This window comes from Oryctolagus cuniculus, chromosome 14 (assembly GCF_051225735.1).
Source record: "Oryctolagus cuniculus isolate XC-2025 breed Fujian yellow rabbit chromosome 14, ASM5122573v1, whole genome shotgun sequence".
NCBI classification, from domain to species: domain Eukaryota; kingdom Metazoa; phylum Chordata; class Mammalia; order Lagomorpha; family Leporidae; genus Oryctolagus; species Oryctolagus cuniculus.
Window position 1 is genome coordinate 62,174,801 of NC_142880.1, and position 288,358 is coordinate 62,463,158.

A 288,358-nucleotide genomic window follows, 5' to 3' on the forward strand; every position below is an offset into this window, starting at 1 on the left:
TCATTGAAAATCATTTAAGAAATGAAAATTCTTTCCTGAAAAGTTAACATGAGATTCCTGAGTACATGAGCACAAATTCTCAGCAATTTTATATTAGTTATCTAAACCTTAAAAATAATAAAAGTGAAATCATTCCTGGTATATATTTATGTATTTAACCAGCTCTGTAACTATATCTGTCTGTAATATCATGTCACTAAGATTTTTGAGAAGAATTTTTTAAACATGGAATTAGTTTTTAATTTCCTTACAAAATTGCCTGCAGCAGTCTTCATTGTCAACTTTTGTGAAGAGTCAATTTGAAATTCATGACATCAGGGCCGGTGCTGTGGCTCAGTGGGTTAACGCCCTTGCCTGAAGTGCCAGCATCCCATATGGGCGCCGGTTCTAGTCTCGGCTGCTCCTCTTCTGATCCATCTCTCTGCTGTGGCCTGGGAAAGCAGTAGAAGATGATCCAAGTCCTTGGGCCCCTGCACCCGCTCCTGGCTTCAGATCGGCACAGCTCCAGTTGTTGTGGCCAATTGGAGAGTGAACCATCACATGGAAGACCTCTCTCTCTCCTTCTCCCTCTCCCTCTCCTCTCTCTGTGTAACTCTGACTTTTGAATAAATAAATAAAATCTTTAAAAAAAAAAAAGAAATTCATGACATCTTCAATTGATCCCCCCCCTTTTTTTTTTCACCATATCTGTAAGAAATGAAGTCTTGAACACTCTACAGATACAGATTTAGCAGTATTTGGCTCCCAAATCATGAAGACATTCAAACTACAAAATTAAGAAGATGGAAACTAAATTCAACTATGGTGTTTAGAAACTGGACCTAGTGAGAGATTGTTAGGTCTTGAGAGCTTGCCCTCCCGAGACAGAGGGCTGGTTATAAAACCGAGTTGAGAGTTAGCCGCTCTCTCTCTCTCTGCTTCCTGGCTCACCGTGTGATCCTTTGTCTGTATGTAATCCTTCTTGTCATATGGCACCTCAAAACTCTGCCAGTAAGAACGCCATCATCAGATGCCGAACCAATGGGGCTGCCAAGTATTGGACCATGAACCTCCAAAACTGAACCAAAACAATAAACTTCCTTCCTTCATAAATAGCTTGTTTCACATAATTGTTTTTTTTTTTTTTTTTTTTTTTTTTTTGACAGGCAGGGTGGACAGTGAGAGAGAGACAGAAAGAAAGGTCTTCCTTTGCCGTTGGTTCACCCTCCAATGGCTGCCACGGCCGGCACACTGCGGCCAGCGCACCGCGCTGATCCGATGGCCGGAGCCAGATGCTTCTCCTGGTCTCCTGTGGGGTGCAGGGCCCAAGGACTTGGGCCATCCTCCACTGTACTCCCGGGCCATAGCAGAGAGCTGGCCTGGAAGGGGGGCAACCAGGACATAATCCGGCGCCCCGACCAGGACTAGAACCCTGTGTGCTGGCACCGCTAGGTGGAGGATTAGCCTAGTGAGCCGCGGCGCCGGCCCTTGTTTCACATATTTTTTATAATGACACAGAGTTGATTAATACAAGGCAGGTCTCTAATTAGAAGCTGTTCTTAAATTTTAGCTTTATCAATTAAGATCATTAAATATTTTAGCCCAAATATTTTCACAGATACTGTCCACCCTAACCCATCCCATTAAGAGTGCTTTCTTCAACAAATATTTTTTACAAGACAAAACTCATTTTAAAAGGGGTTCTGTGGGGCCGGTGCTGTGATGCAGCAGGTTAATGACCTGGCCTGAGCGCCAGCATCCCATATGGGCACCGGTTCTAGTCCTGGCTGCTCCACTTCCCATCCAGCTCTCTGCTATGGCCTGGGAAAGCAGTAGAAGAAGGTCCAAGTCCTTGGGCCCCTGCACCCACGTGGGAGACTCAGTGGAAGCTCCTGGCTCCTGCCTCCTGGTTTTGGATCGGCGCAGCTCCGGCCATTGCAGCCAACTGGGGAGTGAATCAGTGGATGGAAGACCTCTCTCTCTTTCGCTCTCGCTCTCGCTCTCACTCTGCCTCTCCTCTCTCTGTGTAACTCTGACTTTCAAATAAATAAATAAATCTTTTAAAAGGGGGACATTTCTGTTTGATTCTTCTAAGTATTTAATCATTTAGATTCTACAAATTCTACAAAGCCTTTTCAATTCAGTCCATTTCAGAATCTAATATTGATTTAAATTAAAAATAAGATCTTTGGGGCCAGTGCTTGTGGCATAGAGGGTAAAGCTGCCACTTGCAGTGCCTGCATCCTATATGGGCATCAGTTCAAGTCCTGCCTTCTCCACTTCCGATCCAGCTCCCTGCTAGTACCTGGGAAAACAGCAGAAGATGGCCCAAATCCTTGGGTCCCTGCACCCATGTGGGAGACTTGGAAAAAGCTCCAGGTTTCTGGCATCGGGTAAGCTTAGCTCCAGCTATTGCAGCTATTTAGGGAGTGAACCAGAGGATGGAAGGCCTATCTCTGTCTCTGCCTCTGCCTCTGCCTCTGCCTCTATGTAACTCTGCCTTTCAAATAAATAAATAAATCTTTAAAAATAAACAAATAAATAAAATGAGATTTCATCAGAAGATTGTTTGACATGTTAGTAAGCTATTACATTTCAGTCCTCATCAATTAATTTATTTGCTTCTTTCCTTGTTTTTGTACAGACAAATTTGAATATCTCCCTGTTGTTTCTAATAATTGCAATGTTATATACTTTTTTAGAAGTTTTTTTCTTTATTTGAAAGGTAGAGTTACAGAGAGATGTAAAGAGAGAGAGAGAGGCCATCTATCCACTGGTTCACTCCCCAAATGGCTGCAACAACCGGGGCTGGGCCAGGCCAAAGCCAAGAACCAGGAGCTTCTTCTAGGTCTCACACATGGGTGTAGGGGCCCAAGGACTTGGGCCATCCTCCGCTGCTTTCGCAGGTGCTTTAGCAGGTAGCTGGATCAGAAATGGAGCAGCTGAGACTCAAACTGGCGCTGATATGGGATGCAGATGCTGCAGGCCAGAGCTTTAACCCACTGTACCACAGCAGGCAGAATTTTTATATACTTTAAAAGCTAAATATTTTATTTTCCCTGTTATTGAATAATTGGAGTAAATATTTCCAAATGAGTTTAAGCAAAATGCAACCAAAAATATTTCTTTACCCAGGCTGATAATTTAGTTGATTTTCCAAGTAAGCCTTCAAAAAGCTCAAATGTGTGAGATTCAGTCTATGATATATGACAAAGTAAAATATATACTGTTGGCCGGCGCCATGGCTTAATAGGCTAATCCTCTGCCTTGCAGCGCCGGCACACTGGGTTCTAGCCCTGGTCGGGGCGCCGGATTCTGTCCCGGTTGCCCCTCTTCCAGGCCAGCTCTCTGCTGTGGCCAGGGAGTACAGTGGAGGATGGCCCAAGTCCTTGGGCCCTGAACCTACATGGGAGACCAGGAGAAGCACCTGGCTCCTGGCTTCAGATCAGCGCGATGCACAGGCTGCAGCGCGCCGTCCTCGGCGGCCATTGTAGGGTGAACCAACAGAAAAGGAAGACCTTTCTCTCTCTCTGTCTCTCTCTCACTGTCCACTCTGCCTGTCAAAAAAAAAAAAATATATATATATATATATATATATAGCTATGCTGAAGTTTTTTGCTAGTTTTTTTTTAAGCATCAGCTTTACCACCCAAATTTAAAAAAAATAAATAAAACAATGCTCATTCAGGCTGAGTAAGCATTTCACTTCCCCATGCACATTTTTTTTTTTTTTTTTGACAGGCAGAGTGGACAGTGAGAGAGAGAGACAGAGAGAGAAAGGTCTTCCTTTGCCGTTGGTTCACCCTCCAATGGCCGCCGCTGCAGCCGGCGCACCGCGCTGATCCTGGCAGGAGCCAGGAGCCAGGTGCTTTTCCTGGTCTCCCATGGGGTGCAGGGCCCAAGCACCTGGGCCATCCTCCACTGCACTCCCTGGCCATAGCAGAGAGCTGGCCTGGAAGAGGGGCAACCGGGACAGAATCCGGTGCCCCAACCGGGACTAGAACCCGGTGTGCCGGCGCCGCAAGGTGGAGGATTAGCCTATTGAGCCACGGCGCCGGCTCCCATGCACATTTAAACGATGGGCTGTGCCTGAAAGGCTTGGTCTTGAAGTTGGCTGTTGACACGGGACACATGCAGATCTGATTTTTTTTTAACACTCTTTCTTTTAAGTCCTTGAATTCATTTCAAGGTCTTGAGTGTGAAAGAGCAGAGGGAGCTCTATGGTTGATGTTTCATGTCAGTATTTGTGAAACACCTTGTCTATTGTAGTCTGGTCATCAGGTCTGTAAGAAGCTCCTGTGGTTGACAGAAATGACCCAAGTTTCTCTTCCGCATCTATTTTTTCCCCCTGTAGAATCTTCTTTTTCCTTTCTTAGTTTGTATGGACACAAGGCTTGAAATGCAGTTCCAATTCTCTCTCCAGGGTTGATTTTTTTTTTTTGTGATTTCTTTCCAGTCTCTAATATTCGATTGTGTCTACAGAATCTAACTTCCCTAGTATGTGCAAACTGTATATTTATAAATGAAGATGTTAAAACATTGAAAAGTTAGTAACCTTGCAACAAAAAAATCAGCTACTTGGTACATATCAAATATTTTTAAATATGTATAAAATGTACCTACTAAGAATTGCTATTTCATGGGTAACATATTCAGATTGGTTTGGAGGGAATTCAGAGTCGTGGATATACCACAATCAACTACATTTCTGCTGCGTAGTTACCATGATTAGAACATAGTTTCCACCATGGCACTGTGGTCTGCAAAATTCGTTTTCATAATATCACCCCAGATACAGATAATATCATCTTCAATGTTGAATTTTTAATAGAATTTATCACAGAGTACACAATGATGTCACATGTTTCACTTTCAACAAATAAACTTCGGAAAGCTTCACTCTGCTTTCATGAAATATCTCATGGAAGAAAACTTGAGCCATGAGCTGGAATTGACTTGGTTAACTTCCTGTTGAAGAATCTTACAACCTTGATATAAAACTAGAATTATTTAACTCTTTACAAAATTGCTAATGGAGTTAACACTTGAACACTGCTTTGTGCATGCACAAGAAATCTGGGTAATGAAAATGACTGAAATTAATTTAAAAAAAATAAGTATTTTATCTAAATGAAGTCACTTTGAAGAATGATATGTGAACAAACCCTTCCACTGCACATGTTAAATTGTTTTCTTTGGGCACAGTCCTCTTAAAATAACTTCTTTTTTTAAAAAAAGATTTTATTTATTTATTTATTTATTTGAGAGGTAGATTTACAGACAGTGAGAGAGAGAAACAGAGAGAAAGGTCTTCCTTCCGTTGGTTCACCCCCCAAATGGCTGCTATGGCCGGTGCGCTGCGCCAATCCAAAGCCAGGAGTCAGGTGCTTCTCCTGGTCTCCCATGCGGGTGCAGGGCCCAAGGACCTGAGCCGTCCTCCAGTGCACTCCTGGGCCATAGCAGAGAGCTGGACTGGAAGAGCAGCAGCCGGGACGAGAACCCGGTGCCCATATGGGATGCCGGCACCTCAAGTGGAGGATTAGCCAAGTGAGCCACAGCACCAGCCCTTTAAAATAACTTCTGACTTTGAAGTAGGTGCTGTTGTCTACAGCAGATGTGTGTCTTCTGTTCCTTATGTTGGGTGACATCACTAGAGCCCTCTGATGGATGAGAAACGTCAACAAACATTTTGTGCAAGTTTTCTCTTCATCATCAACTAGCTTGAGAAATGAACATTAACTATGTATGCGCTTTCAGGCTCTTAGCTTTGCTTCAGCATTGTCATTTCTGCTTTTGCTTTGCTTGTTTAGCTCATTGCTGCTGAACAGTCTTATTGCAGAGGTTTTCATAGAGTTGCCAAGTAGCAAATGACAGAGCCATTATCACAAGACGCTCTACGCTGTTTTCTGATTGTACCATCTGTGTTGGTACTGTTCAGCCCTTATAACCAGCATATATTTCACATACAAATATACTGCAAAAAGTTCATAGGAAAATAGAACTAAATGATAAGTTTATTTTGATGCAAAAACAAAAGTTGAAATCCATGCTTAGAATTTTTTTTAAGATTTATTTTTTATTTATTTGAAAGAGTTACAGAGAGAGGTGGAGACAGAGAGAGAGAGGTCTTCCATCTGCTGGTTCACTCTCCAGATGGCTGCAACGGCTGGAGCTGTGCCGATCCGAAGCTAGAAGCTAGGAGCCTCGTCCTGGTCTCCCATGTAGGTGCTGGGGCCCAAGGACTTGGACCATCTTCCACTGCTTTCCCAGGCCATAGCAGAGAGCTGGATTGGAAGAGGAGCAGCTGGGATTAGAACCAGTGCCCATTTGGGATGCCGGCACTTCAGGCCAGGGCTTTAACCCACTACACCACAGCACCGGCCCCTAGAATTTTCATAGCACACATTTTCCATGAACTTTTTGAAGATCCCTTGTACACCCAACATGTAATTTTGTCATATTGCCCACTGAAGGCCAATCCTGTGACTTTGTGGATCTTCCCAGCTGTGGCCAGGCACATCCTGGGGCATAACTGACAGATAACCATGTGGCTGGTAGGGACAGCAGTGTCGGAGAGCAGAGGAGTGAGCTGCCACTGCTCACTCACATTGGATTCCCACATTGTCTTCTAATGAGACGTGAGAAGACTTACATTGTCTTCTAATAGACAGCTTCTGTTGTGCATGAAAATAAGGGCCTAATTATATCTGGGAAAAGAGCGAGGCATTATCATTGGTCCGCTCTCAGATATAACCGTTTGTTAGAGTAAAACCTGTGCCTTTCCTGTATGTGTTAACATGCGACCATGATAGAACCAAAACTACAAGACAGAGGCCTCTGAGTTAGTTTTCTGATCTGTGTTACCAATTTCCCTCATCTCCTAAAGTGAGAATAATAATAAATCTACACATGGGGTTGTTGTAAGGAATAGAAGAATTAAAACATATGACTGGGCCAAAGGAACTATTATATCAAAATTAGATATTCTTATAATAATTATTACTGTTTCTAGAAAAAATTACTATAATTCCTTCAACAATTCCTCTTTGTTGAAATTGTTAGAAACCAGAATGCTTTCCAGACCCTACCCTATCATGAATGCTGTTAGTGTTCCACTTGCCAATTCTTTTTTTTTATACTGAAACTTTTTTATTTGAGAGGCACATAGAAAGAGACAAATGGCCAGATTGAGAAAGATCTCCTATGCACTGGCTTACTCTCCAATGTCAGTAACAGCCAATGCTGGGCCAGGCCAAAGCCAGGAGCCTGGAATTCAATCTGGCCCTCCCATGTGGGTAGGAGAGATCCAAGTACTTCAGGCATCATATGCTGCCTTAGGCTGCACATCAGCTGGAAGCTGGGATTGGAAATGTAGCTGGGGGCCGGCATCGTGGCTCACTTGGTTAATCCTCTGCCTCGCGGTGCTGGCATCCCATATGGGCGCTGATTCTAGTCCCAGTTGCTCCTCTTTCAGTCCAGCTCTCTGCTGTGGCCCGGGAGGGCAGTGGAGGATGGCCCAGGTGCTTGGGCCTTGCACCCGCATGGGAGACCAGCAGGAAGCACCTGACTCCTGGCTTTGGATCGGCGCAGTGCTGGCCGTAGAGGCCATTTGTGGGGTGAACCAACGGAAGGAAAACATTTCTCCCTGTCTCTCTCTCTCTCTCTGTCTATAACTCTACCTGTCAAATAAATTTAAAAAAAAAAAAGGAAATGTAGCTGGGACACAAACCCAGGTACCTGATATGCACAGTGTGTCTTAATGGCTGTGCCAAACACCTGCCTCCCACTTGCCAGCTCTTCTCCCTTTTATAGTTATATTCCTGTAGATAATACTCTTATTGCTGCAAGCTCAGTAATTTGCTTTTATGGACAACTATGTTATCTGTTTTCTAGCTTATGTTAAATTTATAATCTAAAAAATAAAAAATAAAATGTGAGGGTATCTCACATGAACTGTTACTAAATTTTCCATTTCAAAGTAAAACAGCTGTTTTATGAACATTGATTTGAGATTGTCCATCTATCCCTTTTTACCTAATCTTATTCATTTCAGTCCATAGCTTTATTTCCTTTGAGATATTTTTAATCTCCAAATTCTTTTCTTTAATTTTTTTTGACAGGCAGAGTTAGACAGTGAGAGAGAGAGAAACAGAGAGAAAGGTCCTCCTTTTCCATTGGTTCACCCCTCAAATGGCTGCTATAGCCGGCGTGCTGCACCAATCCGAAGCCAGGAGCCAGGTGCTTCCTCCTGGTCTCCCATGCAGGTGCAGGGCCCAAGCACCGGTGCCCAAGAATCTGGTGCCCTGACCAGGACTAGAACCCGGGGTGCCAGCGCCGCAGGCGGAGGATTAGCCTAGTGAGCCACGGCACCGGCCAATCACCAAATTCTTAACTTTAGATTATTTGTCACAAAGAACATAGGTTCGGGTTTAAATCATTCTAGCCTTAAAAACAGCCCCATCCTTCATTAACCAAATGGTCTTGTACAATTTCAACTAACCCTGCTTCCTCATGTCTTGATGGGAATAATATTTCATGCCATATGATTTCTGGGATGACATAATAACTAGTATAATTCTCAACACAGTCTATAATGAAATATTTCTATATGTATAGATATTACATATAGCATAGCATTAAATATTAAATTCTACATTCAACTATTGCTATTTATATGATAATAATTATGAAAAATAATGTGATACTCTAATGGAGGCCTCCTCCCAGGTAGGCTAATATGTTTCAACAACTCTGAGTTCCTCTCAACCAGTTTAGAAATTCCGTCAATGAGAATGAGTTCACTCTGCCAAGATTCTTAACGTAAATTTTGGTTGGCTTCTTATGTTCAGATCTCTGTTTTTTATGCTTTATTTTTTATCTTTATTCCCATGTTATTCTTCAGCTCTTAGTATATCTGGGAGCCTACCTCTGGAAGCAAGTTCCAGGACATGTCTTCCAGCCAGCACCGTAAACAAGCACAGAGCATTGCCCCAGGGACACACCGGGGTTCAAGAAGTGTAGGATGGTGATGACTCATCTGGCGTTAGTGATATTTACTAATAATAGTCTCCAGCTCATCACACTTGTTACCATGCAGTGTCAGGCAGTCTTCTCAGGGCTTTGCATGTATAAACCTATCTAATCCTACAGCAACGGACAGCGGATCCTACTGTCATCCCATTTTACAAAGAAGGAAACCGAGTCCCGGGAAGGTGAAGTACCTGAGTGGCAGACCTGGGTTCTGAACCCAAAAGGAGGTGCCAACATGTTTTTAGCCTCTAGTTCTATTGCTTCTCAGCTTGAAGAACGAAGCGCCATAGCCAGGTAGCTAACCAGGCACCCACACTACCCGGCGGGAGCATGCTGGGACAGAAACCTGCTGCCTGGGAGGGCGTGCACAGGAAACACATTCCAAGACAACACATCCCAAGGACGGCGTGAATCCTGCTCCTTTTCAAAAAGCCACCTATTTTGGTAGGCATTTGGTGCCTATGGAGATAATATTCACGGTTCTGTCATAGGAATTTCTCGTCTCCTGGCGCCCCATGTGAAGGTAGCCTAAGATGTTCTACTTCTCTGTCTCTCTCACTTCTCCCTCCTCTACATCATCTTCAAAGCACACTACATCAAGAATGAATTCTCTCTCCCACTCTCTCTGTCTGGGTGGACTTTGCAGGTAAGGGGTAGCAGGGAGGCTGCACTGGTTCCTGCATGCTGTGTGTGGATGCTAAACAGAGCACAGGGCATCTCAGGGCGTTTCTCCCTCACTGCCTGGGCCATAACACGCACCCCAGCTGTCCCATCCGCCACTGTCCTGGCAACCGACCTGCTTTTTCTTTCCTTTGCCCTCCTTTTTCTTAAAGCCTTTTCATCATATAAGAGGAAGGGCAGGGAAAGAGTGATGGCCACTCCCTCGTCACATTGTTCGCAGTGCTAGGTGGCCATATGTCCTAGGCAGCCACCGCTAAGCACCCCTTCCTTGCCCTGCTGGCCTTGGGCCAGGTCTGACTGTGCTGTGGTCAGCGGGCCCCATCTCTCATTCCCTTTGCTCCAATTCCCTTTCCTCCGAGTGCTTTCGCCACCATTAGGCCCTGTTCCAGCAACTGTGCTGGACAGTGCCCTTCTGCTAACCCAGTGCCACAACTCCCTGGTGAATGCCACATCCGCCATAAAAAGCCTGAGGGAGAAGCCAGCTCTTTATAATCCCGGCTTAAATGCTCCCTCCTACAGAACCGCAATAACGCTCTCCATTTGCCAAATGCCTCAATGCACGTTGATTCACTTCTATTCCTTCAGGGAGAAATATTACTCATAACTTTAGGGTGCGTAAACCAAGATGAAGAGATCAGTATCAGGGGGCAGGGAGAAGAGACCATCTTCTTCATTGTCTGCTGTCCACAAGCTCTGCACACGTCCCTGCTGCAGGTAACCCAAGATCCCGGAGCTGAACCCGGCCCCACCAATTCCACATCCAGTGCTGGCTCCATCACATTGTGCCGCTGATCTCTCCCTCCCTGCCCAGTGAGCCCAGGACACCTGGTGTAAATTGTGCCACCTCCCACAGCTTCAGTGACTTTCATCGCTGTCCCCAAGCGTAAAGCCCAGGTGTGTGCATTGTTATCCTCAACTCCCTCTCCCACCCTGGCGATACTCAACAACGTTTGCTTCATGAAGATATTTTAAGACAGAAAGGGTCTCATAGGAGACCCGCAGCTTTTATTAATACGTAGAGTTGCACTCAAACACAAACAGGATTGAGGTTAGTGATTTTTTTTTCTCCTAATCTGACCCATCTACCTAACATCATTAGAACAAAACAGTTCCTTCTTCTGTCTACATGGGATGTGTACTAAGCTCTCTTACAGCACTTATCACAGTGTATCAACATGATTTTTGCCTTATCCTATCTTCCTACTTAACTAGGAATTCATCAAGGACAAGAGTCATGTAATTCATCTCTGTGATAGATAAATGGCCGGTGGTGGGTAGATGCTTCTTGAATAAAGAAGACTGTATGAGGCAGATTGTCCACTGGAAATGGTAAATGGACCAGATTGACATAGCTGTGAGGTTGTCAGAGTCTTGGACCTACAGAATGCAGTGTTGACATTCCAGATCAGGGGAGGGTCTCAGCCTCTGAATCATAGCAGTGGGGAATACTTTGGAAAAAGGTTGGGGGAAAGTGGGAGAAGATGAGCCAGCCCAGCTGCCAGGGCTCCAGCCCTGCCTCCTCCAAACCTCCTCCTTGAGATCTAGGGCAGATCCTACCGTCACCAGTAAGGACCTTCCCATCTCAGGACCCAAGCACAGGGGGACAGGAACCGCTTGGCTCAGTACCCACTATGTAAAAGCCTACATCAAGTGATCTAACAAGCATGTAAAGGGAGTCCCAGAGAGAGGACAAAATACATATTAAACAGTCCATTTTTTCTCAAATTTGAAGAAAAATATAAATTCTCGACTTCAAGAAACTGACAACTCCCAACAGAACCAACACTCACTGAAAGAACCTTGCCAAGTGGATCACAATAATTTCTGAAGAACCGATGAGAAAAGAAAGATTGTAGAGGCTGCGTTGTGTGACAGTGGGGAAAGCTGCCACCTGCGATGCTGGCACCCATGTGGGCTCCAGTTTGTGTCCCAGCTGCTTTACTTCCAATGCAGCTTCCTGCAAATGGCCTGAGAAAAGCAGTGGAAGATGGCACAGAGGCTTGGACCCCAGCACCCATGTGGGAGACCTGGATGAAATTCCTGACTTATGGCTCTGGCCTGACCCAGGACTAGCCATTGCAGCCATCTGGGGGAATGAACCAGGAGATAAAAGATACCTCTCTCTGTCTCTCTCTCTCTATCTGTAACTCTGACTTTCAAAATAAATAAGTAAACCTTTTTTTAAAAAGATTGTAAAAGTAGCAAAAAGAAAGAAAAATGAACATTATATACAATGAAAAATAAGAATGATCAGTTATTTATTATTTTGAACAATGCAAGCCATAGGAAAATTGACTAGCATCTTTGAAGTTTAAAGAACAAATAGAATCAATCTAAAACTCTATAACCAATAACAAAAACTTCAAAAATTAAATTGAAATAAAAACAGTTTCAAACAGAGCTAAAAGAATTCATTGTTAGCAGATATGCACTTTAAGAAATGTTAAAGAGCTTCAGACTGAAGGAGAATAATTTCAGATGGAATTTAAATTTACATCATAGAATGAATAGTGTCAGAAATAGTAAACATGCAGGTAAATGCAAAATACATTTATTTCTCTTTTTTGAAAGTTTTTAAATGAACTGACCTTAAAGTGAAAAGTAATAACGGGCTCTGGGCTATAGTGTAGTAGGCTAAGTCACCACCTGTGGCATCAGCATTCCATATGGGAGCCAGTCCCAGCTGCTCCTCTTCCAATCCAGCTCTTTGCTATGGCCTGGGAAAGTGGTAAAAGATGGCCCAAGTGCTGGGGCCTCTGCACCCGCGTGGGAGACCTGCAAAAAGCTTCTGGCTCCTGGCTTCAGATTGGTCCAGTTCCAGCCATTGCAGCCATTTGGGGTGTGAACTAGCAGATGAAAGACCTCTCTCTTTGTCTCTCCTCTCTCTCTCTCTCTGTAACTCTACATCTCAAATAAATAAAATCCTAGAAAAAAAGAACTTTCATAAAAAGAATTCCCAGAAAAATATTAAAACAGCATCATATGATGTCTATCTCACATGGAGAAGTAAAATATCACAATGATAGAACAAAGAAAGAAAAGGGGATAAATGAAGGACATTGCTCTCCAGTTCTTTAATTATATAGGAAATGGTATAAAATCAGCTTTTAAAAAGATTTATTTATTTATTTATTTATTTATTTATTTGAAAGGTAGAGTTACAGAGAGTCAGAGGCAGAGTCAGAGAGAGAGAGAGAGAGATCTTTCATCCACTGGTTCACTCCCCAAATGGCCACAATGGCCGGAGCTGGGCCCATCTGAAGCCAGGAGCCAGGAACTTCTTCCAGGTCTCCCACATGGGTGCAGGGGCCCAAAGATTTGGGCCATCCTCCACTGCTTTCCCAGGCCATAGCAGAGAGCGGGATTGGAAGAGGAGCAGCCAAGTCTCAAACTGGTGCCCATATGGGATGCCGGCACTGCAGGTGGCAGCTTTACCCGCTGCATCAGTGCCAGCCCCTAAAATCAACTTTTTACCTTACTCTATTATCCTTTCACCTTTCTCGTTCCATCAAACCCTGTTAAACTTAGTCTTTGCCCTCACTGTTACCTCCAGTCCCAATTTTTTAACTTCACTAATGTTATTTCCTTGCCTTACAACCCAGCTGTCCCCTGTGGTCATGATATAGACTCAGGGATGCTACAGCGCTAAAGAGTGGACATTTCCCATTGCAAAACCCTCACTTTTTAGGTAAGGAGACAAAATTCAGGCCTGCAGCTCCTCTCCATGCAATAGTGCTCTTATCATGATCCTTGGCTTCCATGACCAATGTTCTGCTTACTTTGCCAATCCCCATTGTCATGCAAATACCTCTATTCAGTTTCCCCAAACTCATTTTTAATTTCCATTACTTCAGTTAATTGCTTAAGAAAATCATTAATATCAAGGACTTTTATTGCCATTTTCTGTATCTACCACAACACTTCAACACATTACTTTTTTTTTAAGATTTATATTTATGTACTTATTTACTTATTTATTTGAAACGCAGAGCTACAGTGTGAGAGAAGGAAAGGCAGAGAAATATCTCCAATCTGCTGGCTGATTCCCCCAAATGCCCACAACAGCCATGTCTGGGGCGGGACCAAGTGAAGAGTGAAGGACTGCGTCCTGTCTCCCGCGTGAGTGGCTGAGGCCCACAGGCTGACACCTCTACCTTGCCTTTGTCCATCCTTACTTGAATTTCCTTAGTAGAGTACTCGATGTTTGCCTTTTACTTTCCTTCTATTTCTACCTGTCCTCTTTCTTCCTGTGGAAGACATTTGTAAATTTGTTTTACTTCCCAAAATTTCAATCAACTTTACTCTTCCCAGTGTTCAGGGAATTTTCCATTGCCATGGGCAGATATCTAACATAGCCCCCAAGATTCATAGCCCCTGGTGCACACACACCTTCACCCAGAAATTCAGACACTAATGCTATGAACTTCCCATTATTGAGACACTAATTTTATATGTAACTTAGTTCACAAATCAATTGACCTGAAAATAGGGAGATTATCCAGATGGACCTGAGCTAATCCAAGAGCCTTTTAAGTATGGGTCTATAGATCAGAGACAGAAGATCAGAGATATCCAGAGGGAAAGAGAGGGTTCAATGAAAAAGACACCCCGTTGTTCACTTTGAAGGTAGAGAAACCGTGTGGCAAGGAGCACAGGCTCTCTGCTGGCTCTGAGTGCCCCTAGCACCAGCAAAGACACAGAGAACTCAATCACAACTCCAAGGGACTGAACTTGGTCACAGTCACGTGAGTTTGGAAGAGGATCCCAATCGCCAGATAAAAATGCAGTATGGACAACAGCTTCATGTGACTCTTTTCAAACTCTGAGCAGGAAACCCAAGACTCTTGACCTACAGGACTGTGAGCTAATAAATGGGTGTTGTTTTAAGCCACGAAGTTTGTGGTCATTTGCAATTCCTCGGGGAAAAGAAAACTACTACATCCACCGTCTTGGTCTGTTCTCTGTGCTATAATGAAATATCTGAGACTGGGTAATTTATAAAGGAAAAATGTTTACTTTGGCTCATGGTTCTGGAGGCTGAGACGCTCAAAAGCATGGCGCCAGCAAGGGCCGTGTTGCTTTAACCATGGTGGAAAACAGAAGGGCAAGTTGCCATGTCCAGAAAAGGGGGCAGACGCCTGTGACAGCCCCCTCACTCCCTCCAGAAAGACATTAATCTCTCTTAATGACCTAATCATCTCTTGCAGGCCCCACCACCTCTTAACAGCATTACCTGGAGAATCACAGTTCCACATAAGTTTTGATGAGGACAAATTTCATCCAAACTATAGCAAATACTTTGTGAGTGTGGGCAAGAGCAGAAACATGACCCAGGCAGGATCTAAGCAGGTGGCCCAGGTTACACCTATAGATATAGATATAGATATAGATATAGATATAGATATAGATGTAGGTTCACTTGTGCCAAACTCCAGACCCAGTGACCTAATAAAAAGGAATTGTGGGTTCTCAGTCTCCCAGAAATGTCCGTGAAAGTTACTGATAATCAAGTTTTCCACATAAAAGTATTGACCATACTAATAATGAACAGTTAGCAACAGCCAACATTCCCTAGTCTTTATCCTGAATAGTCTCTCAGCAGCACTGGAACCTACTGACTTTCCTCTTTCATGCATTCAACAAACTTCCAAGGACCACATGGTATGTGGCTTTTCCCTAAGCACTGAAAATGTGATAGTTATTAAAAAAAAAAAAAAAAGCAAAGCTGGGCCACTATGCTCAGAGTGTACCACAAATTTTTGGCCATTCCTTCTATCAAGTACTGAAATGTGGGCTGACATTAGTGACTCACTTCTAAGAAATAGAAGGCAGCTGGAGTGACACTGTGTAGAACTTGGCAGCAAATACAAGAACTGCTTCTCCACGGCTTTCTCTAGGACGCTTCTTGTTAGAAGCCAGTCACCATGCTGCCCAGGAAGAGGCCACATGGAGGTGTTCCAGTTGACACTCCCTGCTGAGGTCCCAGTTGACAGTTGCCATCAACTACCAGACATGTGAATGAGGAATTTTTTTAGATGATTCCAACTCCAGCTTTCATCTGGCTGGAGAACCTGAGTGAAACCTGCCTGCCTGAGCCATGTCAACCCTCAGAACTATGAGGGACACTAATAGGAGAAGATTTTTATCTGTTTGATATCATGAAGTATGAGATGGTTTGTGATATATTAACAGATGAGTTTTACAATCTAGCAGAGAAAAACATGCATTAAACAACTATCCAAAAAAAGAAATTGTATATAAGGACACCATAAGTCTCTCTCCTTTACTGGTTCACAAGACACCACCCCATTGTACACCCCATTTTAGTTCTCTTCTCCCTTTGTTCCAGCTTCTCTGTCCTTGTTAGTGGCATCAGTATTCTGAGAAAAACCAAGGCTATGAAATTTGAGTCATTCTTGACATGTTTTCTTATACTCTTACTTAATCTGCTGTCATAACCTTTTGGTTCCATTTCCAAAGGTGCCTTCCATCTGGTTTTTTTCCCAATCCCATCACCACCCTGATGCAGTTGGGGTCCTTCGGATCTAAACCTGTATATTGCATTGCTGTGCCCAGTTGGTCTCTCAGCCTCTATTTTCACCTACTTGTCAATCTATTCTAAGCAAGTAGTCTTGCTTGCTGTCAGACATGATGGCTGGAGCATTCATCTTGGTCTTGGAGTATGAAGTAGGAATTTCCTCCTGAAGATGACAGATGCTCTTACAACCCAGACCACCTACCTCTGGACAAAAAGCATCACTCTTCATTATGCTGTGCTACTGGGGCTTGGGGTGTTTTTATCCATTTTATTTGGAAGACAGAAAGAGACAGATCTTGTCTTTTGGTTTACTCCCCCACATGCCTGCAACAGCTGGGACTGGGCCAGCCCAAACCTGGGGAGCTGAGACTCAAATCCAGGCACTCTGATACGTGGTACTGTTGTCCCAAGTGGATTCTTAAACACGGAACTGAATGCCTGGACCTATACTACTGGATTTTGACATCTGTTTGCTGTAGTAGCTTAGTTTATCCCCTAATTTAGTATAATAGCTCATCTTTATATATTGAGGGTTTAATGGCAGATACTGTGCTTCATATCTTTAACCCTCAAGATGATTTTATAAGGAGGATAATATTAGAGATGAAGAAACTAAAGTACAGAAGGGCTTTGCAACTTGCCAACACCACACAGCTCACAGATAATATAGTTAGAACTCAATGCATACTAGTTGATTTAAGCAACTATACTCTTCTTATTTATTTATTTAAAAAGCAGAAAGAGAGAGAGATTTGCCATCCTCTGGGTCACTCTCCAAAAGCCCGCAGCAATCAAAGCAGGACCAGATCAAGCCCAGGAGCCTGGAACTCCATATCTCCCAAGTGAGTGGCAGAGATCCACCTGCTTGTGGCACCCCTTGCTGCCCCAACCCACCCACAGGGTATGCATTAGCAGAAAACTGGAAGTGGAGCCATGAATTGAGCCCAGGAACTCTGATATGGAATGAGGGCATATCAAACAGCATCTCAACCACCAGGTCAAATTTCTACTCCAAGACACTGTACTTTTTTTTTTAAGATTTTATATATTTATTTATTTGAAAGTCAGAGTTACACACAGAGAGGAGAGGCAGAGAGAGAGAGAGAATGGTCTTCCATCTGCTGGTTCACTCCCCAGATGGCCACAACAGCTGGAGCTGCGCCGATCCGAAGCCAGGAGCCAGGAGCCAGGAGCTTCTTCTGGGTCTCCCACACGAGTGCAGGGGCCCACGGACTCAGGCCATCTTCTACTGCTTTCCCAGGCCATAGCAGAGAGCTGGATCAGAAGTGGAGCAACTGGGTCTCAAACCGTCTCCCATATGAGATGCTGGTGCTTCAAGCCAGGGCGCTAACCCACTGCGCCACAGTGCCGACCCCATACTGTACTCTTTCTTTTTTTTTTTTTTAAGATTATATTTATTTATTTGAAAGCTAGAGTTACAGACAGTGAGAGGGAGAGACAGAAAGTTCTTCCTTCCGTTGGTTCACTCCCTAATTGGCTGCAATGGCTGTAGCTGTGCTGATCTGGAGCCAGGAGCCAGGAGCTTCTTCCAGGTCTCCCACGCAGGTGCAGGGGCCCAAGCACTTGGGCCATCTTCTACTGCTTTTCCAGGCCATAGCAGAGAGTTGGATGGGAAGTGGAGCAGCCGGGACTAGAACTGGAGCCCATATGGGATGCAGGCGCTTCAGGCCAGAGCTTTAACCCACCGAGCCACTGCGCCGCCCCTCCCCCCATACTGTACTCTTAATTACTACCTACCTCTTTGTTTGTTCCACAGCCTTAAAGGCATAGATAAATCTTATTCAGGCTTGCCAAGGGTTCCCAAAAGACTTTAAAAAATAATGCTTGGATACAGTAGATGTTCAAGTGTTTATTGGATGAATGACTGATTTAAGAAAATAGGCATTTTGGAAGTTCCTAATTAAAATAACATGATACAGTTATCCACGTTCTGTCATCCCTGTATCCTTTTTTATACAGAATAATCTCCTGGGTGCTTAACACCTGACAAGTTTCTCACCAGAGAATACCATATTTTGCAACACTTTTGATCTTTGTCTTCATCCATGCCACACACCATCAACAGAGAGTCAATGTGAGGGCATCGCGGAAAACATTTAGCCTGTTGCAGTCGCCTATATTTATTTACACAGCTGTGCTTCCCCTTGTTCAAGCAGAAGACTGTGGCCCAGAAATCAGAGACGGAAATAAAATTAGCGGGCTTTTTGAAGACCGCTGTGCAGTATCCTGCATCCTGGGCTCTCAGCAGGGATGTGCGGTCCAGGGACGTTCAAAGTCTTCCTTTGTGCTGTGTTAAGGGTACCAGTACAAAGTGCAGAGTGCCGAGAGCTTGGGGCTGTGGGAGAGGTTATTATAGAGTACCAGGGTCCCGCTGTGAAGGCTGAATGTGTTCCCTCCTTCGGGGCTCTTATCTGGAGCCCTCGGATAGAAAGGGGAGTGAGCAGAATGCCACAACTGTTCCAGGGTCACCTTCAGCACTTTCCTGGGAAAACTTCTACCAATAAACACAAATCAGGAGGAAGCTAAAGAATGATTTTTTACAAGGATCTTCAAACAACCAGCCTTTATTCTTTTTTCAAGTAGGGGGACAAAAAGAAGAAATTAGAGCCAACTTTCTTTTTAATTAAGTTCTGTGGACCTCCCAAAATACAACACAGATGCTGTGATGAGCATTAACAAGCTCTTCAGTGGCGGGTGCTTGAACTTGGTGGCACTTAGAGAAGGATTTTTAAAACTGAAAAAAAATCATAAAAGCAAAACACACAGAAATATCATAAAGGTCTTTGTAATCATGACTTGGATTTATTGTTTGGCAGATTATGCAATAAAGCTAATTTTTTTATCAGTAAATTCAAAATAAATCCATCCTTCTCTTTCATTAACATTACCAACAGTTAAAATTATTGTTTCCCTTCCTATTTGCACCTACCTTATTGATTTATTATATCAATTTATTTTTTTAAAGAGACAGAAAAGTCTTCCATCCACCAGTTCATTCCCCAAATGGCTGCAATGGCTGGAGCTGAGCTGATCTGAAGCCAGGAGCCAGAAGCTTCTTCCAGATCTCCCATGCAGGTGCAGGGTCCCAAGCACTTGGGCCATCTTCCACTGCTTTCCCAGGCCATAGCAGAGAGCTGGTTTGGAAGAGGAGTGGCCGGCACACGAACCAGCACCAGTATGGGATGCCTGCACCTCAGGCAGAGGCTTAGCCTACCATGCCACAGCGCTGGCCCCATTATACCAATGTAAAAATAAGTATTGTTTCATTTCAGATCATATGTTTGCGAATAATGCACTGAAATTTCATGGAGTCACGTGGTTCAGGATGAGGTGCTGGAGGAGGGGCCAAAATGAAGCCAGCACCCAGAGGAGCAGGAGCAGCTGGGTTAGGAGGGCTGGACAACCACCCGAGGGAGTTGCTGGACCCACTGCTGGCCTGTTCTAGGGAAGCCAAATCCCGTGGGATAGGGGCAGAAGGAGTAGAGAGAAGGAGTAGAGGAGGCCTAGATAATGCTACTTTCTAGTTCAGCAAATCAGACACAGCGTCTCCGAGCTTCAGATTCCACAGCAGTAATGCCACGGACCCCCTCAAGGACTTAAAGTGGCCACCAGGTAGACGGACCTGAGCACGCAGGTAACTCAGCATCGTTTCAGGTTCAATCTGATGTAAAAACAAATGAGGCCGGAGCCGCAGCTCACTAGGCTAATCCTCCACCTTGCAGCGCCGGCACACCGGGTTCTAATCCCGGTTGGGGCGCCGGATTCTGTCCCGGTTGCCCCTCTTCCAGGCCAGCTCTCTGCTGTGCCCGGGAGTGCAGTGGAGGATGGCCCAAGTGCTTGGGCCCTGCACCCCATGGGAGACCAGGATAAGTACCTGGCTCCTGCCATCGGGTCAGTGCGGTGCACCGGAAGCGGCACACCGGCCGTGGCGGCCATTGGAGGGTGAACCAACGGCAAAAGGAAGACCTTTCTCTCTGTCTCTCTCTCTCACTGTCCACTCTGCCTGTCAAAAAAGAGAGAGAGAGAGAGAGAGAGAGAGAGAGAGAGAGACAGACCCAGGCCACAGGCCCAGTGTGGAGAAAAGTACGACGCTGTCCAGAAACAGGTGCTACCGGACACTTGGCCGTAACATCCCAATTCTAACAGCAAGCAACTGAAGGCTCAGTTGAGGATTACTTATCTTTGATATTCTACTGAAGATTAGCTGTAGGTCATTTCAAGGAAGAAAAAAATCTAAATAATGGAGAAGTGTGTCCTCATGATTTCTCTTGTGTTTATGTTAGGGCAAGAGAATGAACCAAAATAGTGACTGTAAGGGATTTGTTGACAGCAAGAGAAACTTTGTAAATGGAATAAACTGAAGTAGAAGATGAAGTTGTCTCTTATGAATATTTCTGTGTATCGTGTCTCTTCTCCAAAAAAAGCATGTTCATAATTCATTCCTGGGAGGCAAAGACTCCGTTTCTTTCCAACCCCTTACTCACTACTGCAAGTCAAGAAGAGGAGCTCCTGGGGTTGGCACTGTGGCGCAGAGGGTTAGGCTGCCACTTGGCCACTTGGGAGGTCCATATCCCCTATCGCTGTACCTGTTGGAGTCCAGGCTGCTCTGTTTTTGATCCAGTTTTCTGCTAACATCCCTTTCACCTACATGGGAGCCTGGATGGAGCTCCTGACTCCTGAGTAGATCCTGACCTCAAAATTTGGAAAATATATTGTCAGGTTCTTGGCTCAGTTCCTTCTTTTCTTCTTAAAGTAGCAGGCCACAAGGAGCCACCGGAACAGCTCCCACACAGAGATGTCTCCTCAGACTATATTTGCCTGTGGCTGTGGGGGTGGGGCACAGCAGATCTTCCTCATTCTGTGGTTCAATTTGTAAGCCCGTTTGGAGGTCACACTTAACTGTCCAACTCAGCCTTGGTCTCCAATATGGTTATATATTAATTTCTCCAATACCTAATTATTTATCTTCTTTTCTCATTTTGTTCAGAATTTGGACAGAGAAAAGAAATCCATACATTGAGTTTCCTGGAGAATCACAACCAAACACATAGGTATCTCAAAAAATTTATGGGAAATGGAATGAAAGGCTTAGTTTATTGTAGTAGAAAAAGAAATTTGAAGTCCACATATGATTTTTTTCATTATGTCCATTTTCCATGAACTTTCTGAAGTTCTCCCATATTTGGAATTAATGAGATATTGGCATATATAGCTGATTTTGAAGTTACGTGAAAAAATAAACAAGAATAGGGGCCAGCGCTGGGGCACAGCAGGTTAATGCCCTGGCCTGAAGCTCTGGCATCCCATAGGGGTGCTGGTTCAAGACCCGGCTGCTCTACTTCCAATCCCACTCTCTGCTATGGCCTGGGAAAGAAGTAGAAGATAGCCCAAGTCCTTTGGCTATTGCACCCACATTGGAGACCCAGAGGAAGCTCCTGGTTCCTGGCTTTGGATCTGCGCAGCTCTGGCCATTGTGGCCATCTGGGGAGTGAACCATCAGATGGAAGACCATTCTCTCTCTCTCTGCTTCTCCTCTCTCTGTGTAACTGACTTTCAAATAAGTAAATAAATCTTAAAAAAATAAATAAATAAATAAACAAGAATAGCTAGGACAATTGTAAAAAACAAGAATAGCTTTATTATAAAGCTACAATAATTAAAACAGTGGGGTTATCACACACAGATTATGCAGACAGATCAAGAAGTCAGAGTAGAAGGCCTGGCAATGCACCCAAGTATTTGTGGAGATCCATTAGCTATATGAAGGCCATTTAAAGTAAGTAGAGAAAGGAAGGATTATTAATAAATTGTGCTGGAGCAGCCCATCCAAAAACATTAAGTTGGATCATACTTTATATTTTATGATAAGTTAATTCCCTATTTTATAAATTAATTCCAGTTAGATTAACATCTTAAATTTTAAAAATTAAATAATCAAAATTCAAGAAAAAAATTCACCAGAACCATTCTATAATTCTGCAGTGTAAAAAGTTTTCAAAGTACCATAAAAGCCCCAGAAACCATAAATGACTGATTACTTCAATTACATAAAAATCAAAATTTTAAATCCAAATATACCAAAAGCACAACCAAAAGACAAATGCCAAAGTTAAAATCTTAAATCACAGAAAAATGGCCAATACATAGAGCTTCTAACCATCTACAAGAAAAAGACTAATAACTCCATAAACAGGCAAAGAATGTGGAATAGCAGTAGCTGTTGAAAATATGAAAATCTGCCTGGTAGCATTCATCAGAAGAAAAATGTAAATAAAACCACAATGACTTGCCATTTATTTGCCTATGAAGTTGACAACATAAAGAACTTACAGAAAACAATGCAATAATAAAACCAGCAATAACAATACATCATTGGTGGGCATATAAACTGATGCCTTTTCTGCCGAGAATAATTTGACTGTATCAGTCAACATTACAAATGCTAACACCCTTAGACCAAGAAATTTCTTGTCTAGAATTGTATCACACCAACACATTTATACATGTGCAAAATGATATATGTTTAAGGTATATACAGCTTACAATGGCAAAAGATTGAAAACAGCTAGGGGCCAGCGCTGTGGCATTGCAGGTAAAGCCACCACCTGCAATGCCAGCATCCCATATGAGTGCCAGTTTGGGTCTCGGCTGCTCCACTTCCGATCCAGCTCTCTGCTATGGCCTGGGAAAGCAGTGGAGGATGGCCCAAGTGCTTGGGCCCCTGTACCCACGTGGGAAACTGGGAAGAAGCTCCTGGCTCCTGGATTTGGATCAGCGCAGTTCCAGCCATTGTGACCATCTAGGGAGTGAACCAGTGTGTGGAAGACTTCTCTCTCTCTCTCTCCTTTTCCTTCTCTCTCTGTGTAACTCTGATTTTCAAATAAATAAATAAATAAATCTTTTAAAAATCCATTATTGAAGGAACTGGTTAAATACATTATGTCAGACCCCACTTAGAATATAACCTTCTTGAAGGAAGGAATTGTTTTATTCACTGACATAGCAGAGCTTTAAAAAGTCCTCATATATAGTATTAATATTTGTTGAATGTGTCTGTACAAGATAGTACCAAGTAGAAGTAAAATAGAATGAAGAATCTTTTCAAACACACACATGGAATAAAATCCAAAATATATTATCAAGATAAAAACAGAAGAGGTAAAAACATATCTATTAGCTTACACATGAATAAAATATCTCTATAAGGATATAAAAGAAACTAATGACATTGATTATTCCCAGAGAAGGAAATGACCAGGGGATTGAGTATGAGTAATAAATGGGGCAGGGGTGTTGGGTATGAGTAAAAAACCTTTTACAACAGAATACTTTGTGTCTGAATTTTGAATCATGTGAATATATTAACTATTTAAAAGACAAAATGTAAGCTATCTTAAAATTAAAATGGCTCACTTTCTTGATTGTGCTGATGGTGTCATGGGTGTATACTTACGTCAAAACAAAATTATACATTTTAGATGTGTACAGCTTATTGTACATCAATCATATTCCAGTAAATGTATATGTGGAAGCTAATAAATGGTGTTGGAACATTTGGCTTCTATTTAAAAAAAAAAAAAAAAAAAAACAGAGAAGTTAGATTCTTACATCACAACAGACATAAAAACTAATTCCAATTGGACTAAGGTACTTCATGAAAACCAAACCAAAACAAAAATCCTATAAAAATGTCACAAGGAAATATTGGAGAGGTCAGTATACTTTTACAACTCTTGGTTGGGCGAGGCCTTTCCAAGAAAGACTCAAAACCTGGAAGTCATAGAGAAAACAGCAGTAATCACAAAGTCACCACCTAAAATGTAAAACCTGTGACACAATAGAAGACTCCGTCATTGAAGTTCATGTCCTTGACCAAAGTATGCAGGTAGCCCGTGGCCTGTCGCTGCATTGTCTGAAGAGTGGTGTGGTGCCCAGAAAGGGGAAGCACTGCACACAGGTTCAGAGATGCAGGTTCTTCCCACTTTCTGCACCATTGTCCCCTTCTGAAGTCCAATGAAGCCCTTTCTCTGAATTCAACGAAACGCGTAAGTACGTAAAACAAATTGCAAGTGACTACAGAGGAAACCGATTCCTCAAAGTGTGATTGTATGTGTACGTGCTTCTTTAAAAAAAAAATCTTTATTTATTTATTTATTTATTTGAAAGTCAGAATTGCACACAGAGAAGGAGAGGCAGAGAGGTCTTCCATCTACTGGTTCACTCCCCAATTGGCTGCAACGGCTGGAGCTGCACCGATCTGAAGCCAAGAGCCAGGAGCTTCTTCCAGGTCTCCCACATGGGTACAATGGCCAAAGGACTTGGGCCATCTTCTACTGCTTTCTCAGGCCATAGCAGAGAGCTGGATCAGAAGTGGAGCAACCAGGACTTGAACCAATACTCTTATGGGATATACCAACACTGCTGGCAGTGGCTTTACTGGCTACACCACATCATTAGCCCCTATATGTACTTCTTTACTAAATTAGGAAATTAGGGCAATTTCAGAGTACTGATAAACGTAGATGATATTTGGAGATATCAAAAGCAATTGTAAGATGATATGAAAATGTCTGATTTTATTGGTGACTAAGTTCAAGTACTGTTAAAACTAATGTAGTCTGGGGCAAGCATCTAGCCTAGCAGTTAACACCTGCTAAGACTTCAGCGTCTCACACTGGAGTTGCCTGGGTTCAAAGCCAGCTCCAGCTTTTGACTCCGGCTTCCTTCTAATGAGTACTCTGGGAGACAGCTGTGATGGCTCAAGTATTTGGGTTCCCGCTACTCACATGGGAGTCCCTGATTGAGTTCCTGTCTCATGGCTTCAGCCTTGGTCTAGCCCCAGCTGTTGTAGGCATTTGGGAAGTGAACCAGCAGATAGGAGAGGTGTCATGGGGGCATGGGATGTGGATGTGTGTGTGTGTGTGTGTGTCTCAAAGAAAAACCATTTTTTAAAACTAATATAATTTGCTGTCTACATCCATAATTGAATGAATTGCTGAATTTCAATTAGGCATCAATAAAAATAAAGATGAAATGCTTTCCCATCCAGTCTCACAGACCAATGGGTTCTCTCCTCAGAACTGTGGCAGATTTCTCCAGACCCAGGTTCAGCATTCGGGGAAAAATTCTGACATGACCTCAAAGACAAGGAAAAGCAAAGTACAAAATGCAAAGTCCAGTCAAGTTTGTGTAGCATGCCTGAGGTTGCTTAAAGTTATGAAAAGGAACAAAACTCCTGGGGGTTGAATTACAAGCGCACCAAATCTACTCTCCAAATCACACGACAAAGAAACCCCAAGGAATGCCTCAGCATTGCCGTCTGGGAATGAAAAGCAACACCCTATTTCAAATCACACCTCCCACTTCTCAGCCCAGAGCTCTGGGCAGTGGGCAGTACTGACCAGCTGCAAAATGCTTTTTCAAAACTTTTATTGCACCGGCGCCGCGGCTCACTAGGCTAATCCTCCGCCTTGTGGTGCCGGCACACCGGGTTCTAGTCCCGGTTGGGGCGCCGGATTCTGTCCCGGTTGCCCCTCTTCCAGGCCAGCTCTCTGCTGTGGCCAGGGAGTGCAGTGGAGGATGGCCCAAGTGCTTGGGCCCTGCACCCCATGGGAGACCAGGACAAGTACCTGGCTCCTGCCATCGGATCAGCGCAGTGTTCCGGCGGCGGCCATTGGAGGGTGAACCAACGGCAAAGGAAGACCTCTCTCTCTCTCTCTCTCTCTCTCACTGTCCACTCTGCCTGTCAAAAAACAAAAACAAACAAACAAACAAAAAACAACCTTTTATTTATTTTCACTTTATTTGAAAGGCAGAAACAAACAGATGCATTGGGAGAGATCTTCCAGGTGCTGGTTTACTCCCCTAATGCCTACAATAACCACGGCTGGGTCAGGCTGAAGCCAGCAACCAGGAACTCCATCAGAGCCTCCCAGGTGGGTGGCAAGGACCCACGTCCTGGAGCCATCACCTGCTGCCTCTCAGGGTAAGCAATAACCAGAAACTTGATTGGAAGCAGAGTAACAGGGATTTGAATCAGGCACTCCAAGATGGAATACGGGCATCCCAGAGACTTAACCACTGAACCACACACCTGGCCCAACGAAATGAAAATGTGATCTCAAAACATTCTTTTGGGAAAACAATCTGAAGACTGTTGGGAGACAGAAGTATTTTCTCAGCAGGTGTGTACGTGTAACTATAATCCTGGAAAGATTCAGAATTTATTAAATAGAGATGAAGTTAAATCACACCCCTGGTACTCTATGCTGTGTTAAATTTAGAAATTTAACTTCTAAACTTCTTGAGACTCTGATATTTTAAATTCTTGCAATATTTAAGGTAATTTGGCATATTAAACACTACTTCTGTTTTTCCTCCCTCCCCGCCCTCCCAATACTTCCATCTTCTCCACCTGTAGACACTGGAGAGCCCACAGGGCCTACTCCTAGATGATCTGTTCTCTAGCTACACTCACACCATCCATATGCTGATAAAACGAAATCTAACTGCAAACACCTCTGCCCGGCTTCATTCTCTCCTAATTGCCTATTCATTAGACGTTGGGAGAGGACACTGGTGCAGCATTTCCACTGGGTCGTCTCAAATTTTGATTTCCTGTCCTGACTATACCCCAGAGCAGTCTGTTCAGCGCTCTTCCCCCACTAGTAAATTACTGCATTCCTCTACATTCCTTCAATTACTGAGGTCAAAAACCTTGATGTCTTCCTGTTAGAGCTGACAAATGCTTAAGAAAACTTGGCTAACACTATTCAAATGATGCAGAAAAATAGAATTGATTAGATGTAACTCTGGCTTTTGTAATAGGAGCATGTATAATGTCTAACAAAATAGCTTTGACGTACCTTTCTCTGAAGGGAGGAGAGAACTTCCACTTTGATTATGACTTTGGCTAAATAAGGTCAAAGTTTGTGAACTCAAGAGGCTTCCATAGCCTTGGCAGCTCATGACAAGAGCCTCGGGTGATTACTGACGTCATAAATAAGAGTGTCAATTGTTAAATCAACAACAGGAGTCACTGTGCACTTACTCCCCATGTAGGATCTCTGTCCTTAATGTATTGTACTATGTAAATTAATGGTATAATTAGTACTCAAACAACCTTTTATACTTTGTGTATCTGTGTGTGTGCAAACTGTTGAAATCTTTACTTAGTATATACTAAGTTGATCTTCTGTATATAAAGATAATTGAAAATGAATTGTGATGAAGAATGGGATGGGAGAGTGAGTGGGAGATGGGATGGTTGTGGGTGGAGGGTGGTTATGGGGGGAAAAGCTGCTATAATCCAAAAGTTGTACTTTGGAAATTTATATTTATTAAATAAAAGTTTAAAAAAAAATAGCTTTGACTATTTGCTATTTTGGTATCCCATTCCATTTGGTCTTTAAATCTCCTGTCATTACACCTGCTTACGTTCCCGTGGTGCACTCAGTAGGTCCCAGGTGTGTGACAAGTCCCAAGTGTAGAACTGCAGCTTCGTCTCTGTCTAGAAGGCCGCTGCCACTGGGCCATTTCCACTTGGAGATCTCAGGGAACCCACGACGCAGCTCTTCCTTCCCCGACATCTAACCTGAACCTGCAGCCTCCACTCCTTCTCACTCAAACTCCATTCAGCCAGTAGCTCCAGCCTGAAGCCTTAGCTTCATCGTCATGACTCTTGAATACCTTTGTCCAGTTTCTCATCGAATTCCAACAGCTGTTCTTTCAAACACCACCTCCAAATTGTACCACTTCTCACCACCCTCTGCAGTTAGTCACCTCAATCCAAGCCACCCTGAGGCTTTTTCAGGAGCCTCCTAACTAGTCTCTCCCCCTACTAACCATTCTCCTCAAAGCAGCCAGAGATGGCTTTTTTTTTTTTTTTTTTTTTTGACAGGCAGAGTGGACAGTGAGAGAGAGACAGAGAGAAAGGTTTTCCTTTGACATTGGTTCACCCTCCAATGGCCGCCGCGGCCGGTGCACCGCGCTGATCCGAAGGCAGGAGCCAGGTGCTTCTCCTGGTCTCCCATGGGGTGCAGGGCCCAAGTACTTGGGCCATCCTCCACTGCACTCCCTGGCCACAGCAGAGAGCTGGCCTGGAAGAGGAGCAACCGGGACAGAATCCGGTGCTGCAACTGGGACTAGAACCTGGGGTGCTGGTGCTGCAGGCAGAGGATTAGCCTATTGAGCCATGGCACCGGACCGGAGATAGCTTTTTTTTTTTTTTTTTTTTTTTTTTTGGTGCGCACACGTTTATTGGGGCCTCTGCCCATCCATGCAGGGGCTCACAGCTTCTTCAGCCACTCCAGGCTGGGGCCCTGGGGGTCCTGGGGGTGGCTGGGCACGTCCGGCATGTTCCCGTCATCCCGGAGGGGCACTGGCGTGACCTGATTGATCATGGCATGGCGGAGTACTTGGTGTAGGGGCTGAGCGAGGGCAGAATTACAGCGAGGCCGGCGATGGTGAAAGACACGACCAGCACCGGCTCCTTGGCCCAGGCGTTCCTGAGAAAGGTGGCGAGCCTCCCGGACATCTTGGTCTCCAGAGATAGCTTTTTAAAAAAGCCATTTCACTCCTCTACATCCAGCCCTACAATGGCTTCCTAGTTCACTCTGAGTAAGAGCCAAAGTGCTTTCCTACAGCAATGTGCATGTTCAGGGCCTGTTTCCCTCTATGAGAACAGAAGTTGCATGTGAGTGAAGACCTCCTCTCCTTCATTCACCACATTTCCATAGCACCTTCAACAGTGCTGGGCGCACAGTAAAGTTCAACACACACTTGCTGCACAAACAGAAAACACACTAGGACATTTGGCATAGCAGTGAAGCCACTGCTTGGGATGACTGCACCTCCTATCATATCAGAGTGCCTGGGTTTCAGCACCCGGCTCTACTACCAATTCTAGCCTCCTTCTATTGTGCACCCGGGAGGAAGCAGGTGACAGCTCAAGTACCTGGGTCCCTGCCACCCACATAAGAGAGTCTGATGGAGTTCCAGGCTCCTGGCTGTTGCCTGGCTCAGCTCCAACTGTTGCAGGCATTTGGGAACTAAGTTAAGTTTCTCTCTCCCTCTCTCCCTCTCTCTCTCTCTTTCTCTCTCTCTCTCTCTCTCTCTCTCATTCTGACAACATCAGTTTTAATTCACACAGACAAGGTGCATTTTGAAATATCTAGGCAGCTCCTGGTGATTTGGTGATTCAAGACTTGCATGAAGGAAGAGCCCGCTTCCCTGTCACCTCAATATCTCAAGAGAAGGATTAGGATCTCATGAAGAAGACCCAGGTCAAATCCATCAACAGGGGAGTAGTGAGTGCGCCCTGGCTAGGAGCTCAGGTGCTGGAGATTTGTGATGAGTGTGAGTGAGTGTGAGAAAGAGATAAAGAGCTGGGAAGACCCGCATTCCTGGTGGGCGAAAGCAGTGCCAAGAGGCAACTCCACTGAACAGGGCCAGTTATGGAAGGACTAGGGTTTGCTGAATGTTGGCTGTGGCAATGAGTTTGTGCAAAGCGGGGCTAATCTGGAGTAAATACACCCCTCTGCAGGACTTCTTTACCTAATTCCACACCCACACATTTTTGAGAGGCAACCCCCCAGCTAGGATTAGACTGGTGCTACATTTTAATCACGAGGTGTCTCCATAACAATAGGCTTCACCTGGTGGTTTCAAGTTTCTGGAAGGATTCAAAAGCAGAACTAGAAGAGAACCCTTTGATTCCTTTTGGGTTGAGCGGAGGAAGATACTAGCTCCAGCAGCCTTCTAAGGAGAGGCTCCGGCACGGCGCGCGCTCTAGGACCTGAGAGGTGAGCTCCGTCTCAAATACCACATTTGAAAAGCACGGAGGACGTCTAAGGCGGGATTTCAAAGGATAATGTCGTGAAATGAGTCACTGTCTTCTATGTCTGGTGAAAGGCGCTTTTTCCCAGCCTTTTCTGTCTGCCTTGGTGAATCTGTTGTCCTCGAGGCAGATCTAATGCGACAGAGGAAAAACCAGGGTTTTGAGCGGAGCATGGATGGGGGCGGGGGGTGTTGGGGCTTTCTGGTTGTGCTGGCATACGGAAGGCTGTTGGCCGCCGAGGAATCACTCCCGAGGTGTCTCCGTCACGCACGTTTGGATTTATTCTTTGGGCTCATGAAGACCGGGTAGTTCTTGAAAGGTCTTGGTGTGGTTGATGTTGCTGCTTGTCACGCCAAATACTAGAAAGAAGACTACGATTCCACAGAGTGCATGAATAGCAAGCCTGGCTTTGATTTAGGAAGTTGTACCTGGTTTTTGTTTGTTTTTGTAACCCAAGAAATGCTACGACTGTGTTGTCGAGAAAGCCGTCTTTTATTTCTACTTCCTTCTCCCTCCTCTGCTTGAACAAAATAGAGCATGCATTTCCCCAATCACTCTTTTTTTTCCCTTTTTTCCCTCATTTCTTGGCATGTGGAGACAGTCATTCGGGACTCCTAGCTGGTCCTCTCGCTCACACTACATTATTTTTTCCTTCTGCTGGTTCTCTACCTGGAATGCCTCTCCTAGCTCTTTGCAGTTCTCTGGGAAATGCTGCCTCTCCCACGAAGCTGCCCTTTCCCCATGACTGGGACCCAGCTTTCTCCTGTCTGCCTAGGTGATTGCATTAATCTCTCAGAAGCTCTCGTTCTGTGCTTTACTTCACTGCGCCCATGTTCTCCCTACCTTGTTGCAAGATCCTTGTGTACTGCAGCGGTCTTCCATCCAGTGTCTGCAGACACAGTGGGAAGTAGCGGAATTCTGAGGCTGATGTTTTCCCTGGGAGTGCCAGTCCCCACAAAGCAGAATCTGTGGCATTTTAGTGCCTGAGCTCTGAAGAGAATTGGGATGAAGTTTCCCTGCTCCCTTTCAACCAGCTTGGGAGATGGGTGATTGCTAAACCTCTCACAATCTCACTAACTTCATTGGTACAGTGAGGCTGGCAACATGTAGCCACCATAGGATTGTTGTGGCAAGTAAATCTGGCAAATATTAAAGCATTTGGCACAGTGCCTGACACACAGAAAAGACTTAACTGGTGGCCATTCTATTGTTATCACCATTAGCATTAAGTCTCCGTGCAAAGACCAAACTATTTTTTTTTTTTTTTTGACAGGCAGAGTGGACAGTGAGAGAGAGAGAGACAGAGAGAAAGGTCTTCCTTTACTGTTGGTTCACCCTCCAATGGCCGCCGCAGCCGGCGCACTGTGCCGATCCAAAGCCGGGAGCCAGGTGCTTTTCCTGGTCTCCCATGGGGTGTAGGGCCCAAGCACTTGGGCCATCCTCCACTGCACTCCCGGGCCACAACAGAGAGCTGGCCTGGAAGAGGGGCAACCGGGACAGAATCCGGCGCCCTGACTGGGACTAGAACCCAGTGTGCCGGCGCCGAAAGGCAGAGGATTAGCCTAGTGAGCCACGGCGCCGGCCTAAGACCAAACTATTCTAACCACACGTTCATCTATTTAAATAAACTGGGAGAGATGGGGCTGGAGAGGAGCATTCCCTGGGCCTGCTAATTCTCCCCTCTTCCCAGGACTCTTATAAAGAGCGATCTCTTTATAACAGAGCTCTCCAATAAGAATATCATGCAAGTCACATTCAATTTAAACTTTGCTGAGGCAAGCCGTGTGGTGCAGCTGATAAAGCTGGGGCTTGGATGCCCACATTCCATATCAAAGTGCCTGTTCAAGCCCCAGCTCTGCCGCTTCTGATCCAGCTTCCTGCTAATGTATTGTTGGAGGCAGCAAATGATGGCTCATGTACTTGAGTCCCTGCTAGACATGTGCAAGACCTAGATGGAGTTCTAGATTCCTGGCTTTGGCTTAGCCCAGCCCTGGCTATGGTGAACATTTGGGGAATGAACTCTCTGTGGGATGGGAATCCCTAAATTACGTCATGGAGACTGAAAGCTCTGGTGGGGCTCAGAGAGACCCCCCTGTTGGACTTAGTCCAGGTTCTTGTCTTGCCATGTGTAATACAAGCAGGAGACATAGATAGATATGAATAGAAGGATTTATTGAAAGGCAAAGAAACAGTACACGCTCAACACAAGTGCAGGCAACCTCGAGAGAGAATTGCCTTCACCCAGGCTGGGGTCATTCTTTCATAGGGAAAGGGTTGTGCCCAGGGCAGGACCGAACTGAGGCACCAAAGGAGACAGGATTTGGGATGGGGCTACAGTGTACCTGGAAGGCCTCATGCCGACTGGAGCAAGTGAGAAGGTGAGAGCTAGTTGCATGATGAAGCATGAGTGTGGTGAACGGGCCGGGAAGATGATGGGATTTGGGCACTACACAAAGCTGGAGTGTTGGCAGGCCTCACCTCCATATCCTCCTGGACTCTGCCTTGTATACATCAAATGAGCTGTTAAATATTTCTCTCTGTGTCACTCTGCTTTTCCAATAACCACAAACAAGTAAACAATTAAAATGTTTTGGAGCCAGCTCTGTGGTATAGTAGGCTAAGCCTCCATCTGAGCACCAGTTCAAGTCCCTCCTGCTCCTCTTCCGATCCAACTTTGCTTATGGCCTCAGAATGCAGTGGAAGATGGCCCAAACACTTGGGCCCCTGCACCCAGGTGGGAGACCTGGTGGAAGCTCCTGGCTCCTGGCTTCAGATTGGCTCAGCTCTGGCCGTTGCAGCCATTTGGGGAGTGAACCAGTGGATGGTTCCTTCTTCCTCTCTCTGTAACTCTACCTCTCAAACACAAATTTAAAAATGAATACATAAATAAAAGTTTTTCTACTAATCATATTAAAAGAGATAGTTAACTTAAATATTTAATATCCCAAATAATATAACATGTAACCAATATAAATGTTAAAGAGCTATTTTACACTTGGTGGGACTAAGTTTTAAAAATCTGCTCTATACTTCACATATTTCTATTCTTTTTAGTCCTGTTGAAGTGCTCAATAACTACATGTAGCTAGTGGTTGCCATATTGGGCAGTGCAGCTTTATAACGTGGGATTTTGAAACATTGGTCTCATACATGATTCTTGTCATCCCAGGCTTTTACCTGTAATTGCTATTAAAGGACAATGTATTCCTCTGAAAATGATTAAGGCCAGGAAGACTAATACTAGGTTCTGGTCTCAACTCCGCCATTCACTTTGGATGAACCGTTTAATTTGTCTATTTCACTTCCCAAGTCTGTCCTGGAGCTTAGCTTGATCCCAGGGTCATAAGGCATGTGACCATTCTCTGGATCTCCTCTGTCTCCCTGCCTCCCATCCCCCACCCTGAAACAAAGCCCCCACGCATCCTATGGTTGAATTTGCTAAAACAAACCTGTACCAGGCCCACTCCTTGAGATCTTGCTACTTTGAGGTTCTCTGTTTACTTCGTGCCTTTTGTCTTTTCTCCAGCTTAGGAGTTTTTTTTTTATTAGAATGTGAGTACTCAAGTCATTTGCATATCTTGCCCTGGCAGTTTAGGAAGACTGTTGTAAGAGGAATGGAGGGGGCAGAGAAAGCAGAGGCAGGAAGAATGAATTTAATGGTTCTGGTCTCCCGCCCCCGTTTCAGGCTTATAACTGATGCGCAATATTGTTTGTTTCATCCTGAGATCTTAGTGAAACAAAGGGTTAAAAGATTGTGACCCTCAGGTCTCGCCTCCCCCCTTTATTTGGAAGGAATGACCTCCTACAGTTGGCCCAAGCTGACAGAGCCCAGTCAGTCTGTCTGTGTCTCTAATGCTGTGTTTCCTTTCCTGGTGTCACCTGGGAAGAATTCACTGGTCTCCATGCAACTCCAGTAGAAATGAAGACTAACAAGGGAGGCCTGTTGGTGGAGTGAACTGGCCAGCCTGCATCAGCTTGATTTCAGCAAGGGTGATGCCTCCTTCCCGAGGAGCAGCTGGGTGAGGAAGGAGGCTTGCCTTTGCCTCTTGGACAGCTCAGGGGTGAAGGTCTCTCTCTACACTTGCCTGCTGGGGCCCAGGAAAGCAGCACTGTAAACTATTCTGAAGTCTTTGTCCCCTGGTCTTTCAGTCCATGGACACAGCGTTAGCAGAAGATGGACTCTGGGGAGCACGGTACAAGTCTGAACGGATGTTTTAGTGCACACACTCACTGCTCTGCCCTGACCCCCAGATGGCTGTCATAGCATCAAAGGACCAAAAGTTATTTCAGCCGCGAAGGTTGATTTGTGCCGAAAGTCCAGACAGTTTCCACCATTCACCCTGTTTTCTCAACTCAAAGCTGCATTTTCTGTTGCTCAAAAAATTTGCATATTTTCTCAGTGCCTGTTTCTGACTCACAATAAACAATGCCCAGACCTCCTGCCAAAAAAATGTCCAAACGCGAAATAGTTGCTATAATAGTCGTTTTTGTGATGGCAACTTTGAGCTGTGTGCTTTTAAATTATAATTACTTTTTTTCTTCTTACAAAAGATGTGTATCTGTCTTGATTGCTGTAATTATGATTCCATACCAGCAAACAGCTATACAAGATTCATGTCCTCACCGTGTTTCATAAAACCCGTGCCCTTCAGTAAGCTTCCTTTGGGGACTGTATTATGCTTGTGTTTAATCTGAGGCAGGGAAACCTAATGAGAAACCATTAATCATTGAGTGTATATAAAAATTGGTGTCCTTAACTAAATAGACCAAAATGAATACGGGAAGCCCATTATCGGCATGACATGATTTAAAATTGGGAAAGCAACTGGAGAAGAATAATCTAGTCTAACCTAGTTTTATGGATGACCTTCAGAATTGGGAAGGGAGGGAACCTGTGGTTTAGTGATTGCAAACAAGAGAGTACAAGTTCAGGGACATCAGTACTAAACTGGAACTTGGCACAAGCTGACTCCTTATCTATTCCTATGTAGCATCCACTAATTGAGGAAGTGCTTCAGGGGCCCACCTGGGGGAAAGAAGGGAACACTGAGTTGGACTCCACCCTACTCCCCACCCATCCATTCCTTTAGAGCAGCTCTACTTGGGCCTACTTAATATTGTGATGATTGAAAAGGAGCTCCTTGGCTATTGTTTTGCAAGTCTCCATATCACAGGTGGGTTGAGGAACTCTCCTGAGTTCATGACTATGTTGTAGCCACCGCCCCAGGCAGCGCCTATGCAAGACACCTTCCGTTTGGCTCAAGTTTGCAGCAGTTATCAGTGCAGATGCTGCTTTCAGTCTACAGAGGGAGAAAGGCAGCATAGAGTGGTAATGACTGGAAATTTACACCCAGGGGAGCACTGGGAGCACATGGAAGGTGCAGACAACCCTGTTGGATTTGCAAAGTGAGAAGGCTTTGGACTTTAATATTCCCTACTTTTTAAATTTTTTTAAGGATTTATTTACTTATTTGAAAGTTAGAAGGAGAGGCAGAGAGGGAGGGTTCTTCATCCACTGGTTTACGCTACAATGGGCAGAGATGTGCCGATCCAAAGCCAGGAGCTTCCTTCGGGTCTTCCACGTAGGTGCAGGGGCCCACCAAGGACTTGGGCATCTTCTACTGCGTTCTCGGGCTGTAGCAGAGAGCTGGATCTGAAGTGGAGCAGCTGGGACTCAACCAGCACTGATACGGGATGCCAGCACTGCAGACAGAGGCTTTACCCACTACACCACAGCGCCGGCCCCTTCCCTACTTCCTTTCCTATCTATCTGTAATAAAAGCTACTGGGACTTGTTTTGGAAAAAGGAAAAACGATAAAGTACAAAGAACTGTGATTCTGAGCAAATTGTGTAATCCCTACAAATCGCCATTTCAACATATGGATATACAGGAGCAGTAATAATAGAATGTACCTCAAAGCATTATGAGAATTAAATCAGACAATGTGTGTAGAAGTATTTGTAGATCAGAGACTCAAAAAATACTGCCTATTGTTATCCCTAATACTCTATTAAGGGCTTTGATTCCATTTAACTTGCATGATCCCTCCTAACTAAGCCAAGTCAGGTCCTACAGAGGTTTGCCTGATGTTGAGTAACTGGGGGAAATGTTGCATTATAATATAACAATAACACTTACGAAGTCTTCATTAAAAAGCACACCCTCTTTAGCTTTAGTACGGAGAAAATGTTTTAGTTTTCAAAGCCACTATTATGTCTGACTCCTAGCTAACTTGTGATTAAAAATGGTAAAATGTAGGGGTTTCTTTGTCTTCCCTCTTAATGTTGGGGTTCCCTAGGCCTCTTCCCTTGCTCAGATCTTCTAAAACGCATCCGAGGTCAAAGCATACTGGAGGCACATGCTGATAATTAAAATGAGTCGAGTAGGCAGGCCAAGAGGTGTGGTAAGTATCTACTTCAAGGATGTGGCTGTGAGGCCTGCAGTGTGGTGTAGTGGGTTTAGCGGTCACCTGTGAGCCAGTATCCCTTATGGATAGGCACAGATTCATGTTCCAGCTATTCTACTTCTGATCCAGCTCCCCACTAATGTACCTGGGAAAGCAGCAGCAGATGGCCCAAGTGTTTGGGCCCCTGCCAACCATGTGGGAGGCACAGATGAAGTTCCTGACTCTTGGCTACAGTCTGGTCCAGCGTTGGCCATTGCATCCATCTGGGGAGTGAGCCGTTGGGTGGAAGATCTCTCACTCTCTTAACTCTGACTTTCAAATAAGTAAGGAAAGTAGAAAATGTGGCTTTGACTCAATGTCAGCCTCTTTCTTGAAGGGCCTCAATATTGTGAGATTAGCCAGATTAGTGTAATCTGGTTTTTAATATGGATGTGAACGATCCCACTTTGTAAATGTGGGATACATCTACTTCCTAACTCAAGTCTAAATCACAGAAAGCCTTCGTATTCTACATAAATTTAAGTCATTCCTGTGCTTAAATCCTGAGGCTCCCTATTGCCTAGCAGTAGAGTTCAAGGTCTTCAGTTTGATGTTTGGGACCCTCCTCTCCTATTCTCCAGCAGAAACCCTTCTCCCCTCCCCTCCACACTGCACTGTGCCTGCTAGTTGTAGGTACCGCACTGTGCACCACACGTTGGGCACACAGTGGGGAGCTAGGCACGGTGCCTTCCTTCAAGTTCTTAGTATTGGCAAGCTAGTGGTAAAAGAGGCCTCGGCATACAGAGCTTCCATTAACTCTGTGAGGGCCTGCGTTAGCCACTGTAGACTGCAGGTGTGGGTTTATGAGGCCCTCGAGGAAAGGGGCTATAGTTAAAGCATAGTGGTTGCTCAAGATCTGTTGAATGGATGAAAAGTGAATATGGTAAATGTTAATTGTTGTTTACTTTGATATAGTTAGATTTTTTCAGTCTTCATAGGATTTAAAAATTTAAACATCTAACCAGTGTTCTTTATAGGTTTGTTTTTTACCTTACATTCATATTTAAGAAGGAAAATTAAGACAAAAAGCTCAAGTAGCACAGGTCCTCCTGCTCCTTCAGCCAGGTCTACTATTTCACTCTGGTCAAGTCAGGTCTTTAACATTCTGTGATTTCCAACTTAGAGGAGAATAGATATTCCTGATGATGCTACTAAAAACGCAAGCTATTTGAACCAGGAATAACAAAAATATCCCTTCTAAGATCAATAAAAGTGGAAAATAATCAGTGACGTTAAAGACGTTCCTGACCCATTTCCTTGCACACATACAAAAAGTCCAGTTAACAGGACTGCCTGATTTTGAAGGCTGGCACTTGACTGCCTTGCACTGCACTTAGAGCAGCACTTGCTCATTCCCAGGGTCTCCTCCTGCGAGGGACGGAGGTGCTCCACTGAAGAATAGGTGCCTCTTAGTTATTCCTTGCTCTGTCCACATTTTGATCCCCAAAGAACTTACCTACCACATAATCCTAGCAGATTAATCTTGACAGATTTTTTAAATGGGACAGCATTGTGTGTTTCCTGGTAGTTTCCATTCTGGGAGACCAGCATTAATAAGATTCTCTGTTCCCACTTTAAGTGAAACACAGTCTACAGAGGTTAGTCCATAATTTATGGATCTTTCATTTGCGTAGTGTTTCTATAAAGGAAGGAAAACTTTTAGAGCCCCAACGGTCTTACCTATAAAGCAGGGTAGAACTATGTGTTGAGTAAACCCAGGTTGCCCCCTGGGGCATTATTGCCATAACTTTGCAAAAGGAGAAAATGGGGCTTAAAAGAAGTAATTCCCAATTATTTCCCCCAGACTAAAACTTGTAATTCAGATGAACTCTGAACTGAGACTCTTTGCATCTCATTTTCTCGTTAGGTTTTATTACACCACCAAAACTTTGAGTAGTGAATGGCTTCCTGTCTCAAGCAGCACCAGACTTCCATAATGTCTGATGAACCAAAATAATGACATGCTTTTTAACCAAGCTTTAGAGATTTGAAAAAAGAAAAAGTGCACCGAGTCTTCTCATGCCTCTGCTAACCAAGAGTGTGGCTTTCCAACCCTTTTTCTTGTCTCTGGACAAACAACAACAGAATAGGCCACAGGACTTGAAATTCCACTTTAAGTCATTGGATCCCCCCCCCCCTCCTTGAAATAGAAGTAATTTCAACCAGAAATGTGAATAAATTAGTCCTAAGTCCATGGCTCAGGTAGGACCTGGTATAGCGAATGAATGTTTTTAAAAGTAGTCTCTGTTGAAAAATGAGATCTGCTCTGTACACCTAGGCCAGAGGCACCAATGTAAAAGCAATTAGTTATTTTTTTTTTTTAACCCAGAAGGTTGAAAAGCATCTTATCCCACGCCCCTATATTATGCCTTTGGTTTGTTAATAGTTACTATGCACTGGGTACAGGACAGGTTCTTGGACCCAGAGAAATTGCAATTTAGTTGAGAAGCCAAAACTTAACATAGTATTAAAAAAGAGGGATGGTATAGTATAAGCCCAGTGTGATTAAGTGTTAAATAATGTGAGACAGATGCCGAGTGACCTAGGGGATCACGGGAAAGGAAAGATGGATCGCCAAAGACTTGCACTGTCCAGTGTCTATTTTCAACAAACACTTAAAATGATGCCAGATTAAGAAGTGGTTATAATGGCTGCTAATTTTTAAAGCATTTACATGATTCATCATTGCTTTCCAATCAGTAGCTATTCAAAATTACATACATGGAATAGTTGAAGCTGGTGAGACATTTCCTTATAACCTATCTGGATTTGCTAATGAGGGGAAAAGAACACACTTCAGGGTTAGGTAACAGGCATCAGAATTGGGCAGATTCTGCATGAGGAGTATGCAGTTTGGAGAACAAGACTACAGAACTGATTTGGGGTATGAGTTTTGGTTTCTAATGGACTTTTGTTTCTGATAAAAAGTTTTACGTTGTAGGGATGGGTTAGACTTTTAATTTTTTTTTTACAATCTAGATTTCTTTCTGAAACAGACTAAAGTTACATTCTCAAGGCAATGATAATTTTTAATTGCTAAAAATCATGGGATGGGAGAGGGGAACTAGGGGATTTTTAGCATCCTTTAAAATTGAGGCATCTGATAGTAACCTGGCCTTTGAAATTATGAGACTTCAAATATGCATTTGCACTCTCGGTCTTAAAATACACTTTTTTAGTTTGTAGTTTGGCAAAGTTCCTGGTCTCTTTGCGTCTCTTACCTTTTCAGTCTTTGCAAGGCATGCAGTTGGAGCTAACCTAGACTTGTTAGAATAGAGTTTAAACTGCTAAAAGAGAGGCAGGTCTTGTGCTTTGAGTAACTTTAGGCGAGTTTAGAGAACTGCACTGGGCATTTTTTCCCTTCTGTATCTGATCACATTCGGAGTCTTCCCAAGAAATGCCAGTTATTCTAACCCAATTCAAAATCGAAGAACGTACTTTGCTAACAGTGGTACAACCAGGCGAAAGAGCACACTCGTGTTCCCTTCAAGGCAGGAAACCTGCAATAAAGTGAAGTGATTAAATGTAGCCGTAGAAAAGCCTTTGAAATGTTCTAATCAAGACTTCCAGCTTTCCCGAGTGTGTTTGCACTTTATTTTGCAATTCTTCCCGGTCCCGATTTTGCATTTCTAATGAAAGTGAGCTGACAAAGCGTAAAAGCAGTCTAAGGGGTCAAACAAAGCCAGCAAGCCTGCCTCTGCTGTGCCAAGATTCATCAATATTCCAGAAACCTCGGGGTTCCCCCTCCTTCCTCTGTGCTGTTTTCATTTCTCCACTCCCCCTTTCCCGGGCACAGGCTCCTCCCCTTTTCTTAAGTTGCCTGATAGTAACTTGCAGTTCCAGAGCACATGCCTGTTGTCAGGGCTAGCCTGCGCGGCTCCCTGTGCTCTGGGGCTCCCTTGTACCTGCTGGGGTTGTCACCTTGCCATTGCCTGGGGTGTCTCCCACCCGTCGCTAAGTCAGAAAAGGTAAGTGGAGCGTCCTGTTTCCGTGCGGAGCTTGATTTTTCTCCTTGCATATCCCTGCCAGTGTTTCCCAAGCGGGGGAGTAGCAGGAGTAAAAGCTAGCCATTTTGGTAAAGTCCGGGTTAGTAATTTAAACGTAGTGAGCGTGTGGTGTCTGTTTATACCGGGTCCTCTCGTAATTTGGCGTGGAGTCATTCGGAGTAGATTGCGGTGAGCGATCTAGAAAAGAACCCAGGCTGAGCCCGCCTGCTGGAAAGTGGCTGGGAAGGGAATCGGAGCTATCGGGAAAAATCTGGTCTCCCCCTTCACTTCTGCACTTCTCTCTAAGCTTTTAATCTGGTGTGAAGTCTTAAACAAGTTGTAGGTCTTATTATCACTGACCCCCAACCTGCAATTTTATTTAAATGTCAAGCTATTAAGACGTCTTTTTCTTCCACCCTTGGATTTGCCAAAAGCTTGCGAGGAGTCCCTTGGTTTCCAATTACCTCCCCCACAGCCGCACACGCTGGCTGCCTGCGTTGCCAGATAGGGCCACATGCGCGCTTGGTTTCCACCCCGACTAATCATGGCAAAGACTACGGATTGAGAACACTTGTAAAGCAGCAGAAAGAATCCCTTGAATTTTCAGAACAGCTGATCTCCACCCAGGGAAGGTTTACTTAATTGTATTTGAATAACCTAAGATGCATTGAAGTAACCAAAAACCACAGGCTGTAATGTTTGGAATGAAAATTGGATTCATCTCCTCTTCTGTTCTAGAAATCCCAAGTTTAAAGATACTTAGAAGTCAATGATCGTTCCTCAGGAGACTCCACTATGTTTGCCACAAGAGACAGATACTACTTTGTACTTACACTTGTAAAAAAAAAAAAAAGTGAAAATGAATTAGAATGACATGTAATTTACAGATGTGCCTAGAGCACCTTCTTTCATGGAAAAGTTACCCGATAAATGGCCAAATGTATTTCCCTTGTCCTATGGGCACTTCTGCCTTTTTGTGACTATATTTACTAGCTGGCTTTATCACTTTTTTTTTTCTTAATGAAGAAAACAGCCAGTTACTTAACTACATATAACAAAGACTCAACCGACACATATCAATATCTTAATCCTGTCTGTTGACCCGGTTATGCTTTCAACCATGTGTACAATTTAAGTTATCAAGCAATTCTCGGGTACTTCCTGTGCATTCAAGTGCCGCCTTCATGCACAGCACTTGGCTGGGTTCTGGGCGGGAGTGTGGTGTTGGGTGCTCCGAGGAATCATTTTGTAGCCTCAAGGGAGGGAGGACACTTCTTCTCAAAGTGAACACACATCTCTGCTCCTATTTTCTGAGCTGAAGCCTGGCACTGCAGCTCTCCAGTCCTTAATTCCTACCGCGATTATGCAGTCTGCCAAGAGCTTCCCCTGGGGTGCAGGACAGCACTGACTGACCCGTGGAGGCTATAACGCTCATCTCTTTCTCTCACTTTTCTCATTCTAGTTGCGGTCTAGCCCACCAAAAAGGAGGCTGGGCTTTCCGGGAGTGATTGCCAGACACCGAAGTGCAGAGAAGTCGCTCCTAGAAAAGTAAACTATGACGAAAGGCAATGGTGAAGAGCCCCGGGTCGGGGGCAGGATGGAGAGGTTCCAGCAAGGCGTCCGCAAACGCACCCTTCTGGCCAAGAAGAAAGTTCAGAACATCACAAAGGAGGACGTAAAGAGTTACCTGTTTCGGAATGCTTTTGTGCTGCTCACCGTCACTGCTGTCATTGTGGGTGAGTCATTGAGTAGAAAACAAAGGAAACTATCTGTTTCTCTGGGACTTCTGGCTGCCGGGAACATTATCAGATGGACTGATTGTAGGTATTCAGAATGATAGCCCAGGCTTTCCTCTAAATGTGAAGGTTCCTTTTCACGAGAAAATGACAGTTTGTTGGCATGTTTGAAGCAATGTATGGTAAACACGAGAATCTGAAAGAAGTAGTATTAAACACTATGTAAATCAGTTGATTGTGAGGAGAAAGGTCATAAGTCAAGTTTTCCATTTTGGGTAAAGCTGAAAGTGATAATTTAATCGTTAGGCATGAGCAGTTAAAGAATCAAACATAAACCAACATGCTCTAGATTTGGCCAAAACAGGATTATTGTAAAATGTCATTTTCATTTTATACGATTAGTACACCTCAAGTGAGATAGGTGTACCTAATACAAATTCTATTCTAATGGTGAGGACAGGAAGCTGCGTAACAACACTTGGACAGAAGGCCAAATTTCTTACGTGATTGCACTCTCGCCCAGCAATGGGGAAAGATAAATTGGGGAAAATGTTAACACAGATCTCTCATTTGTTGCCTCGCAGAGCCTGCCGTAACAAGCTATACTCTTTTTGAAACATTTCAGTTTCTTATCAACAGCGTGGTTATACTAATAAAACGTCATTTGGTTAATTGGTATCTGAATTATAGTTTATCACTTATGGGTGGCATGGATGCTACCAAAAAGCCACTTATTTGGAATTCTTTGACCAAACCAATCTAGAAATCCTTAGATTGGCAAGCATATAAGCCAATGGTATATTGTAAAAATGCTCTTACTTAATTCTATATCAATTAACCACCAAAAAAGTCAAGTACAGTTTTAATCTGTTCCTCAGTTCTCCAGCATCTCCACTAACTGTATAGTTAATTTTCTTAATTTTTATTAAATCATCATGTAGCATATAAAAATAACTTTGTCTAAGGACACAGGATTCTTAAATTGTAGATAAATAGAAACATAGGAGAGTATAGATTGACACAAGACATCGGATGTATTCCGTCTGAATATCTTTGGCTCCTATAGTAATTGGTATTTCAATGGATTTTAGAGATGCTCAAAGGCAATCTGTCCTGATTGACCCAGAGAGGTAAAGACTCTGTGTAGGTCCCCAGGTTTGAAGATCTTTTTGGGAGGCGGACTTCAGTACCATGTAATTTTCCTGCAAGTCAACACAGACTGCAGTATGCTCACCTCCTTTTTTATTCAGAATCAGACGTTGTCAAGCCAAGGAAAAGTAATAAAAGCAAGCATCTATATAGGACTACTCTGCTATTTTCTGGGTGACTTGCTCATTGAATCCTCAAATAACCCCATAAAATGAGTGGGGAGGTGTGATTACTATGATCTCTCATTTCGTTGATGAAACTGATGGAACGATCAAAGGCATTTCCATAGTCAAAAACTAGTAATTCTAGAGCAGGAAGTCAAACCATGTCTGGGGCCGGAGGCTAGTTTATTAACCACTAGGCCATCCTGTCTCTGCACTGCTGACTAGTTGGAATCTTGTGAGAGATGCCAAGGAGAGAGATGATGTCAGGTGTTGGTAGAAGCCAATTAGCTAGTAGTACTGTCATCTTACCACATGATTTAGCCAGTTACACTTAGCAAAAAGCTTATAATTCTACAAATTAAGCCACGTCTCCTTCATTCATTTGACAAATATCCATTTATTTATAATTCCTTATGTATATGGTCAGAAAGTTCAGTAATATCAGTGTGTGTTTGGAAAAGATGTAGGAATACCTGTTCAAAATGATGTTTTAAACACCAGAAGCATTCTATTTCTTCTTTTAAAAGATGAATTAATTTGCAAAGCCAAGTGACAGGGAGAGACGGATCTTCCACCTGCTGGTTCAGTCCCCAAATGACTGCAAAGGCCAGGGATAGGCAGGCTGAAGACAGGACCCCAGAACCCTATGAGGGTCTCCCACATGGGTGCCAGGGAACCCAAGTATTTGGGCCATCCTCTGCTGCTCTCCCAGGTGCATTAGCAGGGAGCTGTATTGGATGACTCAAACTGACATTCCAATATGGGATGCCGGTGTCACAAGTTGGAAGCATAACCTGCTGTGCCATGATGCTGGTCCTCAGAAGAGTTCTGTTTCTAAGATAGAAATGTTTCCATTGGCCAGCGTCGCGGCTCAATAGGCTAAATCCTCCACCTGCGACACTGGCACCCCCAGGTTCTAGTCCCGGTCGGGGCGCTGGATTCTGTCCCAGTTGCCCCTCTTCCAGGCCAGCTCTCTGCTGTGGCCAGGGAGTGCAGTGGAGGATGGCCCAAGTGCTTGGGCCCTGCACCCCATGGGAGACCAGGAGAAGCACCTGGCTCCTGTCTTCAGATCAGCGTGGTGCCCCAGCCGCAGGGCGCTGGCCGCAGTGGCCATTGGAGGGTGAACCAACGGCAAAGGAAGACCTTTCTCTCTCTGTCTCTCTCTCTCACTGTCCACTCTGCCTGTCCAAAAAAAAAAAAAAAAAAAAAGAAAAGAAAAGAAAGAAAGAAATGTTTCCATTAAAGAATAGAGGAATTGAAAAGACATAAAACTTGAGTTGGAAGCCAGATTGATGGAGAAGAAAATTCCTAATTGATTGGTACAAAGAAATCTCATCTCTAATTAATGGAAGATAATGCCAGGATTAAGAATCCATTTTCTCTAGGAGTTCTGGGATCACTTCCTAGCCCAATGAGTCCTTCCTTAGGATTTTTTTTTAAAGATTTATTTACTTATTTGAAAGGCAGAGATAGAGATACACGGTGTGGAGGCATGGAGCAGAAAGACAGATCTTCCATCAGCCAGCTCACTCCCCAAATGGCCACAACTAACTCCCTTCCTCAAAATTTGAGAATTGCAATAAGAGTTGGCTGAGCTGAGGTCGATGAGTTGGCTGAGCTGAGGTCGCTAAGTTGGCTGTATGCCCTTGCAGTTAGCTTTACTAATGGAAACTGAAGAGGCAGAAGCAACTAGAAAGAACTGACAAAGAAATACAGGAAGAGAACTCAGTGACAGACCACTGAGTCTACACCAAAGACTTGGGGTAGCAAATAGACAACTTAGCGGCCAACAGACTGAGGAGAGAAGGAAGAGGCCTTCAGTTATGTGTTGGTGCACCTTCCAGTGAGGGCCCAGCGAAAACAAGGGCTTCATTTAGAATGTTGCTGGCTTCCACGTCTATGTCAACCCTAGATGAAATAAAAGGAAAAGAATATATCTGGACACCAGCTCTTTAATTTGCTACACCATTGGAAAAAATGGGCAAAATAGGTGCCAGTGCTGTGGTGTAGCAGGTTAAGCCACTATCTGTAATGCCAGCATCCCATATGGGTGCTGGTTCAAGGCCTGGCTGCTCCACTTCCAATCCATCTCCCTGCTAATGTGTCTGGGAAAGGAGCAGAAAATGGTTCAAGTACTTGGGCCCCTTTACCCACATAGGAGACCCAGAAGAAACTCTGGGCTCCTGGTTTTGGCCTGCCCCAGCCCTCGCCATTGTGGCCATTTGGGTAGCAAACCAGCAGAGGGAAAATTCATTCTCTCTCTTGCTCTCTCTGTCTTTCCCTGTCTTTCAAATGAATTAAAACAAAACAAAACAAAACAACAACAACAAAAAAAACACCCTGAGCAAAACGCTAACAGAGAAGAAAGAAAGAGTTAATTTTCCAAAGATGAATTTTGAAGAGCTAACTATTACTTGGCTTCCAAATTCTTAGATTTGATTGTGTTTAGTAAACACCAGGAAAATCCATATTAGGATAAGTGTTTTTATTAAGTGTGTTCTAACTTTGAAATGAAATGAATGTGCATTTAACGTGTAGAAGTAGAAACTAGAAAGTATGGTGGACGAGGGTAGAGATATATGAATCCACATCTTTAAAAAATGTGTAGCAAATACATATTGTGGAAAAAGACATAGGTTTCAAATTTTTGTACCAAAATATACTTTGAATTTCATTTTCCATGAATATTTGAAGCACCCTTGTATATTCAGAATCAAAAGAGTTATCTCTTTCACTACTACTCTACACACATCAGCATAGAGCCACTTGTGCAATTGGATGTCATTTTAAACAATGTTGAAGTCTGGTTGTGCCATTGCTATAACAAGCCCGTGACTGGAGCAGGTTAGCCACCTGAGGGAAAGCAGTGCCATGCTTCAGGCCTCTTTAAGAGGGTTCTTTCCAACGGGGAGATCTGTGTCTTCCAGGACATCTGTCTAACAGCAACGACCATGAAACCACTGAGGAGAGTGATTATTGTCTGTCTTTCTCCAGAAAACCCTTTCTCATGTCAGGATGTGGTAGCTGTATTGGGGTGACCTTGGACATCTTGCTAAAGCAAAGGGGCAGTCCTTTGCCATGGTCTAGTCGCAGAATAGCACAATTAAAAGGAACTCTCAGGCCAAAGAATTATGAAGAAGTGAATCATAAGACCAGCTGCAGGGGACGGGAGCCTGTAAATAGGATGAGATGATCGATGGCGTTGCACCTGAGGCGTGCCACCGGCTCGCATCTTTCTCTGATACTGTGCTTGCCACGTGCACGCTCGGGCAGAGTTTGCATTTGAGTTGGCCTTTATGTCGGTTTGAGGGAAAGTGATGACTTCTCAGGAAAGAGAACACGCCTATGTTTTTCTGAAACGTTTTCCCGCATTCTCTAATACTTTGTCAGGGCACTTAAATTGCATTAAAATGCAGCACAATTCTGTCTTAACTCCAGAACAATATCTGAGGAATTGGTTGTTGTGGTTGCTCCTTGAAATAGAAACTGGGTTTCTGGGGAATGCAGTAAAAGGAATATCATTTCTTTCTGAATACATTATTGTATAGTTTGGACTTTCTTCGTGTCATTCATATTGCCTACTATTTAGCTATGCTCTAAATGCATAAGTTATGCACTTTTTAAAAACATTCAATGCTATTCACAAATTTAACAAATACTGAATGTCGTGTATCTGACCACCACCCGTTAAGCAATAGGGATTTCCTGCTCTCAGGTAGGTTAGTGGGAGAGATGGGTGACAAATCAGTTGACAAAGGAATATCCAAGATTCAGAGGCAGTGATAGAGAAGTTTGCAGTTAACTCTAAGCATTTACAATGAGATCATAGGGGGCTGGTGCCATGGCTCACTTGGTTAATCCTTCACCTGCAGAGCCGGCATCCCATGTGGGTGCTGGTTCTAGTCCCAGCTGCTCCTCTTCCAGTCCAGCTCTCTGCTGTGGCTCGGGAAGGCAGTGGAGGATGGCCCAAGTGCTTGGGCCCCTGTGGGAGACCAGGAAGAAGCACCTGGCTCCTAGCTTTGGATCTGTGCAGTGCCAGCCTTAGCAGCCATTTGGGAAGTGAACCAACGGAAGGAAGACCTTTGTCTCTCTCTCTCTCTCTCACTGTCTAACTCTACCTGTCAAATAAAAAAAGAGATCATAGGACGCTGTTCTATATAATAGCAGTGTAGGACATTTTTCTGTGTTGGTATTTTGGAAGTTTCACTTTCTCATTCTCAGCTGCTTACAGGGGCCTAGATACGCCATTTGGGGTAAAAAGAGGGTATGGCTTTCAATGAAGGTCAGACCTGCACTTGCCCGCCAGCTGGGACTATCCAGTTGCCATGTGATCCTAAAGAAGGCATTGAAGTCCTCTGAGCCTCAGTCTCCTGTCTTGACACCTATAATGTATATTGGTAACTGTATCCACTAATGCTCTTTGTGCCAAGCAACGTCGTGTTCAAGTATACTAATGCTATTTCATCTTCTCAACAGTTCAGGGAGGGAGGCAGTTTTATTACTTTCACTTTCAGATGAGGAAACTAAACATAAGATACTAATCCCACAGCTGGGATGTGTGTGTGTGTGTGTATAATTATTTAACACTCTCATCTCCCACACTGCTCTGGGTGCTGGTCCTTGCTCTCAGAAATGGTCCATTCTCATTGTATCATAGCTATTAGCTAACAGTCTTCACTGAACAGATACTCAACAAATCACTAGAGAAGATCACTCTTGAGGGTTGGTGATTCAGTGGGGTAGGGCGGACTGCAGGCTGCTGGCCTATTTTCTCTTTTTTTTTTAAGGTTTGTTTATTTTGAAAGAGCAAGAGAGAACTTCCATCCATTGGTTCATTTCCCAAATTGCCACAGCAACCAGGGCTGGACCAGGCTGAAGCAAGGAGCCAGGAACTCCATCCAAGCCTCTGAGTGGGAAGGGCCCAAACACTTGGGCCAGTTTCCGCCTGTCTTCCTGGGTGCATTGGCAGGAAGCTGGATTGGAAGCAGAGTAGCCAAGACTTGAGCTGGTGCTGTAATATGGGATGACTGCATAGTGGGTGGGGAATTAACCTGCTGCACCATGGGTGACCAAGGGGTGGATAGTGGCACCCGTAAAGGTAGAGGGTGCCTGTAGAGAATGAGCTCAGTCCAGGAGCTGTTGAATTGGAGAGGTGGGGTGCAGTGAACGAGGCTCATTGTACCTGGGGAACGGGGAGGTATTCATTCTTGTGTCTCCAGGTTGAAGGAGGAGGATGCTGTCTTTGGATAAGTGAATCCCGATCTGTGAATCGGGTTATCCTACTGGATTAGCTACTCTGAAAGCAAGTCTATTCTCAGAACAATGTTAATGCTCACGCCTGTTCATGCTGACAGCAGTCCTCTTTGTTTCAGAAATGCTATAGAGGTATTCAGCGCCTCAGACACAGTCTCTACCTGGTCAGTTAAGCCAGGAAAGGTTAACTGGTGTGTCTTACTATCAGCTGCTGGGCTGAACCAGTTGGTAGTAGGGCCACTGTAGGCACAGATGGAGTTAGTGCTGGAGGACAGTCCTGGGACCTATCCTGACATTGTCTCAGCTTTCTGAAGCCCCTTATGTATGGGACACACCCAACCAGATCCAACCACAAGAACCCAAAGAATAAAGGACAGATCTCCAGGATCTGATTTATGGACTCTTTAACACTTTTTGGAAGTGAGAGGGAGGGGAGTTTGAGGCGGCTGGGGTAAAGGGAGGGCCCCCAAGCCATGCTCTCCCATGGTGTCACCAGAGCTCTGTATTCTGTTGCTCAGCAGAGACTCCCAGGCAGAGAACTGGGCGGGAGGGAAGCTGTGCATTTGCTATGCCTTGCTCTGGAGAATGACACAGGGATATGGGATAAAGGTGAGGGCTTTGATAGCCTCGAATTCATCTTCTCACCCAGGAAGCAGAAATGCAGAAAGATTACCAGAGCTGGCAATGGCAAGTACCCAACACGTAGGCCCACGTCACACATGGATCCCAGCCCTCCCCTCCATCTTCTCGGAAGCATGCCAGTGGTGAGCTGTAGTGGAGAACAGAGCCCTGCTTTGAGTTGGAGAGTTTGGGACCTGTTTTTTACATGTGCAAAATAGAATGGGTATAAATACTCTCAAGACTTCTATCCCTGGTGAACCCTTTACTCAGTAAGGGTTAATCTTATGAGTATAAAGTAAACAAAGTAGATCATTATAAATATTAAGAGGAAGGAGGAGGATGGGTGGGAGCGTGGTGGACAGGAGGGAGGGTAGGGTGTGAAGTATCACTATGTTCCTAGATCTGTATATATGAAATACATGAAATTCGTTTACCTTAAAACTTTTTTTTTAACTAAAAAACTTATATCCAAAAGTAGGTATTGTGGTATAAGAGGTTAAGCCACCACTTGGGATGCCCACTCCTATGTCAGAGTGCTGGGTTCAAGTCCTGCCTCCACTTTGGATCTAACTTCCCGCTAATGTGCCTGGGAGGCAGCAGATGAGGGCTCAAGTTCTTGGTCCCCATCCACTCATATGGGAGACCCAGATGGTGCTTCTGGCTTCAGCCTGGCCTCACCCCAGCTGCTGCCGGTATTTGGGGAATGAACGTGTCCAAGCCACGCAGCCTTCAATGATTTCCTTACATGCTTGGCAAGTAAAGTATTTATATAAACTAAGTCCTTCATCTTTCACTTACATGGCATGGCATTGGGCTGGAATATGCTCCAACTGGATGATGCAGATCGACCAGAAAACAAGGCCTGGGGATCTGGAGAGAATGATGGTCAGGAGTGGAGAAGACAATCAGTTGGAGTGTGGCTTGTATTTCCTTGTCTACAGAAAAGGGCCAAGCCAGTTGTTGGAAGAGAGTTAATAGTTGTAAAGGACTTTGAAAGGCAGAAATGAAAGCCTCAGAGTAAGTGATACCATCATTATTTGTCCCTTTCCTATCTGGCCAGAACCAGAAAGCGGTCCCCAGGCGGCTGTTCTCACAATACAGACTGCTCAATGGAGGGAGTGCCCGAGAGGAGAAGCCAGTTTCGGGAAAATAAGGAGTATTTTCACATAAGTACAAATAAGCACTATTGTAATACACTCAATGGTGCAGGTTTTGTGCGTTCCACCTGGGACCAGTCTGAGGGGTCACCACTTCTTTGGTTTCTCCTTTGCTCCCCTGTCCTGTGTCTGCTGCTCATTTACTGCCGCCCCAGCAGAGTGGGCACAGGTGCAATGAAGCCTGCAGGGACCTTGGGAGAAATGCTTGTTTACGAGAGCGTTGGTTAAGCCGGGGGTAGGAGGCTTGAAGTTGTGCTAAGATTATCACTGGCTTTTATTTTGCTTTGCTTTTCTTCTTGTTAATTAAGATAGCAATAAAACTGAGCAGACAGCTTCAAATTTCTTTCTGTAGCTAATCAAATAAGCAAGATAATTATCTGCAATAACAATCCCTCCCATTTTTGCAATGTTACAGTTTACGGAGTGCTTTCCCGTTGCACTCTCTGTAGCAACGTAAATCCAGGGTCAGTCCACCACCCTGATTCTCTTCTGGAATGCGGCTGAGAAAGCTTTGTGAGTCCAAATGTCCTGGTTATAGGCTCGCCTCTGCCATCAACTAACTTGCTTTATGATTTAAGGGAAACCTCTGAACCTCTTATTTCCTTGTCTATAAAGTTTGGACTAATGTCTGCTTCCAACTCCAAAATTCTATAATTTGCCGCCTTCTGCAGTCTCAGAATATGTTACCTATGATACCCAAGTCTTTGCTTTATAATCTCTGACACTGTATCATTGTGAGAACCAGATTTTTCTGACTAATAACTCCCAAGTCTTTGCAGCTGATCTCTCCATTCTAACAAGCCTTCCCTCCCCTTGTCTACCCAAGGGTTGTCAAGTCGCCAGCTCTGGGTCTGATGACCAATGTTTCCTAACCAGTGTTTGAGGACCCACATGGACTGTGTTTCCGCAGAAGCCACTTCTGCCCATCTTTCATAGATCAGAGAAGGAAAACACGTTCTGCTCCAGAGTGAACAAGACTGGGAAGAGCCTACGCTGTTTAGAGCTACCTGAACAGAGTTCATGCACCTTCTTTTCCAAGATGTACATTTTAGGTGTTAGAGTCCTTGATGTTTTGGGGACATTGAGATCCTGTTTATCAGGTGTTTGGTCTGGCAAACAAATGCTCTTTCTCATTATTGTGAGGTGGGAAACACAGAACACTTTGGGACACCAAGTTTAGCCATTGAACTCGTGGGTATGATAATGAGTTTTATGTATGCTTCAGTGTTGTGAAAATCACCTAGAGTATATTCCCTAAGCCAAGAATACTCACATCATTGTGCCCAAAGAGAGATGCCTAAGGAGCTTGGCATTTGGCCTTGTGGTTAAGATGCCCACTTCAGTGAACCTGGGTTAGATTCTTGGCTCCAACTTCCTGTTAATGCAGTCTTGGGGAGGTAGCAGGTGATGGCTCCATTAACTGGCCTTCTGCCACCTACATGGAAGACCTAGATTGAATTCCCAGCTCCCAGGTTTGGCTCCAGCCAAGTCCTGGCTGTTGTGGGTATTTGAGAAATGCACTAGCAGATAGGAGCTTTCTCTGTGTGTCTTTCTCTGCCTCTCAGATAATTTTTATTTTAAAAAGAGAGATACTTACGAGGCTTGGAAACCAAGAAGGGAAAGAAAAGTCCCAAAAGGCTCAGAGAAAGCAACATGGGTCCTGAAAGAGAGAAGGGCGGGCACTCCCTTTTATCCTTGTGCCAAAGATTTGAAGGCCAATTTAGGAGCAATGAGTTGAAAGGCACCATCGGGGTTTGAATTTCAAGGCTGAATTCCAGCCTCCAGAGAGGGCAACTCCATTCTTCTGGTCCCAAAGAGACTTCTCCAGTTTTCCAACAATAGTTCCAGGCCACACACTGCTACTTCTTCCCAGAGAGATGACAACAGACTGTTAGCCAGAGACTCTTCATTCAGAACTTTGTAACGCGAGGGTCATTCATTCCAAATCAGAGTGCAGATGGACAGTGACTACCCTTCCCACCCTGAGAAGGTGGCCCCTGATTTTAGAAACATTGGTTTGCTTGAAGTTCCACCTTTAAAGCAAGACAACCACAGGGGCTTGGCTTGAAACGTGCTGACATCTTTGTTGATGCATGGGGAGATAAAGGCGTCAGGGAGGAATTGAGTCTCTTAAGGGACTGCCTATGACCAAAGTCGTCTTTCTGGTTCTTTGTGTGCCCTTAGATATCCTTTAAGGCAAATGAAGTGGTATTGATAGCAAAGCTGAGATTCAGTAAGCTTCCCAGGGCTTTGTTCTGGTATTGTAGTGCTTTGCCCAGGATGGTGGGTGAGCGAAGAGAAGGCACTTTTGCCAAGTGGCTTACAGTGTGGGTTTTGGGTTTTGGTATACTTGGAATTCCAAGGCCTCATTGGTTGGAGCAGTTCAGAAGCCTATAATAATGGAATTTAGAGTTTTTCAGATTCACTTCCTTATCTGCAAAAACCAGGAGCCCTGTGATCAGAAAGGGATCCAGTCTCTGTAAATCCAGGCACAGCAAGCCAGTTTCCTGTCCAAATGGAAGTACACTTGCTGTTGAAGCAAACTAAAGCAGGATTGAGAAGCCAACCCAGACCTGAAATGACTTTTCAGGAAGATCCAGGCATCTGGCAGACATGGTACCTAATAGAATTCAGTCAGATTTAAAAAAAAGAACCTCATGGATCTTCTTCTGATTGTTTTATTTATGCAATAAATAATTCGCATAGTTCAAAATTAAAAAGTTCGGAAGAAGCAAAAGGAAAGTATCCCACCTGTCTTTGTCCCCCAGATGTCAGTTTACCTCGCCATCCTTGTCTTAAGTGACTTTATATATTTATTTTTACACTCATAAATTAATCTTTCTGTCTTTTTCTTACACAAATAGCACAATGCATAGTCTGCTTCCCACGCTGCTTTCTTCCTTCTGTTACAATATGCCTTTTAAGCATATAAAGGAGTTTCTCAGTCTCTTGTGGCTGCATTATATAAGGCTACCATGATTTATTTAATTTAAGGAATTGCCAATTGATAGACACTGAGGCTATTTCCAATTTTTAAATATTATTTCAGAAACAGTATAATGAATAATCTTGTATAAAGTTACCTCACCCAGGTAACGCATACAACCCTAGTTGTAACATTTGAGGTTGGACTTGGGTCTGTATCTGCACTCTACTTGGTTACCAGTCACCAGGGCCATTCAGGGCTCCGCTGGTGGAGCAAGCCAGGAGTAGGTATTTCCCACCTCCAGCAGCAGGAAATACCAGTGGACAAAAGGGTGAAGCAGGCCAGAGCCCAAATCTCTGAAGGCTGTTGGAGCAGGGAGTGGGGGAGAGTTGGGAGAGTACCTGCAAACCCGATAGCTTCTCACCAGAAAATGCCCGGAAGTTTGGGCTGAAAGAAAAGACCAGGGGCTGGCAGGACTCTGGAGCAGGTAAATTCACCGTTATGCCCTTTCCCTCTTCGAAAACTAACCTAAAGGAACACGTTGTCCACTAGCTTTGCCAGACGGCTGTGATACAAACCCATGACTTCTCCAAATTGGGCCAGACCTGAAATAGAAACCTTCATTCTATCCCTTTATGATTATTTATTGCACACCTTCCATAAAAGTGCTAATGAACAAAATTGATAGTTTCTCACTCATTGAATGCTTTCTTGTACATTTTTAAGGAGTCTAAACTTTATTGGAAGAAACGATGAACGTAGGAAGCAGCTAAGATGTATAATGCTTTTGGTTTGCTTGGTTTTTTAAATTTATTTTCATTTTATTTGAAAGGTAGAGACACAGGAGTGAGACCTCAGTCCTACATCTGCTGGTTTACTTCCCAAGTGCCCACAACAGCCAGAGGTGGGCCAGGCTGAAGCCAGAAGCCTGCACTCTGGTTCTCCTAGATGGGTGACAGGGACCTAAGGACCTGAGTCCTCATTTGCTGCTCCCCAGAGTTTGCATTACAGGAGGAGGCAGGGCTTGAAACAGGCACACGGGCACTCCAGTATGGGATGCTGACATCCCAAGTATAACCACTGCAACAAATGCCCAGCCCTACCTGGTTCTCTTAAACTCGGCACATTTTACTGAGACTTAAAATTCAAGATGATTTTATATGCTGCCTATTCTGATCTCTCCCATCTTGCCTCTGACAAAGACAAAAGAGGCCGGAAGAGATGACATGATTTCAAGATAAGGGAATAGGCAGAAACCCCATTCTGCTATGGAACTGACTAAAATATAACCTTGGCCAGTTGGCTGATTCTTTCTAAACTGTAATTTTTTAAGATTTATTTTATTTATTTGAAGGGCAGAGTTAGAGGGAGCGAGAGAGGTGTCTTCCATCTGCTTGTTCAGCCCGCAAATGGGCACAACAGTCAAAACCAGGAGCCAGTAGCTTCATCCAGGTCTCCCATGTGGTTGCAAGTCCTTAGGTCATCTTCTGGTCCTTCCCCAGGCAGCCAGGACAAAAAATAGTGCCCATATGGGAATCTCCTAGACTGTAATCTCTTGATTAATGAGAACGTGATATTAAATCCTATGGGTTTGATGTGAAAAATCATTTACATAAAGAATATTTTAGCCTAATTTACTGACAGATTCGGGACCAGAGCCCTCGTCTCTCTCATGATCTTTATATACCATCACGCTTACACTCTCACTCAAAAAAACCTACCTGGTGAGAATTGGGGATCAGGAGCTATCTTTCTTTTTGTGAATCTAGAAACGCATTACATGAAGAATGGTGCAGTCAAGATCCAGTTGCCCAGATCATGAGAGAGAAGTCATAAAATGAGTAAGAGGAGATGTCCCCTGGGGTAGGCGCCTGAGTTAACAGAGTAGACTGGGGAATGAGACTAACTGGGAAGCACAGAGTGAAGAGGCATCTGCATTCAGGATGTGTGTTCAACACCAGCTGGGGCCAGGCTCTAGTAGATACTGGCTGTCTAACAGGGAATGAGTTGTGCTGTTTGTTCCATATATCTAGTACCTACTGCGAGCCAGGAACTGTTTCAGGGCAGATACATCACTGAACAAAATTGCTTTAAAAAAATCCTGATCATGTAGAGTGTATGTTTTTGTAAAAGGAGACAATAAACAAGTATAATACAGTGGAAAATTGTGTTTTGGAAGGTGATAAGAGCTGTTGAAACAAAGCTGGCTAAGGCAGAAGAAAGTTCAGGGTAGGCCTTATTAAGAAGGTGATCTGGATTAGCTTCCTGCCAATGTGTTTAGGAAGGCACAGCAGGATGGCCCAAGTACTTTGATCCCTGTACCCATGTGTGAGACCCAGAAAAAGCTCCTGGCTCCTTGCTTCAGTCTGGTCCGGCCCCGGCTGTTGTGGCCATTTGGGGAGTGAACCAGCGGATAGATGATCTCTAACTCTGCCTTTCAAATAAAAATCTTAAAAAATATATAGAAAAAACAGTTGAAGCACAGGAGACAAAGCACTTATCCAGGGTCACAAGAAGACTTAAACAGGGCCAGGACTAGAATTGCGCATCATTCATTCACCAAATACCTATAGAGCATCTTCACTGTGAGTGTATTTACACCACACCAGAAGCAGCTTTGCATGTGCAATAGACTCCTGACTTCCACATGTATCTCATTTGTCAAGTTGAGTGCAGCTTGGGATTGCTTCTAACCAGTAGTCTGGCAAAGTTGATGGGACGGCGCTCCTGTGAGGATGTTACCTTGTACCTCTCTGATTGTTGTTTCTTAGAGGCGAATTAGTATGATTTTTCTTGGTTTGTTTCCCTACATAAATGAAAAGATCCTCATTGGGAAACAGTAGCATTTTGTTACATAAAACCAACGGTGTGCTATCAACAACCCTTTTTAGAGCTATTATTTTCCTTGTGCTGGCTCTCGTACAAGTGGTCTGCTGGCTGGAGCTCTTGAGACCCAGCTCTTTCTGGGTAGGAGTTGGAATGGCCTCTGGCTGCTTTGACTACAGATGCTCGTTGGCTCACCTTGGTGGGTACTTGGTGGTTTCCTTATGTTTGGCTTCACAGTGTGAGGCTGTCCTCTTGAGATATGCCTCTGTTACGTGTAGATTTTCTTCCAGCATCTGCACTCCTGTGGAATACTGCCTCATTTTTAGAGGATCCTGGATGGTGAGTGATAATTCTAGGAGGCTTTGATCTACCAACATGGTTATAACAGATTTTGTAGATAAAGAGGAATGACAGCTAAATTTTACTATTTCAAATTCCAACATTTGCAAATGTTAAGTTGGATGACTTGGTCTAAATTTTACTTCAAATTATGCCACATACTTTCGCTTTTGACTATTTTCTGGCATCTTAATGTTTTCATTAATTTTTATCAGGTTAAATATGAACCAAATACCTAAAATAGGTCTTTAGCTTTTAACTTGTGTTTTTGGCCTTACAAAGCAAGCCAGAGATATATTCTTTCTGAGGCTCTGTGTACAGTACACTGTGTCTTGGTTTAGAAAGCGAGATGATATTTAATCTTCCAAAGAAGTGTTTGTTGGAGTCCCCAGGGGAACCAACCCCTGCGTGACTCCCTTCTTGAGCCCTTTTCACACTGGAAGAGAGCAAGTATTTAAACAAAAACGCATCTTTGTTCAAAGCATTCGACCAGCAGTTAATTTTGATCACCTGGAGACATCTTAACAGAAATGTCCCTAGATGCTGAAACTTGGCTAAAACACTAAAGCAGGAATGCTGTAAGATTATGGACTGAGAGAGAACCATCTGAATATCACTCATGACATTCACCTGTCACCAAGATGCCAACTCTGGTAAAATAATAAATCCTGCTGGGAGGGTTTTCTGATTTTTAGTGTTTTGCAGAGCTCTCAATATTAGATGATCAGCAGATCTTTGGCACTGAAGATCTCGGGGCCAGAAAGCTTTTGATGAGCTCTGGGGCCGTCAGTCAGTGTACTTCCAATAAGTGCCCGCTCGTAGGTGGGAAGGGCAGAGAGGGCTCGCGGAAGTCTGAGAATGTATTTTGGGGAAGGCTGTTTCCAGGCTGGGCTAGAATGCCATCAGCAACCTGAACTGCTTACCCAAAAAGCAGTTTTTGCATTAGAGCTTTTGCCCTCGATTCGATGCTGGTAGCTGGCTGACCCCATCGCTGACCTCACCTCCAACACTGCTGGTCAGAGCAGAAAGCTGAAGAAAAATGTTTTTTGTTGATTCATTCAGCACATGGGTTGGAAAAAGCTAGATTTTGACCTCATTAAGCAAAACCAACAAAACCTTTCCCCAGCTTAAGTTCTAGATTTCGTTAACCTAACTCAAAACAAAATGAAAAGGTAGACAAAATAGTGTGTGCTGCCCGAGGCTCCATGAATTCATAGTGTTTTGACAACCAAGAGGCTGTGAGCTCAGGGGAGGGGGTGAGAAGTCTGGACTCTGCTGCGCAGCCCGGGTGTTAGGTCCACCTCAGCCACTCACCATGGCCCAGGGCAAGCAGCTGGCTCCTTTCAAAGCCTCCTGGGGCCCCCCTCCGCGCCGGCTCTACGGTTTCGGAAATTTACTTACCCACAGAATGACTCTAATTCTTCATCTATGAGGTGTGGATAACTACAGCCCAAGTAGATCTGAGGACTTGTCAACTACCATGCACTCCATGGCTGTATTGAGAACCCTGAACCATGTGCTCATTCAATGCTCTTCCCACATCTGTCACTGGTGATTTTCAATGATTAAACTGTGCAGCAGAGGGAAAATACAGGCTATTTAAAATAAACTGTGTACGTTTAGTTAAATCATTCCATAAATGTGGAATTGGTGTAGCCATTTTAAACAGTGACCTAATGATAATATTTTGACTTCAACAAGTAAGAAGACCTGTGAAGGGTTCCAAGATGTTCTGGGTGCCTCCAAGGCTTCTCTAAGAGCTCCAAGGTTATTACACAAGGATATGTACAAGGTAGGAGTTAGTGATGCTGAAGACTCGGGACCTAAGCTCATGTGAGAACCTTCCTTGGACCCAGGCTACAAGGATGTGTTTGTGTTTGAGACATTAAAAGTATGATAGAAAGATCACTGGGTTTTGTTCATAATTGCCCACATCAGCCACTAATTATCTCTGACACAATATTGGCAGGTACAGTGGTTAGTCGCTGCTTAAGATACCTGCATTCCATTTCAGAGTGCCAGGTTTGAGGCGTGGCTACTCTGCTTCTGATCCAGCTTCCTGCCAATGCACTTGGGAGGCAGAAGATGATGTCTCACGTACTATAGTTTCTGTCACCCATGTGGGAGACCTGGATAGAGTTTCTGGATTCTGGTTTAGGCCTGACCCAGCTCTGGCTATTCTGGGCATTTGGGGAATGAACCAGAGGATAGAATCTCTCTCTCTCATATTTTACCTTTCAAGTAGATAAAAATAAGTAAACATTTAAAAAGAGAAGAAATCACTGCCTCTTAAGACTGCCTCGCTTGACCACCCAGCTGTTAACAACAGTTGGGTTAGATAACTAGGGGATTCCAATTCAATCCCATCAAGGTGGCATGTGCCAATGCCATCTCACTATTCCAAGTGATCAATTTCAGTTCACAATTGATCATAATGAAAGGACTAAGAGTCAAAGGGAGCACATAAACAAGTCTAGTACCTGCTAACACTAACCGATAGAATAAATAAAGGGGAGAGTGATCCAACATGGGAAGTGAGATACTCAGCAGACTCATAGAATGGCAGATGTCCTAAATAGCACTCTGGCCTCAGAATCAGCCCTAAAGGCACTTGGATCTGGTGAAAAGCCCATGAGAGTATTTCAGGCATGGAAAGCCAAGACACTCTGGCAAAAAGATCTCTGTGAGTGAGATCCCAGTGGAAAGAACAGGTCTTCAAAGAGGGAGGTGCCTTTCTCTGAAGGGAGGAGAGAACCTCCACTTTGACTATGACCGTGTCTAAACAAGATAAGAGTCGGAGAACTCAAGGGGCTTCCATAGCCTTGGAAACTCATGACTGGAGCATAGGGAGATTACTGATGCCATAAACAGGAGTGTCAATTTGTAAAGTCAACAACAGGAGTCACTGTGCACTTACTCCTCATGTAGGATCTCTGTCCTTAATGTGCTGTACACTGAGGCTTAATGCTATAACGAGTACTCAAACAGTATATTTCACTTTGTGTTTCTATGGGGGTGCAAACGATTGAAATCTTTACTTAATGTACACTAAACTGATCTTCTGTAAAAAAAAAGAAAGAAATTATCAATTCCCAACTTGACTCTCACTGGGATTAAACATGACAATAGGTCTGATCTGATTTCATCATCATTTAAAAAAAATCATCTATTATTTTTCACTTTATGTTTCTGTGTGGGAGCAAACTGTTGAAATCCTTACTTAAGGTATACTAAGCTGATCTTCTGTATATTAAGATAATTGAAAATGAATCTTGATGTGAATGGAAGGGGAGAGGGAGTGGGAAAGGGGAGGGTTGTGGGTGGGAGGGACGGTATGGGGGGGGAAGCCATTGTAACCCATGAGTCGTACTTTGGAAATTTATATTCATTAAATAAAAGATAAAAATAAAAATAAAAAAAAATAAAAAAAAAACAGTTGGGTTAGATAACTATTTGGCGGTTGGAGCATTTACAGACTATTTTTCACACATTGCCCAGAATCCATTTACTAAGTTGGCTTACTTTCCCCTCTTAACTGAAATGAAAATTGTTCACAATAAGTAAATGCAGATTTAATGGACAAGAGGAGAGAAGGCAGTAGACACCCAAGAAGAAAGAGTTAGTGTAGCTGTACAGAGGAGTAGAATCAGCGTTGGCACAAGCAGACTTTGGGAGATGAGAGACCAAGTGCATTAGGTAATTTCTTCCTTTATCCACACTAGTTTATCTCTTGTTCTAGGACCTATGTCATTAGTAGAAAAGCCAATTCTATCAGTCATTTGTAAGTCATATAGTAAATAGATATTTTGGACTAACCAGCATTCTACATACTCTCAGTGTTGTTTGCAAGTAAATGCATTTTTAAATGTCTATTTTCATTTATTTGAATGGCAGAGAAAGATCTACCATCTACAGGTTCATTCCCTAAATGCCTACAACAGCTGGGGCTAGCCCAGTCCAAAGCCAGCAACTCAATCCTGGTCTCCTACATGGATGACAGAAACTCAAGTACGTCTGCTGCCTCCCATTGTGCACATTAGCAGGGAGCTGAATTGGAAGCAGAGACGAACTTGAAGTCAGGTACTCTAAAAATGCGGTGGCTTAACCTGCTGCACCACAATGCCTGCCCCAGTAAACACATCACATTCTTAATAACAAACAGCCAATTGAGAATAAACTTGTAAAAGCAACACTAGTTTTAAATTGCTATTTGGGAATACCTAACAACTTGATATGTTCAGGTTCCAGATAGCGAAAATGAACTTCCTGTGTTTACTGTGCACATTTTTGTAGTAAATTTAATAATGGGAAATGTTTAAATGTATCTAAGTAAAATCCAAAAACACGTACTTTCAGTAAAATTGCATTTGATTGGAAGTAAAGTACATTATTTATCAAACATTTAACTTGTTATCAATTCCTGTGTTATGGATGCTGCTGTGTTGAATCACTCATGTTGAAAATCAGTATTAAATATAAGCCTTATCCAAAGTAAGGAAAATTCAAGGTTGGGTATTTTTAGAGAAAGCAAGCAAAGACTCAAGAAAAAGGAATTAGGCCTGCGCCGTGGCTCACTAGGCTAATCCTCCGCCTTGCGGCGCTGGCACACTGGGTTCTAGTCCCGGTCGGGGCACTGGATTCTGTCCTGGTTGCCCCTCTTCCAGGCCAGCTCTCTGCTATGGCCCGGGAGTGCAGTGGAGGATGGCCCAAGTGCTTGGGCCCTGCACCCCATGGGAGACGAGAAGCACCTGGCTCCTGCCATCAGATCAGCGCGGTGCGCCGGCCAAGGCATTAGAGAGTGAACCAACGGCAAAGGAAGACCTTTCTCTCTGTCTTTCTCTCTCTCACTGTCCACTCTGCCTGTCAAAAAAAAAAAAAAAAAAAAAAGTCAGTGAGCAGTAGCTATTTGCTATGTATTTAAGTGGTAAAGCCATTATGGGCAAAATTTTTGCCTCCCATTCTTTCTTTTCCAGATCTACTTTTCTCTCTTGAGCATATTACTTCTACCTTGAGGGGAAAAAAATCAGTATTTCCCTGAAGGCTCTGAGGTCTTGACCAGTTGGACTTTCTAGTTAGAGACTCAGATTCACTTTAGAGTGTCACAGTATGCAGGTACTTCCAAAACATTATGGATAAAATGGAATTAATAAAAATAAAATAAATATAAATTTAAAAGTTAAGGTTTTTTGGTGCAGAAAAATGGAAATCCATGCATGGTTTTTCATAATACTCATTATCCATGAACTTCTTGAAGACCCCACATTTATAGTCCCAAAACACAAAAACCCTTCATGGATTTCTGAGACCCAAGAATTGAAATTTAAGCTGTAGTGGCAATGAAATTAGCTTTGTGTCCTATTTCATAAAAGGAAAAAGCCCATTTCATAAGAAGTTATTTCAATTTCTACAAAGGGTGGCTTGTTTTCTCTGGAAAAATATGTCTACCTTCTGTACTTCCCTCCTCCATCTCTAGCTCTAGTTACCTGAGTACTGGGCATTTTCTCTGTACCTTCCATGGGATATTTTTTTTTTCTTTTCATGAAATCACATTTTAGAAATAATAGGGCAAACTTTTGAAAATATTGACACAATCGGAATAAGTAAACTTGGAACTAGGAAAATTTAGAGGAGAGGGAATCCAGTCAATAACCTTTTTTAATATCAGGTGCCAAGCACAATTAGATTGACATATAAAATTATTCTGAATATATATTTCAAAGTTTCAGGAACAGAGGGAAAATTAAGGAGAAAATTGTTTTCTCTTTCCTCTATTTCCCCCAGGTTTTCAGGGGAAGCTTTTGGGAGAAAAATCTCTGCTCATTTTGGAGTCTTCTCTTGCCAGCAACTAACAAGTCTGTACAATATGTTGCCAAGGCAATGTCAAGACCGTGTAGACGGGGTGAGAAAATGTGGTGTGCAGACAGGGAGATGATGAAAATGGATTAACAATGTGAACAAGAGGGTTTTTTTTTTTCTAATTGGAATGAGACTAACATCACGCTAGCCTTTATAATGGTATGCTAGCAGTTCTAACATCAGCTGTTATGAGGGAATTTATTATAATAAGGCCTTCCTCCCTCCCACATCACCTTGTTCATGAGTGATTTGTTTAATTTTGTCCAGTTCTTGGCAACTCTGTGTACTGAGCCATATCAAAATGAGTATCCCTACATTCAAGTTGCACGAAGAAGTTTTTCATTTGCTCCAACCAGAAACGTTTTTCTATGAGTTTGAATTGGAACTGTGGACTCAGCCAGGTCTTTCCAGATAATGACTGCAGAGATAAATGCACCCCTTGAGCCCAAAGCTATACAAATATTTGCTGCTTGAATAAATTTGCTCTTGTCAGACATGAACAGCCACCAGCTAAACACTTATTTATCTAAGACTGTTGCTTCGATTTCTAAAAAAAAAAAAAAAAAACTGAATTTATCTTCCTTCCTTCTTCTCACACCTTCAGGTACAATCCTTGGATTTACCCTCCGACCGTACAAAATGAGCTATCGGGAGGTGAAGTACTTCTCCTTTCCCGGGGAGCTTCTGATGCGGATGTTGCAGATGCTGGTCTTGCCGCTTATCATCTCCAGTCTTGTCACAGGTACCCCATGCGGTTGTTTGGACAGTGTGCTTATTGCAAAAGATTGCTTAGAAAAGTTGAATGCTTTACTTTTTCTGCTGGATGCATGCTCTGTTCTAGACAAAAAAAATTAATGTCCCTTGAAAATGACGGAAAGGAGGCTTTAGTAATGCATGAATGATTATAACGCTCGTGTTTTACCAATCACAAGAGGAAATGGATTTAAACAGCCATATAATCTGGTCTGCCTCACCATGAAAGAGGTGCCCCGCTAAACACCACACAACCAGCCTTCTCTGACCACAGCGATATAGTTGACAATAGCGTACAACAGGTCTGTTTTCTCACCCTCTTATCCCACCCAGATAACATCTGGTTGGACAGCCTATTAGCTATTGATGCAAGAATGCTTGTTCTCAGAGCCACCAGGACTTGAGCGGGAGCCTTCCTGGAAGCCTCATCAAGAGGTAATGCCCACAACACACTCACCAACTCTGCTGCCACCAACACTGAGCTTTTCCGGGTGCACCCGCATGATTCCGTTTCCTTCTCCAGTTGCCCCCCAACCCTGTTGCCTCTTATGCTGGTGGGAGAAGGGGGAGGGGCGGGGGATTTTCCAATCTGGATATTTTGTCAATCGACACTTAGATGTTTAACAAGCAGAAGCTTGGCAGGTCAGGATTCTACTTTCTATGTCAGTAAGATGTCCATTTATCCCTGCATGGCAAAAAAAAAAAAAAAAAAAGTGATTTGCATATGTGATTGGTGAACACCAATGGAGCCAAGAAGTTGCAGAAAAATGTTCCCATACTTTCCTTTCTGCCTACTCTTCTGTTTTCCCACAGCACATCTCTGACTTGGAGAAGGACTTTCCATAGACAGTGCCCCAGAAGGATGGTTTCTGGGTTTGTAGCTAAAGCCCAGAACTCAGGTACTACTGACCCTGCTCCCTTCTGTGTTGGCTCACCCACATCCGCTGCGGCAGACCATTCTGCCTCCAAGTGAGCTGGCTCTGAGCATCTCTCTGTCTTCCAGGGAGTTCTCAAGGATCTTGATAATCTTTCAAAATCTCTGTGGAATGAGAATTTCATAGTACAACTTAGAAGTCATGGGGTAACGTTCTGGCTACTACTTGCCTCGGAGGGCTGGCCGTTACTTGGATAAGAACTGTGTCAGCTTTTTCCTCAGTGCCTTGTAGATTCCTGCTGGCTCTCACTTGTCCAGGGCCTGAAACAAGTGGTTGCATGTACGTGTGCTCCCTTTGGAGAACGAACTGCCCATAAAACACTCACGTGGACCTGTTGATTTGGATTACTTGTTTGTGCATCTAGGCTGTTCTATTGCTGACTAGGAGTAGGCACAGTAGCCACAGTTCTTACTACAGAAGTTGTATTAAATACTGACATGAGGGTACATTCTCATTTTCTTATTCATTTTTCTGGGAAACCAGGTCTTTGCAGGAAGCACTTCTAGGATAAAACTGATATCCACCATTTATTTGGGGTAAGGCATTTCAAATAAAAACCTACTATCTTCCTGAATACAGTCAGAGAGGTCCTGGACCCATGTACATGGTCTCTTCACAAGTAGAACTAATGTTTAGAGGATTTACTTCCTTGTACTTGTGCTGAACCTAATATGTTATTCTTTAGAAGAGGAAAGAAAAAGTGTTACTTCCCCTTAATAGAGTACCAGTGGACAGCTAGTTCCTTGAAGTAGAATTTCTTCATGTTTTTAATACTTAATCATCAACTTTATTGAAGGAATAAGAGCTTTGGTTGGAAACTTTGCAGAAAAAATGACTATGATACAATCTCCTTACATAGTTAAAAAGGGATTTTGGAGCAAACCTTAGAGAAATGCTCAGCATTCCTAATATTGTTAAAACAAAAGGAATTATAAGCTTCAGACAATCAATATAAAATGAACTATTAAAATGCAACTTAATTGCAAGTTGGAGTGCTGCCAGGTGGGACCATTAAGAAATCTCAGCTCTTGTCCAGGACTATGTTAAGACAAGGAGCCCGAGGGGCATAGTTTAGTCTGCCAAGAATCTTTTTAAGGTGTTAGCCTCTACAGTGTAATTTCCAAGCTACATAGTAATTTAGATACTTAGGATCAGTTAGAGTGAATGATTGATTCAAGAAGAATTTCCTTCCTGGTTTTCAATACAGTGATCTTAAACCAAAGGGCAGGGGATGCAACCCAGGGGGAATGGGGGGTGGGGGGGGCTTCTGAAAATTACCCTGGAGGATTCCCAGGTGTGTTGGGCCATGTCATTGGACAATATGTTGCTTAGGTGGGGAAGAAACTCGGACTCCCTTATTTTAGAAGAGAAAAGCAATTTCAGATGTGTCCAGTGGTCAAGCACATGATGTGTGAATATTCATAAAGCTGTCCTTCCTGGTAATTTTTGTCTTTCTACTTTGATGGAGTCATGGCTACAGAGAACTATTTCTTTTCAACAAGAGAAGTAACGGGGACAAGTGGGATGATAAATGGAGATTAATCCTCGACTGCAAAATAATGGGGGAAGAGGGAAGGCAAGGAGACAACTGGGGCCCGGAGAGTGTGAGGTTCTTCAGCTCCAGCCAGTTGTTGCCGTGTGTCAACAGGGCCAGGTCTTCCTGTTTGCCAAGAGAATCCAGGAATCCGAATTTTTCAAAGAACCTTTAGATTTTTAAATGTTGATCCAATTCACAAAATACCACAAGCCAAGCCAAGCGCGTCTGCAGGTCTGATCCACTCCTTGAGCCACCAATATCAGAATTCGGGTTTTAATGTCAATGCTAGCAATAATAAGCAATGCACTGCTAAACTCATGCACCCAGCCTGCTCTCACTGGATTTCAGTTGTTGCTTAACTCAACCATAGGCTGTCCCATGCCAAAGCTAATAACATAATAGTGTCGTGTTTATTACTAGCTAATAACATAATGGTGTCATGTTTATTACTAGCTAAAAAATAGCTATTGGAACGCCTCTCCTCTCCATCTTCTGGGTTATAACTACATTGTCCAGTAGCTGCCCTGATCTTTTCAGCACCTGACTGGGACACCAGACTAAGAATTCAGAGGTCATGCTTACATGGAAAGCATTCCCAGTGGGACAATGCTCCCAAGACTCAGTACTCCAATGTTCAAAATCCCCAGGCTCTGTGTAGATAGAAATTGAAATGCACTATATAATTCGCATTTCGTAGTCCAGGCACTTTGTCTTGAAAGATTCTAGGAAATATTCTATATATTTAATTGTACTAAAGGTACATTTTATACTTGAAATATGTGTGTTTGTGAGTTGTCAATCTAATGCCCCCATAAGCCACAGTCTCCTTCTCCTGAATCTGAAATTCCAATCTTTTCAAACATCTTTGATGTGTACTAACATTCCAGAAACTGCCTGAGAGAAGCTGGGAGAAAGCCCACTGGCTAGATTTTTTACTCAGGTACCTACTTTTTTGAACAAGAAGAATATGTCTGTGCCAACATACCACACAATAAAATAGAGTTGGCAACGATTTCTATTGACTTGGTCAAGAGAGGCCGCCAAAGTAGATATTTCATGCCAGAAGTATGAGTTGGTTTGGCTGGCTCACCCTGACTAAAATCACTGGTAATAATTAAGTGCCATATCTAGTTGTGCTGTGTGGGCATACCTACCAGCTCCTCCCTGCACATCTGCTTGGCCACCTAGAACTTTCTTCTATTCTCATTCTAAGTGTGCATTCCCTCAATCCCTCACCTGGAAAGACATGTCTGGTGTCACCCCCGTTCTCTGGAGGTGGGGAGCTTCTGACAGACAACTGTGGAGTTGGGCAAATCGCAAGTGGAAGAGGTGAGTCTGGGGTAGCAACAGCAGCGGCAAAAGCTGCAGCAGTGTTTGGGGCCCCTGGTCCAGCTCACGGAGGGAGGATTAGGAAATGAATGAAGTTTATCTTTCACATTCACTCAACTTAGTCATAGCTATTTATTGAGCTCTTTCAATGTCAGACACTGAACCCTAGACACTGGGAATACTTAAATGCAAAGCTATAGCCCCCCTCCCCCCCAGGAAGTTGTATGGGGGCTACGGAGGAGAGAAATTCCCCACATCCCTCACCTTGTACAATATTTGGAAGTGAAGTCCCTTCCAGTTCCAACTAAAAGGGAAATAAGCCTGATTCTCTGCTGTCCCAACAAGAAAGAGAATTTCATGTTTAAGAACATTTTATCACAAATCTGATTTTTGGAGAGCCAGGACTGTTTATTCCAAAGAATTTTCTAACTTGGGTCCCATCCGTATTTTCATCTATGTAAAATTTTCTTTAAATCACTTTTCTTTCAATGCCTCAAGTCATTACTAAAAATGGAAATCTGCTTGTCTTGTGAAGAAAATAAACTTGTGCCGGAAATTTGAAATTGATACAATTGCCTAATAAAGGCTGAAAGCCTGAGACCAACACCCTACCCCTCACTTTCATTTTTTTTTTTTTTTTAAAGAGGGAAAATTAGCCAATATTAACACGGCTTTAAATGTATGTTTTCAAAATGAGACTTTGTCTTCCTTTAATCCAAAGAATTGAAAGAGAATTGAAGAGTGACACATGCTTTCATATGGTAACGTGGGGGAGCTCCGTAGGAGTTAGGAATAAATGAAGCTGGAAGAAGTTTTTTTGTAATTTCTGTGAAGCACTGCAGTAGAACTTCACCCCCTTACATGTCAATCCAGTATGCCCACTTTCCCATGATGCACCTGTGTCTCTCCTGGGACCAGGACAGAGGAGACACTATTATGGCCACGTGGGAGCTAAGCTCCATGTGGAGGTGCCACGAGCTTCCCACAGAGCCTTACACACACTAAACTCCACCATGTTTGTATATTCAAGTAGAGCATGACCCTGTATCTCATAAAAGGGGCTGATACACATGGGAACAGCCTTCCCTTTTGCTTTCTGGCTTCTGGACCTCGCTTATGAGCCCATTCCTGGCTTCCTCCCATGGTCTCTCCTCATGGCCAACTCTTCCATGATGAGAATCCCTCTGTGTGGGGGTACCCACACTCATGTGTGAATGGATATTCACTCCCTTTTAAGTAAATCCTACTCTCTATGCACTGTATTTATGCCTCTTCTTTGAATTCTTGGCTATGTGAAGGCTAGAACTAGGAATCTAAATCAAGATCCATATGCCCGTAACAATGGAAGCAGTTTCATAGCACCAGAACCCTTGGACTTAGGTCACCGTGGGAACCCATCCCTGCAGTGTCCCTCCCAAGTGATCCACCAGCTTCCTCCTTAACGTCACCAAGGACAGGAGATCCTTAGAACCCATCTGTCCTTGAAAAACTCTACCAAGTCTCTCTTCTACCCAAAATAATTTGAAAACAGAAATGGTTGTCTTACCTGATAACAAAAGTAAAAGCAGTAAATGTTACATCTCAAAATATGTCCTCTTTGGCATCTGAAAAATGACAGTTGCAAAAACAGCAAACTAAGTTTGTGTTGTAGTTGCATTTCCCACAAGAGAACAACAACAACAAAAAAATTCTTGGGCATGTGAAGAGTTGGTTACGGTCTTCCAGAAATGAGAACCAAATTCACTTAAGAGAAATTTAATATTTTAAGTTATTCATTGTCATGGCTGTGGGTCATAGCTGAGGCTTGTCTGAATACTCTGGGCACTTCAGGGTAAGAAAAGAGTTGTGGATTTCTCCTCTTCCTACTCCCTCACCGCACTGCATTGAAATTAGAAAGTATTTTGGGAGGGGAGGAGTTTGAACTTGCTTGAACTTCATTCTCAGCAAAAGGGAGGTGATAAGACTATCTGTATCATGGTGTGGTTGTGAGGATTTCTGCGTGGCACAGAGTAGGTGCTCAGTTCGTGGTGGCTTTTGGGTGCAAGAGCAGCAGCAGGAGGCGCTGTCCTCTGGCAGTTTGCATTGTGCCAATGGAAGTTTTAGAGTAAGAAGATGGACTGTGAGTTTGGCGACACGAAGGGAAGGCTCCAGCTTCCGCAAGTCTCGTTTGTCTGTGATCCCTGCAGTGACTACTTCTCTATGAAAGTCAATTGAAGAAACACTGAAGTTAATAGGAGCCGAGGAGGGTTCCTCCCTCACCACTGGAGGAGATTAGTTTCTGCCCTGCAGCATGGGATTCGATTACCGCATCACAGCTGCATAGTTCTAAATATTATCGTTGGTTATACAACGGCCCCGTCTTCCCTGAGGAACTCGGCCCCAGGTGTGGCACCCTGGAGTCCACAGGGCGGTGAATTCCACAGGCCACTCACATGCTGTGAGCGGATACTTTGTGGCCGGCCATGACTTGAGGCCAACGGAACCTGTCTCGGCACTCAAACAGCCTCAGAACAAAGCAGCCATGAAGAAGCTCTGGCGCAGACCCTCTGCAGCCAATGGGCTGCTCACAGACAGGTGGGGAGGGGGCCTGAGCTATGTGCTTTTCCACACAGGGGGCTGGAGGGTATAGTGGGAGGAACCACTCGGGGTTGGGGTGGGGGAGTTAAAGCTGTCACCTGGCTTTTTAGCATTATATAGAAAGGAATCAAAGAAATCGATTGCCACTTTGTTTTTCATGGATTGAGGTTTTGGTGAGATATGGGCAAAGTCACGTAAGCATAGCCATCCTGGAAAACGTCTTCCATTAATGACTACTTTGTTCAATAAGCGTTTATTGAGGTTGTGATGTGTCAGCTACATTTCAGGGATCTGAGGATAGCAAAATGGGGAAGACAAGGTTCTTGGCATGGGCACTTGGATGCCTGTATCCTGTATCCGAGTCCCTGGGTTTCAGTCCTGGCTCCTCTGCTGCCCATCCAGCTTCCTGCTAATGCACACCCTGGGAAGCAGCAGGTGACACCTCAAGAACTTGGTCTTTCCACGCATGTGGCCCTGTCCCACTGTTGCTAGTATCTGGGGGAGTGAACCAGGAGATGGAATCTCTTGCTAACTCTCTCAATCTCTCTCTCATACATGTGCTCTCTCTGTCACTCTGCCTTTCAAATAAGTGCAAATAAAATTCTAAAAAGATGAGGACCCTACTTGGGAAATACCCATGATTGCAATATCCAGGGTAATGGGATCACAGGTGGTAGGAGCCTCGTGGGGCACAAATTAGGCAAGGCACTATGGGACTGGTTCTTTCCCCTGCCTCTCCAGCATCCATGCTCTCCTGCCGGGAAGGCACCCACTAAGCCTGGAAGTAGAGGCCTTCTTCCTTCTGTACTGCCTTATTTTCCTCACATCTGAGTCTCACCATTAAATGCAATAAGAGCCGGAGGTGAGGCCCTGTGAGTTTCCCAGCAAAGGTAACCCTAAGGAACATGGCTTCATGGATAGGAAGGCAGGAGAAAGGTGCTTGGTAGGAGTTCAACCACAGAAGCCATTCCTTTCAGAGGGTGGCCTGGGAGACTCCAGCCTGTCCCAGGCTGTCACCATCTTGGACCCTAACAGGAATCTTCCCCACCAGCACCCCAGGAGGGGGCCATGAATTCCCGCCTGAACCTTGCGTTCTTGGCGTCTCCTGCCGAGCTGGGCGTCTACCTCCTAGAGGGTCCCCCTTGGTCCTCCCTGTGCCCTGTGGAGCCACGGAGGACGGCAGTTTTTCAGCTGGTATCAGGAGTGCACCTGGTAGTCTCGGGCACCTGAGCACAGCTAGGTTTCCGGGTTCCTCCCGTCCTGCGCCCCTCAGCCTTCCTCACCCTGGCTGCCTCCGCACGCCCCACTGTCTTCCTAAAACTGGTCCTGGTGCTCCGGGTATCCCGTAGCTGGGGAGGGAGGGACGGTGGCCTTTTGACATAGGCTGAGGTTGTGTCGGGCTATTTTACCAGCAGCAACAAACCATTGGCTTAGAGGAGTGAAGCTTGTGGTCAATGAAATTCCGCAGAATTCGGTGTTTGGGGAAAGATTTTTGTGGTGGAAATGGAACAGTTCTTCAGTGGAAAGATCAGAGGCCCCAGCCTGGGAGGCTACTTTGCAGAGGCCTTAGGCTGGGGCAGTTGGAGACTCTTAGCTGTTCACTTCAGCAGCCTCCAGCTAGCAGGTGGTGGTGGTGGTTGTGTTGCTTTATTGTTATTTAGCGGAGGGACAGAATGAGAAAGACAGAGAGCTCCCATCCACTGGTTCACTCCCCAAATGCCTGCAATGGCCAGGGCTGGGAAGGACTAAAGCCATGAGCTGGCAATGCAAACCAGGTCTCCTGTATGGGTGGCGGGGACCCAATTGTTTGAGTCATGATCACTGCCTCCCAGGATCTGCATTGGCAGGAAGCTGGAGTGAGGACAGAAGTGGGTATCAAACCAGGTACTCCAGTGTGAGATGTGGCTCTTACTGCTAAGCCAACCTCCCACTCCCAGCCCACCGTTTTCATCAGTTCTTGCTTAGAGGATTTTTTTTTAAGTTAAAATGGAAAAATTATAGGTTTCTTTAACTTCTAAGGAAAATACGATTTTTTTCCTTCTTAAAGGATCAATTTGATAATGACCTTGGGTCTCTGGGAGGTGCTGGGAACCAGTGCCTTTCTTTGATAGGATGATGGTTTCTGGGAGGGCGAGTTGCCAATTCTGTCCTGGCCATTTGCACTTGAGGATTGGGGGTGCTGGTAGGGTAGGGGTGGGCCTTTCTGAAGAGAGGCACCACCTTCTGCACTTCTCACGTCTAGAGCTCAGGTTCTGTGAAGACATGCCAGGGATCCTCAAAAAATCCATAGAAAATGCACATTAAAAAAATCAATGCATGAATTGCAAATTTTTTGCACCAAAATTTACATTTTAATTCTATTTTAAACTTTTTGAAGTGTCATCATATTATGCCACTCAGATTAATTTCGCTACGTGGAGGTACTGCCCAGAATTCAACCCCTTTTCCTTCCAAGAGTTCTGAAATTACTTGGGAATGGGAGTTAACATTTCTTTATAGTTCTGCAGCTGATTCTGCTGTCCACCTGGGGGGAAAGCTGCCACTTTACAGTTTTTCTAGAGTTGGTCTTTGTTCTCTGGTGCCACGGTCCTTACTTAGATACCCCCTCTTCCAGGGAACCTTCCCTGGCTGTCCGATGGTCCCTACCAATACGTGCTGTCAGAGGGGTGTGTTCATTGTCTTCTCGTCACAGTCACGGCACCACAGTGTGAATTGCTCAGAGTCCCAGGACTGGGCAGAACTAGGTTGAGGTCAGGAGCTAGAAACTAAGTTCTGGTCTCCATGTGCATGACAGGAACACGATTATTGAGCCATCATTGCTGCCTCCCAGGGTCCTCATTAGCATGGAGCTGGGCTCAAGAGCTAGAGCCAGACATTGAACCCAGGTACTCTGATGGACATGGGAGTCTTAACCAATGTCTTAACTGCTAGACTCAAATGGTTATTTTTAGTTATAAAAGCAGTACAGAGCGTGTTTGAAATGACACATAAACATTGCCGTGCATATAATGAAGAGTGAAATGCTGCCTTGCAGAGGGGACTGCAGTAACCTGTTAAGGAAGTAGTACATGGTAACGGGTGGAGTGTTTGGGCCAGACTGAGTTCAAACCCAGCTTGACCGCTTCCATGGTCAATGACCTTGGATAAACTACTTTAATCTCTCTCTGCTTCAGTCTTCTCATCTACAAAATGTGGATAATGGGAAAGCCTACCTCACTGGATGGTTGTGAATATGCAAATTAATACCTATAGATCATTAAGAACTTTGCCTGATATTCAATAACAACTAAAAAATGTTAATCTTTCACATCCTTTTTAAAAGCTTACACACAAATATGCCATTTTGTCAACAGAGTCATATCTATTCCACAGTATACTTTATTTGATCAAAAGTGTCTCACAAATATTCTCCTGTATTAGTATATGCAGATATGCCTTATCACTGGTTAGATATCTGTAATAGTTTGCTACTTCAAATAAATCTGCAGGTAACATATCTTCATGTTCTGTTTCTGACTGATCAGTTACTAAAGGTAGTCATTAGAGCACCAGGTGCATGCATTTAAAATCCAGAGAGATGCGGCTAAATTACCTTCCAAAAAGGCTACATTTTCTCATACTCCCCAAAAATGCTTTTCTCCTACTCTCAAAAATGCAGGATATTGCCCATTGTAGATTACATATGGTTTCATTTAAAGTTATTTTTGTTACTCAAGTGGTGCATTAATGCTTCCTATTTGTATGTGTATATGGAAGTATATAGACCAAAATGTGACAGCGATGTGTGTACACACACACGCACATACACGTTCACACCACAGAGACAACCGCGCAGTCTATGGACTCTGGTTTGAATGGACTTCGGAACTGCTTACACTGGAATTGTCTGCTGACCTGCATTCCATTATAAAAGACTTCTACTTCTCTGTGTCCCATAAAGCCAAAGAAAAAGATGCAGGAGTTTTTGTGAGCGAGAGACAAAAAGAGCTAGAGATGGAGTTAGAGACCAAGACAGAGAGGTGGTCCCGCAGTCAGTTTCCGTGGCAGTGTCATGGGCAGTATCCTGTCTCCCGTGTGTTCAGTGTTGAGTGGTCATTTCATGATAGGTAGAAAGCAAGCTTTGAGGTTGTAATATTCTCTGTTGTTGGACTGATTTGCCTGATTGAAACATCTAATGTTGACTGGGTGGAGTCTGGGTTCCCAAGTCTATGTTTCTGCAAATACTTTGACCAGGCAAGATGAACTGCTTCTAGCTTCTTGGTGAAGAAGATCCTGCAACAATCTCAAGTGCCCCGTCTGCAAGCCAGTGCACTCCCCATCCTTACGCTTGTTCACGAACCCATCAACATAGACAGCACCAGCGCAGCACTGTTCTCAAAGGGACTTCCTCACATGGGGACGTGGGTTTCACCATCTTTGTGTTTCTTTTCCTTGAGTTTCCATCTGGGTTTCTTCAAAGGGAAGAAACTTCCCCTAAGTTAACCAAGGGAGTTTCCTCTAGTAGGGCATTGGATTAAAGGCGGCCGGTACCAAGCTCTGTGATCCTTTGGGGGCAAGTAAACAAGTCAGAAGGAGGCGTTGGCTGGTCTTTTAGGAAGCCGGGGCAGGCATTTGGCATAGTGATTAAGACCTTGCTTGAGTCTTACTAATCTCATCCCACATTGGAGTGCTGGAGTTTGTCTCAGCTCTGCTTCTGTGTTTAACTTCTGCTACTGCACACCCTGGGAAGGCAGCAGGTGATGGCTCACAAAGTTGGGTCCCTGCCACCCATGTGGGAGACCCAGATTGAGATCTGAGTTCCTGGCTGTAATCTGGCCCAGTCCCTGTTATGGCATTTGGATAGTGAACCAGCAGGTGGGAGATCTTTGTCCCTGTGTCTCTCAGTTGGTCTCTCTGTCTGCCTTTCAAGTGGATAAATAGAATTTTTTTTAAGAAGTGAGAAGAGCAAGATGATTGTAAGCTTTGTAGGTTCAGCCTGTTAAAATGACCTCCATGTTACCAGGATTTGTCAGTACCCTGGGAGAGGGGAAAGATATGTAAGCACACAATTTTATTTCAACTGCAATACCCCTGGAACTCCTCCCAACTACATCCCTTTCCCACCTGTACCCCTTCCTACCACTGGATTATTTTGAAGCAAATATCATATTTCATTATATTTCTAAAAACAAAGGTAACATAAGAGAAGTATAATAATTTAAGATGATGTAAACATATCTCATGGTTTTTTGAATGCCCCATCACATACACATACACATATACCAACAGCTGCCAATCACTTGAAATAGTTGCTAACCAAGCTCTTGACTTGCTCCTCACTTACTGTACAAGTTTTTGCACCAGTGCTTTGTGTTAATCACCAAAATCCTCCTGCAGCCAGACCATGATACAGCTTTAGCAGGAGACGATGCAATAACATATTTATGCTATGAAATTTGGGGACACACTTTTTTTCACTATAGCACGATGTGTGTCTATGTGCACACCTAACTTTATATGTTTGCTCTTTTTTCCCCAAAGTCCTTCCTACTCCAAAAAGTACAATAATCTGATTGTGATTTTTTTATTCTTATACAATTTTTAATTATTTATTCGAAAGAGTTAGAGAGGCAGAAGGGGGGGGGGTCTTTCATCCGCTGGTTCACTACACAAGTGGCCACAATAGCCAGAGCTGCGCCAATCTGAAGCCAGGAGCCAGGAGCTTCTTCCAGGTCTCCCACACGGGTGCAGGGGCCCAAGGACTTGGGCCATCTTCTACTGCTTTCGCAGACCATAGCAGGAAGCTGGATTGGAAGCGGAGCATCCGGGACTTGAACTGGCACCCATATGCTATGCCATAGTGCCAGCCCCAGTTTGACTGTGTTTCTAATGTTGGTAACCCTTTCTTAATTTGAAAAATTTCCATGATTTGTTTCTGTATTTCAATGTTTCTGAACTAGATTAGCTGTAATTGAGCTACAATTTGAATGTAGTGTTCTCTAAGGTGTTTGTGCTAGGAGCTGATGTTAATTTTAAAGCTAACTTTCTGAAATTATATCAATTTTCCAAATTATAATGATTTATAGAAATAATCCTTATGCTGATATTATTTAACTACACGCTAGGTATTTAAGGGAAATGGAAATACTAATAACTATTGGAATCTTACCATTTTCTTTTTCACGTTGGAATAGAATTTGGTAGTCTTGTCTTGACACCTCATCTTTAACAACATACCTGAAAGCATTCCTTTAGCATAGACTCCAAGGATAATTTTAGAGCCAGACAACAATGCAGTAGTTCTCCAAATTCATAACACTTATGGATACAAACACTTTTGCCTCTCAAATTCTGTAATGTGAAATAAGAACACATTTACTCTGAGAAAATATGGCTCTTGTGCCGTATAAAAGTAAAACTATAGGCATGTTTCCCTAAGCAGTATGGACTATTGAATCTAAGCATGACTGACCATTTCACATATCATTTAAGTATAATACTTCATAGCTTTCAAGCCCTTTTTCCATTAGCATTCAGACAAGTAGAAAGTAAGGGTAAAAAAAAATGTGAAGTTTTCAAATGGAGAGAATTCAAGCTATTAACTTTATTATTTTTTTTCTCTGAATTTGGCACACAATGTCATTATTTGATTTTAGAGAACATTTTGGGTTTAGCGTATGGAATGCAGATGTCCTATGGGAATCTGATTTGAAGTCACTGTATAAAATGCCATTAAATAGACATCTGAACTTTAGCATAACAACCCCCACATGAGGTCAAGGGCTTGAAAAATGCTGCATACACCATGCAAGCATTTTTTTCTTATGTGAAAGATGCATTTGTAGCAATGAATAGGCTTTCTACTGCTAGAAACAAACTTGTTATCAAGCTCTGCCTTCCACACCACCAACCTCCCCTTGATCCTTAAAAAGATAGGAACTGGGGATGAGTGTTAGCCTAGCACTGGGGAGATGCTGGCTAGGACACTGAGTCCACATCGGAGTTCCTGAGCTTGATACCTGCTCCAGCTCCTAGCTCCAGTTTCCTGCCAGTGCAAACCGTGGGAGGCAACAGGTGATGGCTCAAGTAATTGGGTTCCTAGGGGACCTAGGTTCAGTCCTGGCTATTGCAGGCATTGAAGGAGGAGGAGTGAACCAGCAGATGGGAGAGTCCTCTCCTTCCTCTCTTCCCTCTTCTTCCTCCCCTCCTCTCTCTCTCCCTCTCCATCTTTCAAATAAAATAACTAAAATGGTAAAACATTTTACAATAGAGAGATTCTTTTATTTGTATATATTCCCTAAAATTATTTCTTGATAGACCTAGGTTTATCTAGGTCTATCTTATTCTTTAACAGACTTACCGAGATATACTCAAAATTCATGTACATAAAATTTACCTGCTTAAAGTATACAATTTAATAACTTTCAGTAAACTTAAGTATACACCCATCATGATTTTAGAAGAATTTCTATTTTTTTTTAAGATTGATTTATTTATTTGAGAGGCAGAGTTACAGACAGAAAGAAGGAGAGAGATTTTCCATCCACTGGTTCACTCTCCAGATGGCCACAATGGCCAGAGCTGAGTCAATCCCAGCACTTTGTCATAAGCGTGGGAGGAACTCTTGTTTTTGTTTGCAGATATTTATGTTTTAGCTAAAACTTAGAAGTCATGAGATACATAATCTAGGCATTATAATTGTGCATTTTATATTTCAAAAATGGTGAACCTTATACATCAAGACTATCAGCCGGCGCGGCGGCTCACTTGGCTAATTCTCCGCCTGCGGCACTGGCACACCGGGTTTTAGTCCCCATCAGGGCGCCGGATTCTGTCCCGGTTGCCCCTCTTCCAGGCCAGCTCTCTGCTGTGGCCCGGGAGTGCAGTGTCCTTGGGCCCTGCACCCACATGGGAGACCAGGAGTAAGCACCTGGCTCCTGGCTTCGGATCAGCACAGCGTGCTGGCCATAGCGGCCATTTGTGGGGTAAACCAATGGAAGGAAGACCTTTCTCTCTGTCTCTGTCTCTCTCTCACTGTCTAACACTTCCTGTCAAAATAAATAAATAAATAAAAAAGACTTTATCTACACTAATTGTTGGAAATCCTTTAAAGTGTAGATAGTAAAGTTATCAATTATAATTTTGTTCTATTAAAATATGTTAATTACTTCAGTTAGAATGACTAAAAATAAATTTAACTAAAAATTAGGTAGATAACACAACAGTTTGATTATACTTAACACTATTGAACTATACACTTAAAAATGGTTAAAGTAGCAAGTTTTGTCATTTTTTTAAAACCTCAGATTTTTTTAAAGGTAGGTGTAATACGTTCCATCAATTCTTTTGAACATAGCATTCCAAATGGTATTTGCTTATCAGTGAAGCCTTTGAAGGTTATAATTTCTAGGCAGAGTTTTAAAGTGCAGTATATACTCTGTGACTCAAATTGCTTTCTCCCTGTCCTGGATTCTCTTAAAGGGATGAGTCATACAGCTATTTGAACTGTCCAGTATCTTGGGGCAGTTATCAGATATCTCTCTAAGTGGAGACATTCCTCAACCACCCCTGCGGTTGTGCCAAGGAGGTGGCTGGGGTGAGGTGGGGGTGGGGAGAAATTCAGACTGCAGGAAGAAGACCTCTGAATCACACACTGGGCTCCCTCCAAGGAGTGTGGATACAAAGACTGGAGTGCTGAGACAGATCTCACTGGAGTGAGATGGATTTTACCAGTTGTTTCCATCTCCCAAGTATAGCTCAATTCACAGAATGGCTTTTTTTTTCCTCCAAAGAAACCTTTTATTTAAGGAGTACAAACTTTATACAATTCATAAGTACAACTTTAGGAATTTAGTGATTCTTCCCACCGTACCCACCCTCCCAACCACACTCTCACCCCTCTTCCTCCTCCCTCTCCTATTCCCAGTCTTATTTTATACTAAGATCTATTTTCAATTAACTTTATTTCACAGAAGATTAAGTCTATAGTAAGTAAAGAGTTCAACAATTTGTATCTAAAAAAATTCTTTATCAGTCAAGACAAGGGTTGTTCAAAGTCATTGCATCTTGAAGTTAATTTCACTTTGAGAAACTTAATTAACTTTAAAGAAGCATCCAAGAATACATCTTTTGTGAGCACTTAGACATAAATGTAGCTTATGAGACATAAGAATTTCCTCTGCTTAGTACATTAAAATAAAGTTAAGTCTTTGAGGACAAGTTTTATCATTAATTAAAGAAGCACCTAAGAAAACAAGCAGTGGAGTTGGGCGCTGACATAACTAGAACTTATGAGACATAGGAACATTCTCCACTTAATACACTAAAATGAAATCTTTTGGAACAAGTTTTACTGTTAAATCTCATAATACAACTCTCTGAGGGCAGAGATCCTGAGTGGGAAGTTAGTGCAGTGACTCCTGTTGTTAATTTAACAATTAACACTCTTATGTATGACATCAGTGATCACCCGAGGCTCTTGACACGAGCTGCCTAGGCTTTGGAAGTCTTTTGAATTCACAAACCCCTTCAATATTTAGACAAGGCCATAAGCAAAGTGGAAGTTCTCTCCTCCCTTCAAAGAAAAGTACATCCTTCTTTAATGACCACTTCTTTCCACTGGAGTCTTACCCTGGGTTCTTCAAGTAGGACATTTTTTGCCACAGTTTCTTGGCTTTCCACGCCTAAAATGTTCTTGTGGGCTTTTCAGCCAGACCAGAATGCCTTAAGGGCTGATTCTGAGGTCAGAGTGCTACTTAAAGCAATTGTCACAGAATGACCTTTTGCTGAAAGTTATCTTTAAGTCTTTTACCATAGTTTTGTATGTATTCACTGTAATGCTTTTACCAATGCATTATAATTGCAATTCAGTTCTTTTCAGTTCACAAAGTCAATGCCTGCTTTCCAAAGGTGTCTGCAATTGGAGGCTGGCGCAGTGGCTCACTTGGTTAATCCTCCACCTGCGGTGCTGGCATCCCATATGAGCACCAGTTCTAGTCCCAGTTGCTCCTCTTCCAGTCCAGCTCTCTGCTGTGGCCTGGGAAGGCAGTGGAGGATGGCCCAAGTGCTTGGGCCCCTGTGCCCACATGAGAGACCAGGAGGAAGCACCTGGCTCCTGGCTTCAGATCGGCACAGCACCGGCCATAGCGGCCATTTGGGGAGTGAACCAACAGAAGGAAGACTTTTCTTTCTGTGTCTGTCTGTCTGTCTCTCTCTGTCTCTCAGTGTCTATAACTCTACCTGTCAAATTAAGAAAAAAAAAAATCTTTCCAAAGGTGTCTGCAATTGAATGACTGTAAGAAAGCCCCTACAATCATGTTTTTTAGTGTTCTTTAGGATACTTCCTCCACTTCTGAACACATGTGAAACCCCTCCAACCTCAATCTTGAACCTTGCATATTTGAGGAATGAGTTCCCCTGTCTTGGCCCTTCAGTAGGAAAAGGGAAAAGTGAAGTTTGTTGGAAAGGTTAACCTGACAGCTCTCAGTCATTCTGAGGTTTCTTTCAGCTTCCATCACATGTCATGAATTCCTGGCAGGAGCTACAGACCTTTTTCTTTTATTTAATGAGCCAGTTTTTCATGGCATCTATTGTTACTAATTTTTATTCCTGAATATACCTACAACCCAAGCATGTTCCTGTGTGGATTATTGACATTGTCTTTCTGATTTGTAAGGAATGCACAAGGGTACTGCAAAATGTTTGTGGAAAAATAGAATTTAAAAATTTAATGCAAAAATGTTAAAATCCATTCATGGTTTTTTTTTCATGATTTTTCATAAACTTTTTGAAAGCCCTTTGTATGCACAAAACATTTTTGCACCAAAGTAAGCTGAACCTTTTATTCCATTTCCACAGCCTTTTTGAAGTACCCTTATATATGCTGATTAAAATTCATTCTTTTGTGTTCATTAAAGAACCCCCCCTCCCAAAAAAAAAAAAAAAACCCTCTGGTGTAAACTAAATTTCAGCCACGTAATGCTTTGTGGAGAAAAGTATGTAGTAAAGGGAAAACTAGAGGTGACTGAATCTTTCAAAGTTGATGTCAAGAGAGGCAGCATTATCTTCCTTCAAAACCTCAGAGCAACTGCTGGAGACAGGCTGGATTATTGGTCAGTCTAAGGATATGCTGGAATTTCAAAGAATGCTGATAGAGGATTGAGTGGACTCTCCTGAATAACAAGGACTGGCTTTTTTCACTAGCAGTTGGTGGTTGGTTTCCTCTGTTTATTTTTTTGCTTTTTCAGATTATCTCTTCTGTGTTGAAATCCACACAAGGGGCATAAAATTAAAAACCCTCAAAATAATAAACAAAATATCCTAACTTTTTGGAAATCTAAATGCTCAGTACTGTCTGGCTGCTGTGGTTGGACAAAAACACACTCTAGTCTGTGTGTGCCCTTTGTTCTCCAGCCCTGGGATTTGCTTTTGGTGGCTCGGGACCAGGGTTTCTCTCCAAGTGCAAGCTGCATGAAGGCAGACAGCCTGGCTCTGTTTTGATTAAGTTTTGCTATTAGTGCTTCTATGTGAGCCACCCAAGGGTTTACAGCTGCTCTGGGAGAGTTTGTTCATGTTGATAAAGATGATTTCCACCTCCCCCCGTAGAAAGATAGATTTTCCCCAAGAAAAACATTTTGTGGTATCATATTTGTGGTCTCTCTAAGGAGAAAATTTCACCAAGTGGTTCCTAAATCTTGGAAAACTTGGTTTCCATAGTATGCACAAATAACATTCAAAAGGATCCTTCTGAGAAAAAGATCCTTTGAAATGTTGCAGGTCCGAGCCATCCCTGTCTCGGTGGAGGACACACAGTGCAATGTGAGGGAAGCAGAGCTGTCGGCATGGATTTACAAGTACGCTGCGTTCGCCCATGTGAGTGGTGCTGCTGGGGTATAAAGGCCAGGGATAGAACTGCCCCCTTAGCTGTTCCTCCTGAAATCACCTCTATTCCAAACGCTGATAGCACTAGCCAAGAGGCGTCTCTTCCAGTAAAATAAAGCCCCATAAGACAATACATTGTAAAGTAGATGTTTTCAGTTGTTTTTCTTTGATTACATTGTTAGAAATGTGTTGGTCTTTTGTAGTTTCAAATAAGAATCTGCTTAGATCATTTTCCTCTTAAAATATTCTTCAAGCACTGTGAGTACTCAACCAGCACTCACTGCTGACCAGTCTCTATTTTCAGCCACAAGCCAGTCATAATGCAAAGAATACTTGAATGAAATCATTTAATTGTTTGCAGTGCAAAAAAAAAAAAAAAAAAAAAAGGCAAAATTAGCCTCCATGAGTTTCCCTGGAGCAAAGCATCCTCAATCCTTCCAAATAAATATTTTCATTTCTGACATTCAATCAAGATACACTCAATTTCAAATACATTTTTGTTAGGGAGAATATTTCCTTTGGCATTCAGAATGATTCCAGACATTGCTCAGATGGAGGAGGAAGAGGACCCAAATGTGTAAAACCAAATTGAGTCAGTTTTGCTTTGGCACATTATATAATGCTAACATTTTCCCTTTCAGTGTACTCACACTGAAGAGCAAGTATGAAAATTAAGATAGAATCAGTGATTCTTCCGTGGATGGATATTTTTGTCAGCATCAAAAAAAGACAAATTTTGCTGAAAGGCATTCCCTTAGCAAACCATCCAGGCTCTAAGGATACACTTTATTTCATGTTTACAACTGAAATCAGTTTTTGAGATGAAGCAGCAGTTACTGTAATTATTAGAGTAAAAGGGAGCAGTTTATTTTGTCACAGTTTGTTCAGTAACTTGTTGGGTTTTCTCATTCTCATTGGTTTTTCTTTGAAAAGCAGACAGAGATCTTTGATCCACTGGTTCATTCCCCAACTACCTCCAATGACTAAGACTAGGCAAGTCTGAACCTAGGAGCCAAGAACTCCATCCCAGTCTCCCACATGCTGTCAGGGGCCCAAGCACTTGAGCCAGCATCTACTGTCTCCCAGGCATGTTAGCAGGAAGCTAGGTCAGAAGTGAAGGCGGACTTAAACCAGGCAGTCTGATATGGGATCCAGGTATCCCAAGGGGCACTTTAACCCAGTGTACCATAACACCCACCCTGGTTTTCATTTCTTGCTTTATTTGGATGATTGGGGCGTTTTGGAGTTCTGTTATTTTAATCACCATTATTTTCTATAAAATGAGAGAATACGAGTTAATGTAGATTTCTCTGCCTATCTCTGTGATCACTTAGATTTTTCTTTTAATTAAGGCTTTAATTAGTAAGCTTACCATTTGATTTGTACTTGTCACTGTTTTGAGGACCAAACACATTGATAGACATGCCTTTTCTTCAAATACCTTTCCGTTTTTAAGTTTTAATGAATGAGTGCACTGCCTTTGTGTTGAGGGAATGAAAACAGGTCCTGTGTTCCATTACTTTAGCTAAAGGCAGAACCATGCCACTCGGAGCAACAAACTAAAATTTCAAAACTTAAACTTTTTTACTAATATAACTTAAATTGTTCTTCTGTGAATTCAAATCTGCAAAATCAGCCATTTTTGCCCACAGAATTAGACTTTCGTGCAAACTCCAAATACATCTTGTCATGCATATTGTCTTCTCAGAATATCTTGAATTTGGCATTTACAACCTTTGGTTGCCCCAGAAGGTATTTATGGATTGAATGGGTTTTGTTCATAGTTACAGTGTTCTTATAACCTTTCTGGCCTACTTGTGACACTGAGCCACTGATATCAACCCCCTACATGCGTAGATGGTCCAAATCACAGTAAAAAGTGCAGCTTCATCAAGAGAGAGACTTTTGAAAAGGACTTTTTGAAGGCAAGAAGCTTTCAGAATCTGGTGGACAGAGATAGCATTTCTCACCATTTTTCCCTGTAGCCACAGGCATTGTGTACAGAGTCAGTGGGGGAAAATATAGGACTTCGATCTTTCATGATTTTAACCATGTTAATGACCCATGATTCCAGGGTTCCTAAGATTCCAATGGAGGCAAAAAATAAGGACACAAAACCCACCAAAGACACACTTCTATGCTACATACAATGATCATTGCTGATTGTATAATAGTTATTTTATTCTTAACATTTAACAGTGAAAGTCACAAATTTAGCCTAGCTGAATTATCTGATTGGATCACTGGTAAGCATTCTCTGAGAATTTCATTATCTCTATCACAAAACAAAAAGAAACAAAGCCAGACAATTGGTGTAAATTCCTACTTTTAAGCTTCCCCAGTGAAAATACAATACTATCTTCTGTTGGTTGACAAGGCAGATTGAAAAGTGACATAAAGAGCAGGGCTGTACCCTTTCTGTAGCTTGTTATTAGTTAAAAAGAAAGATATTTCTTTCTCTTTCAGGAACTTAATTCTAACAGATTTGTTCTAAAACAATGTCTATGTAGAAAGGACAAGGTATAGCTCTCTTTCAGAAAATATCCTAAAATAAAATCCAGATCTATGGTTCTTCAAATTTTTCCAATCTCAATATACTTGAACCATTAAATAAAAAGAAAGAAAAAAACCCTTCTCAGTCATGAACAGTACTTAATGTAATCTCTTGTTTTAATTTTTACTGTTCATGGGGAGAGAGCAGGGGGAACTATCTAAACTTGTAGTTTGTAGTTTTTAAGGGACTCCAAAGATTATTCTGATACTCATTTCCCATTCCCCAGTCCTTGTGAGTTGTGCCTTCTAAACTAATGAATCAGAAAATGCTCCATCAAGTATTGTTTGAGTGCCTTTAAACTTTTATTCAAGGTTTTTAGAACATTGATTTCACTTTTAAACTTTTATTTGGTAAATATAAATTTCCAAAGTACAGTTTATGGATTACAATGGCTTCCCCCTGCCATAACTTCCCTTCCACCCGCACCCCTCCCATCTCCTGCTCCCTCTTCCATTCCATTCACATCAAAATTCATTTTCAATTATCTTTTTTGTTTGTTTTGTTTTTGACAGGCAGAGTGGACAGTGAGAGAGAGAGACAGAGAGAAAGGTCTCCCTTTGCCATTGGTTCACCCTCCAATGGCCGCCGTGGCCGGCGCGCTGCGGCCGGCGCACCGTGCTGATCCAAAGGCAGGAGCCAGGTGCTTCTCCTGGTCTCCCATGGGGTGCAGGGCCCAAGCACTTGGGCCATCCTCCACTGCACTCCCGGGTCACAGCAGAGAGCTGGCCTGGAAGAGAGGCAACCGGGACAGAATCCGGCGCCCCCACCAGGACTAGAACCCAGTGTGCCAGCACCGCTAGGCGGAGGATTAGCCTATTGAGCTGTGGTGCCGGCCCAATTATCTTTATATACAGAAGATCAATTTAGTATATATTAAGTAAAGATTTCATCAGTTTGCACCCACACAGAACATAAAGTGTAAAATACTGTTTGAGTACTAATTATAGCATTAATTCACAGAGATCCCACGTGAGGAGTAAGTACACAGTGACTCCTGTTGTTGACAACAGTATTTCAGGCATGAAAAGCCAAGACACTCTGTTTAAAAAAAAAAAAAATGACCTAAATGAAAGATGTCCGCGAGTGAGATCCCAGTGGAAAGAACAGGTCATCAAAGAAGGAGGTACCTTTCTCTGAAGGGAGGAGAGAACTTCCACTTTGACTATGACCTTGTCTAAATAAGATCGAAGTGGGCGAACTCAAAAGTCTTCCATAGCCTTGGCAAGTCATGACTAGAGCCTAGGGAAATTACTGACGCCAAAAACAAGAGTGTCAAATTGATTTCACTTTTAGGAAGACATTTCTGGGAAAATAGGGAAGTTGAGTTAGTGAATGTTGGTCTGCCCTTCCACCTCTTAATACAGAGGCAGGTGGGGGAACTGGATTAAATGTTGAGTGAATATGTCCAGTGCTATTTCCTTGACCTCTAACTCTGGGACAAGAGCAAAAGCCTTCCCTCCTGAACAGAGGGTAGGGACTTCCTGTAGTCTTAGAGAAAGACTTGTTTCTGTTGGAGTCATTTATCTGCCTCTTAGGATTCTTTTCCCCAAACATAACATCATGCCCATTATCACTTATTTTAAAATTAATAATAATCCCTTAATAATATCATCCAGTCCATTTTCAGAAATTCCCATTTGTTTTCTTTTTCTTTATACAGTTTATTAGTTTGAATCAATCCACATTCATACATTAAATTTGTTTCACCAAGTCTTTTAATTTGTAGTCTGCCTTTTTTGCCCTCATTTTTCTAACACTTTCCTTTTTGTCAGTTTTTGTTCCCCATTTTATTTGAAAGGCATAGAGACAGATGGAGAGAGATCGCTGTCTGCTGGTTCACTCCTCAAATGCCCTCAAGAGCTGGAGCTTGGGCAGGCCAAAGCCAGGAGTCTGGAACTCAATCTGGGTCTCACCCATGAGTGGCAAGGATCCATATTCTTGAGCCATCACCACTGTCTACCAAGGTGTGCGTTAGCAGGAAGCTGGAGTCAGAAGCAAAGTAGTTAGGATGCAAACCACGCTCTCCAATAAGAGTTGTGGCTATCCCAAGTGGTGATTCAGCCTCTGTGCCAAATGTACGCCCCCTCATGAGATTTCTTGACATCTTCCTCTGTTCCCCAGACCATTGTTTTTCAGTTGTGAGACTGACAGATTCAAGAAGTAGAATTCTATAGTTGAAAGGCCCCTTGAAGAGCCTCAGTAACTATGTAGGAGCCACTGTAAGTTAACTGGCCAAAGAATATTGAGTTAGGTAGGACCATCCTTTGACAATGCAATTGCTACTTCCTTGTATCTACAATGAGAAAGAGAAAAAGAGGTAATTATCAGTTGTATATATAACTAAAATTGTCTGTAAAATAAACTTGTAGACAAAGGCTTCATAATTCTAAGCCCATCTCCCTGCCAAAAAGGACCCATTGGTCCCTTTCAAGTTACTAAGAGTTAACAGAGCTGGTTCATTATAATGAAGATAGTGGGGGCATGTTGAATAAATATTCTTGGTTAAATAATGGAAATGAATTCAGCTATTTTAGATTTAGAAAAAGTACAAAAACTATTAGAAAGGATTGGTTGGCCAGTTGATTGGATGATTTTTTTAATCAAAGTAAATGTTAAAAATAGGGGCTTAGCCAGTGCCATGGCTCACTTGGTTAATCCTCCACCTTGCGGCGCCGGCACACCGGGTTCTAGTCCCAGTTGGGGTGCCAGATTCTGTCCCAGTTGCTCCTCTTCCAGTCCAGCTCTCTGCTATGGCCTGGGAGTACAGTGGAGGATGGCCCAGGTGCTTCGGCCCTGCACCTGCATGGGAGACCAGGAGGAAGTACCTGGCTCCTGGCTTCAGATCTGCGTGGCGTGCTGGCCATAGTGGCCATTTGGGGGGTGAACCAACGGAAGGAAGACCTTTCTCTCTGTTTCTCTCTCTCACGGTCTAACTCTACCTGTCAAAAATAAAAGAAAAAAGAAACCAGGGGCTAAACCAGAAATTCAGTCCTCCCCTTAGACTGCTCCCCCACCCCACAAGTGTGCTGATTCTGCCTCCTTAACCCCCTTTACTTCTTTTTAAGATTTATTTGAAAGCCAGAGTTAGGAGGAGAGGGAGAAGGAAGGATCTTCCGTCCACTGATTCACTCCCCAAATGGCCACCTACAGGCTGAACACCTGAGCCTGCTTTGCAAAGCTCCTGTGTGTGTCCTGGTTTATTTCCCACTCCTGCCCCAGTGCCTGCCTGGACTGTTTTTCCCAGCCTCCCAGAACCCCTCCTTACCCTCAGTCTTGTATGTCACCTCCTCTAGGAAACCTTCCCAATGCAGTGTACTTACGTGGTCCTAACGTCAAACTCCATCTTCTCTAGCCAACCACAAATGTGTCTGTGAAATAGGGACCATTTTGGTCAGTGCTCCATTACAGGGGCTGGCAACAACCATAATTTTTTGAGATTCCAGAGAGTCTTAAATTATTTTATAAAGTGTTATAAAGTCACCAGTTGCATTTTAAAGAGTTTTGGAAATTTAAACTGTATAACACTTTTCCATAGAGCTTATTGTTTTTATTGATATTTCTTTTTAACTTGAGAGACAGCAGTCTTACCCACTGGTTCACTCCCTGCATACCCACAACAGCCAGGGCTGGACTTGGCCTGGACCAGGACCAAATACAAGGAGCCAGAAACACAATCTAAGTCTCATGTGGGTGGCAGGAACCCAGGTACCTGAACCATTTCCTCCAAGGGTCTGCATTAGCCGCAAACTGGAGTCAGGACCTAGAGTTGGGAATTGAACCCAGGCGTCTGATATGGGATTCAGGTATTTAATCACTAGGCCATACACTGCATCTCAGGAAAATTCTTATAGGAGGGAGGAAGGAAGAAAGTTCCAAGATCCTGAAATGATTATACTGATGCCTTGGGCCATATCAGACCAGAAAAATCAACATTTAGACTCTTAGAGAAATATTGCACCCTGCTGCCAGTTTATGTGGTTTGAATTTTTAAAAAATAAACAAAGAAAACTTTGCCATGCTTTTCCTGGAAAGATTGACTGATTCAATCTTTCAGTGAGTATTTGGTGGAATGCCTCCTAAAGCCATGGCATGCAATTCTGCCCAAGGACATTGTGTGTATGTGTGTGTCTGTGTACACACACACACACACACACACACGCCTGCCACTGAGAGCAGTAAGCATTGCATGGGAGTTTTCTGATTGCCAGCTAGTTAGCTTCCCTGACAGGCATTTCCGGATGTGAGGAAAGATTTATTTTGGCAGCATTAGCTTCAACTGGTGTGGGCGCGCACACACATACACATACACACCAACGCACTCCGGGCACTCCCCCTCAGTACTGAGGATCACCTGTCTTCAAAGTTTGGAAGTTGGGTTTGAGCTCTAGCAGAATAGCTGGCTGTTGGTAAATTCAGAGGGAGAAAGGGCATCTTCCCTCCCCTGGAGCTGAGTCCAACAGCTTAAAAATAGAACAATGTGTGTTTGGCGTGTTCTTTTCATCCTCTGCCTCAATAACAGGTGTATAGTTACAGACACAAAGAGCTAGATTCATTTCTTCTACAGACCTCTAGAGAATTCCCAGAGTTACCCACGGAGCAAGAACCAGGCCAAAAATATTTAGTAAAAAGAAAGTAACCCAATATAGCTGTGTATTACTAATACTGCTGTTATCACGTGGCTTCCTATTCTCCCATGATGACTCTAGGGGACAAATGCACAGTGGAAAAAAATTTCTCCAAGAACAATTCTTAGGAACCTTGCATACCTTTTCCAGAAAACAAGTTAAAATGAATGCCTCTAAAAGATGAATTTGAAAAATTGGCCTGGCTCCTGCAAGCCACAAGCTTTAAATGGTTTGGAGGCCAGCACTGGAAATTGAAACCCTGGGAAGCCCAGGTACAGCTTTGCAAAACCCAGGTGAGAAGTCAGACGGACTTGCCAGTTTGTTTTTTAATGCATTTCCCAGGCGGGACCTCCTACGTTGTGCCATGGCCTTTTAAAGGACTTGACCTCACATTTGTTTGGTGATTGAATTCCTCCCCCCATTTTGCCGCACGTTGGTGATGGGTGATGCTGTTGCCTAGTGAGTATGTTTGGCGCATCGACTGGCGGTGTGGAAGCAGCCTCCCTCGCGGACACACTTCTCAGCAGCTGCTTCCAATCCTTTCGCATTCCCTCCTTGAGGAAATGGTTCGTACTGATCTGAACAGATGCTAGGTGCTAGGCAGCGCTGTGAGAAACGCTGCTTCTCAAAATGTGGGTTGCTTGCTGACTGGTAATTAGAACTCGCTCAGCCTTCAGACCTTCCGTGGGTTCCCGTGCTCATGTAAGCACTTGACCTTGCTTCCCCACTAACCCCTTCACGAGTTCTCCTAACCTCTTTATTGGTTCTGACACCACCACCACTAAATCCTTGGCTCTCAGGGTTGCATCTGGTAAACATGCACGGGCAGATCTGATTTGGCACTGGAGCTGCTCCTCCTTTTGAGATGAGCTTTTCCAGTTGTCCCGATGCGGGTGCCAGAACTGCAGCTTACAGGTTGTTACAGTTGTCCCCGCCCACTTCCCCAGGGCCCCCCTCCTCCTCATCCACACAAACATCCCGCGCACTCTTCTCAGGGAATGCTGGGTTCCCAGGGGCTTGGGAGCTCTCAGTGCAAGCGCTAAGGTGTGTCTCCGTGGTTCCTGGGTCTGACATATGGTAGGTCCTCAGTGTATGTATCGCAGATGAGTGAAGGGTGGTTAGCGAAGAATTGGGAAAATGTCACTGTTTTCTTCTTAATCAGATTTAATGTCAGAAGGCCCAAAATCCACTTCTGAGGAGGTGCTGGTGCCCTCCAGGGGCCCTGGGGGAGCAGACCGGGAGGTGCCCGGATGTACAGAAAATGCACTATGCATGCGATGAGCCAGTGGGAATGTTTTTATGCTTCAACATGAGGGGTCATTTGTGTAGCCTGCATCCAGAGTCCCCTGTTCATGGATATCCCATTCACCTAGTCCTTTACAAATATTTCTCCCTGCATGAAACATTTTCCATTTCTATGCATTTGGAAGTTATTCCCTAAGCATTCCCATGGCGTCGAACATATGCTGTGGCCTCCTAAGACTTCCCAGAAGCCCAGGCTGCACCACCGCCTTTATTTACCCTGTCAAACCTTGTACAGCTCTGCCTCTTCTCTTGACTTGCAGCAAACAGTCCTGACAGCGTCCACCATGTGTTTTCATGCTTCATTCCTTTCTGTGTCCTCCTCGAATTTGTGCTGTGGGTCACGCGCAGCAGTATCGTCTGGCTGAGGTTGTTAATTCATTCCTGATTGCGCTCCTCGGGTTAGCTGTGCAAGGTGCTGCTGAAGCAGGATGTCACAGAGCTGTGGAATCTGGACACCGGGCCCTGGATCCCCTCCTCTGCGCAGAGACAAAACGTTTACATCTGAAAAGCTGAACAGGGGCCTGCTGAGGGGTACATGGATCTGTGGCACTTGCTCACTCACCACGATAATTTCCATTTGAGTCTTAAGAACACCAGCTTTGGAACTCCAGGGCTACATTCTAAGCCAGTTGCAGCCCTGACTAGCTGTAGGAGACATCTCTTTGGCATTCAGGGCTCATTTATGGAGTGGAAATAATAGCAATGGTGATTAAAATATCTGTTGTACGTGCCTCCTACGGACCAGAGAGCAGATCATGGCTGGGAGCGTGTTTGACCTGAACCCGTCCGTGGTCACTGGACTGAGTGGTGATTGCTACCAGTCAGATACCACCCCAGTCCCTTAAACATGGACTTCAAAGGTCCTCAGGGCTTCCCCGCTGGAGAGGATCGGGTGTGAGGCCCTTCGTAGCACTTACATCTAGGGTCTGCTCAGAGAGGATCGTTTCCTCGGTCTTGGCCTGGCTCATCCGATGGCATTCGCATTGGCCCCACTTGGCTCTGTCGCTGAAACCATAGCCAGTTTCAGAGATTGTGTTGCGTGTTCCCTCACCCCCTTTCAGCTCACTTGCTGCCCTCCTTATCCCCCTCACTGCAGCTCCTACGTGTTTCTGAATGAGAAAGCTACCCTGGGGGACCCCAAGTAAACAGGTGAAATCGCTGTATTTCCTAGGGTGGGATGAACAGCCCATGTCGGGTGTATGGCCCAGCAGGTAAGACACTTGCATCCTATGTTGGAATACCGAGGCTCTAGTCCTCATTGCCTCTGGATTCCAGCTTTCTGATAAAATGTGCCTCATGGGACAGGTGGTGATGGCTCAAGTAGTTGGGTCCCTGCCACCCACATAGGAGACCTGGATTGAATTCCCAGCTCCTGGCTTTGGACTGCTCCAGCCCCAGCTGACGCAGGCATGTGGAGAGTGAACTATAGATGGAAGTGCACGCTCTCTCTCCTCTTCTGCTTCTCCCTTTCCTTCTCATACATACATTCATACATACATACATACTTTTTAAGAAGAAGAAAAACCCACTGGACCAAGAATGCTTGTGACCCTCCCAGATGGGGAAAACTTCATTTGCCTTAAACGTAACTGGTTTCAGGTTGGAAGCTAAGGCAAAGCTTTAAACCACAGACCATGAAGCTTTCATTGTATCCCAGCCTCGCCACTCACTCGCAGTCTCTTTTGTACATCACTGAGCCTCTTGGCTTCCTCGGCTTTGCTCACCAAACCTGAATGGCTTCAGTCATGACTTAACCTCAGTTTTAGGCATTTAATTTTGGCTTTTTGATGACAGCCTTGGTTTCCAGGGGTTTGCAGGTTCCCTGTGGGATTGCGTTCTCTGCAATTGAGTTGCACTAAGCTGAGTGTCCTTTAGAGGCAATGGTGCAGAGTTTGCTTTGTGACCGAGCCTGGCGCACGGTCGCTCCTCGGAAGCTGGCTGAGCAACGTGTGATTTCCAGCGGAAGTGCAACTCCTGCAGAGCGTTAGTGTGGCAGTTCCAACCGTGCGCTTCCTCTTCCTCAAAGTGAGAAAATGATGAGCTTGACCGCATCTTCATTCTCTGATTGGTCTAGAGCCTCTTCATTTTACCTGCCATAGTTTCTAGCAGCTATTGAGTATAAAAGACATGCTGGTTATTAAACACACATACTTTTTATTCCTTTTCCAAGGTCACTATTGTCATCCACACTGGGCAGATGAGGAAACTAGATCTCAGACAAGTTATCAAACTTCCCAAGGTCTCTCTAGTAGCACGTGACTGAGCCTGGATTCGAACTCAAACCTCTATGTCACCAAAGTCCCCTGTGTAGTATCAAGCAATCTCTCATGTCCTGTTTCCTCCAAAGTTGTGTTGGATCAGCTTATAATGATAAATTACATTTGCTGACTTAATTTTTCTGCCTATAAAAGTTTTTTTTTTTTAATTTGTTATTTAATTATCTGGCAGAGAGAGAAAAATCTTCCATATGCTGGTTCACTCCTCAAATGCCTGCAAGTTGGGCCAGGCTGAAACTAGGAGCCTAGAACTCAATCCAGGTCTTCCACATGGATTACAGGGGTATACGTATTTGAGCCATCACCTGCTGTGTCCCAGCGCATGCACTGACAGGAAACTAGATAGGAACCAGAGCCAGAATTTGAACCCAGGCATGTCCATGTGAAATATTGGCATCCCAAGTAGCATCTTAACCACCATGCCAAATGTCTGCCCCAACAATGTCTTTGACATGAAAATATTTAGCTCACTATGATATTGTCAAATTTCTAATATCAGATACTTTTTAAGATTTTATTTGAGAGGTAGAGTTACAGAGAGTGGTCTTCCATCCACTGGCTCACTCCCTAGATGGCCGCAACGGCTGGAGCTGAGCTGATCGAAAGCCAGGAGCTGCTTCTGGGTCTCCCACATGGATGCAGGGTCCCAAGCACTTGGGCCTTCTTCCTCTGCTTTTCCAGGCCATAGCAGAGAGCTGGGTTGGAAGAAGAGCAGCCAGGACGTGAAGCAGCACCCCTATGGGATTCCAGCACCACAGGCGGAGGCTTAGCCCTTACATAGTGCCGACCCCAGACACAACTTTTTTTTTTTTTAATAAAGCCTATTAATTTTTTAAAGATTTATTTATTTTTTGAAAGGTGGACTTAGATCTTCCATTTGCTGGTTCACTCCCCAAATGGCTGTAACAGGTGGAGCTGGGCTGATTGTAAGCCAGGAGCCAGGAACTTCTTTCAGGTCTCCCACGCGGGTGCAGGGGCCCAAGGACTTGGGCCATCTTCCACTGCTTTCCCAGGCCATAGCCAAGAGCTGGGTCGGAAGTAGAACAGCTGGGCCTCGAACCAATGCTCATATGGGATGCAAGCACTGCAGGTGACAGCTTTACCCACTATGCCACAGTGCCAGCCCCAGACACTTAACTTTTAACGTTATGTATGGTTGAACAATTATTTGATGAGAATATGACTTACCTATGTTGTAAAAAAATACCTTTTTTTTCTTAAAGATTTATTTTGAAAATGAAAGTTAGAGAGAGGGAGAGACAGAGAGTTCTTCCACTCTTTCACTCCCCAGATGGCTGCAACATTGAGCACTGGGCCAGGTCAAAGCCAGGAGCTCCGTCCTGGTCTCTTATGTGAGTGGCAGGGGTCCAAACACTTGGCTTTTCCCAACCATTAGCAGGAAGCTGGGACGTGAACCAGTGCCCATAGGAGATGCCAGCATTGCAGGCAGCAGCTTTACTTCCTACTATTCCACAATGCCAACACCACAAATAAAAAAAATACTTGAGAGTAGGAACTACTGTTTGTACATTTGCATCCTATTCCTAGTTACGGTAATGAGATCCTGTTACAGTAGATGCTACATAAATAACTCGGTCATCTGTGGGTTGAGTACAGTTTAAATATTCTCACCTGCTGAGTTTGCAGGTTCTGTGGTTCACTGTTCATATAACAAAGATATAGTGAATCTCTACAGCATTAGCCACTGGGCATATACTGATAAATATAGATCATTGTGTATTTCTATAATTGAAGGGCTATGACATACAAAATCACAAGCTGATATGTAATAGTAAGAGGAGTAAAAGCAAAGATGAGTTAAATGCATATGCTTTTAAATAATGGATTTTTAATAATGTAGCATATACAGAATTTTTTGATGATGAATTATCCAATGAAACTTTCTGAAGCTTAAAATAATCACAATGCTAGTCCCTCCCCATGTGAATAATTTAATGTTTATAGCAATCCTGATGCCTCTCCCTCTCTGCCAAATGAAATAACGTCCCTACTTCATAAGACAGCTTACACCTTTAAGATTGATATGTTACTCATTCTTTTAGGGAATGAGGCTTATTTCCTAAAATTACAGAGTTGGGTCTACAGAATTTTCACAAAATATGTTGTAATAGCTCCATCTACTAAAAGAAATCTCTCTATTTTTTAAAAATACTCCCTCTTCATAATAGTTATCTGGCTTCAGATACGCTTTGTTTTGGTTATCCTGAAAATTTCGGAGTCTTTCCTAATACCTGTAGCAGCAAAACAGGGCTGGAATAAGACAGTTAAGGGGGAGTTGAAATTGGCTGAACATTTAAACCTAAAGAATGGCTAAAGGGGCCAGCATTGTGACCCAGTGGGTTAGGCTGGCGCCTGCAACACCAACATCCCATATGTGCGCTGGTTCAAGTCCTGGCTTTTCTACTTCTGGCCCATCTCCCTGCTAATGCACCTGGGAAAGCAGCAGAAGATGGCCCAAGTGCTTGGGCCCCTGCTACCCATGTGGGAGATTCGGATGGAGTTCCAGGCTCCTGGCTTTGGCCTGGCTGAGCCCCAGCTGTTGCAAACATTTGGGGAATGAATCAGCAGATAGAGGATTTCACTCTCTCTGTCTCTCCCTCTCTCTGTAATTCTGACTTTTAAATAAATTCTTAAGTAAAAAAGAAGAGTGTCTAAGGTCCGTTTCAACCTGAAGAGGTACCCCGTGAAGTACCCTAGTACACTTTTCAGAAGGCCCTGGCGTGTTCCACATTTTATCAGTGACTCAGATGTGGAAGACACCTACATTGTGTTTTCAGATGACATAAGCCCCAAAAGAATGGCTCCTGCTACATATGCCTGTGACCATGAATCAGAATGACTTCAATGGGCTGCAATGCTGGGTGGAAGCCAACAAGATGAAGCTGAGCAGGGGATAAATGTACATTTCTGCTTTTAGATTCAAAAGGCGGTTGTGCAATTACAGGATGGGAGCAACTGAGCTTGGCAGCGGTTCATGTGACTAAAAGCTTAATATGAACCAACAGTAGGAAGTAGTGGTGAAAAAAGAACGAAAATAGCCGCAAGCTTCCTCGGTGGAAATATTAATAGTTCTCTGTTCCCTACACTGGACACAGTGCATTGGGAATTATTTGTTTAGTTCTGAGAACATTCAGAAGGGACCTTGACAAAGTAGAGTAGCTACTAAGAGAGTGTTGGAGCCAATCCAAGGTACATTTATTGGTCTCCTGTTGTGTTAACTGGTGCAGGCAATAAAGACACGAAGAGTCATCGCCAGTCTCTAGCCTCAAGGAGTTGAAATTTTTAATGGCAAGCCCGACAGGTACGCACATGACTGTAAAACAAAGCTGACTTCGATGCCAAGAGGCACAAAGAAAATGCTGTGGGAATTCAGGGGCTGGCCTCGCCGTCAGTTTTCCACAGGAAATGAGGACGAAGGAAACCTTAAAAGCAAAGATGCAAAGATAGGAGAACTCCAGGCACAGCTAGGGAATACTGAGTGGTCTGCGCTGCCTGGGAGAATCTGGGCTGCCTGAGTGGGAAACAAAGCTGAGAAAAGCTTTGGGTCAGAGTACGAGACAGCGGGAGCCCTTGCAAACAGTGGTACCTGAGGCTCAGTTGGAGAAGCAGCACGCACTTATCCGGAGAAAAGAGCAAAATCTCCCTGATCAGTGTAGACCAGCCTTGCTCTGGGTTCCTCCAGAAAGCAGGAATTTTTCACAAGGGCGAAGGGTGACAGGAACCAGATTTCGGGTTTATTTCTAAGCACAGGCTTATGAAAATCAAAGAGCCACTCTGGAGGATGGTGAGCACCATTGTGGTGGAACTCGGAAAGTTGGATGACTGGCGCTCTGCACAGTTACATGAAGGAGAACGCTGCAGTTTCTACACCAGGTGGCCTGGGCTTTCTAGGAATGGCCCAAGGCCTTTGCAATGTAGAACTATCTGTGGGTGAGCTTTCTTCTTTGATGTAGACTTAGCCATTAGCACAGCATCTTCTGAGTTAAACCAGCAGGTTATGACTCTCCATGTCCATGGGAGAGGCCACACTGACTCCAGGGCAGGGTCCCTGTGCTGTGACAGCCACCATTCATCACCGCCAGTTACTGTGCAATATACGAATCAGTGTGCTATATGGCATCTTTTTAAATATGAATCTAAACAGATTCTTGTTACAGTTCCCCATTAAATGAACCCAATGCAATAATTCATACAAGTCTGATGCAAAGACCAGTGAATTTTACAAAGAATCTCCAGGCCAGTGGTATAGTGATCAAGTAGTGAGTTCTGGAGTCTAGAAAGAACTAAGTTCAGCTGCCAGCAATGCCACTTGCTAGCCGTGTGGTGGTGAGCAAGCCGTTTAACCTCTCTGCTTCCTAATCTGTAAATGGAGACTGATCACTGCTAGTCCCCAGCTTGGAGGGTTGTCTGGGAGATAAAGCACTTAGCACAGTGCTGGGCAGCACAGGCTCGCTTTTCACCGAGTTCTCACCTTCTAAGGGGCCCTTCATAGGATCCCTTCAGGATGAAAAATATTTTTAAAGCATAAAAACAAAAACATCGTAGTCATTGTGTGTCAGATACTGTTCTAAGGCACCACACAGGTTGATTTATTTGGTTCTCGGAACAACCCTATTAACCAAGGTGCTGAAAAGTTACAAGTAAGTAGGGGAGCCTGCCTTCAAAGCAAACACTCTCTAGAGTTTGCTGCGATTACAACTATTTCTTTCCAAGACATGTCGACAGATTTCCCTGTTTTCTTCCCAATTCTGTTCCTAATCACTCTGCAAGGTAATTTTATGTGCCTTATTTATCTAGGGCAGTTTCATAGTAATATTTTTGAGTCTTATTGTAATAAGTACCTCTGGGGTCTCATTACTATGTCTTTGATCAATATTTCAAGAATGTCCTGGGAGGGTGTTTGGTCCATTGGATAGGATGTCCTTATCTTGGGATGCCCAGATCAGAGTGCCCAGGTTCAAGTCCCAGCTCCTCTCTTTCCAATCTAGCTTCCTGCTAATCTATACCCTGAGAGGCAGCAGATAATGACCCAAACAGTTGGGTCCCTGCCCCCCATGTGGGAGACCTGGATTAGGTTCTCTGCTCTTAGCTTCAGGAGCCATTGCAGGCTTTTAGGGGATGAACCAGGGCACTGTCTCTGCCTCTCACAAGAAAAGAAAATGCGGGTTTTTTTTTTTTTTTTTAAAAGATGTCCTTAGGAGACATTGAAACAATGCATGAGTAAGTGAGAAATTTAGTTGTAGAAGTAATTAATAGTCACTTTCAGAAAAAGCAACATATTCTTAGTTTAATTCAACTACCTTACCAAATTATTCTATTATTTGTGATGGGGCAGTCAGAGCCTTTTGAATTATACATTTGAAATCAATGTTTTGCACTCTGCTTCCCTTTACCTTGAGTCTTTTTTTTTTTTTTTTTTTTTAGATTTATTTATTTATTTGAAAGAGTTACACAGAGAGAGGAGAGGCAGAGAGAGAGGGGTCTTCCATCTGCTGGTTCACTCCTCAGATGGCTGCAATGGCTGGAGCTGTGTCACTCCGAAGCCAGGAGCCAGGAGCTTCTTCCGGGTCTCCCAAGTGGGTGCAGGGGCCCAAGGATTTGGGCCATCTTCTACTGTTTTCCCAGGCCATAGCAGAGAGCTGGATTGGAAGTGGAGCAACCGTGACTAGAACTGGCGCTCATATAGGATGCCGGCGCTTCAGGCCAGGGTGTTAACCTGCTGTGCCACAGCACCAGCCCCTACCTTAAGTCTTCTCTCTCTCAGGCACACATACACTCTTTACACACACACATGCATACATGTATACATATATCACTCTTTGTAAAACCATTTAGTGACCATATTTTGCTAGAGTGAACCCATCCACTAGTTGTATTTACTCCAAACAGTGATGACTGCATCATCACCCACCCTATACCTAAATTCTAGGGGAAACATTTTGCCAACCCTTTCCATGCAACATCAGTCTCAACTCAACCATATGTCACTGCCACATCCTTTCTTTGTACATCCTCCTGGATCTCTGTTCAGGATAAGTGAAGTTGAATGTAAGGGACTATCCTAAGTACTTAAAAAATGAAGCTGAGAAGCAAACTATGCACATAGGTATTAAAAACTAAGGTGTAATATGCAAACAACTGCCCTCCATGGGAGGAAGAAAGTGTTAGCTACTGCTTGTAGAATATATCAGGAATAATTAAATTCCATTGGCACCCATGGAGCAAGGGGCAGAAATGCAGCTTTTCCTGTTCTAAGGGGAGAATGGTCTTACTATGAGTAAGGCAGAGATGGGGGAAGCTGACCAGTTCCAGAGCTTACAAGAGGGCCTTTTTTTTTTTTTTTTCTTATTTTACAAAGTGATATTGCTTTATTGTTTGGCTCAGGTAGCTGCAAGAATAATCTCCCACTCCCTGGGTGTGACCATTCCTTTATAGATTAGATAAGAACAATCGATGAGCTTTTAAATGCTGAGAAAATCAACCAAAATTAAAATGGGGTGGTGTTGGCCACAGCTCAAGAAATGCACTGTGTAAAAAGCACCTACTGAAATCTCTCTGTTAAATGTTCCTCTACTCTTTGGTCTCCCTTTATTTCTCTACTTTTTCTCTCTTCTCTCTCCTCCTAGTGTTCTTTCAACTCTCTTCTCATTCTCCTCTCCTCTACCTCCACCCCTATCACCAAAGACTTAATTTTGTACATTCTTTTAACTGGCCAAAATGTGAATCTGAATTTTAACAAATATTTTTATGTATACATTAAGTATAATTATCCTTTTAGATAGTATAATTCACACATAGACTTCACATAGAAAATAGACAATGTGAATACATTTTATCCTCTGGTTTTTTTTTAGTAAGAAATGTATCATTTTGGAAAATCTTAATTTTAGTTTCTAGAACAAACTTAATTCAGAGTGCTCACATTGGGTTCTGATTCCAGAATCTTTTGATGCCAAAGAATGGGGAAAGTGGCAGGGGGCAGACAGGGTTCACGTGTGGGGCTCCCTTGACCTTGGGAACCTGCTGGAAGGTCTGGAGTCACACTCTTGCTCCAGCTGTTCTTTTTGGAAGCAGGGCCAGGTCGAATTGGTTTTTAGCATCCATAGATTGCTTTCATTTTCAGTTCTTTTACTTCTGTGAGGGCCAGGCCTTTCGTGGGAAGAAAGGGCACCCTGTGAGTTGGGCACGTTCTGTTGTCAACTTGAGACACCCTTTGGTTAACTTTGGACAAGTTGAGCCCCATTGTGGAATTCAGTCACGGCCAGTCAGCATTCTGCCAGCTAGGAAATGGGCTCCTTGATCATCTTCCCAAGAAAGTCATGGCGAGAAACTCTTTTCCACCACAAAAAATGCAATCCAAAGGAACAAGGGCATTTTGGGAAAGCACAAACTACTCTTGCAGGGGTTGTTTGTAAGTCATGATTCTTTTCAGGAAAAAAAGGCAGAAGGAGTTGGGGTTCTGACCCTCAAAGAACTCCCTCTCATTAAACCAGAGCAAAGTGTGGCTCCACATAGGCCTTCTGCTGAATTCACCTCCTTTGCTCACGAATGCTGATGCGCCGGATGGCCCACCCCACTCCCCGTGGCTGGTGGGGATTTCTTTCCAAGGCCAGGCCCAACAGGTACAACCAAGAGTTGCTTTGGTCAACCCACTGCCCGCTCTGCCCAACACTTTCCTTTTCGTTGCTATTTTCTCTGGCCCTCGGTTTCTAAATCTTGGCAAGAGGACAGTCATTCCTTTGTGCTCTGCTGTTACAATGAGGTAACCAAAGAAAGGGTCTTGGTCTGAGGCTGTCAGCTGTTACTAATCACTCCTCCCCAGCCCGCCGTGGGTCCCGCGCGTCTCTCCCTCTTGCTCTGCTTAGCACACATAAAGAAGATGAATTACTCTCTGGTTCCTCTTCAGCCCAGCATATTGTGCGGCACATTCCAATACCGTGAGCGCAGGATGGTCTCATGTGAAGGCGGAACGGGTATCTGAATCACCGCACTGCGGCTCTCGCGCCGGCAGCCGTGGGCCTTGAGAAGCAAATTTCGAATTTCGGAGCGTTTCCCGTGACCTTGCTGAGAGTGAGAGGAAGTCCCTGGGATGGGCAGTCTGGGAAACCACACGGCGGGATGCATGGCGGGGCTGTGTTAGGCTGTAATGAGCGTCAGACGGTCAAGACCACTGTAGAGACAGACAGGCAAACCTTGACCAAGCACCCCACCAGCTGGCTCTCCTGCAGAGGCAGTGGGGACCCCAAAGGTTAAGTCAGACGGTGCCAGGAGCTCTGATAATCGAGGTGGTGGTGGTGGGTGTGGGGCCTCAGTTTCCCCTAGACGTTTCCTCCTATGAAAGTTTATTCCCAAAGGACAAACTGTAGCCAGAGAAATGGAATTGTCTGCCTAGCCCTACTGGGCTGAGGGCGAAAGTGATTTATTTGACTTTTTCTGCCACTAATAATATTGTCTCCTTCACTGATTTTTTCCGTTTAACAATTTTTCAAAAGAGAACGTCTCTTTTTTGCTTTTCCGCACCTCATTTTCCTAGGGAATGCTCGCGTTAGAAGGAAAAAAAAACTTGTTGACGTTTTAAGAGTCAAATTAAAAAATCAGTTTGCCTGACAAATTATTTGCAGTCCCAAGCAACGACAAGTTTGTTAAGGAAGCCTCACTTGCCGTTCTTGGGCAATATAACTTGAGAAAGCTCAGTAGTGTTTTGCGCTAATGAAATGTCAAGTTGTGTGATCTTATGAATAGTCCACAATAGGAAGGAAACTTTGGCGGGGGTGAAAACCCATGTGAAAATACTTGTGATTTAATTGACTGTGAATTCCACAAAATTGCTCTCAGCCCTTGGTGGAGATGGTTTAACTCTCTTCACCAGGAATCACGGAGAAAAGTAAGTTGCTTATGCTTGCAAACTTATTTTTGTCAGCACCCACAATAATAACTGTACTTTGCACTGGGACCTGGCACACATATGTGTGCACACAGAGACTTGAAAGGAATTTTCACAAAACAGCAATTTACCTTTGCCACATGTGATGCACACTGGTATTTTCTATCCTATCCTCTTTTGTTAACTGATTAAAAAAAAAAGCTCATGACATGACCCCCTCAATTGATTCCATGATCTGCACAGTCAGCACTCATTCAGACCCAACCCTTCTCTTCCACCCTCTTCTCTGCATTGTTTATTGTTTTCAATGGACTCACTCATTCTTCTAATACATGAATACACAGAATATAACACTGACTTCTAGGGGCTCATGGGCAAGAGTGAAATAAGCTAGTGAAAGAGGGAATACGATGTAGGCATAGGGGGAGGCGGGCAAAGGACAGGGACCAGGACCAAGGTGGGTGGTGGATGTGTGCCAGCCTCCCAGCCTGTGGGGGAACACCTTGCTAGGAATGACCGACCCCCTGCCCCCCCACCCCCCCAGCTCTGGGAATGAAGTTCAGAGTGATGCTGGAGGTGCCAGCACTGCTTCCCCACCAGGTCTGCCTCTCATTGTTCCAGACAAAATGAACTTCACTATTTTGGATTAGAGGAAGAATGAACAAAATCGGTGAGTCAGAATTTCAGAATAAGTAAAACAAAAGAAACTTTAGTGCCTGAAAGTCATATAGTAACTCTACCTAAGTGTTAATGCCTGTGGCTTCTAACCCAGCTGAACAACAATAACAGTAATAAGGATGGATTATTCAACAAATACTTAGTGGGTACCTTATGTGTTCTAGGCACTGAGGCCACACAATGAATGAAATGGACAGTCTAGTAGAGGGAGGCAGAGTGATTGTCATTGCCATTATCAAGGGCCTGCTGGGTGTAAACTATTCTTGCAATGTAAATATTATTATTCACATATCATAGATGAGGAAACCAAGGCTTAGAAAGGCCACGTAGTACCCATGCCAGAAATGAAATCCAAGCAGTCTAACTTTAAAGCCTGAGCCCTTAAGCCCTGTGCCTTAAGATTGTCATCCATTGGCCTTGCTTGGGTAGTCTTCCTTTTAAGTTCAGATTCTATCATCTGCTTACACCCTGTAATTCAAAACTGTGATGCAATCATCCTTTAACAATTTGGAACCTAATATTTAAAGATTTGCCTTCAGTTCCAGAAGCCATAGAATCAAAGAACTCCACTTTTTTTTTTTTTTTTTTTAAAAGAAAACGCTGTGGCACAGCAGGTTAAAGCCCTGGCCTGAAGCGCCGGCATCCCATATGGGTGCCAGTTGCCAGTTCTAGTCCCAGCTGCTCCTCTTCCAATCCAGCTCTCTGCTATGGCCTGGGATAGCAGTAGAAGATGGCCCAAGTCCTTGGGCCCCTGCACCCATGTAGGAGACCCAGAGGAAGCTCCTGGCTCCTGGCTTCGGATAGGCACAGCTCCGGTTGTTGTGGCCATCTGGGGAGTGAACCAGCGGATGGAAGGCCTCTCTTTCTGTCTCTACCTCTCTCTGTAACTCTGTCTTTCAAATAAATAAAATAAAAATCTAATCTATAAGGGGGCAAAGAGAAAATACTTTGTGCAGAAAGACTTCATATGGCTTTAGAAATAGATTTAAAGTGATTCACTTGATGTCCATACCTCATCCCCTCACTGCCTTTTCTCTATGAGCTTTTAGTCTCTCACTCCTTTATGTCTGCAGTGAGCCCTAAGTACTGGCAGCAATGAGCAGCTGTTTGGTACATGGAAGCTTATTTTTCAACCTGTGGTAAGAAATATATTCTATCGGTAGTGTTTAATGTTTTAAAACCCCAGGACCTTGTACTCCCATGAATACGGTACCTATTAGAGCTCATCCTTGATTTCCTTGTTGTAAATGTGCCCATCTTGAAATTCTAGGAGCACGGAGAACAGGCGGCTTTGATTAGATGAGCATTTGAGAGTGCTTTGTGGAGAAGGAGCACATCTACAATAAAACAAAAACCGAAGCAGAACAATCCCCTGGAATCAGCCCTTGCCATTGCCCTCTCTGCTCTTCCTGGGCCTGGTCCAGGGCCCTGGAAGAACAATGAAACATCCCTGGGATAAGTGGAATGACAGTATGAAACAGAAGGCTGCTTCAGATTCCACGTTTCAAAACCAGGAAGAGGCGTTGTTGGGGGGAGGTGCACTGTGCTACGTTAATGTAAGACATAAGTTTTCAGCAGATGGCAGACTAAAATCCATGCAAATGATAGAACTTGGGGAACTTGGCATTATTTATGTTATCCTTCAATACTTGGCTGAATACATATTTCATTTTTCCAAGAAGTCATCCCAAGTATTATACCCAAAGAAATGTAATTTACAATACAGACTTAAGAGTTCCACATACTTATTTACGAAACATTCTCTCTCTCCCCTCCAAAAATCTCATGAATTTGATGCATATTTGTTGTGTTAAACTGTTTAGCAAAAGGCTGTCTTCATAAATACAGAGGTAATTATCGATGTGCGTCAAGAAATTCCCTTCCTCTTCACTTTTTTTTCCGAAGTGACTGCTGCTTAAAATAAAATCTGAATGCTCACAGCCAGGAAGTCTCCATGGCCCTCCCCACTCCATTCATTTGAACTTGCTGTGCATTACTGGGCAAGTTGCTTAACTTCTCTGACCTCTTCTTTCTTCACCTATAAAACAGCATCAACATTATTTGCATTATACAGCTGTCCTGGAATTAAATGAATGCTTACCATCGGTCAGAGGCAGGACTTGGTGAGTCGGTGGACCAGCATAAAAGTTAGCTCAGAACATACAAATGTCTCCCTAACTGGAAGAGCCAGTACGGCACTTGTAGCAATGTTACAATAGGAGGATTCCTTTGGGTTTCAAGAGGGACCGGATTCTGATGGCAGATTATGTTCATAATAAAGATGTCAAGATGTCTCAAATGGGGCTGGCTTCACTAAGTCCAGATGAGAAGAAGAAGAAAAGAGAACCAGTTAAGATCCTTATCTTTACTACTCGCTCTGGAATGTGTTTCTCCACCATGTGTTTAGATGAATGCGTGGCCGTTGGAACACATTCCCACCAGTGTCCGTATACCCAAATGACTTCCAGTGCCCTTTTCTCCCGAATGCTTTTGAAGCGACAGGGCTCAATGCAAACGTTGCCCTTCGCAAACATTTAGGGCCTTCCTGCCAGAGTTCCCATTTCTGCACAGTGATTTAGTACATTAACCCTGCCCCTTAACATGCTGACACTTGTGTTTTACTTCCTGGGGTAAAGCCAGTCTTGTGTTTCAGGAGGCTGGGAAAGGAGATGGCCACAGAGCTCAGGTGAGGGAGAGGACGAATGAGACCCTGCTCATCTGGGGTTTTGTCTTCCAGAGTTCTTCCTCCATGCACCTGGTTCCCCCAGCATTGAGGCCACTGCGGGTGTAGCAGCGTGTGCACATCTGTGCTGCTGTTGCCCTGACGACAGTGTGTGGCCTTGCTTCTGGTGGTCTCTTCAGTTTTACAAGCTGGAGCACCAGGAGCAGAGGTGGGCAAGGCGGGCTTCAGACCTCCGTGAACAACTGATTAATGAAGATACCCTCCAACCTCTTCCTTGGGATAGTCGCTGACTATTCTCTTTCATAGGAAAAGGGTCTCTCACTGACTGTTGATTTTCTGTCTGTGCTCATGGCTAAAAAAAAAAAAAAAAAAAAATCTCGATGTTATCTTCAGCTATGTCAGACTCAGAAAGTATGGGGAAAGACTTTCATATTGACTTTCATAATTGAGAAATCTACCAGCTTCATTCCCGGAGTTGATGGCCCTATCACGAGCACTGGGCTAACTGTCGTTCCTCGTGCCTTGAGGGAGGGGTAGATGTAAATGCTTTCCATTTTGGTTTGTGTGCTCTATCTTGACCACTCGGTGCTCTCTTTGAATAGCTGCTGTCGGGAATGGTAGGGGCAGGAGCATCAGAAAAGAGCTGGCGTGAGAACAGAACAGTACCACAGAACAGACAGCAAGAGGGAAAGAAAGCACCTTGGAGTAGAAAACCCCACTGCCCGGCCCCCCCTGCAGGCATCTCCCAGCCTACTGTGCTCACTCTGCTCCCCTGGTCGGCAGGGAAAGAGTGGAAGAATCGCAGGCTTTCGTGATAAGTTCAGGCAATCGGGAGAGGGAGCCTCTTCGGAGATAAATCATTTTGAGCGTAGGAAAGCCAAGATATTTTGAGATGTGATTCAAACCTGAGAGTGAAATGAGGGGTGGGATACTGGGAGAACAGATTAGCCCATTTGTGATATAGTGGAAGTGTTAAAGTGGCGCCATCTTAATAAATGGATGCTTGCCTTGGGTTTCAAGAAAATGGGCAGGAAGTTCACACACGAAAGCCAAAAAACCAGTGAACTTCATTTGTAGGAGCTGTAGTTGGTTTTCTTAGGGGCAAAAACTTGCTTAAACTTAATTACATATAATCTAGGTTTGAATTTTCCCTCTATTCTACTTGGTGTTAACTAAGACCTTGTTTTTTTAATTTGCCTTATAGTTTGTAATTAAAAATAACTACACGCTTATGAAAATGAGAAATGATATGACTCAAATACAAGCAAAATTGTGAATTGATCATGGCTTCAAGTCACACCTAACCTAATTACCTTTGTATTAAGATTTTTGAGAAAACCCATCCATGTGGCAGTCATACACATTATTTTCTTTCCTTGTTTTGTATCCTGTTTTTAACTATCCTAATATACTTATGTTAAGAGTCATAACCTAAATATTAAACCATCATTAGGATCTGATACTCCAGATATATAATATAGCCTTTTAATATGCTTATGAAGACACATAATAAATAGTACAGAAAATAGCCCAATAAAGTACAATTGGATCATATTGTAATCCATTTTTAGTGGTTTAGTCAATTGGGGAGGATAAAGAAGAAAACTGAGGAAACAGCTAATGAGACAGAAGAGTTCCCAATATTATAGATAATTGAATATTTTGAGAGCTTTGTGTCATTTTTAAAATGTTTATCTATTTATTTATTTGAAAGAGTTTACAGAGAGGGAGAGACAGATCTTCTATCCACTGGTTCACTTTCCAAATGGCTGTGACAGCCAAGGCTAGGCCAGGCCAAAGTCAGCTTCCTCCAGATCTCCCACATGAGTGCAGGGGCCATCTTCCGCTGCTTGCCCAGGCACATTAGCAAGGAGCTGGATTGGAAGTGGAGCAGCTGGGACTCAAACTGGTGCCTGCGTGGGATGACGGCATCACAGGTGGCAGTTTAATCACTACACTACAGTGCTGGCCCCTTCATGTCATTTCTTAACTGTTTTCCAGCCCAAGAAGCACTGAGGTATGTTCCATCAGCAAGAGCCACTAGGGAAACCTTCAAGTCACGCTACCGTTTTTAACCTAGGTTAACACCTTCCCAGAGGTGGACTTTGAAGATGGCCTGAAAATGAGGGGAAGAGGGATTTCTGACATGAGATCAGGTATTCTAGACCTGTGTGAACAGCAGAGGAAGACAGGATGGAAGAATTGGAAGAACCCCACCAAAATGTATATATTTTTAAAATTTTTATTACATGAGATATGAAACAGCAGAGGAAATATTTCTGAACTTTGGCCTTTTAATTCAATGTCCACTTTAATGCTAATTGAAAATAAATTAACAGGTAGTCAGAATAGTAGCTTAAATTATGAATTTAAAAATAAGATTCCCACATACATATATAAAATAATTATTTTGAAAGAATTTAATGCCAGCTGATCTGTGTGAATCACTGGTGCCTTGAACTTAGATTATCTGGCCAGAAATTTTTTTAAGTATTTCTTCATATATTCACAACACATACTCACTACTCACACTCATAGTTTCCCCAGCTAATAGATAGCTGAGAAAGAATTTGTACTTTGAAACTACCGGAGAACAGATTCTTTTTGTGAAATCAACTCTTGGGACAAAAACCAGTTGATTGTGTGTTCACTGACACAGCTGATTTCTAGCCATCCTATAGCTTTCCTTTTCACCATTTGGTGCAGCCCTGGAAGTCTGGGGCCAGGTTCCAAGATGTACAAAATCCCATTGCCGGGTGGGATGAGGGTAGGGGAGTGTAGACGGAAACGCCGCTCCCACTGTCCTCCACTGGAGAATTCCCTGGACTGCCTGCTGAAAATCTCCTTCTGTTTGCCTTCACCAGGAATGGCGGCCCTAGATAGTAAGGCGTCAGGGAAGATGGGAATGCGAGCTGTAGTCTATTACATGACTACCACCATCGTTGCCGTGGTGATTGGCATAATCATTGTCATCATCATCCATCCTGGGAAGGGCACAAAGGAAAACATGCACAGAGAAGGCAAAATTGTACAAGTGACAGCTGCGGATGCCTTCCTGGACTTGATCAGGTACGTCCTTGCAAGCCCGTCCCTTTGGGTATTTTGACCACCCCGTTCCTCTGACTTTGGGCAGCTAAGCAGACCCTTGGAAGAGTTGTCTGACTCAAGGAGCCTTGCCAGGCTTACAGGGAGCTCACATTTTTTGCTTCTTTCTAACAGAAATTGAAGTAAGGACCTGTTTTCTGGTCTCATGTAAAATAGGTGGGGAGGATGAAGAGAAGAGATAGACTTTTGAAAGCACTACTTTTAGTAGTTACTCAATTCTCTTTTACAAACTCCATCTTGGAAAATTAATAATTCTTAACCCATTTTTCTTAAGTCCTCATCTTTCAGTTTTTATTCAAATATGGTCTATTCATTGGATTCTCCTAATTAAAATTTGTGATCTATATCATCACCCATTATACACATCCAAGAATTTCCAGAAGGAACTTAGAGATGATTTGGTCACACTTGTCCAAAGATTTTCCCCTGTTACTATTTATGAAGAAAGGAGTTGGTGGATCAATAATGAAAGAAAATAAACACCTATTACAAGAGTCTTCTCTACTTGAAGTAGCCCTGGTAGTACAGTAAGCCTTACAGAGAACTGTGAAGTGAGCCGAAGTTTTAGAACCTCCCTGCTTTCTCTGTCTCTACACGCCTGCTCTTGTATCACTCAGGTCCCGGTAGGAAGCATAGTGTATAGTCCAATGGAACACTGAAGGTTTGTGAAGGTGTAGGTGGGGCTAAGGGAAGTTAGAATGGATGGGGAGGCACCAGAGGACTAACAACAGTGGGAAGCTATTTTGTTGTTCCTCCTGGCTGTGAAGGGGCAAAGGAAGGGTGCTGTTCCTGGAGCTCGGGGAGCTATGAAGACGGGCCTCAGAGTAGGAGCTACGTCTTTATTTGAGGGAAGGGAGCTACTGCCAAACACATCAGAGTCGAAAGAATATAACAGGGACTTGAGTCCACCCTGTGATCTGTTGGTGTGTGCCACTAAGACACACTCAATGAGAAGCAGAAGGCGAGAGAACCCACATGCTACAGTCCACAAGGGTCAGCTTCCCAGGGCATGGAGAATGAAGGATGAGTCTAGAAGGGCAAGCGAAAAACAGCCCAGGACCGGCCTCTAGACTGCCCCATGCAGCCCCACCCAGCCTGTCCTCCCAAAGCCTCGTTCCTTCACTCCCATCTTTACAACTTACCTGCAAAGGGATCGGGTTGTCAGTCACAGACTCTGACCCTAACAGCTTCCCCAGTGATCATCTGAAAGATGCTCCTCCAAGGTACCGAGTTCACATGCCGTCTCAAGGAATCCTGTGGCGGGAAGATCCAGGAGAGATTTGGGGAACAGAGGTCTCCTTTTTTTTTTTTAAATTTAATTTTATTTATTTATTTATTTATTTGACAGGCAGAGTGGAAAGTGAGAGAGAGAGAGACAGAGAAAAAGGTCTTCCTTTACCGTTGGTTCACCCTCCAATGGCCGCCGCAGCCGGCGCGCTGCGGCCAGTGCACCGCGCTGATCCGATGGCAGGAGCCAAGTACTTCTCCTGGTCTCCCATGGGGTGCAGGGCCCAAGCACCTGGGCCATCCTCCACTGCACTCCCTGGCCACAGCAGAGAGCTGGCCTGGAAGAGGGGCAACCGGGACAGAATCCGGTGCCCCGAACCCAGTGTGCCAGCGCCGCAAGGCGGAGGATTAGCCTATTGAGCTGCAGCGCCGGCCCAGAGGTCTCCTTTAGCAGTACTTCTCCCCAGGGGTGACTGCAGTGTCTGTGTGTAACCACCAGCCAACCCCATGGGGCCTCTTAAGTTAATTGCAATGACCTGAGGGTAACAAGCCACTCTACAACAATATTGCCTACCAAGCTGGCATCTGATAAGTACGTTTTCTGTAAGCTCAAATAGTGAAAGCTTTTCAGCATTTTTTCATGAACTTTGTCCTCAGGTAGTTTGGATCGAGGAGTATTTTATATTTTCTTTCTCTATAATTTCTACTGTTTGAAGAACCGGGATCTTGTCATCCCGAGTCTGGTTGACTCCTTGGAGCACTGCATGAGTTTCTGCCCTCCCTTGTCCCATTGGCAAATGTGTGGATATCTTGTCCCCACCCAGTCACATGGCTTGAGCATATATCCTGGAAACTCCTGATCTAACATTTCCATCAAGGTTTAGAGAAACACATTTATAAAGCACAGATGGAACAGGAAACAGAATGGTCTAGGTAGTAGGAAGAAAGGAACGAAAGCTCATAATCTTAAGATACAAATGATAACCTACAACTGCAGGGGTCACCAGCTCAAGATAACTGTCCACATCATGTCTCCTTCTCCCACAGTCTTACTTCCTGGAACCCAAACGATTGTTTAATTCAGTCTCCTCTTTTATAGATGAAATCAGGTGAGACATAATTGGGTAGCATGACTCAAAAAGTATTACACAGCTGGTTGGTAACTCTCACTACCCTAACCCCAGCAACTCAAATGCTGGGTTGACACAGTTTCTGAGGAAGTGACAAACCCTGCCACATAACCTCAGGTTTTAATTTTGTGGTCCATGTCTCCATTAGCCACCAAAGAGCCTCAGAAGCTCTAGCAATTCAGTGCCACTATCCCATCACCTAGAAGAACTTTGGAGGAAGATTTGTATTTTAGAATACCCACATTCTCACCATGATTTTAATTTAGAATATGCAGTACAGTATCCAAAAACAGCCACTGTTGAAGAACAGCTCAGTCAGAATACGATAAGTGACATTTCTATTCTCACTCTGATCCTTTGAACAGGGTTTTGATGATATTACAGTTGAATGAAGAATCCCATCAGCCGACGTGAGACAATATGAGTTGCGTTTCTTAGTTCCTTAAAAAATAGTACCTACCTGGCCTACCCTTAGGGGTATGTTCAAGTCATAAAACCAAAACCTTTGTCTTCGCCCATTTGCTTCTTGGTTCAATGCATTCTTGACCTTAGATACAATGAAATAGTACTCAGGAAGAAGACTTATTATTTGGGAAATTTTTCAAGTGATTGTTACTTTCTTTGCAGGAACATGTTCCCTCCAAACCTGGTAGAAGCTTGCTTCAAACAGGTAAACACAACCACTAATTCACCTTTCAGACTCCCCTTTGGCATACCAACCCAAGTGGTAGCCTCTTTTTTCCTTTGATTTTCCATCTCTCTACAGTAAGAAATACTTCGTTTGCCACTCAGATGGAAAGCACTAGGGTTTTCTGAGCATCTCTTCTGGGAGAGGGAAGCTTACCTTGCGTTGAAGCCTTATTAGTTGTCAGACACCGTGTGTCTTGCATACAATAGCTCATGGATTCTGTTATTAAGAAGGCTAATCAGGAGACCTCCTTTCTCCCTCTGCGTCCACTTCTCACATGCGAAAGTTCCCCCAACACAATAAGCAAATCCAACATAAAAGACACTTAAAACTTACTTTAAGGAAAGTTAGAGACTATTCAGGTTGCTGGGTTTGATTTAAAAACCAGTGGACTGTGTTTTACAAGTCTGCTAAGGGCTTTATGGATCAGAAGAACCCTATCAGGAGAGAATGGCATGATCACTTCCAGAGCGCCTGCTCTGTGCCAGGCATGTTATATTTAGTCCTCACATAACCCTGGGGAGTATCATTCTCTTCATTTCACCATGAGGCAACCCATCTATGAAAACTCGGGGACAGGGGAAGGGGAATGTAAGAGGCACAAGTCCTCACAAGTAGTAAATAGCCCAGCTAGGTAGAATTCAAATCCACTGTGTCGACTCCAACCAAATTCTATCGTCTAACTACTCCATTCTGCTTCCTAGAGAGGGATTTCTAGGGTGCTGAACAACTGGAGGCCATAGTAAGGTCCGGTCCTTCTAGCCTCATATCCAAGCAGTTTTCATCTCTGTGTTGTGGATGCAAATATACTTAGGCAGACTTCATGGCACAATGGGTTCAGCCACTGATTGGGGCACCCATATCCCATATTGGAGGGCTGGTTCAGGTCCCAGCCACTCCTCTTCCTCCTACTGCATCCTGGGAGGAAGCAAGCAGCAGCTCTGGTGCTTACGCCCCTGCTGCCCACAAAGGAGACCCAGAAGGAGTTTGGGACCCTTGGCTTCAGCCTGGTGCAGCCCTGAGCCTTAGGGTCATTTAGGGAGTGAACCCAACAAATGGAAGACTTATTCCCTGCCCACCCCCACCCCGCCTTTCAAGTAGAAAATAAACATTTTAAAAATATAGCACTTTAGTACTTGGGGGATAAAATCAGTGATGTTAAAATCAGTGATGTTCACTCTAAACTCACATAATAAAAAAGTTTTATTGCCCAAAATATTAAAAAAGAATCAGTTGGACATTCTGGGTTAAATACTACTTCCCAAGCATTTCTCCAGATGGTGTCAATTCGCTCCAGTTGTATTTCCCCAACCTTTCTGCTTAGAATTTCAGTAAAACAAAACAAAACCATGATCTCATAGAGAACTTTTTTTTTTTTAGAACTGGGTTTTTAAATATTTGGTTATTTGAAACGTGAAAAGAAAAAGCACTCTCCACTGGTTCACTCCCCAAATGCCCACAATGGCCAGGTCTGGGCCAAGCTGTAACTGGGGGCCAGGAAGTCAATCTGGGTTCCCCATGTGAGTGGCAAGGGTCCAGTAACTTGAGTCATCACCTACTGCCCCCAGCTGTAGCATTGACAAGTAGCTGGAATGGGGAGAGAGCTTAAACACTGGCCATCCGCTATGGGACACAGGCATCCCAACTGGAGCTTAACCACAGCCCAAACGGCCCACCCTGGTGGCTGGATTTCACATGTACAAGTTCTCCTTTGGCCTTTATTCCCCCTCATTTTAAATATTTTTATGAAGACTTTTTAATAGGTAATATGTGTGCGCATTGCAAATTCAAACAATCTTTTTAAAAAAAGTCTAAGAGGCCAATATCTAACTGTATTTGTTCAAAAACAACTGTAACCCATTTAAATTCAACCAGCCAACCCCAGCACTATGGGCTGACTATTGTCATTAGTCAGCTGGCAGTGGGTAATATAAAAAATGCTGATTTCCAGATCTTTCAGATGGAAAAAGTGCTGACTTATGTAGATTTATTGTATTTGGTTTGGGATTGCATTTAAAGGGTTTTGAAGGGGGAGGAAATATATCTCCCCAAATCTGTTTGGCTTAGACTAGAATGCAAATGAGATCTCAGTTCCTGAGTAGGCAGCAAACTGTGTCTAAGGTGAAGGGAGGCATGGGAAAGGCTAATGAGCAGATTGAAAATCTACGCTGTGTAGCTGTACGTTGCATAGGCAACCATTGGAATAGAGATTTGAGAGTTGACTGAAACATAAGACGGACAGGAGCCAGTTTTTTCTTGGTGGTGGTGTTTGAAATTACCAATCAGTACCACTGGTTATTTAGGGATGGTTCACCATATTGACGGCTGGATATATCTTTGTTTGGGAAGGGTGGTTTCCCAATGGACAAGAAAGCCCTCTATTTATTCCTGGTAAAGAAATGGCCGAGCACTTCATGCTGGGCTATGCATTCTTCCCCTAGACTCTAGATGCAGCCGACAGACCTATTCTCACTCTCGCTGATGCTTTATTACCATCACCATAATGCCAGGAACTCTACTCTCATTAAAATCTTAGAGGGATGGGCTTCCTTGTATCTTATGACCACAGTAATATACTCAGCATCTCCCGTCAGAGGCATCTATGCAGCAGCTATGGGGAAAAGACCATCTCTTGGGTTAGAAGAGAAATGCCACTGTGGACTTGGAGAAAGTAAGTTGTTATCCTCAACTATTAAGCACCTATCCTTAAGAACTGATAATATTAGGAATGGCTTGAAGAGTGGTTGTTTTGGAATTTTTAATATCCACTGAACTCTCCAGCTAAGCGTAATCCCTGGAGGACTTTATCATTGGACATCACTAGCCAGCATGAGTACAATACTTTAAAATTTGTAAGATAATCTCCTGTGTTCTGTTTAATTTGGTCACATCAACAACCTCACAGGGTAGAACCAGCATAGTTGTCCTTTGTTCATAGCTGTGGACTATGAAAGGATATAAAGTGATTTATCCATGCTCCCATAGCATGATCCTCACAGAACGTAAAAGGACTATTGTGAATATTTGTATTTATAGCTTTTTAAATATTCCATTACAGTCATTTGGTTCAAAAGATAGCAAAAGCCCACGTGTGTTTAGTACATCTTTAACAAGGTCCCTCTTTTCTATTTTTTTATGTGTTTGAGTGTTGTGATTTCTATGTATTTGAGTGTGTGTGTGTTTTGAGGAAGGAGTAGGGGTTTGCCACAAGATAGATGGGTGGGTGGGTAGGTGAATAGAAAAGGGGAGGGAGGGAAGAAGGGAGGGAGAAAATTACACTATTCTCTGAACACAAAGTAGCATGTACTATTATAGAAAATTTGGACAACAGAGAAGTGTGAAGAAAAAAATGAAAATCCCCTTTAAACCATGTTGTGCTTTTATTTTAAAGTTTAAGACCAACTATGAGAAGAGAAGCTTTAAAGTGCCCATCCAGGCCAATGAAACGCTCGTGGGTGCTGTGATAAACAATGTGTCAGAAGCCATGGAGGCGCTCACGCGGATCACAGAGGAGCTGGTTCCGGTTCCGGGATCTGTGAATGGGGTCAATGCCCTTGGCCTAGTTGTCTTCTCCATGTGCTTCGGTTTTGTGATTGGAAACATGAAGGAGCAGGGACAAGCCCTGAGAGATTTCTTTGATTCTCTTAACGAAGCCATCATGAGATTAGTGGCAGTGATAATGTGGTATGTATTTCCATTTGCTCTACATCCTATATGCAAGATGCTTATTGCCATCAACATATGTTCTGTCCTGAGGAAGATGCCAGGAGGCGGGATGGCCAAGTGCAGTCATCCCACTCTGGTAAGCACAAGAAAAATGGAACTTCTGAGTCTAGAGAGGCCTTGAACCTACCTGCAAGCCTATCTTAATAAGTTTGCTTCCTTGTCTTGGAAAGGTGTCCTTTTTTTAAGATTTATTTATTTATTTGAAAGAGTTACACACAGAGAGAGAGAGAGAGGTCTTCCATCCACTGGTTCACTCCGGAGTTGTGCCGATCCTAAGCCAGGAGATGCACACAGATGCAGGGGCCCAAGCACTTGGGCCATCTTCTACTGCTTTCCCAGGCCATAGCAGAGAGCTGAATTGGAAATGGAGCAGCCGGGTCTTGAACTGGCACCCATATGGGATGCTGGCACTGCAGGTGGCGGCTTTACCTGCTATGCCACAGTGCCAGCCCCCAGGGTGTCCTCTTTTTTATCCCAGTGCTGATGGAAACCCACTCCTCATTCCTGCATTTTAGATCTATTTAGTGAATAATCCATCTAAGGAGTGTCTACTCTATGCTAAGCATATAATGCCAAGCACTGTGGATATAGCAATGAAAAACCAAATGAGGATGTCTTAAATCTTACATGCTTTTAAGGGAGACAGATAATAAACAAACCCATCAACCATAAGCTGTAGTCATAACACCAAGTGACTGAAGAAAAGGCACAAAGTTTGCCCTGGATGGTTCAGAGAGGCTAACGCCTGAATGACCAGTTACACAAAGGCCAGTAGAGAGCATTCCCGGTAGAAGGGAGAGTAAATGCGGAAGCCTTTATAAAGAAACGCACATGGCAGTTCTGTTGCAATCCCTATAGGACTGGTGGGAGACATTATGGAAACCCAAGCCACAATCCATAACAAAACTTCCTTTAATAAAGCTGAGAGCAGGAAACAAAGGAAAAGACTAAATGCAAAGCAGAACATTGACCTTGGAGTGTAAACCCTCCTCCCCCTGCCCCCCACCAGAAGGGAGAAAACCCTTTGCTTGGTTTAGGCCTTATGTGAGGATTTATGCTTGATATCTAATCCAGGCTCTTCTTGGCAACTGAGGCAGGAAAGCATCCATTGCTAAGAAAAGCACTTACTCGTCAACGTGACTCAGAATTTCTTTTGTCTTGAATGCCACCAAAGCCCAGAGAAATCCATTTTTTAGAAATTGGTGCAAGGTGGATATGAACCAGGGCACAAAGACCAGAATGTGGTCTCCACAGGAACCCCCAGTTGGAAGGCTCTTTTGAACTCCTGGCAGCACTCAAAGTGGACATTTATCTTCGTATTATTAAAATGCTTCCACCTTTCACCTCTTCTATAAAAGAAGCCCATTCAAGGCCCTGAATGAACCTCACATGCAGCTTTTCTAGCCGTACATCGGCCCACACACTCAAGCCTTGAGTTATTACATTTCTGCAAACAGGTACCCCTGTGACTTCCTGGCCTGCGTTTTTAAAGAGCTTTTGAAAGAAGCGTTGTGTTGGGTGTTTTTCCAGTTTGAAACAAGTCCTCCACAGTTCCCAGCAGACCCTTCTCCTTAAGGGCAGTCGGTTCCTCTGTTTTCAGTCATGTGCGTTTGGTTGTAGTTTATAGCACACAGTGGACCCGCAGTTGAAAGCTGGGCAGCAAGACCTTTAAGCTACGAGGTTATTACTGTGTTCCTCCTCACAGAGTCCACAGGGAAACGCTCCCTAACGGCAGTAGCAGCCTGTGGGTAGTGTTACGTAAATAGAATGCCTGTTGCCTGATTGTGGGACTCTATATGTAAACACTGTTAATATTAATAGCTCTCAATTTATTTTATGGTCACCTATTTATGGCAAATGGTACCAGTTTTCCATTTGTACTATAACAAAAAATCTCTTTTTAAAGTAAATTTACCGAAAGAGAGAAGGTGATTTAAAGACGAATGCTAAGTAATATTAGAAGTGATATAGAGGTGTGGGAAAAACAAAAGGGGCCACGGATTAAGCGAAGTGCCTGCCCATCTGGAATACTGACACAGTATTCTGTGACTCTTGCTTTAATTGGCAATCCAGTTCAGAAACAGAAAATGTTGCCAAAAGTCTGGATGTTGGGGAGGCAGGTTGTGTCAGTCCAGGGTGAGCGAGGGCCTCTGAGGATCAGGTATGGTGAAAAGACAGCTTTCTAACAGGTGGACAATAAAACCTCTGCATCTGCTTTTGTCACAAGATTAGGAGAAAAAAATCTGTGTCCTAGATCAGTCCCAAATGAGTCCAATTCTGTGATAACCAGGGGAACTTTATATTTAAAAAGACCAGAAAGAATTACATAATTTCTACAAGTTCTAACAGTACCCAAGGCAACAATGTTTGGAAACCCATTTCTTTCCCCTTATTGGACTCCAATTGCATGTATGTTGTTCTCCACAGGTATGCCCCTCTGGGCATTCTCTTCCTGATTGCAGGGAAAATTGTTGAGATGGAAGACATGGGTGTGATTGGGGGGCAGCTGGCCATGTACACGGTGACAGTCATCATTGGCTTGCTCATCCACGCCGTCATTGTCCTACCACTCCTCTATTTCCTGGTGACACGGAAGAACCCTTGGGTTTTCATTGGAGGGTTGCTGCAAGCCCTTATCACAGCTCTGGGGACCTCTTCAAGGTATGTACACGTATGGTTGACTCCTTGGAGTGTTTCTGAAACTCTGCTTTGAACCAGCGCCCCTGCAGTTGCAAAGAGACATTTTGTTTTGGGTTTGAAACTTAAATACTGAATTGGCTTTTTAAGACTGTTGATTGTTTGATTTGGAAGGCAGAGCAACAGAGAAGGGGAGACACCAAGAGCAAAATCTTCACCCACAGGTTCACTGCCCAGTAGGCTGCAACAGCCAGAGTTGGTCCAGGCCAAAGCCAGGAGCCAGAAATTCCGTCCAGGTCTCCAATGTGGGTGGCAGTGGGCCAAGTACTTCAGCCATCACCAGATGTTCTCCCAGTTGCATTAGCAGGAAGCTGAATTAGAAGCGGAGCAACTGGAACTCACACTGGCAATATGATATGGGATTCTAGCATCGCAACCAGCAGCTTAGCTGGCTGTGCCACAACACCACCCCCTGAATTGGCTTTTTCATTTCTGATGCTACTCAGACCTATTTGGGATTCCCAGAATGGCCAGCTATGAATCCTTCTGGGGAAAACAGTGAAAGCAAGTCTCCTTCCCTGCCCACTGTCTTCTCCCTCTTCCAGCTGGCCTGACCTAAGGGAGGAGTGGAGAGGAGCTGCACAGGTTGTGGGGATGGGGAAGCAACCACAAGGAACCCAGAAGCAGGAGAGCTGCCAAATGACCCCATGAGGGGGCCACGCTCTTCCCAACCCCGCTCCCTTATTTATACAAGTGCTGACTTAGCTCCCTTTAGGACGTGGGACAGGAAGGAACTGTCTGTCCCAAAGACCAGACAGGGTCAGGACGGGCAGGCCCTCAGCTGATGTGAACTGTTTCACTGTCCTCAGTTCTGCCACCCTACCCATCACGTTCAAGTGCCTGGAAGAGAATAACGGCGTGGACAAGCGCGTCACCAGATTCGTGCTGCCTGTGGGGGCCACCATTAACATGGACGGGACTGCTCTCTACGAGGCACTGGCTGCCATCTTCATCGCTCAAGTTAACAACTTTGATCTGAACTTTGGACAGATTATTACAATCAGGTACAAGGAAACAGTTACATATATTTTCTTTAAAAATGACTTTAATAGAGAAGAAAGGGATCAGGGTTGGGTGAAGAAACTGGCTGGGAAGGGGATCACACAGACAAAAGGTTGAAGTTTGGAGCAATAGTTCCATTTTTATATTTGGAAATGCTTACTAAAAATTTTGAAATTAGATGTGCACACTCAACATTCAAATAATGTAGTATATAAGGTAAAAAATTTTACCTGCCATCTTATCAGCCCCTCTTTCTATAGGTGACCATGCTTCATGTTTGGTTTAGAAAGACCTTTTCCTGTGAATACACACATACACACTCCTTGTTTATAAATAATGGAATCATACCATTCATAGTTTGCCTGTCAGTACATCAGTTATACCTCTTAATATCTGCAAAATACTCAGTATAGATTTTTCTTTTTCAAATGTTGCATTTCAATTTTAAAAAGCATTAAAACGTGTTAGCTTTTATAGGTAAGATTAGAAAATAAACACGTACTTGAAAAAGTAGATTAACTTTTTCTCTTGGGTTGACTGTTAGGTAGTATAACATAGGTGAGAGACCACACTGACAAGCAGGTTGAGGATTGGATTCTTATGGAGACATTAACTGCTGCGTTTGAGGTACTAAGTGAAAAGCAGTTTTCCTTTCCATACCTTCCCCCAGTCTCTGTTTTCTCCTGTGGAGGCAACTGGCATCACCCACCCAGTTTCTCTGGCATCCCTGCAGAGAGCCACGGACAGCCACATGCAAGCATAATCCCCTGCCCACCCCCACCCCCAGCCCCCGAACTCACCGTGTGCAGCATCCATTAAGCCTAAGGCGACAGAGACTTCACGCCTCATGTCCCAGATCTGCCTTTGCTCTTCATTGCTGGCGGTCGTTTTTCATTGTTATTCACATTGTATTTTGAAGAGCAGAGTAAGTCACTTTTGGGGGGTTTTCCCACAAACTTCTATTTTTTAATTCTGCATAGAGAAAAGTCAGATTAATATTACAAAAAGTATCCTCTTCCTAGATCCAAAAACTCTTCTTTGCCCCCATGTTTCCGGCATGCATCGCCGAGAATACAGACATATCTGCAAACTCAGGGTCTTTACAAGCCTCCACTTAGATAAGGAAATTATTAGAAACAAATGTTACTGCAACTGACATTTTAGACCTTTACAAAATACAGTAAGGAATGTGCAAACGAAGTCTTCATTCAAGAATGGCTGTGTAATACACCCAGCTTCATAAAGTGTGTTGTGATGATCAACTAGATAAGTAAGATAAGTCATACTCAGCATCTCGGATGACACATGATAAGCACATGATGAAGACTAGTATGATGATTAGCTCACTGGGTTTTTTGAAACCCCAGCTACGTGTGTTTGAAGCAAGTCCTCTTGTACTGACGCGGCACATCGCACAGCAGGCATCGGCACCGAGTGCGTTTTTCAGGACTCTCTCTCTCTCCTTGGCAGATCTGTAACAGTGTTTTCTATTTCCATTCTTCCTTTACCAGCATCACGGCCACGGCCGCAAGCATTGGAGCAGCTGGGATTCCTCAGGCAGGCCTGGTCACCATGGTCATCGTGCTGACATCCGTGGGCCTGCCCACTGACGACATCACGCTCATCATTGCCGTGGACTGGTTCCTGTGAGTACTCTGGGACCGCGTGCCAGCTCACACCGTGGGGGCCCCTCTGCCATAAACGACTCCTCAGAGAGGGGCAGTGTGGCCTGTAATTAGAGAGCCCTTGCTACCCGACCCTTGGCCCTTATCTGGAGACCAAGCTTTGGACACCGCGCGTGCGCACTCCCTTATCAACAGGCAGAGCACATCTGGCTGCTGTACTTCTCACTCCATAAAGCCATTCAGAGATTGGGAAACCTGCAGTCTGCGAAGCCAGCATAAATCAGCAAGGCCGTTTCGGCATTGCACAATGCATCCCTACAGCGGCTGGAACAACTACAGGTTCCACAGGCCGGCACAGGCCCTTCCCTCCTTGTGCTTCTGTTCCGATGGCGTAGTGCAGCGCAGATGTTCCCATCTGAACCCAACAGAGCGAGGGGTGGCCATGCTGACAGTGGGAAGAGATCTAGTGTCATCGAGTGTAACGGAGTCTTGGCTCCAGGGAAAGCTCCAAGAACTGTGCCCTCCACTCTCTGAGACCCTAACCTCCAGGGCCCACCCCTCTACCTTCTTCCCTCGCTATTCCAGGCGACATTCTCTGAACTTTTCTCCCCTGAGCTCCCCTCCACTTTTGAGAAATTTTTCCCCAGGATGCCCAAACATCTAGAAGACAATAGCAGTAGGTGCTGGAGTCAACGTACGTTGACCTGACCCCCAACTACGGAGCATGAAGAGCCTGAGAGCTTGCACAGAGCACGTGGAGGACCCATGAATTCCCCGCTCACCTTGGCTCTGGGTTTGCATCTTAGCCCTGTGTGATCCCAGGCAGGTTACCCAACCACTCCATCCCACCTCTGTAAAACAAGGATGCTCATGCCTACTACTTCCTAGTGGTCCCTTGAGGAGTAAATGTAATGGTGCCTACAAAGCACTATCTGGCCACAGTCTGCACTCAACGTGAGCACTTTCACAGTGCAAAGCAATGGTTCCCAAAGCTTTTGATCTTGACACTTCAAAACGTACTAAGCACCAAAAAAGCATTTTATCTATGCGGATTTGGCGTAGTGGTTAAGCAGCCACTTAGCATGCCTGGTTCAAGTCCTGGCTACTCCATTTCCCCTCCAGCTTCCTACTAATATGCATCCTAGGAGGCAGCAGATGATGGTTTAAGCACTTGAGTCACTCCCACTCGCCTGGCAGACCCAGATATAGTTCCAGGCTCGTCCAGCCCTGGCTGTTGCAAGCATTTGGGGAGTGAACCAGTAGATGATCTCTCTCCATGTGTCTATGCCTTTCGAATAAAATGAATATAAATAAAACTTTTTAAAATATATTTGTCATATTAGAGAAATGGAAATTTTTAAAATTTCTAATTCAAAGATTATAATAAATTACATATTAACATAAAAAATTATCCAGCTTAATACTAAATAGCTGGAGTCTTGTAATCGCTTCTGCATTCAGTGTGCTATTGCACATCATGTAGTCTTTGAGAATTCCACTATAATTCACAAGAAAGTAAGAGTGAAAGGGCTAAGTAACACATGAGGAGGCTAGTTTTGGCTTCTGGGCCACATTCTGAGAACTACTGATTTAAATGGAAGTGAGCTGGAGGAAACAAATTTTAAATAGATGGAGAAAAGGGAAGGATTTTTTTTTCCTCCCCAGAGCGGGAACTCTAGCTCCAGTCAGACTAACTGAAAATTAATCATCTATATGTGCGCATAACTTTTAACAGCTGTTATAAATGTTGTGTCTGTTATGTAACTATGCATTTGGTGGACACCAAACTGAGTTCCAAGAGCTGCTTCCAAAGACCTCCCTGGTCAGTTCACAATAACTGAAATTGCATGGTGTCCCCCGGGAGCCTCACTGTCCTTCCTCTGCATCCTGCCTGCAGGGATCGCCTCCGAACCACCACCAACGTGCTGGGCGACTCTCTGGGAGCCGGGATTGTTGAGCACTTGTCACGACACGAACTAAAGAACCGCGATGTCGAAATGGGTAACTCGGTGATTGAAGAGAATGAAATGAAGAAACCATATCAACTGATTGCCCAGGACAGTGAAACTGAGAAAACTATTGACAGTGAAACCAAGATGTAAACTAACAAAGAACTGCCTTCTTGAGCACCAGGTGTTGGAAAGCCGTCATGAAATGCGTCCATCTCCTTATAGCCCATTCTCACAGACCCCTTTTCCTCTCTGTTCTGATAGGATTGGAAAATACTTATCCAAGCACAAGGGAGGATTTTTGCAGTGGTCAAAATGTGAAGTTTTCACCTCCATTTGAAATGTTTAAGTCATGTTAGTCTTACCTGCTAAGGTACTCAGATCAAAAAATCTTGATCAAATCTTATGAGTTTATGTGGCACTTGACCCCATAAACTTATTTTTTCAGTAAGTTAAAATCAAATTTAAACCAACTTTTGAAATTTAAAAGTCCCTCAGAACTCAAATGCGTTTTAGTCTTAAGACTAAGCAACTGGATGAGCTACAATCAATTATCGGTTGGACAGTAGAAGGGTTTTTTTCCCTTTCTCTTCTGACTGTGTCCTTATTTTGTTAGTAGCACGACAATAGCACAGCTGTGGAGAGGGGCAGAAAATGAGGTTTCTGGGTGGCCTTGCAGTCACATCTCATCTCCAGGCCTCAGTGTCCTCATCTGTAAAATGAGTGACTGCCCCTGATATCCCGTACTCAATCTTCCAGGCCAGACATTCTGTGACACTGAAGAGCCTGCCCCCTATTCTCCCTGCACTGAATACACTTTGTACCAGTACCATTCCATGGACCACGGAGCTCTCAGAGATGACACCTAAGTAGGGACAGGATGGCTGTTCACTGGGCTCATGTCCGAAATAGCATTTATGTAAGTCACTAGGTGCAAGGCCATCCCAGGAGTGGGATTATTCCTGAAATCCTCTGCCCAGTTCTTCCCAATAGGAAAAATAATGTGAGCTTTCCATCCTTCCCAATCTGAATGGATTGACTGCTCTGCGAAAAAACGTCCCCTTTCACTCCTCAACTGACAGAAAATAAAGCAGAAGACTAGCAAGGAAGGGGCCCACAGTCTTACTCTGGAACATGGAAGAAAAAGAATGGATCTCAGCTGACATTAAAACACCAGGAGTGGAGGCCTTAGAAAGATTTAAACAACAGAGTTTAGAGGTTTTTTTTTTTTTTTTAAACCTGAAATACTTCTCAGTTTAAAATCATTTCCCCACAGAAGTCTAGGTACCAAAACATAAGCTCACTTCTATACTTTAAAGAAGTCAAATAACAGAGGTCCATTGGTCTCTTATCTGAAAATGTTTTTTTTACTTTAATTAAAGTTAGTAGGATGAAAGAAGACATCTGTGTTGGAATTCCACTTACTAAATCATTCAAAACGTACAGCTGGAGTGGAGTGTGCTTTTGTTTTGTGTCCCTAAGAGAAATGGAAGAAGATGAATCCGTACAGTGAGTGCAGAGAACAGCAGCAGGGGCACCAGTTTCAGGTGAGGCAGCTATCAGGGTGGGAGGAGATTAATTTTTACCCCCTAAGGAGTATCCAGTCCAAGACACTCCGTGGGAGCTGTCAGACGATGCCAGCTGCATCTGAGTTTGACTGAAAATGGTGAAGAATGGACTTAATTATGCTAACAGAATGAAAATCTAGACAAACGTCCTCTGATATACAATTAGATTTTTATGTAGATCCTGAATGTTATGTGCACAGAAAACCTAACATTAGGCTACAAAATGGAGTAACCATTTAATGTCAAGGCTCTATTTGGGAAATACACTACAAAAGTTAATGTACATGGTTGTCATGACACTAGTAGAGCAAAATTAATGTCAAGTTAATTGTTACATGGTGTGATTTTATATATATATATATATACACTAACCATTTCGTATGGATAGCAGGTCCCCTAGGGTAACTCACCATCCCAGCACAGGCTCTGCATACGTGTGCACCCAGTATGGACTGGGCAGCATTACTTTGTAGAAATATTTCCAATTAAAAAGAAAAATAGTTTTACATCCATAACTTTGCTGCTGTTTATTCTCCCTGAAGGAAAGTAAAATTCCCATTCGTGGAAGCACTCCAAGGAGCTCAGGCATGCTGGGAAAGGATGCCACGTAGCCAGGTCAGAATCTCGGCTAGAACCAGCTGGGGGAGCCAGCCCTGAGAAAAGAAGGCCGCTCCCCCTCTCCCTGCGCAACTCCTGGAACTGGGGCTGAAAACGGGAGGGGGATGCTGGCTGTAACCGTCTCCACTCACTTGTCCCTGTCAGATTCAAGTTTCTCAGATAAATGGAGTCATTCCCATGCTGGGATTAGAACAGTGTAATACCACCACGAGTTCTTCCCCAAAAGTAATTTCCTGTCCGACCTTCAAATAAGGTAGATTTATCTCTGCGATTACTTACTGCCATTGTGGAAAGAGCTGAGTAAGATCTCAGGGCTATTCCAGGAACAGCCATTATGCTCGTGAACCGCTCTATTCATTAAGAACGACTTATGGGCGACTACTTCCCAGCGTGCTTTTCAATAAAGAATTGGCAGGCGAGGTCAAGAAACAGCACAACACAAGTTGTGTCTGGAGACCTCCTGACTGCCGGCGGCCGCCCGGGAGAGGCGCAGCACTTAAAGGAGCTCATGTAGATACACGAGGCTTCAGGGGCTCACAGCTCTCGAAGTCGTGAGGATGTTTGTTTTCTGCAGGTCCCCGTGTCTGGGGGCGCGAATCCTTCCTTTGCACCAGTTTTTCTAGAAGGGTCTGGGGAACAGACTATCCCAATACTGTGCCTATACATCTCTAGCTGCATAATCCACTTGGGGAAACCAACCTGGCCACCCTGAGCAGACTTGGGGGGCGTGCTGGGAAGCGCCCCGGAAGCCAGCTCTCTGCTGGGGCCGCATTCCTCGGCTGGATGTGCAGGCCCGAGCGTTCCCTGCTCAGTCTCCTGTGGAAGACCGGAAAGAGGCCCTCCTGGTTAAGGGCTAGGGCAGCTCAGGCACGCTGTGACCAGGATGGCTGGACGTGGGCTTAGAACCTCCGTGTGTCAGTCTCAAATTCGCCCCCAAAAGGGACCGTGGAAGATTTTCAGGGAATGTTTCTGAGGAGTAAATTCACTCTGCGGCGTGTTTTAATCCCATCCTGGGAGTGTAATATGCCTCCCTCCCTTCCTGTACTCATCCTGCCACCACCCCCGGCCCATTGAACCAGGTTCCCCTTCCTAAGGGGAAAGGTCTGGCCTGGCCAGGGAAAGCCTTTTTCCTGCGTCTTCTATCTGCACCCCGTGGAAAACAGAAGTCGCAGTGCTGTTAATTGCGTGGGTCTGGAGCAAGGCCCCGGTTCCCGCCAGAGGGGGCCTTTGTGGGGACGCAGCCGCCGGGCCTGCACACACGCCCTCCTTCCGGGCGGCCCGCTGGGCACTTGACCCCGGGCCGCTGTCAGTCATCCGGCTCCGCGCCCGCCCGGGTGGTCCCAGAACTGGGGCAACAATGCACAGCTCTGTGTGGCCTCGGCCTGGGCCAGAGCAGTCGGTAGGTGTCACGCCGAGGGCAGGCTCCAAATGAATAAGCTGACAGGAAAAGAAGGCAGGAAGAGCGAAGGAGACTGACGGGCAGCGTCCTGGGAGGCGGAGTGGGAACCGAGAAATTTCTGGGACAAACGAGCAGGGTCTGGGGGGAGCGATACTCACAGCGGCCACCAGAGGGAGCCCGGAGCGCATCCCGGGTTGATTTCGTTCGCAGGTCCACTGGGAGGGGCTGGATAGCGTCCTGTTCCAAGGTCTGCAGTGCAGGGAATGCATCTGTGAAAGCCATCGAGCGGTTCCAAGTTCCTGCTTTTCCAAGGCGCCCCTTTCCTTCTGGGGCCCCTCTGTTCGGTCTCCCCTGGGCCCTTCATATCCTGATGGGATCTCACGTCCCCATCCTGTCTCCTGCCTCCCAGCAGGAACAGGTCTCAGAAGGCGGCGGGATAACCTACTTACACTGCCCACAAACTGCTTCCTTACCCTTCGATTCTGAAGCCTTTGCCTCTTGCTGAATTCTACACACAAAAGTAGGGCTGTCAGATAAATTACCGGTCATCCAGTTACATTTGAATTCCCAATAAGTAACAGATCCTGTTTAAGTATAAACAAAATAACAATGTGTAAAGTATAAGCACTTAAGATGTTGAGCGGGACGTCCTGTATTTTTATTTCTTAACCTGGTAACCCCTCATATAAGTGAAATGCAGAACTCAATTTGTGTTGGTCTCAATATTAGAGGTGGAAGAGTTTCTGCTTGTGTGTGTCAGGGAGTCTTACAAGGAATCATTCCAATTTTCAATTTCTCTCTGAAGCCAAAAACATTTTAAAACATAGTCCAGATCTGACATTCCCTGGTAGTTATTTGTCCTGGGGACATAAGCACACATTATATTAAAATATAAAAAGCCTGATGATCACCTTTAAGACTTCACAGAATTGTAGCGTTTCACTGATGCATGTTTGAAAGAGTAAGATTCACATCTGTTTTTCTTTTCTTTGCGTTATTTTCTCCTTTTCTTCTCTCACTCCTTACTCCCACCCTCCCCACAGTCCCACATAAACTATTTCTGTAATCCAATACAGGGCTGAAAAATTTGGCACTCACATATTGTTTTGCAATGATGGACACATTTTTTTCATTTGGGGGCACCTTTTGGGAAAGCACCCTTTTTTCATATTGTGCTACTAAAAGTGATCGTTTTTCAGCTGTTGGAAGGAGGCATTTTTCAGGCTCTTCAGGGAACTCAAGCTTTCATGGATGGGCTTATTTCCCAGGACACCCTTTCTTTAAGCCAATGCTGAACAATATGCAAAGCATGGCCCAAGCTGATACTGCAGAAGGAGAATAAAATAAAATCATAAATTTCCAATAACAGCATTTGCACAGCCACGTTAAAGATGGCAGTGAGGGGTGGGCGTTGTGGTGTGGCTGGTTAAGCCTGCCTCTCACATTCAGGTGCCTGGTTCCAGTCCTGGCTACTCTGTGCTTCCAGTCCAACATGGGCCTGACAGCAGATGACGCCCAAGGACTTGGGTTCCTGCCACCCACGTGGGAGACCAGGATGGAGATCCTGGCTTCTGGCTTCAGCCTAGCCCAGACCTGGTTGTTGCAGGCATTTGTAGAATAAACAAGCAGATAGAGGATACGTGTGTGTGTGTGTGTGTGTGTGTCCCTTCTCCGTCTCCCCGCCTTTCAAATAAATAATGGGATGGCAATGAACCTGCCATCAGATGGCAACTCTGTAGGTTCATAAGAAGTCCAGGAAAGCAGCCAGCCAGAACCTTCCAGACTTATCAGCATACTTCAAAAGATTCATGGGAGTTTATTTCTGTGGAAAAAAACTCAAAATCTATGCAGTTTTTCTTAATATGCATTTTCCATGACCTTTTTGAAGACCCATCATATGCATAGTTTCCAAAATCTTTTGCACCAAAATAGACTTTCCTTTTAATTCATTTTTCCAGAAGTCCTCTGCATTGCCTTCTAGTGGTCGCAGAGAAAATCCAGAGCTTTTGAAAGCTCAGCCCAGCACTAACGATGATTGGTCTGCTTTAGGGAGAGCCTTGTCTGCAGAGATGTCAGCAACACGTGTCAAAACCGTCCCCAAATTCCTCTACCTACTACAGTGCCTCAGCCAGCCATTCTTATTCTGAAGCCCAGGAGCAGCCCAGCCAAAGAAGTAAAACACAACCTTGCCCAAGTCAGCACGTAGGTTAGAAAGCTAAGATAACTCAATCAAAAACAGCTTCATGCTTCCTAAAGCCCAGCACTTTAGGAAGAGTGGTGCACAGCGCGGTGAGCTGAATCCACACCCGTCACTCCTGACTCGGGGTCTCTGGGGGTCGCCTCCGTGTGCGTGTGGGCACGGGATGAGCCCTGCTATCTCCAAACCGAGTCTCGTTCCACCTTCCCACGCATCCAGGGCTGTTCAAGTTGCAGCGGCCCCTAATTAAGGGTCCACTAAACGTGGCACAAACGACAGGTGTTTCAACTAATAATACCTTTATCAATACCTTAATGGCGGTGTCAGAGAATTAAATAGCGTGCACACACACACTCACACGAATTCCCGCAAAATGCATGTTCAAACACGATGTGCACCGACATAAACTTTTCATTTTCCACTAACTTGCTGTAGCACCCTCGTGTTTGTATTTTTCCCCCGCACAGCCCCTGGCGCGCAGGAAGGCTCTTTAGCGGTTTAGGACAAAATCTCGCCAGAGGGGGAAGAGGCCCGCGCCGTCACCCCTGGAAACGGCGTCAGCAGGCACTGGCGGCCCCTCCGCTGAGGCCGGGCCTCTGCGCCCGGGCGACCCCGCAGCCCCTGGCCGCCTCCTCCAAGGTCTTTGTCAAGCCCGGTTCCCCAGCAGCCCTGCGCCGGTTTTGTGCAGGGCACAATCCGACGCTGACGGGACCACCCAGCTTCCTCTCCCAGGGAACAAAACGGCCCCTCGGCCTGCCAGCGCCCGCCCTCTCTGCCAGGCCCCGTCCCACGGCCGCAGTCCTCGCCAACGGGAAGCGGAGGGCCCGTCAGACCCGGCTCTGTGGGAACCCCGGGGCAGGCGCGCTGAGGAGCCGCCGGGCGGCCTCTCGGGGCCCGGGACGCTGCTGCCGCCCAGCGGCGGAGCCCGGAAGGCAGCGCCATCCCGGGGGACCGCGCGCGGGCGCCGAGGAAAACCGAACCTAAGGCAACGTTTGCGCACCCGCCGCGGTGGTTCCCAAAGGGTGGCCCCGGGACCCCTGGGAACTTCCTGGAAATGCCAATTCTCAGATCCCAACAGAGGAGGCCAGCGCCCGCCAGCTCCTTCCGACGCCCACCAAAGCTCCGGAGCCACTGTTCCAGGGTCTACGCTGCAAGGCAGCCTGGAACTGAGAGCCCAGGCCTTCATCCTGGCTTTGCCTAGGAGCTGTGCGCCCCTGGGCAGGGTGCTCATCTCTGTAGGGACCACGCTATGTGTTCCTATCCGCTAGGATTGTGGAGGGTTGGAGAAACGAAGGCGAAGGCGAAGGCTTATACACATGCCCAGTGCGGGGCGCCTGTTTCGCAAGTCAGTACAGCGGGGCGGGAAACCTGCCACGCGCCCCTCCATTTATTTAGCAGGTATTTATCGAGTGCCTAACCTGTCCTGGGCTCAGGGACCTTGTGATGGACCCACAGAAAGAGCCCTCTCTCCGTGGAGCGCCATCTCGTTCCGCGTGTGGTACAGGATGCCCAGGACTGGATTGTGGCCCGCTCTCCCATCACGCCTAGGTGGAAGCTCTCCATTCCAACGGCGCTGTATTCAGGAGGTAATGAAAAAGGCTTCAGGATGGGGCCTCAGCGTCATCCCAGAGGACTGGTGGGTTGCGACAGACGCATCTCTGAGCATGCGCGGAGCCAAGGCCAGGCGAGGACGCCATGAGCAGACCTCTGTCTGCAAGCCAGGAAGCCCTTACCAGAATCACCAGGGGGCGCTGTTCTTGCCCTTCCAGCCCCGGAACTTGGGGAAAATAAATGTGGCAGTTATCGCAGCCTGCACTGACACGCGGGGTCAACTGTAATCACCGTCATGAAGAATAACAAAACTGGGTCAGGCCTGGAGGGGGACTGGACGGTCAAGGAGGACTTCCTGTGGAGATGCCCTAGAAAGCCCTCAACGATTGGGAGTGAGGACTTTATTCTGGGCGTGATGGGATGCCTCTGCACAGAGCTTAGAGAGGCAGAGATCCCTTATTTTGGTTTTAATGTGTCCCTTTGAAAATTCAGGTGTGGGAGTGCTGTTCGGCTCAGCTGTGAAGTCACCGCTTGGGGACACAGCCACATCCTATCCCAGAGTGCTTGGTTCAAGTCCCAGCTACTCAGCCTCCAATCCAGCTTTTTGCTAAGGCACACCCTAGGAGGCAGCAAGTACGTGGGTGCTTGTCACCCAAGTGGGAGAACCAGATTGAGTTTGTGGCTCTTGGCTTCAGCCTGACCCAGTCCTGTCTGCTGTGGGCTGGGTCAGGCTGCCTTCCAAATAAAACGAAGATAGATTACACATGCTAGATTGATTCAGCTGTTGCCAATGTGAGGATATTAACAGGTGGGCCTTGTGGTTGTGGATAGGCTGTGAGAGTTGCTCCTCTCAAGAACAGGATCAGGATCCTGATTAAAGAGGCCTCATGCACCCTGAGGCCCGTGTCCTCCAGCCCTGAGCACCACGTGCAGATGCGACATTTCTCCTCTCCAGGCGACAGAGCCCTCAGCAAACAGCCAAACCTGCCAGCACCTTAACCTATGAGAAATAGGTGTCTGTGGCTTAGAAACCACACACTCAGGTGTTTTGTTTAGCAGCACAAGAGGACGAAGAATGCCTCACTCAGCTATTTGTCCTCCAGGCCCATTTAGGTCTCATCAGTAACAGCCTCTTTCTATTGGAATCCTCAATGTAATTGAAGCCTTCAATGGAATCCTCTAGTCTTCCCGCTGCCTCCCTTCTTCTCTCTGTTCTTCGTCCCTCGCTGGCCTTTGTTCCCTATCAGACACACTGGTCCTCAGCCTGACCCCCCCAACTCACAAGGCTCAAATACAGAAGCCACGTTCCAGTCAGCTCAGGGCACCCAGCACAGTAAGAGTGGGGTCGTGGGGTCCCAGGAGCGGAGGGTTCTCCTTGCTTCTCTAACTTCCCTGTCACCCCCTTCTCTCTCCAGCTCCTTCCAGAAGGGCTGGGTTTTCTGCTGCCCACTTCTCTTCCTGCATGAACCTCCTATGGAAACCCTATGGTCGGGCTCACCAGGCCCGGCTCTTGTTAAATAAGGAAGGAAATGGAATGTAGAAAATCTCTACAACACCAGCCCTTGAACCTGGTGCCTTCAAACAAGATCCTGTTTCGAGAACCAGACCTGAGTAGGGTCAGTTTCTCTCTGCCATAAGTATCCTAGTTTCCACCTTGGTCAAAGTACAGACTGACAAGTGAGAAAAGTCACGTCAATGCACCCCTCCCAATATTATTTTAGGAAAATGAGAGCTGCAGCAGGGAAATTTTCACTGGGGCTCTTTTTCTAAAGATTTTTCAAATGTCTTCAAAGACTAATCTTCTGCTCCCCTATATCTCCCTTTGAGATTTATTCAGTCATGAAATCCAAATTGCTTCGGCCTTTTATGTCTGGCTAGTCTTTGCCCTGCAATTTTCCCCACTTCTTCCTCCCCAGAGGCGTGGCTCTCCCCAGGTTGGGCCGGGGGCTCCCCATGCCCCATGGCCTCCGGAGCTGGAGGAGAGGGGCCCACCCCGAGCTGCTCAGCCCCTGCAGGGTCACGCCCGAATCATGTCGGGCCTTGTCTTCAGACCAAAGCCCTGCTGAAGAGGAGAAGAGGCTTACAGCAAAAACAGTAGAGGTGTGTTCAAAGCTCTCCCCCATAAAGATCCGGGGAAACCTAGCCATGGTAATGAGGGCACCATTCCCCACCTGCCTCCCACCCAGAAGGACACTGAAGACCAAGATTACGCTAACACCGCCTCTCGGGGCCCCTGTTGGACGCAATCACGGCGTTGAGCTAAGCAGAACAGAAAAAGGCTCCGACTCCAGGCTGACGCTTCCTCGTGCCTACCTGATGCGTGAGGGAGCGAGAGGCAGCCACCCCAGGCCGAAGCCTGCGCGCTGGCTCTGTGGCCGGAAGCTTCCGGTTCCAAGCAGACCCCTCCTCTGACGCACTGTCCGTCCGAGACTGTAACCTCAGGTCTCTAAGCCTCCTTTGGGCTCTTGGAGCTTCACGATGGTTTGATTGGGTGGTACTTAGCTGAGGCCCAGCGCGCACGCGATGGATAACCTGTGTTCTCAGGGCTGGCTGGCAGCTGGGAAGCGGGTTTCCACGCTCACCTGGCCGTGGTTATTGCTGATGGCACCGTCGCTTCTGCGTACACGCTCTCGCGTGTGGCCCTGTCGGGAGAGAGGGAAAGATCCTGCCACGGGAGGGCAGCAAATGATCCACGGTGCAGGGGGGCCTACAGTTTCATGAGTCATTGAAAAATCTCCAAAGTTGGAGTCAGTCACTCTCCAGTGCCGAATGCTCACACGCGCGGGGAGGCGGGGGAGGGCGGAGGTCTGGGAGGAGCTATCCTAGCAGCTCCTTCCCAGGCCGGCGGGAGTCTGCAGGTGGCCTGTAAAGCCGAGCTCTGTTCTCGCCTCCATCAGGAGATGGCTCCACCTCCTCCTCTCCCTGTGATCCTCTGCCCTCTGTTGATTGCACGAAGTGCTTCCCACCTGTCTCTCCCCCTTGCTGTCTCGGACCCAGGCAGCTGCATCTCCTCTGCAGAGAGTAAGACCATAGTGCTGGGTTTACCCACCGACCAAGCATCAACATGCGTTCGCTGGGTGCTGCAAACGTGCTGAGCACTGAAGTGCTGCCGGTGCTGTGGGTGCAAGCCCCAACTCTGGCCTCAGACGGGCTGGGTTTGAATCCAGCCTCTGCTGCCCGGTAACTCTGTGACCTCAGGGAAGTGTGCCACCCTCCTGCAGGCTCAGTTCCTCATCTACCTTGCCACAGACACTTTGAGCCTGGGTGACCATGCACACACAGGGCAGGTGATCATAGACACCGGGCAACACTATCGAAAGACAGGTTCAAGGGACTTACAATCTAATGGGGGGAAAAGGAGATAGAAATACATCACAAGAAACTTCCCTGGATGGCCAAATCTGCCGTGCTCCTTGTGGGAGACGGCCTCGGGGCGCCCTGACTTACCTCCGAAGCAAAGCCCAGTGGACGAATTCCTTGTTAGCACTGACACCTGGTGGTCATGTAGAGGCCGGCACCCAGTGTCTTCAGCCGAGGGAAAGCTTGGGCGTGGGAATCAGGCACCCGTTCTGACTCCCCTGGAGTTGTTTCTACACCCCTGGAGGATCATCTCCCTTCCCCACGCAGCTGGACTCAGCAAGGTGGAAAACAAGAACAAAGATGTAGAGCCAGACACTCCTGGGGCCATCGCCTGTCACGTGATCCTGAGCAAACGACTTACATTCTGAAAATCAGCCGCAAAAATAGGGAGAAAGAAGCAACAATCTACAGTGGGCACTGGGGTACCTTGTTTTCTCTAACCTTCCAAGGAATGCCTTCAATGATAATGCCTGATACTTATTAAGCATTTAAACAATCTAGCTTCCCTTCCCCCTCTGTCATTGTAAAGCACTCTCTCGTCCTTGGAAGTCTAGAATCCGACTTTCTTCCCATTCGCTTGTCTGGCTTACTTCATTGAAACAATAGCTGATATTTATGAGAGCTTACTTTAAGCCAAGGGCTGTCATGACAGGTTACATGGTTAAAATCAAGTCGTGTCAGCCCTCTAAAAGAGAGGCCATCAACTTGCCCTGTTTTATTAACAAGGAAAGCCAGGTGGAGTGAGTCTAAATAGGTTGTCCACTGTCACAAGTCTAAGGGCTACATTTTTAAACTCAACAGTATGGCTCCAGAGGACATATGCTCAACCTTTGAACTAATGACTCTGAACCATGCTTGGCTCTTTGCTAGAATGATCGCTAATGTTTCTGGAGTACTGGGTTCTTCGTGTGTATTAATTCATCTGATATTTATAACCCCCACCATGAGACAGGCATTAGCATCATCCCACTCCACAGATGAGAAAATTGAGATTCAACAACTCACCTGAGGTCCCAAAGTGAACCAACGGTGAAGTTGGAATTCCAACCCAGATCTAGTCTTTGGTCTGCAGTAGTCTTCTCCTATAGTCAGTCTTTCATGTCATTCCAGTCTCCCAGCTGGTCTGTGATCTCAAAAGCACAGCAAGAGGTCTCTCCTGGCAAGGGCACCTCCTTGCCAGAGGGGTGATGACCGGGGCGGTGATCAGGCCATGCAGGTGACAGAGGCCTTCGTGACCACACAGGAGCAGGACCATCTCACGCAGAGATCCACAGAGAGGGTGGCCCTCGGTGGACTTGTCCAGTGTCTGAAGTGGGTGACAATGATGACTGTAACAAACTCTCAATCCTATCGTACCAGCTCTGCCTTTTTTTTTTTTTTTTTTTTTGTCCTGTGACTCCCTCAGTTGAAGTAGTGAGGCTTCTCAAGGCTCTAGGACAAAGTCCAAACTCCCACACAGGTTCTCAGGGCCCTGCATTACCACACCCCTGTTTCCCTCTCATCCTAATCCCCAGTCCCCACTCAGGTCAGAACGGAAGTGAGAACAGATCAAGCTCCTTGCATCACCCCCAAGGGATGGGGTCCTCTGACCTCCAGGTGTTAATGACAGATGCTCTTCCTCACCTGAAAACCCCACCTTCCTACCCTAACTGCCCTTGCACCCCCAGACCACTGTGCCCACCTTCTCCTTGCCTCCTGGGTTATTACTGTCATGGCTGAATGTGCTCTGTCCCCAGTCAACTATGTGCTTCTTTAGGGCAAATATGTTTCTTTATCATCTAATATACCTAATGCCTGGTACATGGTAAATATATGTGTATATATAAAATTATGAATATTTTATATATAATACCTCCCCCTTCCAGTATTTCTCAGTCCAGGTATTATCAGCATTTCTGGTGAGGCAATTCCTTAGGTGGGACTGCCCTGAGGACTGCCAGAATTTAGCATCCCTGACCCCTGGACACCAAATGCTGGTAGGTTCCTTCCCAAACTTCCCCATCACCTCTCCTCACTTCCTACTTTCTCATCCCTGTTGCTGTGACAACTAATGCCCTCATGCATTTTTAAATATCCTCGGGGAAGTACATTCCCAGGTCAAGAGCCACTGTAGCTAAAAGGTAGTTCTAATTCTGATGGACTGTACTTACCTTGAATCAAGCATTCTCTATGTTTATGGAATCTTTATGTTCCATCTCTAACACTATTGCTTCTCAATTACCTGACACGTGTATGCTCCAGGAGACTTTCTTGGTGACAATGAACTTGAGCTGCCCAGCAGTAGCACTGTCATACTGAATCTTCCCATAAGAAAGATCAAAGTTGAAGGGTCCAGAGAGACAGCAATGTTGGTCACATTTCCAGGGCAAAGATGAGTCACCTTTTTCTATTTGACGAACTTTGCTAAGATAACAAAAAATCTTTTCCTGATTTCTCCTTTTCCATTATAAATATCAAATACACAAGCAGTTTAGCCATCAGTTCTATGTCAGGAGCACATGGCTAGCCTGACAAAATGCCTTATGTGCTTTGAAGATGGTACTGGGATTTAGAAGGCTTGAAGGTTATGCTGAATATTCCGCACAACTGATACCCACACGTGCTGAGACAGTGATGTCCTTAATTGATTGCTGGTCTCAGTTTCCCTCTCTGAAAAACAGGGATTTTTGAAAAATGTCTCTCTTACTTGGTAGAACAGAGAAGAACCTCAAGAAATCTCGTTAATAAATGTGGCATTCACCTTTCTATTTTGAAGGGTAGTCCTAGCTTAAGTCAGGCCTCTTATCTTCATTAACAGATCCACATGTGCAAGGGTTAAATTTAGGACTCTCTTAGGAAAAAGACTTGTGAAACTCCACCATTTATGCTAATAGGCGCTGATCACTTTAATCAAAGGTTAAACACCTTGCCTAAAATCATTAGCTTTGACAATACAAGCAGCACGTTCAGTTGTAAATGTGTTCATTTTCTTCTGCCCTACCACATATATTAGATAATAGACTAGAAAAGCAGGTGGAAGATGACTCCAAGTAATTTCAAGGCATTATTACCAATGGAGCCTGGTGAGATTTTTGTCTTTTTGACAAATTGAAGGAAGCCAGCAGAACAAATCTTGTTTCAGGAGTAGGTTCTCACTCAGCTGTCCCCTAAGTGGAGATGCATTACTTCTAGACAGAAAAATCAAAGTTCCTCGAATGCCAAAGATAAAATGACAAATTTGACTTCCAGCGATGCCTTCTTGACAGCTACCAGATTTTCAGGAAAAGAAAACAATAAAATTAAATTTGACAGAAATGAAGGGAGAGAAAAAAAGAAGCATTTTTTTTTTCCCAGTGGGCACCTTCATGTCTTCGAAAGGACTTTAGGATGATTCAATAACAGACCACTCAGGCATCTCCCCTGTGCTCCCCTAGAGATGTGAACATTATTGTAAAGGAGCTGCCACCCAGTACTGAATGGGTGGTGTCTATTCGCTAATATGTGGATTGATTGCATGACACTTGCGGAAGACAATTTGAGAATACATATGAGCCATGACCTGCCTGGAAACGAACTGCACGCCTTTCCATCTGACTTCATTTTTGTAAACTCAAGAATATACTTCCATGGAGTTTTTGCACAAGCCAGTTAACCAGTTTTGACTTCAGGTTGAGGAACTTGTTTGTTCCATGTTTGGGTAGCAGAGCTATCCTGATACACTAGTTAGTTCTTTAAATTTAAATTAACTTTAATAATAATTTTTAATCAATGAAATAATTTTATTTAAGAAGAAATTAAAAATTTTTAAAAGATTGTATTTCTTTGAGAGGTAGAGTTACAGACAGAGAAAGGGAGAGACAGAGAGAGAGGCCTTCCATCTGTTGGTTTACTCCCCAGTTGGCCTCAATGGCCACAACTGGATTGATCCGAAGCCGGGAGCCAGGAGCTTCTTCCAGATCTCCCACATGGATGCAGGACCCAAGCACTTGGACCATCTTCTACTGCTTTCCCAGGCCATAACAGAGAGCTGGATCAGAAGAGAAGCAGCCAGGACATGAACTGTTGCCCATATAGGATGCCAGCACAGCAGGCAGAGGCTTAGCCTACTATGCCACAGCACCAGCCCCGATGAAATTACATTTAAAAGTCAGTTATTCTGTCATGTTAGCTGTGTCTCACATGCTCAGTAGCTGCATGTGGCTCGTGGCTACTGTGCTGTACAGCATAATTATAACCTTTGTCACAGTGGCAGAAGTCTTAGTCATTGACTTCCCTCTGAACTTGGGATCTGGTATTTGGATAGCAAAGGTGGGAACCAGGGGAGGGTTGGCACTGAAGCCATACAGACTTAGGGAGCAGAGGAGAAGCTGCAGTGGACACTGGTGGACAACCAGAGGGGATTCAAGTTGAGAAATACTTGCTGATTGCCTGCTCCATGCACACAAACCTGAGAGAAACAAAGATGAAAAGCAGGGATGTGGCTCCTGCCCTCAGGAAATTCAGAGTGGACATGAAAAACAGAAACACCCATTACCACACCACTCTGACACCGATTACAATGTTAGCAAGGAACACATCAGGAGAGAGCAGGAAAGCTCATGAAATCACGGATGGAAATTTAAAATGAGATTACTGAAGGGCTGAAGGGTGGGAGGAAAGGGAGACCAGGGGGAGGAAAGGATCCCAGAGGGAGATGACAGGAACCGGGCGGAAAGGTGAGAGTGGAACTGTGACCAACACAAGCCGAAAGTGGAGCCAGGCAGAGGGTGCATATCCCCAGGAACTCCAAGGACCATTTTTAGTAGTCTCCCAGCACTATGTCTTGAAGGACTTTATTCCTTATCACCTGAAATCATGGAAGAGGCATGAGCCTTGGAGCCAGAAAGATCTGGGATAGAGTCCTAGCTCTACAGCTATGTACTACCATGTGACCTTGGGTAACTTACCAAGGTAAGTTACCTTGGGTAACTATCCTCTCCGATCCTCCATTTTCTTCCCACCTGCAGAATTAGGGATTATAATAGCTATTTCTAAGTACTGTCATGAAAATTAAATAAAATAATGAGTGTGAAAGTGCTTCCCAGAGTGCTTGATACAAGCAGTTACTTAATAGGGGTGGTTTCCCTTCCCTTTCTTTAGGGCAGTGCTTAAGCCTGCAGACATGCTTGGTTCAACTCCTGACCCTGACTCTCATTGGCATGATATTGGGCACACTGGGACCAATGTTGTGACACAGTGGGTTAAGCCACTGCTTTCTGTGCTGGCATCCCTTAACAAAATGCTGGTTCAAGTCCCGGCTACTCCACTTCTGATCCAGCTTCCTTCCTGCTAATGCACCTGGGATCGCAGCAGAAGATGGCCAAGTACTTGAGAATCTGCCACATGGGAGACCCAGGTGGAGTTCCTGGCTCCTGTCTTCAGGCTGGCCAGGCCTGACTTACTTTCTCTTCTCTCTCTTTCTCTCTCTCCCATTCAAATGAATTAATCTATAAAAATAAAACAAAAAGAATATTAGGCACTCTACATTCCAAGAGCTATTCTCAGGAGACAGGTGAGTGTGGACATGTTGTAGCTTAAGTCTGAGCACACACATTTTGCAGCAGGAATGGGAACTATTGGCAAAATCACTCGGTAGGACTCCATTCACACTTACGTTAAGGATAAACATCTGCCAGTTGATTTCACAGTAACAATTTGAGAATGGTGGGAACTAATACTGAAACAGCCAATCAGAAAAATTGTGGAAGGGAGTAGAGGAGTTGGAAAGAGCTCTGTTTTTATTTACCCTTGGATGTCAGTGCTATTGAAGTCTGCATCCATAGTGACACCCCACAACACATCTTACTGGTTTTTAATCACATACAAATTGGGCTTATGGTGTGATATCATAGAACAGATCATCTGCTTCCTTGGTTTTTGTCTTATTTCCCAAGCCAACTTGTAATTTTCTTAAAAGCAAAAGTTGCGTGTGTGTTCTTTATACCCCACATGCTGCCTAACACAGTCCTACATTTGTTATAGAAGGAAGGCAAAGAGGAAGGAAGAGAAGAAGGAAGGAGCTTGTGTTAGTGTTTAGAAATCTGAAACAACAGCTTAGGCATATGGCTAAGACTCACACAATTCGCTGTAGTCTGACATTGGCATCTGATCATGAAACCCTGACATCAAGAGCTGGGCTGGGGAACAGTCAATCCCACATATCCAGGACTGCATTCTGGGAACCCACTAGGAAATCCCACTAAGGCTGTGCAGCCACTCCGTGTTCTAAATTACTTTGGAGATATGTTAAATTATTCTGCTGTAATTTAATATTTTTAAAATAGCACACGAATTCATTCCCTTGTAAAAGACTGGAACAATAGGGAAGTGCACAGAGTAAACCAGAGGGTTTCCTTCACCTCCTTTTCTCACTCCTTCCCACCCGCCACTGAAAAGCCCTGGTAACTCTTCTGTCTCCCTGAAGCAATCTAATCACTAGAGTTGAATTAAGTAAGTGCATTGGTTTCCTATGGCTGTGGTAACAAATGACCACAGAATCACTGGCTCCTGTAACAGGAATTTATTCTCTCAATTCTGTAGGCCCAAAGTCTGAACTCAATGTCACTGGGCCAAAGTCAAGGGGTGAGCAGGGCCATGCTCCCCCCAGAGGCTCCAGGGCAGACAGAGCCTGTTCCTTGTCCCTTCCAGTTTCTGGTGACTGCTGCCTTTCTTTGACTTGTGGCCACTTTGCTCCTGTCTCTGCCTCTGTCATCACAGCCTTCTCTTCTGTGTGTGTCCAATCTCGCTCTGCTTCCCTCTTGAAAGGACTGCCTTCTCATCCCACCAGATGATGCAGGATAACGTCTCCATCCTGAGAACTCCTACGTTATCACACCTGCAAAGACACTTTTGAAACATGGTAACATTCACAGGTTCCAACAGTTAGAATCAGGGATCTTTGGGGGTCATTCTTCATCCCACTATACTAAGTTGTTATTTAAAAAAAAAAAAAAAAGGTTTCATTTACAAGTTAATAACAACAAACGTGTTCCAGACCTTGTCCATGTTAATCAAACTAAGAAAGGCTGGGATTCTGATGAATCTCTAACACCCCTCATCGCTTTCCTCTAAATGACTAAGTTATGTTCCCTCCGAGGGCATCTTAAAAGATACTGCGGAGTGAACATTTAGCCTAGCAGTCAAGACACGGCATCCCACATCAGAGTGCATGGGTTCAATTCCCAGCTCTGGCTCCTCACTCCAGCTTCCTGCAAATGCAGATCCTGGGGGGCAGCAGTGATGATTCCAGAAACTGGAGTCCTGCCACCTGCATGGGAAGCCTGGATTGAATTCCTGGCTTCTAGCTTTGGCCTGGCCCAGCCCAAGCCATCCTATGCTTTTGGGGAATGAACTAAAGGATGAGAGTTTGCTCTCTCTCTCTCATGCTTGTACACTCGTTCTCTCTCTCACTCTCTCACTCTCTCTCCCTCTCTCCCTCCCTCCCTCCCCCCCATATGTGGGATGTTCTCTAGTAACAAGCAGCTGGTAATTTAAATTCGATGCTTCCGGACATTGTTGTTAGTCTTCCTCTCTGCCCTCCCTCTTGCAAGGGTGACTTAACTCCCGGTGCTCCCAGCCCCTTCCGTCCTGTTGCATCAGTTTTCAGCTGTGATTGTTCCAGCCTCATTGTCAGAGCAACATGATGAAAGCCCTTCAGCATCTGATGCAAGACTGTGCTCCCTCAGTGCCCTCCTGCCCGAGTGAGTTGGCTCTGTGTCCCCATGTGAACACAGGGCCACCTGATCATGGAACATTTGCCAGTCCCCAGAGCCCTTGAGAGGCTGACTTTGAAAGCAACCTTCAGGAGTTTACCTGGGAAGCAGAGGAAATTTGGGGAACTCTGCACACATGGGGGTCATGACAGCAGTGAGAAGGTACAGGTAACTTACACTCCAGGAGGAAGAGAAGACAAACACAAAACTCCCCACCTCCATGGGTCTTCTCCCCCCTCCTGATTCACTTGCTCCAACTCAGCTGGGCCTTCCAGAGACAGCCTGGAGGGATTGCCTGGGGGACTGCATATACAACACAGAGCCTTGGTGCTTTCTCTTTCTTGTAGAATTATTAATCATTGAGAACAATGATTAATACTAACCCCAACAGAGGGCCGGTGCTATGGTATAGTGGGCTAAGTCTCCCCATGCAATCAGCATCCCATATAGATGCTGGTTCAAGTCCTGGCTGCTCCTCTTTCTATTCAGCTCTCTGCTAATGGCCTGGGAAAGCAGGAGATGACCCAAGTGCTTCAGCCTCTGCACCCATCTGGGAGACCCAGAGGAAGCTCCTGGCTCCTGGCTCCTGGCTTCAGATTGGCCCAGCTCTGGCCGTTGTGGCCATTTGGGGAGTGAACCAGCAGATGGAAATCCTTTCTCTCTGTATCTCCCTTTCTCTGTCTGTAACTCTACCTCTCAACTAAATAAATGAAATTTTTTTTAAGTATGGACTGAGTGCCTAAGAGGAAGTAGCACGTGGTCAATATGCTGCTCTCTCTCTGTTCCATAAAATAATAAAATAAAATAAAATACTGAACCTATCAAAAGAAGCTGAACTTTAAACTTAGCTTCTTCCTACCTCTTACACTCTTACTCATCCTGGCTCCATCTCACCAGTTTCTGTTTTGCTGTGGGGAAGGCAGCAGTTAAATTTCAATACGAAACAACAGCTTCCAGGACTTCCATTTGCCACCAGTAATTACTGCATAGGGAAAAGATAAAAAAAAAAATGATGCTAATAAAGCATAGCTTCAATTCCCTATAGTCTGCTCGCTGGTTCTTTTTGGCAGCCAGCATCATATTGGCCAGCATATTTGAAGTCAACTATTTTAAAAAATTGAAAATACCTGACCAATAAGTTTATTATTTGGAGTGCTAGCAAAGGACACAATGGAGCAATTAAACACCTTATCAGACCTGGCTCATCACCCACGCATGCATCTCCTCCTGGTGGGCTGCCGGGAGGAGTGAATGAGGTAACCAACCCAGAGTGCTCCACACAGAGCCTGGCAAGAGAAAGCTGGATCAGTCACACTCACTAGGCTGGTGTTAGTGCCACAGTGGGCCCACATGGAAACTTCATCTGCTGTTAGGCAAAGGCAGGAGAAGAAGTGAGGAGGAATGCACAGTAAGAGATGGGGAGGAAGACAAAGAGTGTCTCCTCCCTCAGCCCGCAGGGGCTGGCTTTGTGGCACCGTGGGTTAAGCCACCGCTTGAATCCCATATCAGACCATGGCTTTGAGTCCCGGCAGCTGCTCCACTTCCCTTTCAGCTTCTTGCTAGTGTGGCCTGTATTTATACCTCCAACCAATAATAATATAACTGTCTTTCACACCAGAAAAAGAAAAACGCACTCATCTCTCCTCAAAAGGAAACACCCAAAGTCCCCTACATCTCCGTGTCTGTCTCTGGATAACCTCATTCCTTTCTAGTGTAGTCACAACCCCTCCATGAGACTCTCCAGCATAAAAAGGACCATCTGCTATAGACCGCTTGTAAAAGTGGGAGGGAAGGCCAGCACCATGGCTCACTAGGCTAATCCTCCGCCTGCGGCGCCGGCACCCCGGGTTCTAGTCCTGGTTGGGGCGCCGGATTCTGTCCCTGTTGCCCCTCTTCCAGGCCAGCTCTCTGCAGTGGCCCGGGAGGGCAGTGGAGGATGGCCCAAGTGCTTGGGCCCTGCACCCCATGGGAGACCAGGAGAAGCACCTGGCTCCTGGCTTTGGAACAGTGTAGCTCCGGCCTTAGCAGCCATTTGGGGGGTGAACCAAGGGAAGGAAGATCTTTATCTCTGTCTCTCTCCCTCACTGTCTAACTCTATCTGTCAAATTAAAAAAAAAAAAAGAGAGAGAAATACATAGCCTTGATTAGGTGGTATTCCTGCCAATAATCCTGGATCTAATTGTGAAGAAACAGTCTTTCAGATGGGATAGAAATATTTACAGACATTCACAAAACAGGTCAAATTTATATGTCCAATTTATTTTTTAGCCACTTCTCCTCACTATATTCCTATTGTGAACAAACATACGGGTTACACATATATTCGTATTCTTGGCCCACCCTGCAAGTTTCACTCACTTACCTCTTTCCCTGTCCTTCTTGTATTTTTTCTTTCAGTCCTGAGCATTGGGCTAATCCAGTGCTCATTATCCTTTACCAATAAATCTGCATTGACCTGGACCTCTGAACATCTTTATTTTCAGGCCACATTGACAAGCTCTGCCTGTAGAGATGTTTTCTTTCCTCCATTGCACTTCAAGGTCAGTGCTGAGTGGGACGATGTTGCTATGTCTGTTGACTTCCATCTGACGCAAGCATATCATGGAGATGCATCCAAAAATCAGGATTGATTTTTTTCTTTCCCAGGTAACCTGTTCATTGCATCCTTCCCAAGAACATACAAGTATTGACTGAGAGGGTGATGTAGCAGTAGGTTATGCCTTGGGAGGGTTAGCCCTCTGCTCATGCAATGCACTATGCTTTTAAACCACTTAACCATGAAGTGTTGAGGAACAAAGATGAAGATCCATTCTTGTACCATGAGTAATCAGATAACACCCAATTCATGAGGGACAGCTCATGAGATGCAAGCCAGGCCTATTTCTTAAGGGAAGGATAATCAACTCACAAATAAGGCATGACTTTGCTTCCCGATCCTATGCAACCTCACTGGAATTCCCCTGTAGAGACTTGCTACAGGTTCCAACCTCATCTGATATCCACACTTCAGCCAACATTGGATCAGCTGAGTTGTTAGAACCAAATGGCAGTGCCACTGGCTCCGCAGCTTGGACCATCTGAAAGATCTTGCCTGGTCGGCGCCGCGGCTCAATAGGCTAATCTTCCGCCTGCGGTGCTGGCACACCGGGTTCTAGTCCCGGTCAGGGCGCCGGATTCTGTCCCAGTTGCCCCTCTTCCAGGCCAGCTCTCTGCTGTGGCCCGGGAGTGCAGTGGAGGATGGCCCAAGTGCTTGGGCCCTGTACCCCATGGGAGACCAGGAGAAGCACCTGGCTCTTGCCATCGGATCAGTGCGGTGCGCCGGCTGCAGCGCGCCGGCCACGGTGGCCGTTGGAGGGTGAACCAAAGGCAAAAGGAAGACCTTTCTCTCTGTCTCTCTCTCTCACTGTCCACTCTGCCTGTCAAAAAAGAAAGAAAAAAAAAGACCTTGCCATACTCTGTGCCCTACTCAAACCTAGCAGCCTTACAGGCCACTCAGTCAATGGGTCTGAGCAGTACATCCAAACGTGGTATACACTCTCCAAAAGCCAAGAGAGACCCGCCACGCTTGTGCTCTTCCTTAGTAGGATGTACAGCAACTACTTCACTTTGCAAGGACCACCTCTAAAGGCTCCAAAGCATTGACCTTCCATAAACTTTACTAAGGTGACTGATACTTACATTTTTATAGTTTTTAAAATCTCCTCTGTCGTGTATGCTTCTTACCAAGAACACATGCTATTTCTTTCATCAGGCCAAATAGAAAAATGGCATTAATATGGTAGACTAGTCGGGTGTTCTACAGCGTGCTGTGATGATCAATATCCCAGCAACAAAACTACCACTGGGAATCTGAAGCTCACATAGCCCAGATGAGATACCACTACCTCCATGTGGTAAATGATACCAAATTCTGCTGTTCTGTACTAACTAGAACAAGGGGCAGAGTGTGGCAGGTAGGAAAGGAAGTACTTGTCATTTCGTAGCTTCATATCAGGTGTCAGAAGCTATGTTAATTTGATGGGTAGAACAACGAATACAATTGCAGTCCTTGTCTGATTACCATTACAGTAATATACTGTCAATCTCCAAGACTCATAGTTTTCCTGTATAGACCAAAGAGGTGAGTTAATTAGATTATGCGAGAAGTCACCATTCCTGCACCTTTTTAAACCTCCTACAATGGCAGGAATCTCTGTGGGCTCCTCAAGGTTATACTATTTTGTTGTCTACTATTTGATAGGGAGAGGTAATTCCAGCTTCCCCTTGTGTCTTCATAGTTAACAGTCGTTATTCCACAAATGCATTGTGGCAATTCTCCAAATGCTGAAACATCTACTCCAACAATACATTCAAGAGTTCAGGAAATAATCACAACATGACTTCAGAAACGCACTGGGACCACTGAGGCCCAAATTCCATTTCTCACTTCTAGAGAACCACAGTGTTTTCTGGGTCTTAGGGGATTAATGTTATGAAAGTTAGAATCCAGTAAACCCTCAAAAGTCTTGATTTTTTTTCCAGCGTAGAATTGAGTTATTAAAGAGCTGCAAGTTTCTTTGAGGAAGGTTAAGAGGAAAATTTACACTGCATTCTTGGTAGAATATCAGAGTCCAGGCTTCCTCTTCATTCAGTGGCCCAGGTTAATAAACTCCATAGGTCTGGAAGTTGGATGAAGGTCTATGATTTTCCACCATTACAATTAAAATTACGCCTATATTTTCCGGAATTATATATGATTGAATAGTTGATTTATAGAATCAGACATAGTGATAGATAGACAGATATCGTGGTAGACTTGTCATCTACTCATTCCTAGAAACTCAAATTATCCACCAGTGAAGATGCAGTGACCCTCTGGTCCTGCTTCTGCCTTGCTTCTGGCATTGGTATTGTTATTGGTCCTTTGCTACTCCAGCATCTCAACAGACTCATGTTCTCAACATGACCATTTCAACAGCATCCCCTGCCTTTACCCCAACCTACAGAGGATTCAGCTGCAATTCGTTTTAAGTATGTTTCTCACAATTGTGTTTTCAATTATTTGGGGAACACAGTGTCCTTGGTAGTGACTGGGTCATATGTGAAATTCATATTTCAATAATCCTTTCTCTTAACTTTGATTTCCTCACCATATATTATCCTATAGATTTCTGACACCTCAATTTTCTTCCAAATATGTCAGAGTTATAATAATTCCCAGTTGCGCCTACTCAAATAATAAATCCAGAATCTTTTGAAAATATACCCATATCACCAAATCAAGACAGATTTAAAATATTGATTCTTCTTATGTAACCTAGATTCTTGTAATCCATTCCGACATCTACTCCCCAGGTTTTTGCTGATATACATTTGAAACGTCTTACTGTTCTTTTGTTATATAAACCTTTGCCTTGTAAGATAAACATTGTACTTGTGCTTCTGAAGTGTACTCAGGCTTGACTCTATTTGTAAGTCTAGAATAATGAATGGTGGAGTCTCCAGGTAATGCTGGACCAGCCTCATCAAAGAGGGGAGTAGAAGGTACTTCTACTGGCAAGGGATGTTCAATGGAGTTTGAGGAATCTGAATACTCAGGTTCAGTTGAAGCTACCCAAATGACCCCATTTCAGTTTTGAAGTTCCACTCTTTCCCAGTCAACTCCTAAACTTTCACATAACAGACTTACTGGTGCTATGAGTTCAGATAATATTTTCTTTCTTTCTTTTTTTTATTTTTTTGACAGGCAGAGTGGACAGTGAGAGAGAGAGACAGAAAGAAAGGTCTTCCTTTTGCCGTTGGTTCACCCTCCAATGGCCACCGTGGCCGGCGCACTGCGGCCGGCGCACGGCGCTGATCCGATGGCAGGAGCCAGGAGCCAGGTGCTTTTCCTGGTCTCCCATGGGGTGCAGGGCCCAAGCACCTGCGCCATCCTCCACTGCACTCCCTGGCCACAGCAGAGAGCTGGCCTGGAAGAGGGGCAACCGGGACAGAATCCGGCACCCCAACCAGGACTAGAACCCGGTGTGCCGGCACCACTAGGCGGAGGATTAGCCTAGTGAGCCGCCGGCGCCGGCCCAGATAATAATCAACCCACAGGATCAAATTGCATTTGTATAGAATTCATTTACAGCTTTCTTGAGCTATGTGAAATCAATGATCCCTCTAAAACATCATAAAAGGTCCTTGGTTCTCTGATCATTCCTAAGACCAATAAAATGGACATCCTTAGCACATCATTTTCTTTCTTAAACTTCTCCACTGTACATAAAACAGCCACCTGACTCCACTTTCCTTGTATTCTTCACTCTCACCATAATGATCAGCAGGCATTCAGTCCACCTAAGCCTTGTCTTCCCTAGACACTTCATTCCGAGTGACCAGTGGATGATGTCTTAAGTAATTATTCTGCCACTGCATGTCATCCAATTTTGACTTAATCATTTCTCCTTTCAAAAACCAATCAAGTCAGAAAAAAACAAATCCAGATTTCAAAAAAAAAAAAAATTTAGAGTCCATTGCCTATAACTCTCCTGGCACCAACACCAGACATAGTCAGGATTCAATTGCAGAGAATATAAGCCATTCTAGCCAGTGTAAGTGTGAAGGGAATATTATAAGGCATTAAAAAAGATCACAGAATCATGGAAGAGCCAAGAAAACAGACTAAGGTTGGGATTTCAGAAACAGCTCCCAAAGCCACAGAGCAGAGCTGAGTTAACAAAAGAACTGCTGGATCACCCAAGATTAACCACCAGCCACCTCCTAAACTACGGCACAGCTGTCAAAGTCAGGAAGCCACCACAGTGAGGAAAGCTCACAGGGACAGGAAGCTGGCTCTGTACCCAGCCAGATATCTTTTAATCCTCACCTGCAGAACGAGATCCCTGTGATCATCCCTTGACACCCACAAACTTCTAATGTCACCACAGAAAACACAGGTGTCTCCATGACCAATTACAAAACAAAGCAGAAACAGCAAAAGTATGACATCTACCTCATTTTCCCCTTCCCAGCTTTGCCCAAGTGTAGTGTAATGTCTAGATTTAAATCATTTCCAGAACCCGGAGTGCAGGCGGTCTGGGACATGTGGTATTCGCTTCACCGATCTCTGCAGCGTAGGGGAAGGCAGGTGGAGAGGACATTGTGGGCCCCAAATACTTCTAGTTCTAGTCTTAAGTTCTGACAAAGAACTTGCGTAGATGTAACTATTTGCAACCAATGAGTCCACAACTTACATTTCTTTATTCTCCCGACATCTGCTACCATCCCTTGACAGTTATAGGTAAGTCCACTTGCTTCATTGGCTGGTCTAAAATATATTGCAACAGGGAAAGACTTTTATTTTTTCTGACTCTCCACTAGAAGTCACTGAGAAACAACTCTTCCACCAGCTGCAGCACAAAATACTTACTATTTATATTAACAAGATCCCAGAGGAGCTTCTGAATCATCTAAGTAATAGTACATCATATTCTGTAGCATTGTAGTTTGAAGCACATTGTACAATACACTCATTTCTGGAAACTGATATAGGGAACAAAAACAGCCCTTTTTTCCATCACTTTAGAAAGAAAACAGAGAGTTTACTGTCTTAAGGAAAGACACTTTCGTGGCCTCTTGCCTTGAAGTCAATAATGTGCTGTACAGACAAGTCCCAGAGGGGATGCACAGTCTAACTTCTCCAAGATATCTGCTTTCCTATCTTGCATTCAGTTGTCTTGAAACCCCTGTGGTCTCTGGAGACATGGTTCTGCCTGAAACAGAAAACATCTTTGTGAGTGTTTCTCAGAGGAACAGCTGACCACAGAACCCCTACCCCTTCTTTCAAAGGCCCTTCTTGGCATCAAGGCTGATCTGGGGTGTACACATATCCAATCCACACGGAGTTACAAACATGGGGTAGGACCCACCCCTTAGACAGTCCACCTGCTTCCTCACATTTTGGGAGCTCAAAGGTCATCCTGTTCAGCCCCCTACCCTCAGTCAGAATGATTCGAAACCACTCCCAATCTGCAGGAATCTACTGTGACTTGGGAATGACATGAGACACTAAGTAGCCATTTTCTCCTCAAAAGAAATTTCCCATGTTGCTCCCTAAGCCATTGATTGAAAGAGAAAAGTGGTGAAAAGCTTCGGTTTCAGAAGTACCAAAGAGATCTTGCCAAGGCCTCCATGTGGCCAGGAAAAACACTGACTATTGTGTTTTACTGAAGAAGTCAAGGATTTAGGAGGCAGCTCTAGCCCAGCAATGTGGCACACATTGACACAAGCAGACCAGATTGTTCTCTACAAACAACAAAGAAAGTAGAGCTAATCATTCTAGTAATTCAATAGCTCCCTCTCCCCCTAGATGACTGGAATAATTGCCTCCACCTTTAGTGGAGGCTGGATTACAGGCTTAGCAGCTGCTCTGAGCTTGGACCCCCAAGGAGTCATATCTTCAGGGCAGTCTTCCATTCCTACATTGCTACCGCAAACTTCATGCTCTTTGACAACGTACTCATAACCCCTCCATCTTCTTTCCTTAAACACTCTCAAATGCAACCTTTCCTGTCTAATCTAAATTCTCAAGTCTTGTCTATCAAGTACAGCCAAGTCTTAGAGGCTATTGGCTAGGATGGAGGTTCATGGCTTTGGAGGGAGATGTTTAATATATGGTACTCTTTTTAGAGGGAACAATCAAAAATCAGAAGCTCTTTCTACTTCTTTTTAAGAAGTCAGGAAGGGAGGGAAAGAAATCTCCTAGGACCCCTTGCTGGAATCCTGGCTGGTGCTCCAGGCAGGCCCAGCTCTCTCTTGCTGCTTTGTGGAGGCAATCATTATCTTCCAACTCCCTCCCCTAACATGCACCAGTGAACATTTACACACATTCTTGTCTATCTGACTTCACTTGTGCCTTGCATTCTCCTCTTTTTTTTTTTTTTTTTTTTGACAAGCAGAGTTAGAATGTGAGAGAGAGAGACAGAGACAGAGAGAAAGGTCTTCCTTTTTGCCATTGGTTCACCCCCCAAATGGCTGCTACTGCCGGCGCGCTGTGCCGATCCGAAGCCAGGAGCCAGGTGCTTCCTCCTGGTCTCCCATGCGGGTGCAGGGCCCAAGGACCTGGGCCATCCTCCACTGCACTCCCAGACCGCAGCAGAGAGCTGGCCTGGAAGAGGAGCAACCGGGACAGAATCTGACACCCCAACCGGGACTAGAACCCAGGGTACTGGCACCGCAGGTGTAGGATTAGCCAAGCAAGCCGTGGCACCAGCCACATTCTCCTTCTTAATACTGTTCTATCCCCAGCACAAACTGTTGGGAAAGTTCTACATCTCAATTTTTCAACCTATAGAATGAGGCCAATAAAATGCCTATCACCCATGTTTGTTTTTGAGGATCAAAACTATGAATGCTAATGAAATGCTTAGGAAACATGTCTGGTACAGGTGATATCCCATACCTAGTAGCTCTTATGTGACATGATTCCCTTCCTGTCCTAATAAGCATTAAAGCACTAGGGACTGGCCATGCCCACAGCTCCCTTAGGAGGAAAGTGGTCTTTTCTTCATTCACTCACCATAGGTGATGATCCTAGTGCCAAACAAGAGTGCCCAAGCCAAAAGCAGCCATGACTATGTAAACCGAACATAAGCAAGTTACCAAGCAAATAACTTTACTTGAAATGCTATCCAATTGGATCGCCCTATATATCGGAGTGGTGACGACCCCGCCTGATCAGTATTTCCTGAAAAAACTGAATGTAAAAGCATCCAGAAAAGAAAATGAGAGATGCCTACTTGAGAGGAGGGGGGAAGATGACCAGGTCACTAACAGGATCATCATACTCTGAATAACAATGATTCACTGAGTTTTCCTGGAAGCCAGCTGTACATTTAAGCCTGGGAAGCAGAGGATCCAAGAATGGTATAAATTCTAAGATCGTTTTTCCCATATTTCTTTCCTTCTGGTGTATCTTCCTCTTAAAGCCCATCTCCCAAGCAGTGATTTTCAAGCTTTAGTGTTAATAGGAATCTGTGAAATTAAAATGCAGGTTCCTGGGCCCCCTTCCATAGAGACTCTGATTCGTTAGAACCTGTGTGTGGCCGCACAGGCTATGCACTGCCCTCGTCCAGGGGCTGGGTTGGTATGGACCACGGTGCGATCTCTCTTGAGAACTGTCCATTACACAGGCTGTGCAACTGCGTCCGGCAGCCGTGGGTATTTGCACATAAGTGGCTCCAGGGTCACAACAAGAAACACTGAAGGTAACTTGGAGCCCTTCCATTCCAAAGAATCCAACAAGTGCTAGTTCCCTGCTAATCCACCACAGCTCCTAGATACTGCTCACACCTTGACGGCATCCCTAGCTGGCAAGGACTATGGCGGAGCAGGAAAACATTAGGCAGAGAAAGGACCAGCACATGTGTGTTTCATCACACACAGAACATGTCAATAAAAGGCTGTAGTCTGAGTGCTACTGGCTGTGAAGGAATCAGAATGAAACCAAACACAAAGGGAGCAGAAGGAATTGCTGATGAAAACGTTACAACATCCTGAGCTCCCAGACCCCTGCCCCTCATTAAAAGTGCTGCTTTCCGAGCCCCATTAATTGGTGAGGGTCTCAATACAGTTAGGGAGCAGGGAGACTCTGCAGGCCCCTGAAAAGATAATTGTGCTGAGAAACGATTTATCATCTACTAAATGAGCTCCAGTCAACAGATTTCTGCTGAGCGCAGTTAGGTGCTGATCAGATGAAAAGGAATTAGAAGACTCAATCCCAAACGACCTGAGGAGGTTGGTGTTTCTCGTGGGGAAGGGCAATGCGATGAAAACACACAGACATTAAAGGACAAGGAAGAGGGTCTGTCATCGAGTGCCAAATTACTGAGACCATGCATGCAATAAAAGGTCAGAACCCAAGAGAACGGGGAAGCTCCCAGGGCCACCTGGAGGCCATTGAAGACTATTCCAGGGGCTGTCACTGTAAAAGGTTTGAAGGCAGAAGCAGACTTGTTCATTTTTTGGCCAGTGGAGCTCTGTATTGGACTTGGCTGCATCCAGCTTCACATTCTCCGGACCCAACCTTTTATTCTGGCTTCCCTGAGCGTACCTCTTGTCTGCTGCATGCTTATCTGTGGCTTCTTAGACATCTGGCTGGCAATATCTACAGGAATCACCCAGAACTTGTGCAATCTTGGTAGTGTGAGGGACTTAACACCTGGGGTTGATCCTTGACTAGTCAGGAGGACAGCTTGTGAACGTCTGTCCCCAGTGGGTTCCCTGCATGGACAATTATGAAATGTGTTCTTTTAAAAATTTTTATTTGGGGGCCAGCATTGTGGCTCAGTGGGTTAAACCACGTGGGTCCCTGCACCCACGAGGGAGACCTGGAGGAAGCTCCTCGCTTCAGATCAGCACATCTCTGGCTGTTTTGACCATTTGGGGAGTAAACTAGCACATGGAAGACCTCTCTCTCTTTCTCTCTCTCCTTCTACCTTTCTGTAACTCTGCCTTTCAAATAAATAAATAAATCTTTTAAAAAATTTTATTTGTATTTTTGTTTGAGAGACAAAAAGATATATTTCATCCTCCAGTTCACTCCCCAAATTCCTGCATCAGCCAGGGCTGGGGCAGGCCAAAGCCAAGAGCCTGGAACTCCTGGGTCTCCCATGCAGGTGGCAGGGATCCATGTACATGAGCCATCACCTGCGGCCTCCTAGGGCGCACACTGCAGGATGCTGGGATTGGAAGTAGAGATGAGACTCAAACTCAGGCACTCGGATATGGGATGAGGGGGTCTCTGGTGGTGTCTTAAACCTGTGCCAAATGCCCACCTCATGAGATGCCTCCTTCATGGATCTCAGAGGGTTCCAGGAGGATCATGCTCCAGCTTCCCACAACTGTGAGCAAATGTGTTTAGCACAATTTGGCAGGTGTTGGCCTCTACTTTTCCCTGTTTTCTCTTTCCTGGCTCCCTGAGATCACTTCCCAAGATAAGCGACTTGCACACAACCCAGTCTCAGGCTTTGCTTTACAGAAAGAACTCAGGGGCTACAACAAGCCCCAAGACAGATGGTGATGTCTGCTTTATAGGATTAAAATATCTTATGTACAGTTTGCAGTAAACTATTATTTTTAAGATTTATTTTACTTATTTGAAAGACAGAGTTACAGAGAGAGGTGGAGACAGAGAGAGAGGTCTTCCATCTGCTGATTCACTCCCTAGATGGCTGCAACAGCCAGAGCTGCGCTGATCCAAATCCAGGAGCCCGGAGCTTCTTCCCAGTCTCCCACATGGGTACAGGGGCCCAAGGACTTGGACCATCTTCTCCTGCTATCCTAGGCCATAGCAGAGAGCTGGATCAGAAGAGGAACAGCTGGGACTAGAACTGGCGCCCATATGGGATGCCGGCGCTTTAGGCCAGGACTTTAACCTACTGCGCCATAGCGCTGGCCCCTGCAGTAAACTCTGACAGAGGATTTCTCTCCAGATAGTTTGCCCTCCTAGGAAAGTGCAAACCAAAATGTACTAGCTGCTTGATCTGGAAGTTTTCCACACATGAGATTTATATTTCCTGAAGGCCTGGAATATAAGAATAGAGCAGAAGGGAGCATTTTATATTACCTCAGTCCCTGCGATGGGCCTGCCCTGTGCTAGACTCATATGTTTGTGTGTCTTCATAATTGTTACATAAACCTGATGAGATAAGCAGAAGTATCTGTTTTACAGAGGAGAAAACTGGGACTCAGAGAAACAAGTAGCCGAACCTGAAGTCAGGTGTAGGAACCCCAAGGCCTGTATCTTGCACAGCACCTGATGGTCTCTCCAGCACTGTTTAACTCATGGGGACTGAGGCCTCTCTCAACCACACCAGTGTCTTCATGAATTTTTTTTTCAGGTTTTGAACTAGAAATCAGTGATCTGCAGCAATCAGTTGGTGCTTGCAACTCTCCAGGTTGACTATTGAGTTAGCCACATAAAAAGGAATAAAAGTCCAAAACATCAGAAAGCCACTTATGGGGCCAGTGCTGTGACACAGCAGATGAAAGCCATGGCCTGCAGTGTCAGCATCCCATACTGGCACCAGTTCAAATCCCAGCTGCTCCATTTTTTAATCTAGCTCCCTGCTAGTGTGCCTGGGAAAGCAGCAGAGGATGGCCCAAGTGCTTGGGCCCCTGCACCCACATGGGAGACATGGAACAAGCTCCTGTCTCCTGGCTTCGGCCTGGCCCAGCCCTGGTCATTGCAGCCATTAGAGGAATGAACCAGTGGGTAGAAGACCTCACTCTCTCTCTCCCTCCTTTTCTCATTGTAACTCTGCCTTTAAAATAAGTCTTTAAGAAAGCAAGCAGGCAAGCTGCTTACATCTGTCTGCTACAACCAGAAATTGAAAGGCAGCTTTAGCTCTGAGAAATTCAAGGCGGCTGTCTGGCTGGCAGTCAACAGAGAACGTGGGTCAGGTCTCTGTGGCCCTACTGAATACACAGTAAGTGCACAAAAAGCATATGCCAAATGACCTGGAAGCCTGAAGATCCATGACTCTTTTCCTCCAACTGCCTGCCAAAGGGAAGCATTGTAGAGCACACAACACATTTCTGTGCTGCCTACCTATGGTCCACTTGTATCTTTTACTTGTGAGCTCCCTAAAATCATAAGGATCTAAACATATTTACGAAAGCCACACAACAGTGTCTTGGGACTGAGATTCCCATTGTGCTAGCAAAGCCTGTGGAACATTGTAACTCGCTCCTCTGCGTTGTCACTCTTTATCTTGTTCCTACAGGATTAAGGATATCCCCATTGCTGTATGTCATCATCCTCTGTGCTTTCTCTGATTTGTGCTTTATCAGCTAATTCACTGGCTTAGTTGTTTCTTATTGACTCCCAAGTCAATGCAGACAAAGTGATTCAAGAGCAGAGTATTGAAAGCCTGCGTCTACATTCTCACACTACTTTCCTTGGTCCTTGTGACCAGACCACATCTCTGAGAATATTTATCCTTACCTTGTATATCCCAAGTGTGCTGAAGAAGCAATCTGAAGCATTCAAGCCTGCTGGAGAAGATGGGCCACCGTCACTCCTTCATTTGTATTTACCAAGACAAAACTACATTATTTCTACTCAATAGAAGTGGGGACACTACTAGCTAATCAATTTTCTTGAGCATTAACATGTCATGTAGTTAGGCCCCTCTATGCAGGGTTCCTCATGCTGTGGCCCTCTGACCAGCTGCCTGGGAGCTCCCTGGAATGACTGTTGAGAACATAGACTCCTGGACTCCATCCCACATTGCAAGATCAGATTTGTTTTGTGTTTTATGTTTTTTTAGGATTTTGAAAACATTATTTATTTTCATTTTATTTGAAACGAAGGGGGGAGGAAAGATATTCCATCTGCTGCTTCACTCTCCCCCAAATGCCCATAACAACTAGGGCTGAAGTCAGGGGCCAAGAGCTTAATCTGGGTGTTATCTGTGAGTGGCAAGGACCCCTAAGCACTTGAACTGTCACCAGCTGCATCCTTGGGTGCACATTAGCAGAGCAGGATTGGAAGCAGAGCTGGACTCCAGGCACTCTGATATGGAATGTGGGCTTCCCAAGCTGCATCTTTTTTTTATCCCTTTTTTAAAGATTTATTTTCTACTTATTTGAAAGGCAGAGTTACAGAGAGAAGAGAGGTGGTAGAAAGAGACTGAGAGAGAGGGAGAGACTGAGAGAGAGAGTCTTCTATCTGCTGGTTCACTTAAAATGGCTGCAATGGCCAGATTGGGCTGGGCTAATCCGAAGCCAGGAGCCAGGAGCTTCTTCCAGGTCTATCAAGGGCGTGCAGGGGCCCAAGCACTTGGGCCATCTTCTGCTGCTTTCCCAGCCGCATTACTAGGAAGCTAGAGTGGAAATGGAACAGTAGGGTCTTGAACAGGCACCCATATGGGATGCCAGTGTCACAGGTGGAGGCTTAATCTGCTGTGCCTCAACACTGCCTCCCCTACAAGCAGCATCTTAACTGCTACACCAAATACTGAGTCTTGAGTGCTTGTTTTTATTCTATGATTGACTATTAGAGACCCCCTAGACTCCCAGGTCTAGGTGGACCTGCATGGCTGTAAGCAGCTAAGCAAGACTGCATTGGTGCACATCACTTCTGCCTTATCCAGAGCTCTCAGCCCAGATCTGGAACTGTGTCCTCTAATCCTCCAGCATCACATGAAATTGAGTCAATGTATCAATGAAGTCGGAAAGAAACTGAGATGTAAAAAACTCAGGAAATTACAGTCAGAGAAGTCAACCGGTGAGCTATAAGAGGGACATCGACCTCAAAGTAGACCATGTTGGTAAGTCACTGTGATCACCGTGCCTTTCAGTGATTGTCCACATCTGTGTATAGCCCCCAGCAATTTCCCTGAAGGATCCCTGTTTTGGCTCCAAAACCGTGGTTATCAGTCTGTATTCTGGAAGCAGGGAAGAGTTAGCCTCATTGTCTAATTCCCACTGGGAATAAGTTTGGCTTTTCATCGAAGCTCCTATAATACCTTGTTACATTTGCAAAGTAATTTAAGGTTTCAAATAACCTTTAAAGGATAATACCTCAGCTAAAGCTGGCATCGTTGGAGGTGTCAAATATGTAACTTATAGACTATTAAAGAAAACAGCATACCAGTGTTTGGTTATCTCTCCCAAAATCATTCCTTTCAAACACGGTAAGGTCTTGAAAATTGGATCAGAAGATATTCTTCAGCTAGGATACGAGAAATATGCAAACTCTGACTCACAGAGTGAGTTTTCCAAGACAACCCTAATTCCACATATACAGTCAGTGGTCAAAAAGGGGGGAGGGGGGAATTACAACTTGCCAGAATGAAAATTGGCTCCTTTGAGTCACTGTGTTTGAGTGTATAAATTTTGTTAATAAAAGTACCTGCCATGGTTTAAGTTCTAAGAGACATATCATGTCTTAAATCACTTCTGGGATTTATTCAAATCTGCCTAAGTATGAAAGGTTCTCTCCGACATAATGCCTTTGACCACAAACAAACTCTTTGCCATCTGGTTTCATACTAGGAAAATGCTATTTGGATTTAGTGATGAAATTAAAAAAAAAAAACTCTATTCACATAAATCCAGGTTTTATGCTCTTATCCTGGAATACCTCCTGCTGAAATTACAAGAAAAATAACTTTGTTAATTAAAATGATGAAGTGTGAACATACGTTATTCAAAAATATCAATACCTCCACCTCCACTTCCAAGCTATTGATATCCACATGGCCCTTGGTTTTCACTCAATCAGAGCATCAGATTTCATCCTTTTATCAGACACTGAACCATTTGGGGTGGGAGAAAGATGTCTTTTTTCCACAGCACTTTTAGCTCTTCTACCAAACACTTCAAGTTGTATCTTATCAAAACGAGCAAACCAGGCCGGTACTGCGTCTCACTAGGCTAATCCTCTGCCTGCGGCGCCGGCACTCCGGGTTCTAGTCCCGGTTGGGGCACCGGATTCTGTCCCGGTTGCTCCTCTTCCAGGCCAGCTCTCTGCTGTGGCCAAGGAGTGCAGTGGAGGATGGCCCAAGTGCTTGGGCCCTGCACGCCATGGGAGACCAGGAGAAGCACCTGGCTCCTGCTTAGGATCAGCGCAGTGCGCCATCCACAGCACTGGCTGCAGCGGCCATTGGGGGGTGAACCAACAGAAAAAGGAAGACCTTTCTCTATGTCTCTGTCTCTCACTGTGCACTCTGCCTGTCAAAAAATAAATAAAAATAAAATAAAATAAAATAAAAATGGGCAAACATAGGCAGCTAAGGGCAGTAAAGTCTGGATAGGCAAAAGAAACATCATTATCACAGTTGTTAAAGGTGGACTCTGAATCCATAAATCCCACCTGATTGATGACCTCAGCTCTGAGTACGCAGGTGGATGAGGTGGACACGTGCTGCTCAAGGGAAAACACATAGTGGGGAACACAGGCTGCAGTCCTACCACCTAGCCCTGCCCTGGGATGCTGCCTTAGCACCAGCCCTTGAGTAAAGGCAGGTGCAGCACCTGGGACTCAGCTGGCTTCTCCCAGCCTCCACCACCTTCCCAACAGGACGTCTGACCTCCTTCCTTCCAAAGCAGGAAGTCTGAGGATCCGTGAAAATGTGAGCACACCCTCCCCCTTAGCTGCCCTCCACACTTCTAAGGAAGCTGGGGGATCCGCGGGTCACCCTGGACCAGACTTCCCTTCAGGTGGGAAGGGATGCAGGGTGGGTCTCTTTGTAATCTCTTCACATTCTCTGGCCTTGTCACCCTGTTGAGTGTATCTAATCCCCCGCAGCAGTCCCCCTTCTAGGGGTAGAGTGACTGGAGTTGGGGGACACTTTGTCTCTACACCTTTGAAATTTTATCATATCAAGGTCACTTGCTGGTTCCAAGTACTGTCTGCCACTTGGATTTCTAATCATGTCCCTCCCCCCATTGTCTCAAGGGGAACACTCCAGGGTCCCAAGTGAGTTCAAATGTATACTTCACACCATCTCTCACATTCCAGGCTCTCTGTGGTCACTGCCTCCAACCTAATTCCCGTACCAAGATTATTACAAAAGATCCTGTTACTGGATTCCTTGCTTGTCCATTCATCATGCTATCTGTTTCCAAGTGACATTGCCTAAGTTTCACTGTCTTCATATCATGTTTACTTAGCTGCCTTCTATAGCTCCCATAATCTATAGACTATGGCATTGGGAAATATTAAGAATATAGAATCCAGTGCCAGTCTGCCTGGGCTGCAATCCTGATTCTACCATTTTTTAACTTGGCTACTTAGACATTGTCCCTCCTGCTAAATTAGAATAGTAGAGTACAGCCGGCGCCGCGGCTCACTAGGCTAATCCTCCACCTTGCAGCGCTGGCACACCAGGTTCTAGTCCCGGTCGGGGTGCCGGATTCTGTCCCGGTTGTCCCTCTTCCAGGCCAGCTCTCTGCTGTGGCCCAGGAGTGCAGTGGAGGATGGCCCAAGTGCTTGGGCCCTGCACCCCATGGTAGACCAGGAAAAGCACCTGGCTCCTGCCATTGGATCAGCGCGGTGCGCCGGCTGCAGCCTGCCGGCCGCGGCAGCCATTGGAGGGTGAATCAACGGCAAAGGAAGACCTTTCTCTCTGTCTCTCTCTCTCACTGTCCACTCTGCCTGTCAAAAAAAAAAAAAAAAGAATAGTAGAGTACATAGCCTAAAGCCTAAATGGTTGGTCTGAGGGTTAAACTATTTTTAAAGGATTATTTATTTATGTATTTATTTGAAAGGCAGTGAGAGAGATAGAGAGAGAGATCTTCCATCTGCTGGTTTATTCATCAAATGGCCACAATGGCCAAGGTTTGGCCAGGCCGAAGACAGTAGCCAGGAGCTTCTTCCAGGTCTCCCACTTGGGTCTGAGGGCCCAAGCACTTGGGCCAACTTCTGCTGCTCTCCCAGGCACATTAGCAGGGAGCTGGATCAGAAGTGGAACAGTTGGTACTCCAACTGCCGCCCATATGGGATGCTGGCGTCACAGGCAGTAGCTTGTCTTGCTATGCTACAACCCTGGCCCCAGGATTAAACAAGTTAATACAGAGCATGCAGAACCTACTAAGCACTCAATGGGTGGTAGCTGTTAGTGCTATGGTTACCAAACAAGGACTATACATCTTAGCCCAGCATCTATTGGCCCATACAGCCTATACCCTGGAACTGTACTCTCAAGATTATAGATGCGACCCTGGGGCTCCCTCATAGCTTCTGAAACAAATTAGATGCCCACTTAAAGTGATAGGCATAGTGGACAATGAGTTATTCTCCACCTTAACAGGATAAAGATTTAATTGGAGCCATGAACCTAGAAGAAATACAGAAATCTGGGGAGGCGAGGTGGTTTCCTCCCCTCTGCTGCTCCAGACACACAGCTATGCCCTGAGAAGCCAGAAGGAAAGATCTGAGCTGATTATAATCTAATGAGGCTGCCAGATCAGGTTTACTTTCCAGTACAGCATAATGACTGGTGAGTCCCACGGGTCCTGAGCCAAGATTATTCTAACTGGCAGTATTATCAGAGTTAGCTCCCTCAGCCTCTAAGGGGAAGAATTTGGAAACTGTCCCCTTCCTCCCAGAGCAGGAACTGCCTGTGCCACTGTCTACACGGTGCTACTCAAGCAACTTGGAGGGCAAAGCTGATTCCTGTGCTGTAATAGGGGGCAAGAGAACCGGGGAAATGAAAGGGAGGGGAGAGGACAGAAGGACAAGGAAGGGCTGGAATTTGCGGCACAGCAGGTCAAGCTGCTGCTGGTGACAGCCACACCCCACATCAGAGTGCCCATCTGTATCCTGGCTACTCAGCTTCTGTACCAATGTGCCTGGCAAGCAGCAGATGATGGCTCAAACACTCAAGTCCCTGCCACCCACGTGCAAGACGCAAATGGCATCCCTGGCTCTTGGCTTTGGCCTGGCTCAGCCTTTTTGGAGTGAACCAGTGTATGCAAGATCTCTGTCTTCTTCACACTTTCGCTCTCGCTCTGTCACTGTGCCTTTCAAATAAATAAAATCCCTTCTAAAAGAAGAGCAGAGGCCATAGCCTTGGTGGCTCATGACAAGAGCCTCGGGTGTTTACTGATGTCATAAATAAGAGTGTCAATTGTTAAATCAACAACGGGAGTCACTGTGCACTTAACTCCCCATGGATGACCTCTGTCCTTAATGTGTTGTACTATGTGAATTAATGGTAAAACTACTACTCAGACAGTACTTTAAATCTTAGTATATACTAAGTTGATCTTCTGTATATAAAGATAATTTAAAATGAATCTTAAGAATGGGATGGGAGAGGGAATGGGAGATGGGATGGTTTGCGGGTGGGAGGGTGGTTATTGGGGGAAAAACTGCTATAATCCAAAAATTGTACTTTTGAAATTTATATTTATTAAATAAAAGTTTATAAAAAAAGAAGGGAAGAGGAACACCATAACTCAGGGAAAATAGAACAATATAAATGGAATGGGAATTAAGGGGAAGCTGAAGATAATTTATTTTTTAATAACAACAAACAGTAGAAACAAAAAGAATGGAGAAGGCCAGCACCATGGCTCACTTGGTTAATCCTCCGCCTGCGGCGCCAGTATCCCATACGGGTGCCGGGTTCTAGTCCTGATTGCTCCTCTTCCAGTCCAGCTCTCTGCTGTGGCTCGGGAGGGCAGTGGAGGATGGCCCAAGTCCTAGGACCCTGCACCCGCATGGGAGACCAGGAGGAAGCACCTGGCTCCTGGCTTTGGATCAGCGTAGCTCTGGCCATAGCGGCCATTTGGGGAGTGAACCAATGGAAGGAAGACCTTTCTCTCTGTGTCTCTCTTTCACTGTATATAACTCTACCTGTCAAAAAAAAAAAAAAAAAAAAAGAATGGAGTGTTGGGGCACAGAGGCGTGTCTGGAGGAGAAAATTAGAACTGCCCATGGGGGTTGAGTGCCAGGTGGATTCTGAGGCCTTAATCATACACACAAAAGTACCCAAGACAGTAAGGACACCCCTTTGTGCGCCAAGCACTGTCATTTATAAATACCTGTTGACAGCCTTCACGAGGTGCTGCACGTAAGAGTGATCTGGCAGATTGGAACAATGTCCACCAGCCCACTGGATTCCTGAGGCTCGCGCATCCCCTCCTTCAGCTGAGCAGGCGGCGCAAGGCTAGAGTCACCTGAGACTTCCCCCTGTGCTCTAGTGTCCCCCACTGCTTGGAAATGAGGCCAGTGCAATGTGCTGGACAGCCCCCGAGCAACCCATCGCCCTTGCTCAGAGGAAGTGCAGAGCGGCACTGACTGGTCTCCTGGTTAGCAACAGAAAGGGGACTCGCCCATCACCACCAGCCTGCACAAATGAAGGGCATCTGGCACACTTTGGGGTAAGGATTGAGCCACCCCAAATGACTGTGCCTCTACAAAATCATTGTGTGGGCCATACTCCATTGAGGAGAGACAGTGAAAGAGCTGGCCTTGAGCTCTTCTTTCCTCCTAATACATGGGCAGAGCCAGGAAAACCCACGGGGAAGCAGCTCCTCTCCATCCCCTGCAGCATCAGGAGCAGGGATCACGGTCCCCGATCAGACCGTCCCGGAGATCCTCTCCCTCTGCCCCCAAATGGAATCAAAATAATGGAATTATGGGAAATGTCATTGGTGGACATGTGTTTTAGGCAATAGTTTTCAAAAGCCAAGAAAGAAACCCTTCTCTGTTTAAAAAGCTCCAAATGTTTGGATTTAAAGTGGACATGTGAGGGCCAGCACTATGGCATAGCAGGTTAAAGCCCTGGCCTAAAATGCCAGCATCCCATATGGGTGCCGGTTCTAGTCCTGGCTGCTCCTCTTCTGATCCAGCTCTCTGCTGTGGCCTGGGAAAGCAGTGGAGGATGGCCCAGGTCCTTGGGCCCCTGCACCCATGTGGGAGACCTGGAGGAAGCTCCTGGCTCCTGGCTTCGGATCAGTGCAGCTCCGGCTGTTGCGGACATCTGTGAGTGAACCAGCAGATGGAAGACTTCTCTCTCTGTCTCCACCTCTCTGTAACTCTGTCTTTCAAATAAATAAAAATAGATCTTTTAAAAAAATCTTAAAAATAAATAAATAAAATAAAGTGGATGTGTGGAGATGGATGCCTGTGTTGAAAATAAGGGAGAAGGGGAGGGAAGCCAGTGAAGACCGGGACAAAGCTTTAGACTAAACAGCACCACTCAGGTTGTTGTTTGTTTGTTTGTTTTGTTTTTCTGCTCCCCCTGAAATTTCCTAGTGTAGTGATGCAGTGCACTATAGGTTTGCTTGTTTGTTTCAAACCTAGGGCAGGGGCAGGAACTTGGGGAGGATGAGGTCTGAGTACAAAAGCAATGGGTCAGGTCCTCAGGTGGCTCCTGAGTTTTTTCACTTCTCTCCCACTCTAGCACCACGTCATGTCTCAGCAGCTCCCCCATGTGGGTTGCACTCTTGTCCTCTTTACAGCCTACCTTCTACATAACAGCCAGCGAGCCCAGTACTTCCGCCCCATGGCTGCCTCCCACACACTGAGGCTTGCATTCTTCCTCCATAGCACTCTCCACATGTGGAATTCTTTGACTACTCTCTTCCCTTGATTGTCAATGTTGAGGGGCAGGGACAGCGCTCACCCTAGTAGCCTTAGTGCCTGGTACTACGCCTATCCCGTGACACATTGTAACTTCCCTGGCTGTCTAGTCCACAGCTCACACTGGGTGTATAGCACGGAGTAGGGAGTGAAGCAAGAGCTGTCAATCAAAGGCCAGTTGAGTCATGTGACCCTCAGCTAGCCAATCAGAATCCTTTGCTGAGCTGTAGACAACTGAAGCTGTGAGAAGCCAGTTGTGTTAGGTTGGGTTCCCCAAGAATCAGGTCCTAAGTCAATGCATCAGGTGCAGGTGTTTTAATAAAGAAAGGATCTCAGAATAAAGCATTTGGGGGTGGGGTAGGAAGCAGGGTAGAGAGGCAGTCAAGCAATAGAGCAGGCATCTGTTGGGAAGAATGGGAGATTCCGTGAGCCCAGCAGAGCCTCTTCCATGTGGGGAGGTGGGTAGGTTGGTCCAGGTCCCTCCTCCTATCTCCTTGTCTCTACCTCTCCTTGGGCTCTAGATACCAAGCTGCCACAGCCACCTGGCTTCTCAGACTCTTTCTACTTTGGGTTCTCTCCGTTAAACCCACAGAATTTGCATTTTGCTGTTTTCCATCTGCATCGGGTAACCTAGCTCCAGATGTTGGGGCACAGATGCAGAAATTCCAGTACATACCAACCACAAGAACTTTACTCAGCTCTGCACGCCGCGTCTCAGGCATGAGGTGCCTCCCTTTGTGTGGGAGGGTGATCAGAGGCTCAAAGACAGTGCCCAGCTCCAGGAGCCTCTGCTTCCCTGGGCTTTTTACTTAATAACTCATTCAAGGAAAAATCTGGAAATCTACCAAAGCCTCCTGATATTTTAAAGTTAGCCAGAAATTTTTAATGCTTTCCTCAATGTTTTCACCTAAGGCAGCTTAAATGACTACAAAGGGGAAATTGCCTTTTTAAAATTCATCACTGCATTCTCCCAGTCATCTTCATCAATGATAGCACAAGCTACCACTTAAATGGCAGTGATATTTCCGACTGCCTGCATTCCCACACACAGCTCATGGTCAGGCTGGAAGAAGATGCTTTCCCCCAAAGTCACACAGCTGGGAAGGGGCAAGGTGTTCATCCGAACCTGAGTGTGGCTACTTCCAACTGTTTCATTCAATGTTTGCCAACAAGGACCCAAATCCATAGATTTGTGGATAATGAGAAAAGATAGAGGACGTTTTCTGGAATGCTTCAGAATAGCTTCTACAGATCTGGGCAGTGTTCCATGACCAAAGGATGCAGAGTCCTTTACCCCTTTAAGCTCAGTCCATTCATTCATTCATTCATTCAACAAACACTTATACAGAGCACTCCTCCTCAGAAGCACTGTTCTGGGCACTGTTGTCAATGCATAAAAGCAGACTAAAGAACTGTACTAGTCTCACAGAGTTTACATTCAGGCATGCAGGAAGGTGGGTGCAACAGGAAGTGAGCAATTGACACAAAGTGTTCAGAAAAATGTTGTGGTATGTTAAGAGATGTTGGTCACTGTGTGAGAAAAATGCAAAGTAAGAAAAATACTTTTTAAAATGTTTGTTTCTGTGAGGGGCAAACAGATCAAGATAGAGCTGGCACTCCCATCTGCTGGTTCACTCCCCCAGATGCCTGCAACCATCAGGGCTGGATCTGGGGCCAGAACCAGAAACAATCTGTTTCCCAGGGTCTGAACTGACAGGAAGCTGGGGTCAGGAGTCAGAGCCCAGAACTGAACCCAGGCACTCTGACGTAGGATGCAGGTGTCTTAACCACTAAGCTACCCTCTAGGAGAGTAGTTTAAAATTGGGTGATAAGGTTAGGACTCTGAGAATGTGACTTCTGAGCAAACTTGAAGGGAGTAAGGGAGAGAGGCATGTAGCTGTCTTGAAGAATCATGGTCCATTTTGCAAGAAGAGCTGGTGCAAAGGCCCTGAGACACATTGAAATCAACGTGACTAGATGTAAGAATGATAGGAAATGACAGAGAGGAATCAGTAACCATAAAGGCCAGAAGTTAGGGGCATTATTTCATACGGTCATCTCTTGGCAGACCAGTGATGTGGTGGCTTTCCTAACAGCTGCTAAGCTGTCAGTCTCTGTTTTCCCATCATTCTCAGGAATTCAAAGGAAAAGAAAATGTCGGTCCTGCTATAGTGAAGGGACAGCTTCAGCTGTCCATGAAGCTATTCCTGTACCACCACCACCCCCCCCCACCCCGACTCCAACACCCACACTCAATCAGTTTCTCAAGAAGCCGGAGTGATTGAAAACCAGAAGAGATCAAATTCCCCGGCCCTGAGGGCACCTGCAGCTGCCACCTCCGCATGCCCCCTTTTCCTGCAGAGTCCGCACCCCTCGTGCCTTCCGTGCCCACTCAGGGCCAGCACTGGGCCCCAGACCTGGCCAGCGCTGAGCTGCAGGGAGATCTTTGGAAGACTTCAGCGTTGCTTTGGAGACCCATCGCCACCCTATGGATAGCCCAGACGAGGGAACTGTGCTCCTTGTATCTGGATTTTGGCTCCTGACCTGCTCTCCCAGGCCCCGAGTACTAACATCACGAGTCGGTACCATCAGCCTCCAGTTCACACTTGCTCATGTTTCCCTGCGCCCATTGCCAGCCTGCTCAGAACCTACAGGGAGCTGTCTACGTCGGGCACCAGGATTCTAGGGAATGGGGAGCCCGCCTGAGACCTGGGAAACCTTCCAGATGCTTTCTTATTTGTTGAACTGCACTTGAGTCCACTATGCTTACTAACATGACTGCCCTTGGCTGGGCCACACCACATGCCTTCTGCACTATGAATTTCTACGCATGGGCATATTGCTGGGGAGCTGGGGGAAAACCAGGGGGAAGGGATTGAGCATGGCAGAGAGAGGGGTGCTTGCCAACATTCCAGCATCCAGCCGGCCTACACCTTGGTGCTCAGGTCCATCCAACTGAAGCTCCAGCAGTGTTACCAAGGGAGAGCTGAGACACATGCCTGGAACAGAGAGCTCTGGGAACAGTTGATAAAATGGGCCTGAAATTCTATACATCATCTACATCTTGGACCCAATTCTTCATCAGATATTTTACTGCCATTAATATAGAGAAAACATTAATTTTTCTTTTTTAATTCATACATGTTTATTATTTTTAGAAATTCCAGGCGGGCATCATGGCACAGCAGGCCAACACTTGGGATGCTTGCATCCCACATCTGAGTCCCCGGGATTGAGTCCCACCTCTGCCTCTGACCTGGCTTCCTGATAATGCATCTGAGAGGCAGTGGCTGAAGATCCAATTGCTTGGGCCCTGCCACCCATAGGGGAGACCCAGATGAAGCTTCTGGCTCCTGGCTTCAATCTAGCCCAGTCACAAAGCATTTGGGGAAAACAAGAAGAGAGAGGAACCTCCCCAAACTCCTCCCCATTGACTTTGCCTTTCAAATAAGTAATTCCATGATGAAGTATAACTAAAAGCTGAGGTCAATGCTGAAAAATGCAAGTAATTCTGAATTTTCTAAGTAAAAATACAAAGTCAGGACCAGCATTATGGCATAGAGAGTAAAGATGCCACCTGTGATCCACATCCCATCTGGGCACCGGTTCATGTCCCAGTTGCTTCACTTCTGATCCAGTTCCCTGCTAATGGCCTGGGAAAGTAGCAGAGGATGGCCCAAGTACTTAGGACCCATGTGGGAGACCAGGATGGCGCTCCTGGTTCCTAGTTTCAGCCTGGCTCAGCCCTGGCTGTTGCAACCACTTGGGGAGTGAACCAGCAGAAAGAAGACCTCTTTCTCTCTGTCTGTCTCTCCCTCTCTGTAACTTTGACTTTCAAATAAATGAATAAATCATTAAAAAAATAAACAAATAAGTCCCTCCATCATCCCCATTCATCCTCCTGCCCAATCCCACTGGCCTGGGGTTTTACTAACTGGGGTATCTCATTGTAAACTTTTCCCCCAAGAATATACAGTGTGTATTTTTTTTTACTATATACATCGCCTTACAACTTTGTGTTTTAAATTGAGCAGTGCATTCCAGCACCATTTCCAGCTTCATAGGTGGGAATAGTAACACATCATCCATTTCCTGGTTTTCCAACAGTTGCTCCATTCTAAATTATAAACATACTGTGGTATCAAGCTGCCATGTTTTGTTTCATCAGGGCCCTATTGAAGAATATCAGTAGGTTTTCCCATCCTGGTGCTGTACAAACAATGCTGCCATGAACACTCTCACCCATGCACATAGCTTTTACCATGTGAACAAATAACTATAAAGAATAAATACCTAGAAATGAAAATTACAGGCTAGACACTATAGAATTGCCCTCCAAGGAGTTTATTTCACCCTCGTACCAACAATATCCGAGAGAAAAAAAATAGCCTTTGTACATTTTTTTTTTTTACAAAGTACTTATTTCCAGAGTACTTTCTGGGAGCCAGAATTGCCATTGGGAGCCAACGTCACTCATTAAGAAAACACCAAAGTGTGTACCAGATCTGAGAGACTGCTTAACTTAATGAGAAACTGGGTGATGGAGCCAGGGGCTCAGAGCAGTACCCGTGAAGGGCAAGTTTAGTTTGGGTCATATAGCTCAAAGGCAGTCCCCATGGGGATATCCAGCCTGTGCCACGGGGAGGGCTGTTGTTACCAGAGGCTGTGCCAGGCTGCCGGGCATGGCTGCACCTGAGTCTCACTGCCATGAGCACCGGCTACTGGTTTTTTCAACCTTAACTTACTGCTAAGGAGCAAAGCAGAGCTTTCCGGCTCCTGCGGCTCTGCAGTGGTGGCACAGCCACAGCCAGCGGGAGACTCTTTACACAAACACTTCCCTCCATCACTACTCTCCTGGGAGGGAAGATAACACAGCCAAGCTCACAGTTTCTGTTTGAGACTTGAGCTGAACATGAACGTGACCCAGCATTTGGAGGCATCCACAGGAAGTGGGCACGACCGCCCAGGTCAGGGATGTCAGGTGGAAAGTGTCACTTTACAGCTGGGTGACAAGTTACTTAAGTTTTTAGAATCCTTCTCTTGGAGAAAGTGTGGCTAACATCATAGACCGGCGGCTTGTCATGAAAAGTAAACAGGTTGCAGAATGCTGACACGAGGGCTGGCTCGCGGCACCTGCTCAGGTAACTCTCCGAGACACTCTCACCATGCCAGGTGAGCTCCACCCTTGGCTTCCTGGGCAGCCGAGGAAGGCTGCACCCAAGGACTGTGAAATGATGACTAGAGATAGATCCCAGCGAACTTGCACTTAGATGTCTTTTTTTTTTTTAAGTGTATTTTACAGAGAAAAAGATATAAACAAATGAAAAGTTTATCCTAACCCACCGTTCTCTAAAACGTCACTGCTGAAAAGGCAGCAAGTGGAAATCTTTAGGCAATATTTATGTTCTCTGACATTAATTCACCTAACATGAAACCACTGGCTAAAAAATATTTTCCACCCTGAACCATTAAAGCTAGCCAACGTTTGTGCAAAAGTCACATCTTTTTTGCAATTTTGGGCCTTTATAAAGATATTTTTGTGAAAAAATAGCTATTAGCTGGTAAATATTTTTGTAAGAAATGTTAGAAAGATCTTGAGTACATTCAGGATCTTTTTTCTTTAATTTGGCTTATCCTCTGTAAGAAATTAATGGTTTCCCAAATCTACCACCAGAGGGCACTAAAGCAAAACATAGTCACAAAATCAAACTTACCTTGCCATGGGAGCATCAAAATGCTCCTTTTTAAAATTTTTTTCCTCAGAGAAACCTTTTATTTAAGGAATAAAAACTTCATGCATTTCATAAGTACAACTTTAGGAATATAGTGATTCTTCCCACCATGCTCACCCTCTACCTCTCCTCCCACCCCCAACCCCAGTCCCATTCTCCACTAAGGTCCATTTTCAATTGACTTTATATACAGAAGACCAATTCTATACTAAGAGTTCAACAATTTGCATGAAAACAACAACAAAAACCTGTTCCTCAACAGTGGAGACAAGGGCTGTTCAAAAAATGCTCTTCTTTAAATATAAGGCCCTCCTCCACTTTATCTGAGCAAAACTTTGAATACGCAAATACCTCGCACTAGCACCAAACGAAGGCAAAACTTTTGATTACATGCAACCACCGACATAAAAGCATGTTCTTCCAGACTAGTTTACATAGGTGCTGTTTTCTTATTAAAAGTGGCAGTTGCATTAAAATTAAAAATAGGATCTGCCCAGGGACTTGTTCAGAATAACTATGCCCTCGTCTCTTGGGCTCATGTTTCTGTGTTTCCCAGTTCTTGCTCTTTGTACTGCGTTCCTCTGAGTTTAGTATCCAACAAGGAGGCTGTTCTGCAAAGAGCAGGTTATCTAGACAAGATCTGGACTTGAATCCAGATTTTCCACACAGTAGTTTTGTAGCTCTGAGTAGGCCTCAGTTTCCTCACCTGTGAAATGAAAGCAGTAAGAGCTGGGATGAAGTGTGGGCTATTACGCTTCTAACATCCCCAGGACACTCTGAGTTCTCCACTTAATGCTGACGTTTAATAGGATTACATGTGGGGACTCATGTCCATGAAGATGCTACGAAAGAAGTGCCATCGTTAACCCATTCTACAGACAGGGACAGTAAGGCTAAGAAATGTGCCAAATGTCACAGAGCTATTAAACAGCAAGGAAGGGTACAAAGTTCATGCTATGTTGACTTTCCACACTGCTTACCCTTGGGCGTGGAGGATGGGTGGGCAGGGATTGTATACTAAGGTGACAAACGTGGTAGAGATGATAAATATGCGTATGTGGCAGTTCTGGGGGAAAATGAGATAAATATAATGTGCTCTGAAAGATCACAAAGCTGTACCAAGGCCAGGTACTGTAGCCATTATCACTATGGTTAAATGCATCACTGGTTTGGCAGATTGTAGGGCAATGATACACAGAGATTGTAATTCAGTCTAATGGGTGACAGCTGTCCAGGAAAGAGAAAGAAAGGGGAGCTGAGCTGCGGCCCAGGTGCTTCGGAGTTTCTGAGCTGGAGAGAGCCTGGGCCTACGCAGGGAGAAAGACCCAAGTGGGCACTGGGCCACTCACAGGTGAGCTGATGAAGGCTGCAGCAGGTAGCCCAGCTGGGGGAAGAAAGGGAGGCGGAGGCGAGCCACCAGATGCACACCCTGCTAACAGTGGGGCATCCCTGAAGGGCAGTGCCTTGCTCCAGAACCCAGAGAACAGGCAGAACACGAAGTAGCCTCAGTCCGGGGACCGGGGACAGAGGTGTAATCATTGCTCCCCAGCCTCTGTGTGAGCCACCCCCATCACGGTTCCTCGTGATCAGCCTAGCTCTGTTTGCCCACAGCCAGGCCCGGCCAAACAGCTTGGTCGGTAACTCTCCACAACCTGAAACCAAGAAGGCCCCGTGCTCCCCACCACCGGCCTGGGAAGAGGCCTTGTCAGCACCTGTGCTGAAGCCCAGCATCAGGTGCTTCCAGCAACAGCACCCTCAGAGCCTGGGGTCCCGCGATCTCTGGCTGCACAGGCCGTAGAAGCACAAGCCAGCTGCTGCTACTGCAGCCCAGGCAGAAGCTAATTACCGCAACCAAGCCTGCCACGACTAACGTGCTTAGTTCCTTTCAGATGTTTGTTTGTAGACCTACAGAAATCAAATAAAGCGGCCTCCAGGGCCAGGCCACTACTGGGGCCCTGGGAGCGATGTCTGTGTGCAGAGCAATTACGCGGGCCTGCGGACCGGCAGGGCTGGGGTTGCGTGGTGATACCTGGAACGGAATCCACTCTGGAAAGATGTCAATGCTGTGGGGAATGTGGTTCAACTTGGGCAAGAAATGAAAGGCGCGAGGCTGGCCACGGACGGCCCTGGGCCAGCAAGGGTTCTCCAGCACTGAGAGTGACTGTAGCAGGAAGAGCTCTCTTCCCCAGGAACCCACGACGGGTCGCATCCTCTCGGCACACTCTCATGGCCACTCCTCCCATCTTTAGGAGGCAGATATGATTGCTCCAATTTTACAGACGGAAAAGTTGAGCCTCTCAGAGGCTGAGTTGGCCATATTGTAATCGTGACACAGGTGGAGCATTCCAGATAAAAAACTCAAAAGGCACCAAATTCCAAAGCTTTGGGAAGACTAATGTAATGCTGCAAGTGGAAAATTCCACACCTGGCATCCTGTGACAGGTCACTGTCAAGACACAGGTGCCCTGAGTCAAATTTCCTTCAGTCTATGTGTGGAAGGCACATATGAAACATAAAGAAACTGTGTTTAAGCTTGGTTCCCATCCCTAAGATACCTCCTTTTAGATAGGCACATATTCCAAAAACAAAACCAAACCACTTCTGGTCTCAAGCATTTCAGATAAGGGATACTCAACCTGTCACAGTGAATATTTTGGGGTACTTAGTATGATTCTGAGCTGATCACTTAACATCAATATCACTTAACTCTTACTAATCCTGTTATGTAAAGACTGCTATTAACCCCATTTCCAGGGGAGGACACTGAGGTTAAGTAACTGCCCAAGCTCACAAATAGCTCCTGTGTGGCAGAACTGGGTTCCTCTGACCGTAGCAGCTAATACTGACGGCAGGTACATTTCTCCATGCCTCTTTTCATTTCAACAACCTTGCGAGATGGGAATCCATGGTCCCATTTTACAGATGAGGAAGCTGAGGCTCATAGAGATTAAGTAATTTGTTTAAGAATGAAAGATTTTGACCCCAGAACTCAGGCCTGAAACCACCATGTTCCAGGGCTCGACCTTGTCAGATCACAAGTGAGTCTGCCTGGCTCTTAGGCCTGGACTGCTATTTGGCTCAAGGCTATGAGACTGTGCAAGTGAAGTTCTTGGTGAAGAGGCAGCCAGTGTCCTATAAGTCCAAGCAGATCAGCACAGTTTGCTCCGACCCGAGAACCATCAAAGCATACTTAGGAAGCACACAGAGCTGGAAGGGGACTGGAATAAGGAAGAAAGGACTGGAGCCGAAGTGAAAATACCTCGTCCCAGTCAGCAGCCAGGCATCCCTGCCTGGCACAGCGGCAGCGAGATGCCACCCAGGCATGCCAAATGGGAGCAGGGATTACTAATGATGACAGCGTCTGAGCACCAATCAGCGAGCAGACTGTTCAAGGCTTCTGCGTGCCTTCTCTCATCTTTCACGTTCCCACTTTACATACAAGGCAACCGGGGCTCAGGGGCCTGAGAGGAGCTGGCCAGGTGACTCAGGCAGGAGGAGGCAAAGTTAGCACCTGGATCTAGATCTCGCTCTAGAGCCCTGGAGCTGGGCTGTCTCTGCCCACTAGCATCAGCAGGGGCTGCACTAACTTAAGGCCTTGCTTAATGAGGTTTCTTCATCTATAAAATGAGCTCCCAAGTTCCTTTCTTCTTTTAATAGGGAGGGAATATATTAAGGCAGTTCTGTCAAAAGAAAAAAAACACCTGCCAAAGGCTTTAAAGTTTCCCAAGCTGTCACTAAATAAATCGTAGTCCTGTCACAGGAAGGAGGCAGGAACTTTAAAGAAGACAGCCACAACATCAAAAAGCTACATCTCCGATGTTTAGTGTAATCTGTTAAACTCACAAAACATGAAATGGGAGTGTGTCATATCTCATGGAAATATGCTAGACACACACACACACCCCTTCGCTATCCAATAGCTAGTGGAGATTCCTCCCTGCAAGACAGGACTGTGTGGCACGGGGAGGGTGAAGTTCACTTGCAAGGCGCCTATAGCAGGGGTGCGGGATGTCAGATCCGCAGGCCGTAGAAGGCCCACAAAATCATTGCCAAGCCAACTGCAGGTAGAACTCGAAATTCAATAAATCCATAGCAGGATAATTTTTAAGCTGATCACTTTGCATGGCCCTTGAATGATGTTATAAATGTCCACATGCCCCTTGGCGGAAACAAGCTGCCCCCACCCCCTGGGTGGCACTGTCACTCACTTACCCCCAAGGAACTATTTTTGTCCAGAAGTTTCAGGGGATTCCTGGGGGAACCCCTAAAAGATCTACATGACTGAGGACTCTGGTGGATACTTGCAGCACAGAATCTGGTCGTGAGTCACAGAACACAATGTCCAAGTTATCCCAGAAGGTCCCATGGCCTAGGAGAAGGGGCTCTTATCTCTCAGCAGCCCCCTCCCCAGTCCTAAGAAAACCCCCAAGTGTTCATGCTGACACCTTCCTGTGAGTTAAGCAAAAACGTTTTAACTCAAATTGCCTAGCTCATAGTCTTAATATGAGGGGGGTGCTAGCAAATATTTCTTCCATAAGAATCATTTCTGAATGTTTGCATGTACCACTAGAACCTTACTATGGTTATAACCATGGTGGCCAACAGCCTACATATTTAGCTGTTCTAGGCGGTGGGTTTATTACTCCAGCCACTGAAATCCCCAGAGACTGTCATGTAATGAAAAGCAGAAGGGTCCTCATGGATAGATTCCTAATTTACCATTTCTGTGCCAAGAGTCTCAGAGGCCTCATTTCCGTTTCTGAAAATGCTACTGGCACAAAAAGAGGGATTAATGAAATTAAGTGACTCCTATCTTTCCTGAAGCTGAGGCCAACTCACTCGTATCTGAACTCTGGATTTAAGAGACAGGTCAAAAGCACTCTGTGTACAATGAAACTATTTTCCTCTACCACCTTGGGTACGCATTTTAAAATTCCTTTGAGATACTGCCAAGCTACTGGAGCTACAGACCTTAAAAACCTTCTGAACACCTTCCCCAGCCCATCCACCATCTTGAAAGAAACTCTTGCAAAACGGATGGAAACAGTGCCAAGTTCTTGTGAAAACACAAAGGCTTGTCATGGTGGTGGACTGTCCTGGTGTGCTAACCTCTGGGGTGCCCTGTTGGGCAGCTGGAAACAGGACAGGAGCCCTGGGGCCTGCCTTGCCCACACCTATCCCGTGCCTTGATCACAAGGATTGAAAGACTTAGCTTTTGAAAAGTCATCTTTGGCCGGCGCCGCAGCTGAATAGGCTAATCCTCCACCTAACGGTGCCGGCACACCGGGTTCTAGTCCCGGTCGGGGTGCTGGATTCTGTCCCGGTTGCCCCTCTTCCAGGCCAGCTCTCTGCTATGGCCTGGGAGTGCAGTGGAGGATGGCCCAAGTGCTTGGGCCCTGCACCCGCGTGGGAGACCGGGAGAAGCACCTGGCTCCTGCCTTCGGATCAGCGCGGTGCACTGGCCGCAGCGCACCAGCCGTGGCGGCCATTGGAGGGTGAACCAACGGCAAAAGGAAGACCTTTCTCTCTGTCTCTCTCTCTCACTGTCCACTCTGCCTGTCAAAAAAAAAAAAAAAAAAAAACTTTGAACAATGCCCTGGGCATGTACCAAATATGCAGGAAATAATAGTGGGTGTATCCATGCAGGCAGATAAGATATATTTATTTTGCTTTCAAGAAAATTTGGAAGATTCTTAAATTGGAATATTAATTAACAATGAATTTTAAGACAAAACACAGTGCCAAACATGTTAATAGTATATGATACCATTCTAAATAAAATATTGGTGGCTGGCATAATGGTGCTACAGGTTAAGCCACCACCTAAGACACTGGCATCCTATATGGGTACCAATACAAGTCCTGGTTGTACTACTTCTGATCCAGCTCCCTGCTAATGCACTTGGAAAAGCAGTAAATAGCCTAAGTAGTTGGGCTCCTGCATCCATGTAGGAGACCAGGATGAAATTCTTAGCTCCTAGCTTTGACCTGGCCCAGCCCTGTCCATTGTGGCCATTTGGAGGGTGAACCATGGAATGTAAGTTATCTCTCTCTCTCTTTCTCCTCTCTCTCTCTCTTTCTCTCTCCTTCCTCTCTTCTCTAACTGTGGCTTTCAAATGAATAAATAAATAAATTTTGTAAAAAAGATTGAATGAACTGAGTCACCTTGCCCAAAGGGGAACTACATCCTGCACTATAACATTTCAAATGGTTAACAGTATGAATGTAAATACTGCTGTTTAATCTACCCCAACAACCAGAGGCCAGGCTACATCTAGTCTCCAAGTCTCCATATCCAATCCTTTGTCCCTTTCCTCCATGCAGTTTCTTTACATTTCTTAAAAAAAAAAAAAAAAAGGAAAGAAAGAAAGAAAAGAAAAAAAGAAAAAGAAACCCTTCAAGTTGGTACTGAATTTTTGGCACTTACAAATCTATCACTTTAAAAAGAGTGCAAAAAGTAATAGGCAGGCCCAGATTTATGTTCAGAGCCCAAAAAAAAAAAGCAATTTCTCCACTTTAATCTGATCCAGCCAAATGGCCAGTCCAATGTGTAACATATGTCCAGCCAACTGGTTGAAGTCCATGCATTTAGTTCTTTCTGTAGATTAATGAGATTATGGCATTGTTAAAAAGAGGCAGAAAATGCTAATTTGACATCTACCATGATATACTTTACAGTTTTGGGGGCTTTCTGCATTTTAAGACATTTTTAATTACTTTGTTCTACTGTGCCAATGAAGACCATATGCCCGTTCTTGTCCCTCCACTGCTGTCTCAGTAGTCACCTGCACATTCCCAGGCAGTGCAGGCGGCTGAGACCTTGCTTGCCACAGCCTCTGTCTAGAAGAATCACAAAGCAGCTTTTCCTTGCACTTGGGCATGCACCTTCTGCATAAAGTTGTTTCAGAAGCAAATAAAAGTCACCTGCATACCCAGAGCAGTTCATACCCAGTGTGAACTGACCATGGAAAGAAAACACTTAGAAATAATAGCTATTAACCTGGTTTTTCAAAGAAAGCCAGACACACAGCAGTGCAAACACTCATCATAGGTGCTTTCCCTGTGATTCAGAAAAAACTAGAGGGGCTGGTGTTATGGCATAGCAAGTAAGGCTACTGCCTGCAATGTCAGCATCCCACATGGGCACCAGTTCACATCCCAGCTGTTCCACTTCCGATCCAGATCCCTGATAATGGCCTGGGAAAGCAACAGAGGATGGCCCAAATGTTTGGGTCCCTGCCATCCCCGTGGGAGATCCAGATGAAGCTCCTGGCTTTGGCTTAACCCAGTAATGACCATTACAGCCATCTAGGGAGTGAATCAGCGGATGAAAGATCTCTCTCTCTCGCTCTCGCTCTCCTTCTCCCTCTGTAACACTTTCAAAATAAATAAATGGATCTTTTTAAAAATTGGAATTTTCTCATATGATATATATACATCAGCTACATTTATTTTCTCAAATTTGTTTTAATTCCATTTTTCTATGAATTTTTAATGTATTCTTATTTGTTTGAAAGGCAGAGAGAGAGAGAGAAAGACACTGAGACAGACAGAGACAGCTCTTCCATCTGCTGGTTCACTCCTCAAATGCCCACAATGGGGCTTGGTCATGACCAAAAGACTGGACCTCAATCCAGGTTGCCTACATAGGTGAGAGGGACCCAAGTATTTAAACCATCATCTGCTGTCTCTAAGAGTCCATCTTTGAAAGAAGCTGGAATCAGAAATAGAGCTGGGACTTGAACTCCAGTAGGGAGCGTGGGCCTCCCAAGCAGTGTCTTCACCACCACTCCAAATGCCCACCCACATTAACTATGCTTGAAAACACAATCTGTGGTCCTGCAATTTGTCACCTGGGAGATGGTTGGAGGTGATTAATGTGACCCATGCTAACATGCAGATGTTATTCTGTCCTCTGTAAATGCTTCTGAACACCACGAAAACTTCACCTTCTTCCTTGGACCCTGAGGAGCACCTGTCTCATCTCTTGATCATCTCGCTGTGCTGCAAAGGACAATGCACGGAGCCAGGGTCAGGTTAAAGGGCAGCAAAACCTCTCTGAATCTGTTCCAAAAGACTACTGGGAGCTGACAGCTAGAATCTTACATTAAATAAATACTGATGCTGCCCATGAACAAGAGTAGCTTGACATCAATGAAGCACCTACCATGGCCATCATCCTAAATATGCTATCGATATTCATTCATCTCATCCTCAAAATCATACCACGAGATAGAAATTACCATTATCATAATCACCACTTCTTTTCATAGATAAGGAAACCAAAGCACAGAAATTATTCAAGAATTTGCCCAACGTCACCCAGCTAGAAAGTATTAGAGTCAGGATTTGAATTGGGGCAGTCTGACTGCACCTTGACTGTACGAGAAGGAAAAGATGAACAAAGACTAAAAATATAAAGAAGGAGAGAACAAGCGTACTTCTCCAACTTCTCTTGAGCAATTATGGAAAATGCTTTGTTTATGTGAAACCACCTTAACATCTTGGGATTGCAAAATATGAGATAATAGCATATAGATTGAGCTAAACGTTGGCGCCCTGGCAGCCCTCCAGCAAGGAGGCAAATGGGATAACAATGTAAAACAAAGCATAAACATATACACATGGCTTCCATGGTTTCAGGAAGGCAATAAAAGCTCCCAGATGCAGGTGAATCCAGCATCCTTCCACCACCAGGGGCAGCCAGGCGGTTTCTCGGCACTTACCCAAAGTATGCAGAAATGTCACCCAGGAACGCCCTGGGCAGTGGCCAGGAAGCAGGTGCAGTGCCATGGAACTGCTCTTGGGTACCTGCATCTCCCATCTGGGCAGAAGTGGAAGGACGCATCTTCTGGGGCTGCTGCAGGCCCAAGGAACAGAAAATAGAAAGCCCCAAGGTGAGGAGGGACTGGCAGGAAAACCGCGAATCTGCCTTTTCTTCTCTAGTTCAACCTGGGCCAGTGGCATGGGATGAGCTCTAGAGTCAGATGGAACCTTGGTTCAAATCCTCAGTGTGACACTTGCTGGTTATGAGACCTTAGACAAGTCACTTAACCTGTTCCTACTTTGCTCAGACCCCATGACTTAACCTGTTCCTACTTTGCTCAGACCCCATGACCTTCATCATTCCTGGTTGCCTTGAGATCAAGTCTGCATTTCCTCTGATGACCCATAGGATCTGGCCCCTGCTTACCCCTGTGGCCTCATTTCTCACTCAAAATCCGTATCCCAGCCAGAACTAACTTTTGGGGGCCTTGCTAGTTCTCACTTCTGAGATATTATACCTTCTGTTCCCTCCCCCTGGAATGCTTCCTCCCCTTCTTACCTCTTTTTTAACCCAGCCAACTTTTACTCACCTTTCATATCTAAGGGGGATGTTACCTCCTCCAAGAAGCCTCCCTGTCTCCTGTGTGCTCTTACAGCAACCAGAGGTCATGGAACACTCACAACCCCACAGTGTCACGTGGCTGCAGTGCCTCCCTTAAAAGCAAGCCCATGATAATGGACTGTTTGCTCCTTGCATCTAACTGTCCTGTGAGCTCCTAATGGGGAGAGGCCTACTTGTTGCTGTAAACTTCAACAGTGCCCTGCTAAATCATCTCTCTCATGTCTTTTGTCTCTTTCCTGCTAGACTGTAAGGTCCACAAGGGCAAGGAGTATATATGTCCTAAGAGCCTAGGATGGTATCTAACACATAGCATGAATATGGCTGACTATGTGAAAAAAAAGTCTCTACATCTCAGTTTCCCCGTGTGTAGGATGGGTGAAAGCAAAACTCATTTCAAGAAGCATGTGTGTGAGAATTGCATGAGCATGCATGTACAAAATGCTTGGCACACAGCAGCAATCAGTAAGTGGCAGCCATGCCATCCACTCAAGCACACGTGTGTGGTTCCAATCATCATTTGAGTCTTAGAGAAAATCTGCATCCACCCATCTCACATGTGTGACTGTTTCTTTCCTTAAAAATCTCTACAGGGAAAGCCACACCTCTCCTTCTGGCGACTACCTGTTTCCCAGCCCTTTGTTAGTCAATCAGCCAAGAATTATGTCTTAAATCATCAACATATGCTAGATATTCATCTATTCTATTTATACAGTTCTTCGTAATCTAAAATAACAAAATCTTGCATCAGAGAGTCATTTCCAAGACAGTCATTTATTCATGAACTCTCTCTCTCTCTCTCTCTCTCTCTCTCTCTCTCTCTCACACACACACACACACACACACACACAGTCTTCAGGATATTAAAAGTTTTCGAGGAACAGTTAGTCAGCTAGTCATTCATCCATCCATCCACTGAGTGCTCACCCAGTACCTCTAGATGCTGAGACAGAGAGCACAGATAAGTGTCCTTTGGGACACAGATAAGTGTTCTTTGGGAGTTCCCATTCTATCCCCACTGGTAGGAAGGAGCATGTAACCTAATAATCCAATACAGTCAAATGGCTCAGCAGCCAAAAATTCATGGTAGTACCACAGATGCCCAGAGGAGGGAGTGAGAGAACAACCTAGTCAGACCTTAAAATGGCCCTAAGGAGCCAGCTCTATCTTATCCTAACCAGCAGTCTCTATCTTTTGAGCGGTTGCTCTCATTCCATCCTCTGGGAAGATGCAGAAGAGTTTACCAGTGGCTTCCTCATCATAACTGCCTTCCCCCCATCATAAAGGCCAGCTCTAAGGCACACACAAGTCACCAAGGGCATGGTCCTGGTCTGAATATGTCACTGTCACACAAGTCTACAAGACAGGACTTGGGACCTGCCTAGCCAAGCTAACAGGAATTCTACGCATCAACTATTCTACCTATGCAATTCCCTCCCTCTTCCCTTTTCTTCTGAGAGCTGCTTAGATGCCAACTTGGGCTTCAACCCTCAAAGTACTTTATTATTTGTCTTAAAATCAGTGCCTGGCATGCTCACTCGGACTGACCCCTAATGGGTAGAGCTAGAAACATGCCAGGGGATTCCAATTCAATCCCATCAAAGTGGCATGTACTAATGCCATCTTACTTGTTAAAGTGATCAGTTTAAGTTCATAATTGATCAAAAAGATAGATTTAAGTGTCAAAGGGATTACGTAAATAAGACCAGTGTCTGCAAATAATAATTGATAGAATTAAAAAGGAGCGAACGATCCAACATGGGAAGCAGGATACACAGCAAACTCATAGAATGGCAAATGCCCTAAACAGCACTCTGGCCTCAGAATCATCCCTTAAGGCATTCAGATCTGGCTAAAAAGCCCATGAGAGTTTTGCAGGCATGGAAAGCCAAGACATTGTGGAAAAAAAAAATGACCTAAATGAAAGATCTCTGTGAGTGAGATCCCAGTGGAAAGAATGGGCCATCAAAGAAGGAGGTACCTTTCTCTGAAGGGAGGAGAGAACTTCCACTTTGACTATGGCCTTGTCTAAATAAGATCGGAGTTGGTGAACTCAAGAGGCTTCCATAGCCTTGGCAGCTCATGACAAGAGCCTCAGGTGATTACTGACATCATAAGTGAGAGTGTCAATTGTTAAATCAACAATGGGAGTCACTGTGCACCTGCTCCCCATGTAGGACCTCTGTTCTTAATGTGTTATACTATGTGAATTAACGGTAAAACTACAGTACTCTATACTTTGTGTGTCTGTGTGGGTACAGTCTGTTGAAATCTTTACTGAGTATATACTAAGTTGATCTTCTGTATATAAAGATAATTGAAAATGAATCTTGATGGAAAATGGGATGGGAGAGGGAGTGGGAGATGGGATGGTTGCAGATGGGGGGAAAAGCCACTATAATTCAAAAGTTGTACTTTTGAAATTTATATTAATTAAAAGTTGAAAAAAAATCAGTGTCTGGGGTGGGCATTTGGCACAGCAGTTAAAACACTGCTTGGGATGCCTGAATTCCATCCTGGAGTGCCTTGTTCCAGTCCGAGCTCCACTCCCAATTCCATCTTCCTGCTGATGCACACTCTGGGAGGTAGCAAGTGATGGCTCAAGTACATGGGTCCCTACCACTCACTTCAGAGACCTGGATTAAGTTTCTGGCTCCTGACTTTGTCCTGACCCAGCCCAGGCCATTACAGGCATTTAGGGGAATGAACCAGTAAAAGGAAGATCAATATTTCTCTCTCTCTGACTTCCACATAAAATAATTTTTAAAACAACAGGGCCCAGGCCCGCGCCGTGGCTCACTTGGTTAATCCTCCGCTTGCGGCGCCAGCATCCCATATGGGCGCCGGGTTCTAGCCCTGGCTGCTCCTCTTCCAGTCTAGCTCTCTGCTGTGGCCCGGGAGGGCAGTGGAGGATGGCCCAAGTACTTGGGCCCCTGCACCCACATGGGAGACCAGGAGGAGGCACCTGGCTCCTGGCTTCAGATCAGCACAGCACTGGCCATAGCGGCCATTTGGGGAGTGAACCAATGAAAGGAAGACCTTTCTCTCCATCTCTCTCTCTCACTGTCTATAACTCTACCTGTCAAAAACAAAACAAAACCAGGGCCCAACTTAGATTCAGAATCATTATTAAATGCAAAAGAAAATCCTGATTTGTAAGTGCAATGAAATCTCATTTTTCTCTCTTGGTAATGAGGAAGAACACATTTCCCTCTGTTCAGAGTATGCTTTCAGAGTAAGGCACGTGCAAGAATCCATTGCCAGAACAGCCTTAAGAACAGGTGGCAAAACAGTCCCCTGACAGCTGTGCGCCTGGCACACAGAAAGGCTTCTTTGACCAGCTCCCTGTCCCACAATCCCAGCTCGGACACCAGAATCTCCTCCATGGGCTGTCTCCTGAGACACATAGCACTGTCAGCAGAGGAGGCTAACCTCATTCTTCAGTTCATAGGGGACAGGTCTGAGAGCCACAAATCACCGCCCAGGACACATCCAGGTAATGAGGGACTGAGATACAGACCTGGCAAAACACAGGCAGTGGACAGATGGGGTGGTGCTCCGAGGGCTGTGGTCCCTGGGGGAGTCCTGGTTCCTAGGACTGCCATAGACCAGGTGGCTTAAGCAACAGAAACTTACTTTTTGATAATTCTGGAGGCTAGAAGTCCAAGACCAAGGAGTCAACAGGGTTGGTTTCTTCGAAGGCCTCTCTCCTGGGCTCACAGGTGGTCCCCTTCTCCCTGTCTTCACAGGGTCTTTCCTCTGTGCCTGTCTCTACCCTCATCTCCTCTTCTTATAACACCAGTAATATTGGACTAGAGCTCCCCTGGGCAACCTCATTTAACATGCTGACCTCTTTAAAGGCTCTGTCTTCAAATAGTGCCACATTCTGAGGTAGTAGGGGATAAGGGTTTACCATCTGCATGTGGAGGGGACACAGTTCACCCTAACAAGGAGTGAAAGGGGACACAGAGAGTGAGGAGAAGAGGGGTGCTGTTGGTAGCCCAGCAGTGTGGGCACTGACATGGGCCAATCACAAAAGGCTGGGGACAGCGGTGAAGTAGCTGCTACCTCCACGCTGATGACTTCCTCGCCTAAGGACCCAGCTGTGATCTCTCTCCCAGGTTCTCGCAGTGTGTCAGCTTTTCCCCTCTCCCTCCAAGTCTTACCCATCACCAAGGCCCTTTGCTCTTGCTTCCCAGACTGACTATCGTCACAGTTCCTCTAGCCAGCTGTAAATATCCCGATTACATCACCTGCCACCAGCCTCTCCATACACACATGCCACTCTGATTAATCTTTCTCAACACTGCTTTCATCACAAACCTACCTCTGCTCTAACACCTTCCCTGTCTCCTCATCATCACTGGGAAAATGCTTAATTATATAATCTAGCATTCCAGGCCTGCCACATTCCTCCCTTCCCCTAAACATCCAGGGGAAAGTGGAAGTGAGCGAATGAATGAACACCACAACACAAACCCTCCATCACATAAGATGTAAGCAAATGGCTTACTTACTGCCCCTTTGCGGGATGACGAGTACATGCTCACGTGCCCAGCATTTTTCCTCTCCCCTTCTAAGTCCAACCTGTCATCAATGCTGCCTCCTCCATTCCTGACCTTTCCCGATTGTTGAAAACATCTTATCTTACTTCTCTCAACAGCACTTACCCACTTAGCACTTAAGTATGATACTTTCTAATTATGTCTCACTATCTATTTCCTGGATGTTGTCTTATTCCACAACAACATGCTTGGGGTGCCTTAGCCCCCAAATTCCACAAGGGCAGGTACCACGCAAACCCCATGACACATAATAGTAATGACCAGAAACATTCAGTGAGTGTTTACTATTTGCCAGGCAGTGTGCTAAGTGCTTTCCAGCATTATCTTAGTTAATGCCAACAACAATCTAATAAGGGAGGTATATTATTATCCTCATTTTACAGCTGAGGAGATTGACAATTCAGAAGGTTAGGGAATTGGCCCAAAATGATAAAACTAGTCAGACGCACTTCTTGAACCCTGACACAGATCCATTTGACCAAGAAGTCCTTGCTAATTGTATTTTTCACAAAATAAGTGCCTTTTACAGAGTACCCAGCATACGTATATTAAGGCCATGCTTGTTACCAAGGGGTGTGTTGCAGACAGAATAATGGCCCCCAAAGATGCCCACACCCTCATTCTTAGAGCCATGAATATATTACCCTACATTGTAAAGGAGAATTATAGCTGTAAATGGAATTAAGGTTGCTAATCAGAGGACTTTAAAATCAGATGGACACAATATAACCAAGAGCATCACTGACAGTGAGAGAGAGAAGCAGAGGAGGGAATCAGGAGGGATGCAGCACAGAAGAATTTGACATGCCACTGCTGGCTTTCAGGATGGAGGAGAGGCCACAAGCCAAGGAGTACTGGCAGCCTCTAGCAAGGAAATGGATGTGCCCCTAGAGCAACCAGGAGGGTGTACCATTCTGTGACGGACACAATCCTGGGGACACACCTGTGTCAGATTTCTGACCTAAGGAGGTGTAGGATGATACATTTGATTATTTTAGGCTCTTACATTTGTGGTAATTCTTTACAGCAGCAACAGGACACTCAGTCAGGGTGTGGATGTCCAGCTAGCCCTAAAAATCCTGATGGCTGGTGTTGCTCTGATAAAAAACAAGTAGGCTGCTCACCAAAGAACCCAATACCTGCCTTCCACCTCCAAGACAATTCTTCCCAGGCACAGTACACCACTCCCAGCACTGCCCATCTCCTCAGCTGACCCTTTCCCATCCTCTCCCTGCACCATTCCAAAAATGGGACATGATAGTGACAGAATAGGGACATGCTAGTGACAGAAGTCTCTCAGAAAGATGACTGTCACACCCCAAATGTGCATCTTTTAAAAGCAGCATTACCCAGTGCTTTATTCTCAAGCATTATCTTCCTCACCTGTGCTGGTCGTTAGCTTGCATACATGGTACACCATGGTTTTTGGATTGCAGTTTTTGACTTGATTCTAAGAATTGTATCCTTAAGAGGCTTACATAGCAATGTAGAAAAATGTAGTTTTTGGAGCTGTAGGAAAAGTAATAGTTCAGTGCTTTTATAGCCTTGGGCACACACCTCTTCTTGCTGAGCCATCCTGGCCCTGGAGTTTTGCCTAATTCATTTTTTTCTAGGGTCTTTGACCATATCTGGCTATGGACACACCTGGATGGCAAGGTAGTGGTGTGGACACCTTGGCAGAGCTGGAGCCAGGATCCTCATTCTGATTCTCATTTCCTGTCCAGCTGCCTTTCAGGAATTTTCTGTAATCCCTGGGCCCTCACCGCTCTGCCACCTGCTGGTAAGTCAGAAGTGCATAGTGAGTCCACTGCATGCTAGCTGCAATCAAGCTAATGTTTATGTGCCTGTAGTCATGGAAACAACAATAGCTACCACCCTGCTATTTCCCTTCTCTTTTAAATATTTATGTATGAATTTGAGAGGCAGAACAAGACAGAGACGGAAACAGCAGAGAGACAGAGACAGAGAGAGTGCTCCCACCTACCATTCATTCCCCAAAACTTCAACAGCCCACTGATGGAGACTGAAGCCGAGAGGAGGGAACTCAGGTCAGGGCCCTCACGTGAGTGCCAGAGACCAGAGTACTTGAGCCATCATCTGTTGCCTACCAGGGTGTGCATTAGTTGTGCAAAGCTGGAGTCAGGAGCAGAGCCAGGTATTGAACCCAGGTACCTGGATGTGGGACACAAGCATCTTAACTGCAAGCCCTCAGCCTGCCCTTTTCCAGAGACTTTACATGCAAGTTAAGCGATCAGGGTTGTGGTTGGAGCTTGGACTTGGGGCCTCGAGCACCTTGTTTCCAATCCTGGCTCCACCAGCTCATCCATCTTCATTAACGTCTTTAGTAGTCAGTTTTCTCATCTCTGATATGGCAGTTTAAAATCACTTCTTAAAACTTGTGAGAACTGGCCGGCGCCGCGGCTCACTTGGCTAATCCTCTGCCTGCAGAGCCGGCACCCCACGTTCTAGTCCCAGTTGGGGCGCCAGATTCTGTCCCGGTTGTGCCTCTTCCAGTCCAGCTCTCTGCTGTGGCCCAGGAGGGCAGTGGAGGATGGCCCAAGTGCTTGGGCACCTGCACCCGCATGGGAAACCAGGAGGAAGCACCTGGCTCCTGGCTTTGGATCAGCACAGAGCGCTGGCCATAGCGGCCATTTGGGGAGTGAACCAATGGAAGGAAGACCTTTCTCTCTGTCTCTCTCTCTCTCACTGTCTAACTCTGCCTGTCCAAAAAAAAAATTGTAAGAACCAAGTAGCTATTAGAGTTTGGCAACATCATGAATGACACCTAAGTGTACTGGCTCTTCAGGACCTTGCAAAGTAAGCAGGAGACTACCAGAGCCCAGAGAAGCAGAATACCTTCCCAAGGTCACATGGTTGATAAGGAGCAGAGAGAGGGCTTGGGGCCAGGGCCCTCTGTCTGCAAGGCCACATACTTCCTACCCCATTGCATACACTTTGTCCCTAATTCCTTCTGAACCACCCAGGCCCCTTCTCCAGACCATCCACAGACCACACAGGCTCTCTCCCGTGCCCTGCCACCACCGTGGGAGCTCCCAGGAGCCGGAAGAAATCGCAGGTCAGTTTGTGGCCGGGCTCCAGGACACAGGGCATGGCCCTCGATGGCTGGGTGGGTCTCACTCTGCAGTGGCGAGGCACAGGCGCTGGGCACCGGCCTGGCAGGTGCAGCATGGTACTCTGGGCACGCACCCAAGCGAGAGCAGACTGGCGCTGGCGGCCGCCCCGTACGCGCCGCGGGATCCCTGCCCAGCTGGGGAGGAGAAAGGCAGTTGTTTTCTTCCTGGTGGAACGTTGAGCTTGAAACGGTTCCACCAGGGCTGTTCTCGCCTCCGACTTCGGGAAGAGCTGTAATTAACACAGCAACAAACGCCCACGACGCTAACTGGCGGAGGGAGTGTAACATGAGCCGCTGCTCCAACCCAACTGGGCCAAGTGCGTTCCCTCCTTGCCTCGCGTTCGTTCTGTTTTGGTTGTGCTGCCATCCAACTGTGGCGTTTCTTCAAACATGTCAGTGGCTGCTGTTTGTGTTTTGGATTGAACAGTTTCACGCTCGTCGCTGGAGACGGTGCCCGACCAGCTGCTTTGCTGGGGACCAGCTTTGCACGGCTTAGGGAGTGTCAGGTGGAAAAACCAGGCGGGTAGGAGGCAGGAGGGTAGGGCACCTGCCGCCTCCGATCATTGTCTGCTGCTGGGTCCGCGGTCCCGCCCCCGGAGTAGGACAGGTAGAACCGGTCTGCCCGGTGCTCCAGCGGCAGCGCTTGGAGACTGCCCACCTCACCTGCAGGCTGAGCCCGGTGCCGGGCTCAGACTGCTGGGCCCGTGGGGAGGAGAAAAGGCACTGAATGGGTCCTCGCTGGTGCTGCAAACAACTCAGAGGCCAGCCAGACACTGCAACAGGCTTGGAGTGCCTTGCTTGGAGTGGAGTTGCTGGGTGGTCAGAGTTCGGGGAGTGACCAGTCTCCTTGCGCACCTTTGTAAAGGTCTAATCTCTGGCGCTGCAGTCACAAAAGCTCCCACAGCCACCAGCCTGAGCATCACGTGGGAATTCCTGCGGTGCAGACTGTCAGGCCCTGCCCCGGACCTAATGATTCAGACACTACCTTGTAACACAATCCTCAGGTGATCTGTAGACGCACCACCGACTTCCTCTAACGTGTTTCCATCGGCGTCCCTCTAATATCTCCATATTACCTTCAAAAACGGGGGAAGGAGGTGTTTGGCACAGGAGTTAATCCTCGCCTTAGGACGTCTGCATCCTCATCTGAGAGTCCCTGCTCTACTCTTGATTCCAGCTTCCTGCTATTGCACACCCTGGGAAGCAGCAGGTAATGGCCCAAGCACTTGAGTTCCTGCCATCCACATGAGAGACCCAGTTGAGTTCTTGGCTCCTGGCAGTGACCTGGCCCAGCCCTGGATGTTGGAGGAATTTGGGGGGTGAGCCAGTGGATGGGAACTCTGTCAAATACATACATTTAAAATGTTGAACAGGCTGTGGCATTTAGAGGAATGTAACCTACTGGCAGCTGTACGGCTGCACTCCTTTGATGCTTCTTGGTAGCTCTCTGCAGATTACCACTAAGGGGTGATGTCTGGCCCTGAAAAGCTCAGAGACTACCTGGGGAGCCAAAATCCAAACAAAATGTGATTTATCACAAATGGCTTCCATATCCTTGGCAGCCCATGGCAAGAGCCTCAGGTGATCACTGACGTCATAAATAAGAGTGTCAATTGTTAAAACACAACAGTAGTCACTGTGCACTTGCTCCTCATGTAGGACCTTTGTCCCTAATGAATTGTAATGTGAGAATCGACTGCAAATTTTCTCCCCAAACTGTACTCTATATTTTGTGTGTGTGTGTGGGTGGGTGGGTGGGTGGGTGCAAATTGTTGAAGTCTATGCTTAGCATGGAGTTGGTCCTCTGTATATAAAGTCACACTAAAAATGAACCATAATGAAGAAGGAGATGGGAGAGGGAGAGGGAGATGGGATGGGAGTTGGGTGTGAGGGAGGAAGTATGGGGAAAAGAACCACTATATTCCTAGATAAAAATGCATTCATTAAATAAAAACTTAAAAAATGTAATTTAACAGTAATTCTGGGATAATAATACCAGCAGTTTCACAAGGCAGAGTGACTATCATATAAGCAGCTCTTAAACATTAGGCACTATGTGTTTAGTAAGTTCACTGTGCTAAATAGCTACCACAAATTTTGTGTTTGTATCTCTATAAGGATTCATATATGTATATATGTATATATGGGTATTCATATATATAAGTATGTATACAGATGTATTTGTATATATATACACATATGTAGATAGGCATCTAGAGAGACAAAGAGGATATATATTTTAACATACAGGTGACTAATATTTACTGCATCAACAGCTGGATCCTGTGACAATACTTGTATATTATCCTGGAAAAAGAATTTTGTATTTTATAACAAACCAGCATGTATCTGTTCCAAAAGTAAAATGTATTACCAAATTATAGGTATATAATCATGAATAGACTCATCAAAACTATGTACAATTTTTGTGTATCAATTATATCCCAATAAAGCTTAAACAAACAAAAAAAGTATTACCAAATCAACAGCCCATTGCTTGTCTTTCAAAATCTCAATTACAAGAGTACTCCAACAAGTTCATGGAAAATAGAATTAAAAGATCATTGTATTTTAGTGCAAAAAGTCTTTTAAAGTAATACATGTGTTTTTTCATGATACACATTTTCCATGAAGTTGTTGAAGACTCCTTATACACCTGTTCATCACAGGTACCTGATCCCTATTTGAGCATGATGGGTTGTAGGAGCCCAGAGGGTCCAACATAGCTACTTCAAGAATCCTGCTAAGTCCTCCCAGTCAAAATAACACAACCTACCTCCTGCACAGCCATTAAGGCGTCCAAGGCCACAATACCCTCACAGATTACAGGTGGTAGCTTTTTCAGAGCCATTTTGTTCTTATGAGTTATTGATCTGCAAGCCAAATGTTTTCAAACTGAGGCTTCACTCAATGTTCTGTAAAAGCCCCAATTTATTCTGTCAAGTACTCAAAGTTCCTTAACCAGGCACTTAATCATGTGAGTTGTACAGAGTGAGCACCACTGAAAAGCAAGAGGAGAGTATCCCTCATCTCTTGGTGCTTAGCAGGATCCTTACAATTTTTAAAATTTTTTCCATCTAAAGGGGAGAATGGCAACAAAACGTTACAGAGAATTTTTTCCCCCATTTTATCACTCTGGTATGTTCCCAGTGCCTAGGACAGAGCCTAGAAAACAACAGGTGCTCAATAAATATTTTGATTTGAACAAAATTGAATTGACTTGGAGTTTGCATCCATAGCTAAGGGGAGACTCTTATTTGGGAGCACATCATGACACTAACACAGATATACATCCATATCCAACAATCTTTAATAAATAATTTGAAGTGTTCCTTCATATTACATTCCTTCCTGAGATCATTAAAAATCAGCACTATGGAGACAATGCAATGGGAGGCAAAGAATTATTCTAGAGGGAGCAGGTAGAGAACATACATCCAACAACATGTAGTGGGAGGTGCAGAGAGAAGAGTGACTTTCAAATGTGAACAGAGAAGAGCAGAGAAAATGCCTGAGAACCCAATCTAGAATATCAATCTCTATTTCTAAAGTAAATGTTTCTAAAATGCCAAAACCCCAAATCATCAAATCTTCCCAATCTACTATAATAACCACAGCTAATATTTATTGAGTGCTTGCTGTACGCCAGGCACTGGCCTATCTTTTCCACTGACCAGTCCTTAACACTAATCCTGAAAGGAAGGTACTATTATTACCACCATTATATAGACTTACAAAGGTTCAACAGTTTTCTGAAGATCACAAAGAGCCAACAGGCACAAAGTCAGGATTCAAATCCAGAGAGCTCGACTCCTGAGTCTGTGCTTGGAACCAGTGGGCTGGGGCTGAAAACCACCATGTGAAGTTGGAAAAGAAAATAGCAGAGGACCCTGCCATCCCATCTTTTGTCCTTCTGTAGCACATGCTAATGGTTCACGGCCATAGCTCCCAGCATAGCCTGGAGACCACCAGCAGCCGTGGCGGTCACTTCTATACCCACTCATGCCAATCTATGCTAAGACCCTTTCTACTTGAAGGTTTCCATAGGAGGAGCAAGCCAGAAATGTGAGGGAGCACATGCCCCAGACCCTAGGACAATGAAGTAGGAAGTCAGTAGATAAATTGTCTTTCAGTCTCTCCTCTTGTGACGTTGCAATAAGAAATTCTGAGGGGCACTCAGCAGTCTTTTTTTTTCCTTATTTGAAAGGCAGAGAGATGGAGACAGAGAGAGCTTCTATCTGCTGGTTCACTTGCCAAATGCCTACAAAACAGCTCAGGCTGGACCACGTCAAATCCTGGAGCTCAATCCAGATCTCCCACATGTGTGCCAAGGACCCAACTACTTGAGCCTTCACCTGCTGCCCCCCAGGTTGCACATTAGCAGGGAGCTCTAATTGGGAGTGAGGACAGAACTTGAACACAAGCCCTTTGACAGGGGACATGGGCATCCTAAAGAGTATGTTAACTGCTGTGCCGAATGCCAACCCCAGTGTTCTGCAGTCTTTCAGTGGGTTCCCAGGACTGGTTCACAATCATCTGCTTTGGTAACCCCTCCCAAATATACCCTTTACTAACTCTCACTCCTTACCTCATTTACCTGCTATGTTTCCTGGAATCACCTTCCAAATAAATTCTTTGTGTCAGGGACAGAGTTGTCTCTACTCCTCAGGGAATCAAATTCAGAATACTTGTGTAATATGGCATTGAGTGGGACTTTTCCTAGTGCAGTAGATTTGGCAACAGAACCTTACACTAAAGAGAAGCACCCCACCTTCTAAAGAGAGGTGACTACAACTAAAGGCAAGATAGAATTTGGTGTCTGTTAACAGGTTAACAGGTGGCTGAAATAGCTGTGCAATTACCACACTCTAGTCTCCACCCTATTCTTCTCCTTTCTCCAAATTCATATTAGCAGAGAATCAGGAGAGGAGAATGTAAAAAATTGTCGAAATCACTAGTAATGAGTTCTGTAACTTTTCTTTTCCCTTGAAGCAGGAGCTTCCTCTACCCAAGTAAGTGAAATTGCACCAACAGTGGACATTTCAAGTCGTGCAATGCACAGAGGCCTCTGTAGGGTCCACCAGAAACCAGACATGCACCCTTCCAGGAGAAATAGCCTTTGGATACTGGCCACATGGAAGCCCTCATCTTCCCTCAGAGAATCCGGGTACCCTGCTTCATACACAGTTATATCTATCCCTTTCTCGCCTTCACCATCTCCAGGACAGCTTGCCTGAAGGAAGAGCAAAGAATGAAAAACCAGATACACTGCTCTCACAACTTCACATCCTTTGGGTCCAAAGGAGGAGAGGAGAGGAATGCTAAATTGGATGGAAAAACTATGGGATTCTCTTGAGACATAGATAAGAGAAGAGAAAGGAAGATTCTGCCTAGTACAGTTAAGGCAGCAACTGGAGAAAAATAATCCTCAATATTTATACCCCAACCAAATCAGTTTTCCATTTTACCAGTTGGACTTGTTTCATGCAGAGAGTTCAACAGAGCCTATCTGGATAGACAGTCTAACTCAAGTAAAGATGAATTGCAAATGCAAAGGAAAATCTTCAGGAAGCAACTGAAAGCTTTCTTTGTTCCTCATCATTAGATTAAGACAAAACCAAAGTAACTTCCCAAATCTTCTCAGGGAGCTGAGTAGTAGATATCTAAACTGGAAGAGAATAATCCAATTCTTAAAAATTTATTTATTTATTTGAAAGGCAGAATCAGAGAAAGAGAGAGAGAGAGAAAGGTATTCCATCTGCTGGTTCACTCCCCAATGGCAACAATGGCTGGAGATGGGCCAATCTGAAGCCAGGAGCCAGGAGCTTCCTCCTGGTCCTCCACACAGGTGCAGGGGCCCAGGGACATAGGCCATCTTCTACTGCTTTCCCAGGCCATAGCGGAGAGCTGAATCAGAAGTGGAGCAGCCAGGACTTGAACTGGTGCCCATATGGGATGCCAACACTGCAGGTGGTGGCTTTACCTGATATGCCACAGCACTGGCCGCTAATCTACTTTTTAATTTTCTAATTTTAAAAAGTTGATATGTTTTTACTGAGTATAACATTATAGTTTGAAGTACATATACCTTGTGAAAGGGTTTGATTTAAAAAATTAATACCTTACATTACAGTTATTATTTGTGTGGTAAGAGCATATAACCTCTATCCTCTTTATATTTTTTAAAAATACAGTATATATCATAATTTATAGTCACTTTGCTGTACAACATCTCTTGGAATGTATTCTTCCTCTCCCAACAGTAATTATGTTTCTTTTGACCCCCATTCTCGTCTCCCCTAACGTTCCTAGTCTCTGGGCAACCACTATTCTGGGAAGAATCAACTTTTTTTAATGGCAGTCTCCTGGCTTTTTCCAATACAGTTATTTTAAACATTAGGAATCTTAACATTGAAAGAACTCAAAATCTGTTTTAAATGAGAGCTCTGGAAACTGAGATTTGAAGAAATTGCCTCAGGGAGCACTGTTGGTAAACTTTACAAACAGCAGTATTGGTTTGCGAACGTCACCAACACATTCTGTACCCAGAAGAAAAAAAAACTTTCCTCATCATCAATGTTAAGAACCAGAAAAATCATCCTCCGCCTAGCGGCGCAGGCACACCGGGTTCTAGTCCCGGTTGGGGCACCAGATTCTGTCCCGGTTGCCCCTCTTCCAGGCCAGCTCTCTGCTGTGGCCCGGGAGTGCAGTGGAGGATGGCCCAGGTGCTTGGGCCCTGCACCCCATGGGAGACCAGGAAAAGCACCTGGCTCCTGGCTCCTGCCATCGGATCAGCACGGTGCGCCGGCCGCAGCGCGCCAGCCGCGGCGGCCATTGGAGGGTGAACCAACGGCAAAAAGGAAGACCTTTCTCTCTGTCTCTCTCTCTCACTGTCCACTCTGCCTGTCAAAATAAATAAATAAATAAATAAATAAATAAAAATAAAAAAATAAAAAAAAGAACCAGAAAAATCAATGATTAGATTTAGAGAAAAAGCCAACGGGAGTAAAACCACAGTGATGTAATAGGCTAATCTGGAGTTGGTTAAAATTCTGGCACAGACTTGGTACCAATTGCTATCTTTTACTCACTCCTCAAATGCCTTGCAACTCAGGCTGGATCAGGCTGAAGACAGGGGATGGGAACTCAATCCGGATTTTCCATGTGGGCGGCAGGGACCCAATTACTTGAGCCATCACCTGCTATCTCCCAGAATCTGCATTAACAGAAGGTAGAATTGGACCCAGAGCCAGGACTCAAACCCAAGCACTCCAATATGGGATGTGGGTGTTCCAAGTGGCATCTTAACTGTTGTGCCAAATGCCTGCCCCTAAGAGGATTTGCTATATTAAAAGGAAATGTTTGGTTAAAAATTTGTAGGAAAACATCCATGAGGACATTCATTAAAGAGCATTAAAACACATCATGGATTTTTTTTTTCTCAAACAGAATATAACTTTTCCAGAAGATAAATCTTTGACCCTGGAAACATCTATATATTCATTACAGGAGGAAGTACAAGGAATCAAGCTCACATTTTTATTATTCTATTATTGTCTAGATGGACAATAATCATTCTTTTTGGCCATCTAGCCTGTAAACTCTCCAATTCTTGACGAACACTCCACCCTAGTTCTTTCCCTGCTCCCACTAGAAAACAGAAAATGTTAGGCTCTGGATTTCTCAGTCTTCCTCTGCTGGGTACTTCAGCAAGCTCCATTCATCAGATGCGTCCCCTCCACATGTTAAATTAAAGAAGGAGAGACTGCCCACATTGATTGTGAAGATGGATGTTGGTGCTGACAGCAGCAGCTTTTGATTTTCAGGGGCACTAGTAATCACAGGTGTGGTGGCAGCCCCTGGTGCACCAGTGTCAGGGCTATAGGCAATGCAGGTTGTAACATCTGTGTCCAGAGGAGGCACTTCTGCTGCATGACTTGGGCATGATTTGGGCATTGTTCTCAGCCTGTAGCTTCCCACAAATTCTGTGAGCTACCTAACATCCTCAAGTAAATGAACTCTTTAGCTACTAAAATCATCTAGGTTTCTTCAACTAACACAATTATTACTTACAATGTATTGGAAAATGCAAAATGATTTGGAGCAATTATGTCCATTATAAAGAAATGAAAATGAAAATTCAGCAAAACCCCTTTGAGAAAAGGATGCTCCAAAGGCAGTCCCTTTTGCCACAAAGAGAATAACCTGGGAGAGGAAGCCCGTACATCCACGAACTTTAGTACAGAAAACGGAAGTGACAACTTTCACTTGTAAGCAAGTCATAATTCTCAATAGTTTTTAAAAGTGGAGATTAATTTTTATGCACTCCTTAAAGTTTGTATAATTGGTATAAAATGGATACAGGAAATTAGAGAAGTTGGGGAATTCCTAATCCATCTCTAAAGATAACATCTTAGACTATAAAAGAAAGGTTTAAGTGAGAACATCCAGGAAGTTGTGAGGTACAGCATGAAACAAAGGTCAGTTTAATTAGAAGTCACTGGGTGAAATACTATACCATAGGTAGTCCATATGTTCTCATAATGAAAAATTATTCAAATTCTATTTGAAAACTAGCCAAACATGACACTCATTAATTGGTAAATTATAACACACACAAAAAAGTCAAAACAAAAATAGCAACAGGAGAATCACCTTTCATTAGAAGATCAAGATTCCAAGCAAACATTCCCTAATTAATTCTTTCAACAGCATCAGGAAGTTTTTATTTATCATAGACAGTACTCAATATTTTCAAAGTGTTTCACCAGCAGTAATTAGATATTCTTCTCATCAACCTTGTAAAGTAGGTCAATATCATCATCCCCATTTTAAAGAAAGGCAAGGCATTGAATGAGTAAATATGTACAGAGTGGAGACCACTAACATAACCCTCATGTTGATCACCCCATTTTTCTACCACTCTCATTTTTAAAGTATATAAAAATACCTTTTTAAAATTGCTTCATTTTAACACCACTCAAAAACTCATGAAGTGATAGAATTGCTTCTAATCTGCATATGAAAAAACTGAGGTTGACTCTGGCTAGGATGCTCACATTCCACATCTGCGTGCCTACGTTCAATGCCTGGCTCCAGTTCCTGACTCCAGCTTTGTGCTAATATGGGCTCAAGGGCTAATATGAGTTCCTGCCATCCATACATCAGTCCTGGATTGGTTCCCGGCTCTGGGCTTGGTTCTCAGGAAGTCACTATTGAGTATTTTCATAGAAAGCACCCAATATTTTCAAAACCCTGGCCATTTGTGGGCATTTGGGGAATGAACCAGCAGAGGGGAGCACTGTGTGTGTGTGTGTCTCTCAATTTTTAAAAAATGATTTAAAAACACTGAAGTTCATATACATATATATACCTCCTTCACATCAGAGAGGCAGCTGCCTATTTTGTCTCTGTATAAAGTCCTAACTCAGCCAAGGTCTTAGGTTCAGGAATGAAGCCATTTAGACAGACGACATCCAACTCCTTAAAAATTCCCTTTGAAAAAGAAAGATGATCCCAAGCATTTGTGCCATACAGTATAATGGTTTTTACAAAATCTTTTCCTCCCGCAAACAATTCTGGATTTATCTTATTAACAGCAGATCCATGGACCACCATCCCCTCAGACAACTCTAAGGACCATTTTGAACAGAAAAAAATGGCACTTGTTACACATGAAAACAAAAACTACCAGATTCCCTGAGGACTTCAGAAAAACCAGCCTCATTGAGAATAATGTGAGCTGATTTGTTGTAGAGAAGAGTAATTCAAAACTGGCCCATCAAATTTAAGAAAATAATTTTGAGCAAAAGAGAATCAAATCTACTTATAAAGGTTTACATCATATATGGTATTTCTTCACATAAAATGCAAAAATTGACCATACAAATGTATGCAATTATACTGGACTTCATATTTTCCTTTTATGAGAAAAATGTCAACGGTGTGTTTTCTTTGTAATTTGGTTGGACTATTTGCTAAATGTTAGCAATTATAGCAAAATATGAAAAAGAAAAGTTGTCAGATCATGGTCTGACCTCCTTTTTTTCTCCACTGCATGAATTTTGACTATATCAAAGCAAAATAAATTGGAACTAGTAACATGCTATTTTCCATTCATCTAACTGACAATTAAGCTAAGTGAAGAAAATTCAGCTTTGAAGTGTATAGAATTATTCAACATTAAACAAAAAAGAGTTCAGTCCTGTCAGTGTATCTTAAGTTGCTACTTTGCAAATGATGTTTTGTTATCTTGGAAAAGCTGTTTTAGGAAACATAAATTTTAATGCAAGCTATTTTTAAAAGCTGTCCTTTCATTACAAGCCCATTATAGTAATTCTGGTCAATGTTTATTTTCCTTAGTTATATCTTACTGAATGCTTCATGTGAGGAAAGCACCAGTTAGAAAAGTCAAACATGAGCTATGACAGATAGAAAATTACTTCAAGGTTTACATTGGGGTAATTCCAAAAGAAAGGACCCACCAAAACTCAACAAACCAATACTATACAAATTTCCCTTTAATATCTTCTGTGAGTTCCTGTTATTTAGCTTCATTTAATAATTAAAGGCAAAAGCCTGCCATGATCCCTTTTTAAAATAATTTATTTTCTTAATTCAAGTACTCCTGTTTTGACCAGAGAGGTATAACTGGCAATTCCTCCCTTTCAGAGCACTGTAAGAGAAATGCCATTCTGTCCTCATGAAATTTCCTTCTGTGGGCATCCCAGGATAGTGGGCACCATTTGGGGACATCACAAAAGAATTGGGAAGAAGTACAAACCTCAGGGAGTAATGAGCAAGGGGTCAGGAACAAGTCAAAGGTAGCTGGATCCAGCCCCTTTCCACTGCAGTACACAAAGGAACTACTGCATGTACAACCAGTTGCTCATATCCTTAACTGTGCCTAGCTCCTCATTTAGCTGTCTGTACTGCGCAAATCAAGGTTTCTAGAAGCAGGTGCTAAATCAAGTGTCAAGATCCATCTATCTCATTCACAGGGTTGGTAAAGAATGAATCTAATAACACAAGGCCCTCAGAATAAAGTGCTGCTTAAATTAAGCAACACCATCACTATCTTAACATTTGGGGCTATTTACTCTGCTCCAGCTTGGCATGGGTACAAAATAATAATAATAGCTAACAGTTGAATGTGTGACATGTCTGGGACTGTATAATCTCATTGTTAATTGGTAATACTCATAACAACACCCTGAAGTAGGCATTACGAGTTTTTACAGATCATAAAACTAAGGCATAAAGAGGTTAAGTAACTAACTTCCCAAGATTGAAGCCTCAATTCTCTGACCTCAGAACCCACTCATTTAACCATATCTTAATTAAATATGTCTATTGTCTTATCCTGGGTTCTGCATAAAGTAGAGCCTAAGGCAGAAACTTACGTGATCCTATTTTATTAGGAAGTGCAATCCCAGAGAGCAGGACAGGGAAATCAGGAAAACCAATACAAGGATGCATTTGGAACTGGCCACAGCTGACGGCTATTGATTGCTCCTAACGACTGCAGGACTTTGCAGCTAAGGAGTATCAGCTGCATCTCATCAAGGGGAAAAGAGAAGAATTTATCCACTGGCTCCTACCCTCAGCTGGTCCAAATTTCACCTTCTAGGGCATTAACTCCTCCACACCTCTAGGTTTTCCTTAGGTGGACATAAACCCAGAGTTGAGTCCTTTGGTAGAGTCACTTAGGAATCTCAGGTGAGCAGTGTGGGCATGGACAGAGGATGAAGGGCTGTCAGCTCATGCCTGAAATCAGGCAGAGTCCAGGCAGAGAGGATACAAAGGTGGGGTGGGAGTCTCATGCATATATACTCTGCCTTGAGATCGGATTTGCAGAGGCGGCAGAAAATCGGAAATCACTCATTGGAAGCTGTAGAGCCATCCACAAAGTGGAAATCATTGGTTGCTTCTGCAAGAGCCATTCCAACTCTACCACAGGATTTAGAGTGGTTTGGGGTCAATATACTCATGGAACCTGAAATCCTCTCAGAGTGATAATACACACAAAACCTGACTCAATACTGCTTACCTACGATAGCAGCTCAGAAGTCACTCCCCTTTGAGAAGTCTTCCCAAGTCTCTCCCACCCCCTACTGTTAGGTTAGCTCCCCCATTCTGCATTCTAATAATGCCCTTTGCATCTTGATTATAATTACCTGTCTATGCATCAGTCTTTCCACAGTAGACTGTGAACCTTAACAGAAGAGACTGTCTCGCAGGTCTTAGAATCCTGAGCATAGCATTGTACACCCTGCAAGTGTTAGGCACCGAATGTAAGGAAGAAGCTGGAGGTGTGAGGCGAGGAGCCTGAAATAATCGTTACAACGAGTGGGAGATTGAGCAGGTCAGAGAACCAGGAGAAAGTGTTCAGGCAATGGCTTAGGACCCACCTGAGGCTGGTGAGGTTATGATGGAAACCAGCTATTCACCTGTGAATTACTAGCACCTCTCTGAAGAGAGGGCAGCTTTGAGCCAACTATCATGCATTTTAATATGTGCTACAACGAGAACATCAGGAGATGATTAATTTTTTTAGATATTTTTTAGATTTTTTAAAATTTTATTTGAAAGGCAGAGTGGCAGAAAGAGAGAGAGAGAATTTTCATCTGCTGGTTCATTCCCCAATTGAGCGCCGCAGGTGGGGCTAGGCCAGGCTGAAGCTGGGAGCCAGGAAGTCCATCCTGGTCTACAACATGGGTGGCAGAGGCCCAAGTACTTGGTTCAGCATCGGCTGCCTTCCCAGGTGTATTATCCCGGAATTGGATTGGAAGCAGAGCAGTTGCAGGTCAAACCAGCACTCCTATAAGGGATGCCTGTGTCGGTAGCTTAATCTACTTTGCCACCATACAGGCCCCTGGAGATAATAATTTAATGCGATATTAAATGGTATTTCCTGTTTGAGAGTTTCATCTGAGCCCTTGTCTATAGATCATGGGTTATAATCTTTACAGACTCAAAAGAATGATGGTGTCAGATGCTTACATCCAAACTTACTGGGAAGTGGGTTAAAAGCTAATCCTGTAGCCCTCAGCAAGTTGTCTATAAAGTTTCCTGTAAAAGGAAAGATGAAGCATGATACCTACAAATAAAATGGGGTGTCATTACCATGGCCATATGATAGTATGTGACAAAAAGGATTTTTGCCAATGTAATTCAAGTTCCCGTCAGTCGAGTTCATCAAAGGGAAGATTAGGACTTGTAGGCTTGCTCCAGTAAGATGAGTGCAAAGGATGTCTAATGGCCTAAGAAGAACTCTTGCTACTCTGTAAGAAAGCAACCATCATGCTGCAAACCACCTATAAGGGTCATGTGGCCTCCAGAAGCTGAGAGTGGTTCCTACTTGACAGGTAGCAGGGAAACGGGGACCTCAGTCACACAGCTGTGAGGAAGAAATTCTGTCAACAGTGAGCTTTAAAGAGGACTCTAACTCTCAGATAAGAATCACAGCCCCAGGGCAGGTGTTTGGCACAGCCATTAAGTCACTTCTTAGGATGCCTGCATTCCCTATGAGAGTACCTGGGTCCAGTCCCAGCTCTGCTCCGAATTCCAGGTTCCTGCCAATGCGCATCCTGGGAGGCAGCAGTAATTCCTTACATACTTGGGTCCCTGCCACTCACATGGGAAATCCAGATTGAGTTCCAAGCTCCTGGTTCCAGCCTGGCCTACTCCCAACTGTGGAGGGTATTTGGGGAATGAACCAGAAAATTCTTTCTCTCTGCCTTTCAGATGAAGATAAATTAAGTTTTAAAATTTTTAAAAAGAATCATAGCCCCAGCCAACACCTTGATTTGTAATCTGGTGAGAGCCTTAGCAGAACACTCAGCTCACTGCTATCAGCATTCTTGCCCCCATCAAAAACTGTGAGATAATAAGTTTATGTTTTTTTAAATAAACTGCTAAGCTTGTAGTAACTTGTCACTAAAATAGGAAGTGGCCTGTTCCCTCGAGTTGGAACTGACAAAGGCTGGTGCTGGTGATGATCTGGAGCAGGCTCAGGGTTGTTACAGTTGTCTGAAACTGTAATCTGCAACGGCAAGGCTGGAAAGAAACCTGAAGGGTGTGGACTTACAGCTCAAGCTGTCCCTGCAGAAGTCATCAGAAATGAGACCTCTCAAAAAGACCGCCCAAGAAAACTCCCTGCTGGGGGAAGGCAGGGAGAAGGTATCCATCAGAAGTGAGTGTGGAAGAGGGCAGCCAGAGAGGGGGTTCCCTGGCCAGGAAAGTGCAGCAGGAGGTCTGCTGGTGTATGGGGTGGGGGGCGATCCCTGAAGAGCCCACAGAAGCCCTCCCCAAAAGAAACAACCACCAACGAACGCAATAAGACAGAGGACTCTGGTGGCCAAGTGATAGTAGCACCAGCTAAGTAAGAAATTACTCAGCCCCAGGGCCATCTGCAGACAATTTGGTTGTTATAACTGGGAGGAGGGGTGGGGTGGAGCCTGCTAGTGGCACCTGGGGGCTAAAAGCCAGGGTAGCATCTAAACATATAATGCACAGGACAGCCCTCCACCCCTACCCCACCCCCAACAAATCATTAAGGAGCCAGAAATGCCAGAAGTGCTAAAGCTGAGGCTCTTGGATCCCTTCTAGGTGAGCCAGGGGTAACATATAGAGAGAGGGAGGAGGCAAAGTTTCACACCACTTCTGTGCTGCACCTGCAGAATCTTAGGGCCACCCCCACCACAGGAGACAGGAGCAGCTGTGATCTGAGTGAGAGTTCAAAATATTGATGGGACTTTTTTAGTACCCCAAAACGGGACTTCTCCATCAACCACAAGTGACTAGAAAAGTGATGAGTCTGAAATAACCATCAGGAGAAGGGCCGAGAACTAGAACTCAGCCTGTAAAGATGGTGGAGAAGCAATGAAGGGATTTCCCAGGTGCCTCCCAGTGGGGTCTGCTAGTTTCACAAAGTTGTTACGTTAGTAACAGGCGCAGAGAGGAGAACACAGCTGAAGCTCCTGAGACTCAAAGGAACAGTAGAAGTTCCAGAGAGGAATAAGGGAAATTCTCACTGTCTTCTGTTGGGCTCTCTAAAAGCACAGCCCAAGGTAAGGATCCTTGTGCAAGAGGGTCGAGGAGGGAGCCTGAGCAATTGAACCCCCATCTGCTTTATCCCAGAGGTGCTGTAACAAAGTACTTCGATTAGCTGTCTTGATACAAGAGAAACTACACTGACTCACAGCTCTGGAAGCTGCATGTCTGAAATGCAGGTGTCCTGGGATTGGTTCCTCCTGAGGACTCAGAGGGAGAAGCTATTCCTCTATGCCTCTCTCCTTGCTGCTGGTGATCCCCAACGACCCTGGGTATTCCATGACCTGTAGATGCATCACTCCATTATCTGCCTCCATCTCCACTGGCACCCTCCCTGAGAGCCCTGCGTCTTCACCCTTAAGGACACGGATCATATTGGGTTAGTGAACTGCCTTACACCAGGATGACCTCATTTTAACTGACCACATCTGTAAGAACCCTATTTCCAGACAAGGTCCCACACTAAGGTACTGGGGAGTAGGCTTCAACACGTCTTATTTATTTATTTTGGCAAACAATTCAACCTTAGGAGAATGAGGGTGCAACACAGCACAGGAAAGTTAGGCCAAGACATTAGGTTAGCTCAGTTCCAGCCTGATCCTATGAGGAGCTCAGGAGCCTGAATGGCATCACACAGAGGCTCCCTGTCAAGGAATGGGGCTAACATTTTGTATCCTGTGAGTTGGCTGGCCACTGGCTGCAGACAACCCCAGGAGGAAGATTTTTAGGTGTTTTTTTTTAATGTTTATTTTATTTATTTGAGAGACATAGAGATAGCCAGGCAGAGAGAGAACTGCCATTTGGTGGATTACTCCCCAAATGCCCACAATAGCCAGGGCTAGGCCAGGCCAAGGACAAGAGCCAGTAACTCAAACCAGGTCTCTCATGTAGGTGGGCAGGTATTCAACTGCTTGAGCCATCACCTGCTGCCTCCCAGGGTACACATTACAAGAAACTGGAATTGGAAGTGGAGCCAAGACTCAAAGCCAGGCACCCTAATATGTCCCAAGAGGCATCTTAACCACTAGACCAAACAGCTCCTCCCTCTCTCCCAAGCATTTCCATTTATTCTAAAGCAATAGTTGTCAAACTATATTATACATCAGAAACAAAGATGGGTGGACTCTAACCCCAAGTTTCTGACTTAGTGGTTCTAAGGTAGAGCCTGAGAATTTGCATCTGTAACAAATCATTGGTGCTGCTTTTATTGCTGATCTGGGTATAACTATTGTAAACTACTGACACGGGGAAATTCTCAGAAGTGGGAAGTTGTGAGTAGTCAGCAGTCAACACTTAGAGCAGCCAAGGGATGGCATGGGTACCCAGCGGAGTAAGGGGAATACAGACAAGGCAGCAGCAGTACCATAAAGTATGCTATCCTTTACAAACCTGCAGCACATGGGGAGAGGGAAAACAAACCTGGAAGGGCTGCAGGGCAGTTGGTGTCCTTAGGAGAGAACCAGTTTTCTGTTGCAGCAAAGAGGGGGAGAAATCCCTAAAATGAGGTGGGGTCTGGCGCTGTGGAGGAGCCGGTAAAGCCACCACCTGCAGTGCTGTCATTCCATATGGGCGCTGGTTCGAGACCTGGCTGCTCCACTTCTGATCCAGCTCTCTGCTATGGCCTGGGAATGCAGTAGAAGATGGCCCAAGCCCTTGGGCCCCTGCACCTGCATGGGATATCTGGAAGAAGCTCCTGGCTCCTGGCTTCAGATCAGCCCAGCTCCAGCTGTTTTGGCCATCTGCGAAGTGAACCAGCGGATGGATGACCTCTCTCTCTCTTTCTCTCTCTCCCCCTCTCTGTAACTCTTTCAGATAAATAAATAAATCTTAAAAAAAAAAGAGGTGACAGAAAGAGGGATAAGACCCCTGCAGAGTGTCAGATTGTCTGGATTAAAAGCCATAAAAAGGAGTTAACCATTGTTTAAATAATCAGTGAGAGACAAGTGGGGTACATAGTAATGATGTAGGTGATTTCAAAGCTCTAGAATCTTTCTTGGATCCCCCTCCATGTGCCTTGTGACCAAATGGCCACCACTGCCAATTCACTCCTTTTTTCAATCTCTATGAGTCATTGAGCAGCTGTCAGCTACTCAGCAACACCACTCAGTCATTCAGAGGACCTGAAGAATCCCATCAAGTGTGCTACAGTCTGGTTATTTAACTGGTGGAAACAAAGCTTTACAGCAGCTTTAAGCTGCGGCTGACGCTTAACTATATGGCTCTTCTAGCAAGAGAGTTATCAAAGATTGTATAAAATTGCAGCAATTTTGCTGAACCAAAGAAAATGTTCTGTGGTTAGAAAGGGAAAAGATCTTCAAATGTATTACCTGAAAGACAAATTAAAATAGGCAATTGAAAGAAATGGTAAAAAAAAATAATAAGTAAAAAGATTGGCCTTGGTGTCCACAGAAGTGGCTGGAAGAAACTTAGCAATCAAGTATGTATTAATCTAACAACATCAGATTGAATTATGAAAATAGATACTTAGAAAATAGAATATCTCAAGTTAAAAGCTAAGAAGGTTTTCTAAGAACTTCCTTCCATTTCAAGCTGAAGGGAAAGTCCTCGTGAAACAAGAAAAAAGCTTCCTTGAGGGAAGGTACATGTTTGAAGGATTCACAGATTTTGAAACCAGGACCTACGTCCTTATTAGGTAGTCTCACAAAGATGCCTTATGGCCCAAAAGGCTTAAAAAGTTAGAATTTTCAAATATTTACAATTTTGTATTAGAAAGTTTTTTCTTCATATAAAATAAAAATGCACTCACTGTAGAAATTTTCAAAAGTAAAAAAAAATAAATTTTCAAAAGTAGAGTATTTCTACTTCTAAAAGTATGCATTGTTAATCATAATACTTCTAAATCTATGAAGAATATGACTTGTACCTGTGATCCTACTATGGGAATAAAAACCACAAACTATATGATTTTTCCTCATTGCCAAGAGGTTTGTATTATTTTTTATCACATTGTGTCCCAATTTTTCCACTTAACATCATATCACAAATGTTTTCAATGTTTTACAGTCTCCTTGATTTATGTAAATTAGTTTTATTTGCTTATACACCAGATACCTTATACTAAACTTTGAAGAATGTTATCAAGAAAGTCCAGGCTTCCCACACTGGTATCAAAAGCCAGAGCCAAAGGAGGCTGCTACATTTTGATACTAATGCCAAATGGGACCTGGATGAAAAAGCAACAATTATATCTTCATGTAATCATTCTGTCTTATTCTAATCTGTCCATGTTCTAGAAACATCTTCTCCTACTCTGCACTGTTACCAAACTCAACAATACAATAACTGAAACCTTTGACATATTGTATATGTGTGTGTAGATATGTCTGTGTAAGTAGATAGATATACCTAATGTAGACACAATTTTGAATCCCATTTTTTTCCAAAATTAAAGTTTGTTGAGTTTTGTTTTCAGAAAAAAGCAATTTATTCTCTTTGCTGAAGTTATAGTAATAAAATTAACTGAACCAATGAAATAGAATAGAAAATATTAACATGTTTTAAAACAAAAAATCATCACTAGTATTCCCTACATACAAAGATAAACACTGCTAGCATTTTTCACACAATAAAATAATAGCATCTCTTTAGTTAACTTATTAAGAGAGTATAAAGTGGTGGTTAAGAGAATGATTCTGATGCCAGTAGCCTGGATTCAAATCTCAGCTCTGCCATTTTGCAATCTTAGTCAAGCTACTTAACCCTTCTGCACCTTAACTTAAAAGAAGCATTAAATGAGTTGATATAAATAACTAGAAAACATCTGGCACATGATTAGTCTATAGCTATGATTACTTTGCTTAAACAAACTCAACTTATCATATTGGGAGATTAAAAAAAGACAATCTAAATCACATAGCAATTTTGTGCATTATTCTACTCAGTAGGCATTCACTTCTAGTGAATGTGCGATGGGAAATATGGACCTGCTGTTCTCTCAGAGAGACTTGCTCCCCAAGTCGTTCTGTGGAGGAGCCCAGAGCTTAAAGGTAAATATTTTTGCTACAACATAGCCTCTAAACACAAGCCAGCTACAGTTATCTGCAGTTGGGAATTCTATGTAAATAGATTCAACCAGTTATGAATAGAAAACATTCAAGAAAAAATTGCAACCATACTGAACATGTACAGACTGTTTCTTATCATTATTCCCTGAACAATGCAGTACAGTAGCTATTAATATTGTATTTACACTGTATTAGTTATTATAAGTAATCTAGAAATGATTTAAATTATATGGGGGGATGTGCATAGGTTATATGTGTTACTCAGCATTTTATGTGAGGGACTTAGGCACATGGTGTCCTCAGGAGGTCCTGGAGGCAATTCCCCACAAATACTGAGGGGCCTCTGTACTTCATCTGGTGTCTCAATTGAAGAAACAGAACTCCATTCTAGTGCTGGATCCAAACCTGCTATACTGTTCTGCAGTGTGATATATTAAGTGATTTTTAGTGGTCAATATGTCCATTCTTGCAGGTAATATTTGCCTTAAATTCTGATATCTAAGATACCACTCTACCATGTTTCTGTATTCATTTTCTATACCTGCTGTATGTAACAAATCACAAAAAACTTGATGGCTGAACATAAGGAAATCTACTCTCTCTCAATTCTGGAGACCAGAACTCCAAACTTCACTAGGGGCAAAATCAAGGTGTCCATGGGCTCAGCTCACATCTGCCCCGGGGGCTTGAGGAGAGAATTCATTCCTTGACTCTCCCTGTTTCTGGTGGCTGTTAGTGTTCCTTGGCTTGTGGCTGCATCTCCCCAATCTCTGTCTCCATGGTCACATTGCAGTTTCTTTTTTTTAAGCAAGTAATTATTGGGCGGGGGAGAGAGAGAGAGAATCTCATCCACTGGTTTACTCCCAAATGCTGAGCCAGGAGCTGGCAACCAGGAACTCAATCCAGGTCTCCCAGTTGGATGGCAGGACCCCAAACACTTGAATCATCACCGCTACCTCCCAGGATTTGCACTGGCAGGAAGCTGGAGTCAGGAGCTAGAAACAGGAATTGAACCCATGTAGGTAGGATGTGAAGGTCTTAACCACTGAGATAAACACCACCAGGGCTTTCTTTCCTTTTGTCTGTAAGAACTCTCCTCCTGCCTCCTTCCTAGAAGGACACTTCTGATTTCATGTAGGACTCACCCAGATAATCTGTAATAATTTCCCTACCTCAAGGTCTTTAACTTAATCACATCTGCCAAGTCCCTTTTGCCATGTAAGATAACATTCAAAGGTTTCAGGAATTAGAATTATGAATGTGGCTGGCGCCACAGCTCAATAGGCTAATCCTCCACCTGCGGAGCCGGTACACCAGGTTCTAGTCCCGGTTGGGGCGCCGGATTCTGTCCCGGTTGCCCCTCTTCCAGTCCAGCTCCCTGCTGTGGCCAGGGAGTGCAGTGGAGGATGGCCCAAGTCCTTGGGCCCTGCGCCCACATGGGAAACCAGGAGGAAGCACCTGACTCCTGGCTTCAGATCAGCATGGTGCGCCGGCCGCAGCGTGCCAGCCACAGCGGCCATTGGGGGGTGAACCAACGGAAAAGAAAGACCTTTCTCTCTGTCTCTCTCTCTCACTGTCCACTCTGCCTGTAAAAAAAAAAAAATTATGAATGTATTGTAGGCCACTATTCAACATACAAAATAATCATTAAAACCATGAGAGAGAGAGAGAGATGAGAGATCTCAAGGATGAAAACCAAACTGTGGTTTGATTGGGTACCAGTAGCCAACACAGCTATGTTCCTAAGAACAGACTAATCTCCAAAGAGAAACTAGTTGCTGTTCAACAGGCTTGTGTAATCTGCTTTGAACATACCAGGTGGGTCTCCAATTACAATATTTCCCAAGCCTTAGCTTAACAAAGCGAGTGCTAGCTCCCCATCTTCCCCATGTGTTGTTTTCAGTAAATACACATTTGGTCTTGTGTGAATGAAGATTTCTCAAACCCTGTTTAAGGATCCATATATCCTATCCCATTTGTCTGATTCCATCATCCCCATGCTACCCTCATGCCTTTTTCAAATGCTTTAAGGAACAATCAGTTCTGCTGACACATGAAATTTCCAAGTTTTCTAACGAGATTAAACCTAGCCAGTCAAAGACAGAAATCATCTTGCATGGAAAGACAAGAAGTGTGCATCTTGAAGCGGCATTGGGCTTAGCAATTAAAACATGGATTGGGATGCCTATATCCCATGACAGACTGCCTGGGCTCAAGTCCTGGCTCTACTCCAGTTTCCAGCTTCTACTAGTTTGTACACTGGAGAGCAGGAGGTGATAGCTCAAGTACTTGGGTCCTTTTTAGCCACATGGGAGATCTGGATTGAGTTTTCAGCTCCTGGATTCAGCGTGGCCTAACCCCAGTTATGTGGTATTTGTTGAATGAACCAGTAAATGGATGAAAGTTTCTCTCTCTCTTTCTTTCTCCCTTCCCCCAAATAAATAAACTTTTAAAACAACAATCATGTGTCTCTGTGGACTTTGTCAAATTTCTCAGAAAGAAAATAGAAAGGTAGAAAACTGTCTCTCAGGGCTGGCTTTGTGGCATAGCAGGTAAAGCCACTGTCTGCAATGCCGGCATCGTTTATGTGTGCCAGTTCGAGTCCCGGCTGCTCCACTTTCAGTCCAGCTTCCTGCTGATGGCCTGGGAAAGCAGCGGAAGATGGCCCAAGTACTTGGGCCTCTGCACTCACAAGGGAGAACTGGATGAAGCTCCTGGATCCTGGTTTTGGCCTGGCCCAGCCCAGGTCGTTTCTGCCATCTAGGGAGGGAACCAATGGGTAGAAGATCTCTCTCGCTCTTGCTCTCGCTCTCGCTCTCACTCTTGCTCTTTCCCTTTTTCTCTGTAACACTGACTTTCAAATAACTAGATAAATCTTTTTGTAAGAAAAAGACTCATGCATTTAATACCCATTTTTTGTTTCCCTCCAAATTAGAAGGCATAGATGCTTAAGAATTAGTGCCAAATAAATAAAAGAATAGCAACAGTGCACTTGAAGGATTATATCCAGATGACGTGCATGGAGATGATCAGAAGGTACTGAAACTTTCTGATGACTACAAGCGATTTATACCAGTTGGAGAAAGTTCAAGTTATAGCCCCATTTTCTTTCACTGATGTGAACAGTGGTGTGAAGGAATACAGATCTTGCAAAACTTGGGATTTGTATGCATTCAGTTGCAGAATTTGGTGCTTTAGAAGAGCCAGATAATATCAAAAGGGCATATAGATACGGAGTACTGGAATAGAGATGGCTGGATACACGTGGCCCTAGTCAGTCTTGAGAAGTCTATTATAATCACTGAAATAACAGCCCAACCAGAAAACAGAAAAGCTCCCACAGAAGGAAAGTGCTGAAGTGCAATGAGGCTAAGGACTAGAAGTCTTGGGCTTGGGTTCAGGTTTTTTCACAACAAAAGCTTAGTTGCCTCAAAATGACATGCAGAAGCTCTAGGACTATTCCATTCAACTTTAGGTAAGAGCCTAGGGAAAAGCTTTGGGAACCAGGGAACCCGGGATGATTCTGGAGAGCTAGATTTATATCACACACACACACACACACACACTTCTCATCTCAGAAACAGGAAGCTCCTGGTGAATTAGGCTTACATATTTTTTAATTGCCATCCCAAATACTTTTGTGAGGGCATAACTCAATAAAATAAATTAAATCATAATTAAACATTTTATTTTGACTTCAGTAAATTGCTACTTACTTTGAAAGAATAGGCAATTATCCATTCCCAAGTGTTTTGGTTATCTATTGCTACATAACAGATCACCTAATGGCTTAAAACAACAATTCATTATTTCTCATGATTCTGTGAATTGGCTGGATGGCTTTGCTGCTCTGTGTGGTGTCAACCAGTGTGTTGGGACAGCGGCAAGATACAGAGAGACATCACTCAGATGGCTGGCAGTTGATGGAGGCTGCTGGCTAGGAACTCAGATGAGGCTGTGGGTCAGGGGCCTCAGTTCTCTTCCACGTGGTCCTTTGTAAGTGGCTGTATGGGCTTCCTAGCAGCACGTCTGTGGAGTTCCACAAGTGTACAAAATGAGAAACTGCAGATATCTCAGATATCTTAAATTTTCTTTTTCTTTTTTCTTTTTTTTCTTTTTTTTTTTTTTTTTGTGAAAGGCAGAGTTACATAGAGAGAGAGAGATCTTCCATCTGCTGGTTCACTCTCCAAATGGCCACAATGGCCAGAGCTGGGCCAGGCCAAAGCCAGGAACCAGCAGGTTCATCTGGGTCTCCTACATGGGTGCAGGGTCCAAGCACCTGGGCCATCATCCTCTGCTGCTTTCCCAGGCGCATTAGCAAGGAGCTGGATCAGAGGTGGAGCAGCCAGGACTCGAATTGGCACCCAAATGGGATCCCAGCACTGCAGAGAGTGGTTTAACCTGCTGCACCACAGCATGGGCCCTGAAGCTGCAGGCATCTTAAGGCCCAGCTTCTGCATTTACAGTTTCATTCCTGCCACATTCTATTTGTCAAAACAAACCACAGAGGCATCCCAGATTCAAGAAAAAGAGGAGGAAATGACCATATTTCTTGATGGTAAGAGTGGCAAAAAATTTGTGGCCACCCAGCACACCAAAGCCAGTGAATTGGTGGGACCGGATACCCTCAGGATGTAAAAAAACTGAGCTACAGATAACTACTGAGACAGTTTCCCACTTAGAAGTGCTTTCCTCTGGACTTTCAGTTACATAATAAAATTGAGAGTGTTCACTGTTGAAGATACTGCTAGGTGGGTGTTCTGTTACTTGCAGTCAAATGTATGCTAAATAATAAAGCACTTCACTCTCATCACTGAGAACAACAGCAGCAGAGGCTGTGCTGGAATAACTCAGCCAGCAGACCAGAATAAAAGGAGTGGATTTTTACTGAAAAAAAATGAGACAATTTTCTGGAGTCTCTCAGAAGCATGATCAAGTTCTCATGCAGATAGTTGAGACTCAAAGTTGTTACAGTTTGGGCCTAACATAAATATGATTTTAATTAGACTTTCGGGTGAGTTGCAGAGGCAGGCATTCTCAATTGGGTGTTCCACAACTGGATGATTGAACCTAATCAATTTGTCCATCTTAGCACTATGCCAAGTGCCAATCTGCAATTGCCCAAGAATATAAACCAACATACTGCTCCCTCCATTGAGAAATCTTGCCACACACAAAAAAATTGAAGCTGTGCTTAGTGATAATAGCTGGTTTACATCTAGGAACAAGTTCCTTATCTCCCATCTCTTTGTTAACTGGTAACAGTGTGCAGACCTATAGGTAGTCCACGGAGCACACAGGCTAATGGGTTACAGAGGTCAGACACTAGGGTGGCCTGCATATGGTAACTTGCAAGGGAAGAAATCCTATGATTTTACTCTGAACTGCACTCCAGTGATTCAAAGTGGAGGACTTCTTTATATATGAATGTACTGATGACCAAATTATGGCTCCTTTGAATGTTTCTTGAATAATATTGAAGCTGTGTATTTGCAAATATCATTGCCCACATTTTTTAAAGTCTTTATTTATCTAATTTAACTATTAAACTAATTGGAAATTTGCTCACAAATGAGAAAACAGTAACTGTATCCCCAACCAGATGGTTGAAAGTAAAGAAATTTTCTGTTCCATGTGGCTTCCAATTAGATTTTTCAACTCATCCCAATATAGCACAGTTCTCATTTTCAGGAAGTTTTGAAAAATCACTAAATATCTAGGTTATCTTTAGGAACTGCATTCTATTCAGAAGTAGAAATCTGAAAGAGTAAAGAAACTAAAGGTTTTGCTTTCCCAACATAAAAGTAGTCTAGAGTTAGATGATTCCAGGTTGGTATAGAGGCTCTACAATGTCACTGGATGCACTTGACCATCACTGGATGTTGCTTCCTTGGTGAGCAGCATGTTCCTATTCCAGGCAAGAAGAAAGGGAACAGCGAAGACCAAAAAGCACGTGGCAGCTAATTCTGACCTACTCTAGAGCATGTTATTAAACAGCCCATAGCAACTTCCAATTTTATATCTCTTTGGCCAGAATGCTGAGATGTGGCTATGCCTGTTACAAGGAAAGTTGGGGGCAGGGACTTCTTAGTATATTCCTTGCACTGGCTTGCCAAGGCTGCAAGCAAAGCAACACAGACTGGATGCTTTAAGCAACAGAAATTTATTTTCTCACAATTTGGAGGCCAGGAGTTCAAGTGTAGGAGGGTGGGTTTATTCCATGGCCCTGCTCTGTGGATTAGGGATGACTATGTTCTCTGTGATCTTCAGACATTCTTTCTTCTGTCTGTGTCTGGGTCCCATTTTTCTCTTCTTAAAAGAACACCAGTCATATTGGATTGGGGCCATCCTAGTGGTCTTATTAAACCCTAATTAATTGTTTTGAAGACCTGGGTTAGAACTTCAACCCATGGATTTTACAGAGACACATCTCAGCCCCCAATACCTTGCCAATAATCATCATGGTTCTGCTGGCAGCAGAGAAGAGAAAATGGATAAAGGGTAGATGCTGCAATATCTGCCTAACTTATCATATGGCCTGATTTTCTCTTGCACCCAATCCTACTTAAATATTTATAAGCACGATGCAGAATGAGAACTAGGTAACCATAAGAAAAGTCCTGCTTGTTTACTTAAGATGTTTAATTTTTCATATATATACACATACATATATATGCATAAAATGAAAGCCTTCTCTTAACTGCCAGGAGCTATGTTACTAATTTTCTAAAAGATGCCAGCAGGTATCCACTATGTTGAATTGCAATTATAAATAAAGGAGAGACCAGCGCTATGGTGTACTGGGTAAAGCCGCCACCTGCAATGCTGGCATCCCATATGGGCACCGGTTCAAGTCCCAGCTGCTTCACTTCCGATGCATCTCTCTGCTATGGTCTGGGAAAACAGTAGAAGATGGCCCAAGTCCTTGGGCCCCTGCACCCGCGTGGGAGGCCCGGAGAAGTTCCTGGCTCCTGGCTTTGGATCAGCCCAGCTTTGGCTATTCAGTCATTTGTGGAGTGAACCAACAGATGGAAGATATCTCTCTCTCTCTCTCCCTCCCTCCCTCCCTCACTCCCTCTCTATAACTCTGCCTTTTAAACAAATAAATATTTAAAAAGAGGGAGGATGGCACTGTGGTATAGTAGGCTAAGTGTCTGTCTGCAGTGCCATATCCCATAAAGGCGTGGGTTCTAGTCCCAGCTGCTCCTCTTTCAATCCTGCTTTCTACTGTGGCCTAGGAAAGCAGTAGATAGCTCAAGTACTTGGGCCCCTGCACCTGCATGGGAGACCCAGAAGAAGCTCCTGGCTGCTGGCTTCGGATTGGCCCAGTTCCAGCAGTTGCAGCTATTTGGGAAGTAAACCAGCAGATGGAAGATCTTTCTCTCTTTCTCTCCTTCTCTCTGTCTGTAACTCTACCTCTCAAATAAATAAATAAAATATTTAAAGAATAATAAAATAAAGGAAAAGGCAAGTGTTTGGCCAGATGATGAAGATATCGCATCCTATATTAAGGTACCTGTGTTCAATGTCTGGCTCTGGCTCTTGATTCCATCTTCCTGCTAGTGCAGACTCTGTGAGGCAGCAGTAATGTCCCTAATGATTAGGTTCCTGACATCTGCACATGTGGGACACCAGGACAGAGTTCCTAGCTCCTGGCTTTAGCCAGACCCGGTCCCAGCTGTTGCAGGCGTTTGAGGAATGAACCAGTGTATGGCAGCTCTCTGTTTCCTACCTCTCAAATTATTTAATAATTAATTGAAAACTGTACTTTATTATTTTTTTGAAAGCTGTACTTAAAAGGGGGGAGGGGATTTGCTTCCTTGAGGATCACTATTCCTAATATTTATTGAGGACTTTATAATTCAATTTAATTAAGCAGGGCCAGCTGTTTCTCCCTAATTCTCTTTTTATCTCTCTTGATCACTAAACCAATTAAGGACAAATCCTTGATTTTGTTGGTGACATCTTTCCTTTTATTTTTGTTAGATTAGCCATCATATTAATTAAATGAATATGATAAGAAGCTAGTGATAGTGTTACTACCTATGTCTCTTTCAAAAGCTTAGGGAAATTACACATCTTATTAAAAGTTTGAGAAATGATTCATTAGGAAAACCTCTTTTGATTTTTTGCTTTGATTTTTTAATATAACAGTTCTGTTGAAATATTTCATGACATAAAATTCACCCTTCTAAAGTGTAAATTCAATGGGTTTTAGTCTTTTCAGGGTTGTGCAACCATCACCACTATCTAATTCTAATTCTAGAATATTTTCATCACCCCAAAGAGAAACCTCATTCTCATTAGTAGTTACTTTTCATTGCCTTCTCCAGTCTTGGCAAACTCTAATCTACTTTCTGTCCCTATGGAATTTGTCTATTCTGAACACTTCTCACAAATGAAATCACATAATATGCTGTCTTTTGTGTTTAGATTCTTTCACTCAATGTTTTCAAGGTTGATCATGTTGTTGCACATGTTAGTACTTCATTCTTTTTTTTTTTTAGGCTGGATAATATTCCATTGTACAAATTTTGCTTTTATCTAAAAGTATCATTATTATCAAAAAGTTTTGTATTAATTCTCTCTCTGGAGAGGCAAAGAAAACTGTCTTGGAATTCCAGTCCCAGCTATAAAGTCCTTATGAACTTTGTACTAGCTACAAGATGAAAAACAGTCCCTAGACCTTTTAAGGCCTCGCTTCTAAAAGTCTCTATCGAACCTTGGTATTTTTCTATTCAATAAAGGAAAATCTACAGACACATGCTTTGATTTTATCTAAACCTAACATATATTCCTACAAGATGTAGAAACTGTATTGAATATTTTTATATTTTTCAAAGAGTTAAGCTTACAGAGGGACCTGAATTCATATATGGATAGGATTGTAAATAACCAGGCTTGGGGACAAATAATAAATAACTGTGGAAATATTTAGTTGCCCTAGAAACTATACATTGGGGCTGGCACTGTGGTATAGTGGGTGAAGCTGCTGAATGCAACACTGCATCTCATGTGGGCGCCAGTTCAAGTGCCAGCTGCTCCACTTCTAATCCAGCTCCTGCTAATGTGCCTAGGAAAGCAACAGAGGATGGTGGTCCAAGTGATTGGGCCCCTGCACCCACGTGAGAGATCCTGATGAAGCTCCTGTCTCCTGTTTTTGGCCTGGCTCAGTCGGAGCCATTGTTGCCATTTGGGGAATAAACCAGCAGATGGAAGGGCTGTCTGTCTGTCTGTCTCTCTCTCTCTCTGTGTCTCTCCCTCTCTCTCTGTAACTTCACCTTTCAAATAATAAAATAAATATTAGAAAAAGAAATTATACATTAAAGGATAAATATATCACTTAGTACTGCCTATGAAATGAAGAAAGTGGATCCTGCTTTGAGTGTTCCAATCCTTGGTTTTTATGAAGGACGAATTTATTCATGCAAAATATACACACAAATAATGTGTGCCACTTGTGTTTGTGAACACATCTGGCTCAAATATAGAAGAATCTGATAGTCAGACCCACCTGCAAATTCCCCAATCTACACACAAAAAAACACAAGTCACACTCATCATGCTTAATATCAAATTCTTTTTGCATCTGGTTTAACCAAGCTTGAAAAAGGATGCCTATTATCGGCATATTGTGTGTTCTCACTCCAGAATATCTCTCTTTCATCCAATTCACAGGGGACTCTGTGGGTGGGAGTTGAGAGTGTAGATGTCAGAATTGATTAACCCATCATTGTATATTTTATTGTGAGAAAAAAAAAGATGAAGAGCAGCTGGGTGAGAACTAAAAATTGCAGAATATCTGTGTAGATGCAAATGAAAAGAAAAAGGCGCTAAAGAAAATGTCACAAATGGTTAATAGGACTGCAGTGCCTTAATAGGCATATAGAACAGATATATTCATGGATCTACTACTTGAGTGATGTTTCTGGGAGTCCAGTAGACCATATAATCTCCTCTAAAAGGTACAGTACTTTGCACCCCTTCCCACTGTGAAAGAACACAATGCTTCATGGACCTCTTGGCATTGAAGATAACATCCCCCATTAAGTGTGTGGTTCCTGCCGGCTCAGTGACCCTCAAGGCAGCCTGTTTCGGATGGAGCCAAGAGAGGGAGAAGTTCTCCAGCTGGCTTTAGCTTACAAGTGTCTCTGATGACTTAGCATGCCCAATAAAGTTTGAAAAGCTGCTCTGGAAAACTACATACAAGGAATCGCTGCTCTGTCTCCTAGAGTTTCATAGGAAAGCCATGCTTGCCCTAAAAAGTGCAATTGATTTTTCTTCTGAGAAACAACTTTTGGTTTACTGCTCTTCCCTGGAGGACAAGAAAGAGCTTTCCTGAGCTAAAGTAAGGTGTTGGCATTTCCTTGCCTTTTTTTCAGCTTCCAGTGGCTGTGGCACATGGCTTCTGGCCCCCTCTTCTGTCTTCAAAATGCATCATGTGAATCACTGCTTCATTATCACATCACTTTTTCCTCCTGCTCTCATCCTTCTAGTGTCCTTCTTATAAGGAATGTTGTGATTCTATTGGGTCCTAACCATCATATTTCAAACGAGGTGCAACCTGAACTTCCCATCATGAGCTGAGATGTTGTCTGATCCCGTAAACCTTAAAGTCATGAGGAGCTGCTTTCCATATGCAAGGAAAAAGATTAGGCTCAAGAAAAGTCTGAAGACACCAATATTTCTAGTAAACACATGGCTTATGCTCTCAGTATTCTTAGTCCTGATGCAAGACCACACCCTCTTCATCTCACAAATAATCACCTATGACAATTTCCTGGGCAATAAAATAATTCGTGAAAAGTTTTCAGATCAGGCTGCATGTTCTGTAAGTGAACTGGCATTATGGTTCTATTACGTAGGCAATGAAGGGCAACAAGGCAGATAAACTCTCTCAGTGAGCAGCATGTTAAGCATTACATATGCTTATCTTCTCTTCTTGGAAATGGAAAATCCCAAAAGTATAAATAAACATAAATTCATAGGCAAGAGCTATCAATATGGCCAGATGTTCTTGGATGAAGCAAGAACAGAGGGTTAGTGATGAGGGCATTTGAGGAAGAGCTGTGTGATAGTAGAGCAGATTATATTTTCCAAAGATGGCCACACACCATATCCCATTCCATGTATGCTCTTTACAATGTAACATTGACACTCCTCCACTGAGAGGTGAGGTTTCCTTGAGACTGGACAGGCCTGGGGGCAGAAGTAATGTCATGTGACTTCCAAGGCTAAGTCACAAAAGGCAATACAGCTTTCTTCTGGTCCTCTTGGGATGTTCACCTTTGGAAGCCAGTAACTATGCTGCAAGGAAGCCAAGCAGTCACATGGAAAAGTCACACATAGATGTTCCAATCCACTCCAGCCTGTATCAGCATCAACATCCACATACATGAGTGAGCAAGACTTCAGAATAATCTAGCCCCCAGTTTTCAAGTCACAAGTGATGCTATGTACTACAAAGATATGCTATTCGAGACTTATGGGCAAAAAAAATGTCTTATTTCATTAAGTTGGGGATGACTTGTTAAGCAACAAGCAGTAATAGACAACCTCCCAAATTGGCCCAAAGTATAAAACATTTTGTGTCTGGTGTGAACACTAACCAAAAATCAACCACTACAGTGAAGGCTCTCAAAAACCTGGTGGTTAAATAAAACTATTCTAGGAATATCAGTCAGGCTCTTTTCCTAGTCACCCCACTACTTCCTCAGTGGGTACAGGAACGGGAAGGAGAGTGGGTAGGGAAAAGGAGATGGACGTTCTCTCACCAAGGCTGATATGGCCACTTCCTTTGTTGAGTGCTCAATCTGTCAACAGCAGAAACCAGTAATAAGTTAATGATATTGTTCTGTTATCAAGCATCTGATGATCAATTGACTGCATTGAAAACTTCCCACCACAGAGACAGAAGTTGTCCCAATAGACTACAGATGTATTCTGAACACCGATTTCTTTCCTACCTATCATGTGTCTGCCAGTAATACCATGAATAAACTTACTAAATGCTTGGTTTACTCAACTACTGATCAAGAAACTAACTGTACAGAAAAATAAAGTATGTGTTGAATTTATTGATGCCTATGGCAGTCACTGGCATTCCATGTATCCCATCACCCAGGAGCAGTCAGCCTTATAAGACAGAAGAATGGCTATTGGTGTCATCTAGGAAATAATACTTCATTAGGCTGAAATGCTTTCCCATAGGATGTGACATAGACTCTGATAAAAAATCTAATAAGGGGACAACATAGAATAATATAAACCAGATTGATTCTCCCATGTGTAACAACCAAAAAAAGTACACAACTTAGTACTGTATTGGAAGACACTAGACATCAGGCAATGAAGGACAGTGACACTGAGAAACAAGAAACAAATAAGGTAAACCCTATGATTGCCTGTGCCTTCTAGCTTCAGAGAGTTTGCAGGCTGCAATGCAGGGAGAGGAAACCCAGGTGGAACCAGGTGGACTCCCTGAATTAAGGAAATGAAACTCAGAGTCCATAGAGACCAAAGTCACAAAATTCACATAAAACTATACCAGAGAGGAGAGATCTGAACATAGAAAAAAACTCCCAAGGAGCCACAGAGGTTCCCCTCATGTATTTAACAGAGTAATGATCATCCCATGTGTATAAGGAAAGCACTCCTCCAGGCCAGAAAGAACCAGGTGAAATAATTAGTGGGAACAATGCCTGGTGTTTTCACAGGGTTTGGAATAGTGCCCACCAACCACAATGGAAAATGTCATAATCTATAGGGCATTGGGTAGAGTAGTTGGAAGACTCTTGCTACAGTAGAGGGAAATAGCCAGCCTTACTCTAAACATTGCTCAATTTATCCTAAAAGTAAGACCTAAAAGAATCAAACTATGTCTGAGAAATTTACCTGTGTTGAAAAGCAAAGCTCAACAACACAGAAATACAAAAACACACAGTGCCCAACCAGGTATGTCTTCCAGTACTGAAGAGGCTAAGAAGCTACACACAACACTTCCCAAGCTCCCTCACAAATAGGTCCTGGAGGCAGGTCTTTCATTGTTTTATTTGTTTAGTTATTTGTTTTTATTTTTTATTTGTTTATTTGGTTTTTGCCAAATAGGTATATTTTCACATGACTGGGAAGGCAGAACATTTCTCTTGGTGCCTTAGTTAATTCAAAAACACGTATGCTTGCTTTATTCTGCAGCAACATTTCTGTATCAGGTAGGGACTTTGTGGGATTTTTAGAGGCAGTAATAGTGGCAGAGGCTTCTTGACTCATTTAGCAGAGTTAATTTAAGTCAGAAGTTACAGGGGAGCTTCCCAACTTTTCCCTTTACTGACAGATTAGACAGAGGTAACAGGTTCCATTGCACACATGTATTGTGTTATTCTGTAAGTATGACCTAAATACCATTCCTCTAGTTCTTCCAACCCCTGATATGATATCTTTTTTAGATTAAAGTAGCTGGAATTATTTGTTTCCTGAAAACAAATCCTATTATAGTAGTTTGTATTATCTACTATTATGTAACAAATTGCCACCAAAAATTTAGTGGTCTAACATAACAAACATGTATTATCTAGTAGGTTCTGTGGTTAAGAATTTTGGAGCAGACTATCTTGGTGGTTCTAGTCTGGAGCTTCTTGTGCGGGACTATAGTTACCTGGAGGCTTAACTGGGGCTGGAGGGTCCACCTCCAAGACAGCTCACAGACAAGGCTATTGAGAGGGTGCCTCCATTCCTCACTTGCTGTTGGCAGGAGGCCTCAGTTCCTCACTGCATGGATCTCTCAACAGGGTTGCCTAAATGTCCTAATAGCACAACAGCTGGCTTCTCCCCTGCCATCCCCCAACACCGACACCAACAAGCAATCCAAAGGAGAGAATGGAGAGGAAGTTTTAGTGCCTTTTATGACCTTGTCTCCTACGCTGCATGCTTTATTCTATTAATTAGGAACAAATCAGGAAGTCCTGCACACACTCAACAAGAGGGAATTTAGGCTCTATATCTTGAAGGGAGGAATGTCAAGGAGCTTGAGGACACATTTAAACTACAGCATAATTCTCTACAGATGTAAAAGTATACTGTTTTGTATATTATCTATGCAGTTTGCATGCTATATCTAAATATAGCTTTCCATCAGAGTAACAACTCCAACAACCTCAAATCAGGTTATGTCTTCTCTCCTGGAAATTGGTCACATTTCTTTAATCTTTCTTCTATCATCCTAATTTTTCTTCTTCAGAGGCAAGGTTTTATGAAGGTTAATTTGCCCTTCCTTTCTGTAAATAATATAAAGGTGAGATTTGTTTCCATGTTAACTAGAGTTGTCATAGTTTTCTATACTTAATAATTATCAATAACCACAGATTTATATGAGCAAAATATTGAAATCATGCAATTGTTTCATGGTAGGAGTCCCCAAGAGTAATTAAAATTAAGGTAGATCACTTTAGAAGTGTCAGGGTAAGGGAGAAAAAGGGCTTAAATTATTTTACTGACTCATTGAACAAGTGAATCAGAGCATTTAAGAATGATTTCAATTCATTATATATTTTTAACAAGGCAATGAAAATATTTTAAAGAATTTTCACCCAAAAATGTGGTTGTCCTCATATAGTAATAATATTTAGCAAGAAATCTCATGTAATTCAAGCTATTTCAGAACTATTGCAGCAATGCCAAAAGTAAGTTCCTAATGAAAGCAGAGTTATGTTACAAAAGTAGAGATTGTATTAACCATCTACTATCCAAATCATAATTTGAAAGTTTTAAAATAGTATGCATTTTTCATAAACTCATTCCCCAGGTTCTCATATCAGAAAAGGTGGCAGCACTTAGTACAGTGTCCAGAAACTAACCTAGTGATTGATATAATGTAAGTATCCACTAAAGCTCCTTGTATTAATTTATTGATGTAGATAATTAGAATGATTACTGTTACCTGAAGAAAAGAAATCTCCTAAAAGGGAGGATTTTATTGGAAAACAAAAACCAATCTAGGTTTCAATAATATCCCAGAAAAGCCTGCAGCCCCTCCAACATACATAACATTTAAAAAAGACACATGCAAATGAAGCATCCTAAAGCTGAAGCTTCATTAGTTTTACAATAAATTAATCCACTGGTTGCATCTGAAACAGCCATTTTTTTTTTTTTTTGACAGGCAGAGTGGACAGTGAGAGAGAGAGAGAGAGAGAGACAGAGAGAAAGGTCTTCCTTTGCCGTTGGTTCACCCTCCAGTGGCCGCCGCGGCTGGCGCGCTGCAGCCGGCGCACCGCACTGATCCGAAGGCAGGAGCCAGGTGCTTCTCCTGGTCTCCCATGGGCTGAAACAGCCATTTTCAACCAAGAGATAAGAACTTGGGTGTTGATAATGCCTGGGTAACAACATAGGGCTGCTGACATCAAAGGAAGGTCACATTATTACTAGATCTTACCAACTACAATAACCCAGAACTTAACACAATGCACAGACTCCCAACAAGCAGCAGCCTGGGAAGAATAACTCATTCATTATTATTTTCCTTCGTAGTATTTGATCTCCTATATATAAATATTCAAGTGAAAAGTTGTCCTCCTATCAACAATAAATGCAACAAAAGGCAACTCTAAATTTTAAAAGCTTTTCCATCAAAACTATGAAAAGGGTCTCCAACTTTTGTTTAGAAAAGTAATATAATTAAGTCCCTACTCAAAACTCTCCAAAATCTTCATGTTACAGGAACACTTAAGATGAGGCCAAGAAGTAAAAAAAAATTATGAGTTTTTTTTTTTTTAGATGAAAAGTCAGGGCCTGAATTCATACCTTGTCCAAACTTGTTTGATAGCTGCTTTTGAAATCTGAACTCTAGGCATTCTCTCTCCCTAATTAAAAAGCAATATACTCATCAAATGGCTTTGTATTTGTGCTTTTACCCTCATGAATGCTTCCTCCAGGTGTTACTTTCAAATTATGTCACCTATCCATTAAAGTTCTCAATTTGTAAGAAATAGATGTCAAGAAGTTATATATCAGCAATAATTTCTCAAAGATGAGTTAAATTTAAATTTTTTTCCAAATGGATTTTCTTTCCCCAGCAGCTGCCAAGGAACTCATTAGGAGTCTTTTCAAGTTCCTAACCAGCCTTATGAGATTTACGAGCCTAAAAATAAATATTCCAAGAATCACAACTAGAGTAGACATGGTGGTTCTTAGATAGGATAGAAGCAAAAGTCCCTATGGATCTGACAGGTATCCATCTCCAACCACAGTTCACTCCACCCAGCTCCAAACCAATGAGGAGCAAGGAGCATTCACAGCCTAACCACAAAAAACTACCTGTTACTCCCTTAGGGATTCCCCCAGCCCACACACGTGCCCAGAATAGCCCAATATGACTGAAATGTGACTTTCCTGGGGAGGCAATGTGGGCAACACCACCATTTTGAGCACGTCATGTGCAAAAGAAGGAACTGCACCTATGCAGAACACCAAGCTATGTGCAAACCAGAGGGCTGTGTGCCGAGGGAGATGAGCCATAACTCCTGGCCAGGTGTGATCAAAGTGCTGGGTGCTAAGGGGAAACTGCCACCCCTCCCCACCCCACCAGCCCATCTCATTGAGCCAGTTGGTAGAACCTCTTCCCACCATGCTGTTTCCCTTGTGCTAGAGGGTAAGCCCACTATAAAATATGTCTGGGTTGCACCTGGCCCTTTGGCAATTTTTATTGCAAGAGTCATAAAACCTCAAGTTGATATCAGTCCCCCTTGAAATATCCTTGCTACACTTCTGAGCTTGAAGATCTTATCTTTGTTTTTCAGGAACTTTCCTCCATCTTCAATGCCTGTAGGTAGAATTTGCCGTTTTGTTGTCTTCGGTATTTCTACAACACTTTTTATTTTTATTTATTTATTTTTTTTGACAGGCAGAGTTAGATAGTGAGAGAGAGAGAGACAGAGAGAAAGGTACTCCTTTCCGTTGGTTCACCCCCAAAATGGCCGCTACGGCCGGCATGCTGCAGCCGGCGTGCTGCGCCAATCCAAAGCCAGGAGCCAGGCACTTCCTCCCAGTCTCCCATGCGAGTGCAGGGCCCAAGCACTTTGGCCATCCTCCACTGCCTTCCCAGGCCACAGCAGAGAGCTGGACCAGAGTAGGAGCAACCAGGACAGAATCCAGCACCCCAACCGGGACTAGAACCCGAGGTGCCGGCGCTGCAGGTGGAGGATTAGCCAAGTGAGCCGCGGCATTGGCCTCTACAACACTTTTTAACAGTTACTATCTCCCATCTCCTCAACTGTGAGTTGATAAACTGAGATGAGCTTGGGGTAGCTGGTGAAAGCAGAGAACAAATGTGGTTTTGGAGAAGCCAAGAAAAAATGTTGGAGACTAGGGCTAGAAGAGAAACATGAGACCTACCTTTTCCTTTTATTGAGTGCTTGTGTCGGTTACACATGGTCATCCTGAATTAAAGGCCCAGTTGGAGATAAACTCTAAATCACCTTGGTTTTCTTATGAGAAAATTATCTTGTAAGATATGAATTCCTCAAAGTTTGGCCCAGAACTATCTGTTCTCACGAAGATGCAGAGATCATCAAAGACAGAAACCAAGGAGAACAAATTTGATGGGGCGAGTGGGAGGTAGAACCCAGGGTCACTCCTCATGCCAGCCTTCCCTACAGTGCCTTTGTCCTTTTAATGCAGTCAGTTTTAATGTGGGAGGAGGAAGAAGTAGGGTTCAGGACCAAAACGAAATGTTACCAACTATAGTGAGATAATTTTCTCGTAAGAAACCTAAGGTGATTTAGAGTTTATCTCCAGCTGGGCCTTTGATTCAGGATGACCATGTGTAACCAGCACAAGCACTCAATAAAAGGAAAAGGTAGTCTCATATTTTCCCTTCTAGCCCTTGTCTTCCACCTTTTTGCTTGGCTTCTCCAAAACCACATTTGTTCTCTGCTCTCACCAGCTACCCCATGCCTGTCTCAGTTTATCACACAAAAATGTTTTGACTGTGTAGTGTGTGCTTTCTACGTGAGGTTTCCTGCTTTCTTAGGTCGCTAATGAAGAAATCACCCACTGTGCTCATGGATGAGAGCCTCAAATGGACTCAGAAGCCTTATAGTTCACATACCATTCTGTCCTCTTCAAAGTTAAAGCCAGGGCAGATAGCAGAGCATCTATCAGCATCTAGGCGAAACCCGAGCCCTGAGATTTGTCCAACAGAGTAAGTGCTGGAAGGCTCTGAACTGGTCCTGCTGGTAGGGAGGAATAATGAACACCAGCAGAGTCTTTCAAAGGGGCTGTGAAAAGAGGGCCAAGGATCTGAGTCAGATGAGAGAGTGGGAATGAAGGAGAGCTTGGAGGAGAGGGCACGTTCCTGTGTGATCCCCTCCCTCTGCAGGCTCAAGACTGGGAGACCTCCAGCACAGTGATTTAAAAGGAAAAGAAAGTTTTCAAGTCGCTGTTCCTGGCTCTCCTACCCCATTCTTTTCTGGGAGGATTGCCTATGTCTTGACCAACATACTGCCCATATCCACCTGGGCAAGACTAGCAAGGCAGGAGCTACTCAGGAAAAGGCTTTGTTAACAGTTTCCTGATTGTCTCGCGGGGTGCGTATGGGTCAGGGTTCATCCAGTGAAGCAGGATCAGCAGGAGGGATATGTACACAGGAATGGGTGAGCCAAACATGTCCAAAGTCTACAGTAGCTAAAGCATTCAAGAAGGAAAGATCACAAATGAGCTGGGGCCCTAAGGGCAAAGGCTGCAAATTGTTCACAGGTGGTCAGGAAGGGAAGGGCATACTATAACCCTTGGGCTCACACCCTCTCCCTCCCTCCCTCCCTCTCTCCCTCTCTCCCTCTCTCCCTCTCTCCCTCTCTCCCTCTCTCCCTCTCTCCCTCTCTCCCTCTCTCCTGTCTCTCTCTCCCTCCCTCTCTCCCTCTCTCCCTCTCTCCCTTCCTTCCCTCTCTCCCTCCCTCTCTCCCTCTCTCCTCTCTCTCTCCCTCCCTCTCCCTCCCTCTCCCTCTCTCTCTCCCTCCCTCTCTCCTGTCTCTCCCTCCCTCCCTCCCTCTCTCCTGTCTCTCTCTCCCTCCCTCTCTCCCTCTCTCCTCTCCCTCTCTCCCTCCCTTCCTAAGGAAGCTGTATGCACTCTTTTAATGGCTTCTGCCTAGTTAGGTACCTATCAACAACCAAGGATAATCTTCCTAACTTTAGGGTAAGTGCTTAGGAACTTTAATCACATCTTAAAAGGCATTAACAGCAGCACCTAAATTTGTGTTTGATTAAATAACTGGGAGAAGGTGTGTTTATGCTATAAAATGGCCATTGCTTCCCCTTATCCTTCAACTCTCAGGAGAGACTATCTCTTGTAGCCCATTCTATCAGATACCATACCAGAAGGGAGTTCTGGGAAATGTAGTTGAATCTAGGTAAGCTGAAACACCACAGACCCATGACACATGGGCAGCAAGTGGTGTTAGTCATCCCTGTGAGTTATCAAGTAGACTTACTAGTAGGTATCACCCACCAAAGACAGACCTACTAAGGAAAGCAAACATGGAAATGAGAGACTGTAAGAATTTGTTCTTTAATTTCTATTCTTCACTCAGAATAAGAAGAAATACATCTTTATAAAAACAATTTTTAAAAAAACAAGGTCTAGGGCCGGCGCCGTGGCTCACTAGGCTAATCCTCCGCCTTGCGGCGCCGGCACACTGGGTTCTAGTCCCGGTCAGGGCGCCGGATTCTGTCCCGGTTGCACCTCTTCCAGGCCAGCTCTCTGCTGTGGCCAGGGAGTGCAGTGGAGGATGGCCCAAGTGCTTGGGCCCTGCACCCTATGGGAGATCAGGAGAAGCACCTGGCTCCTGCCATCGGATCAGCACAGTGCGCCGGCCGCGGCGGCCATTGGAGGGTGAACCAATGGCAAAGGAAGACCTTTCTCTCTGTCTCTCTCTCTCACTGTCCACTCTGCCTGTCAAAAAAAAAAAAAAAAACAAACAAAAACAAAACAACAAGGTCTACCACAACCTGAATTAGGCATCCTCTGCTGAGTTAGGGAGTGCAGTGTTGTTCATGAGATCAAATGAGGGCCCCAGTGAGGGACTCTTTCTGAATGAAGGATATAGGCCTTCTCGGAAATCTTTACTCTCACCTGGCAAAGCATTCAGATTTTAATGCAGAAAGCCAAAACTTCCATTTTTAAAAAATTATTTTAAGAGTATTAAAATACAAATAACATAAAATTTATCATCTTAACCATTTTTAAGTGTACAGTTCAGTGGCATTAAGTGTATTCACATTGTTATACAACCATCGCCATCATCCATCTGCAGAATTCTTACATTGTGCAAAACTGAAACTCACTAAATAATAATTCCAATCATCCTTTCTCCCAGTACCTGACAACCACTTTTATACTCTGTCTTCATGATTGGATTACTCTGGATACCTCATATAAGCAGAATCAAAAACAGAATTTGTTCTTTTCTGTCTTATTCCACATAGCATAATGGCCTCAAGATCCATTCACATTATAGTATATGTCAGAATTTCCTTCCTTCTTCAGGCTGAATAATATTCCGTTGTATATATGTACCACACTTTGTTTAGCCATTCATCTGTTGGTAGACACTTAGGTTTTTCCACCCTTTGGCTCTTGTGAATAACACCGCTATGAACATGGGTGTACAAACATCTCTTCAAATCTCTTCTTTCAATTTCTTTTGGTATAAACCCAGAAGTGGAATTGCTGGATCATATGATATTTCTATTTTTAATTTTTTGGGAAACTGCCATACTGTTTTCAACAGCAGCTGAAACATTTTACATTCCCACAACAGTGCACAAGGTTTCCAATTTCTCTATGTCCTCGCCAACACTTGGTTACTATTTTCTGGTGTTAAGGTTTTTTTCCTTCTATAGTGGCCATCCTAATAGATGGCCATGTGCATCTCATCCACCTCCTGGGACTAGCAGGTTTACTGCGGTATATTCATTTCCTAATGATGTCAGAAGGGAGAGTAGAAATACAAGGCCTCCCAAGTGTTAGGCTCAAACTTGGTGTACCACACTTCCACCTTACACTTAGGCCATATCGCTCTCAGTCGATTGCAAGGTAAAAGGTAGGCGCACAGGGAGGTATGGGAAACACTAGAATCAAGAAGCTCCTGCCACTGCCCCTCAATATTCTCTAGCAGATAAAAAGACATTGGAACTTGTGGTTGTCACTCTTTGCCCTGCAGTTGCTTTTCAACACCCACAAAACTGGAGAGCAGATTCTGGAATGCTGCTGGAGAAAAAAAAATAACTATTTTTGCCTGCAGAAAATAGCAAAAACAGTATAAAGTAGTCTCCACTTTATATCTTGTCTCCAGTACTCACACAAATGCATCTCACCAGCAGCCCTTAATATACCAAGACCCCTAGCTGCAAATGAGTCTGAGAAAGCACCCTCTGCAGGACAAGCCATCATGTTAGGAAAACAGGAATGAAGTCCAAGTGCTCACTGACCATATCCAGCACGTCTGGGTAGACATAACATTGTGATCTCCTGAGCCAGGTAGATACTAGGTTTCACTGCATCTTACCCACCCCAAGGGTGCCTTTGAGTTGCAGCATCCCCCTGCCAAGCTCCTCACTACTGGGATTCTAAAATAAATAGCTACTAGTAACTTTTCAAGTAAGATCCAAGGAATCACCCCACAACAAAATTACCACCATGCCAGACACAGAGGATCATTTATAGATGAAATTTATATTAAACTTGAATTTGAGAAACTCATCCTTTAAAATTTTAGTTTTCATTTGAATTTTAAATATTGAAGCAGAAAAGTAGTTCCAAAAAAAGATTTCTCCCAGAAGCAGATAATTTTTCATTTCATAGTTAAGATAAAATAAAACATATAGATTTTTTTAAATTGTTGACAGGGAGAGGGACAGAGACCTAGAGAGATATGAGAGACAGAGAGAATGGGTTCCTATGCTGGTTCAATCCTCAAATGCCTACAATGAACCCAGCCCAACAGGACTGGGTCAGGTCTGGATCCAGGAACACAATTCAGGTCTCCAACATAGGCTGCAGGAACCTAATTATTGGAGCTATCCCCACAGCCTCTCAGGATCTGCATTATCAGGAAAGCGGAATCAGGAGTTGGATCTGGGAATTAAACTCAGGTACTGTGATGTGGGATGTGGACAACTTAACTGATGTCTTAACCATTAGGCCAAATGCCTGCTCCCAAACACATTGATAATTTAGACATTTTGTGGCTAGTTTCCTGAAACATTGTTGTGTCTCAAAAAATAACTTTGAAATTTATGTGAAGATGTCACCCTGCCTTGTATTTACTGCCAAAGACTTTGATGAATTGTTGATATTATCTCTATTTTTGATGGCTTGTTATAGCCTGTCACGCTAGAACTTTAAGTACAGATGGATTAAGGAGACAGAACTAGAGAAAGCTGTAATTCAGCAACTGGACATGTAGTCAAAAACTGTCAAATTCCTGTTGGTATTTTTGGAATTTGTGTGGCTGGAGTGGAACTACAGCAGGAAGCAAAGCCAGTTAGCAAAGAAGGCGAGCAGAGAGCTAGCAGATACAATGGACATTGAGCAATCCTGGATGCACCACACTCCTGGTTTAAGAGCAGTAGAGAGTAAATTAAGGAGAAGGAACTCAACACATTGCCCTGGAGAGAAAGGCATTCCCATGGGCAGGAGGCAAAACTAGAGTTAGCACTTTAGTCTGTTGTTTATGAAAGAAGTGAAGCCGGGGTGATGTCAAGAACTCATGTTCAAGTTGATAAGACTGACATTCAAAAGACACAAAGTGAATGTGAGCCAAATTGGCTTTAGGAAAAGCAGGGAATCAAGATGCTGAGGGTTAGAGGACAGCAATGGATAGCAGCAATGCAAAGAATTAGAGTCTAACCCAATCAGAATATACAATGCAATAGGCTAGGGATGGGGTAGAGAAGAACACCACGACATGAGCAGACTCCTCCTTCTTGGTTTTGCCTCAACCAATCTCAAGACGATCCAGTACGGAGTTTGGCAGGACCAGGGAACACAGGGGTTCTGTGGTTCAAGGCAGGTCAGAGAAGCCAGGCAGCCAGGACAGAGAAATAAAGGACAGAGTTGACCAGGAGATCTTCAGAGTCCTGCAGCTGCTACAGAGGCTCACATACTTCTAGCTGAAAGAAGAGCCAGCTCCCAAAATACAGAATGGCCAGGGCATCCAAAGCAGTGAAAATAACCTTGCTAGAGTCACAGAACATAAAAGACAGATCCTGACAACAATGACTGTGTAGCAATAAATATTAGTACAGTTCCTGTTATGGTGACCACATCCAAGAGGCCCAATTTTTTTAAATTATTTTTTATTTTAAAATACTTAACTATAAAATACAAAACATCTGCATCTTTAAAAACTTTGTTTTCTGGAGCTGATTTTACATTGTATTACTTAAACTTTCCTTGGAAAGGAATTAATTTATCAAAATCAAATTTAATAGATGCTACTTTTATAAATAACCTTTTATAGAAGTACAGAGTCTTTTAAAATGTCACAAAGCAAGTATATATTATGAAAAAAACTAGATTTGTGCACAAAAATAAATATCTTTTAATTCCATTTTTCTGCAAACTTTCTGATTATATAAGAGATAAACAGGTCTAGAAGTCTGGAATGAGTCTTGTCTCTACTAATGACCACTAATTGTTTCTGATAATATATGTGATAATATCCTAGCGGTGGACATGGCCCAGTGGTTAAGACACCAGTTAGGACGCCTGTGTCCTGTTTCAACTCCTGATTCCAGCTTCCTGCTGATGTAGACCATGGGAAGCCACAGGTGATAGTTCATGTGGTTGGATTCCTACTACCCAGTGGAAAAGCTGGATTGAGTGTTAGGCCCCTGACTTTTGGCCTGGTCCAGCCCTGGATGTTGAGGGCATTTAGGGAGAGAACCAGTGGGTAGATCGATTTTCCTTTCTCTCTCTGTAGTTCTACCTATCTCCATCTCTTTCTGTTTCCCTACCTCCCTAATAATAATAATAATAATAATAATAATAAAATGATAACATTCTATACCTCAGTTTGAATATCCAGCCATTTCACCAAAGAAGTGAAATATGCTAAACGTATAAATGATTACTGAGTATCATTAATATCACCTAGTATTTGGAATAGGGAGAAAGTTGTGCTTTCTCGTGTGGGATGTATGATCTCTAAGGTCAATGCCATCATAAATTATATAGTTGAAGATATTAAGAACACAAATATAGTGTGATTGAAAAGTTCGTCAAGGGGCCAGCGCCATGGCTCACTTGGTTAATCCTTCGCCTGCAGCGCCGGCATCCCATATGGGTATCAGGTTCTAGTCCTAGTTGCTCCTCTTCCAGTCCAGCTCTCTGCTATGGCCCGGGAAGGCAGTGGAGGATGGCCCAAGTGCTTGGGCCCCTGCACCCACATGGGAGACCAGGAGGAGGCACCTGGCTCCTGGCTTCGGATCAGCGCAGTGCGCCTGCCGTAGCGGCCATTTGGGAGTAAACCAACAGAAGGAAGACCTTTCTCTCTGTCTCTCTCACTGTCTATAACTCTACTTGTCAAAAAAAGTTCATCAAGTGAGTTAAAGCTCCGGCCTGCAGTGCTGGCATCCCATATGGGCACTGGTTCGAGTCCCAGCTGCTCCAACTTCCAATCCAGCTGTCTGCTTTTGCCTGGGAAAGCAGTTCAAGACAGCCCAAGTCCTTGAACCCCTGCACCCACATGGAAGACCTGGAAGAAGCTCCTGGCTCCTGGCTTCAGATCAGCTCAGCTCTGGGCATTGTGGTCATTTGAGGAGTGAACCAGAAGATGAAGACCTTTCTCTCACTCTGGCTCTACCTATCTCTGTAACTGTATCTTTCAAATAAATATAAATAAATCTCTTTTTTAAAAAAAAGTTCATCAAAATGCATGCTGTCCTCTAATAACAAATGGATTTGTGTAATCAGCTAAAATCCACTATAGTGCACAATAATTTGTCCAAAAATGTCTGTTTCTAAAAGAAACAATACTTCCAAATTCCAGATAGTGCAGCTGACCAACTTTGAAATTGCAAATTGCAAATTTCTTCTGACAGTTCCTTTCTCATTTCTATCCAGGCTGCTTCTCTGTTATATTTCACAGTGAAACAGCAAAATGGATTCCAGCCTGTTTTAGAATGCACCCAGTTACTCAGCACAAGAGTGATTTTCCAAGATTCTTCTGGGTTAATAATTAATAACAGCGGCCAGCACCGTGGCTCACTAGGCTAATCCTCTGCCTTGCGGCTCCGGCACACCGGGTTCTAATCCCGGTCGGGGCGCCGGATTCTGTCCCGGTTGCCCCTCTTCCAGGCCAGCTCTCTGCTCTGGCCGGAGAGTGCAGTGGAGTATGGCCCAAGTGCTTGGGCCCTGCACCCCATGGGAGACCAGGAGAAGCACCTGGCTCCTGCCATCGGATCAGCGCGATGTGCCGGCCACAGCACGCCGGCCTTGGCGGCCATTGGGAGGTGAACCAACGGCAAAAGGAAGACCTTTCTCTCTGTCTCTCTCTCTCTCACTGTCCACTCTGCCTGTCAAAAAAAAAATAATTAATAACAGCAAAATATCTACTAGTAAGACACACTGGGACACAAACACTGTTGTGTATGGTTATTATGATCCATAAGTTCTTGGGATACTGAAAGTTTATCTTCAGAAATTGTAAATAAAATAATCTCCAAAGAGATTATTTATTTTATTTGCCATGTTTTCTTCCTGACCTGATTTTGCAGAAAACTGGTGGCATGGCCTCCAGGGCATGGAGGAAAGATGCTTCTTATAAAGTTACTTTTTTTTTTTTAACAGATAGAGATAGACAGTGAGAGAGGGAGACAGAGAGAAAGGTCTTCCTTCCGTTGGTTCACCCCCCAAATGGCCACTACAGTCAGTGCTGCTCAGATCCGAATCCAGGAGCCAGGTGCTTCCTCCTGGTCTCCCATGCGGGTACAGGGCCCAAGGACCTGGGCCATCCTCCACTGCCCTCCTGGGCCACAGCAGAGAGCTGAACTGGAAGCGGGGCAACCAGGACTAGAACCTGGAGCCCATATGGGATGCTGGCACTGCAGGCGGAGGATTAGCCAAGTGAGCCATGTGCCTGCCGGCCCCTAAAGTTACTTTTTAATACATTGTAATGCAAAGATCATTGCTGCTTTGTTTTCAATGTTATAATCAAATTTCGTTAGAGTAGGTTCAGGGAACACTAACATTATCAACTAACTATATAGAATAAAATCCCGACTGTATTTAACTTAAAACAATTTTGCCTAAACCTTTAAGTCATACTGATAAATTCTCAGAACAAGCAGAGCAGTCAATGAGTTTCATTTCTTTTATCTGTGAACTATTGTTCATGTCATTCATTCCAAACACAATTCCACATAACTTTCTTTGCCAAAGCTACATATTTTTAAGTGTAGCCCAAGTCAGAAGAGGAATGTGTGTGTGTGTGTGTGTGTGTGTTGTGTGTATACATATAGAGTCCTAACTAGAAAGAATAGGTTTAGGAGAGAATGGTACAGGATATGGGGTATACTTTGATAGAAGGAATAACTTCTAGTGTTCTATAGCACAACAGTGTAACTATGATTTATAATTACTTATATATTTCAAATAGCTAGTGGAGAGGATTTTGAGTGCTCCCAACACAAAGAAATGATAACTGGTTGAGGTGATGAATGTACCAACTACCCTGATTTGATCATTATACATTTACACAAATATTGCAACGTCAGACTCCATAAATATGTACAATTATTACATCATTCAAGGTTTCTTCAAACTATAAAAAGCACACAGATATTCCACCTAGGTGACATTTATGAATAGGATATAAAGAACCTCATGAAATACAAGAGTAGGAACAGCAAGCCTTATGCAAACTGGTACTGAAGAATTCAAAGATTTATGAAACTGAAACCACTTATGCTGCTTCTCAGAAGCCACGTGACCCAGTCCATGGTCCTCTCCCTCTTGAATCCTCTTCTACTTATCAGAATACGGTCATCAGCCATGACTTCACTGCTAGGCTTCTGCTAGTGAACACTACCAGCTAAAATGTCCTTTGTGTCTCTTAGTTCATGTTTCTGAAAGAGTGAGTCAGGGCTGTGACCTGTGATGGGCCCTCCAGTTGTTACTTGTATTGTACATTATAGTTTCACAATGTTATATTTTAAGTGTTACTCTTTGTCATGGTCAAGATTCATCCAGGCCGGCACCGTGGTTCACTTGGCTAATCCTCCGCCTGCGACGCCTGCACCCTGGGTTCTAGTCCTGGTTAGGGCGCCGGGTACTAGTCCCGGTTGCTCCTTTTCCAGTCCAGCTCTCTGCTGTGGCCCAGGAAGGCAGTGGAGGATGGCCCAAGTGCTTGGGCCCTGCACCCACATGGGACACCAGGAGGAAGCACCTGGCTCCTGACTTCAGATTGGCGCAACGCCGGCCTTAGCAGCCATTTTGGGGGGTGAACCAATGGAAGGAAGACCTTTCTCTCTGTCTCTCTTTCTCTCTCTCACTGTCTAACACTGCCTGTCAAATAAAAAAAAAGGCTTAACTGCTACTGGAGATGCTGCTGAGGCCATAGAGAAGGGGAGAAATACTCTCTTCTCAGTCTCCTGTACCTGCCATGTGCCTGAGACTGAGTGTCTTAGTTTATTCCACAATAACAAGAATACCATAGAGTGGGTAGCTTAAACAATAGATGTCTTTCTCACAGTTCTAGAGGCTGAGAACAAGAGACAGAGGGTTAATGCCCTGGCCTGAGGCGCCAGCATCCCATATGGCCACTAGTTCAAGTTCTGGCTGTACCACTTCTGTTCCAGCTCCCTGCTGATGTACCTGGGAAACAAGTAGAGAATGGTCCAAGTCCTTGAGCCTCCTACCCACTTGGGAGACCTGGAGGAGGCTCCTGGCTCCTGGCTTCAGATTTGCACAGCTCTGGCTGTTGTGGCCAATTGGGGAGTAAACCATCGGATGGAAGACATCTCTCTCTCTCTCTTTGCCTCTCCTTCTCTCTGTGTGTAACTCTGCCTTTCAAATAAATAAATAAATCTTAAAAAAAAAAAAAAGAAACTGGAGCAGCCAGAACTTGAACCAGTGCTCATATGGGATGTGGACACCACAGGCAGTGGCTTAGTCCGCTGTGCCCCAACGCTGGCCCCCACCTACTCTGTTTCTAATCCAGCTTCCTGCTAATGTGCATTCTGTAAGGCAGCAGGTGATGGCTTAATTAGTTGGGTCCCTGTGCCCCATGTGGGAGACCTGGACTGAGTTCTGGACTCCTGGCTTTAGACTGGCCCAGCCCTAACTGTTCTAAGCATTTAGGTTAGTGAACCAGTGGATGGAAGATTCTTTCTTTCTCTCTCTCTCCTTCTCTCTCCCTTTCAAGTATGTGAAAATAAGTGAATAAAAATATTTTTAAAAATCACATAATTGGGTCCAGTGCTTGTGGCATAGCAGGTTGAGCCGCCGCCTCCAATGTCAGCATCCCATATAGGCACCAGTTGGATTCCCGGCTGCTCCACTTCTGATCCAGTTCCCTGCTAGTGCACCTGGGAAAGCAGTGGAAAATGGCCCAAGTGCTTGGGCTCCTGCACCCATGTGAGAGAACCAGAAGAAGTTACTGGCTCTTGGCCTGGCCCAGCCCTAGCTGTTGCGGCCATTTGGTGAGTGAACTAGTGGATGGAAGATCAACCCTTTCCCTTCTCCCTGTCTCTCCCTTCCTCTCTCTGTAACTCTGCCTTTCAAATAAATTAATCTTAAAAAAAAAAAAAAAGTTCTTCATGTATTAAAAAAAAAAAACACATAGTTGGCTCCAGCACCTATCAAATACACATAGGTATTTTGCACATCAAAGCACAAGTTTATGTCATGTAAATTCCTGTCACGGAAATTCATAGACCATAAAGTGTTTACATGTTAAATTCCATCAGCTATTCCCAGAAGTACTAGACACATTTTGTGGATTCTTTCAAATTCTCTCTGCTTGCAGGCAACCAGTTCCTTGCAAGCATCTACAAACTCCATGCAGATGTGATCTGACAGCACCTTTTCTTGGCATTCTCAGCAATGCTCCATAAGAAACCCAGAAGCACAGGAAAGCTTAATGTCCATGGAGCCACCCTTGATCAATGGAAGACAAATGATAAACGCTGACTTTTTTCCCCAGCTGGAAGCTTTTATAATGTATTCCCTAAGGCTCCTGAGAAGCTCTCGCAGAATTGAGCATCAGTCTCCCAAACCAGTGGTCAATTGGATCTTTGTTTTCTTTCCTTTTTTTTCACTCCCCTGTCCTTCACTTTTGTTCCCTGGAATCACTTACTAAATACCATACCTGCAGCAAAGCATTTGTCTTGACTTTGCGTTCGGAGGAACCTAAAATGTAGTGAATACATAGTGCACCAACAAGATCTCGCAGGTCCATCACGCTCCTTACCTCAGTTACTGGGAATGTTACCTGCCAATTGCTCACCTCTGAGTCCTTTTCAGGGCATTGCCCTACCAATGGGAGCTGCTCTACCCAAGCTGACCACTCCTTCCTTTAGCCTAACCCAATGACTATTAGCTGTGGGGGTAATAGATCCTAGTCCCCTTGCTTCTGCTTGGCACATCTCTGAAGAGCATGCTTAGTTCCAGAGATCGCCATGAGATCCCCTAAGCCTTCTATTGCAACAGTAAAGCTTCTCCCTCTGCTTGATCTTGCTAGCCTCACTCCCAGATGGGTACCTTTTTGAAAAATAAACTGATAGATTGATGCTCCTGCTAAATCTCCTGCATGTAAATATCTACCTCGGAGTCTGTTTCCTAGGAAACATCATCTCAGACACTAAATAAAGACAATTAGTACCAGCAGTGGCCCTTAGGGTGGGAGTTTGGAGCTAAAGCACTCACAGAGGGCAATAAAACCCCACCCATCACAATTCCTGAGAGTCTCAATTATAGGAGATTAAGATGAGATACAGGTGGAAAGTGAAGTGTAGAGTTAAGCAGTAGTTAGGATGGTAATATTAATTATAAGGACTATAGTGGCCTGCCATGCTTTTGATCTGAAAGGTTTCAATGGGTATAAATAGGTGTGGTAAGCAAGGGTGAGATAGGGGTCTCTACCTCTGATTTTTTTTTAACTGTTTGTTTCCTTTTTTTGTTTGTTTACTTGAAAGGGAGAGAGAGAGAGAGAGTAGGAGAGAGATCTTCCATCTACTGGTTCACTTCAACCCAAGCCTGGAGCCTGAAACTCTATTTGGGTCTCCAACATAGATAGCAGGGTCCCAAACATTTGAGCCATCGTCTGCTGCCTACCAGGGCACATTAGCAGGAAACTGTATCAGAAGGAGAGCAGCTGGGACTTGAACTGGTATGGGACGTGGGCATCCCAAGTAGCAGCTTAACCCACTACACCACAGTGCCCTCCCCTTCCCCCTGATTTTTTTTAAAGTACTATATTGGAAGAACCATTGTTCACTGCATATTCTCTCAGCTGTGGTATTTCTTTTGATTTACCACCTAGACTGAGGAGCAGGAGCATAGTTTCAGAATGCCTAATCTGTCAGCACAGCAACTGACACACATTGTCTCAAAAGAAGGACACATTACATGGCAAAGGTGAGGTGTCAGTGAGCCTATAAACACAAGGTATACTAACTTTATGACATACTTTTTGTCCCAAGACACCCAGCTTCTTAGATAGCTAAAGACCTTTGATAGGCTCAGGTGATCCTTCAAAGAAAGGCTGGTACTTCTGGAAGGAGAGTCCCAATCCCAAGAATATGGTGAAAACTTTGAATTAGTGACCTTTAAATGGTGTTATGTCCTGAAAGGCTCACAGGTCATGAAAATGAGGTACCAGTGACATATTCTCAGGTTTTGTGCTTCCCTTACCTGCAACTTTTGGCTTTGCCATATTAGATCCTCATGACTTAGAGAACACTTTTACTAGGGAACACAATCAGAATTCAACTGTACTTACAGTTGCCTCTATCATCTTCTCCCTTTAGAATCCTTGTGCCAATAAACCAGCCATTTTAAAAAAAATGAATTACTGAACTATTAGAGAAAGCAGACCCTGATAGACATGAGAACATAGGCAAGTCTCTCTTGGAACTCAAAGGTTTGACTTGGGCAACTCTTAATACTTCCCTGCCTGGTGATAACTGGGATCAAGCAATTGCAGACTCAGCCAGAAGTTTGAACTAGCAGAAGTATTGGCCAAAGGTGAGAGAAATACAGAATGACTAGGAGGGAAGAAAGATGATGAATATCAGTTGTGGCCACAGGACCAGCTATTACAATAAGAACTATAGCTTATTCCTGCTGTGGTCGGGAGTTTTATATCCTCCCAAAATTCATTCATTGAAATCCTAACTCCCAAGGTGAGAGTATTAGGAGGTAAGGGTCTTTGGGAGGTGATTGGACACAACAGTAGAGCCCTCATGAAGGGGATTAGTGCCCTTATAAAAGAGACTCGAGACAGTTCATTTGACCCTTCCATCATGTAAAGATGTAGCATAAAGGAACCATCTGTGAATCAGGAAGTGGGCCTCCATTAGAAATTGATTCTTCTAGGATCCCACTATTAGACTTCCTAGCATCCAGAACTGTGAGGAATAAATTTCTGTTGTTTTAATCCATCCAGTTTACAGTATTTTTATAGCAGCTGAATAAACTAAGACAATCCCACCAACTCTCATATTGAACCCCACAGAGACTGCAGTGGACCATTCTGTTGAAGAAGATTTCGGGGGAAAATGGACTTAATGGGAGGCATGAGCAGATCTGAACATTTTAAGGAGTGAACTATATTGGACATCTCTGTGCCCATTTTAAATCTTTTCAGCCCTACCTCTTATGCTGTCAGCTGTATCAAACAGTTCCACACAATGTTTTGACCAGCTGCTCATAGTTGAACTTCCAGGCCTCACCCTAGGCTACACTCCTTGTCTCTCATCCTGCCCCAGGGTCACTGACATGACAGCACAAGAGGAGACAACCTCTGGACATTCATAAATGCAAAACCTGGAAGTTCAAGGGATTAAACACTGTGGAACCATCCTTGACCAAAAGGAGCTAGGTACCAATGACTAAATGTTTTCCTCTTTTATCCCCCCGGAAGAAAGTTCAGAAGTGTATTTCCTAATCTCTTCAGAAGGTCCTGTGGCCCAGGAAACCAGATTCCCTGGGGGTAATCAACTTGATAAAACATTCTTGCCAGCTTTTTCCTTTTTCTCTGTTCACTCTCTCTGTCCCTCACTCCTTCTCCCTGAGGTCATCTCCCAAATAAGCCAATTGCCACCAACCCCTTTATGCAGCACTGCAGACAAGAGACCCAAACCAACACACTAATTAATCTCCCCAAAATGGTTGTACCAATTTATATTCTAACAATGTGTGAGAGTTTTTGCTTCACCCCCACCCATCCTCACCATCATAAATATATCACCCCAGTGATATATTATATATATACTTTTATTAAGTATTAAAAATTTATATATTGTATTAATATATATTATTAAATATTAAAATATATAAATTTGTATTAAAAAATCTCTGAGCATCTAAGATGCAAGTATAGTAATTTGCATTCCTTTTAATTGTTTTTTTATTAAGAATGAGTTTTAGCACTTCTTTTCGAATGATTGAAAACTTGTTGTGTGAACTGTTTTGACTGTTACTGCATAATAAAACATCCATGAAATGTAAATGTTTGAAATAAAAAGTTATTATTCTCTTGGTTCTCTGGATTGACTGAACTCAGATGGGCAGCTTTCATATAGGGTCTCTCACAGAGTTGTGGTCACTTAAACCATGATGGGACAGGACATCCAAACTGGCTTCTTCACTTACTTGTATGGTAACTTAACTGGGATGATGGAACTAGCTAGGGGCTGGCTGGACATCTCTCTTCACACTACCTTTACACAGATAACTTGGGCTTCCTTGCAACGTGGCAAGCATAGATTTTTTTTTTTACATGGCAGGCAAATTCCTTAGGAAGGGGAGATAGGTAGAATCCCTAGAGGACTCTGTAGTTCTCATTGTATTTTTTTTTAACAGTGGTATCTTTGTTTTATTATATTTAATTCTACAATTTGGTTCTGGTTAAGGTACATGATTTCTATTTTCCATTTAGGGTCACAATACATTATTTCCTCTTAACATATATTTATTTCTTAGAGTATGGAAGTGAGTCTGTTTGAAGAAAGATATTTAGTAAATAACAGCTTAGAATAAACATGAGCATGGGAAAAATAGTAAAAGCGCTTATGAAAATGACTGAAATTTGGAAGACCCTGTACAAGGGAATTTTAAGTGGTTCTAAGGCTTTTTTTTTTAAAAAAGATTTATTTGAAAGGCAGAGTAATAGAGAGAGAGAGGGAGAGACAGAGAGAAATCTTTCATCCAGTGGTTCACTCCCCAAGTGGCCAGAATAACCAGGGTTAGGCCAAGCCAAAGCCAGGAGCCTGGAACTCCATCCAGGTCTCCCACTTGGGTGGCAGGGAACCAAGCATGTGGGCCATCTTCCACTACTTTCCAAGGCAGATGGATTGGAAGTCGAGTAGCCAGTACTCAGACCAGCATTCTGACATGGGATGCTGGTATCACAAGTAATGGCTTAACCTGCTACACCATAAAGCCAGTTCTGGTCCTAAGGCATTTAAATATTAAATATTAAATACTCCATATATTATCTCTATATTCTGATAATCAAATAGTATAATTGAATACTCTCTCTATATTCTGATAACTCCCAGATGAATAGTTTAGCTCTATCTTGGGTCTGTCCCTTGAGCTTCAGGTTCATGTACTCAAGAGCCTGTGAGTGAGCACCACTTGGACATGTAAGAATCTCAAACAACTCATTCAAAAATAAATCTGTGTCCTGCCTCCCTCACTAATGTTTCTGCTCCCTACCTTCCTGATATCAGTAAGTACCATCTCCACTTATTCAGGCAAAGACTGAGGCATCAACACTGATTGTGCTCTTCCCCCTAGCACCTCTTCTCACCTTGGTCCCTTTCTACACAACCACAACCTAGCCAGGCTCTGTTCCCAAGTGGGTCTTGAATCCATCCACCATCTGGCTCAGGCCTTTTGTGATCTCTGACTTGGATTATTGTCAGATTCTCTTAACAGGATGCCCTGTTCCCCCAGATCACTTTCTAGGGTGACATGCTTAATTAAAACATAGATCAGCTCGTGTTCTTCCCCCTGCCTCAAACACTCAGAGCTTTCCATTGCTTTGAAAGTAAAATTCAGGCCAGCACCGCGGCTCACTTGGCTAGTCCTCTGCCTACAGCGCTGGCACCCTGGGTTCTAGTCCCAGTTGGGGTGCCGGATTCTGTCCCAGTTGCTCCTCTTCCAGTCCAGCTCTCTGCTGTGGCCTGGGAAGGCAGTGGAGGATGGCCCAAGTGCTTGGGCCCTGCACCTGGCTCCTGGCTTCGGATTGGCTCAACATGCTGGCTGCAACGTGCCGGCCATAGCGGCCATTTGTGGGGTGAACCAACAGAAGGAAAATCTTTCTCTCTCTCTCTCTCTCACTGTTTAACTCTGCCTGTCCAAAAAAAAAAAAAAAAAAAAAAGTAAAATTCAAACCTCTGACTAGGACACACTCAGAGTGTGTATGACCTGGGTCCAAATCTCCTCGATGAACGTGTGTGTTTCATGCCACTCTCTGCCTTCCTTTTGAGGTTCCATTCATGTGCTGAAACGCATGAGTTGTTCCAGCAGCAATGCATTGTCCTTGCTGAGCCTCTTCTACAACTCTTTAGATGGCGGCCCCTTTTCAAATGTCACTTCCCCAGAGAGACCTTCAGTGCCCCCTACCAGAGTAGGCCCGACCAGCTATTCTCTGTTGCTCGACCAGCAATTATCTCAATCTCAAATGTTTATTTGTTTTCTTACTACTTTTCATCCCCCATTGCATGTAACTCCAAGAATATCTATTATTGGTCATTTTATTCCCAGTGTCTAAAATAATATCAGCTTGGAAAAGGGAAACTGGGTAAAGGCATGTGACAGGTACTCAAATATTTGAATAACACTTTTTATAACACATCTTATAATAATTTATAATAAATTTTATGTTTTATAATTTGAATAACAAATTTTGGTTTAGAAATAGCTTTCCTGAGAGTCACATAGTAAGTAAAAAAAAAAGATGTGAATTGGTATCTGTCTGGCTTCAAAGCTCTTGTTCTTTCTTCCAGAACAGGCAAACCTCTCTTTATACCATGTTCTCAAGTTAATTATTCTTTTATAAAATTAGTGTTAATAGAGAAACAAATGATGCTAGATCTTAATCCTTCTAAGGCTATAACATGAGGATGAAAGTCTCACTTTGAAAGTATTGGTAAAAATCTATCTGCATGTTCAATTGAATTCACTGAAACGGTTTCTTTCCTCTGGGGCTTCAATTTCTGATTTATGCTTTCCTGTGGGTAAGGTGATACAGAACACACTTAAAATTCTGATTTTACCGGAATTCACACTAGAATTGAAAAATCAGAGTCCCTTTTCTGTTGCAAAACTATCCACCTTAGCGATGCTTTGCATGCCAGAAGACGTGGAGCAGGAAGACTGGGTCAAAGAGTGTGGTGGCTGAGAACAGTACTTGTCCTAAAATTCCTACACAAGCCCAGAAGCATTAAAAGAAAAACAGAACCAAAATCTGTACAATGTGGGCAGAGTCTGAGATGTTCAGTGTAGATCTCACTCACGGCTTATCTTTGTTTTTATTGAGATGAAAAGGTAGTGATTCTATACTTTCACAGAACAAACAGAACATTATTTGTCTTTCACCATTTATGTAATTGGTTTCATGTATTACCACACATGTCTATCATGTTGTTGAAAACTGTTTTCTTTTTTCATCTGAATTGTGTGATATTATATAGTCAGGAGACACTGTGGGAGGCATCTTTATAAAGTAGAAGCAGGCTGCTGGGTAAACCAAAGGCCAGGGATTGAACAGTGTCCCTTAAACTGCGCTCCATAGACAACACTAGATTTAAAATTACAAGAAAAGGGCTGGCGCCACGACTCACTAGGCTAATCCTCCACCTAGCGGCGCCAGTACACCGGGTTCTAGTCCCGGTCGGGGCGCCGGAGTCTGTCCCGGTTGCCCCTCTTCCAGGCCAGCTCTCTGCTCTGGCCCAGGAGTGCAGTGGAGGATGGCCCAAGTGCTTGGGCCCTGCACCCCATGGGAGCCCAGGAGAAGCACCTGGCTCCTGGCTTTGGATCAGCGCAGTGCACTGGCTGCAGTGGCCATTGGAGGGTGAACCAACGGCAAAGGAAGACCTTTCTCTCTGTTTCTCTCTCATTGTCCACTCTGCCTGTCAGAAAAAAAAAAAAAAAAAAAGAATTACAAGAAAACTCCTGTGCCCTCCCCAGATCTCTCCTAAATCTCTGAGGAATGGGCCAGGGAAACTGCTTTTTAGCTCCCCCAGTGACTGTTACATACACTGAGGTTATGTAGTCTCTAGCATAAAGTGTTCACAACTCAGCTCTGAGGACTTCTTTCTGAGACACTGAACTTCAGGAACCATCTGAAGCAAAGCTTAGCTTGGGGAAGGATAGAAGAGCAGGTGTCCTGTCAGGTAAGTGTTGCTGTTAACATCGCAACCTCTTTTTTTTTTTTTTTTTTTTTTTTTTTTTGCGCGTTCCTGCATTATTATTGATTTACTGTTCTATGATGTTTCTTAGTTGAATTTTTGAAAAAGCTATATAAAGGTAAATAATAAATACTCTGAGCCTGATTTTACCTGCAAACTCACTCTCTGAAAATACAGAGGGCATTTCCAAAGGCTGTATGAACCCTTTCAGGTCATAGGGCTATTGTCTTCTTTTTAAAAAAAACAAATTAATTATTTATTTATTTGAAAGGCAGAGTTACAGAGGTGGAGAGAGAGAGAGAGAGAGAGAGAGAGAGAGTCCTCCACCTACCAGTTCACACCCTAGATGGCTGCAATGGCTGGAGCTGTGCCAATCCAAAGCCAGGAGCCAGGAACTTCTTCTGGGTCTCCCACACAGGTGCAGGGGCCCAAGAACTTGGCCATGCTCCACTGCTTTCCCAGGTGACAGCAGAGAGCTAGATCAGAAATGGAACAGCTGGGACTCGAACCCTCACCCATATGGGATGCCTGCACTGCAGGCGGCGGCTCCACCCTCTGCGCCACAGCACTGGCCCCCTGTAGTCTTAATGATTGCTTCAGTGTATTAACCCTCATGATCTAAAGGATTTATGCACCTTCTAAAACTAAATTTTCTAACTTAATGGGGTTTTTTTACATATAGAGCCTGGGGTAATTTTAAACATAATTTATCACATGCTTGATGTTAATTATTGGCTCTCTTTTTGTAACACCAACCATCTGTATAAAAAGTAACACATCTATATACACTATTGATTGTAAAGAGTGGTTAAGATGCCTACATCCTTTATCAGGATGTCTGGGTTCAATTCTGGGCTCCAGTTCCTGATTCAAGCTTCCTGTCATTGCAAATCTTGGGAGGCAACAGTTGATGGCTAAAGTAGTTGAGTCTTCGATGCATGTGGGAGATCTGCATAAAGTTCTCAGTTCCCGGCTTTGAAAGCCCCTAGTCCTGGCTCTTGACGATATCTGGGGAATGAACCAGCAGATGGGACCACTGTGTCTCTCTCTCTATCTCTCTGACTCTTGAATTAAAAATATTTTTAAAAACAGTGAAAATATAGTCCTCAGAATGGGAGAAAATATTTGCAAATCATAAATCTGATAAGAGATTAATACCCATAATATGTAAAGAACTCCTATATATTAGCAACAACAAACAGCTCAGCCCTGACTGTTGATGAACAACTTAAAACGTTATCCCTCTTAGTTTTTTTTGTTTGTTTGTTCTACTTAATACTATTGGTTGAATACTGTAATCAATACACAATTATTCTTAAGTGTTTAAACTTAACTGAAAAGTGATCCCTGTTAAATATAAGAGTGGGAATAAGAGAGGGAAGAGATGTGCAATTTGGGACATGCTCAAGCTGACTTGCCCCAAACAGTAGAGTTAGAAACATACCAGGGGATTCCAATTCAATCCCATCAAGGTGGCATGTACCAGTGCCATCTCACTAGTCCAAGTGATCAATTTCTGTTCACAATTGATCATAATGATAGGACTAAGAGCCAAAGGGATCACATAAACAAGACTAGTGTCTGCAAATACTAACTGATAGAATCAAAAAGGGAGAGAACGATCCAACATGGGAAGCGAGATACACAGCAGACCCATAGAATGGCAGATGTCCTAAACAGCACTCTGGCCTCAGAATCAGCCCTTAAGGCATGGGAATCTGGCTGAAAAGCCCCTGAGAGTATTTCAGGCATGGAAAGCCAAGACACTCTGGGAAAAAAAAAAAAAAAAAAAAAAACCTAAATGAAAGATCTCCGCAAGTGAGATCCCAGTGGAAAGAACAGGTCATCAGAGAAGGAGGTACCTTTTTCTGAAGAGAGGAGAGAACTTCCACTTTGACTATGACCTTGTCTAAATATGATCAGAGTCGGTGAACTCAAAAGGCTTCGCAACTCATGACAAGAGCCTAGGGAGATTACTGACACCATAAACAAGAGTGTCAATTTGTTAAGTCAACAACAGGAGTCACTGTGCACTTACTCCTCATGTAGGATCTCTGTCCTTAATGTGCTGTACATTGTGATTTAATGCTATAACTAGTACTCAAACAGTATTTTTCACTTTGTGTTTCTATGTGGGTACAAACTGTTGAAATCTTTACTTAATATATGCTAAACTGATCTTCTGTATATAAAGAGAATTGAAAATGAATCTTGATGTGAATGGAAGGAGAAAGGGAGCGGGAAAGGGGAGGGTTGCGGGTGGGAGGGAAGTTATGGGGGGGAAGCCATTGTAATCCATAAGCTGTACTTTGGAAATTTATATTCATTAAATAAAAGTTTAAAAAATAAAATAAAATAAAACAAAAAAAGTGAAAAGATAGTCCTCAGAATGGGAGAAAATATTTGCAAATCATAAATCTGATAAGAGATTAATACCCATAATATATAAAGAACTCCTATATATTAACAACAACAAACAGCTCAGTTCAGAATAGGCAAAAGACTTAGACATCACACCAAAGAAGATATACAAATGGCCAATAAACACATAAAAATATGTTCAACATCAATAACCATTAGAGACATTAAAATCAAAAAACACAGTGACAGATTACTCCATACCCTTCAGGATGACAAGCATTTAAAAGATGGAAAATGGTAAGGGTCGGCAAGTATGTTGAGGAGTTGGAACAATCATGCATTGCTGGTTGGAATGTAAAAATGGTACAGTCATGGTGAAAAACTGTACGGTCATTCCTCAAAAATTATGGAGAGTTATCATTGATTCAATAATTCCATTCCTAGTTGTATATGTATAACATCAAAAGCAGGGACTCAGATACTTGTACACTAATAGTCATAGTGATATTATTCTCAATGGTTAAGAGGTATAATTAGCACAAATGTCCACAAATAAACAAAATGTGGTATATACATATAATCGAATATTATTCAGTCTTTTTTTTTTTTTTTTTGACAGGTAGACTTATAGACAGTGAGAGGGAGAGACAGAGAGAAAGGTCTTCCCTCCATTGGTTCACTCCCCAGATGGCTGCTACGGCCGGCACTGTGCCAATCCGAAGCCAGGAGCCAGGTGCTTCTTCTTGGTCTCCCCTGCTGGTGCAGGGCCCCAAGTATCCACTCCTTCCCGGGCCACAGCAGAGAACTGGACTGGAAGAGGGGCAGCCGGGACTAGAACTCAGCACCCATATGTGATGCTGGCACTGCAGGCAGAGGATTAACCAAGTGAGCTACAACGCCAGCCCTATTATTCAGTCTTTTAAAAGACTGAAATTATGATACTTGGCACAACATGGTTAAACTGAGAAAGTATGATGATAAAGGAAATAAGCCAGGCACAAAAGGACAAAATACTGTATGATTCTAACTATGTGAAGTACCTAGAACTGGAAAAGTCATGGAGACAGAACTAGGGACCCTGGGACAGGAGGGAATGTTTATTGAGTACAGAGTTTCTGTTTGCGATAATGAAAAAGTTCTGGAAATGGATACTGATGATGACTGCATAACATTGTAAATGCACTGAATGCCACTGAATTATATGAGGATATGTCAAAAAGTTCATATTTTACCACAGTAAAAAAATAACAAAGTATTTTTTAGAAAGTGATACATCTAAAGCATAAAAATTCCACTGCGGGGCAGTTGTTTGGCCTGGCATTAAGACACTGCTTGGGATGTCCACATCCCATATTGGAATGCCTGGATTTGAGTCCTGGCTCTGCTCCCAATTCTAGTTTCCTACTTATAAGACTCTTAGACACAGCAGGTGATGTCTCAAGTACTTGAATCACTGCCAGCTCTGTTGGAGACCCATACTGAATTCCGCCTGGCCTTGCCCTGGGCATTGATGGTATTTGGGGTATAAACCAGCTGATGGGAGATCAATGTAAATCTCTCTCTCTGTCAGCCTTTCAAAGAAATAAAATAAATTTTAAAATTATAAAATCTCCATTATACTGATGTTTTATCTAGTTATCAAGAATACAATTAGATAGAAACTTAGATACAGAATAAAGACAGTTTACTAAAGTTCTTCCTTTTTTCTTAATGTCTTCTAGAATTTCAATTAGCATATGGGTAAAACGATTTTACTTACTTTCCTTTATCTCTTTATATGAACATACTCCATACTATTAGAATAAATAATCATACAATTAAGTTGGAGAATGCTAGCAATGCCATTCACAAAGCCAGTGTCTATTTTATAACTCACTAATCCAGCTATGGAAACCAAATACGCCAGATAAATATGTACTTTACCAGTTTTGTACTCCTTAGGGGACAGGTAATCTACCAAGAACTCTCCATGGGTTTTTAGATCCCTTCTGTATTCATATGTAATACTTAGTCTAAGTGAATTGTTTTATTTCCTGGGACTCTTTTCAGCAATTGATAAAGATGATAAATTAGCTGTTGCTAAAGATTTATTATTTTTCATTTAAGTAATTTAACATAAAATGTTAAAGATAAAATTGCCATATAATCTGTAATAGCAGAAAATACCCAAACACACCCATAAATTGATACAGAGGGTCTATAACAAGACAAACAGGAAGAATTGGTAAACAATATAAAAAGCACATCTTCGTTTTTTATTACTTCACTGAAATATTCAGTGACACAATCATTGCTTTTACAATGCAGTGAAATCATTGTTTCTGTATAAATTTAGAACTAGTACTATAAAGTCTACAATATTGATTATTATTTCCCCTGGGATCATCTAAATAACTTTAGTATGCTAATGTGGTTAATTTTTCACTACAGTAATACGTATTTCTTACACAATTATAACTCAAATAAATCACCCTAAGAAGCATGCTACTTTGTCTCATTATTTTGTGCAATGCAACTTTAAAATTACTGCTGAGTTAGGTGTTCAGCTTAGCAGTTACACATCCTACCTAGTAGCACCTGGTTTCAACACTCAGCTCTGGCTCCCAATTCCAGTTTCCCACTAATGTAGACCCTGAGAGGAAGTGGCAATGGCTCAAGCAATCAGATTCCTGCCACCTACATGGGAAACCGGTGATTGTGGGCTTTCGGGGAGTGAATCAGCAGATGGGAGTGAGCTCGTGCTCGCGCTCTCTCTCTCTCTTTCTCACTAACCTCATCTCAGATAAATAAGTAAATAATTTTAGCCTAGTGAGCCTCGGCGCCGGGTTCTAGTCCCGGTCGGGGCGCCGGATTCTGTCCCGGTTGCCCCTCTTCCAGGCCAGCTCTCTGCTGTGGCCAGGGAGTGCAGTGGAGGATGGCCCAGGGGCTTGGGCCCTGCACCCCATGGGAGACCAGAAAAAGCACCTGGCTCCTGGCTCCTGCCATCAGATCAGCGCGGTGCGCTGGCCGCAGCGCGCCAGCCGCGGCGGCCATTGGAGGGTGAACCAACGGCAAAAGAAGACCTTTCTCTCTGTCTCTCTCTCTCACTGTCCACTCTGCCTGTCAAAAAAATTAAAAAAAAATAATAAGTAAATAATTTTAAACAAAAAATTTTAAATTACTGCTATCCTTTGTTTTTCCTGGGATTACACTGCCTTTCTTTTTACTTTACTTTTTTACAAAAAAATGCATAGAGTAGAAAATTAAAGTACTACAAATGAATTATCTAAACAGTAGTTTATGAGATTTCCTGCTTCTTGTTGACAGTTGAAAATCAGCCCAAAACACAGCACAGATAAACAGATGGAAAATATGAAAGAAGTTAAGAGATGTAGGTGGATGAATTGAAATTGTCCTTCATACATTAATAGGAGCTCTAGAGATACAGACTAGAGAAAGTGACAGAGAATTTTCCAGAATCGAAATAAACAAAAAGTATGAATCTTTATATTGCATTTTTAAATGGCTGTAATAAAATTTATCAGTCTTTATGTGTCTTCAAACCACCAAGAAGTGGATTCTATAGTCTCTCGCCTTGAAACTAGATGAACCTTTGTGACATCTTTGACCCAAAGTATACAGTAGAAGTAGCGCTATGTGACTTGTGAGGCCAGGTCAGAAAAGGCAATCATTTGCCACCTCATTCTCTCTTGAGACGTTTGCCTTTGGAACACAGATACTATTTTGGGTTGCCATGAAGAGGCCAGTATACAGAGGAACCCAGCCCCCAGGTTTCAACCCTACCTGAGCTCCCAGCTAAGGACATCAACCGGCCAGTCACATGAGTGAACCATGTTAGACACAATCCTTTCATCACTCAGTTAAGCTTTGCCAGCTGACACCAGGTGGAGCAGAGACAAACCCTCCCCACTAAGCCCTACCCAAATTGCAGCCTTGCAAACAAAATGATTATTGTTGTTCCAAGCTCCTAAGTATGGGAGTTTTATTATGCAACAATAGATAACTAGAACCCACACAAACCCTGAGAGTTTGGTATACATAGACCTTCACTGAGAAAAGTTATTGAAGGATACATTAAGAAAGAAATTGATCAAAAAGAAAGAAGTGAATGCAAGAAGATATGGTCAGCAAAAAGTTGGTATCATTTTTTTGTAAAGCCAACTGTTGACTAAAACATTCAATGACGTGTGTTTAAGTTCAGAAGCAAAAAGATTAAACTGTAAAGAATATAAATTTATGAGTAGAGTGCTGAGGGTTTTTTTTATTAAATATTTTAGCTATTTTTAAGCAAAAAGGAGACTATGAATCAACAGGATCACTTATCCATTGCTGGTAGGAATGCAAGTCAGCATTACCACTTGGAAAACAATTTGACATTATTTTATAAAACTGTAGAAACACTTAGAAAACAATTTGACATAATCTTTTTGAGTTAGCCATGCTTATTTTACAACATTGCACTAATATTAGCAAGTACATTCCATAGAAAATTCTTCTATCTCTGCTTCAGGAGAGATGTATTAGAATGTTCACAGCAGCTGTGTCCATGATAGCAAAATTCTGGAAACAACCCAGAGGTAATGGAAAAAATGATGATTTATTTTCATATTAATATTATACAAGATGGATTAATATTAGCAATGTAATGTTGAATGGAAAAAAGGTCCTTTTAATATCCTCTTTAAAAATGTTATCTTTATATGCTTCCCTTTCTATAATTAAAATAGATAATATTTAGGTATGCATATGTTTGAGATAAAATGATTTTAAATGTAATAATAAAATATACTTTTATATTTAAAAAAGCAAAGGAATGATAAATATAGAATTCAGGGTGGTGGTTACCTAGGGGCTTGGGTAGAGGGGAAGCAGGTAGGAAGATGGAATAAGAGAAGAATTCATATAAATTATTGGTCATATTTTATTCTTGGTTTGGATATATATTCATCATACCTTTGGAGTGGTAAGTAAAAATAAATTTTAAAAATAAAGAAAATACTGAAAGGTCATTTATGTATCAGTGATGACAATGTATTATGATTAATTCAGTTTTGTTTACCTATGATTCACAAGAAAAAGTTAAAGTTTAGAAAGAGAAAACTCCTTACCCCTCAAAAAATCCATTATTTTGTTTGATATATTTCTCTTTCCATTGCAGACTAGAGAAAATTGCTTCATGCACCAGTTGTTGGAAAGCAGTAACCTAGACTGAGCCCCTGCCTACAGTCCCAAAAGGGTTTCAATCTCATTACCCAACTCCACACATTATCTTTGGAATTGAGGCAAGGGATTTGATTTGTCCTATCTGAGTCTGTAGTCCCAAAAATGAACATTTCAGTGACCATAAGTATCAATGCTATTGCACCTTAGAAGCACATGGTTTAAGATCATGTTAGCAGAAACCAGTCTGAAGATGTCACTCAACAAAAACATTTCCAGAAGCTTAGCACTTAATTGGCCTTATTAGCACCATCTGCTCATCAGTCTTGCTTGTGGAAAAGTGTTTTCATCAGATAGCAACAAGTTGAAAACAAGGCAGATCACCACACTTTGCTTTGAATTTGACACCACATTTTGCCTGCCTCTTATCACAGTTTTAAATCATCACACTAAGTAAGTTGAAAAATAGCACTCACATTGCACTTGGACCCTGATTTGCTCAGTGATCCCTTGTGTATGTGGGTATGGCCAGAAGTCTTTTTCTCCCCAAAACTGCCTCTGTCAGATTGCATAGCTAGACACTGGGAGAAATTCTCCATAGTGACAGTATTCGAGTAAACCCTGATCACATACTCCAGTTTTTTTTTTCATCCTCCAAATCTGATTGCACTGACACGTACAGCAGAGAACTGTTATCAAATGAGGAAAATGCAGAAATCAAAGTCAGATGCTGGGTGATGATTTAAACTAAAAATTATTCTTACTGTATTTATAAGCATTCTCCAGCGAGCAGTTTGACAACTAAACACCAACACTGAAAAAGTTTGCTGTATGCAGAGGGTACCTTAAATATCTATTTTAATATTATGAATTTACCATTGTTTATTGTAAAGACATTTATATAATAAACCAAAGAAATATTACAGTTAGTAATTGTAACATTCATTTCAGAATTTTTTTTTAAGATTTATTTATTTACTTGAAAGAGTCACACAGAGAAGGAGAGCAGAGAGAGCGAGCGAGAGTGAGAGTGAGAGCGAGAGAGAGAAAGGTCTTTCATCCACTGGTTCACTTCCCAGTTGGTCACAATGGCTAGAGCTGTGCCAGTCCGAAGCCAGGAGCCAAGAGCTTCTTCCGGGTCTCCCACGCAGGTGCAGGGGTCCAAGGACTTGGGCCATCTTCTACTGCTTTCCCAGGCCATAGCAGAGAGCTGAATAGAAAGTGGAACAGCTGGGACTCAAACCAGCACTCATATGGGATGCCGGCACTGCAGGCGGCGGCTTTACCCGCTACACCACAGCACTGGCCCCTCGTTTCAGAATTTGACTTAAAATTCAAGAGAATTTTAAATTAGTTTTTCACTTATTCAGACTTATATTTTCTACTTTGAAAAAACATAACATTAAAAACCAAGGGCCAGCACTGTGCTGTAGTAGGTTAACCTCAGCTTTCAATGCCTGCAGCCCATATGGGTGCCAGTTCGAGTCCCAGCTGTTGCACTTCTGACCCAGCTCCCTGCTAATGGTCTGGGAAAGCAGTGAAAGATGTGCTTAGACCCCTGCACCCATGTGAGAGACCCAGAAGAAGCTCCTGGCTCCCAGCTTCAGATCAGCCCAGCTCTGGCCATTGTGGTTGTGGGGAGCAACTCGGACTAGACTAAGTTACTGGAATTAAGACTTATTCTATGCATCTGCTCTCCCACAATATGACGCTGAGAAGGGAGAAACAGCTTCTACACAGCTGCCTCCAGTTCAACCATTAAACTGTAGGACCTGCTCCTGATTGGAGGAGAGCAGCGTACTCGGCGTGTGGGTAGCAGAGTTGGGATTGCTGGAAGAGGACTATAAAGGAGGAGAGAGACAACATGCACCAGGAACATCTAACAGGAACATCTATCTGAAGGAACACCTGTGCAGCCCCCGAGAGAGCCGGCCGGCGGTGTGCCGCTCCCCCGCGGAAGTGGGGAATGCGGCCAGGGGGAGCTGCCCTTCCACGGAGGTGGAAGGGATAGTAGCCAACCCGGGAAGAACCAGCAGCAAACCCGGGGAGGGCCGAGCAGATGAAAGAACAGCGCAGGGTCCTGTGTCGTTCCTCCACGAAGAGGGGGAGCGACAGTGGTCATTTGGGGAGTGAACCATCGGAAGGAAGACCTCTGTATCTCCTGTCTCTATGTGTAGCTCTGCCTCTCAAAAAAATCTTTAAAAATAAGTAAATAATAAAGATAAAAAATGATAATTTGTCAAAGTGGCAACTTAGCCAAAGCAAATATAATACTTATAAATAAGAGAATATAAACAGCAGCCTCCTTTCTTAGCCATCTTGGCTTTTGATATAATTCTTTATACACAATTAATACTTCTATTAAAAAATAAATAATAAATAATAAACAGGAAAAATGAGACTATCCTCAGGACTCTTCCCAGAATATAAAAGACTCTACCAGGTAAAAATAGCAAAAACTAGTTTTACAAAGATGCGCATTCAAGTTTCTTTTCTTTTTCTGTAAGAAAAGCATACATGCCAACATACACGAACACCTGGAGTTCAGAATACACTGCAGCACCAATCATGACAATAAAATATAACATTTTTGTAGACTGATCAACCAAAAAGATTCAGTATAATGATTAAAAGCTCTTTTGTTTCCAAGCTATTAAGTGTTAGTAATAATACCTTCCTCCTAGAGCTGTCATATTGATTACAGAAGATCCATGTAAATGATCTGGTACACATTCAATAAGCAGGAGCAATTATGATGGTAAAGAATGCATTTAAAATGCATGAATAAATATTACACGCAAGTATTAAGTCTGTTTCAGGAGATTTTTTTCTAATTCCTGTTTATATAACTAGCAATTTTGGCAACTTTCATCAAATGCCTATTACCAGTAATGACTAAGATTTACTGAAAAGGGTTCAAGTTATAAGTTATACAACTTCATTATCACCTAAACAAAAGAAATATAGTGTATTTATTAGCCTTTACCCACAGTATATACACAGTTTATACACAGTGAATGCACAAGGATTTTAAAACAATTATAACCACACATTTTAATTTGTATCATTCTATTTTTAAAAAAAGATTTATTTATTTACTTGAGTTATAGAGAGAGAGAAGGAGAGGCAGAGAGGGAGAGACAGACAGACAGACAGACAGAGAGACAGACAGAGAGAGGTCCTCCGTCCACTGGTTCACTCCCCAATTGGCCACAATGGCCGGAGCTGTGCCAATTCGAAGCCAGGAGCCAGGAGCTTCTTCCGGGTCTTCCACGTGGATGCAGGGGCCCAAGGACTTGGATCATCTTCTACTGCTTTCCCAGGCCATAGCCGAGAGCAATCAGAAGTGGAGCAGCCGGGACTTGAACCGGCACCCATATGGTGCAGGCAGCTTTACCCACAATGCCACAGCGCCAGCCCCTGTATCACTCTTTTAAAAATTATTCATTCATTTACTTATTTTATTTGAAAGGCAAAGAGACAGAGAGAGAGAGAGATCTGTTCACTGTTTCACTCCCCAAATGCCCACAACTGTCAAGGCTTGACCAGGTAGAAGCCAGGAGCCCAAAACTCCATCCAGGTCTCCCACATGGGTGGCAGTGACCCAATTACTTGAGCCTCCCAGAGTGTGCATAGCAGGAAGGTGGAATTGGAAGCAGACTCAGAACTCAAACCCAGGTACTCCAATGTAGGTGGTAGACATCCCAACGTGCTTTTAAACCTCTTGCCCCACATCATTCTTTTTTTGACAGGCAGAGTGGACAGTGAGAGAGAAAGACAGAGAGAAAGGTCTTCCTTTTCCGCTGGTTCACCCCTCAGTGGCCACTACGGCCGGTGCACTGCACTGATCCGAACCCGGAGCCAGGTGCTTCTCCTGGTCTCCCATGTGGGTGCAGGGCCCAAGCACTTGGGCCATCCTCCACTGCCTTCCTGGGCCACAGCAAAGAGCTGGACTGGAAGAGGAGCAACCGGGACAGAATCTGGTGTCCTGACCAGGACTAGAACCCGGTGTGCAGGCACTGCAGGCAGAGGATTAGCCTATTGAGCCATGGCGCCAGCTGCCCCACATCATTCTTAATTTTAAAATTCGGGGCCAATGTTATGTCATAGAGAGTAAAACTACTGCCTGTGATGCCAGCATTCATGTCCTGGCTGCTCCAGTTTGGATCCAGCTCCTTGGGGCCCCTACCATCCACATGGGAGACTCGGATGAAGCTCCAGACTTCTGGCTTTGGCCTGGCCCAGCTCTGGCTGCTGTGACCATCTGGGGAGTGAATCAGCAGATGGAAGACCTCTCTCTCTGTCTTTCCCTCTTTCTCTCTAATTCTGATTTTCAAATAAATAAATAAATCTTTTTTAAAAATTTAAATTTGTTTATGAAAATATGTATTCTTCAAATACATATTTGTAATCTTCAAAGAGTTTCTTACTCATGACAATTGGTGTAGTATAACACATTATTTCACCATTTCATGATTAACAGTTCTTGACAACTGTAGGCTATGTAGAGACGTGGCTAGATCCTGAGTCAGAGAGAAGAAATTATCTTTAAAGGATATTATTGGAACAACTGGGAGAATTTGAAAACAGATTGCTTATTAGATAATAACATTAGATACATGTTAAATTTAAATGTGATAATTACATTGTTGTTACATCAAAGGTCTTTGTTCCTGAAAGACACATGCTGAAGCACCAGAATGTCTACAGCTAACTTATAAAATGGATCAAACCAACAAAAACAATAGAAAGAAAAGTCAATATAGAAAAATATTAACAATTGTTAGATCTTTGTGAACAGTATATGGCTATTCATCACACTATTCTTTCAAATTTTCTAAAGGTGTAAAAAATATAAAATTGGGAGAAAAAAGCTAAAATACCCAATTTTAAAATTATGAGGGTACTTTCAAAGGATAGTGGAAAAATTAAATTTAAAGATAAATTTATTTTCATGGAAACAAAGTTTTAAAATTCATGTGAGAATCTTCACAACTTTTTTGCACCAGGAGCAAGTGTTTAGCCTAGCAGTTAAGACACCTGACCTGGGTTTGATCCCCAGCTCCAGTTCCTGATTCCAGCTTCCTTCCCGTGTAAACTCTGGAAGGCACAGTGCAGTTGGGTTACTTGTGGAGACTTATATTGTGCTACCCAGATACCACGTGGCCTAGCCCCGGTCATTGTGGGCATTTGGGGAGTGAACCAGCAGACGGGAGCTCTCTGTCTCCCTCTCTCTCTTTCTCTGTGTGTGTATGTGTGTGTCTCTCTCTAAAAATAATTAAATAAATTTTAAGAAAACAAATTTCACACCAAAATAAACTTTTAATTCCATTTTCCACAAACTTTTTGGAGTATGCTTTCTCACCCATGCCCTTCTGCCCGTATGTCTCCTAATGGAACGAGCTGTCTGTTGGCTAAACCACCCTGACATTGCTCTGGGTCTCTGGTGTCATGCAGAAACCATTCACATAATAAATTCACTGGAACTGTTGACACATTCTCCTTCATAAGAAGGCATTTATATTCAAGTGCACAAAATATACTTAGTTCAGACCACTCTGCATGCATACAGATTAATCTTTGATTATTCAAACAGAATTTGTTTTTCCATTTAAAACCAAAATTTTACAAAGCCCATGGAGAAGAAGTCTTTATTAAAAATTTAAAAATCTGTGTGTCTCAGTTTTCTGCCTATCATGTAAGGGAATACAACCTGTCTTACAGGATTGCTATGAGGATTAAATGAACAAACTTGTGACAACACTGTGCCCAGGGTCTAGCATTCAAGAAATTTATTGACATTCAGTAAATTGTTGTAATTATTATTACCCTAGCTTTAATTTAAGAAGATTCTTACTTATTTTTTGGTAAGGAAAAGAGTCAAGTTTTGTGCATGAGAATTCACAATTGAGTTCAAATTTATCATTTCTACTGAAAGATGATACTTAGTAAAAAGCTGGTATTATGAAATTCACATATAGGTAACTCATTATACCTACTGTCATTAATCCTAAAAACTTTCTTAGGGTCCTCCTCTGAACTAATTTGCTATGGATAATTTGCTATGATTCTTTTTCATTTTTATGCCTCTACCAATAGTAGATGCAAGTAATAAAGTGATCAAAAATGTTTCCATTATGTCCAATAGTTCCACTTTTTTGCAGTTTTACTTTCCACAATTTTGGTTACCCATGTCACCCGTGCTCCAAAAATAGTAGATGAAAAAGTCCAGAAATAAACTGCTGTAAGTTTTAAATTGGATGCTATCCATCATTTGCCACCTGGGACTTGAATCTTCCCTTTGCTCAGTACTGTACAGGGAAAAAAAATCATAGTTTATACAGGGTTCAATATGTCTGTGGTTTCAGGTATCCACCAGGGGTCTTGGAACATATCTCTCATAGATAAGGGGGACTACTGTATGCTAATGAAAGATCATGGAGAGAGGGAAATTGATAATGTAGGTGTCTTAGCCTGTTTTGTGTTGCTATGACAAAACACCTGATATGGGGTAATTTATAATGAACAGACTTAATTGGAGTACAGTTGTGGAGGTTGAGAAATCCAGTATCTAAGTGCTGGTATCTGGTGATGGTCTTCTTGCTGCATCATCCCATGGTGAAAGTGAGAGAGTAAGAGAGAGAAGAGGGGTGCAAATCTACTCTTTTATAATGGCACCAATCCCACCCTTGTGTATGGAGCCCTCATGGCCTAAGCACCTTTTAAAATCTCATTTCTTAATACTATTACATTGGCAGTTAAATTTCACCATGAGTTTTGGAGGGGACAAACATTTGAATCATAGCAATAGGAAAGAGTTGGAAGAATTGCTAATGGTGTACTTCAGTAAACAAGAAAGGATTGGGGCTGGCACTGTGGCACAGTGGGTAAAGCTGCTGCCTGTAGTGCCGGCATCCCATATGGGCTCCAATTCAAGTCCCAGATGCTCCACTTCCAATTCAGCTCACTGCTAATGTGACTGGGAAAGCAATAAAGAATGGCGCAAAGTCCTTGGGGCCCTGCACTCAAGTGCAGGAGCTCCTGTCTCCTGGCTTCAGATAGTCCCAGCTCCGGCTGTTGTGGACATTTGGGGAGTGAACCAGCAGATGGAAGACCTCTCTTTCTCTGCCTCTCTTCCTCTCTCTGTGTAACTCTGACTTTCAAACAAACAAATAAATCTTAAAAAAAAAAAAAAAGATGGCCAGCACTGTGGCTCAATAAGCTAATCCTCTGCCTGCAGCGCCGGCACACCGGGTTCTAGTCCTGGTCGGGGCGCCGGATTCTGTCCCGGTTGCCCCTCTTCCAGGCCAGCTCTCTGCTGTGGCCCAGGAAGGCAGTGGAGGATGGCCCAAGTGCTTGGGCCCTGCACCCGCATGGGAGACCAGGAGGAAGCACCTGGCTCCTGGTTTCAGATCAGCGCAGTGCGTTGGCCGCAGTGCACCAGCCGCAGCGGCCATTGAGGGGTGAACCAATGGCAAAGGAAGACCTTTCTCTCTGTCTCTCTCTCTCTCACTGTCCACTCTGCCTGTTGAGAGAGAAAGAAAGAGAGAGAGAGAAGAAAGGATGAAAATGATTTTTTAAAGGAGAATAGACTGTTCACTTAACAATAACACATTATTTGAGTGAGGTCCCTCTAGAAGAGATATTTGCAGATTTGAGAAGATAAAAGAAGGTCTCAAATCTTTATCTAAGAGAGTAAAGAAGTGAATGGAATAAGAGAATACAAGACTATTCTCGGAAATAATTAAGGATCCATGTGAGGTTGAGGCGATTGAGACCAATAAGTACAAGGATGTGTTTTTCTTCGGCTATATCTGGTTGTGTAGGTGTAGGCACCTAGGAGGAAACAGCTGAATTAACTAGAGTGTTTGATCAAGGCAACATAATGAGGTAAGAGAGAAGGGCAAAGCACTTGAGGACAAATTAAAGTGAGTAATGATAGACCTGCATTATGGAATTTAAACTGTATAAGAAGAGAAACATGAAAAACAAAGAGATGTGAAACAGTTGAAACATGGTAGGATCAATGGACTGAAGTTCTAGTCAGATCCAAGAATGGAGCTGAGGGGCCAGCGCTGTGGCTTGGCGGGTAAAGCCACCACCTGCAGTGTCGCCATCCCAAATGGTGCCAGTTCAAGTCCCGGCTGCTCCACTTCCAATCCAGCTCTCTGCTGTAGCCTGGGAAAACAGTAGAAAATGGCCCAAGTCTTTGGGCCCCTGAACCCACATGGGAGACCCAAAAAAGAATCCCAGCTCCTGGCTTCAGATTGGCTCAGCTCCAGCTATTGTAGCCATTTGGGGAGTGAATCAACAGATGGAAGAACTCCCCCCACCACTTCTGCCTCTCTGTAACTCTGCCTTTCAAATAAATAAATAAATCTTAAAAAGTGCACACATTTGAAGTTATAAAATGAATGTACTGGTGAACTAGTTATAGTACAAGTGACTACAGTTAATCACAATATATTGTTACCTTGCAATTTGTTAACAGAGTTGTACTCAGCACAATAAAAAAGGTAAATTTGTGAAGTGATGGATATATTGATAACTTGATTATAAAAATTATTTCACAATGTAAATGTATACTTTGAATATATATAATTTTGTCAATTATACCTCCATAAAGCTAAGCAAATTTCAAAAAATAAAATACACATTTAAAAAGATGTAAAGAAAAGAATGGCAATAACCTAGTGGACCAGAAGCAATAGTTGAGGAAGTGGGTAACATAGTCTCATGGCCTTGGATTCTGAGTGGTTTTCAGAGAAGAGAGAGTGAGATTGCTCTGAAAGTGGTGATGAGCAGCATACTCCTTCACTAGCCCCAAGGATACTGGAGAAAAATCATCTCACTGCTTGATGGTGAAGGTATAGGCTCAGGAGAGAGCCAGGTTTCAATTACAGCAAGGAAGTTGGAGGAACTTTTAGGAAAGGTTGAAGATACAGAGTGGTTAATTGGTGGTAGATCATGAGTTCCAATGGACACAGTGGGGAAGATTTCAGAAGTTAGAAATAGGTGGTACAAAGGAGTAAAATAGAGGGTTTAGGGAGTGAGAAATGAGTCTGGTCTGGTGCTACTTGCAATTGTCACATGAGACTTATTTTAGTAGGTTCAAGGCAGGTACTGGCATTAAGATTGTGCATGTTGATAAGCAAGAATCAGTGAGATGAAGGCAAAGGCATCTGCAAAGAGGCAGTTTCACTGCAAGTATAAGGAGCGCCCCCTTGGCCCTGACAACAGACATTAGATCCAATGCCTTTGGATTATTCTTGACCCCTGCCAGTGGAGAAGTCTTTCCTCAAGTGTATGAGTCTCTTGCTTGACTTCTGTTGATGAAGGTAAACTGATAAGTGAAGGACATATCTTCTTCTAGGTGTGTATCAACTCCCTTCTAGCCCCTGCAGTTGGAGTTGAAAAGGCAAAGGAAGTTGACAGTAGAGAAGTCTCTAGGGTAGGAAGTATGTTCAGAGTCAGGAATCAAGCTCCATGAAAAAAATCCTAATGAGATTTTTATTAGAATTTCATTGTATCTGTTTGATGGCTTGAAAAGAATTCTAGGTGCTCAAAAAATGCTCTATGAATGAATGAAACTTGAATGATAGCCCATTTACAACCTCTCAGAAGTGTTAGCGTGTTTCTACCATCAGCTATTTTAGCGCTTTCTCTAAAACCACTCTGTCCTTATTACCTTTGGGTTCCCTTTCTCTCTCTCTGGTGGATTTAGAGAGGTGGGGGTAGGTGAAGATTTTTCTTTAAGTAAATACAACCCTGAGATAAGAGAGAAAAGGAGATTTTGTGATTCCTCACTTTTCACGAGAAAGATACTATCACTGGCCTTTCTGCCTTATGTGTCCATCACTATTCTCAATCAGGACCTGGAAAACCCAAACTGTCTCTCAAATTTCCTCTCATTATGGAAAGCGTGTTATTTGTAATGCCTTTCACATCTTTGCTTTCTGAGTTCTTGGGTTTGATAACAAGCCCATTAGACAGAATTCTGCAGAACCCCAAGTAATGAGCAATCCCAGTAGAAGGTGAAGACACATGACACTCCAGATGTCTGGAGGAGTCTTCCTAATACTGTGGTAGTAGATTCCAGAACTGCTCAATCTCCCCTCACTGACCCCAACCTCCATCCTGTCTACCTAGGTCCCACTTCCTTCCCTATTCACCTCCATTAAGCATAGTCTATTCTAATTCATACATCCATTTTTGTGATCATGTTATAACTGCTGCTTAAAGATCAGGTTGCACAATTGTAGATACCATTTCATACTTTCAGATGGACTTTGTCATGAGATTAATTTGATTATAATACTCAACTTTGTGTATAAGCAGCCTTTGATATATGATTGATTCAATCATATTAAGCATTGTTTGATAGAACAATAATCAAACTGTTATTTCTGTCACAGTGGACAATACCCTCTTCAACCATCTTTCTGTTCCCCAAGTGATTTTCTGCATTTTCTTATAATAGTTATGCCAAATAACTGTAATAAGGTGACTACTCTTCAGTAAGTGACACTGACATTACTACCATTAATAATGTTCAAGATGTTTATTCATGACTTAGTACAAATGAATCTGCATATGGTTGTGGGGCCCCAATGAAACCATATTTATTCATTTATTCCCAATAAATGTTATGAATACCTACTATGTGTCAGTCACAGTGGAATTTTACCCTAGATAATATTTACCTGAGAGTCATGTAAGCATGAAGTTTTCAGTTCTTTTTTTACTCTTTGCAAAAACATAGCTTCTTTTTAAAAAATAGATTTATTTTATTCGTTTGAAAGTCAGAGTTGGGGGGTCATTGGGAGAGAGAGAGGGAGAGAGAGAGAGAGAGATCTTCCATCTGCTGGCTCACTCCCCAAAAGCTTGCAACAGCCAGGGTTGGACCTGGCCAAAGCTAGTAGCTCAATCCAGGTTTCCCACTTGGATGATGGGAACCCAAGTACTCAAGCCACCATCCGTTGCCTCTCAGGGTGTACATTAACAAGCTGGACTCAGAAGCAGAGTTGGGACTTGAACCTAGGCTGTGATAAGGGCTGTGGGCATTCTAGGTGGCATCTTTTTTTAAAAAAAATAGACTTATTTATTTATTTGAAAGAGTTACACAGAGAAGGAGAGGCAGAGAGAGAGAGAGGTCTTCCCTCTGCTGGTTCACTCCCCTATTGGTCACAATGGCTGAAGCTGCGCAAATCCGAAGCCAGGAGCCAGGAGCTTCTTTCGGGTCTCCCAGATGGGTGTAGGGGCCCTAGGACTTGGGCCATCTTCTACTGCTTTCCCACCCCATAGCAGGGAGCTGGATCGGAAGTGGAGCAGCTGGTACTCAAACCGACGCCCATATGGGATGCCAGCACTGCAGGTAGCAGCTTTACCTGCTACACCACAGGTGGCATCTTAACCACTATGCCAAATACCCACTGCTAGAATGCTCCTCTTTAATTCTACCTCTTAACTCTTTATGTGATTTCATTTATGTGGTTTTGCTGCCATTAGCCCAAATAATTTAAAAATTTCTGAACAAATGAAGACTAAATCAGATCATTAATTCACTTCTCACTTTTTAAAAGTCATGCTTCAAGTGACTGTGATAGGTTTCTCCAAACACATGTATAGTCAACACTCGACATCTATCAGGCATTGGCTACAGGATCCCTCTCAGATATCAAAACCCACAGATGCTCAAAACCCTTACATAAAATGGTACATTATTTGCATATAACCTATGCATATCCTCCTGTATACCTCAAATCATCTCTAGATTATTTGTAATACCTAATACAATATAAATGCTACAAAAACAGTTGGTATACTGTATTGTTTGGGGAACAGTGAAAGAAAATGCTTGTACATTTTCAGTGCAGATGCAAATTTGGAGCTGCCAGGCCCTAGCATCCAAAGGGCCAACTGTATACACACAGACATATAATGCATGCTCATATATATATATCTAGATGGCAAGACAACAAAATTACCAATTAGACATAGTGTGTTTTCCATTATAAATTCCTGTACAAAGGATTTGATATTCTATAACAAAATGCTGAAAATTACATTTTGAAGCCATTAACATAGATGGAATGTTGTACATTTTTAAGGGAAAAGGAAATTAAAATATTTGCAGCTTTCTATTTGCTTAATCAAAAAATTCAAGTGAATCACTATTATTGAGCCACTTTTAAGGCTGTAGTTTAAAAAAAATTACACTCTGTTGTCAATTTTTTTTACCAATTTCAAGAAAGGATGACACTGCTAAGAACAGTGTCAAAGAGTATTATTTTGCGCTGCTTTGGAACAACAGCATTCCCAATTTACTTAAGCAAAATTTAACTTGCTCATAAAATGTCAACAGATAGCTATCAAGATATTACAATGTCAAATGAACAAATGCCTATTTCTTCAATATTATTCATATTAATGGTTTTTAAATGTTTAAAAAACCAGTATTAAACATAAACTTTACTTAGGAAATAGAATTTCAACTTTTATACAATAAAAATCTAAGTAACTGTTAGGTGTATTGACGTAAATAATGTTTGGCATTTTGAAATTATGTTACACAAGAAACAAATTCCTTTATTTTAAGGAACTTTAATGAGACGATACAGTAGATAACAACAAACATTTCCAATTATAGTAATTTAGATTTTAATTTTGAAATAATAATCCTTAAACATCTTACGTTAGTATAACAGAAAGAATTAAATTCATTTTTCATCATTTTGTGTCATATATAATAAAAACAACATCAAATTGTCCTGTTTAGGTGTAGGCTGGCATTTCCACTTATTGCTATCTGTTTGCATTAGGAGAATTCCTTTAGGTTACCTCAAGTATTTTTGGAACAAAGCAAAACATTAAAACATTGTGTATATGGTTGAAATTTATTTTTCCAGTACATCTAAATATCTTATGTGACCTCCAGGATTGAAGATCAAATCAAAGACTATATTTACTGTAGTCTTTCATGTGAGTGACTTGTAAGAAGGGGAAACCACACTTTGCATTACATTTAAGTACAAGGTGGTAAGATACTAAATTATCAAAATAAACAGTCCTACAGATGGATTCTGCAAATAACCAAAAGGTCATTAGCTTACAGAAGATGTTAGAAGGTTGCTATCACTTTAATTTTATTATTCTTTGTGGCAATTCAAGCTTTACAGAGATGCCTAGTTCTCCAAGTTATCCTCAGCTCAGGTATGACTGACTAAAATATCAAAAATCAGGCCCTCTGTTTTTCAGTTCACCTCACATATACTCACTCCCACTCTACCTTAACCTACCAACATCCCCAGAAGCAATTTGACCATAACTTTTTTTTTTTTTTTTTTTGACAGGCAGAGTGGACAGAGACAGAGAGACAGAGAGAGAGGTCTTCCTTTGCCATTGGTTCACCCTCCAATGGCTGCCGCGGCAGGCCCGCTGCGGCCAGCACACCGCGCTGATCCGATGGCAGGAGCCAGGTGCTTTTCCTGGTCTCCCATGGGGTGCAGGGTCCAAGTACTTGGGCCATCGTCCACTGCACTCCCTGGCCACAGCAGAGAGCTGGCCTGGAAGAGGGGCAACCGGGACAGAATCCGGCGCCCCGACCGGGACTAGAACCCGGTGTGCCGGCGCCGCAAGGTGGAGGATTAGCCCAGTGAGCCGCGGCGCTGGCCGACCATAACCTCTTCTCACACTATTACTCCATTCTCAGTGCATTCCTGGGACTCTGTAACCACTAAAATACAATGGATAATTTCAAAACTGAGGCAGATACATTTGCCTATCATCATGTCCCATACCTTTCTCTGAAGGGAGGAGAGAACCTCCACTTTGACTATGACCTTGTCTAAACAAGATAAGAGTCGGAGAACTCAGAGGGCTTCCATAGCCTTGGAAACTCATGACTGGAGCATAGGGAGATTACTGATGCCATAGACAAGAGTGTCAATTGGTAAAGTCAACAACAGGAGTCACTGTGCACTTACTCCTCATGTAGGATCTCTGTCCTTAATGTGCTGTGCATTGAGATTTAATGCTATAACGAGTACTCAAACAATATATTTCACTTTGTGTTTCTATGGGGGTGCAAACTGTTGAAATCTTTACTTAATGCATACTAAACTGATCTTCTGTTAAAAAAAAAAAAGAAATTATCAATTCCCAACTTGACTCTCACTGGGATTAAACATGACAATAGGTCTGATCTGATTTCATCATCATTTAAAAAAAATCATCTATTATTTTTCACTTTATGTTTCTGTGTGGGAGCAAACTGTTGAAATCCTTACTTAATGTATGCTAAGCTGATCTTCTGTATATTAAGATAATCGAAAATGAATCTTGATGTGAATGGAAGGGGAGAGGGAGTGGGAAAGGGGAGGGTTGTGGGTGGGAGGGACGGTATGGGGGGGAAGCCATTGTAATCCATAAGTCGTACTTAGGAAATGTATATTCATTAAATAAAAGTTAAAAAAAAAAACAATTTAAAGAATCTAGAACATTTTCAGAGATAGGCCTTCCTTCCAAACTAGGGTATGAACCATGACTGGTGGTTTAAAACTCATATATTGAATTACCAATTGTAATCTCATCCTTCTTTGTCAATTGTTGGGGTGACCTAGTTTTGGCTAGTATTTTTTAAGATTTATTTATTTATTTGAAAGTCAGAGTTACAGGGAGAGAGGGGGTGAGAGATCTTCCATCTGCTGGTTCACTTCCCAGATGGCCACAATGGCTGAGACTGGGCCAGGCTGAAGCCAGGAGCTAGGAACTTCTTCTAGGTCTCCCATGTGGGTGACTGGAGCACAAGGACTTGGGCCATCTTCGGCTGCTTTTCTTAGGCTGTTAGCAGGTATCTGGATTAGAAGTGGAACAGCTGGGACTCAAACCAGTGCCCATATGGGATGCTAGCATCACAGGCAGCAGTTTCACCCACTACGCCACAATGCCAGCCCTTAGTTTTGGCAAGTTTTGACAGTGAGTTAGGAGGGGAAGTCATGCTTTTATTTTAATTTTTTAATTGTATGAGAGAGAAAGTGAGCTCCTGTTTTTTGCTTCACTCTCCAAATGCCTGCAATAGCTGGGGCTGGGCCAGGCCAACGCCAAGAGATATGAACTCAATCCAGGTCTCCCACATGAGTGGAAGGGACTCAGTTACTTGAATCATCACTGCTGCTTCCTAGGATATTCATTAGTAGGAAGCACATCTGGGACAAGCATCAGCACTCTGATACAGAGGGAAGCATCTTAACTGGAACTAAACCAAATGCCTATTCCTGCTGGTCGCTTTTTTGCTCAAGCAAAATTCTTTCTGCTTTGAATGTATGAAGATGAAAAATCCTATAACTGTGAGTCATTAAGTCTAGAACAATATAGTCCATCATTCTGAGGTTGGCAGAGAAGAGTGTGCCTGGGTTATTAAGCATCATTTTCTGGAATTCCCCATTTGTAACTTCTCATTCTTTGAAATATTTGATTGCTTTTGTGGATTATGTAATCAATGGTTGGATAATCTGTTACTTACAGCAGAAAATCTCAACTGATTTTCTGAAAATTAAAACATTATGCCTGGGATATGTATCTTTGGAGCCCCCCTCCTGGCTGCTGTGGCAGGTTTCTGGATTAAACGAATCTTCCTTTACTTAAAAAAAAAAAAAAAAAAAAAAAAGCCTGTCCCACTCAACTTCAAGCATTATCTAATCCCTTATAATGTCACCCATTTTGAAGAGAAATGTTTTCCTCTTCCATTACTTTTCCTGTCTTATGCTACACACAAGTCCTCATTTCTGATGATTTTATTACTATAAGGGAAGCTTTAAGAAATTATAAAGAATTAAGTACCCTTTAAGTCCTTTTCCTGTCTTTATGATGTGCCAACTTTAAAACTGCTCAATTTCTTCTCAAGCTCCGCCACTGACATTAGAATGTGTTTTCAGGAAAGGATCTTAGAAACTTATAGCCTTAAAGTGATTTTAAAAATCAAGACAATAGAACAGCCTCCGGCAATGATTTTTCAGTGTATATACACAGATCACTTGTAACAGAGTTACCTGCAGGGCTTGTTAAAAACGCAGAATCCCTCAGTACCACTCCAGTACTGGTGAAACTGTAGTCACTAAAAGTGGGGCCCAGGAGTCTGCTTTGCAATAAGCTCTCTCATTAGAAACAGACAGTCATAGACTTCAGGTGACTTACTTTGCATACAGTTACATTGGAGGTAGAGAATACTTTGCAATGGGGTACCTGAAACCCTTAAACATTTCCTGAAGAAGTGCACCAACTGGGGACTTGCTTGGCCGTCTGCCACATCACAATGTTTCTTTGTTAGTGAATGTGTGTGAGTTTTAAACTTTCATCAGGACATAGCACTGTAATGTTTCCTCTTTCCAATAAAACCATTATTGCAAATAACAAGGAAATAAGATAGTCCATGAACTACTAAGCCTTTGGCTCACATCAAGTCACCTCTGACAGAAAATCTCTGATAAAAGTTGCCTTTCAATGCCCCACATGAGAAAGTAAAATTATTAATCAGAGATCAACTTTGTCCATCACCTTGAGTATTACATAGGGAAATCAGTTCCTCTAAGAGAAGGAAGGACCCAGGTTTTGGATGTGGTGTTTCTCCCAGATAACCCCCTTTTGCTTTCTGTCTCCCCTAAGAAAGTGACTGAAACGAGATAGAGGGCAGGTAGTTTCTGATTCCTCTGTAAATCTTTGAAATAATTCAATGGTTAAAGAAAAACACTTTGCTACCAGAGGATTGAGTAACTAGTATAAGTAATATTTCATTATCACCTATATTACTTTGAATAGAGAACAAGGCTACTTTGCTGAAAAATATTTCTGACTGGCATCTGAAATTCTCATTTACTAGCTTATTAAATGACCTATGGGCCGGCGCCGAAGGCTCACTAGGCTAATCCTCCACCTTGCGGCGCCGGCACACTGGGTTCTAGTCCCGGTCGGGGTGCCGGATTCTGTCCCGGTTGCCCCTCTTCCAGGCCAGCTCTCTGCTGTGGCCAGGGAGTGCAGTGGAGGATGGCCCAAGTACTTGGGCCCTGCACCCCATGGGAGACCAGGATAAGTACCTGGCTCCTGCTTTTGGATCAGCGCAGTGCTCAGGCTGCCGCACGTCGGCCGTGGCAGCCATTGGAGGATGAACCAACGGCAAAGGAAGACCTTTCTCTCTGTCTCTCTCACTGTCCACTCTGCCTATCAAAAATAAATAAATAAATAATAAATAACCTATGATTTCCAGGATTTAGGAAGGAAGAGGAGTTTCCCAGATCACTGGCCAAAAATTCCCTTAAATCTGATGGCCATTAAGGAATTAATCCAGTTTTGCCTGAGAATGACCTGATCAGTTTACCTCTATGGCTCTGTCCCACCTGAATCTTTAGAAGACTCAAGAGCTAAAAACGAGCCTCTCATAAGTGAGACCTCATGGCCTCTTGGGATTGGTGGAAGACAAAGGTCAGAGAGGGAAGATGAGTTGTGAAGGTTGCAAAGCTAAGTGCCCAGATGGGAACAGACATATCTAGTGTAGGAAAGAAACAGGCCAAAGGTATTTGACTATATCAAAATAGAAAGAGCATGACCCCTCTCAAGACCAGCTCAGCCAAAATGTACCAAGTCGGAGGATCACTCAGTGTAGATGAGTCTTATAGTTTTTAAAAGGAAGCTAGAAAGCTGGATGTTTATATGGTCACTCCCAATTTCTAAATGTTGGCTCAAAAAGAGTTTAAACACTGTGTAAGCCAACAAAACACTTCCCCAAGGTTGAATTTGGACTGTGAGTATGTACTTTTCAACCACAGAGTTTTGCCCTCAAAGGTAAAATAGAAACATTAAAAGACTATTAAGGTTTCCAAGTTAACTGAGAGGAGAGTTAAGTAAATTTTGAAAATTATTAATGTGCTTTTCTCCCCTGCTTTTTTGTACACATTACATTAGCCCTAATCTACTTGAAATATCGAATCGACCATTGGCCTGAAATAAAAAAATTAAGGATTTTTCACTGAAAAAATTTAAAGAGAAAGATCAAGGCAATATTTAGCTTCTGATATCCAAAAGTGATTTTATTCTGCCTATATCAATAAGCAATATGTAGACATGAGTAGATGTGGTATCCAGGTAACAATTAAGCTTCCCACAGGTAAATTTAAAGGAGCCAGAGAGAATTCAGCATGTTTTCCCACTCAATAATATTTCTATAAAACAGAATTCTCTTCTAAATGCAGATAAATCTAAATAAGCCCTTCATGTTTTGCCAAATATGTTAGCAGGAAGAAATGTTAGCTAGGCAGAGAACAGGTATTGAGAGACCTAAGCAAAATATTTATTTCTGGAACCAGTAATTCAGGACTGTGGAAACAAGAAGTCAGAATGATGACAAAATACTAGTAGCACAGCCAACACAGAACAAAGTAGATTGGAAAAATAAGGTCTCAGAAGTCAGTGGAGAGGGCCAACGCTCTGGCATAGCGGGTAAAGCCACCACCTGCAGTGCTGGAATCCCATATGGGCGTCGGTTCAATGCTCCACTTCCGATCCAGCTCCCTGCTATGGGGTGGGAAAGCAGTAGAAGATGGCCCAAGTTCTTGGGCCCTTGCACTCTCGTGAGAGACCCAGAAGAAACTCCTGGCTCCTGGCTTCCAATCGGCACAGCTCTGGCCATTGCAGCCAATTGGGGAGTGAACCAGTGGATGGAAGACCTCTCACTCTCTGCTCTCCTTCTCTCTGTGTGTAACTCTAACTTTCAAGTAAATAAATAAATTTAAAAAAAAAAAAGTCAGTGGAGGGGCAGGCATTTGATGCAGTGGTTAAAGTGTTGCCTGGAACACCCACATCACATATTGGGGTGTTGCTGTGTAGATCATGCACTGCATAATCACATCTTAATTAGCTATATGCATACATGGAACACTGCTCTTTAGGTACCTGGCACATGCAGTTATTCAATAAACATTCAGTGAATGAAGGAAAAGCTGTCTTTGTCTTTCAAGTTTTTAATTTCAGTCTCTCTCTCTCTCTCTCTCTCTCTCTCTCTCTCCTACACACACACACACACACACACACACACACACACATACACACAAAAGTACTGTAACAACCAGGGCTGGGTCAGGGCAGGAACCAGAAGCTGGGCACTCAATTCAGGTCTTCCACGTGGGTGTAGAAACCCAGTTACTACATTGGTGAGAAGCTGGTATCAGGAGTTAGACCAAGGAATGCAACTTAGGCACTCCAATGTGCACTTGATGCTAGACTAAATGCTCACTCCAGAGATTAAAATGTTGATATAGTAAACTGAGTTTTAGTCTGGGTAAAATTTTTTTCCAAGTCTTTTTTTCCTAACATTTATTGATTTGTTAGAAAGAAGAGACAGAGAGAAAAAGAAAAAGAGATCTTCCATCCACTGGTTCACTTCCCAAAAGACTGCAGCACCCAGCGTTGGACCAGGCCAAAGCCTGGCATTCCATCTGCATCTCCCTTATGGGTGGCAGGAATCCAGGTACTTGGGCCACATATCACTGCTTTCCCAGATGCATTAGCAGGGAACTGGATAGAAAGTGGAGCAGCCTTGACTTGAACTGGTGCTCAAACAGGATGCCAGTATCCTAACTACACCACAACACTGACCTCCCAAATCTTTTTCAAATCAACAAATTTGCTGGAACCTATGTTCTAAGTTTGAACGTATTTATTATAATTTAGAAAAGCCTTCTTCTAGACATTACCCCTCACCTGACCTAAGATGTATACACTTCTGATTTTATTATAAAAATTCATCTCTTCATAATTATTCACCACACTAAGAGTTGCAGAGCTGAGTTTGCAAGTTTGAACTCATGTACACATTATTGATAGCATTCCTTTTTATGAGTTATGAAATTTCTCCTACTTTGTATTTATTACTACCTAGCACTTACATCACATCTAATTTTTTTTTATGCTCTTTCCTACTCTTCTATTAAATGTTTAGGAGACAGACTGATTCTTTTAATTCTTTAGACACCTAGCCAAGTGTCCTGCACATAACAGGTCTTCAATATCAAATGTTAAGTTGAAATGATTTGCTTTACATTTTCTTTATTTATTTATGAGACAGAGAGTTCACATCTGAAGGTTTACTTCCCAAATGCCCACAATGACCAGGACTGAAGCCAAGAGCAGGGAACACAATCCAAGTATCCCATGTGGGTGACAGGGATCAAATTGCTTAAGCCATCACCCTGCTACTTTACAGGATCTGCATTGGCAGAAAGCTGGAATCAAGACTCAGAGTCAGGAATCAAACACAGGCACTCTGATACAGGACTTGGGCATCATAACCACCAGGCCAAACACCTGCCCTTATGAGCTTTTCTGATAGCTGAGTTTCTGATTTGCAATGAAATATTTAAAAGGGACCAGGCTTCCTTTCTCAAGAAGTATCAGTGAAAAACACATATGTATACATTCAACTGTTAACATTATTATTTATAGATTATTGGATTATGGTGAATTTTTTCTTCTTTCTAAAGTTCTGAAATTTTCTAATTTTTCTCTCTGAATTACTATTATAATGAAAGTACATTGTATTCTTGAAGTCAATACAATAATTAACTAGCAATACGTGGGTTTTGAAGCCACAAGTCCTGCTCAGTACTTAAGAGGCTCTGTCTTGAGTTCAGGCCTTCCCCAACGTTGTCTGTGAGGGTAGGGTCAGAGCTTAGCAGAGGAAAAAGAATCGCCAGGTGTTCCCAAAAGTCCAAGACCACAAGCAATCACTGTGATTTAGAGCAGAAGTTAGGCAGAGAGACAGTTTGAAATTGGGAACAAGGAAGCAATTTTATATCATTTAATCCATTTTATTTCATTTGACTCATTTTACTGATGATTTACTACATTCAAGGCACTTTTAACTTCATGGTCTCATTTTAAGCCATATACTTCTCAGTGGAAGGTATTTATACAGCAGTTTTCACATGGAGCAAGCAGCTTTCTCAGAAATGTCAATAATTTGCACTAGGTCACACATAGCTAGTAAGTAGCAGAGCATCTCATTGCCTTTGCATTCACTGTTCTGCCTGTGACACTTGTACCCAGGTATCTGCATGGTCCACTCTCCCCAGCTTCATTGAGAGTTCTGCTCCAGTGTTATCTCCTCCAAGGAGCCTTCTTTCCAGACCCTATCTAAAGCAGCACTCCTTTCTCTCCCCCTCCCCCTTCTCCTGATCTGCTCTTTCCTTGTAGCACTTATCACCACCAGACACATATTTATGAGTCTATGGTTTATTCATTTCACTTGTGTCTCTCCCCTGGTATGATATAAGTTCCAGAAGAATAGGGAACTGTAGGCTGGTTCACTCTTCCAGAACCAAGACAGCCTTCTTGCTGTTCATACAACACACAAAGCTCCTACCCAATCGACGTTAACCTTGTTTCCACTATACTTGGTCTTAGCCAAAAAACTGCTCCCTAGACATTCGAATGGCTCTCCCTTTGTTTCATTCAAATGAGATTATTAGAGATTTTCTTATCTTTTAAAAATTTTGTCATGATTAATGTTTAAAATTAGTACAAAATATACACAAAAGAAAATGGCAATCCAACACAAGTGGAAAAATCAAAGAAATACGTATTAAAACCACAATAAACTTCCTTTTTATGCTTCTCAAACTAATAAAAATAATTATTAGTAGCACTTGATATTAATAAGGTTCAAATCAAACAAATGCACAAATATTGTTAGTAGTATTGTCCATTTGGGGAATAGTATGTTACTAGGTAACAAGACTTACATAAGTGCTTATATACTTTGATATCCAGTAATTTTTTAAAGATAACTTAAAAGAAGGAAAATCTTTTTACAAGGCAATGTTCATGGAGGTGTAATCTACATCTGATCTTAGCCAAAAGGGCAAAAAGAATGGAGGTATTATCTTAAACAGTGGTAGTTAAGAGTTACTATTAACATCCTAAGGTAATGAGGCATATGTCTGGTAACATAATATGATATGTCAGAGGAGATTCTAAAGCCTGATATGGCTTTCTGGGGCTGCAGGCCTCAAAGAGGGTTGCCTTCCTTGGACAGTCCAGAATCTGTGTGAAGCTTCTGGGTATCTGGAAATATCAAACAGTGAGAAAATGAATAGTCTCTTATTGGATGTGAGGTAACCCTTAGATTAGGTTTGAATTAGAGTTTACTTTCTGATCAGAATATTATTAGATTGTGACACCGTAATGAAACTTTGATGGGTAGACTTATGTAACACTACTTTTGGGAGGGCGAGGTTAAATAAATCAAATGAGTTACTGTGTCACATCTCAGAAATTGGTGGAGTTGACAATCTGAGGAAAGGTATCTTAATGTATCTTTTTATAGGTATCTTTCATCTTTTTATAATTCTTTGTATTCTTCTACTTTAAAATACAATTCTGAAATAGTAAGAATTTTTTATAATTCTTTGTATTCTTCTACTTTAAAATTCAATTCTGAAGTAGTAAGAATTAAAAAAGTTAAAGGTTACAAAAACTTGAAATTTTAAATAAAATGTCTAAATAAGAAAAGTAAAAGGTAAATAACAATCGGGAAAACACATTTATATTTCTTGATATAAATGAGGTCAATACTCATAATATTGTTATGACAAATAAATGATAAATGGCTGCCACAATAGACAAATATGTAAATGACATGAACAATCTCCAAAAATAAAATGCAAATGGAGAATAAATGTAAGAAAAGCTATTTAACAGAATATTAAAAGAAGTGCAAAATATGAAAACCTTTTTGGTTTGTCAAAGCTGAAAGGAATTTATAACAGTGATGTTGTTTGTTAAAAAATCCACATTCTCAGGGCTGGCGCTGTGGTGCAGCAGGTTAACGCTGAAGCACCAGCATCCCATATGGGCGCTGGTTCTAGATCCAGCTGCTGCTCTTCCGATACAGCTCTCTGTTATGGCCTGGGAAAGCAATAGAAGATGGCCCAAGTCCTTGGGCCCCTGCACCCATGAGGGAGACCCAGAGGAGGCTCCTGGCTCCTGGCTCCTGGCTCCTGGCTCCTGGCTCCTGGCTTCGGATTGGCGCAGCTCCGGCTGTTGCGGCCATCTGGGGAGTGAACCAGCTGATGGAGGACCTCTCTCTCTGTCTCTACCTCTCTCTCTAACTCTTTCAAATAAATAAAATAAATCTTTTTTAAAAAATCTACATTCTCTTGTACTTGGTGGGACTGTAAATTGATAACTATGTTTCTGGAGGGCAATTAGAAAATATGTACCAATTTTTTTTAAAGCGATGTATGTTCTCAATCAAGCAATTACACTTTTAGAAACTTATCCTTAACAGATAGCCCTACAAATACTCAAAGATGTATGCCTAAGGTTATTCTCTATAGTACTATTTATATGCTATTTAAAAATAATCTATACTTTAAATAACATATCGTTAAATCATACTATATGGCCATGTGAAAAATAATTAGATCTACATTTAATTACATAAGAATATGTATACAACATATTATGTGATTAGAAAGCATACAAAAAATATGCATATAGAATGATTCAGTTATGCAAAATTATATTTATGCGTGTATATAATTATAGGTTGCTAGAAAATTATTTATCAAAAATTTAGTAGTGGTGACATCTTGAGTGATGAAACTTCAGATTTTACTTTTTTCTTTTATTCCTTTTTGTATAGTTGATTTTGTAATTGTATTACAATTTAATTCAGAAAAATTAAAAGCTATTCTCAGTTGAAACATACTTTACATTTTTCTTTACAATTTATATATTTAATGCTTTACATTTCATCCCAACTCCCTTACATTCTTCAATTACGTAGGAAGTAAAATAAAACTGGTTCGTTGTAGCTTGAGTGCCTTAATGCTCATACGACTTTTAAAAATTTTCCTTTTTTCATTATCTACATTTTAAAGAAATTAGGATGAGCTGTCTTTAAATAAGAAAACTGTCTTCGCCTTACCATAATTTACAGATCCTCCTTCCCCTCACTCACACAGAGGGCGGCGCAGGGCGCGGAGCCACCGGTTGAGCGCATCCTAGACCGCAAGGACCGCCAGTGGGCTGTTCCATTTTCCCGGAGAGGCGGGGGGATTTTCCTCGAAGTACAGCTTATTTAGTCCCATACTAACGAAAACAACTTCACCCTCACCAGTGCAATCAACAGAAAAAATTATAGCACAGGCATGTGTGCGGTGATTTACAGGAATCTGAGGTAAAGTTTTGAAGTTGAAATCCTCTCGCGCTCTCAATTGAGAACTCGCTGGGAAGAATGGTTTAACCCGAAGCGTCCCGCTCAGGTAAGAGGCTTCAGGTTTTTTCCTCCTCAGTCGTTAAGTAATTCAGCTAATAACACTAAGTCCCTGTTAGTGTGTCTCCTTCTGGAAATACAAGCACTCGTTCTGTCCCTCTCCATGAATCTCCCCCCAATCTGTAATCACTAGAAATGCTTCGATTTGAACTGCATCCCTCAGGTCAGGGCGGGGAGGGCACGGGGGAGGCGCTCCAAGGGAGTTCTAGAAATAGAATCTCGTTTAGTATCCTTGAATCTCGGCTGGAGGAAAACTGGACGTTTACCCACACGGCGCTGGTGTCGTGTCAATGTACTAGCTTACATACTAGAGGTGTGTTTCAATGAAATATAGTTCGATTTGTGTACCTTTCAGTGTTTAAGAAAAAAAAAATTCCACGTGCCCAGATTTTCGGACCCTGAGGTTGAAGCCCTTCCACACAGAGACGAGGTTTCGGAACCAGAGATGTGGGTTTGACGGGAAGAGATGGACTCTTACTCAGCACCTACCTGTGTGCCGGGGACTTTCTAGCCCTTAATCTCATTTACTTTTCGCTGGAAAGCCGAATGAAGCTTCATCTGGGGACATTAACTTGCTCAAAGTTAGAGAACTAGAAGTTAGAGGCTAAGGACCGGTCAGATCAAAGGTGACTCCCAACTCCATGCTTTTTCCACAGTGCTGCCTCCAAGAACCTTAGCAGTTAGTTGCCCCCGCCCTCGTTTGCAGTTGAAACGATTGAACCAGAAAGGTTAATTTCAAATGGTCACTGTTACCCACTTCTGGTAGAACCAAAAAGAAAAGGTGGATATTGGCGTTCAGGCTACTCTATCATTTTCATCCTTTGCTTTTAACCAATGTAGAATTGAAGATGTGAAAAAAAATTTAATTTTTAAATTGTTTTAAACCAACCAAGTTCTTAAGAATATTCTCTTTTTTTTATTCTAGCATGTAAGATAAGCAATAACCCATAATGTTATACTATATGTATCATTTCTGTCGGTAACTTGGATGTAAGGAGTCATTGTAGCCTGAGACTTATTTAGTGAGAGTAAATTGAATATAAGGACTTGCACAGCCTATTCCTTGCTCATAAATCCTCAATGACTTGGGCCAATCATTTTCAGTAATTTATTCATCAATTAAATAAGTTTAAACTTGCAACACCTTAGTTACAGCACGTTCATTAATTCCCAATTAACGCTAAGGACATTTCTTGGTTTTTAATTTCAGGAACAGGGGAAGTTTCAGAAAAATCTGTGAAAGGGTAATCTTTACTTTTTGGAGGAGACAGAAATTAAAGAGGGAAAACAGTTTTTAAATTCCCAAGCAGTATCTAAGGGTATTTTTTTTAAAGATTTATTTATTTACTTGAAAGTCAGAGTCACACAAAGAAAGAAGGAGATGCAGAGAGAGAGAGAGAGAGAGAGAGAGAGAGAGAGAGGTCTTCCATCCACTGGTTCACTCCCCAATTGGCTGCAATGGCCAGGGCTGCGCCAATCCGAAGCCAGGAGCCAGGAGCTTCTTCCTGGTCTCCCACACTGGTGCAGGGGCCCAAGCACTTGGGCCATCTTCTACTGCTTTCCCAGGCCATAGCAGAGAGCTGGATTGGAAGTGGAACAGCTGGGATTTGAACTGGTGCCCAAATGGGATGCTGGCACTGCAGGGCATCGGCTTTACCCGTTACACCACAGCGCCGGCCCCTTTGCCCAGACTGTGAGTGCTACAGTCAGATTCTTAACCAATTGTATGCTGCCTCCATGTATCTCTGAGTAGGTGAAAAGGCAAAAATTTTAGGTCCTCCTTTCAATTCCCTCATCTGATATTTTCCAATAGACCACTAGTATAAGTGATTGTTGGTGGCCGGCGCCGCAGCTCACTAGGCTAATCCTCCGCCTTGCGGCGCCGGCACACTGGGTTCTAGTCCCGGTCAGGGCACCGGATTCTGTCCGGGTTGCCCCTCTTCCAAGCCAGCTCTCTGCTGTGGCCAGGGAGTGCAGTGGAGGATGGCCCAAGTACTTGGGCCCTGCACCCCGTGGAAGACCAGGAGAAGCACCTGGCTCCTGCCTTCGGATCAGCGTGGTGTGCCGGCCGTGGCAGCCATTGGAGGGTGAACCAACGGCAAAGGAAGACCTTTCTTTCTGTCTCTCTCACTGTCCACTCTGCTGGTCAAAAAAAAAAAAAAAAAGTGATTGTTGGGGCCGGCACTGTGGCGCAGTAGGTTAAAGCCCTGGCCTGCAGTTCCAGCATCCCGTATGGGCGCCGGTTCATGTCCCTGCTGCTCCACTTCTGATCCAGCTCTCTGCTGTGGCCTGGGAAAGCAGTAGAAGATGGCCCAAGTGCTTGGGCCCCTGTACCCATTTGGGAGACCTGGAAGAAGCTCCTGGCTTTGGATCACCTAAGCTCTGGCTGTTGCAGTCATTTGGGAAGTGAACCAGCGGAATGGAAGACCTCTCTGTAACTCTGTCTTTCAAAGAAATAAAATAATTATTTTTGTTAAAAGTGATTGTCTATCCATAAGTATTGGTTTTAGAGAAGATAACATATACAAAGAAGAAAGACCTATGCATATATCTTTGTGAGTTGCCTTCCATGGGGATCACAATCTTTAGATTTATCATGTCTTTAACAGTGCCTGATAGGGTTCTTTTAACTTGGACCTTTGTAATAAAATATTGACTTAATTGAGAAGGATTAAACTCCATAGTAAACTGTGTGATAAAAAGAGTTAATATATGTATATATTGGGGCTGATGTTGTGGCACAGGAGGTTAAACAACTGCCTGCAACGCCGACTCCCATATGGGTGCTAGTTCATGACCTAGCTGCTCCGCTTCCAATCCAGCTCCCTGCTGATGGCCTGGGAAAGCAACAGAGGATGGCCCAAGCCCTGCACTAATGTAGGAGATCCAGAGGAAGCTCCTGACTTCTGGCTTCAGCCTGACTCAGCCCCAGCTGTTACAGCCATTTGGGAAGTGAACCAATGGATGGTAGCTTCTGGATGCAAGCCTCTTAATTTGCGTCCTAACTGCCCATGAAGTGTGATTTCAATTTTACTCCTATTTACTTCTCAATGGGGAACTGGTGAAACTTCATCAAAGGTGATTAAGAGCAATGATGTATTCTCTAGTTTGGTTTAGATCTTTTCTTTCCTTTCATCCAGATGACTGTGTGTGGTCTGATAATTTTTTTCTTTTTTGGTTTATGATCTATATTTCTCTCCAGCCTGTATTGATTTCCTATATGGAATAATAAACTAATTGGAAAAAAGTTTATTTCTGCTTTAATTAGTCAAAGTACATTTATAATTTAGGGGAGTGTCAAATTGGGAAAGATAACGCTGAATGTTTTACTCTCAAGGGACCAAACTAAGGCAGTGAAAACAGGAGAAAGGACTGATTAGTTAACTGGGTTAAACATGAAAACATGGAGTACCTGGAGGAAGAAAGAATGAATAAGATGAAGAAAGAGAGAATGCTAAAGATAAACTGCCATTTTCACAATTTGGTCTTCTTGCCTCAAATATTTGCTCCTTTTCTATTTTTTCTATTTCTATTTTGCTGTCTCTATAAAAGGTTTTTTTAAATGAAAACTTGTATTTTCCCTTATTATCAATGTGATTCATATTTATTATAGAAAATGTAAGAAATGCAATTAGGCAAAAAGGGGAAGAAATAAAAAACACAAAAGGGGCTTCAAAAACTTCATGAAAATGCATATCATAAAAAATATGTGTAGGCTTCAAATTTGTTTATACCCAAAAGCTTATCTTTTTTTTTTTAATTTGAGAGAATAGTTTCTCATTTGCTGGATTAGTCTCTAAATGCCTACAACAGCTGACTTTGGGTCAGGGCAAAGCCAGGAGTTGGGAACTCAGTCTGGGGACAGGGACTCAAGTACCTGAGCCATTACCTGCTGCTTCTCAGGATGCATATTAGCAGAAAGCAGGAATCCAGAATTGAGCCAGAACAAGAAAGCCAGGCACTCTGGTAGGAGATAGAGGTGTCCTAAGCAGCATCTTAACTGCTAAGCCACATGCCTGTCCACCCACCCCACCAACAAAATGTATCTTACTTCTCCCCAAGTTCTATTATTTATTTAAATCTAAATTCTCAAGGTTTGTATTTGAAATTTTACATTTCACATAGAAATGAAATTTCACTTGATCAGCCCTTGCCCTGACTGTTGATGAACAACTTAATACTTTACCCCTCCTAGTATTTTGTTTGTTTGTTCTACTTAATACTATTGGTTGAATTCTGTAATTAATACACAGTTTTCTTAAGCGTTGAAACTTAACTGAAAAGTGATCCCTGTTAAATATAAGAGTGGGAATAAGAGAGGGAAGAGATGTACAATTTGGGACATGCTCAAGCTGGCTTGCCCCAAACAGTAGAGTTAGAAACATACCAGCGGATTCCAAGTCAATCCCATCAAGGTGGCATGTACCAGTGCCATCTCACTAGTCCAAGTGATCAATTTCTGTTCACAATTGATCATAATGATAGGACTAAGAGCCAAAGGGATCACATAAACAAGACTAGTGTCTGCAAATACTAACTGATAGAATCAAAAAGGGAGAGAATGATCCAACATGTGAAGCGAGATACACAGCAGACCCATAGAATGGCAGATGTCCTAAACAGCACTCTGGCCTCAGAATCAGCCCTTAAGGCATTCAGATCTGGCCAAAAAGCCCATGAGAGTATTTCAGGCATGGAAAGCCAAAACACTCTGGCAAAAAAAAAAAAAATGACCTAAATGAAAGATCTCCATGAGTGAGATCCCAGAGGAAAGAATAGGTCATCAAAGAAGGAGGTACCTTTCTCTGAAGGGAGGAGAGAACTTCCACTTTGACTATGACCTTGTCTAAATATGATCAGAGTCGGTGAACTCAAAAGGCTTGGCAACTCATGACAAGAGCCTAGGGAGATTACTGACGCCATAAACAAGAGTGTCAATTTGTTAAGTCAACAACAGGAGTCACTGTGCGCTTACTCCTCATGTAGGATCTCTGTCCTTAATGTGCTGTACATTGTGATTTAATGCTATAACTAGTACTCAAACAGTATTTTTCACTTTGTGTTACTATGTGGGTGCAAACTGTTGAAATCTTTACTTCATATATACTGTATATAAAGATCATTGAAAATGAATCTTGATGTGAATGGAAGGGGAAAGGGAGCAGGAAAGGGGAGGGTTGCGGGTGGGAGGGAAGTTATGGGGCGAGAAAGCGATTGTAATCCATAAGCTGTACTTTGGAAATTTATATTCATTAAATAAAAGTTAAAAAAAGAAATGAAATTTCAAATTAATGATAGCAAAGGCTAAACATAAAAATAATACACCATTTTAGAGTATAAAATTTGTATCTAGGCTATAGATTGACCAACACCTGCAATATTGTATTTCTTCTCCATGTAAATCCTGGCACTTAATATTTTTTAAAAATCTTTTTGATTTTATCTGAACAAATTACTTATATTTGCAATAGTTACTTTTAAAACCTAAAGGGTTTAAAATGTTAGAAGTGTTGAAAAGAAAAAGCCTTTGTAGATATGTAAATGTTAAATATGTTGACTTATTAGGACGGGTGTTGTGGCACAGTGGGTTAAGCTGCCATGTCCCATATTAAAGAGCCTGGGTTTGAGTCCCTCCTCTGCTTCCCATCCAGCTTCCTGCTAATGTGCATTGTGGAAGGTAGCTAAAGTACTTGGGTTCCTGCCACCCATGTGGGAGACCTGGATGAAGTTTCTGGCTTTTGGTTTTGGCCTGGCATAGCCCTGGTTGTTGCAGGAATCTGGGGGAGTGAACCAGCAGAAAAAAAGATTCTCAATGTCTCTCTCACTGTAACTCTGCCTCTACCCCCCCTAAATTGCCTTGTAAAACATAACTTATAAAAAAAGAAGAAAAATCTCAAAGAATATGTAATTAAGAGAGTGTGGGCTTGTTTTAACCATGTTGGCCTATTTGGGTTTGTTAGAAAACAAAATTTGAACAAAGTCTGTTTACTTCATTGTACAATTTTAAATTCAATTTGAAATTGGGTAATAAGATTTTTCACAGAAAAGCACTTTCATGGGGGGTATTAATAGAGATTATATGAGAAAAGTTTATTTCATGATAAAAATTTGGGATTAAACAAAATTTAACAGGTTTCTTTACTGAGGAACTTTTCAGAGTCTTTAATATAGTGACATGCATGATAAATCTTCAGAAGGGAAATATGGCCAAATAATCTATTTTTAGAAAAAAAGATTATTTGAGAGGCAGAGTTAAAGAGAGAGAGAGAGAGAGAGAGAGAGAGAGAGAGAGAGAGAAAGGTCTTCCATCCTCTGGTTTACTCCTCAAATGGCCACAATGGCTGGAGCTGAGTCAGTCTGAAGCCAGGAGCCAGGAGCCTCCTCCGGGTCTCCCACGTGGGTGCAGGGGCCCAAGCACTTGGGCCATCTTCTTGCGGCTTCCCCAGGCCATTAGTTGGATGTGAAATGGAGTGGCCGGAACTCAAATCAGCACCATATGGCTTGCCAGTGCTGCAGGCAGAGGCTTAATCTACTATGACACAGCACCGGCACCCAAATAATTCTTTTTTTCTGGAATACATTGCATGATTAATATTCTGTGAAATAATTTGAGAAACAGTGGTGTAGTAACTCAGTCTAGTTAACTCATATTAACATTGATTTGGTAGGGGCCGGTGCCACAGCTCACTAGGCTAATCCTCCGCCTTGCGGTGCTGGCACACTGGGTTCTATTCCCGGTCGGGGCGCCGGATTCTGTCCGGGTTGCCCCTCTTCCAGGCCAGCTCTCTGCTGTGGCCAGGGAGTGCAGTGGAGGATGGCCCAAGTACTTGGGCCCTGCACCCCATGGGAGACCAGGATAAGTACCTGGCTCCTGCCTTCGGATCAGCATGGTGCGCCGGCCACAGCGGCCATTGGAGGGCAAAGGAAGACCTTTCTCTGTCTCTCTCTCTCACTGTCCACTCTGCCGGCAAAGGAAGACCTTTCTCTGTCTCTCTCTCTCACTGTCCACTCTGCCTGTCAAAAAATAAAAAATAAATAAAAAAAACATTGATTTGGTAGGCAAAATATCATATTGTCAATTTGTTAGAGATTAGCCAAAATATGTAATATTGAGGCAGATAGTTGGCCTAATAGTTAAGATTGCCTAATAGTTGAGTTGCCTAAATCTCACAGTAGAATGCCTGGTTCAAGTCTTGGCTCCACTCCTGATTCCAAATTCCTACTAATGTACATCCTGGGAAACAGCAGGTGCTGGCTCAAGTAGCTGGGTTCCTGACACACATGTTGGTCCACTGTTGCAGGCATTTGGGAAGTGAGCCAGAGAATGGGCTTTTTCTCGCTCACTCATTCTCTCTGCCTCTCAAATTTAAAAAAAATACAAATTTTGAAAAAAAATGTATAAGGAGTAAATCATATCTCAATTTATAGTCCATGGGTTGCATCTGTAGATTTTATTCCAAGTTATAGATTTTTTTCTTGCCCTGATAATACGTGCATGTGAAAGGAAAATTAAAGCCAGAAACCTTTAATTTTTAATTGAAATATGAACATTTGGTAAGCCAGTCATTCAGCAGAGTGCCTAGCCAAGTACTGTGTTGCCATTGTTACTACAAGAGGAGTTAGGGGAACAGATACTTTTTCTTAAAAAAATTATATTAATATAGTCATGCATCACAAAACAATAGGAATATGTTTAAAGAAATGTGTTGTTAAGTAACTTCATTTTTGTGCAAACATAGTAAAATTCTGCTTACACAAACCTAAATTGTGTATTCTACCACATATATCTATGCTATGTGGTATAACCTATGCATCTAGGCTGCAAATCTGTACATGTTACTGTACTGAATCCTGTAGGCAGTTGTAACACATTAGTATTTGTGTTTCTAAACATATCTGAAAATAGAAAAGGCACAGTAAGAATACTAGATTATGAGAGTTTTTATGCTGCATTACAATCTTACAGGACCACAGTTGAATATGCAGTCCATTATTAACTGACATGTCCTTACACACACACGCACACACACACACACACAAAGACCTATACAGACTATAAGGAACAATTGAAGAAAGCCCAATTTATCACTTGAGACTAAAGATATCAAATCTAAGAGCCATTTTCAGTAATGTAAACCTGAAGTCAAAATTGAGACGCACCCTGTATTTTTAATAATTCCCTGTTTTTTCTTTAACAGATTTATTGAGGTAGAATTCACATTTATGCATTTCCTGCAATTAAAGGGTAGAGGTCTTTAATATAGTCACAGATACATGCAAAATCACTACAATAAGTTTTAGAGCATTTTCATCACCTCAAAAGGAAAATCTGTACCTTTTAGCCATTCCCTCATCCACCCTCCATTTTCTCATCACTAGCTTTAAACAACCCCTATAAGTCTATAGACTTCCCTATTCTTACAGGTAGAATCAGTATATGAGATGATTTCAAATAGTTCATGGAAAAATGGAATTAATTCATAAGTTTATTTTGATACAAAAATGTTTTTAAATCTACACATAGTTCTTTCAGAATACATATTTTACCACAAACTGAAGATCCCTAATACACTCTTTTGTGACTGGCTTCTTTCACTTAACAATGATTTCAGGATTCATTCATGTTGCAGCAAGTATCAGTACGTCATTCCTTTTTATGGCCAAATATTATATACCACTGTACAGATATATCATATTTTGTTTATGCATTTGTCAGCTGAAGGACATTTGGGTTGTTTCCACCTTTTGGTGATTCTGAATAATGCTGTCAGGAGCATTTGTGTAGAAGTTTCTCTGTAGACATATGTTTTCATTTCTCCTGAGTATATACCTAAGAGTAGAGCTGCTGGGTACCATGGTGATGTTCAATCATTTGAGGAACTGCCAAACTGTTTCCAGTGTGGCTTGCTATTTTACATTCCTATCAGCATTGTATAATAATTGCAATTTCTCCACATCTTTGCCCATATTTGTTATTATCTGACGCCTTTATTCTAGCTATGTTAGTGAGTAGGAACTAGTTATTTATTGTGGTTTTGACTTGCATTTCCCTGGTAAGTAATGATGTCAAATACCTTTTCATGTGCTTATTAGCAATTTGTATTTCTTTTTTTGGAGAAAAAGAAATTCAGATTCTCTATCCATTATTAAATTGGGTTATTTGTTATTTTGTTGGAGGTTTCTTTAGATATTCTAGATACAGATCCTTTATTAGATACATGATTTGCAGAATTTTTTTCTTATTTTGTTGTTTTTTCACTTTCTTCATGTCTTTTGAAGCACAGAAGTTTTAAATTTTGATAAAATTGAATTTACGTGTTGTGTATGGCTGATGCTTTTGACGTCATATCTAAGAAGTCTTTGCGAAACACAGTCATACAAGTTTACCCTCAGGTTTTCTTCTGAGAATTTTATAGCTTTTCTCTTACATTTAAGTAACTGATTCATTTTGCAAATAGTGTGAAGTAATGGTCTTAACATTTTGCATGTGGCTGTCCACTTATCCCAGCTCTATCTGTTGAACAATAGCCCTTGGTTCTTAAGCAAAGGTTAATATTATATACATGTATTCTCTTGACTTAAAAATTAATTGAAAACTTGTACTTGTTCTATAATTTACATCTTTATATTAATAAAACTAATTAAGCTATTTGGACATTGCTTTGTAAACCTTTAAAACTAAACACTTTAAAAAAGACTTATTTATTTTATTTGAGAGGCAGAGTTAGAGAGAGAGAAAGGAAGAGACAGAGAGAGAGAGAGACAGAGAGCTTCCATCCACTGGTTCACTTCCCAGATGACCGCAGCTGCCGGAGCTGGGCCAGACCAAAGCCAGGAGCTAGGAACTTCTGGATCTCCCACGTGAATGCAGGAACCTAAGCACTTGGGCCATCTTCTTTCTGCTGCTTTCACAGGAGCATTAGCATGAAGTTGGATCAGAAGTGGAGCATCCCATATGGGATGCCGGCACTGTGGCGTAGCAGGTTAAGCTACCACCTGCAGTGCCAGCATCCCATATGGGCAGCAGTTTGAGTCCCAGCTGCTCCACTTCCAATACAGCTCCCTGGTAACATGCCTGGGAAAGCAACAAAAGATGGCCCAAATGTTTGGGCCCCTGCATCCACGTGGAGACTCGGATGAAGCTCCTAGCTCCTCGCTTCGGCCTGGCCCAGACCTGGCCGTTGCTGCCATTTGGGAATGAACCAGTAGATGGAAGACCTCTCTCTCTGTCTCTGACTTTCAAACAAATAAATACATCTTTTTGAAAACTGGCTAACAGACTATATTTCCATTTTGTTATGACTTAATATGTTGTAGACAGATTTTTTATTATTGTGGTTCACTACTGAAAAACATGGCAATCTCTAAAATATAGCATAATCTTCATTTCCATCCTGTCATGCTAGTGTCTTTCTTACCCCTAGTGGACAGGAACCATCAAAACTAATACTGCTGCTGGTTTAAAGGAAACCAGTAGTAACTGGGTAATCATTAGGAGACAGCTGGCGGTAAAAGAAATGGGTTAAGAGTGACGTAAGCTGCAAGAATAGTCAGGTGGAGGTGTGGTTTGGATTGAAGTATCACTTTGGGGCTAAAACAGACAGAACCTACTTGGAAAAACTCATATCCCTAGATATGAGTTGAAAGTATTATTGAATATTAGGAATAATTTACAGCTTTTAAAGGTTACCTTCTATTCTCTTAGGAAATCAATTTCTGTTTTCTTTTTTTGATAATTATTTTTTATTTGAAAGGCAGAGAGAAACAGAGGGAGAGACAGATCTTCCATCTGCTGGTTCACTCCCCAAATGTCGCAATGGCTGGGACTGGGCCAGGCTGAGGTCAGGAGCCTGTCGTTTCTTCCAGGTCTCCGACATGGTGCAGGGGCCCAAGCACTTGGGCCATCCTCTGCTGCTTTCCCAGGTCATTAGCAGGGAGCTGGATTTGAAGTGGAGCAGCCAGGACGGGAACAGGCACCTATATGGGATGCTGGTGTCACAGGCAATGGCTTTACCTACTACACCACAGCGCTGGCCTCAATTTCTGATATCTTAGTCCCTCATTTTCAAGTAAAACATTAAAGAAAGACATAGTAACTGAGTAACTTCCAAGATCAGATAACATAAAGTTTTATGGGTTATTGAGAGTCTAGTAACTTTTATTTGACTAAATATGTCATAAATAAAAAGTTTCTCCAATGTTTTAGGAAGAATAATCCTTTGGCTCTTTCTTATTTTATAAATTCTCCCTTGTTCAAATCTTTGGTTTCAATTATTATCTATATGAAGATAACTCTCTTATTTCTATATCTAGCTCTCATTTCTGAGTAACCTCACATATTTTCATGTGCCTAACTGGACATCTCTAACTGGGAATCTTTAAAATTTAATTTATCTAAAACTAAATTTATTCTTACTCCTCTCTGCTCAGCCCAGGTTTTTCCCTTTATCTCTCTCATTTAACAGCACCAGTGTAATTGAAAGTAATCCTGAATTGTCAAATACTTCACTCCCCCAACTCATTCTTACCTTACATAGTCATTGGTTTAACAAATCCTTAATTCTACCTTAGCTTTCAAATCTACCCCCCTCTTCAGCCCTGTTCCCAAAACCCAGCCCTCCTTGAACTTGAACTATTATATTAACCTTATTATTGATTCACTATTTTCTAGCCTCTCTCATATACCAGCCTTCCTTCATTCAGTTGCCTAACCTTCTTTCTGTTTTAATTGAAATCATTAAAGCAATATAGTAACATCAACAGTCCAGATGAGAAAGTACTATGTCAAAGAGTATGAATATTTTTATGGCTAGATACATATTTCTACATTGAATGAAATTTTCAAGTTCATTACAACTTCATTATTTGGGGGTGGGGCAGTATTATAATACATTTCTTTCTTTTTTCTTTTTTTTCTTTTTTTTTTTTTTTTGACAGGCAGAGTGGACAGTGAGAGAGAGAGACAGAGAAAGGTCTTCCTTTGCCGTTGGTTCACCCTCCAATGGCTGCCGCAGCCAGCGCGCTGCGGCCAGCGCACCGCGCTGATCTGGCAGGAGCCAGGTGCTTCTCCTGGTCTCTCATGGGGTGCAGGGCCAAGCACTTGGGCCATCCTCCACTGCACTCCCTGGCCACAGCAGAGAGCTGGCCTGGAAGAGGGGCAACCGGGACAGAATCCGGCGCCCCAACCGGGACTAGAACCTGAGGTGCCGGCGCTGAAGGCGGAGGATTAGCCTAGTGAGCCGCGGCGCCGGCCAATACATTTCTTTTTAATGTTAATCTGCATTTACTCTAAAATGCAATTTTCATCATATTATAAGTAAAATTCTTTCATATTTACCTGTTGAGTGTGGGCTGAAATCCAAACTTTTTAGACTGGAGTACCAGATCCCAAGACTCCTTACCTAATGTTGCATTCTATGTAAACCAATTTTCAGATTATAAAATACAATTAACTTATCCATACACTTATACCTTTTTATATGCTCTTTTTCCCCTGCCCCTGTTCCTTCCCCTTACACCTCCTCCAAATCAGGATGGCTTTCTTTCCTTCCTTTCTCCCTCTTACCTGCTTGGAAAATTATTTATCCATTACAAATAATCAAAATTTATCTTGCCTGTTAAGTTTTAAAAACTTTCAAGTATCTTTGGTAGTTTCATACCATTTTCGATGCAGCTTATTGTCATTTATTTATCTCACTGCTTTATTTTGTATTTTTTCAAATGATTTCAGGCAGCGGCCTAACCTGTTATGCCACAATGTCGGCCCCTAATTCTTTTCATGTCATATACTGTCAGAATGGTTTTCAAACCAGTTTTCTGGTGAGCATCTTTTAAAGAGCAGATTTCAGGACTATGATGTTTTTATGGCAAAACTGAGATAGAATTAAGACCTAAAAGATTTAATGTAAACACAAGATTAAACACAGAACATTATCAATTTTAAATTCCTAGTCAAAATGGACATTCAAAATTTTTACAGGAAGTCTATAAGATGTGCAGTAAGTTCTTAAGTTAGAAATATTTTTGCACGTAAAGTATTGTCAAGTCCAGGATTTAGCTCCCCTAAATCTGTAACATAAGCCATTTCCTCTTGCCTAGATATAATTATGAGGAGTCACCTGAATATTTTGGAGAAAGCTAATGAATGTTGATTTTAGACTTAAGACAATATTGAGAAAGCTACCTCGGGGGAGGTGCTTTAGAAGCAGTACAGAATTCCATAGTGTAATAAAGAAGCTGATAAATCAGAAACATGAATACTAAAAAAATTGGGTTTTGGTGCTATCTTATCAAAGGGAATATATTTCAAATGTCTAAAGAACATTACAAATAGTACTCAAGTGTAGGTGTAAATTATTGACTAAACTTTTGTTTTGAACTTTTAGAAATTCTTTACTCAGACCTCCTCATTTTGTTCACTGGAAGTCACTTTATTGATGCTTTTCCTAATGTCACCTTTCCTTACTTTGGAATAAGACAAGGTATGAGCTATTTTTTCTTCCCTTCATTTGGTTTTGAGGTTATAATCAGTCTTATATTACTAAGTAAAAAATCAGTAAAAAATACTTTAATAAATACTTTACTATATATTTTAGATTCTGAAATGTTGACCTTGGTGACAAATAGTTTTTGTTTAATACATTATGATTATCAGTAAGAGAATGGTTCACAGTAAAGCTACTGCCACTTTATTAATGTAATTTTTAAGAGGCGATTATAGCTATTTTTCCATGACTGGAAACATTAACAGATTTTAAAATGTAACTTAAAAGGCCAGGCTATTCACACAATTCTTTTTTAGAATTTTTTTTTTTAGTTTTTAACATATTCAATATAGTTCATAGATGCAATTCAAAGAATACATTTATACAATTCTAAGAGCTCATATTCACCACAACTTGTGTGTAAAGAAAACACATAAATTACATAAATACAAGTAGGAATACTGGAGGCATCACTTTTTAAGACATTAAAATGCTTCAAGGATTAATATCAGATGAATTTTATGTCCTGAAATCACTACTGTGATTAACTGACTTGACATCAGATGCCAATATATAAAATAATGTCAGTACATTATGTTGTAGCATTTTTAGACAACTGACCTTTAAGAGGTTTAGTTTGCCTTCTAGTGCTCATTATTAAATGATTTGGCTTTAAGTACCATTTTCTTGGAGTCAGTGGTTGCATATTTTATTTGTATGACCATTCACTTACCAATAAAATTAAATCTTCACATTAGAGTTAAAAATTTTGGCTAGCTAATATTGAAGGCATGTTCCATGTTCCATGGAGATAATAAGTGCTCCAGAAGTACATTTTTTGAAATGAATAAAGACATGAATAAATATATATGGATAAAACTTTCCTGAATAGATTGTCCTTCTGTGATCTGGACAGCATGTTTCACAAATCTTACAATAAGTGGCTAGATTATCATAACTTTTGTTATTTAGCTGAAAATGTTAATTTTTGAATTTTTAATTTTGACATAGTTAGCTAACACTCAGCTCTTATAGTTTTACTTCAAATAACAGCAAGTAGATCCTATCTGTTAATTCAATGTGCACTCATTTTATCAGGCATTATAAGGTTTGTTATAATTTAGCTGTTATTTCTCCAAATATCTAAAAAAGATACTTCTTTTGCTGTATCTTTAAAGAGTAGTAGAAACAGTTCTATGTTTTATTTTTATGTCACCTCTATATATTACTGTCAAAATTTTCTGTTAAAATATATCCCTTATTTGTAGGTTAAGTGCATATAAATTTAATGTATGGTATCAAGTTTATTTTAAATGTGCCTATTTAGAACCTAATTTCAGTCTTAAATAAACATGGAATTACTAAGGAATGTTCACTATCATACCTGGGTAGCAATTCATAATGACTCTAAGGCATTGTTTTCTGTGTTTTTCTATGTTAGGCTATAATACTGAAACATTTCTACTTTTACTTGAACTTACCCTGCTCAATGCTTTGTTCCGATTCATGTTTCACCACTCACAGCACAAAAAATATTAGTACCTTAATGTTTGCATGTTTTATTTGCTCAATTTTTAACATCTAGCTTTAAGAGACTTCTATTATATTAATTATGCTTCTCTCAGCTGTGCTTAAATAGAAATATATATTTGAATTTGCTACTTGCAAGGCAATTCTGACAGTGAAATTATAATCCTCTCCACCTTGGATATGTTGGTAGCATTTTTCTCCTTTTGCTTGGCTTTCTGGTAGACAACTTAAAAAGAGAATAGCTGCCACAACAGTTAAATTCAAAACAGGAAGTCATGTGGTCTTTCTTTATTCAAACCTTTCAAAATTGACTTAGCTCCCTCTGCTGGTTGGTAATATAATCCCTTACATATCCATAAATGAAAGGGAGCTGGCATTACATATCTGAAAAAGTTTTTATTAGTGTTCTCTTAGACTTGGCAACATTACAATACTGAAATCTATACAAGGCAAATAAGGTGAAACAATAAAGAAATGTTGAATAATATTTTTTGTTAGATATTTTTCATTCCATATTTACAACATAATGCCCCCTTTTAAAATTCTATACACAATTTTAAGTACATTTAAATACATGAGTAGATGGCAAATGAGTTAGTTAATTTAAGAAATTATTTTTTCTATACAGAAAAACTTTATTGAAAATTTGTTGTTTTTCAGGAGGCAAGGAGTTACTATCATTTTTAAGGAATAACTTTTTTTTTTTTTTAAGATTTCTTTATTTGAAAGAGTTACAAAGAGACGGAGGCAGAGAGATATCTTCCATCTGCT

The 288,358-nt window shown here is 43.4% G+C and overlaps 1 protein-coding gene, 3 long non-coding RNA genes and 1 pseudogene across 12 annotated transcripts; 2 read left to right on the plus strand and 3 right to left on the minus strand.

The window, feature by feature from the left end:
* Nucleotides 1-28,470: 28,470 nt before the first annotated feature.
* Nucleotides 28,471-29,501, minus strand: LOC149122348 (NADH dehydrogenase [ubiquinone] 1 alpha subcomplex subunit 3 pseudogene; annotated as a pseudogene).
* Nucleotides 29,502-29,641: 140 nt separating this feature from the next.
* SLC1A3 (solute carrier family 1 member 3) lies at nucleotides 29,642-123,794 on the plus strand. Of its 3 annotated transcripts, none has more exons than XM_089312735.1 (10): nucleotides 29,642-30,051; nucleotides 41,982-42,255; nucleotides 63,151-63,288; nucleotides 107,427-107,631; nucleotides 110,652-110,694; nucleotides 114,104-114,396; nucleotides 116,866-117,099; nucleotides 117,945-118,139; nucleotides 119,649-119,783; nucleotides 121,660-123,794. In XM_089312735.1, the coding sequence occupies exons 2-10, from the start codon at nucleotides 42,075-42,077 to the stop codon at nucleotides 121,862-121,864; spliced, it is 1,629 nt and encodes a 542-aa protein (XP_089168861.1). In that variant the 5' UTR covers nucleotides 29,642-30,051; nucleotides 41,982-42,074; the 3' UTR covers nucleotides 121,865-123,794. The 3 variants fall into 3 exon arrangements, with proteins under 3 accessions (XP_089168861.1, XP_002714019.2, XP_089168862.1); XM_002713973.6 differs by lacking the exon at nucleotides 29,642-30,051 and adding an exon at nucleotides 40,334-40,501; XM_089312736.1 differs by lacking the exons at nucleotides 29,642-30,051; nucleotides 41,982-42,255; nucleotides 63,151-63,288 and adding an exon at nucleotides 63,713-63,734.
* LOC149122349 (uncharacterized) lies at nucleotides 65,525-107,115 on the plus strand. Of its 4 annotated transcripts, XR_016220150.1 has the most exons (3): nucleotides 97,769-100,079; nucleotides 100,224-101,201; nucleotides 103,150-107,115. It is a non-coding gene; the product is annotated as an uncharacterized LOC149122349 (long non-coding RNA). The 4 variants fall into 4 exon arrangements; XR_016220148.1 differs by having other exon boundaries at nucleotides 65,525-101,871; XR_016220147.1 differs by having other exon boundaries at nucleotides 65,525-101,201.
* On the minus strand, nucleotides 115,333-133,696 carry LOC103349606 (uncharacterized). Of its 4 annotated transcripts, XR_016220144.1 has the most exons (6): nucleotides 132,492-133,696; nucleotides 131,358-131,686; nucleotides 125,455-125,565; nucleotides 118,938-119,109; nucleotides 118,368-118,435; nucleotides 115,333-117,161 (listed from the first exon to the last, which is right to left on the minus strand). It is a non-coding gene; the product is annotated as an uncharacterized LOC103349606 (long non-coding RNA). The 4 variants fall into 4 exon arrangements; XR_016220145.1 differs by lacking the exon at nucleotides 132,492-133,696 and having other exon boundaries at nucleotides 125,455-125,545; nucleotides 131,358-132,484; XR_016220143.1 differs by lacking the exon at nucleotides 132,492-133,696 and having other exon boundaries at nucleotides 131,358-132,484.
* A 13,787-nt stretch (nucleotides 133,697-147,483) lies between these two features.
* On the minus strand, nucleotides 147,484-196,982 carry LOC103349607 (uncharacterized). Its single transcript, XR_016220151.1, has 3 exons — nucleotides 196,415-196,982; nucleotides 176,656-176,789; nucleotides 147,484-147,870 (listed from the first exon to the last, which is right to left on the minus strand). It is a non-coding gene; the product is annotated as an uncharacterized LOC103349607 (long non-coding RNA).
* Nucleotides 196,983-288,358: the final 91,376 nt, after the last annotated feature.

Coding starts and splice junctions, on each gene's coding strand:
- SLC1A3 (XM_089312735.1), top strand. CDS start 42,075: ATGACGAAAGGCAATGGTGAAGAGCCCCGGGTCGGGGGCAGGATGGAG. Junction 42,256..63,150: donor CGTCACTGCTGTCATTGTGG/GTGAGTCATTGA, acceptor TCACACCTTCAG/GTACAATCCTTGGATTTACC. Junction 119,784..121,659: donor ATTGCCGTGGACTGGTTCCT/GTGAGTACTCTG, acceptor TCCTGCCTGCAG/GGATCGCCTCCGAACCACCA.